The 281,360-nt window shown below is 40.3% G+C and overlaps 26 protein-coding genes and 1 long non-coding RNA gene across 36 annotated transcripts in view; 13 read left to right on the top strand and 14 right to left on the bottom strand.

Annotated features, from left to right (window-relative positions):
• Positions 1–4,290: 4,290 nt before the first annotated feature.
• On the top strand, positions 4,291–17,727 carry si:ch211-180a12.2 (uncharacterized). Its single transcript, XM_054599030.1, is given in 13 exon segments — positions 4,291–4,342; positions 6,312–6,638; positions 6,760–7,053; positions 7,240–7,545; positions 7,828–7,938; positions 8,531–8,692; positions 9,565–9,799; positions 9,980–10,305; positions 10,390–10,737; positions 11,849–12,127; positions 12,668–12,676; positions 13,735–13,838; positions 15,616–17,727. Coding segments are annotated over 13 exon segments (4,665 nt in total).
• Positions 17,724–23,349, top strand: si:ch211-136m16.8 (uncharacterized). The gene is made up of 5 exons (XM_054599029.1): positions 17,724–22,288; positions 22,404–22,599; positions 22,687–22,766; positions 22,850–22,935; positions 23,044–23,349. The coding sequence occupies exons 1-5, from the start codon at positions 18,125–18,127 to the stop codon at positions 23,102–23,104; spliced, it is 4,587 nt and encodes a 1,528-aa protein (XP_054455004.1). The 5' UTR covers positions 17,724–18,124; the 3' UTR covers positions 23,105–23,349.
• Positions 23,350–23,769: 420 nt separating this feature from the next.
• Positions 23,770–29,158, top strand: LOC129091467 (uncharacterized). Of its 3 annotated transcripts, none has more exons than XM_054599100.1 (9): positions 23,770–23,835; positions 24,206–26,223; positions 26,440–26,485; positions 26,748–26,897; positions 27,142–27,234; positions 27,404–27,529; positions 27,677–27,796; positions 28,295–28,366; positions 28,894–29,158. In XM_054599100.1, the coding sequence occupies exons 2-9, from the start codon at positions 24,238–24,240 to the stop codon at positions 28,932–28,934; spliced, it is 2,634 nt and encodes an 877-aa protein (XP_054455075.1). In that variant the 5' UTR covers positions 23,770–23,835; positions 24,206–24,237; the 3' UTR covers positions 28,935–29,158. The 3 variants fall into 3 exon arrangements, with proteins under 3 accessions (XP_054455075.1, XP_054455074.1, XP_054455076.1); XM_054599099.1 differs by having other exon boundaries at positions 23,813–23,980; XM_054599101.1 differs by having other exon boundaries at positions 23,813–23,980; positions 27,142–27,198.
• Positions 29,159–29,417: 259 nt separating this feature from the next.
• Positions 29,418–38,763, top strand: eif3c (eukaryotic translation initiation factor 3, subunit C). The gene is made up of 23 exons (XM_054598713.1): positions 29,418–29,567; positions 30,315–30,432; positions 30,519–30,584; positions 30,680–30,869; positions 31,052–31,177; positions 31,472–31,523; positions 32,029–32,153; positions 32,260–32,387; positions 32,945–33,095; positions 33,238–33,341; positions 33,697–33,838; positions 34,100–34,225; positions 34,441–34,534; positions 35,007–35,194; positions 35,454–35,678; positions 35,761–35,952; positions 36,122–36,293; positions 36,388–36,547; positions 36,759–36,824; positions 37,068–37,155; positions 37,268–37,433; positions 37,663–37,704; positions 38,157–38,763. Exons 2-23 carry the CDS (start codon positions 30,335–30,337, stop codon positions 38,399–38,401), a joined length of 2,946 nt encoding a protein of 981 aa, XP_054454688.1. The 5' UTR covers positions 29,418–29,567; positions 30,315–30,334; the 3' UTR covers positions 38,402–38,763.
• A 1,127-nt stretch (positions 38,764–39,890) lies between these two features.
• On the bottom strand, positions 39,891–45,953 carry prodh2 (proline dehydrogenase 2). The gene is made up of 11 exons (XM_054598855.1): positions 45,848–45,953; positions 45,298–45,615; positions 44,235–44,425; positions 43,396–43,522; positions 42,924–42,995; positions 42,722–42,802; positions 42,457–42,600; positions 42,163–42,329; positions 41,539–41,649; positions 41,196–41,284; positions 39,891–40,992 (listed from the first exon to the last, which is right to left on the bottom strand). Exons 2-11 carry the CDS (start codon positions 45,523–45,525, stop codon positions 40,814–40,816), a joined length of 1,389 nt encoding a protein of 462 aa, XP_054454830.1. The 5' UTR covers positions 45,526–45,615; positions 45,848–45,953; the 3' UTR covers positions 39,891–40,813.
• A 2,065-nt stretch (positions 45,954–48,018) lies between these two features.
• Positions 48,019–51,633, bottom strand: tbx6 (T-box transcription factor 6). Its single transcript, XM_054599400.1, is given in 9 exon segments — positions 48,019–49,127; positions 49,130–49,287; positions 49,388–49,661; positions 49,754–49,812; positions 49,903–49,973; positions 50,233–50,376; positions 50,487–50,754; positions 50,882–51,095; positions 51,564–51,633. Coding segments are annotated over 9 exon segments (2,367 nt in total).
• Positions 51,634–54,495: 2,862 nt separating this feature from the next.
• nif3l1 (NIF3 NGG1 interacting factor 3-like 1 (S. cerevisiae)) lies at positions 54,496–58,132 on the bottom strand. 3 transcript variants are annotated; one of them, XM_054599149.1, is made up of 7 exons: positions 58,065–58,132; positions 57,016–57,638; positions 56,694–56,850; positions 55,806–55,929; positions 55,363–55,501; positions 55,083–55,166; positions 54,496–54,969 (listed from the first exon to the last, which is right to left on the bottom strand). In XM_054599149.1, exons 2-7 carry the CDS (start codon positions 57,626–57,628, stop codon positions 54,785–54,787), a joined length of 1,302 nt encoding a protein of 433 aa, XP_054455124.1. In that variant the 5' UTR covers positions 57,629–57,638; positions 58,065–58,132; the 3' UTR covers positions 54,496–54,784. The 3 variants fall into 3 exon arrangements, with proteins under 3 accessions (XP_054455124.1, XP_054455122.1, XP_054455123.1); XM_054599147.1 differs by having other exon boundaries at positions 58,025–58,084; XM_054599148.1 differs by lacking the exon at positions 58,065–58,132 and adding an exon at positions 57,984–58,055.
• Positions 58,133–61,630: 3,498 nt separating this feature from the next.
• On the bottom strand, positions 61,631–66,740 carry cabp5a (calcium binding protein 5a). Of its 2 annotated transcripts, none has more exons than XM_054598410.1 (8): positions 66,677–66,740; positions 64,023–64,223; positions 63,516–63,565; positions 63,134–63,164; positions 62,847–62,990; positions 62,296–62,405; positions 61,994–62,141; positions 61,631–61,876 (listed from the first exon to the last, which is right to left on the bottom strand). In XM_054598410.1, exons 3-8 carry the CDS (start codon positions 63,561–63,563, stop codon positions 61,848–61,850), a joined length of 510 nt encoding a protein of 169 aa, XP_054454385.1. In that variant the 5' UTR covers positions 63,564–63,565; positions 64,023–64,223; positions 66,677–66,740; the 3' UTR covers positions 61,631–61,847. The 2 variants fall into 2 exon arrangements, with proteins under 2 accessions (XP_054454385.1, XP_054454384.1); XM_054598409.1 differs by having other exon boundaries at positions 63,950–64,223.
• Positions 66,741–66,783: 43 nt separating this feature from the next.
• taok2b (TAO kinase 2b) lies at positions 66,784–89,579 on the top strand. Its single transcript, XM_054598408.1, is given in 24 exon segments — positions 66,784–67,359; positions 69,571–69,711; positions 70,590–70,661; positions 70,766–70,867; positions 71,821–71,866; positions 72,005–72,101; positions 72,980–73,093; positions 74,302–74,393; positions 74,597–74,690; positions 75,038–75,119; positions 75,782–75,949; positions 77,030–77,236; positions 77,861–77,950; positions 77,998–78,110; positions 78,377–78,554; positions 78,762–78,890; positions 79,171–79,374; positions 80,033–80,272; positions 85,663–85,875; positions 87,809–87,991; positions 88,612–88,796; positions 88,798–88,924; positions 88,927–89,377; positions 89,380–89,579. Coding segments are annotated over 23 exon segments (3,519 nt in total). The 5' UTR covers positions 66,784–67,359; positions 69,571–69,579.
• Positions 89,580–93,938: 4,359 nt separating this feature from the next.
• On the top strand, positions 93,939–99,101 carry mazb (MYC-associated zinc finger protein b (purine-binding transcription factor)). Of its 3 annotated transcripts, none has more exons than XM_054599461.1 (7): positions 93,939–94,192; positions 94,373–94,568; positions 95,353–95,783; positions 96,320–96,567; positions 96,924–96,987; positions 97,544–97,715; positions 98,761–99,101. In XM_054599461.1, the coding sequence occupies exons 1-7, from the start codon at positions 94,160–94,162 to the stop codon at positions 99,099–99,101; spliced, it is 1,485 nt and encodes a 494-aa protein (XP_054455436.1). In that variant the 5' UTR covers positions 93,939–94,159. The 3 variants fall into 3 exon arrangements, with proteins under 3 accessions (XP_054455436.1, XP_054455434.1, XP_054455435.1); XM_054599459.1 differs by having other exon boundaries at positions 94,073–94,192; positions 96,924–96,954; XM_054599460.1 differs by having other exon boundaries at positions 94,073–94,192; positions 94,373–94,523.
• Positions 99,102–100,640: 1,539 nt separating this feature from the next.
• On the bottom strand, positions 100,641–104,711 carry LOC129091769 (uncharacterized). Its single transcript, XR_008531233.1, has 3 exons — positions 104,586–104,711; positions 101,409–101,548; positions 100,641–100,725 (listed from the first exon to the last, which is right to left on the bottom strand). It is a non-coding gene; the product is annotated as an uncharacterized LOC129091769 (long non-coding RNA).
• tlcd3bb (TLC domain containing 3Bb) lies at positions 103,523–110,924 on the top strand. The gene is made up of 7 exons (XM_054599463.1): positions 103,523–104,017; positions 105,555–105,757; positions 106,068–106,151; positions 106,472–106,697; positions 107,532–107,627; positions 108,604–108,713; positions 108,870–110,924. Exons 2-7 carry the CDS (start codon positions 105,633–105,635, stop codon positions 109,135–109,137), a joined length of 909 nt encoding a protein of 302 aa, XP_054455438.1. The 5' UTR covers positions 103,523–104,017; positions 105,555–105,632; the 3' UTR covers positions 109,138–110,924.
• An 87-nt stretch (positions 110,925–111,011) lies between these two features.
• Positions 111,012–113,721, bottom strand: pagr1 (PAXIP1 associated glutamate-rich protein 1). The gene is given in 6 exon segments (XM_054599464.1): positions 111,012–111,897; positions 112,075–112,163; positions 112,252–112,339; positions 112,342–112,578; positions 112,898–113,104; positions 113,558–113,721. Coding segments are annotated over 5 exon segments (819 nt in total). The 5' UTR covers positions 113,067–113,104; positions 113,558–113,721; the 3' UTR covers positions 111,012–111,661.
• Positions 113,722–113,950: 229 nt separating this feature from the next.
• LOC129091765 (kinesin-like protein KIF22) lies at positions 113,951–120,980 on the top strand. The gene is given in 13 exon segments (XM_054599458.1): positions 113,951–114,304; positions 114,388–114,515; positions 114,885–115,036; positions 115,569–115,778; positions 116,598–116,994; positions 117,408–117,440; positions 117,443–117,527; positions 118,217–118,337; positions 118,568–118,730; positions 119,277–119,368; positions 119,653–119,853; positions 119,960–120,019; positions 120,785–120,980. Coding segments are annotated over 13 exon segments (1,860 nt in total). The 5' UTR covers positions 113,951–114,116; the 3' UTR covers positions 120,815–120,980.
• Positions 120,981–123,579: 2,599 nt separating this feature from the next.
• prrt2 (proline-rich transmembrane protein 2) lies at positions 123,580–125,006 on the top strand. Its single transcript, XM_054599486.1, has 3 exons — positions 123,580–123,738; positions 123,963–124,301; positions 124,395–125,006. The coding sequence occupies exons 1-3, from the start codon at positions 123,580–123,582 to the stop codon at positions 124,548–124,550; spliced, it is 654 nt and encodes a 217-aa protein (XP_054455461.1). The 3' UTR covers positions 124,551–125,006.
• Positions 125,007–134,396: 9,390 nt separating this feature from the next.
• Positions 134,397–150,199, bottom strand: LOC129091685 (double C2-like domain-containing protein alpha). The gene is made up of 10 exons (XM_054599382.1): positions 149,862–150,199; positions 148,813–148,892; positions 147,780–147,854; positions 147,411–147,520; positions 144,465–144,591; positions 142,918–142,977; positions 139,382–139,581; positions 136,769–136,850; positions 136,402–136,498; positions 134,397–135,281 (listed from the first exon to the last, which is right to left on the bottom strand). Exons 1-10 carry the CDS (start codon positions 150,193–150,195, stop codon positions 135,145–135,147), a joined length of 1,302 nt encoding a protein of 433 aa, XP_054455357.1. The 5' UTR covers positions 150,196–150,199; the 3' UTR covers positions 134,397–135,144.
• Positions 150,200–173,822: 23,623 nt separating this feature from the next.
• On the top strand, positions 173,823–182,657 carry adprh (ADP-ribosylarginine hydrolase). Its single transcript, XM_054599204.1, has 8 exons — positions 173,823–174,136; positions 174,696–174,810; positions 174,922–175,030; positions 175,390–175,488; positions 175,573–175,678; positions 177,815–178,081; positions 178,532–178,746; positions 181,988–182,657. Exons 1-8 carry the CDS (start codon positions 174,129–174,131, stop codon positions 182,134–182,136), a joined length of 1,068 nt encoding a protein of 355 aa, XP_054455179.1. The 5' UTR covers positions 173,823–174,128; the 3' UTR covers positions 182,137–182,657.
• Positions 182,658–182,706: 49 nt separating this feature from the next.
• LOC129090907 (ataxin-2-like protein) lies at positions 182,707–194,329 on the bottom strand. 2 transcript variants are annotated; one of them, XM_054598292.1, is made up of 23 exons: positions 193,547–194,329; positions 192,837–192,876; positions 192,530–192,586; positions 192,180–192,251; positions 191,844–192,003; positions 191,326–191,447; positions 190,580–190,671; positions 189,449–189,697; positions 188,780–189,231; positions 188,582–188,668; positions 188,369–188,482; positions 188,090–188,170; positions 187,838–187,899; positions 186,983–187,341; positions 186,808–186,877; positions 186,281–186,415; positions 185,489–185,552; positions 184,959–185,140; positions 184,666–184,804; positions 184,346–184,455; positions 183,800–183,979; positions 183,497–183,668; positions 182,707–183,310 (listed from the first exon to the last, which is right to left on the bottom strand). In XM_054598292.1, the coding sequence occupies exons 1-23, from the start codon at positions 193,669–193,671 to the stop codon at positions 183,249–183,251; spliced, it is 3,186 nt and encodes a 1,061-aa protein (XP_054454267.1). In that variant the 5' UTR covers positions 193,672–194,329; the 3' UTR covers positions 182,707–183,248. The 2 variants fall into 2 exon arrangements, with proteins under 2 accessions (XP_054454267.1, XP_054454268.1); XM_054598293.1 differs by having other exon boundaries at positions 182,707–183,401.
• Positions 194,330–194,348: 19 nt separating this feature from the next.
• mto1 (mitochondrial tRNA translation optimization 1) lies at positions 194,349–200,082 on the top strand. Of its 2 annotated transcripts, none has more exons than XM_054598295.1 (13): positions 194,349–194,483; positions 195,614–195,816; positions 195,923–196,122; positions 196,237–196,354; positions 197,087–197,385; positions 197,565–197,677; positions 197,772–197,962; positions 198,082–198,212; positions 198,658–198,862; positions 198,958–199,129; positions 199,266–199,375; positions 199,544–199,701; positions 199,835–200,082. In XM_054598295.1, exons 2-13 carry the CDS (start codon positions 195,627–195,629, stop codon positions 200,003–200,005), a joined length of 2,058 nt encoding a protein of 685 aa, XP_054454270.1. In that variant the 5' UTR covers positions 194,349–194,483; positions 195,614–195,626; the 3' UTR covers positions 200,006–200,082. The 2 variants fall into 2 exon arrangements, with proteins under 2 accessions (XP_054454270.1, XP_054454269.1); XM_054598294.1 differs by lacking the exon at positions 194,349–194,483 and adding an exon at positions 194,528–194,870.
• A 13-nt stretch (positions 200,083–200,095) lies between these two features.
• On the bottom strand, positions 200,096–205,127 carry LOC129090910 (tectonic-3-like). The gene is made up of 14 exons (XM_054598296.1): positions 204,574–205,127; positions 203,597–203,711; positions 203,415–203,512; positions 203,140–203,252; positions 202,903–203,011; positions 202,497–202,609; positions 202,367–202,405; positions 201,868–201,942; positions 201,648–201,767; positions 201,458–201,556; positions 201,247–201,353; positions 200,906–201,053; positions 200,618–200,752; positions 200,096–200,496 (listed from the first exon to the last, which is right to left on the bottom strand). Exons 1-14 carry the CDS (start codon positions 204,914–204,916, stop codon positions 200,251–200,253), a joined length of 1,860 nt encoding a protein of 619 aa, XP_054454271.1. The 5' UTR covers positions 204,917–205,127; the 3' UTR covers positions 200,096–200,250.
• A 4,966-nt stretch (positions 205,128–210,093) lies between these two features.
• Positions 210,094–216,275, top strand: sult1st6 (sulfotransferase family 1, cytosolic sulfotransferase 6). Its single transcript, XM_054598299.1, has 7 exons — positions 210,094–210,802; positions 212,094–212,222; positions 213,163–213,260; positions 213,470–213,596; positions 214,939–215,033; positions 215,112–215,292; positions 215,915–216,275. The coding sequence occupies exons 1-7, from the start codon at positions 210,616–210,618 to the stop codon at positions 216,025–216,027; spliced, it is 930 nt and encodes a 309-aa protein (XP_054454274.1). The 5' UTR covers positions 210,094–210,615; the 3' UTR covers positions 216,028–216,275.
• Positions 216,276–216,279: 4 nt separating this feature from the next.
• Positions 216,280–228,163, bottom strand: atp2a1l (ATPase sarcoplasmic/endoplasmic reticulum Ca2+ transporting 1, like). Its single transcript, XM_054598300.1, is given in 24 exon segments — positions 216,280–216,935; positions 218,486–218,603; positions 218,734–218,851; positions 218,934–219,067; positions 219,143–219,228; positions 219,319–219,414; positions 219,417–219,520; positions 219,640–219,860; positions 220,032–220,255; positions 220,392–220,503; positions 220,604–220,822; positions 220,905–221,021; positions 221,215–221,346; positions 221,443–221,545; positions 221,644–221,732; positions 221,843–222,009; positions 222,117–222,414; positions 222,549–222,634; positions 222,729–222,809; positions 224,216–224,354; positions 225,179–225,283; positions 226,532–226,614; positions 226,981–226,998; positions 228,046–228,163. Coding segments are annotated over 24 exon segments (2,982 nt in total). The 3' UTR covers positions 216,280–216,921.
• Positions 228,164–235,754: 7,591 nt separating this feature from the next.
• On the bottom strand, positions 235,755–242,057 carry LOC129090950 (serine/threonine-protein phosphatase alpha-2 isoform-like). Its single transcript, XM_054598346.1, has 7 exons — positions 241,682–242,057; positions 240,428–240,559; positions 239,594–239,824; positions 239,095–239,199; positions 237,373–237,596; positions 236,749–236,883; positions 235,755–236,633 (listed from the first exon to the last, which is right to left on the bottom strand). The coding sequence occupies exons 1-7, from the start codon at positions 241,734–241,736 to the stop codon at positions 236,538–236,540; spliced, it is 978 nt and encodes a 325-aa protein (XP_054454321.1). The 5' UTR covers positions 241,737–242,057; the 3' UTR covers positions 235,755–236,537.
• A 127-nt stretch (positions 242,058–242,184) lies between these two features.
• pelo (pelota mRNA surveillance and ribosome rescue factor) lies at positions 242,185–249,624 on the top strand. The gene is made up of 13 exons (XM_054598345.1): positions 242,185–242,626; positions 243,145–243,237; positions 244,189–244,339; positions 244,918–245,008; positions 246,311–246,474; positions 247,174–247,234; positions 247,502–247,663; positions 247,752–247,798; positions 247,891–247,964; positions 248,066–248,137; positions 248,399–248,473; positions 248,565–248,596; positions 249,194–249,624. The coding sequence occupies exons 1-13, from the start codon at positions 242,586–242,588 to the stop codon at positions 249,286–249,288; spliced, it is 1,158 nt and encodes a 385-aa protein (XP_054454320.1). The 5' UTR covers positions 242,185–242,585; the 3' UTR covers positions 249,289–249,624.
• Positions 249,625–250,136: 512 nt separating this feature from the next.
• On the bottom strand, positions 250,137–252,420 carry paqr4b (progestin and adipoQ receptor family member IVb). The gene is made up of 3 exons (XM_054599419.1): positions 252,255–252,420; positions 251,013–251,231; positions 250,137–250,570 (listed from the first exon to the last, which is right to left on the bottom strand). The coding sequence occupies exons 1-3, from the start codon at positions 252,418–252,420 to the stop codon at positions 250,137–250,139; spliced, it is 819 nt and encodes a 272-aa protein (XP_054455394.1).
• Positions 252,421–253,424: 1,004 nt separating this feature from the next.
• On the bottom strand, positions 253,425–270,823 carry cmn (calymmin). The gene is made up of 50 exons (XM_054599487.1): positions 270,785–270,823; positions 270,482–270,532; positions 270,274–270,324; positions 269,726–269,776; positions 269,532–269,582; positions 269,288–269,341; positions 269,014–269,064; positions 268,812–268,862; positions 268,280–268,313; positions 268,137–268,187; positions 267,809–267,847; positions 267,600–267,650; positions 266,518–266,568; positions 266,349–266,408; positions 266,209–266,265; positions 266,085–266,132; positions 265,903–265,983; positions 265,767–265,817; positions 265,432–265,482; positions 265,208–265,258; positions 264,615–264,656; positions 264,466–264,504; positions 264,316–264,363; positions 263,547–263,600; positions 263,296–263,376; positions 263,001–263,057; positions 262,410–262,853; positions 261,305–261,586; positions 260,050–260,106; positions 258,766–258,816; positions 258,604–258,663; positions 258,377–258,424; positions 258,218–258,256; positions 258,081–258,131; positions 257,698–257,748; positions 257,567–257,623; positions 257,392–257,448; positions 256,967–257,035; positions 256,751–256,819; positions 256,266–256,322; positions 255,780–255,851; positions 255,610–255,681; positions 255,382–255,453; positions 255,211–255,282; positions 254,911–254,973; positions 254,745–254,810; positions 254,621–254,659; positions 253,962–254,201; positions 253,515–253,571; positions 253,425–253,429 (listed from the first exon to the last, which is right to left on the bottom strand). The coding sequence occupies exons 1-50, from the start codon at positions 270,821–270,823 to the stop codon at positions 253,425–253,427; spliced, it is 3,495 nt and encodes a 1,164-aa protein (XP_054455462.1).
• Positions 270,824–279,081: 8,258 nt separating this feature from the next.
• Positions 279,082–281,360, bottom strand: part of patl2 (PAT1 homolog 2) — an 8,357-nt gene continuing 6,078 nt past the window's right edge. Inside the window, exons 16-19 of the mRNA XM_054598988.1 lie at positions 280,382–280,522; positions 280,191–280,288; positions 279,961–280,101; positions 279,082–279,853 (exon numbers count right to left, since the gene is read on the bottom strand). Coding sequence (XP_054454963.1) covers positions 279,820–279,853; positions 279,961–280,101; positions 280,191–280,288; positions 280,382–280,522 — 414 coding nt within the window. The 3' untranslated portion in view covers positions 279,082–279,819. The remainder of the gene's footprint in view (positions 279,854–279,960; positions 280,102–280,190; positions 280,289–280,381; positions 280,523–281,360) is intronic.

Raw genomic sequence — 281,360 nt, forward strand, 5'->3', positions numbered from 1 at the left:
CAAAACATGCTTTAATTTAAGGGAAGTTTTATTCAAAAACCTCAATAGATAAAAAATTACATTAAATATAGCTCTAGTGGATCTGTCCGATCCACTTTGCTTGTTTCCAATTTACAGAGCCACGGCTGTGTATGAGCACCAGATATTTTTTCTTCATTATTCACATACAGGATGAACAGCTAGCGGACCGTGAGGAGATATTCCCTGAAATAGTTGAAAGTGTATTGGTTAGCAGACACTGCATTCAAATACGCCTTTAGCCTATGTATTATCATTGAAAAAAATAAAATGACTGTTAACCAATGCTTAAAACATCAGCGGCCTCTAAATTGGACCCACTCATGTCTTGCTTATCAGCTATAGACCACTTCTATTTTGGAACGCAGAAACATTAAAATTGATTGTTTCATTCTGTGCCGCTATTTTGAGGTGCATCACGTACTGTGCAACACAATGTAGATGCGTTTAATTATTCTCACAACCTGCACCCATAAGAACGAGGCACATGCATGTGAGTTGCCCTGTTGCAACAGTGAAAAGACTAACCATGAGCTGTTTTTTATTTAGCTTCTGTCCAGTTGATTGATCTGTGTTTTACAATGAGTCTTAGTTCAGTGCAGAAATCAGAAACGGTTTATTGCCAAGTATGATGCACATGCAAGCATTTTGGCTTTGTGATTGGTTCATGACAATAAACATTGTGCAAAAGTATAGACATTTTAAAAAATAACAAGCAAAAAATGAATAATTTACAATATGAAAAAGACTATGTTGAAATAAGTGAATAAGGGAAAGTTTAGCATGTTTTGTGAGTGTTACTTTGCGACGTGTCATCACTATTCAACACCATCTATACAACCACTTATAAATAATTTGCCAAAGCACAGTGTAAACATAATCTGTTACAGGTAAAGGTCCAGCATTAAAATGTTTCTCAATTACAAGTACACAATTTGTAATGTACATTTTTATTCCTGTTCTATCTTTATTTTGTTGTATAGTATGTGTATTTATTGTCTGTGTCTGTGTAGTTGAGCTGCTGCAACACTCGAATTTCCCCCATGGGGATCAATAAAGGAATATAATAATAATAATAATTTGCACAAAAGTCCAAGTACCAAAAGTAAAAGTTTACTCATTATGCAGAATGCCCACTTTCAAATAATGAATTAACGGTAGGCCAGTATTGCCGGGATTAGAATTATTGATTTAATAATGTGTTTATTACTTTAATGTTGTAGCTGGTAGAGGTGGAGCTAATTAAACTACTGAATCTGAAACTGTAAAGTAGCCAAACAAGTTACTAATATTGTCAAAAAATCTAGTGAAGTGAAAAAAGGAAATATTTCCCTCTGAGATGTAGTGAAGTAGAAGTATGGTTACAGTAATGTTTCATAAAATGGAAATACTCAAGTAAAGTAGTTGTACAGTACTAAGTAGCCTAAATTTACTTAGTCACCATTCCACCACTGCTAGATCAAGAGCACAAAATTGTTAACAAAGTTCTTCACGGATCTTAATTGTGCTTTGAAAGTGCACCAGATTGATGCATATAACTTTGAAAAAAACCCTTAAAGTCTCACAAAATCATGTGGGTGATCCATCCTGCAGTATTTCCGTGATGCAGTTATCATCAATCCTAAATATAATCTTTTGTAAAACAATTTAAAAGGCGGACTTCACACAGCAAAACAAAAAAAAAAATGTAATGGGGGAAAGGATTTGCTCAGCCGCTGAGCCAGCAGTTGAGGTAGTCACAGAGCTGAGCTTTCATCTGTGTAAAAGAGACAGTTTGCACAGGGGGACTACACACTAAAATCACACACTGGTTGTCTGGTTCAGTGGAAGAAAAGTAGAGCCGGCATAACAGCAGATCTTCTTTATGGAAGTATTCCTTAATCTCGGTGTGAAAGGGGCTTATATCTCAAACCCATTTGCAACAGCTGGAGCACTTGAAAATCATCAATTGACAACACACCTCTAAACAGTTTACAAATATTTCACGATTGATTATTATCACAATTGTAAAATCATTAATCGATAGCTCAGTATGATACACCAGCTGTACAATTACCCCCCGTATTTATGAAGATTACATTCAGGTCACATTAAGAAGTGTTTTTAACTGTCACAATACAATCCTGCACAACATCTACATCCTTAAAATGATCATAAAGTCAAAACCTCTCTAAAAAAATAAACTAAACCAATTTATAAAAGATGGAATTGAATAGGTTTGAAATACATAACAACCCAGTTAAAGCTCACCTTGCCCCGTGAGGACTGCACATATCAGGAGTACCCCCAAAGTCTAGGCTGCCATACTGTGCTGTCACAAACTTTTTTGTCTTCAGAAGGTGCAGAGGAGTCTTTCTGATGTAGCTTTTGTCTTTGACACTTATATGCACTGTTGCACACAGTGACCCCTCCTTAATCCCAACCTGTTGTTCCTCACACCTCAGCCGTACATTAATTGATAGCTTACTTAATGTTTGACTCAAAAGAATACAAAATTGGAATGAAAGTTTATAGGTGGCTTCATTTTCTGTCCTACATAACTAATAACCAGCAAAGCCAGTAGTTAAAGTAGAGCCTAGCTGTAACTCTTTACTTCCGCATAGCCTAAAATTATAATAGTTCACTTGACTGCATTATTTTGTATTGTTATTAATAATCTTAATAATCAAAGTAACTAGATACTGGCTGCAACTTCTTTAACCACTACATTTAGCATGTGGCAGGAGGTCCTGAAGGTCGATGGACTCTTTTGGTTTCCTCCACTTTTGAACCACATGTAGAAAAGAGCTGGTAATTTGATGACAATTTTACAGTTCTGCGTAAACTTCCAACAGCATCCGGCGTCCTCTGCCTCACACTCTGCATATTAGAGGCATATTTTCACAAACAATTTCTTTTAGAATAAGCTTTGTTTTTCAAGTAGTGTCAGTGGCATAAAAAATGCTTCACTTTAAACTTAGAAAGTCATTTTTCATTTCGAGAGACTTATAAAAACCACATTTTCAACTACTTAACACTGTGTGTAACTCTGCGGCCAAGTTCACCGTCACTATGTGTACATTGTTAAGTGTCCAGAACATGCTTATCTAATCTCACAGTATACAAATCATATACAGTACATGTTTCTGACTATCAAGCACAAAATCCAGCAGTGTTTGTATTCAGATAAATTATTACATGGTTTATATTACCTCAAGAGAAAGACAAAAGAAAAACATGAATATATGCATGATTGCACATGTTGATTGAAGAAGACGGTCATGAAAAAATCTGCACAACTATAGCTGAGTTATTTAATTCCTTCCATCAGCTGGTGTGTCCTCGATCAAACCCTCGTGTCCTTCCTCTTCTCTGACCCTCCTGAAGTGCACTCAATCTTTAGACCTGATGAAAGAAACGAGTGTCAGAAAATGAAAGAAGAGAAAACATGACGAATCACAAAGAGCACAAAGAACCAAACACAAACAGAGAAAGGGAACACATTAATCACCTCTTTCAAACACCTGAGAGTCTCACCTTTGTTTCTACACAAAGCAAAGTAAAGCAGAGAGGGAACAAGAGAAAGGAACACAGATTCTCCAAATAAGAAATTGAAATGCCCACTGACTGATGTGTGTCTATTAAGACAAATTAAAGTGCAATGTCAAGCAATTTAAAAAGCAAATCAAGTTTCTGAACATTCAGAGGAGGATGAAACAAAAAACACCCTTTCCCTCAAACGTCAAGCACTTTGTTGTGGATAAAAAGTTACCTGAATCAAAGCCAGCGATCATAGCAGGAGCTGACTACAGAAATAGATGGCCTGCACAGAGGTGGAAAAAAGAGCCATTATCCTATTTTTATCCTCTTTTTTTCTCCAAATTCAACAGCACACTAACTTTTCCACAGATAGAGTAGAGTTTTAGTCTTGCCTGAGTGTTTGCCCACATAAGCTCAGCGGGATCACCCTCTCCGTTTGTTTGTGGCAACACTGCACCAATGTAAAGTAGCCCCAAAATCTTGGCCAGAGGCCCGTCTGAATTTTAAGTGACCTATTTGCCCACTTGTGTGTCCCTGCACATCTCCCTCCTTCTACTCGCTCTGTCAGACCTCTAGGGCTCGCTTATTTAAGAGGACACGCACATATCAAGGGCCTCCTTTCACTGAGGCCCTGGGACAATATTTCTTATTTCCCATCTGGCAGGACAATCCCGCCCCCTGACACCTCACAGCTCTATATAAAACAGAAAAAGGGCCAGATGATAAGAACTTGGTTTCAAGACAAGCCCGGCCATGGGGTGTAAAGTCCTCGTCTATGTCGTCCTCCTGACTCTCATAAAGCATGGTGAGTAGTGTGTCATTACTCTCACAGGCCGGTTACAAAGGCTGCATTGTTGTTTCTTCACCTAACGAGCTGACCAGGTGAAATATTAGTAGGTGAAATATTAGTCGAAATATTGATACTGAGCTGTTTTGGATGGACTCTGACTTTGAAGGCTTGTAACAGGAGCTTTTAACATTTCCTAATGCCCAGCATCGGTTTGTGTAGATCTTATAGTGGTTTACTGGGTGGGAGTTAAAATAAGAGTAAAAGTACAGATTCAGACGTGTCAGTGTCTACATGTACTTGACTTTTATTTTGTGTGATTCATAGTAAACCAGTCCAAGTATCTGAGCATTATGTAAACAGAGTAATAGGTCTGAGCAACATGACAATGCATTAAATGAATAGGACTGTTTTACAAGATAACTAATTAAGTGCTGTGATCAGTGCTATCACAGTGATAGAGGATTGTATCCATATCGTCCAGCCCCACAGTCTAATAATTCACATGCACTGAAAAACTACAAAAGCTAAGTAATTATTTAGAAGTAAAATCACTGGTTGGCACCCTTTCTTTTTTTTTTTTAACTTTAGTATTTATTTTGTTTTCAGAGTATCACAACTGTACATTCTTGTCAATATACAAAATGTTGACAGGGTGTAGGTTGGCACACTTTTTACCTATGTTATCATGTCTAGGTGATCTGGGATCTGATCATTACCACAGTTACAAGAAGTGACAAGTATTTTCTCATTATCAGACATTCAGTATTTCTTTCTGGAACTAGTATAGACTCAAGAGCTCTGATTTGACCTAAATGTTTTGAATTACCTAAATGAATAAAGCTATTGATCGATTCGGACCACAGGGTGAACAAGTGTTGCTTCGTTTGCGGATTAGCATGATGTTTGCTGGTAGATGGTTTAGACTATTTGTACGTTTGTAGCCAAAATGAAACACCACCGCAGAACATTGGTCACGTCTTCATTACATTCTCATTATTGTCTTTCCTGTCAACCTGCTGTAGTCGGCTCATCTATCACACTTAACAAGAGGTGTAACACTTCACACTGAAAAAAGCCTCCATTGCTTTACTCTATACCTGCCCACAAGTATTTATTGTTCTAGTTACTAATTAAGCTCATTAGTTGGCCAGACGGGACTCAAAGGCTTTTTATTTACTCTGATTCAAGGAGGTATACTGAGTTTACTGATTTGCGGTTAGGGATGAAAAGAAAGAATGTGAAGCGGAAAATTTCATGAAACTCAAACCAATGACAGAAAGTTCCTTAGTCACTGCTCATTCAGGTTTGTGACATGTTAAAAAACAAACTTCATAAGAAGGCTTCTCTTTGCCCAGGCTGAGTCAAGTATTGGTTGTTCCTGTATAGTTCTAACAGCAGATATTAAGTGATTAAATTAAAGAAAAATATCAGCCTTAAAGGGAGCTATAGCCTTGTGGCTAATTACATTAGAAAGTGGTACTGTGTGTTTACGTCTATTGTTATAAAACCACTAAAATGTTTGTTATCAGTTTAACATACAGTGGTGAAAGCAAAAGCATAGAAGTGTCAGAGTCAGCTAAAGGACTCAGTGATGGTATCAACACATATTTAGGTTTGCCAAAAGTAGCTACTGGTCACAGCAGACAAAATAAGACTGTGGAAGCAAAACTGAGTCTAGGTGGTTTTAATTTCTTTCTCAAATTTTCATTTTTAAGGGGATTATTGCGCTATTTCTACTTTCGAAAGGCAGCTTCACAGTAGTTACACAATGTAAAATATCATTGTTACATTTTAGCTTGACTCAAGTCATAAAATGTCTTAAGAAACTGATATATTATATTTATTATAGGCACATTTCCCCAAAAGGTCTCATCACTAGTCTCACAGACCCTCCATGTGTTGCAGTAAGAAGCATCAATATCTGCTGTTCAGCTAAAGGCTCTTTATTTCCTCCCCCTACTAAACTTTCTTTCTCTGCTTACAGTGTCTCCAAGTGAAATACAGGCAAGCCCAAATACAAATGCAACCCTCCCCTGCAATGTGACGCTCCCTCTTTCTGTAAAGGGGGACAAAATAGACAAGTCTCTCCTCAAAGTCAACTGGATAAATAACGGCTCCGACATCGCCTCATTCGGAGGAGCAGCGACGCAAATAAAGGAAGGCCTCAGTTGGGACACCAGTGATTTCGTCAACGGGGTCTTTTCACTGACCGTCCTCAGAGCCCGTCTGGACCTGCAGGGGGTTTATGAATGCACAGTCAGCTATAACTCCACACTGCTGCCCTCAAGCAACGTGACATTTAGTATCCTCGGTATGTCTTTGTCCTGTTGTTGAGGTTTAAGTTCACATTTGAATATAAAAGCAGGTTCGAAGCTCTTTGGTTTTTTTATCCTGTCTTTTTCCCCCAATTTTTTCTGCTCCCTTTTTTTTAGCTTCCCCCACTCTGTCAATCCCTCAGCAGTGGGTGGTGTTGGAAACAGAGAGCCATTTTAAATGCCATGCAGACGGTTTCTACCCTCCTCCTGTCTCTTTCTCCTGGACCAGAGATGGGCAGGTGATTCAACCTTCCTATTCCGTTGAAGGTGAACAGAGACCAGATGGGTACTACATGGCTGTCGGTAACCTGACCTTGTACCCTTCCCGCGAGGACCAGAATGTGACCTTTGGCTGCAAAGTGTCACACAAAGGCAACAATCAAGACCTGGATTTCAAACTCAATATCACATGTGAGTGACACAAACATCGCAAGACTTTGAACACAATCTCAAAATTACATTTTTATGTAGAACCAGAAAAGCTACTTCCGTCAGCCTTTTTCAGTACAAACTGTGGGAACAACCGTTTAACTTTTAAATTGGATTAAGCCGGATGAAGCCAAATATCTTCATGATATTTTCTTTGTCTTTCCTCAGACACTCCTTCTGTCAGACTTTCTGCCGTTCCTTCGTGCTCCAGGAACGTTCCTCTCACTCTTTACTGTGATGTGGAGAGTTTCTACCCAGAGGAAGTATCTGTGTCCTGGCTTCAAAACAGCACAGTCCTCCCAGAGCCCCCCGCCACTGAGCGGAACCCAGATGGCACCTACAGAACCAGACACTATTATACTTTGAGCACTGAGCAGAGGGAGCAAGGTGGGAAGGTGGGGTGTGCAGTAAACCAACCCGGGGTGGTGCACCCAGTCAGTGGCTCAGCGTACCTAGAGAATCTGGACCCCCAAGGTATATGTTTGACAAGACAAGATTTCCTAAGAGCTGACACAGGGTACAATTCCCACCTCTTTTAGACATGCAACTATTTGTTTTTCAATATTTGTTTTCACTTTAAGTGATGGTTTGATAGATAATCACCTGATGACTGATGCTGACACCGCAAGCACATACAAAAATTGTGACTGCATGACAACACATTCTTGCAGCATAACTATTCAAAACATGTTTGTCCTGTGCTTGATGCTTACATGCTATACTCATTAACATTTTTCATACTCTGTTTCCTCGTAGATGAGACTCCGGTGATGACTAAATCCGCCAAAGCATCCGTGGCTATGATGTGTATTTCTATTGTTCTGGTCTTCCTGCTGTGCTTTGGCTTTTCTTGGAGGAGAAGGGATGGTGAGTCCTTGGGCAGCGGTACATGCCACTGTGACCCCTTAAATGAAGAAAAGTCTTTTTGTGTCCCTCAACACAAGTTATGCCATTGTATCGACAGAGATTTTGGTTGTACTTGTTCTTGAGGCCCAGAGAGGAAAAATATTGAATTCCAATTTTCACATAACAAAGGAAAGTAGTAAATACTTGAAAAAGAAAAAGAAAACAAAATGTGGGTTAACAGAATCATCTTGTGACCACGAGATGGTCCTGACCCTCACAAACCATGAGATCCAAAGATAATTAGAACATAAGTGAATAAAGTTACTTCAAAAAGGACACATTGTCTCAAGAACCAAATCTTGAAACCGCCACGCCTGTCTTTCATTGACATCACCATGAACTGCCAATTATCTTAAGTGTACTTAATTCAAACCACAGATACAATGGGTTCCAGGAGCACTTGATCGGCTGGTTTTTGAGGAATGCATTCTTTAGATTAAAATTCTGAATGGAAAGTTGACAGCAAGCCCAGTAATTATTGCACAACACCTTCACCCCCTTCCCCTTTCTTCTCACTGACTCCTTTATCTGCATTATTTCTCCCCTCACTCAGAGAAACAGAAGTCCTTGAATGTGTCAGGGATCATCCTCCCTCCACGCGTGATTGTAGGTCAAAAGGGCAGAGTGACGGTGAGCATTGAGGGCAGGATGGTGGACAGAGTCCAGACTGCTTGGTTCCTCAATGACACCCCTATCTCTGACACTTCACTCACAGGTAGGAGAGCTTGACACATCCAAATAACCGGCAGTTGCTGGGAAGTACTTCTTTGAGTCTGTCTGACAAAGTTTTGCAGCACAGCATGAGTTTGTGATAACTGACCCAGGTCTTCTGTTACAGTAATGTATCATGAATTCTAGTGGAGATCACAAAGTGTGTATATGATCACTGTCAGACTGTGGGAAAAGATCAGTTTTCCAACCTTAAAGATATAGTTCAACATTTTGGGAAATTATTTTAGCTGTCTTTCAAAGAGTAAGATGAGAAGCTCCATACTAGATGGATACTAGACAGATTTACATGTTGTCATTTATTTGTTTAATCAAATGAAGCATGAAATCAACACGTTCAGGTTTAATGTGAAAGTTATGGGCACAGTGACTTTCTGGAGATGTGTCGTCAAGGTTTTAAAACAACCAGAGGATATGCTGGTTTGACAGGGTTTGTGTGCAGATAAAACAAACATCCTGTATATAACCTTTGGAGAGAGCCAGACTGGCTGTTTGCCCATGTTTCCAGTCTTTATGCTAAACTAAGATAGATGGCTGCTGTCCAATTGTTGGTTTAAAGCCACTTAAGGGGAAATAAAAGGGGAAATCAGGATGGTAAACAGTTAATAAATAAAATAAATTGAAAATAGGATGTTTAGATTGATGTCTAAATAATACATTACAGTGAATTATGCCAATATAATGCAAATTTATTTTATTTGTGTTGCAACTACCCCTAAAACATATCATGTTTTCTCTTTTACACTTAATTCTGCTAACAATTTACAAACATAGGCACCTCCAGAGCTAACTTTAACTGCCTCTATAACCCCCTAACCACCATCCATCTGCCCTACGGTCTAACTCTCACCTCCCCAGTGTCAGAGAAAGGCCCTCTGCTGTCCTCCAGAGGCGAGATGGGTTACTACAAGCTGCACACTCAGGGCCCGCTGCACTCCTCTGGAAGTGGCGTTCAACAGCTGATCTCCTCGCTCACCTTCATTCCCCAGATTTCATTCCACAAGGCTGCAGTGTTTAAGTGCCAGGTGTCCTACATGGGCAAAGATAAGATTGTGGTGGAGAGGGTGTCAGAGAAGTTTACAATCCTGTGTAAGTAAAGATTTGACCTGATCCTGTGTGCCTCTGCCTTTCTATGATTTCAACAATTTATGAAATAGACATTTTTGTAAACTTTTGTAAAAAAAATATATATTTTAGCTGCTCCAGAAGTATCAGAAATCCAGCTGGCAGAGACTCCAAGTAACCCTGGTAAGGCAAACACTTTATTGTTCAGCTGTATATTTCAGTTTATTATGTAAAACACTGATTGTGAGAGGCTACATCCGTGCAACTTCTGTCCTCCAGATGTCATCAGCATGACTGTCCGGGCGTCACATTTTCATCCAGACGTCATTACATTCCGCTGGTTCTGCCAGGGAAGTGAGCTGAGCCCTGTGGCCTCCCAGGCCTCGTCCTCCCCTCGACCCGATTCTGAAGGCTTCTTTTCAGCCTTCAGCCAGTGTAAACTGCCCCGCAGTGAACTGGAAAAGGGAGGCACTAAGGTGTGGGTCAGTGTCCATCACATCGCCCTGAAGCAGCCGGTCACCCGCGAGACCAGAGGTAAGAAAAATAGGCAGAAAAGGAATGCAATTTAGTGATTCATTAAAAAAATTAAAGCTTAAATTTCCACTTTATCCCAAATAGGATTCATCAAAAGGCCGTCTGTGTCCGAAATCGTTGGCTCCGGTTCTTCCCCAGGGCAGACTGTGACCCTTGGATGTGAAATCACAGACTTCTACCCTCCGAACATAACAGTCATCTGGCTGAGGCTCAGAGAGGGGGAGCAAGATGACAGAGAGGAGGAGGTGATAGAGGGAGGAGAGATGTGGGGCCCCATACAGACTCAGCCCAGACTCTACAGGGCCACAGCCACTCTGAAGAGGACGGCAACAAATCAGGAGAAGAAGAAGAGAGGAGGAGGGATTATTTGCAGAGTGGAGCACTGTTCCCTACAGGAGCCTATTGAGAAACACTGGAGAAATGTTGACATAGGTATGAATCATTATAGACACAACGGCTTTTGAATGTTATCTTTAATAAATGGAGGATATTCCTACAATATCTAAAGTTATGGAAAAACACTGGCTTGTATTCCTTTTCATTCACTTAACCCTTTCTGTTTGTTTTTCGTTTAGTTGCTCCCTCCATTCCTCCATCCCTCTCAGTCTGTTGGAGCAGTGAAGGGGTTGGTGTTTTCTCCCTCCTGTTGAAGGGAGGTCACCCTAAGGTCAAACTACTCTGGGCGGCGGGAGGACCCACTCTCACAACCTTGGTTTCCAACGAGACAGAGGAGATAGGAGACGACGGACAAAGGGAGCTGAAAAGCGTGTGTGCCCTGGAGAGGTCCACAAGTCTGCCAAGTCCGACAAACAAACAGCTGGAGAGACGGAAGAATGGACATCCAATAAGTACTTGACATTACTGGATATACATATATAAATGTCTTTTTTTTTTTTTAAAGAATGGAAGCTCAGAAGAGCTGATCTTTCCATTCTACTTGCCTAAACCTCACAACGTATTTTCTGAAAGACTGTAATACAACAATCTTATACATCAAAATGAGTTCACCTTACACGAGGAGTAAACTACTAACAGTTGTGTAATGTCTTCTGTTACTCTGGAGGACCGGTTATTTTTGGCTTGAGTTCAGAGTCTACAAGTATTTAATCAGGAAGCCTGTTCGACAAAGTCTGGGTGTTGTGTTTAAATGACACAGGTATTTACTTGGTAGGGAGCGTCTTATGAAACGTGCTGTTTCTGTTGCATTATGGGTACTGTAGGATGGTGAATGATATAGCATTTATTATTTCTCCTCCAGAAGTCTCCTTGAACTTATCGGGTTGGCAAAAGAATATCACTTTTATTATAAGTTGAAACTTAATACTGTTCCTCTACACTGATTCTTCTGAAGAACCTTTTTACAAATTAGTTGGTGTTTCAGTCCTGCATACCTCACACTGTAGTCACAGGGGAGTGATATAAAGACAGCTTAATTCAAATGACATCGTGCAAACTGGCCAGAGCAGTATTCCTATATTCTCTGACATAAAACGCAAACAAAGTTTCAGTTTGTATTTCATTTGTTACTGTTGTTACTTTCCAGAAACAAAAGCTGCCGTCACAGACCCTGACACTGAAGGCATCGAATACATTGATGAACAAGAGGACGGAGAGAACAACAACAACGTCGACAGAGACGAAGAAACAAAGTCAGAAGAGGACGAGGACAGCGACAAAGAAAGAGAGGAATACCCAGGAGCACTGCACATCAACAGAGTCAACTTGAGGAAGGGTCCCAGAGAAAACGAGAAGGCACGTTTCAGAGTCTGCGTGGAGATCACACACCCTGCACTCAAGCTTCCTGTTTATCGAACCTGGACAGGTATGACACAGCAAGCAACAAACATACATGTACATGGCAACAATACAAAGATCACTGATGAGGCAACTGTCAATATTGCTAAACAGATAAAGAGTAAATCTGCAGCTCAACTGGAAGTTTGTTAATGTTTTATCTTGTTTTTCAACTTCTCTCTTTCAGAGCCCAATGAGGAAATGTAATCTTCCACATGAAAAGCTGGATGTGTGCAAGAGTCAGTTTATTTCTTATATGCGGTGTCATATATCTAATATACGTCTCTATAGTAGATAGAAGGAGTAGTCAAGGTTTTTAGGATATCTTTGTCTTTGATGTGGTTTTGCTTCCAACTTTTTACTTTATTTATTACCTCATATTCTTAATCTGTCATCCATTACTTTTTGTGCCAAATTCATGATATTTACAAATGTTAATAGTTTTGTACAAATAATTTTACAATCATAATCCAGTTTTGTGGATTTCTTTTCTAAATCTGCTTTAAAAGATAAAATCTAAAAACATCATGTCTTTTTATGAGTGTGAGTGTCCTTTTTTTTCTGTCAGTGAAAATTAGTCAACAGGCAAAGTTCCCGTAGTTCTCTTCTTCTCAGTATTCAGATATCTGTTGTTGTTCAACCACTGAAATGAGTTCTCATTTTAAAATACACTTCTGGTTTTTGTCTGTAGCACTCTGACCACAAATGTCACCTCACTGCACAGAGCAGAGGAGGTGCTGCGTGGTTGTCGACAGCATGAAGCAAACATGTGAAACACATCTTAATATTCATTCAAACAGAATCTCTTAATTGTAGAGTCTGTGTTTCTTTTGCGCAGAAGAATCTTCTACCTTCTCATTCTAATTTCATACATTATCAGACATTGCACAGCTCAGCCACAATATGCTTTATACAACTTTTTCCATATATGCAGTAATATCACCTGCAAACAGACTTTTGACGGATGTGGACATCTGTGGAGTTTAAATAACATGAAGTGTGACAGCAGCAAGTAAAAAGTCATCAAACTTTGACATTGTAGCCTAACATCATGGTCATACCAGACCAGGTACGGTTGTAGCAGCAAAACCCATCAGTGTATTGAACCGTAAAGTGGTGTTTTAGAGCTTATTCTACTTTTCAATTGTCCACCTCAAGCACATCCTTCCGGTTTGAAGTGCTGTGTGGGTGGAATATCTCTAATTTGAGAAGCAAAACGCAAAATGCAAAAAATGCAAGCCAGTCTGTACTGTTCAATTCAATTTAGGCTTAAGGGACTTAATTGGCAAAGATTGACATGTGTTTGTTTCTGTTGGCCATAATAACAGTCATGGTGACATGTTCTCATGTTCTCAGTGTCACACACCGTCTCACAAACCATCACACACACTTTTGTGGCCTGCAGCTCTGCGCACATCCGCAAACTGTGCAGCACTCACGTAGGCTCGGTGCACTGGCGACTCAGCTGCGTTAATCACACTCTTCCTCATAATGATACACCGGACATATGTTTCTGTATGAGGAACTAAACGTGACTGTCATCGCTGGTCGGGTTCTGCATGGAGCTCGCTGTGGAGTTTTAGGAGGAGAAAAAAAAGAGCAAAGTGTTTGATTTGACAGAGTGGTCACATCCAGAAGAAATGCAGTCAGATGGTCAGAAAGGCAGCGAGGAACAAGTTGTGAAAATGGAGCCCGACAGTCCCAACACCAGGGTGGAGAGGACCTTCTGGACAGTTTGGGTGAGCCGCTGCATCATCAATAATAAAAACGTGTTGTTGGATAAAGGCTTTTTTTTTTTTTAAATGTTAAACGCAAATATAATGTGGATGGAAAGTCTCCCTCTTCCTGTGTGCTTGAAGGCTGCCCCTCTCTCTCTCTCTCTCTCTCTCTCTCTCTCTCTCTCTCTCTCTCTCTCACACACACACACACACACACACACACACACACACACACACGAAGGCGCTCTCTCTCTCTCTCTCTCTATTCCCCTCCCTCCCTGTTTACCTTTCTATCATAGCAATATCTCTCAAATTTAAGTTTGCTATCTTTGCAAGACCACAGTGAGGAAAGAATAACTTTTGTATTTGGTTTTAAATGTATAGTACAGAGACCAAAACATATGTGGATACCCAAACATTTCACCATGAATGTGCTTTTCCACAAGATTATTACATTTAGCTGCATGAATTTGTTGGTAACAATGTTGTGGGTTTTTTTAAACAGTTTTTTACAGGTTTATTATTTCATTATCATTTTCAAAAAACTTTCCTGGACTGAAATAACTACAGTTTGGATCTAATTCCAGGTTAAATAAAGACAAAGTTGCAAGTTTAGTTTAATTATTTGTGCTGAGTTGTCATTCACCAATTATTGCAAACTTACCTGTAGAGATATTGCATTTTTTTTCACTTTCGGCTGATCAACAGGAGTTATTTGCATGTATGTGTAATTTATTATTTGGTGGTCTAGCAAATCAACACTGTCTGTGCTTTGCCCATAATTAGTGCCAAGTCCCACAGTTCTCTCTTGGAATTTTCCTAGGCAATTTTTTATGAATTTATGGATCCTTGAAATGAAACGTTATTGATTTTGTTTCCCCATTCAGCCGCAAGAGCATTAGTGAGGTACTGATGGTACACAATAGACGTGTTCAACAGCAGGAAAAAGACAGGTGTAACTGAAAACATGAATGATGTCTGTATTGCATTATGGGGTTTGAGTTTCATGGCCCTGCTATTATTGCAGGCTGGTTCACTGAGAAGGCTTCCTGGGATACTTAAAGCTGCTTCAATCAATGTTTTTATAATAACAGTGGATCAAATATTTATATTTACTGGGAAAGCTGGTGATGTAGTGAAAAAACCCCACAGTTAATTATTACCCAACTCTAAAGTTCCTCTCAGCTCGAAGGAACATTTTTGTCTTTCAGCTCATTGTTTTGGTTTTACAGCTGCATCTTTGAAACCAGGCCCAGCATAAAGCCACAGGCCAAGTTAGCAACTAGCTGCTGAACATTTTGCTGCGTTTAGTAATGAAAGAGCCAGATATGAAAGATTTGAAGGAGAGCTAAAGAGAGCTAAAAGGAAAGTAAATATTGAACTTGCATTCATTGGGTCGCTTGAAACATGACACCAATAAACAACAATGTTTCAGAGGTGTTGGATGGGGTTGTGGGCAGGCCAGTCAAGATCTTTTACATGAAACTCAGAAAACCATTTGTGGACCTCGCTTTGTGTATGAGGGCATTGTTGTGTTGAAACAGTAGAGTCTTCCCCAAACTGTTATAACACTAAGATTTCTCTTAACTGGAACAAAGGGCCTATTATAAACTATAAAACACAGCCTCAAACCGCAAGTATAGGAAGGAATGTGAACAGTGGTGTCCATATACTTTTGGTTATGTAGTTTAAGTAACAACAAATGCATGTGGTATACATGATGTGGAAAAAATGTTGATTAGTCAATAACATGAATGAATTAAAAGGTCTGACTTCTGTCTCTCCATCTTGTTCTCAGTACTATATAACCGGAGCTGTGAACAGATTATTCAGACCAGAGCCCACCAACATCTCCACCAACGACACAAACTCCATCCAGGAATCTGCAGTCGACAGTGAGCCCGCTGACCTTGGTCCCACCGCAGAGAGTGATGCCAGCGGAAGGGGGATGGATGAGGAACAGCCTCTTTCGACAGCCTCTCTGCTGAGCTCATCTAGGCCACTTATTGCATGGGAGCTTTGCACCACAGAAATCGACTTAGGAGCTGATGAAGAAAGCATGCAATACCAAACCCAGCCGAGCAGAGGCGGCGAGAGAAAAGCATCTGAGAAAGGTGAAGGCACGAGAGAGGAACAGTGTCCCCAAGTGGTAAAAAATGATGCAGGGCTGCTGGTCACAAAAGAATACAAACAAGAAGAAAACAGAGATCAAATATTGAGCACTAGCTGGAGAGATGAGATGCCAACTGTTGCGTATGAAGAACATACAAACACCAGGTCACTAAAACTCACAGGTGATGCAATGAGTGAAGACAGGGAGGAAAGTGGGAAAACAGCTGGTGCTGAGGAGGAGACTGAGAGGGCAGTGACAGTGAGAAATATCCAAGTGAAGGAAGCAGAAAGTAAAATGCAGCATGAAGATGAAAAAGATTTACAGGTTGAAGACATTGAGGTCACAGATTTGAGTGTAGACGAGGAGGATAACGTGCACATAGAAGAGGCGAAGATGCCGATGAACGAGGCAGATTCAATGTCGCTGCATGAGGAAGTAGAAAACCGTGGTGGTGTGCCAGAGCTGGCCTCTGAAAATGAGAACAAGTCCGATGAGGGAGCAAAACAATTTGAAAATCAGCTGTCAGTCTGTGAAGAGTTGTCAGATGACAACAGAGATTTGGAAGGAGACCCAGGCGTTACTTCACTGCATGTCGAATCACAAATGGACGACGACAAAAGTCGCATTGTGTCTGAGGATGAGGCATTTGTAGTTGATCAAGAGCATGTGACGGTTCATAGAAGTGACGAGGAGGACGAGGAGGATGAGGAGGAAGAAGAAGAAAAGGAAGAGGGTGCTGTCATTGAGGAAGAAAATGTGAATGAGGATGCAAACAACCAGACAATAGATGAGGTGCCAGAGCAGAAGGACGCCCTCGAAACAGTTGCAGAAGAAAGTCAAGAAGACATTTTAACTGAGGGCGTTACATGCAGTGAAGAAGTCCTGCAGAATGCTGCCAAAACAGAGCCGCACACAGCTGAAATCCAAGATGCAGGACAAGTGGGCGTTGCTGAGGACGCTGATGTGCAAACAAAAGCCCAGCCGAGCAGAGGCGGCGAGAGAAAAGTGTCTGAGAAAGGTGAAGGCACGAGAGAGGAACAGTGCCCCCAAGTGGGAAACGATGATGCAGGTCTCCTGGTCACAAAAGAAGACAAACAAGAAGAAAACGGAGATCAAATATTGAGCACTAGCTGGAGAGATGAGATGCCAAATGTTGCGTATGAAGAAGATGCAAACACCAAGTCACTAAAACTCACAGGTGATGCAACGAGTGAAGACAGGGAGGAAAGTGGCAGAAGAGCTGGTGCTGAGGAGGAGACTGAGAGGGCAGTGACACCGGAGGATCCTCAAACCATGAGAAATATCCAAGTGAAGGAAGCAGAAAGTAAAATGCAGCATGAAGATGAAAAAGATTTACAGGTTGAAGACATTGAGGTCACAGATTTGAGTGTAGAGGAGGAGGATAACGTGCACATAGAAGAGGCAAAGATGCAGATGAACGAGGCAGATTCAATGTCGCTGCATGAGGAAGTAGAAAACCGTGGTGGTGTGCCAGAGCTGGCCTCTGAAAATGAGAACAAGTCCGATGAGGGAGCAAAACAATTTGAAAATCAGCTGTCAGTCTGTGAAGAGTTGTCAGATGACAACAGAGATTTGGAAGGAGACCCAGGCGTTACTTCACTGCATGTCGAATCACAAATGGACGACGACAAAAGTCGCATTGTGTCTGAGGATGAGGCATTTGTAGTTGATCAAGAGCATGTGACGGTTCATAGAAGTGAGGAGGAGGAGGAGGAGGACGAGGACGAGGAGGAGGAGGAAGGAAAGAAAAGAAAAGGAAGAGGGTGCTGTCATTGAGGAAGAAAATGTGAATGAGGATGCAAACAACCAGATAATAGAGGAGGTGCCAGAGCAGAAGGACGCCCTCGAAACAGTTGCAGAAGAAAGTCAAGAAGACATTTTAACTGAGGGCGTTACATGCAGCGAAGAAGTCCTGCAGAATGCTGCCAAAACAGAGCCGCACACAGCTGAAATCCAAGATGCAGGACAAGTGGGTGTTGCTGAGGACGCTGATGTGCAAACAAAAGCCCAGCCGAGCAGAGGCGGCGAGAGAAAAGTGTCTGAGAAAGGTGAAGGCACGAGAGAGGAACAGTGCCCCCAAGTGGGAAACGATGATGCAGGTCTCCTGGTCACAAAAGAAGACAAACAAGAAGAAAACGGAGATCAAATATTGAGCACTAGCTGGAGAGATGAGATGCCAAATGTTGCGTATGAAGAACATACAAACACCAGGTCACTAAAACTCACAGGTGATGCAATGAGTGAAGACAGGGAGGAAAGTGGGAAAACAGCTGGTGCTGAGGAGGAGACTGAGAAAGCAGTGACACCGGAGGATCCTCAAACCATGAGAAATATCCAAGTGAAGGAAGCAGAAAGTAAAATGCAGCATGAAGATGAAAAAGATTTACAGCTTGAAGACATTGAGGTCACAGATTTGAGTGTAGACGAGGAGGATAACGTGCACATAGAAGAGGCAAAGATGCAGACGAACGAAGCAGATTCAATGTCGCTGCATGAGGAAGTAGAAAACCGTGGTGGTGTGCCAGAGCTGGCCTCTGGAAATGAGAACAAGTCCGATGAGGGAGCAAAACAATTTGAAAATCAGCTGTCAGTCTGTGAAGAGTTGTCAGACGACAACAGAGATTTGGAAGGAGACCCAGGCGTTACTTCACTGCATGTCGAATCACAAATGGACGACGACAAAAGTCGCATTGTGTCTGAGGATGAGGCATTTGTAGTTGATCAAGAGCATGTGACGGCTCATAGAAGTGAGAGAGATAATGTTGAGGAGGAGGAGGAGGAGGAAGAGGAGGAAGAGGAAGAGGGTGCTGTCATTGAGGAAGAAAATGTGAATGAGGATGCAAACAACCAGACAATAGATGAGGTGCCAGAGCAGAAGGACGCCCTCGAAACAGTTGCAGAAGAAAGTCAAGAAGACATTTTAACTGAGGGCGTTACATGCAGTGAAGAAGTCCTGCAGAATGCTGCCAAAACAGAGCCGCACACAGCTGAAATCCAAGATGCAGGACAAGTGGGTGTTGCTGAGGACGCTGATGTGCAAACAAAAGCCCAGCCGAGCAGAGGCGGCGAGAGAAAAGTGTCTGAGAAAGGTGAAGGCACGAGAGAGGAACAGTGCCCCCAAGTGGGAAACGATGATGCAGGTCTCCTGGTCACAAAAGAAGACAAACAAGAAGAAAACGGAGATCAAATATTGAGCACTAGCTGGAGAGATGAGATGCCAAATGTTGCGTATGAAGAAGATGCAAACACCAAGTCACTAAAACTCACAGGTGATGCAACGAGTGAAGACAGGGAGGAAAGTGGCAGAAGAGCTGGTGCTGAGGAGGAGACTGAGAGGGCAGTGACACCGGAGGATCCTCAAACCATGAGAAACATCCAAGTGAAGGAAGCAGAAAGTAAAATGCAGCATGAAGATGAAAAAGATTTACAGGTTGAAGACATTGAGGTCACAGATTTGAGTGTAGACGAGGAGGATAACGTGCACATAGAAGAGGCAAAGATGCAGACGAACGAGGCAGATTCAATGTCGCTGCATGAGGAAGTAGAAAACCGTGGTGGTGTGCCAGAGCTGGCCTCTGGAAATGAGAACAAGTCCGATGAGGGAGCAAAACAATTTGAAAATCAGCTGTCAGTCTGTGAAGAGTTGTCAGACGACAACAGAGATTTGGAAGGAGACCCAGGCGTTACTTCACTGCATGTCGAATCACAAATGGACGACGACAAAAGTCGCATTGTGTCTGAGGATGAGGCATTTGTAGTTGATCAAGAGCATGTGACGGTTCATAGAAGTGAGGAGGAGGAGGAAGAGGAAGAGGAAGAAGAAGAAGAAGAAGAAAAGGAAGAGGGTGCTGTCATTGAGAAAGAAAATGTGAATGAGGATGCAAACAACCAGACAATAGATGAAGCCCCAGAGCAGGAGGACGCCCTCGAAACAGTTACAGAAACAGTTGCAGAAGAAAGTCAAGAAGAAGACATTTTAACTGAGGGCGTTGCATGCAGCGAAGAAGTCCTGCAGAAGGCTACCAAAACAGAGCCGCACATGGCTGAATTCCAAGATGCAGGACAAGTGGGTGTTGCTGAGGACGCTGATGTGCAAACCAAAACAAGAGAGGGAGATGATGACGAGACAGAATGCCATAGCATGGTAATCAATGAAAGATCTGATGTGACAACCGCACACATTTCAGTAGATGAGGGACTTTTTGATAAAGATCCAGCAGAAGAGAGGAGCTTTACTGAAGGAGGCAACGAAGAAAGTGTCATGGAAATAGCAGGTACAATGACCTCAGTTGCGGAAAAACCTGAAGGCGAGACTGGACAGGAAATGAGGGCAGAGTTTAAAAATATTCCCGTGGGCATATGTGAAGGCCAGGTTGTTGTCCCGCAGGAGCTGAGCTTTCCAACATGTGAGGAAACACAAGAGGGAGTTCCTGAGTACAACAATGTGCCCGGGCCAGATGAAAATACAACACAAAGATTCCTGGAGGAAGGAGATTGCGAGGAAATCCAGGGCAGCCAATTACCAGAAGAGGTGGAGAGCGAAGAGCCGGAGAGCCTTGAAAACAGTGGGTGTAGAAGCAGCGCTGACTACTTACTGGTGACGGAGCATATGGAAGAGGAGCAAGAGAACACAGATGTTAACCACAGCTTTGATGCTGGATCGCATCAACAAACAGAGAAACCACTTGATGAAGCAGTAATTCAAGAATCAGGACACTTATTTGAGGAAGAGGAAGGAGAATTACTGGATGACTCAATGAAGACGGGCGTCGAACAATCAGAAAAGGAAATTGAGTCAGACATCGGCTCAACAGGCGAGAACGGGGCCAAAGAGCCGCAAGATGGGTTCGAAGATATTTTGGTTGAATATGAAATAGACGAAGGGTTATGTGATTCAAAAGAAACTGATGCTGCTAGAGGTGGCATTGAGACAACAGCAGCTTTAACAGTAGAGCAAACTTTCTTCAAGGCTGAAGAACAGAAGATGACGGAGATGAACTTCCTACAGGAATCCGTAGATGTCCTGAGCTCAGCGCAAAACAGCAACATGACTCCTAGTTTACTTGAAGACATAACTGAATCTGGATTCCTGAAACAGTGCGGTGAGGCTGAGCATAAACTACCTGAAGATGTTGAAATGCAAGATGCTGGGATAGATATGGAAGAAACAGGTTATGAAGTCGAGGAGGTGGCAGCAGAAGATGAAATGCAGAGCAAAACCGAGATGGAAATTTTACATCTGCAGGTAGCTGGACAGGCAGAATCTGAATTGTCTCCACCAGTTGGTTCACTGGAGACGAAAAATCATCAGTCAGACGAAGCACTTGAGATAAGCGGTGAGATGTTAACAGACTCAGAAGCAGCTGATGAATCAAAGCCAGCAGAGTCTGAGCCAAAAGAATTGACTTTGACATCAAGAGAAGAGGCAAAGCGTGAGACGGAACCAGAGGGGAGTTGTGCTGAAGAAACGGTTTGCTCATCCGGTGGATTTCAGGATGTTATCGATGAAGAAACCCTCGACTTGTGGCTCCAGACTGCTCTATCAGAGGACAATGACGGCGTTAAACAACAAGTAGGTCCGCAGTCCAATGAGGAGCAAAGCGAAATATCATCAGTGCAGACAGAGAAGGATAAAGAGCAGCTTGTGGAGTCAAATTCAAGAGAATCTGAATTAGTGAGTGACACAGAAATGTCTTCATCAACAGTAGAGTCTGGATTTTTGGACCAGTCTCTCAGTGAAGGGGGAACTCAAAACAGTGAAACTCAGCTTCTGAAATCAAATAGCTCTGGGTCATTACAAGGAATACATGACATGTTGGCTAATGTGTCAGAATCAGCAGACATCTCTGAATGGTCTACCCAACAACCTAACTCTGAATCACAGGATATATTGATGGAGGAAGCAGCTGAGACAGGGAAATTGTATCTGAAAGAGGAGACTGAAACTGGATCACAGAAAGAGGTCGATGCTGAGGTATCCGACTGGAAAGACGCTGAAGAAGCAGAAGCTGAGTCGCTGACAGAAATTAGTTTTCTATCCAAACTCGAGGAAACAGAAGCTGAAGATGAGCCTGTTGAGATGTCTGACTCTCCAGATGAAATCAAACACACAGAATCTGCACGATCTAGATTGGACTCAGAGGAGTCGTTAGAGGATGAAATAGTGTTGACAGAATCTGGTTCACAAGGCGACACCTGCACCGAATCTGAGAGGAAGTTGCCCTCAGTTGACAAACCACAGCCCGGGTGGTCAGAAGATGTTTCTGAATCATTACTTGGGCTAAACATGGCTGACGTGGCAGGACAGCCAACGACGACGTCTGAATATCAGATGGAGGTATTATTTCTAAAATAACATATTTAACCATATACAAACATATTAAATCATGAATGAAACCAGGCAGTATTCTTAACATTTAGAGGTGTGAATTGCGTTGTGTTTGTAATTGTAGGTGGACACCTCTGCGCTTGACTTTTCTGCACAAAAGTCCAGGATTTTAGTTAAAAACCCTCTTGTAAGGCCACCCAAAGATCCCCGCTCACTTCTGCAGATGCCCTCATTGGATCCCACACCCTCTCCACAACTGTCTGCCAAAAAACCTGCAGGTGTGCCTTTGGGAGGCTTGGGCTTTGGAGTAAAAATGCCAGGTAGGTCACTTACGATGAATGGAAAGCAAGTGCCTTGAGTCTTTTATGTCCAGTTATTTTTAATCTTTCACACTTTTTTTGTTCCAGGGTTTGGTGGGGGATTTCCTGTTTTAAAAAAGACACCACGTGTGGTGAGAGATGAAAATAGTCCAGACACCCACCCACAGGTATATTATTGATTATCTTTGAATACCACTTTCCTATTGTGATGAGATGTATATACATTATTGAAATGAAACAATATCAACAGGAGACAAAGCCAGAGGAGACAAGTGACACTCAAACCCAAGATGAGGCACAACCCAAACCTAAATGGATGCCACCAAGACATCCAGGGTAAAAAGAAAAAAGTCTAAGAGTATTGACAATATAATATTCAGCACAAATATACAGCATCTTGTGCTCAGACATTTTCTGATTCTTAGTTTTCTCCTGTGTCTCCAGATTTGGAAATCCACTGATGTCCGAGCTGAAGAGCAAACTAAAGAAAACCACAAAAGAGTGAAAAGAAGATGGATTGCGATGCTTTGTATGAATTTGAATATAATATGAAAATTGATTTATTTTTTGTGTATTTATGAAATTGAACACAGTGATGAAATGTCTATTAAGTCAATTACTTTTCCTATATTTTGTAATAAAGCTTAACTGAAAAATGAATGATGATTTTGTATACACAATGCAAGAAGTGGGGACTGTGCTGTGTTTTAGCACACACAATAATCATAGTCTCAAATATCTTTGGGGTGCAAACGGATGTAATAAAGTATTGTAGTCCATAGGGGAGACACTAGTTGTGTTGTTGATTGAGTGCTGGTGGAAGAGCTGAAACCACAGACGATGTGGATGTGTTCAGAACCTCAAACCATTTCCATTGTGAGGCTCACAAAGCCTCCTGGACATGACTTTCAAAGTATTTTATTTACAACAGAGCAGAATTCACTGTGATAAAAATGTACTTGAAGTGAGGCTTACATTATTACATTTATTTGGTAATTCACTACCAGCTATTTTTTTTTGTTTAAACCTTGCAGGGTAAATAAAGTACATTAATATTTATAATTTAAAAATGTAGTTTTACAAAGACGGTAGATGGCAGTACTGCCCCATCGAATGGCCATCCCTTTCTCTTAAACCCACGAAGAAGAATCCCTCAGCTGTGATTGGTTAGAATTATCCAATGAGCGTAAGGAAAGCGGTTGACGTAGTTTGAACCAGAGCGGCGCTACAGTGGTTGTGAGTGACTTTATGAACTTTTCGATGTTGTTTTGACACTCAGTTGTTTAGTAGATAAATGTTTAATTCAAAAGACTCGAATCTAAAGAAATGTAAAGTCTTTTAACATACATAAACCCTCATCAAGAAGTGCCCGTTGAGTTAGGTAGGTGAAGGTTGTTTCCGCCCTACCAACTAACGTTACCGAGCTAATGTGAGCTTAGCGTCTCTGACGTCACTGTCACTTCTCAAGATAAAACGTTTCTTCTACCTGCAAAGTTGTGTTTGTTATATTTGATATCAGAGCTGTGACATTTTTCGCAATGTACATGATCTGGTAATGTAAAAGCAACAATGTTTTTTTGTGTTAATTGAAGCGTTTAATCCACAGGCACAGAGGCTCTGAGCGGACACCTGGAAAACATGTCGTCACTAAATGGACCGGACGCTCCTGTGCGCTGGCTGGATGAGGAATTCTTGCCAGAAATTACCCTCCTTGATGTAACATGTGATACAGCTCTTCCTGGCAGCATTCCTGCAACACCTGTAACAGCGGGGTCTATAAAGAGCAGGTTTACCTTTCTCCAGCCATCCCAGTTGAGTCCCTCCACCGATTTAAACACCGCTGCTCAAATACCCAGCCCTCAGAAAAAGACCCTGGATCTTCCCAAAGCGGAGAGTGAGGCTTTCGATACTGAACCCTCTAGACAGAATGGTACCAAAACCTTTTCAGAAACAAGCTCAAGTGGTGATGCTCAAGAAAACAATTCTGAAGTTGACTCTTCTGAACTCTCTAAACAAAATAGGACGGCAAGTACATTCCCTGATGAGATGATGATTGATCCCCCTGAGAGTATGTATGCTCCTGTGCGCTGGCTGGATGTCCGATTCTTCCCAGAAATTACTCTCCTGGAGGTCACGCGTGAATCAGAGCTGTCACACGTAGGAGAGTTATCTTCAATGGAGGACACACATGAGAGTATTTTGGAAAACAGTAGGCCTTCACTGGAGCCCACTGGATCAAACATGGAAAAGATTCAAACGTCAGCCGAAGAAACATTTGATACTCAACCGACTAATGTTACTCAGGACATGACCTCCTCGAGTGTTGTGTCTGTTCAGAGTGCTGCATCACAGTTCTCTACTTCTGATACGCAGTGCAACACTAGTTCAAAGACTGTCACCTCGGAGCTTCATGGTGAACCTCTGGTGACTGCGAATACCGTGGAAGCTAACGATGAAGAGCCGCCTACCAGCCAGGATGCTGAGTTGACTAGCAAGGAGACACAACCAAGCCCCAAAACATCTATGAACAGCACGTTAAATTCTCTCCAGCCCTCCCAGTTGAGTTCCTCCACCGATTTAAACACCACCGCTCAAATCCCCTGCCCTCAGAATACGACACTGGATATTCCCACCTCTATTGTAAACAGCCCCAAAGCAGAGAGTGAGGCTACAGATCGGCCTACTTCAGTCTCTAAGAACACCACTGAAACGTCCCTCGTTATTAATGAAAATCTCTCAGCTGTGAAGGCCGGTACATCTTATATGCCGAATATAACTTTCGATAGACATTCTCTTCACAAATCCAGTGCCAATACTTTTTTAGGGGACGCTGGTGCTGGAACCTTTTGCCTCCAAAACAACACCTTTGATACTAAAGCTGTTAAGCAGAATGGCACAATAACGCTGTCAGAAACAAGCTCAAGTGACGTTCGCCAGAAAACCTTCGACAAGTCCACTCCTCTTGAGGTTTGTGATTCAACAAGTAGCCCTAAAGAAAAAAATTCTGAAGCCCCACCTCCAGAAAATAATGGGACATTATCTAGTACAGAACCTAATACCAAGATGGTTGACACCCCTGAGAGCACGTTTGAGGTTAATCCAGCTGTTGACGTGGCATCTGGAGCTGTCCTACATGAGACTAAGGATCAATCACAATCAAGTCTTCCTTTGACAGATGGTCTCTCTGACACTCAAAACATGGATACGGAGAACAACAAAGGAAACACATTCAATTTGGATGACACCCTAGATTTAAGGGCAGACATTTTGATCACTTCAACACCAATGACAACCTGTAAAATTGTAAACATAAACACTCAAAGAGAGGAGGGCAAAACCCCAATGGTGCAAAAAAAGCTGTATGGGGATGGTCCCAGTAAGCCAGATGGTCAGTTGCCATCAGATGTTCCATCAAACATCGCCTGTGACCGAAAAACATTCTTTACACATCCAGCTGTTAAATCCCTTCTGCCACACTCAAGAGCCGCATCCCAGCTGTTGAGACACAAGCCGGCCTCCACCCTTCCAGGAGGGTTGGATGTGTTGACATCAGGCCTGCCCATGACGAGACAAAGAACCCAAGCTGAAGCTCTGAGGAATACAGCTGCTCCTGATGCAACCCAGGTAATAGGATTTGAATTACTCTTTGTAAACCACTAAGTGTACAAAATGCTCACAGCACATTGTGTTTTATGAAATGGATCGAATGAACTCAATTGACAATGTTGGTTACATGTAAATCCACTTTTTTTTCATGAGCAACACCAGACAACCGCACACAAACATTGATTGCATATACTGACGTCTGTTGATGAAATACTCTGTTCTTGTGTTTTTAAGACCACAGGAATATCAACCTCTTACAAGCTGCGTGCTTCAACAACAGGTAGGCAGTGTGCATCTATTTTTGAACTGGCTTGGTAGTCTCCGGTTTTATTCTTTAAACATCTTTAGGGTAAAAAATTAGAAGAACGGAATGAGAATTGCGCTAATGTTACAATTTTTAGTTTTGTTTCATTTAGTTTTTTATTTAGTTTTTTACCCATTCTTAACTTCAGTCTAACTTTTTGCTGCATACAGTATAATGCCCTCTAAATGGGAGATGATATTCATCATCCACACGGTCTTCCCCTCTGTGCTGACATTAGGTTCGAAGCAACCCAATTCAGGCTTGCAGAGACCTCAGTTGAGTGGCATACCGTCAGGCATCCAGAGAGCTGCAACAGGTCTCAGGCCGCCATCAGCAAGAAGCAACGCAGCAGCATCATCAAGCACCAACAGACTCCGCAGACCTACAGGTACTCCTACAGTGGTCAGACCTTATGTTTTAAATGTTAATTCTGATATTCAGTTACAAATAAGAAACATACATGTATGTAAATTTAAGTTCAAGTTGGGTACATACGTATGGTGTTTTTATACAGTTGTATTTCTGAGCTCCAATAATAAACAGAGTAAAAGTGAACAAACAAAAAGGAACAGCTAGCAAGACAATGAATAACCATGAATTTAAATGTAATTGTTTGTTTTTTCCCCCACAAGCAACTACTAACCCTGTGACGAAGACTTCACAAGCAAAGAAGCAACCCCTATCTAGAGGTGAAGCTTTACCAATAGCAAAGAGGAAGAGAATGGGTAAAAACTATTTTATTTAAGCATTCTAAAGACCTGTATGGTTAGTATTTACATAGCTAACTGTGAACCCCTTTAACTAAAACTGTGCAACTGTTTTTATGATGGTGTTCAAAACCTTGACTTTTCTGAGCTTCCTAAATTCAAACTCGCAATTTTATCTCATCCTCAGATATTCCCGTACCATCCAACTGTACTGACGCCTCAATATCTTCCTGTGATGCTGCAAACGGAGCCAAAACCTTGAAACAGTCCACAACCAGTAGGAGAGCTTTGCCAGCTAAAACCAAAAAGGACGGTAGGTTGTCATTGTACCATACTGTTCTGTAATGTAGAACACTTAAGCAGTGTTGTGATGCAATTTGTTTTGCTGGAGGGTTTTTATGGTCTTGACTGTAGGATTTTTTTGTGAGTTACTTACCTGTTCTTTATCACATGCTTTCAGATGCTGCAGCCAGTACTTCTGCTGAAATCTCAACATCTTGCGATGCTCTAAGCAGACCCAGAGCCCTGAAACAGCCTGCGACCAGCCATAGAGCACCGCTAGCCAAAGCAAAAAGCCATGGTAAGCTGGGAGAATGGACAGCCACGGCCACCGGAGGTCGTATGGGACTAATTAAATCAAACATTTATATATTAAAACTACAACTATGTACAATATATATTGCAACTATGGGAATTATAATATATTATGATTCTTCCTTAAAAAAATGGCATTGAGTACCCAGCAGTCATGAAATATTACGATACTTGACCTTATGAGAAATGATTAAATGCTTTGTAACAATGTTTTGATTATTTTTTATATGCATATATAAGCATATCATAACGCATTATTAGGTTATAATGCATTATAGACATGGGCGTGATATAAAGTGGTAACTTCAAACTGGTGTCTGTGGATAGTAGCCACTGCGTTGGCTGTGGGGAGAAAAGTAATGTAGGGAAGTTATACATCAGGTAGCCACCTTGACTCACCCAAGTCTGATATACAGAAAATAAAAAAGCAGAAGATAAAAGATTCCTTGTCGTTAGTAATGTAATGATTCAAATTGTATTGCAGATTGCGCCAACTGTGTCATGCTTGAACAGCAACTCAAAATGCAATCAGAAGAAATGCAAAGACTCAAAGAAGGTAAGTCTAGTTACTGTGGGTTTATCTTAATAAAGTTGAATAATAACGACTTTGAAAACAACATGCTCAAATGTTCAAGAATTAAAGAAATATCAGTGCCTCAGGGGACTTTTTCCCGTAGCAATTATCAAATAGTTGCCTCAGTAATTGTGTCATATGGGTGAGGTTGGACTCTGTCCCAGGTTGGCTTGGAAAGAGTTGAACTTGGTGGCATCAGCTCTGTACCCTATCAGATCATGTTGAAGAGCAATGTTTTGTTATTACTTCTGAACTGGGGATTTTTAGGCAAATTAAATGTTTAACTCACTGGTTGGGATGCAACAGTTTTGCTATTAAGGAGATATCATACCTGTAACATTGTTAAATACTGTTCAACCCAAAAGTCAGTTTCTAATCTTAAAATTCCACCTTCTCGTTTAGGTGTTTCTTTGGTCTGTTCTCATAAATGTGTCAATATCCCACTTTAAATTTATTTGGTCCCATGTTTAAAATTGTTATTAATGCAATTATCCATTTTTTTCCCCCAGAGCTGCTGAAGAAAAGTAAACAAGAAGAAGAAGAATACTGAAATGAATTTCCTTTTATTACCTTTTTCCACTGCATCTGTAAATATGACATATATAATATATAATAATAATATTAACAGACAACGCTGAAATGAGGATACTGTGTGTATCTATCGTTTCACTGTCAATGTTCAAACACTCTAATATAGCAATTCACATCTTGAAAAATTTATTTTTTTGTGACAAAATAAAACCTAAGGCTCTACTTCTTACTCTTACTTATGTATGCATGTATCATCTGTGATATTTGAAATAAATACTCTGTGAATTATCTGAAGAGTTAATTGTGTTTTGTGGTTTATTATTGTCTTATTTGTCACAAATATTTGAGTTTATCATGGGCCCACACATGAGATGGATGGTCTCACGTCTGGTGAACGTAACCATCCCTACGCTCGGTGGCGACGTAACGTCCTGACGTAACGTCGTCCTGACGTAACGTAAACCGTAGACCATCCCCCCGCTAGGTGGCGACGTAACGTAAAGCGTAACGTAAAGCCTACTTCCTTTCCCGACGCAAGTCCTCAGCAAGGCTGTCGCACGCTTTTTTTTGTGGCCGTTTCTCCGCAAAACTGGATTTTAAAACGATTCAAAGGAGACAGACACACCCCAGAATAACTTTCACAAGGACGTAGGTGAGTCTGGATCAATATTTGACTAAATTACGGGTGATTCTTCTTCGCTTTAGGTCATTCACCGTAACCGGCTCCACACGCGAGGAGGCCCGCTCCTCTCTCGGTTGGTGCTAGCGTTAGCTTAGCAACAAGCCCGCGCCACGTTCATTTTCGCCTTGTTTTATCAGATGTAAACGTCGCTAATTTAACAGGTTACGATACGTGTTTGGGTTTTGAAAAAAACTAAAAAAACTCACGATGTAAAAGTTGTAGCTGCAACTAAAGTGTTGAGTTGTCTTCTTGTAGTCCATCTGTCAACGAGAGATAGCTTAGCCAAGTACAGATCACAGAGGTCCAGTGTTAAATTTACTTCAAAAGTAAATTGATGTCAAAGGCTTCAGTGGGCGATCTGTTGTCCAACATTGAGGCAACACAAGCAACCATCAACAAACTGAATTGTGACGTCACTCTTACAGACTTATTCCTAAACCCCTTCATTTGTTTTCCCAATGTGGGGTGTTGCACAGCAGATGTTATTGGAGGTGAAAAATGTACCTGCTCAACTGGAAATATCTTTATAAAACACCATTTTTTTTTATCTCGAACAGCGAATTGCTTCACTTATTAGGAGATTTAGTTTTCATGCAGATCTGACAAAAGGAAGCTAAAATGTAATTAAACAGGACATATCATGTAAGACAGATGTTTAACAGACCAGGTGCAATGTTTTCATCATCATTCCTCACATATGTAATTGTGTCTTCACAGATTGACCCCTTCCTTCAGCAATGTCTCGTTTCTTTGCCACCGGGTCTGACAGCGAGTCAGAGGAGTCCTCATCCGCTGATGAGATCACCCCTAAAGCACCCGGAGCAACTTTCAAGCAGTAAGTACAACTTACATTAAATCCTATCAGCAGGACTCAAATTTAGCTTTTTGTAGTATTCTCACACACACGTATTGTTTTCACAGGTCGTTGCTTCTTAGTGATGATGAGGAGGACACTAAGAGAGTGGTGCGCAGCGCAAAAGACAAGAGGTTGGTCTGGTATCTTTTTAAGCAGCATTTCTTAAAAGCTGTACAGATGCTTTTATCAGGTATTGTTCTGACTGTATTTTTCTTGTATCTCTTAGGTTTGAGGAGTTGACCAACCTCATCAAGACCATCCGAAATGCAATGAAGATTCGTGACATGGCCAAATGTCTGGAGGAGTTTGATCAGCTATATCGAGCCTTCCTCAAAAGCAAGACTATAGTGGACAAAGAGGGTGTTCCCTCTTTCTATATCCGTCTTCTGGCCGACTTGGAGGACTACCTGAACCAGGTCAGTGGCTCAAAACTAAACCACAACTCAAAAAACACCCAGATGTAATTTAACAATATTTTTTTTGTTTGCCTGCAGCAAACAAAGTCTGTTAACCTTGGTTATTGCAGTTGGACATAATTAATATCCAAGCTCCCACTTTTCCAGTGGAATAGAAATAATCAACCTTCTTTTCTTTCCAGCTTTGGGAGGACAAAGAGGGCAAGAAGAAGATGAACAAAAACAACGCGAAAGCCCTCAGTACACTTCGTCAGAAGATCCGCAAGTACAACAGAGATTACGAAACAGAAATCGCTGCATACAAGGAGGTAAATAAGGAAACTTTATGTCAGTGGTACTGTGGTTCAAAACATACAGAAACTTTTGCTGTAGATTTTAACTACACTTCTAGATTTAAGTTGTAGGTGGGGGGCTTTTTAAAGGTGTAACACGCATCTGTGTGTGATAAAGTGAAAGAGGAGCACTTGCCTATCATGCATTGTCACCACATAGATGCTGGCCAAGCTACTCTGTGGCCACCTATCAGACTGTGGCTGTACTGTGTAGCATCTATGTGTGTAGAAGGTAGAAGTAAAATCTCTTTATCTTTTTCTCTCTATTAGAATCCACAGGAGTCTGCTGATGAAGAGGAGGAGAAGGAGGCAGGAGATTCTGGTAAGCTTGTTGTTTGTGCAGGTGTTTATTTTTAAATCACAAAATGCTGTTAACGTACAGAAAAGGTTTGATGCCCTTCCGGGTCCTGTAGCACCGCTTCCATAAATCATTGCATAAACTACAAATATTTAAGTAAATCGTCCTACCTGTTTTCACTGTTGTGTTTAAAAATGATTACAGTTTTATGAATCACGATTGTATTTGATCACAAACAGAAGAATTCATTCATTTGTAAATAGTTTTACAAACCATTATATTTACAAATGTGGAAAAGGTGTTTGTGAAAAAGTCACTGAGAGAAATCTTTATTTAACCCCCCAAAAAAACGTATCTTGAATTTGTTATATATCAGCCTTTTTTTCATTCTGTGCTTAATGCTGTTGCAAACATTAAACAAGTATGCCTGTATCACAGGTGAGCATTTGAATGTTAAGAACTCATTATGATTATATTTAATACATGTGAGCGTCAATTCTAAAATTCTTCCTGATTTTTGTTTTTCAAGGCTCATCTTCTGATAGTGAGGGAGAGGAAGGAGAAGATGGAGTTTCAGCCAAGGCCTTCCTAAAGAAAAAGCCTGAGGTGGCCCCAGAGGCCAGCAAGTTCCTCAAGTCTGCTAAAGGATCCGGGGTGAGAGGCCAGCAAGCCAAATAGAATGTGCTACATAGTAGGAACACTGAGCAACCTGCTGCAAAATACCTGATTCTAATGTGCTGGGGTTTTTCTCCCTTGACAGGATGAGTCTTCTTCTAGTGATGATGACGATGATGAGGACTGGGGGTCAGACACTGTAGACAGTGGCAGTGAGAGCTCCGATGATGGGGAGGGAAAGAGCGCTTCCCTGGCTGTGGTCTTCCTCAAGAAGTGAGTCTTCCTCTTTGCAATCGTTTGTTTTTTGTTTGCAACAGAAAGTATTTGTCTTTTTTTTTGATGAACAAAAAGGGACACAGCAGTACAAAGCAAAACTTCGTGGATACTTGATACTTTTTCTTTGTGACGTTATTTGTGTTTTCTGGCAGAAAAAACGTCACGTCTTTGCTTTTTTTGCATCGAAATTCATCAACAATTTAAAAGTATATTATGCAGGAATAAACGATAATGTTACCTTTAAATCATCACCCTTGACCCACACTACTAAGTGTTTGGTGGCCTCTGTATCTGCAGAGACCCTGCCCTCTGCCTGTATATTCTTTTAGATTTTGCTATGTTCTGAATGTTTCTGGGTGTCGGCTAGTGTAACCCCAGCCAATGATAGAGCGCAGGGTGTACTTTGAGTGTTGTGTGTTTACAAACAGCAGCCAACAAATGTACCCTATTATACATTTAAAGAAAATGAATAATTGATAGGTCAAGCAGTTGCCATCCTTCTGACAGTGTCATGTACATATACTAACCACCATACGCTCTGTGTCTGTCCTCAGGACCCAGGAGGGTGGAGAGAAGTCCGGTGAAAAGAAGCTCGGGAAGAAAAAGAAACCCAAGAAAAAAGAGCGTCTTGAGGAGGAGGCTGAGGAGGAGGGAGGCGAGGGGGTCGAGGGAGGCTGGGAGAAAGTCAAAGGTGGCGCCCCAATGGTAAAGGTGAAGAAGAAATGGAAATGTTTCTTCTTTATTTTTTTCTTCTTTATATTATCAAAATCCCAGAAAATATCATTTTAGTCTCGGAATCAACAACTTTAGTCAATATTTATGTTGTGTGCTATATTCAATCTGACAGGAAAAGCCCAAGATGTTTGCCAAAGGCACAGAGATCAACGTACCAGTGGTGGTGAAGAAGCTGAATGAGATCCTGCAAGCAAGAGGCAAAAAGGGCACAGACAGGTAACATAGCATCACTTACTAAAGCTCCACTTCAATAGAAAATATAACTACTCGTATCATTCATAATAATGAAACTCTTTAAAGCAGTAATGCATGTACCATGTGAAATTATCTCCAGCAAACAAGTTGCATAGAGAGATTTTTTATGTCAGAGCCACTGCCAAGTAGGAGCCTTTTTCATACTCTTGCACATATTTTTCCTTGCAAGTGTTATAAATCACAAGGAATAAAAAGGCTTTGTACAAGTGACACTTGTACAAATCAGTGCAGAAAATGTTCAAAGATAATGTAACTAATATAATGATGGCTATTTCTCTGATCTCATATCCCTCTCCTTTTTTCCTCCCTCTAATAGGGCGGCCCAGATTGAGCTGCTCCATGCTCTGGCAAACATCGCTGCTGAGAATAACTTGGGCCAAGGCATCCTGGTCAAGATTAAGTTCAACATCATCGCCTCCCTTTATGACTACAACCCCAACTTGGCAGCCTTTATGAAGGTAGGAGACGTTTCTTTCTAACTGTTAAATTAAATATATTATATATTTCTGTTAAATCCGGAGTTTATACCTGGGAAAAGTTCAACTATTTTGTGTTGTTCAAATTCCTTGAAGACCCAATATCCATGTGTGTGATTTTTGATTAAAAAAAATAACGTTGACTTTTTTTTTACGGTATTTGATGTGTAAATAATGTTGAATGCTTAAATGCAGAAAAATGTCAGGACTCTGACCCTCTCTTGTTTCTCTGTTTGTCCTCAGCCTGATATGTGGAAGAAGTGTCTGGAATGTATAGACGAGCTGCTGGACATCCTGTTTGAACACAACGACATCTTCATCGGGGAGAACATTGCAGAGGACAGTGAGAGTCTGGCCATCTCAGACCAGGTACCCTGTTTTCTGTTTTTTACTTTTAATTTCTGTCATGGGGATTGTCTGCATTATTTAAATTCATGGAGCTTTGTCATTTGAGTTAAACTTACACTGAAATAGTTATGCTTTTGCACAAACTGCACACTTTTGGTTGTCATGTTAGCCCAGAGAGAGGATGGCATTGCAATACAAATGAATATTTATTTATTGCTTTATTTGTGTGTTTACAGCCATTCAGGGTGCGTGGGTGCATCTTAACGCTGGTAGAGAGGATGGATGAAGAGTTCACCAAGATCATGCAGAACACCGATCCCCACTCCCAAGGTGAGCTATACCAGAAAAAAGACACAAGTATTATTCATCATTTTGAGTATCATTCAACCTCATTTTAGATGTGAAAGTAAATCATATAATATTGTAAACTGATGTTGTAAGGATCCCTGGAGTGTGTTGCTGCATCACTTGATGTTTTAAGATAAGATAAGATAATCCTTTATTAGTCCCGCAGCGGGGAAATTTGCAGGCTTACAACAGCATAGAGTAAAGTGCACACAAGAGACATAGTAGAAGAAGACAAGCTAAAAATAAAAAATAAAATAAAACAAGTATTATAAATAAGCAATAAAAAATAAAAACAATAACTGAAATATTATATTTACAGACAGAGAAAAAAACAACAACTATTTTAACTATTATTGCACAGTGTAATGTGTAATGTATTGCACAGGTTTTTATTGTCATGTTATTATTCAAACCGCTTTTTGCTCATTGCTCTCTTCTCCACTTTTTCCTCCAGAGTATGTTGACAATCTGAAAGACGAGGGACACGTTTGCGGCATCATCGACAGGCTGCTCGACTACATGGAGACCAAGGGCAGCACAGAGGAGATCTGCCGCATCTACCTACGCAGAATCATGCACACCTACTACAAGTTTGACTATAAGGCTCACCGGCGCAGCCTGGGCCTTCAGGGGGAGACCAAGGTGAGAAAGCACTAGAGTGGTACAGCCTGAGTGAGAGACGAGGACACTTATACTATATTACTATATTAGCAAGAAAAAGATCTAATCTGACCGTAACGACCTAAATTAAGAAAATATTTCTATAGGGTTTAAATTTGAAGCGTATCTACATGTGTGTGTTTATATGTATACAGTGTTTCGCCATGAGATGAGCAGCTGTCTCTGTAAATTGACTTATGAATGTGATTGGCTGAAATGTGTCTCTCCGTCTGCCGTTCAGTCCGAGCAGGACCAGGCGGAGAGCGAGGGGGAGGACAGCGCCGTGATCATGGACCGCCTCTGCAAGTTCATCTACGCCAAAGATCGCACCGACCGCATCCGTACCTGCGCCATCCTCTGCCACATCTACCACCACGCTCTGCATTCGCGCTGGTACCAGGCCCGCGACCTGATGCTCATGAGCCATCTGCAGGACAACATCCAGCACGCCGACCCGCCCGTACAGGTAGGCAGAAGACATTCATTTAGGGTTCATAGGTGTTTTCTTATGTTGATTTGCGTCTAAGTCACTTTTTTCTCTCGTCTAGATCCTGTACAACAGAACCATGGTACAGCTTGGTATCTGCGCGTTTAGGCAGGGCATGATTAAAGATGCCCACAACGCCCTGCTGGACATCCAGTCCTCTGGCCGAGCCAAGGAGCTCCTGGGTCAGGGTTTGCTCATGAGGAACATGCAGGAGAGGAACGCAGAGCAGGAGAAGATTGAAAAGAGACGACAAGTAAGTCCTACATGAGCAGTAAACTTATGACAAAGATCATGTTAGTTCTGAGAATGTATGTTTAGGTAATAGAACTCAGCCACAGGCTCAAGGGGGGGGGTGATTTGGTCTGCCACTTTTTTTCCAAACTGAAGACATTATCTAACCATTGCTTTGACCTCCCTTACAGGTGCCGTTCCACATGCACATCAACCTGGAGCTGCTGGAGTGTGTGTACCTGGTGTCAGCCATGTTGCTGGAGATCCCCTACATGGCCGCCCATGAGTTTGATGCCCGCCGCAGGATGATCAGCAAGCAGTTCCATCACCAGCTCAGGGTGGGAGAGAGACAGCCGTTACTGGGTACGCAGCATATTCCCTAACGTCTCAATACACCACAACGTTTAATCCATAGAGAAAACCAGAGAGGATAACTGTCGCTCTCTTTGTCCTCCAGGACCCCCAGAGAGCATGAGGGAGCATGTGGTGGCAGCCAGCAAGGCCATGAAGATGGGAGACTGGCGTACCTGCCACTCGTTCATCATCAATGAGAAGATGAACAGTAAAGTGTGGGACCTGTTCCCCGAGACGCAGCGAGTACGCGAGATGCTTGTCAGGTTAGCAAACACCATTCTTTGCAGCTAATTTATTGTTAAATGTTCATCATTCAATCTTATCAAGTTGCTGTTGTGACTTAAATTGAATTTAAAATGATCTGTTTTCATTTAAGGTAATTAAAACTTAGTTTGCTTTATATCAATTCAATGATTGTGCTTCCCTACGTAATTTCCTTTCAATGAATTTCCTGATTGTGTTTCCTCTTTATAGGAAGATCCAAGAAGAGTCACTGAGGACTTATCTGTTCACCTACAGCAGTGTGTACGACTCCATCAGGTGAGCACATGATGCCAATGCAGTCACTACTAAAGTATTGGGTTTGTGCAGACCGGTGTGCTTTCAGCTGAAGCTTCAGTTTGTATCAACTTAGACCAGAAGTCGCTCTAATCAGCTGTTGCAATGCCAACTAGTGTTAGTGCACAGTCATTAAAGATCAACCAAAGCTCCATTTGATCTCAATATGAGAATTATGGGAATATGGGAAAATATAGCGTTACAATTTGTGTGTCTGTCCTCCAGCATGGGGACCCTGTCTGAGATGTTTGAGTTGGAGATACCCACAGTTCACAGCATCATTAGCAAGATGATCATCAACGAGGAGCTGATGGTAAGTTTCTGCTCTGCTAGAGTGAATCCTAATAATCGTAGATGCAACAGAATGTCGCTGAGCTTTCCTATTGTTTTAGTTTTTTAATGTTCTAAATGTTTTCTGCCTACAGGCGTCCCTCGACCAGCCCACTCAGACCGTGGTGATGCACCGCACAGAGCCCACCTCCCTGCAGAACATGGCCCTGCAGCTGGCTGAGAAACTTGGCAGCTTGGTGGAGAACAATGAGCGCGTCTTCGACCTCAAGAACGGTGTCTATGGAGGATACTTCAACAGAGGTGAGTTTGGATAACACGCCTCACTGTATGAAATATATACCATATATGTCTGCATGTTGCTTACGTCAATGAACATAAGTTACATTAAAGTACATCATCAATGCTATGAATGCTGTCTCCTGGTCAAGTTCATGGAACTCTTATGCTCTCTTTGCTCTCATTTTTATGGGTTGAAAAGTGCTTATTGGGAAATAATGTTAACCTTTTTTTTCTTTTCTTTGCATTACAGATCAGAAAGGTGGCTACCAGCAGAACAAATCTTACAACAGAGGTATGTTCATTTTCTCAACCTTTTTGTGACTTTACGCACACATTTGTATTATGCCACTGTCAGCTGTAATTAACAAAATGTATATTCTGCTCACTCACCACTCCATGCCATTATAAATCTGAATGTATGTATTCAGAGTCGTATTTCCTCACCAATTTAAATTATGTTTAAATTTTGTTTTTATGTGAATTCTTGAGCACATTTAGATTTATAATAATATAAATAATAATATAAATAACTAGCTTTGTAAATTACAGAAAAATAGAATGTATTTTTTAATTTTTTAATTTATTCCTTCCTACTTTTTGTCAGAACCAACGCGTCTCTCTTATGTTGTGCTGAGGCCCAATAGTGCTTGATAATAGCTGTTAAGTCACACTGAGGTTGTACTTTGGATGCAAATTGACATGTTGACACTTAATATTTATGTTTTCCTCTTTGCGTGCTTACAGATCAGAAAGGTGGCTACCAGCAGAATAAGGGAGGCTACAATCGAGGCGGCTACAGAAATCAAAACTATCAAGGCCACCAAGGCCATCAAGGCTATCAAGGCTACCAAGGCCATCAAAACCACCAAGGCCACCAAGGCCATCAAGGCCACCAAGGCCACCAAGGCCATCAAGGCCACCAAGGATACCAAGGCCATCAAGGCCACCAAGGATACCAAGGCCACCAGGGCCACCAAAGCAACTACTGAGCTTGAAACGTGTGGCTTATAGTCTCTCCACCTGAACTAGTCTTCATTCCATAACAGTAACATCAATCTGGGTTTCTGTGCTCAACACTTGGCTCTGGGCTGTTCTCCATTTGACTCAGAACCGCTTTCAGTTGATGCTGAAACAGCTGTAAGTTATTTCAGTACAGGCCCTTCCCACTGCAACTGCTTAGTATGGTATTTCAGTACAGCCAACTTCTTTGGACAAAAATTGTTTTAAAGTTATGATTGCTAATAGAAAAATGTATAATAAAGCCATTGCAGTGTGGCTGGCTTGTGGCTGTAAGTTCAGTGACAGATGTTTCAAGTATTGACTTATCTAATAAACAATTGCAACAATGAAACTACGTGTTTTGCATCCTCCTTTTGACAGAAGAAAAAAACAATATCAAGGCAGGAAACAAAAATAGATGACGTTAACCTAATTTACTCCACACTAAACTCCATGTTAGTGATAATGGTTATAGTTGTTAGTTGACTTGTGAATTTGCAAATGTCAAGTTGAAGAAAACAGAAATGGGTCTTCCATGACTTTAATATGTCTCTATGCATTAGAAACTCAGGAGATGTTCCCTGTTATTGCAATCAGATTCTTGATGAGCAGTATTTCTCAGAAATGTATTGAAGCTGCAAACTAAAAGACCATTTCAAAATGAGTGCGTTTGTATCACAAAAAAAGATGTGACATCTGTCCAATCGCTGAACAGAATTCTGTTATAAGAGTTGGCAATGAGGACATGAAAAAACAACCACATGGTACTTGGCTACCTTCAGACTAACCTCGGGCCTTGCTGCGATAAACTCAGGGTTGTGCGGCGGGTATGTTTGACACCAAGCGACGGCCCGATGGTGTCGTCTTGTGTTCCATCATGGCTGGGTTGTACAGCTGAAGTACAGGCCTGTATTGCCGGTTAAGTGATTGGCCACCGCCACTTCTTGTTTTATTACTCCAAAGGTTTATTGTTTTCAACTTTTTGCCGCTTTTATTTTGTTTTTTTCTCGTTTTATTGTATTCAGGACCTAGAGTTCCTTGGATTTTTTTCCCTCTCAATTTGTACTTGTCTAGTAGAGTTTGTTATAGTGATTTTCGCCAAACAACTAAAAGGTAAAGGGTAACGTCAGTCAGAGTCGGCCATAACCAGCAAACATCAGACTTCGTCACCGTCACCGCCACTATTCTCTTGCTTCTGTGCAGCAACAGCCATCACCAGAGGCATTATGTTTTTAAGTTGTATGTATGTCCGTATATGGTCCATTCTAGTGAATGCGATGTCTCAGAAAACTGCAATCGATTAGATTTTGGAGATCAGAGGTGAAGGTCACTGTGACCTTAATAGTAGAATAGCATTGAAAATACTAGTTCAATAGTTGATATGCCAATTATGACCATTTCAGACAAATTTCTTAAAGGATTTAATGATAAAGTGATGGTATTTTTGACAGATATTGATGTAGACTTTAACTTGGTACTTTTAATTGCTAATTATTTGTTGCTTCAAAACTGTCTAAAAACAGCTTTTGTTGTTTGATTACATGTTTGTATACAAATACAGTTTTGTATGATGTAGCCTCTTAGTTAGCGAACAAAGGATTGAAGGCTTTAACAGTTTCCCTTTATTTTGTGGTTTTACCAAAAGTTAAAAGAACTGTTTCACCGGCGGGCAAAATGAAAAGAACTATTTAATACATTTACGTAATTTACTATAAAACATAAAGATATTGACAGTTTGTAATGACAGCAACAGTTATACATGTATTTGAACAAATTTCCGTTACACATAACAAAACAGTGTTGCACTAATTGTTCTCGGTTGTCATATAATCATTGGATTAATTTCATTCACTTTAATTCTTCATCAGCATACAGAAGATTAGGCTTTCATATGAGCGCTTTGGTTATTGCAAACATAACAACTCAGGAAATATTTAAGTGTGCATGGATTTTTAACATTCAATTGGCCAACTGTTCCCATGTTGATTTCTTATTCTACAACATTTCCTGATTCCGAACCTTAACACAAGTGTGTCCAGTGGCTCAGCACCAAGGCCTCTTCATTGATCCCCTTTACACTTGGCATTAATATGAGTTCTGCGTTCGGTGTCTCCTCTCCTCATCCCGCTGTGTGTGTGCGAGTGTAGATCTTCTTCAGAGTCACATTTTTGGGCCCTCTGGCCCTCAATGGCGATGTCTTGAGGCTGATAATACATAATGCAGCGCTGGTGGGTTCTACCGAGCCCTTTCAGAGAGAGCGATCAGATCTCAATTAATGTCAATGTGAACACTGGAGCAATAATATTGGGTGTGAATGTAATCAGATTATCTCGATATACAATCTGGACAAGAGACACATATTAATTTGAGGTGTAAAGGGGTTTTCCCTCTGAGCAGGTGGCCTATTGGCTGCCTCCCCTCAGGCTCAGTCTTCTGTAGAGCTCTTTCCTCAGCAGGTCCCTCTCTTTGCGAATCCCCTGCAACACGGTGCGATTCTCCTGAGCCCGACGCACCAGGTAGGGGAGCGTGTCTTCCACTGAGCCATATGGCACTGACTTGTATACTGCATAGCCCTCCTTTGCTGCAGGGAAGAGGAGAGAGAGTTTTTTAGCATTTAATTCTTACCTAGCGGAGTTTGCATGAAGACAGATTGGGTGGTCAGAGCCGCTGGCCTACAACTGAAGGTCTGCAGGTTCAGTCCCTTTGTCAGGCTGTAATTGAAAAACGCACAGGACCTCTTGCAGAAAGTGTAAATGTAAGAATGGCAGTTGAGGCACAGCTCACCCAGTGTGAGGGAGACGTGATCACACATGCCCAGCAGCTGGCCGAAACACACTGAGCCTCCATCACTGTCAACCCCCAACTCTTCCATTCTGAAGATGACATACACAAAATATTTACATCATGTCCTGCAACGGAGTCGCAAGATGAACTGAAGGGGTGATGAGATGATTAAAAGAATACTCCACCAATATAGCACTGCACTGATATAATAACATGGACAGTAGGCTTCAAACTACTTAATGATGTGAAATTGGTGGTGTTCCTCTTTAACAGAATAAGGAAACAGAAAAAATAATTCATGCCATAAAAAGTTATGCACATTGTTTTTATCACGTGGTCTCACCGTTTGGCTGCTCGTCTCACTGACTCCTCGTTGTGAGTGGCGACTATGATCCTGTACCGCTCAGGTTTCTGTGAAATGGCTTCCAGCATCACATCCAGTGAGCCGTTGTAACTGCACAAACACAAGTTAATAGAAGAAACGTGTTGGAATCAAGTTCAGTATCAGAAATGATCATAGTTAATTCACTAAACTCCTGCAGAGATGAAGTATTTTTGTAGGCCAGCCCCGGAAGTTCATCACACTGGTTCCCTCGACAAAAAGCAAAAATAATTTTCCCATTGAATTTATGGTTATTGCAGAAAATAAACTGTACTGATGTATTTTATGTCATAGAGCAGAACCTCAACATCTCTTAAACTTGTGTTTAAGACCTTATTTCAGGCAAAAACCCATTTGAAAAAAACCAGGGAACTAGAACTGCAAAAAAGCTTACTCATTCCCAGGTTGTATGACTCATTCCTGCAGCATTCTGGCTTTAACAAATGCAACAGACACAGCTAATGCTCTTGAGTTGATGTTCATTGGTATAAATGATTAAACCCAGACGAGTGCTAGACTCAGTTTTATGTAGTTTTGGCACTATGTGGGATGCCTGGTGAGTAATGACCACTTCCTCTTTTCCACCTGTCATTGGTGTCCTCCCAGCACTTATGAACGGGATCCATGCGACCCTCCTTATCTGCTAGCTTCCTCTCTTTGTCCATATAGGCTCCTCGTACCAACTTGACCCCCAGACAGAAACTCTCATTGTTTGACAGCCGCAGAGCTTCTAATAGGAGCGACCTGGACTCCTGAAAGACACAGACGGAGAGGGGAACATCTGATAATGTAAGAACAAACTTAATCTTATTAACTACCGTATTCAGTCCAATTTGAATTAATTTCCTGATATTTGTAAAAAAACAAAAACATATTTGCCTTGAGGTAACACTGATATGTGTTCCAAATCCAGGTACCATCTTTGTTGAACTTCTTCATCATCGCCATGGTGACAAGAGAGAGTGCAGGATTCATGTAGGTGTACTCCGCATCAACCAGGACTCTGACTTTGTTCACGCTTGCCTAAAAAAGCACAATGGATCTCTAAAATAAAGATGTTTAAGATGCAAAGTAGTAATTCAGAATTAGAAAAACAATGTCAGTTTGTTGCAGTTCTCCCCATGTACATTTCCTTTACATATACCTCTGCTATTTTGTTGAGTCTCTGCAGGCCACAGAGGAAATGGGCAACTTCACGTTCATCTAAACCAGGGAATTTGATTGGCTGAAAGAGGCAGTTTCAGACAAAGGTCAGAGGTCATTTAACATTTAATTTAACAGAATCAACCTTATCATGTCTGAAAATCTTTGTATATTTAAACTTGGGCAAAAGGAAGACAGCTGACCTCTCCATCCATAGCTCTGACTAGAAGATTCAGGTCATATGGTCGTTGGTTGATGAGGGTTGTGAGTTTCACCTTTACACAAGCAGTTCAGACTCGTCAGTGAGAATGAAGACATAAGGTCTACACAAAATTCCAAGAACAAACTGGACACATCAAACACTAAAATGTGTGTTCTTATCTTTTTTCCCACATATTTGAACTGTATTCAGCTACGGTTTGGCCTTGAAAACCTGGGAATATCCCAAATGGTTTTCCTTGTGTTCAAAATAGTCAGAAAAGTCACTGGTGGATCAAAGAAAATCTAAATAAAAATGCCCCCCACCTTTATTGAAAGATTTAATATTTGAAAATGGTCATTTCTTGCATAACATCTAATTTACAGTAAATATGATAGTAGCAGTTCAATTGAAAAAGGCTTTGAGAAGTGATTTCCTAACAATGTTATGAATGTTGAATTAAATCGTTGCCTTACACACAGCTCCGGGCTGAGCAGAGCTGTCATCTTCAGCTGCATCATCGGGTCTTTGCTCCAGGCGTTGCTGTGTGATATCCGCACACACTCCAACATGGCCTCCATGTTGTCGTCATATCTCTTCTCGCTGTTGGTGACAAAAAGCAAATCACTTTTTCACACACAAGAGCATTTCCCTTTCAAAACAGCAGTGTAAAGGAAATATTGGTGTCCAGTTTAGCTGAGGTGCAATATGTCAAACAGAGAGACATTCTTAATCACCCCTGAATTTGCAATAATAATCAATTTATATAATTAACTCTATTATCAGCAATTAACAGGTAACCACAGAGCTATGACCAGACTTTGTCACAACAAAAGCATTGTGAAAAAGATCACATTCACAGCAGGCTACCAACAAGTTCCCTACCACATTGTTGTATTTTGTTTGTCTATGCGATCATTTCCCTCTTAATCATGGAAAATAACTTAGTTACAACTTTCTCCCCTCCTTTGTCCAGCCTTGGGTCGGTGTTGTGACAATATGATTATTTGACACCATGTTCTCTTTATTTCAAAACCATTAAGTGTGGTACACGAACAATAAATCACAGGAGGACATGTGTAACTACATCAATGTGAGCTTAGTCAGTGTTATGCCCTAAATAGGAGCATACTTAAGATTAACCAGTGCATCAACTGTTTTTTCTATCCTCTAATTGTCTTTGCGCAAAATCAGCTTCATCAGCTTCACAATGTGAAATGATGTTTAGTTGTTTTATTTCGTTTGTTTTTCATATGTTGTGGTTTTCTGTTTTGTCAAGCCTGAGCACACTTGAGTTATTAACAATTTGTCGTACCCGGTGCTCTCCCCAAGATCCTCCTCAATTGGTACCGCCAGCATGGGCCTCAGTCCCAGCAAGCTCATCTTCTCCATGGACTGAGAGATCTCACTCTCATTCTCACCGGCAACAAACTGTGCATACACGGTGGGCCGCAAGAGCAAAGAGAACCCCCTCCTCCCCAGGAGGGTGCGCGCCACCGACATCAGCTGTAAGAAGAGGAGAAGAAGAAGAAAAGTGATGGAGAGGAGGACAGGATTCATGGCGAGACACAGACGCAGTCGTAGAATGTATCCACAGTAAGTAGATATACATTTTTAAAGTAGTTGTAACCTTTTATTTCATGCCACTTTCTATTTCTTATTTATGTCACTGCTTCCAGCTTCACAAATGTGTGGATGTACTGCTATTCTATTTTATCTTTAATAATTAAACATTTGTTGCAGTTGGTTGGACAAAACATCAGCATTATGAAGGTGTCGCTCTGGAATATGAGACCTTCTGATGGCATTTCTCTTTATTTTCAGAATTTAGAATATATTCAGAAATCTATGATTTAGAAAAAATAATCTGCAGATCAATACTCTATATACTGACATACTTTTACTTAAGTAACTTTTGCAGTGCAGGACATTTACTTTTAAGTGAGGAATCGGAATACTTCTTCCACCACCGCAGCTCTTATTTTGTACATATTTTCCAAGCATTCATTATGTGCATTACACAACAGTACGACTGTAAAACAAGGAATCATAACAAGACAACACAGTCAATGCCTTGACAACATTCCTGCTTAGGGGAATATAGAGACGAAGATATGTCTTCGCATTCCTCCCCAGCACAGTATCATGGAAGATTATAAAATAGTCACAAAATGAAATCTATTGGTTTGTGAAAAGAGACATAAATTGGCGATTTTTTGGGGGGTCACTCATCACAAGACAAATATATTGCATTTTTGTGACTATTTCACAAACTGTTATGATGTGTTGTTCTCACATATTCTTTTTATCCATTCACTCATCTGTGTTATTCATCTCATTTTCCTCCAAATAATAAAATAAAACTCACAAACTCTTACCTTCCCACAGTTGTTGACAAGCACAGGGAAGGAACAGAGGCGGAAGATGCCCAGAGCACGGAGCAGCTCACCCCAACTCTTTACCCTGAAGGCGCTGGGATCCTCAAAGGCCAGAGTCGCAGAGAGAAGGTCCGGCTGCCTGACCGCCACTGTCCTGGAGGTCCCAGTACCCAGCAGCCTCACCGACAACAGGTGAGGGAGTGAGGGACGCAATCGAGACATCATCATCTCCAGGAAGAGTTTTTATGTGTGTGTTTGTATGTCACTGACTCAGCTTGCAGGTGGAGTCTCAAGGATTTGAAATGAAGTTTGAATCTCCTTTAGGTAAAGTTTTGAGGTGTATATTGTCAGCTCAAATATACTTTATCAGCCTTACTGCATAGTTAACATTTAATGATCTTTTTGTGTGTGTTTAAACAAAGCAAAAACAAAACAGCCTAAATGAGACAGTACAATTTGAATTGTTAAGCTTCTCCAAAGCTACCACTCACGTTTGAAACTCACAAAAAAAAAAGCAAAATAAATAAGTCAGTATATTGAAACACCTTACCCTACTTTCCCCAACTGACTCTCTGAAGACCTGAATGGTGCACAGCTATGCATGTGCGATTTGAGGGTTTTTCGTGTGGACCAGTAAAATTTATCTTCTTTTGACTTACTCGCTGGTTAATGTGTGACTAAATTCAAGTAAACATCAAGTTGACCCTTAGAATCAACCAACAAACGTTTTCCCTCGGTTTCCACAAAATGGACTTTAAAAGCTCACTTTGTTATGGATAAAAACAATACATGTTGCCTTTTTAACAGTGACCCAGAGCTACAGTTGTAAAGCATCTGGGTTTTTTTCAATAAGGATTTGTAAATGCCTAACAATAAATTAAAGATTTTTCAACAGACCCAGGGAAAAAAGTGGATATATAACATACACTCGAGAGAGAGTTCATTTCTGAGGGGGGTGGGCGGGTGAGTTAAACATATTTTCCCAAAAAAGACCAAGCAAAGCGGTCAGGAGAGGAAATGATTAACTGCTGCACATGGCAGGAGGCTTACCCACTATTGAGGTCCTTGTGGTCCAGACATTGTATTTTTTGACTAAATATTACTTGACTTTGATGCGGCAGAGATATTATACAACACAAATATTACCGACTTGTTAATCTGATTGACTTCATTGCTTGTGTTTGTGTGGATGAGGGTGACGTAGGGAAGTGGATATTCTCGTTTATACAAAATGGTTTTACTCACCACGTGGTTGTTTTTTAATATGTCAACGACTTGAGAAAACGGGAGAGTCAGTTGAATCCATGCAATCATTGGAAACTGTTGATCCGGCCTGCTGTGATTCTAGGTTAAAGATTACTTCTTTCTGAAGCAGTTTTGATAAAGAAACACACACTCTTTGTGCAGGTTAAAGGGGTAACTAGTATGTCAAGGTATTTTTCTTTCATCAAACAGAAGAGAGAGAGTTCAGAGCTTGTGTCGGCTGATTTTGACAGTTTGACTAAATGTTACCCTGCAGTTTCAAAGAAAAGTTTGATATTTTGGGAAAAACTGTTATTCACTTTCTTGCTGAGAACATCAATATCACTTTCATGTCCATTCAATTTGAAGCTAGGACTGGCAGCAGTTTCTTAGGTTAACATAAATACCAGAAACAGGGGCACAGCTAGCCTGGCTCCAGCATCTTTAAAACTCACAGATTGATGAGCCATATCTCCTTTGTGAATTCGGTAATAAAACTGAGGTGTAAAAACATCATGTTGTGGTTTTTGCCGCTGGTTTCCTGACAAGTCACTGCCTCTGGTGGTTTATTCTGCCAACCAATTTCAGCTATAATTCCACTGCAACTACTTTTTATTTTTATTTATAGCAGCTGCCTGTAACAAATATGTGACTCCCATGTGTCAAAAGTTTGCTAGCCTAGATCCAGTACTTACGGTAAAGCACAAGAACCTCATTTATCGATATCTTAACGAACCATTGTTTTGTTTTTTCATGTAGTCAATTCTCTGTATGGGGAAGCTGCATCACAGAATCTGACGCATCATACATTTCACTACTCCAAAGTTAGCAAACCAATAGCTAGCAAAATGTGTTGCCTTCCTATCGCTAGTAGTAAGGTAAAGTAGGCTATGGGTTGCCGGTCCCAGAATGTAAGGGGCCCCATAAAACAACTTTTACACACTATTGTAAAAAAAAAAAGCAAACAAGATTTATCTTGCTAGCTTTTCCAGTGTTTATGCTAAGCTAAGCTAATTGTCCCCTTGAGCTAGCTTAATTTGTCACCTACAAACATGAGAGTGGTATCAATCTTCTAAACTAACTTCATGGCAAATTAGCATTTTTCCCAGAACAGATAACTTTTGCTACGATTTGTTTTACGGCTAATCCAAAGATCTAGATGGTATCAAAAACGACAAACCTAATTCCTATACAGTCACTTTTAGTTCAGTGTTTCAGTGAAAAAAATTGAATTACAAAAGACGGAAGTATGGATTCAATTTGTTTTATTTTTCACAATGGAATGGATATTTGAAAAAGGAAATCTTCAACAGCTATTTACAAATTTGGATCAATCTCATTCATCTATTTATCAGCTGAACCCTTGGGAAAACACACACACACAACACAGTACATTGGGTTCCTTCAATTGATGCTAGAAATTGCTAAAAGCGCTATTAGGCCAAAACATTTTTACAACTTTACATATATTTTTATATTTTAAAACACAGCTCTTGAGCTCATATCCAGGTAGGGCCCCTGGGGGTGGGCGTGTCCATGCTGGTGTTGTCTGTACAGATGCCTGAATGGGATGGAGAGGGATGGGTGAGGGTCCTGACAAAGCCGGAGAGGGTAGGATGGGAAGGCAGGGTAGAGGGCTTGGGGAGGGGTGGAGGAGGGATGACTGGAGGGAAGTGATGGATCCAGCTGAGGGAAAAGAGACGGGTGGTGCAGTACCATCTCTGGGCGATAGGGGGCAGCAGGATTGAACTGTGGGATGGCACCTATCTCAACTGGAGGATACGAGGAGTTGGAGGGATTGGGCAGGTTTTGAGGATACCCTGTTTGGGGCATTGATGGAGCTGAGGAGACAGACTGCTGGAAAGAAGAGGAGACAGCCAAGCAGGAAGAGGGTTGGAAGGAAGGGTGAGGGTGGTGGTGAGGAAGGGAGGAGGACGGATGGGTGAAGGAGGAGGGAGGGAAGGAAGCAGCCAGGGATGAAGCCTGGGCTTGGTGGCCGAGATTTGGGAGGTGATAGGTATGGTGGGCAGAGTTGGGAGACACATTGGTAAATGACAGATTCTGCATGTGTGGGGGGACGGAGGGGAAGGAAAAAGATGTGGGGGCGCCATGAGCGGGTAGAGAGCACGACAGGCCGGGAGCCTGATGGTGGCTGTAGTTGTGGAGATACTGAGCGGCAACTGGAGCAGGATCGGGATTTGCGGGAAGAATATTTGGATAGATAAATGCTGCTGAGCTTTGATCAGTGGATGAATTATTTCCGCTGGTAATAGGTTCACCCTGCAGTGGAAGACCGGGTTCAGTGAGCAGAGAGTGAACGGATATCTGGTCCTGCAGTCCGGACTGACATGCTGGAGGTGGGGCAGCAAAAGAGGTGTCTGTAGGTGTATGGGGGCTGATTGACTGTGGGATGGTGTGATAGGTGTTGGCAGACGGGGAGGAGGAGGTGGAGGTGGACAGGAATGACTGAGGAGAGGAGGAGTTGGAGGGAGGTGGAGTGGGGAAGGTGAAGGAGGTCTGCTGAAGTAGGGGAGTGGTGGAGGTGGAGGTGGAGGAGGAGGAGAGTGTGGGGGAGGAGGAGAGAATGGGGGGTAGTCGATAGGCTGATGATTGGACGTATCTGAAGAGTCAGGGGCAGGGAGGGAGGGGAAGGAGGAGGAGGACTGAGGAAGAGGAGCTGGGGGGAAAGAGGAGGAGTCGGTAGCGGAGAAGGTGGATGCATAAGCTGGTTCACCAAGAGTGTCTGATCTGTGGTGGAGAAAAAGAAAACAGATTAATATCTTTGCGTTAAAAAGATTTGTTGCTTAATGAATTTAGGAACGTGCACACTCTCTTTCTGCACACCTACCTTTCAATCATACGATTTGCCACGTCACTTCCTGGTGTGTCCTGCATCCCATTGGTCATGGAGATGCCGATATCAGATATCTGCGATGCCATGAACGCCTGGCCGAGATCTAGAGGATGCTCCGGGACCAGAGTGTCCTGATAGGAGGCTCCCTCTGGTCCGAACCCACAGGAGGGGTTGGGAAGTTGGTGCAGCGAGGCCAGAGCGAGGGCCTGCAGGTCTGAACTGGTGGTTATGGACTGCAGCTCCGTAGAGTCGCATGGATCACAGTTCACTGAGAGAGAAAGATGGGAGCTGTGTTTTAGGACAAGGCAATTCAAGGCAATACAGGAAGTAAGAGTTATATCAAAATGGCGTCCCACTCACCAATATCCAAGGTGTCTGTCATGTCAGATGTTTTGCGCTTCTGTCTTGCATCTCTTTGTCTGCGGAAAAAGAGGCAGTTTAGATTTAGATCCTCCACACTAAGTATGCAACGGTTACGTGTTTCTATGTGGTTATATGTCGTGAATTACTTTTTGCTGTTCATGCCGTCATCTCGGAATCCTTTAGCGAAGGGGTTGGAGCTGATCTTCAGCTCTGTGATCTAAAAACAACAAAAAAACAATTTAGCAGTTGGTTTGCTTTCCCTCTGCTTCTGTTCTTTGTTCTCATTTGATGTTTTTTATTTTGCATTGAGTCTCTGACATACTATCTATTATTGCTCAGATAAATATGGTCAGGGCACCGTGACTCTGCTACTCAAGATATTTGTACATAGAATTTCTTCTTAATCTTGAACTGCACTCTTTTTATTGCAGAATAATTATCCCCTTTCTTCATATATAAATGTAGTATTATGGTACCTTGTTATTCTGGTAGGCGGTGACTGTGAGAAACTGGGTTTCAGGGAAAACGAAGGAGTGTTGCCCTCCGCCCCATCTCAGCACGTCTCTGGCTTCAATCACATGAATTCTGGGCTGGTAGCGATGCAGCGAGTGCAGGATTATCTGGAATTAAAAGAAAAGATGTTGACCCAAAATCCACCATGAAGATCAAATCCACCAGTGGAGGGTTGGGCACTGTATTTGTGTCGGATCAGCCAGTGTGGAGTACTCACATGTCCCTGTGAGTCCAGTGTGTTGTTGGTGAGCTTGGCGTAGTGAAACGAGATGGTGCGGCCCTGCCAGTGAGCACCCGTGGCAGGCGAGTCTGGGTGGATGAAAACCCGGTCCGGTAGCCTCGCCTCTGCCCCGCCAACAGCCTGCCAGCCACCACCTTGGAAGCGATAGCGGGAGTTGTCCACCGGGACGATGTCCAGGAGGAGGATGTAACGGAGAGACGGGTTCAGGCCTGAGAGCTTTAACCTCAGCCCGGGGAACATCCGTCTAAGAGTAGACAGTGGACAAAGAGCAGAAAAGATGTAAGAAACAGAAGTTGTGGACATGAACTGAATGGTAGTAGTGAACATAAAGAGAGACTGGGGTCAAAGGTCGTTGCACTATGTTTTCTCACCTGCCCTTCTTAGTGATGATCATCTCTGTGCCCACAGAGCTGAACTGTTTCCATAAAGACGCATTCTCCAGCTCCATCTTCACATCATTTTTGGGAGTTTTGGTGGTTTGGTCGTTGGGGACTGGTGGAGGGGCCAGAAGCCTCGGGGTCAGGACTTTTCCCGCCACGTCACAGGTGGGAGGGAACAACGGCATGTGAGCTGATGCCTGCCGGTCTATGGGACAAATAAAAACCTTTACATGAGTGGTTGAAATAAGGCGAACACGTGTAAATTATTGTTGTGTACATATCAGTTGTGTAAAGAAAAGAAAAGAAGGAGAAGAAAGATATTCTAACTATCTAATTTATCTTATGACGAGTTGATGAAAAAGTCATTTTAAAGCCCCGCCCAGAGGAGGTGAAAAACAAAGCTGATTAAGCTTGATTCCTCTGTGATGAAGAACTTCTTTGGGCTGACAAAGTATTTCAGAAGTAGCCCATTCAAATCTTGGAAAAAGATGCTGGACTTTAAAGGAAACCGTTAAAGAGCATTAAATCATTTCTTCATGTCTTTTTCATGCATGTAAACACACACACACACACACACACACACACACACACACACACACACACACACACACACACACACACACACACACACACACACACACACACACACACACACACAAACACTCTGTCTCACCTCTGTAAAAGCAGTCTCCCATCCTTTGAGGTCCCAGAGCCAAACTGGGGTACATCTCCACGCTCAGCATCTTCCTAGTTTGTGTTTGTTCTTATACTCGTCCTCTTCAGCTGCTGCACAGTAACATTTCACCCTTCAACTCTCATGTTGAGTCCTTGTCAGTTTCCGTATACAGATTTGTGATATCAGTGCTCGGTTGTACTGGAGACCTCTTCTTAAAATGTTTGGTTCTCTGTCACCTCTGTGTCCGTTCCTTTCCCTCTGCTGTCCTTTGGTACTGATGCCCACAGCGGTGACTTGCTCTCTTAAATAGGTGTGTGGAGCTTCACACATGAGGCCAAATGGCCCCCTTTTTTTTAACACGGCTATTCATTTGCCTCCCCTTCTCTCCACACTACACCCTCATCTTCCCTCCTGTCCGTGCTCGACAAACACAAACAACACGGGTCATATAGAGAGGTGATTCGCAACATCTAGGGTTTACTTTGGTGTCTGGTTGGAAAATGAGTGTGATTTGTGTAGAAGGTAGGAAAAGTACGTCTACTCAAGTAAGGTTTTTAGTTATGTGTTGAGTATTCTTGTGTACTAATTCTAATTCTTTCTCACTAGAGGCAAATATTTTGATTATTACTAGATACTTTGCAGATAAGGATTTTACATGCAACCAACAAAAAACCAACTTTGAAGACATGATGTCTTGCCAAACATTAAATATATATATAGTACATTTACATTTGATACTTTAAGTATATTTGGATTCTAATACTTTTTTTTTTACATTGTGATGTTAAAACCACTGACCACTGCATTTTAGAGACAGCTGGCTCTAATGAATCCATTATACAAATGTATCTTCAATTTTATTGAAGATAAGTTATTTGTAGAGAATTTAGACAGCTTCAGTGTGTCCGATGTAAAACAGACAACTGCAATTTGTTACCCGACTTTCCAGATTTTCTGTAATAATTCTTGGTAATGCTCCTCAAATTTCAAATGCCTCTTACACATACATATAAATCTAGTAGTTTACTGGCAGGACCCCTGTGGCTGTTTGATGACTTGACGACATGTTTCTTCCTCTCAGCAGGGAGTCGGGCCTCGAATGAAGGTGGAAGAGGAAGACAGTTTGGCCGATGGCTACAATTTGGCCACAATACAAACGTGAGCGTCTAGAAGCTTCAATTCAGGTATGAGCTTGGTATTAAAGTCAACTTTGGAATAGCATTTTCTGGAATATTTAACACTAAAACTGTTTAATGAATCGATTCAATGCCCATTATGCCATCACTGGAGGGAAGTTTGGTGATCAGATAGGATTACTAGTTTAAACACACAATGAGGACCACACAGACAAACCTCTGTTTGAAGGACCACACAGTCAATTAGTTAGAATGAGTTGTGGTCGATAATCAGATCCTTCACTATAGTAAATGTAGTAATACCACAATTTGAGAATACTCTTTGGAAGTAGTAGCAATCAAAATGCTACTTAAGGAGAAGTATAAACCAAATGTACCTCAAGTTAAAGTACTCATTATGAGGCAGAGTCTCTCCTGTAGTTGTTATATCAATATTCACAATATCAGTGAATAATTATTACTGATGCAGCCTTTTGATGACGTAGCCGGTTGAGAGGGAGCTAATTCTCATGACTTTATAAAGTTTTTGGTTTCAAAAAGTGAAGTGGCTTCAGAGAATACACTATTTCATGACTGCAAACCAGTTGCAGTATGATTCAAGATGTCTTCAGCTAAATAATAGTTGTGTAATCTGCAAAAGAAACTTGAAGTAACGTTAATCATAAATCTTCAAAAAATACTTTAATATGCAAAACGGTAATCTGGTGCTTTTTGGAGGACAAGCCAACGGACCATAAATGCTCTTTAGCAGAGGTTTGCTGTTACATCATAAGTAGAGCTTTTGCAACTAAAACGATCAAACAGAATAAACTGTGTGGTTGCATGGGAGAGTTTTAATGTGAGCAGGATCAATAGTTCAGAAAAGAAAATAATTAAACTCTTCTTTTAATGCTTTCAGATCTACCTGCTCGTAGACATTTCTGTCAGAGTAAAGAGTGACAGCTGGAGTCACTTCACAGGAGTGAAGTATAAATGTTGTTCTAGTTGCTGTTGTCTTTCTCCATCTGTGTATGTATGTATGTATACGTGTGTTGGAGGAGATAAAAGCTAGTGAGGTCTGAGGGGAAGTGGAGGTGTGAGCGCCACACTGAGAGAGAGGTCATTACCTTGATGGGGGCAGCGAGGTGTGTGTGATGGCTCTTAATGTTTTTATGAACTGACAGGTGTGTCAGCCACCAGACTCTGTATCGGCCCATGATGAGGACTGTTACTTGTTTGTTTGCTTTTCTTTTTAACACCATTACTGGAGTGGGGGCAGGTGGTGTGTGCTGTTCAAAGTGCATAAGGTATTACCATAGGCCTGCTCTCTGACATGTATGTGCTAAGTTGTTTGATATGCTACTTTGTTTGCTCAATGAGGCCTTAAGGTCAGGTTACTGAAAAAAAGAGGATACCATAGGAGGCATTTGTTTTAAAATGTTCGTTGTTGGCTCAGACGTTCCTGCTGTTCGAACACTTCCTGCATAACAGGGGGTTGTCCAAATTTCTCCGGCATGTTTACGATGGAACGACAAGGCTTTTAATCTGACGGGGATTACTGTTTCTGTGAGCCAGATGCCAAAAAACTCTTCCTTTTAAGGAATATTTGTGGATGCTGAAATTCACTCTCCACACCACCAAAGGGCACACTTGATGTCATACATTACTTGGATTAAAAACACACCGTGTGTTGTCCCTAAATAAATCCTCTGCTTGCCAAAGGGCCATGCATTCAGGTTAAATGCTTTATCTTTTTGTGGGCTGAGGATATTTTGCCTCACCCAACACACCTACAGACCATTTCTATAATCAACCAGAACCTGTTTTTATTTAGGAAATGAATAACAGGAAAAGGAAGCACTTTTCATTATTACATGAGGCTCAGATATATTTAAATAATATTTTATGGATACTAGATAGTTACATAAAGAGCCTGCATGGAAAATATTTATTATTTTCCTCGTTGCAATCATATCATGCACATCCATTTCAATCGCTCCATTTGAAAAAGCGGAAGGTGCTTTTGTAGTTTTGATTTCATCCAATCAAAACAGTGAAGATATATCCACCAGACTAACTGGTGCAGCTGTAGCTCCAAGGCGGTCAGACCACCTCCAGCGGGTCTCTGTCAGCCTTCGACACCACCACGGTTACACTGTCAGGAAGACGCACAGCCAGCTTCTCCCTGAACACAGCCAGAAACCCACGCTCACTGTTGCTATGGTCACTGAGGAGGACGTTAGTTCCCTTCGCCACGGCGTCTAGCACTTCATGGTGGGACATCTCACCTGAATAAAGGATATGATTATAACAATGTCAAGCAAATAATTTGACAGTTAAAAAAAAAAATAGAATCAGTTATTTATCATTGATTTGAATGAAGATTACTTAAAATGTCTACCTGTGATGTAGAGGTCTGCCTTGACTCCGTTCAGTACAGAGGCCCCAGATCCAGCACACACAGCCACAGTACACACAGAGGACTCTGAAAAATACCAGAATAACGACTTACTGACGAGCACATTTAGATCTCTTGGTTTGTTCCACAAGCTTCACCTTTGATCGCTAAATTTAAAACATTAGATCATTCAGGTCTAATGGCTAAGGGTTCATATCCTTCATATTGTGTACATGTTTATTTAACTTATAACACGGGTTCAGTTTGTACAAGAGTTCCTTACCTAGCGTCTGCCCAAGTCCCAGAGCCAAACGCAGGTGACTCAAACCCAAGTGGGACTTCATTTTCTGGATGGCTGTTGTCAGGGTTACTGGCTGGTCCAAAACACTTAGTCGTCCTTGGCCATGGCCGGGTAGAGGGGGCTGCAGGGAGGGCAAGGTGGGCAGTTAGTCAAAAAAAAAAGAAGTAACTACCACACATAAAACAGGATATCAGTTTATCATACTATGACTTTCCATCAACGGCTTTGTGATTTGTAAAGAGTAGCTTTTTAAAAGGATCAATATAGAGCTCTGTTTCCTTATTAAATAAATCCCTGTTTCTTTGTGTTTCTGAAACAACAAATTTCATTTTCAGTAAACAGAAACTGTGTAATTAATGTTCAAATTACTGAATCTGTTGATGTTCTTCAATTCATTATGTAACAGTAAAGTGTTTGTGCTGTACCTTTTCAAACTTCAGGATGCTGAGGGAGAGGCTGGGGGCATTGTGTCGTAGCAGAGTCTGGACACTCGGTGTCAGCGCTGAGTCACTGCAGGTTACGCTGACATGGACCTCGCTGTTGTCCGGTCTGTTGTGAGGGGAAATAAACCATAATTAACTGGTGCAAAGGTCCTTAGTGGTGATCAGTGGGTTTTTGCATGTTTAAACCTATTATCTATATATTCTGTATACCTTTCATTATTACTGACCATGTTTAAATTAACATAGATGACTAGTTTCTGTTCTTTTCAGTATTTTGAGAAAGTTCGCACTTGCTTATAATAGGCAATCATTCAGAGTGCATGATTTTTAGCATTTTACGAGGAGTCAACGTTATGGAACCAGCTTGTGGTAATGAAGCTGGGAAAAGGTTTCTGTGTGTCAGGCTTTTGCCAGAAGCTTTGATATCCAAGGTGTGAAAGTCAACTCCAGAATTGCCTTCACAAGCTAATTAGCTTGAAGATCAGAACCAGAATAATAAACAAAGACTGGATGTTGTGAATACTGTAGCAGTGGCTGTTTCTTCATTACAACTGACACTCAAATATTGCACAAACACAGGTTTCACAACTTTGAAAAAAACAGATTTCAAGGTTGCTGTGTTGTGTCGTAAAAGTTTCAGTTGATTTCGTTCTGCACTGAAATGAAGGAATTACAGTAAAGGGTGCTTGTATAACAGAAAATAAATGTAAAGCGTTTTGGAAATTGTCTGCAGTTAGGATAAGTATATGGAACTTGTAGTTAAAAGGTTAATAAACTTGTTTAACCAGCAAACTGGTCCTTCATTTAAAGTCTAGTCAATAAGTGCTTATTCGTGGACACATCTTAGTTCTACTCAAACACGAACAGGACCTGCTGACTGAGTGTTGTAGTGTCGTTTCACTGTCACAAGCCTTCAGTTCCTCCATAACACCGTTTAGTTCCTCCGTGCTTTTGACTGTGAACTCCAGTTTGTGATTTTGGGAGGCACCACCGAGGGCCTGACTCAGCACAGACACCTGCCCGCTACCTGAGAATCAGAGATAGAAACCAGAGACAAGATGGAGGACACTTGGTGAGAATAGTTGACCAGTGGGTCAGTGTTATGTTTCACAACATTTTAGCCTATACCTTTATAAAATATGCAAGTCCTGTAGGTGTGTGTGAGACATTTTCCATCAGAACGTCATCTTACCGAGTCCCCCGACCAGCCAGTCGTTCACGCCTCCTTTAACACTATCCCACGAAGTGTGAGGGGAGAAGATCGCCATCCTGGCCTCCACAGCCCGGATGATCAATCGCTGCTTCCAGTCTTTCTGAACCAGACGCTTGATTGGGCGGAACAACGGCGGGTGATACGAAATGATGAGATCACAGCTCATGGCCTCTGCTTCGTCCATGACGGTGTCTGTGAGGTCGTTGGTGAGCAGGATGGTTTTAACAGGCCGAGGTTTGCTAGGCTCGACCAGTAGGCCGACATTATCCCACGACTCAGCCAGAGACAGAGGGGCGAGCTGCTCCAACACCTGCTGAACTTCTTTAAGCTCCATCAGGCCTGAACGGTGAGCAGAAAGAGAGAGGCAGCGGGTGGGAGAGGAGTGAAGGGATGAGTGTAGGGGGACCGGCGTTTGTTTGCTTGTAAAGAAGCCGTGACTGTGAGATGATGAGAAGAGAGATGGAGGGATGGATGAAACTGTTGAGGCAGAGGAGCAGAGAGCAGCCTGGGAGGTCAAACTCCTCCTGGTATAAAGTCTTCTATAGGTGAGGGAGAAAAAAGTCCAAGAAAGGCTTCTACATCCGGTCAACATCAGTGGAGACCTGTGTGGACAGATAGATCACTGAGTCATAACTTAATAAATAAGAGCTAGTGAAGTTAGTTAGCTTACAACCTGAACTTTATATGTTAGCCCAATATCTAATCTAATGAGATAGACAATGAAAATATGTGGGCCTGAAGCCTAATATTGTTTTATGAATAAAGGGCTGTAACGCATTTTTAACTTGCAGTACACGTGTTCTACAACCACAAGTGGTGACTGGCACTGACTGCTGGGAAGCATGCAGCTAACAGCAGAGCTAGCTACTCAGCTAACATTAGCTGCTAATACAGACTAAAAACACACCATCCACTTATCAATGTGTGTATCAGTAAACGTGTCATACTTTCGCTTTTCCTTTCACTATAAAGTTAGAAGACTACTTGCGTTCTGTTGTCGTACACATTTCCTCTGTGAGTACACTTACTGGAGGACGCGTTTGTCCCTTTCCGGCTTCCGTTTCTTAAATCATTTGTTTTGATTGGACAGTAGAAAAGTGGCGAAGTACAGTACCAGTCAAACGTTTGGACACACCTTCTCATTCAATGGTTTTTCTTTATTTTTATTTTTATTTTTTTCTACATTGTAGATTAATATTGAAGACATCCAAACTATGAAGGAACACATATGGAATTATGTGGTAAACAAACAAATGCTCAACAAACCAGAATATGTTTTATATTTTATATTCTTCAAAGTAGTTGAATGAGAAGGTGTGTCCAAACTTTTGACTGGTACTGTATGTGCTTGTAATGCATTGGCATCAACGGAAAGACTACTTAAATAGCTTTGTTTCAGTCAAATATCATGTTGGATAAATTATGTTAAATTTAAAATGTTTATTTTTGGAAACATTTATTCTATTATTTGTTTCCATTCTTATATGAAAATATTCAGTGGGACTTGGATTTTTTTGGCAGGTTAGAAAACTCCATTGAACTGCATTTAAGAAACACTAAAACTGAAATATTAGCCTACACACTAGTGTGAGAATAATAAGTACTGGTTATTATTAAAACAGATGGACTAATCACATCTACTCGGTGGTAGAGGACTTTTATTTTTATCTGCAAATGGCATTACTTGACATTTTCACACACAAATAAGTGGGGTAAAAAAGCTGTTTCCAACTTGTTTTGATGAAGCTGAGAGCAGGGTAGAATATGCCATGTAATAACATAGAGGAAGGCTATAAACCTTGGAGGATTAATTTTTTTATCTGTTATGAAACTGAATTCAGATTCTAGTCAGTAGCCTTCAAATGTAGGAAGCTGCACTTTTATTTTGTTTTGCATGAACACATCAATATAGTTGACTTCTCTAGAAAAGGAATGGAATCAAAAATATTAAAACATATATACTTTTTTAAAAGCATGTATAACATTGTATTACTACAACTTTCAGTGAACGTTGACATTTTTTGCAGAAAGAAATGTAATCAGATGGAGCTAAATGAACAATGTAATCGGGTCATTAAAGCACAACACACAACATATGTGGCCGTCAAAGTCAGTTCTATCTTTGACCCTTTTAATAAATAAGTATTGATTTAACATTTCAATAATATTATCGTGATAAAAAAACACAAGTCCCTTAAAATCACATGTTTGTGAATTTGGATTCAGTGATTTGTGAAAAACCTGTTCAACTAGAACATTATAAAGGTGTTGGTATGATGTAAATCTGTTCATATGTAATGTTATTAAAAAAAATCACAGATTAATGTAAGCAGGAAAGGACTAGATGACTTTGATAAACTTAACTCTTGCTGGGCTGGTGGTCATGCAGCAGATACCCTGAGTGTAAATATTACTACTTCTCAGAAAGATTACCAAGACTATTGAAATAAACAAATCTACACACGCAAACAAAGACAAGGCAGAGGGTTATCAATGTCAGGAGATGATTGCAAATGGTTAAACCGCAGTTCTCATTAAGTGCATGACAACAAGCTGCTGGGCAGAGTGGCTACCTCCAAACTGAGTCGGAGAGCGACTGCGGGAGAGATTATTCTGGATTAATGCAATAAAGGTCGATGCTGGATGTTAGAGGGATCAGGGGAGGATCAGGGCAAAGGCCAGGCAGCGAGCATTACATCATCTGATTCTTCCTTTGACCATATCAACCTCCCTTCACACTACATGCCTGAGTTTAAGTCGAACCTCCCTTTAAAACACCCACATGTACATGACATTATAAAGCATGAAACAATATAAATTACTTCACAAAATAACATTGAATTTATTTTTTACTTTTTTAAAAATGTAAACATATTGCCCCAGCCATGCCCCGTAGTATCCAATCTGTGGAGCGCCATTGGACAGATGTGTGTTCAAGAACAGCTTCACTTTTGTTAATTGGTACTATAAGCCCTTGTGCCCCATCTGTCCGTCCATTTGAAGTCTGCCCCGTATGTCATGCATAACATCTGTCTGGCTGATGTGTCCCAGACTGGGAGGGAGCACTGTGTCCCCGTCCACAACCCTAAATTCTCTAAACACAGGTGTTTAATTTGAGCTGTGCTGGCTTTGGGTCAGTATTGACACAGTACTGGAGAACGAGCACAGATTATGTTCACAGGGGTTTGTATCAGGGTGGGAAGTGAAAGCTATGGAAAGTGTAGGGCAAATTTTAGACAAATTTGGTGTTTTTGTAAAATGGGCCCTAGCTTCTATTCCAGATACTAACTGTGTATCAGTGGAGGAAAAACAACAACTATGCTAACTATGTGGGCGGCTGTGGCGTAGTGGAGAGCAAGGTAGTTCTCCAATCAGAGGGTCGGTGGTTCGATACCCGGCCTCGGCAGTCGATGTGTCCTTGGGCAAGACACTTAGCCCCAAGTTGCTCCCGAAGGCTTGCCATCGGTGTGGACTGGATGTTGCATGAATGTTAGTGATGGTGGCACCTTGCATGGTAGCCCTGTCATCTGTGTGTGAATGATATGTAATATACTACTGCTTTGGATAAAAGCGTCTGCTAAATGACTGTAATGTAATGTAACTAGCAGTAACTTGCTCTGCTTCTGTCTTAATACATACAATGTTTTCGCTTTCGGATTTTCCTTTAAACAAAAATAAACAGCAAATCATTTTAAACTCTTCCTCAGATTTTGTCTCAATGTCGGAATTTCCCCAAACGTTAAAAACTTACTGGGCATTGCCAAATTGAAATAACGACTCAGACAAATCTTTTTGCCCTTTTTTTGGCATGAAAAACAAATCTGTTATGTATCATGATGTCAGAAATATGAGATCTCTTTATCCCGATGTCCTTCCAAAGCCAAATCAGGGAAGTTACTCAATCCTCAACTACCAGCAGACAGTACAGCAGCAGCAGCGCTGATGTTTTTGGCTTCCAAATCCCTTCTTTGGTACATGAAATCCATAGATTATTTTGCTGATTTATTATACAACCAGCGTGTTTTGCATGCAAGTAGAGTTACAGTCATGCTGAATAAGTGTTCCACATTTGAATAGAGAAAGACATTTGCTTTGTGTGTCAGCAGTAAAGCTGTTCTGATAAAATAAAAATTCTGGCAGACTAATTGCTGAATTCACTGGTCCTTACACAGGAAACATGTCACAATAATTCAAACCAAAACACTTGTGCATAGTTTACATACTTTGATTTTTTATTTAGACATCTGGAAAATACCTCTTACCAGGATTCAACTTGTTGGAAACAATCCATAAATGAATTATGTAGACCAACACATTACAATGAGTCCAGGCTGAATACTGTACATGTACATTTGCTTTACACATAGTAATGGCTTGATTCACTTTATATGATAACAATGTTTCAGTAATAAGAATATAAGGAATAATTCAATTAAGAATAACTATTTTCCATTATAAATACATTCATTTCAAAATTCAATCCAATTCAACAAAACAATCCAAAACTCTGTATTTAAAATACATATCATCAAACAAATCAATATAGTTTACACACTAATTTCAGTGATCTTAAAAAATATCAATCAATCTTTGCATAGATGTAAAATTCTCTCTGAGAACAACTTCACATTGCTTGACTTTTCTTCACAGCACTTTATTCAAATTTCTAAATGATTACATGTTTGTTCTTAATATATAGCCTACAAGTTCATCTGTAAGCCTTATAAAGCCTTATAAAAAGACAGCATCAATATTAACGCATGTCCATGGAGGTGCAAAGATACTTTCTTCATTGACAGCCTCCTCGACTGTCATTCGTGGGACATCATTCTGACGAACTCTGCAGCAGAGAGCAAGAGATGATAAGTTTAGTGAGAAGAAAATGAATTCATAAATTGTGGATACAGTTATTATTTTATTGGTGTTTATGTCAATGCAGCTGAGAGCCAGTTCACACCTTCAAAGTCTACTGTGCCGTCTCCGTTGTCGTCTGCTTCTTTTACTATCACATCTATCTCCCTGCGGCTCATGTGCTCTCCCATCAGCTTGGTCATGGCAGACCGAAGCTCCTCTGTGGTGATCTCTCCGTCTCCATCAGTGTCGAACTGACCAGAGAAACCACAGAAGCAGAAGAAAGTAAGGTCAGTGGTTATCTTTATGGCATCACAGTGGGTGATTTATGGGCATCTTTGGTCAAATCTGGCATTGAAGCTGCTGCATTTTATTTTGAAAGTTTAAGGGGAAATGTTTCACTCTCACCTCTTTGAAGGATTCTTTGAGCTCCTTCATGCCAATCATCCCAGCTGTTTCTGCCAGAAGCTTTGGGGCCATCAGCTCTACAAAGTCATCAAAGTCCACTCTGCCACCAACTGCAGGGAAAAATCACAAGACGAGATTCAGGACCTCTGTGGGCTCTTTTGTGTTTCTTCAATTCTGTATTAATTTTCAATCAAATGAGCTACTAGCTGTACAATTTCTTATCAATTTCTGCTGTCAAAAAAGTAGGACTGTCCTCAATTAAAGAAATCCTTAGTCGATTAACACAATTTTGTCAACTAAGCGTTTAGCTGATTTAATCCAAAGATCTGTAAAACCACTAAGAGTCACACAAAAGCACCACTTTAAATCTTTTGTTTACCAGAGTAACAAGTTTTTTGGAAATAAGTAATTAAAAAAATTACTAATCAACAAAAAAAGACTAAAGTCTAAGACCAAAAAAAAGGCTGATTAGTCATGTAATTGACTAAGTGGGTGAAGCCCTACACAATTCAATCTTTTTTTTGGGTATATTTTTCACTGCAGGGACTCACGGTTCATGTTGATATTTTGGCTCAGCTCGATCAGCTCCATCTCCGTGGGCATGTAGCCCATTGTCCTCATCAGATTCCCCAGGTCCTTACAGCTGATCAGCCCATCCTTGTCTTTGTCAAACTCATTAAATGCATCACGCAGTTCTGCAGAGGCGTAGAGAAAATAGTAAGTTAAGGGTGTGTGGCCATTGTCAAGTAAATTAATACAATGTACAACAGTTTAATTTGCATTTACTGATGAAATCATTAGATTATGCAGCAATGTAGATTATGAGAATTTAATTTACCTTCAATCTCATCATCAGCCAGTCCTCTTGACTGCACAAAGAGAAAAACAATCGGTTAGATCAAGTGAACCAACAGACAATCAACAAAATGGATGTTTTATTTATTTTTATAGCTTGAAAAAGAATTATCCTACAGAATTAAACGTCACAGTAACAGAGATTAAACTGTGGATTAAAGTGTAGATTATGCTCGTATTGGCAGGCGAATCATCACTGGGATGCAACAGTACAGAGCAGCACAGATTCTCGCTGTTTGAATCTGTAGCTCTAAAAAAGAAATCCATACCATCTGGGTTATAAAAATCAATCGAACTTTCATCCAACATCAGCACATTCCCATCAAAACTAAAAATAGGAAAAAGGTTGTTGCTGCTGTACTTACAATATTCTTCCCTCCTCGCAAGAAAATGCACGCTGCCCCCAAACTCATTTCTGCAAGAGGAAAAAACAGAGTGGGAAATTGAATTATGAAAAGTTGTTGTTGTTGTTGTTACAATTTCTGACACATGATGCAGATCAGCTGGTGTTTGCCAGAGCCAGAAAGTCAAGATTAATACAGATTGAGTGGTTTTTGTTCCCGCTGAGGGATAGAACACTATGTGTTATGTCTGAACTCTGACTGTGTATGTGTCTTCATTTTCTGATATTATGAAAAAACTTTTCAAAATGAAGAAAAAAGTATTCTTATAGATTTATAACATGAGACAAGTCTAACAATTACAATCTGTTCAAATTAGATAAAACAACCATTTTGACATGAGCTAAATGAGAAAATTTAAATTAAAAAATTGTCACCATGTAGATATTTGTGCTAACCTTCCTCTGATAATTTATTTTCATCAGCCAAGTGCATCATAGACGACCTCTGAAGCAGAGACTCGCAGCTGACCTGCAGTGCAAACAGGTCTCAGTCCTCCTTTTGTTTCTTCTTCTTCTTCTTCTCAGTATCGGTCCAGTTCCTCCTCAGCAAGGAGAACTCTGCCTCTCAGTGTGTCCAACCGGTTTGCCCGGGGTGAAGGGATGCTGGGAGGTTGTATGAAGGAGGCGTGGCTGCATCCAGGGTTGCTGTGCAGTCGGGGAGGGGCCAGCACTGAGATGGGAGGACATCAGGTTCATGTATGAGCCAAAGGGATGCAGCCCTGCTTCCAGCTGAGTGTTGGCATGTTATTGTAAATGATACTTCCATCTGAGCCCACGGCTGACAGCAGAAATAGGACACTGTCGGTTCAAAGGTTCGGGGTAGAGTTTCTGTTTCTTTTGTTTACTTTGAATTAATTACAGGTATCCTATACACTGTGGTTCTATACAGCTGATTCAACACTTAAAAAGTATTTTAAGTACAGTATAAAACAACTTGGAAGTTATGGATATTTAAGTTACAATGATATAACAACAAGAAAAAGCAGCACATCTTTAATTTTTAACAGCAGGAGCCAGCGAATATTTTACTTTTTTACTTGATAAATGAGGATTGAACAATTATTGATTGTTAAAAAAAGTTGACAATTCTGTTGATCGATAAATCTGTTTATCGCTTTAACACAAGAGAGCACAATGTTTTGGAGATTAATTCATTGATTGTGAGTTGTTTTCAAGAACTTGACAGTAAAACTGATTTTAGAAGTATTTAAGAGCCACAAGCCAGTTACAGCTAATATCCCACAGTGTGATAATCTGCATGAGTATTGGTTACATTTGTGCGGAGGAAAAAAAAGGATTATTTCTTCTATGAAATGCCCTGATTACAATGTCAGGGATTAATCCCTCGGGGTCGGTCTTCACTTCCTTCCACTGGCTGAGCTGAAACACTTCCGTACCGGGTCTTGTCAGAGCGTGTGTCCTCTCTGACCTTAACCCCGCAGTCTGTTTCCCTGTTATGTAAATTCATCAAAAATCTGTTTGCATAAGAAGCATAATCCGCAGCGATTTTAGTATCTTTTCCGCCTCCCTCGTAGCAGTGGGCCGGCTGAGGGGTTATGCAAAGCCACGGCAGTGAAAAGATGTCTGTGTAGTGGAGGACAGGAGGAATAAAGGTGATGAAAGTATGAATGAAACTGAGGAGAGGAGAGGGGAGGCCCGTGTGGCCAAAGGTTAAGGCTGTAAAAGGTTTTATTTTTGGTAATACAATACATTTTAAAGGATTTGTAGCCAGAGGGTGAATAAAAAATATGAACATGTATTACAGCACAGCTACTAGAAGTCAGAAAAAAAGTTGGACCCCTTAACAGTCGGCCATATTGAATAACAACTCATTGTAAATAACTGTGGATAAGAAACTGTACAGTATATCAGCAGCTGTATGCAAGCGAGGATGATCATATCGAAAGATACAGAGAGAAATGCTTGGTTTCAATGCGTGTGTTTTAGTGTGATGTGTCAGCTAAAAGTGCACAATACAGAGATTATAATGAGCGGATCATGAGAGCAAAGGCTCAGCCAAACAAGCCATATGTGTGATTTTGATGACAAGTGTGTGAGATAATTAACTTAACTGATGTCAAACTTAAAAATGTATTCACTTAAAATGGAATGAAAAAACTCTCAATTACTAGTTATATAAGAAGGATTGCACCATAGATTTACTTTACAGCTAAACTCAAATTATATACTGGCATCTATGACAAGTCATTAATAAACACAAGCCATCTGTCTGTAGTTTTTGATGCAATATGCAATACTTAACAGAATGATGACATTTTTTAAAAAGGGATTACTTTCTCATTAATTGGGCCAAATCGTTTTGTTTTTTTCTGAAATAGCTTTTGATTTGGGTTAGAATGCAAAAAAAAATTGTGAAGACGCATTTCTTCTTATTTTCATGATTTTTTATGAAGATGTATAAATTAGACCAGGTTTGTCAGAAAGATGCCTTAATTAATTGTCAGTGGTGGAATATACTTAAATTTAATCAATTACTGTGCTTGAATGACATTTTGAGGTAATGTCCTTAACTTAACAATTACCATTTTAAGATAGTTTGTACTTGTGCTCCACATTTCAGAGGGAAATATCAATATTTTTACTACTCCACATTCCAGTTAGCCTAGTTGTTACTTATCGAGTGAAGGTTTTACATAAGGCTATCACACCAGTGTCATATTTCTTGTGTTGCAAATGGTCTACAACTGCATTTCATTGTGCATCCCTGTGTTGCATAAGGGCCAGAAACACTTACAATCCTTGAATCCTTGAAACCTTATGCTTTACTATAAATTAAACTACATAACAAAATAATTAAAAAAAAAAGTAAATAATTAAAATGACCTCCATCCTGCCCAGCGACAACATTAAATACTGATTACACATTAATATATCTGTAATAATAAATAAATAATACAATACTAGAACACTCACAGGAATCATTTTACTGTATAATGAGCGTTTTTGATTCCTTTTGATGATACTTAGAGTGCTAATACTAATTTTACTCAAGTAAATATTCAAAATATCTTCCACAACTGTTTTGAAGGCTTCTGACAGCCCACAAGTGAATGATGAACAGCTTTCTGATAAAAAAAATGATAAAAACAAACCCAGACTTACTAATAAAATGGTCCTAGCATTGTTCTGGAGATATCCCACGTTGACATGAATGGTGCTGGTGTTGTGGTGACCCCTCTTGGCCACACGGGGGCAGCGTTGCTTCCTTTTGAAGCGTAGAAGAAGAGCACTTCCGTTTTCCTTTCGGCTCCCGCCCCGCTCCGCTCCGCCATCATGAAGTCCTGAACAAAAAACGGATGAGACTCGAGCAAAATGGGGATAACACGAACTGGAGATGAAATCCGCGGACAGCACTAACGTAATGACAGCACGAAGCGGAGCACGGAGCGGACCCGTGGAGATTAATGAACCAGTGTCCCGTTGAACGCGTCCCGGGCAGCTGCTGTCGGTGCGGTATTGAGCTAGCGGTGCGGCTACCAGCGGCTGGAGCTAGCTAGCCTCTGGTTTTCTGCTGGCTAGTTTAGCTGGCAGGCGTCAGTCAGCTAGCTGTCACTGTAATTGACTGACACTCTGCTCATGTCGAGCCGTGCAGACCTGCTAGCTGTCCAATCGACTGGGAGCATCAGGATGGAGAGGACTTTGAGTCAAAGCATCGACAGACACAATGTGGTTTGTTCGTGTTGAATAGACACCAGTGCCGAGGAAAAGGGGAGTGAGACCAATATTTCCCAGCCGGGCCGGTTAGCTAGCTCTAGGGCTAGCTACAGTGGATCCCATAAGCCACGGTAAGACCTGTTATAAATCATTCAGCATGCACTGCTACAGCAGGCTGGGCCTCTTCACTCCTCTCTCTGCAGGGGGACAAGACCCAGCTCCATTAACAGCCTCATGTCCACATCCTGTAAACGTTGACATTGACATGTAGGCTTGTTGTTGGCCTGCAGCCTGAACACCCAGCCATCCTTGAGTTGTTGTTGTCTACTGTTGAATACATGTCATTTTTTTTTTTTTTTTTTTTTGTTGTTGTGGTGAGCTAGAGCAAAGATATTGACCAGCCAAGTGCAAAAGCCATCTAGCTTGCTCAGCTTAGATGCACACTCTACATGAATGACACTGATGGCAAGCTCCCATCGAGATAATTACTCCTCTGTCTCACCAACCAAGGATAATAAAACATTTTGTTTTCCAGAATATGCCCGGGGCGCTCACGGGGTGTAAAATGACATGTAGGTTGGAGAGATGATCTTGCCAGAAATCACACAATTCAAGCATTTGTTGCCACTTCCTGTCTGTGTGTCTGGGATGAGTGTGTCATGGATGGGTATTTTAAAGATAGATTGAGAGCTTGCTTCAGGCTTGGTTGCAAGATTGAAAGAACTTCTCATTTTCAAAGGGAACCATGTGCTTCCTCTTTGACAGCAGCAAAATGGCCTTGAAAGAAACATTTCATCTGGTATGTGGATACTGAAACGAAGGCCCAGTTGTTCAGTTAGTGACCATTTACATTATATGAAGCATTTGTTACATTTCCGCATTAACCCTTTGACAACTTCCTAATGTCCCGTGATATCCTCTGTGCCAGGATGTTAAGGCGACAGACCGTGCTTCACAAAAACATCACACAGCTTCTGCCTGAACTGTAGCCACACTTACAAGCATACAGCCAGTAAAAGGTTAAGTCCAAACAGGCTGTGATTGTAAGTAAAAATATGTGGTTTTATGTAGACCTTCTGAAGTAGCGCACGGAAGATACCAACAAATTTCTCCTAAATTTTAGAAGTTGACATAGGGGTACATAGTGTCATATCCCCTGAACCTCTAATGCAAAACCGATCAAATAGGTTATCATTCTTAGCCTTTAATAGTCAAATCTGAGCTTACAATAGCCACATATTTAGTACAGAAACTGGGCTCCTCAGCGCCTTATCCCATTTTGAACACCACTCGTTTGGCTACATGCCTATAATTGGTAAGGAAACCTTTGATGACCGTTTCAGAGAGATATCAAAGACCGTAGTGGTACTTAAACAAAAGTAAAACTTGATAGACAAATCATGGACCTGCCTAACTGGTTGGCAGTTTGCTTTTATCTTGTGAAATTCAGCCTGCTATTGTGTACTGTTTTTCAGAGACATGTCTCTTTGTACTATAACTAGAGCAATACGTCGACCAGGTTAATGCTTCAAGATGTTCTGCTCGGTATGTTTATGGATCACAGTTCTTAAAAAGTCAAAATGTGTCAAAATTGTCGTTTATGTTTTGAAACAATATATATTGTGAGATGGAGGATTGTTTTGTTGAACAATGAACATTTGAAGCATTTTGTTTGGATCTTTGACTCTAATGTAATCAGGAAGATTAAATAATTGCATGAGGAAATAAACGCTGTATCTGCCATCCATTTTAAGACGTTTTGATTGCTAAAAAACATGCGATGCTAAAAGAGGAATATTGGATTTACAGAAGCTAAAAGCTGCATATACTGTATCTGGTGACATTATGGTAATTAACTCTTTTTGAATGTTGTGATGTAAGTGTTAAAAAAAACGAACTGCAATGTTACGTTTTGCCAGTATTGTTCAGCCTTCTATTTCTGCTAGAGAGACAGATGGATGATGATGATGGATGAATGAATGGGTGGGTGGATGGATGATCATTTGAAGCTGACGGGCACTTTGATATTTTCCATATGAGCCAAAAAAGATTTGCATTTTTGTGCACAGTTAAAATGCAGATGTTGAGCTGGACACACATTTTACACACAGCCAAAGGGACTCGAAACTAAATGATACTCTTGTGTGCTGGATATAAAAAAAAAAAAAACAATGCAATACATCAAAACACACATGTACAACACAAGAATATAGACATTAATGCAATTTACAAAGGTCTAATGTTGAGAGAAGTCGGTGACCATAATTCCAAAGCGACACAAATGTTGGTAATCCTTTCAAATAACAGACGCTCACCCAGTGTGTCTCTTCCACGCTCACCAGGCGCTGGCCATGCCTTCGAGTGTGCGGGCCGGGAGCCTGAAGGACCCGGAGGTGGCTGAGCTCTTCTTCAGGGAGGACCCTGAGAAGCTCTTCACGGACCTGAGGGAGATCGGCCATGGGAGCTTCGGAGCAGTCTACTTTGTAAGTTACTTTCCTCTGTGTTTTGGGTCTGTAATAGTAGTGGAATATTTTCACTATGGTATCCTCATTATAGGTGTATGTCTTTCATCTCAGTCAGGTGGCATCATGATATGGATACACTAAACAATTAAAAGTTAAGATTTATTGACTGAAAAAAGATTGTAAACCGGTCTTTTCAATATAGTTTGTTTAGTTAGAATCTACACCACTGAATATAAATATGGGCGTCTAATTATTAAGCAACTGAAAGATCTGTTCTTGAATTATAGGGTAAGGACAAAAAAATATTTAGCTTTTTAGTCACATACACACAAACACTCTACTGGCAAGCTTTTTAGCGACGCCTGCTTTGATATATTGTTTGTCGCAGGAGTCATAGCTATATCGTTGCTACAAGAGATCGAACCCTTCAAAAACTCATCCACTGAGCTTAAAAAAAACAAAACAGCATAGAAAACATGAAAAATATGATCTCATTGAGATGTAATCACTGTAATCTAACCAGGGGCAAAGTGGTTGATGGTATGAAAAGGTAAGCAGAACAAAGGAGAATAGCTGACAGACAATGGTCAGAGTGGTGTTGTGGGTCAGAGATGGTGTCTGTTAGACGGGAGGGATAGAAGTGATGAAGGTACCGCCAGCTATAACACAAGGGGGACAAAAGTATCAGCTGAAGATGAAAGGTGGCAGGAGAGAAGAAGAAGAAGGTAAAAGCATGACGTGAGTCAAAGACAAAGGACAACTCGCAATGAGTGATAACTGTGTTGGAGCTGCTGTGAGAAAATAGCAGATTTATCAGAAGCAGGGGCGACTCAACTGTTTAAAAAGAACTGAACAAAGTCATTTATTGTTGTTGTCCCTCACCTTTTTCACATCAGGCCCATGACATCCGCACAAATGAGGTGGTGGCCATCAAGAAGATGTCCTATGGTGGCAAACAGTCCAATGAGGTAAGACCTGGCAAACACTCTCATCCATCATCTATCGCAGATGTGAGATCAGTTTACCGGTCAGGGTTTGCTCATTAATGTTTGTGGCTCTGTTGGTGTTCCAGAAATGGCAGGATATCATCAAGGAAGTGAAGTTCCTCCAGAAACTGCGCCACCCAAACACCGTTGAGTACCACGGCTGCTACCTGAGAGAGCACACAGCATGGGTGAGTGTGTGTGTTTACGTGTTTTAAATAACAAGTGTAAATTGATTGCGCAATACAAATGTACGGCACTTTTGTGCACCGTTTAAAACTATGATGAGTGGTACATTTGTGTAAATGTGTCCTCACCTCATTAACTCCCTTTCTCAGTCGGGAAGTCAACGACAAAGCCCAACATTGTTTTTAACTAAAAGAAACAACATTAAATGTCGACCCCTCGTCCTAATATCGATACTAGTGGCCCCTTTGTATCTAATTATTTAATCTATGAAGTGGTACCTAAGTTGTAGTTGCTACAGTCTCCGCCCTGAATCTTCCTGAACATCGTTCAGAACTCCGATCTATTGTACAGAAAGCAGATCTAGACCCCTGGTTTCTCCGGCTGAAAAACAGGTTTAGTTTTAGAGTTCCTTAAAAGGTTTTTGGTCCCCTGGGAGAGTTGTGGTGGTGCAAACGTCCTTGCAATTATCTGCTGAATTGTCAATAGTTTTGTAATGATGTGCACTGTACTGTACTTTTACTGTACATAGTGACAGATATGATGCAAATGTGGCACATTAAGACACGTTAATCAACTTCTACTTTGTGGAGGAGCTGGTTTTTACATCCGATTCAGACTCTAGAGCCCCTGTCCCACTGAAAACACCTCCAACTAACATCTTGCTTTTGTCTTTGATGGGAAATGTTACAATCGGCTCTCCTTTTTGTAGGAAAAGGGTATAAGAGATGTTTCAATCTCCATTTTGGGGTGGACTTGAGAACACTTTTCTGGGCTGTACCGTAGTCTTACAACAGCTCTGACACTTAAATATCTGTACTGAACTGTCAGGTAAAACTGCCTCTGGTCCAAAAAAACTCTTCCATTCGAGTCAAGTGTGAAAATGTCCTTAACATGAAGTGTCCTCCTCCCTCAAATAGCAGCGTGAAGTTTAACACTCCCTCTGTGTCTCTCCTAGCTGGTGATGGAGTACTGCCTGGGCTCAGCTTCTGACCTCTTAGAAGGTAAGTAGGAAATAATAGATTGACGTAATGAGCTATTAAGACATCAACACTAGTTAATCAAGATTATCACTGATGAGTTAATTATGTTTCAGTCACATAAACAATACCTGACACCCCTTAATGCTTCTCTTCTCCCAGTCCACAAGAAACCCCTCCAGGAGGTGGAAATAGCTGCCATAACCCATGGTGCATTGCAGGGATTGGTGTATCTTCACTCTCACAACATGATTCACAGGTAACCCCCATTCCATTTCTCACTATCTGTATCTGTTCTGCTCTCCTCCCACACATTTCTTCTTACAAGAGACAAACTAATACAGGAGAGAAAGCACAAACTGTGCTGCCTAACGGCTAATTTATTCTCCAGTTTTGGGCCAATAACGCAGTGCGATGCTCACGCCAGATAATCACGTAAACACGGTCGGCACGTGGGGCGCAAAGGCTAAGCAAGAGGTCGTGGCGCTGGGTCGTGCACCTCTTCGTTTTTGTAACTTGGTACACGTGCAGTAACGTGACTGTCACAAATAGTTTACTTATAAAAAACACTATTTACATATCTAGCGATTAAACAAAAGAGTCCAATTCACTTTTACATGCTTTAGAAACAGGAGGTCTTAAAAATCTTCATTTGACTAAATATTTTGCAGCCAAATCAAATTGTTAACAGGATATTCAGCCTTTAATACCTTATAATGCATTTAATACTTCACTTCTTTCTTTACTTTTCTCATGATATGAGATATGAGTTTACAGATGATTAAAATCCCTTCTAGGCATTGTGGAGGTTAGTCTATGGCTTTTGCTGGTTACACATACAGTTTATGGGCATAACTATCGGTTACACTCGTTGGTTCTTCAGAGTACATTTTTTGTACTCACTGGCGTTTCGCAGAATAATGCGGCGCATAGAATATAAATACCTCCGTACATACTCTGAGCTTGCGCGCCGTCTGCAGAGGCTCACGCTACGACGCCAAGCTATGAACAAAGCTTAAGATGAGCTTATGCAGTGGTTTTGTACATTTTCTCGCTCATATGTCTTTATTTGTTTTGTCTTCCTCACGGTTTTCCTAACCAGTCATTGTCTCTTATCTGATCATTTCTCTCTCTCAGGGATGTGAAGGCAGGAAACATCTTGCTAACAGAGCCGGGTCAGGTCAAACTGGGAGACTTTGGCTCTGCCTCCATCGTTGCCCCGGCCAACTCCTTCGTAGGAACACCTTACTGGTAAGACTCACAACAGTGCTCAATTTGACTATCAATGTAACAGCAAAAAAACTATTATTGATGTAGAGATAAAGTGGTTAAATGTGTGTGTTGTTATCAGAGCTTGTCCTTGCTTTGTTTACATAGTCTAGCCGTCCGCGCTTGCTTTCCAGTGCGTGTGCCCCTCTGTATGTTCACGGTCGCCGCTCTGCACTGCTCTCATGAGGCTGTTACAGCATATAACACGGTACCGTTACAGTCTGTGAATCATTTCAGTTGTTAACTTGCCCCAAACTGATGCCAAATACATTTGATTTTCGTAATTGCTAATAGGCCTACTACAATGATGAAATCACCCATGTCATAACCATTTTAGTTTTTAGGTCAAGTACTTTAATAAAAATACTCTTTCTCCAGTTAGGAGAGACTTTCTTTAGTGAGAGCCTTTTGCGTTTAACGTTATTTTAAGGTAGGGATGCGTCGATCGTAGTACTGACAAATGAACTCAGAAATGTTATTTTATTGACATTTAAGATTTATTTCCAGTGAGATATTAACGACTTTATATAGTGACTTTGCTGTTGTAAACATAACTGTCTCTGCTCTACGAACAAAATTGACTTTTATCTAAACCATAAATAAGTTATAATCTTGTTCTGAATTTTTTTTGTTTTTAAAATTCTATATATGTTTTTAAAAAAACAATTATTTAGTCATGTAGAAGAACAGTGTATTTATAAGAGTAGCTCCTAGCTGCACTAAAATCCTAAAGATAACTGTCCATTCCTGAAGGCCACGGTAGTTCTCCAACATACTTGGAAAGGGAAAGGTGGGCAAAAGGGTATTTAGTTGCAACCTGCCACTAAAGCTTACACACTTTATTAGAGAAATTGAAAAAATAATCGTTACATTAATCATTAAAAAAAAAGAAATGTTTGGTGCAGCCCTAATGGAACCAGCAAGTGTTTAGTAGTTTACTGTCCGTCAACTAATCCTCTCAGCACTACCTGCATATTTCTCACAAGGTCATCCGACTCAACTGTTTATGGGCTGCAGGTTACTGTTGTTATTATACATGAAGCAGCGTGACCCTCGTAAAGCTCGTGTCTTTTCATGTGGTGTAGACGTGGGGATGGCGGTCAACCCCTCAGGCGGTGTTCTCTGTCGGTCCAGGATCAAAGAAAAAGAGATGAAAATGGCTGAATTGCTTTGTTGTATCCTCCATGCAGGATGGCCCCTGAGGTGATTCTGGCCATGGACGAGGGTCAGTACGATGGGAAGGTGGATGTGTGGTCACTTGGCATCACCTGTATAGAGCTGGGTAAGAGACAAAATGGTTCACCAGTGTGTTTGTTTGTGTGTGTGTGTGTGTGTGTGTGTGTGTGTGTGTGTGTGTGTGTGTGTCCACAAAGCTGAAAGCATCCAACCCTTTTCTTTGCTTATTCCTCTCTTCTTTTGTTTTTCTCTTCTTGCTCTTTATCTGCCACTCTCGGTCACGCTATGTCGTGCTTTGTCACTCTGTAGCGGAAAGGAAGCCTCCTCTGTTCAACATGAATGCTATGAGTGCCTTATACCACATCGCCCAGAATGAGAGCCCTGTGCTGCAGTCTAATCACTGGTGAGAGTTGGTGAAGCTTCCTAAATGTCCTCTAAGACTTTTTTGTTGTTGATTTTTTATTATGCAAAGTAGAGCATTTTATTATGTTGCTTGAGATGATTTTATAAATGTTTCTTTACAAAATAGCTTCTAATGTTATTAAGGCCTTTATGGTTTTACACATATTTCCAGGAAGTCTACTGGGGTTAAACAAAAAAGTGACAAAGTGCAAATGCAGGAATAAAAAAAATAGAAATTAAATGAACTTGATGACAGTGGGACCACGTGAATTTAACATTTACAAGCTGCTTTGATTTACCATCACAACAGGAATGGTGCGTTTATAATGACAATGATTTCATTTTCAGGTCGGATTATTTTCGAAATTTTGTGGACTCCTGTTTGCAGAAGATCTCCCAGGACAGACCTACCTCTGATGTGCTGCTGAAGGTACAAAGTGCTGTTTGATGTTGTACATGAAGGCAGGCGGAGACGTGTGATCATCTCTTTGTAAAAGATCGTCTTTATGACCAAGCAAAAGGAAATCTGAATAAGAAAAGCTTTTAGCCAGGGGAACAAATGTTTTTAAATTGAAGGAATGAATATGATTTGTATGCTCCAATAAAGGATTGTGATGGACAATAAGTGAAGGGCACAACAGGTCATGTATTGTTGGTTTTCATTAATAACGAGAATCAATTCAACAATAATTATTACATTTAATTATATTTTGTACACCAGGTGTTCAAATTGAATACGTTTCTCATCACTTTGGAAAACAAATGATTTGTCTTTGCCTAACTTTCCCTTAGCTTCAAAGTAATCAGTGAGGAAAACAGTGAATGGAGGTGTAATGTGTGAGGAACAACCATCTTCAGCATGTAGGCAGAGTAGTTTAGTTAATGTGCAACTTATTCTGGTTGATAATAAAAACAAAACAAAATCAACATCTTAACTGTAATCGCCCCTCCCCAAAACTACCCCAACTCCCATGTAGTTATCTTGTTGGTTAATCTTGTTATAGAGGGAACTTGATCTCAGACACTAATGATCCTGTTTTTTTTTGGGTTTTCTTTTTTTAATCTATTCTCTTAACCCCTCTATCCTCCCAGCACCATTTCCTATGCAGAGAGCGTCCCGTGACAGCTGTAATGGACCTGATCGCCCGCACCAAGGATGCTGTCCGCGAGCTGGACAACCTTCAGTACCGGAAGATGAAGAAAATCCTCTTCCACGAGGCCCTCAACGGCCCCGCACCAGAGGGAGGCGATGAGGAAGAGGTACGACTGAGACAGAGGAGCAGGAACAGAGCTGTGGGGAGAGATGATGTTAAAAATACTGTCAGCATACTAGCTAGTGGCTACTATTAGCTTTCAGCTTTTAATTTACTTACTACGGAGGTCCTTATCAAACTTTTGTCCCTGAACATTGGGTGTCTGCCGATACTGAGTCTTATCTCATACTTGGATTTACCTAAATGTTGACTAAATGTGTATCTGACACATTGAAACAGCAGCTGTAGACGAAGCCAAAGTCTTGCAATGTAGAACCCGGCTGTCATAAATGAGAGCAGTGACGTAACGCTAGCAGACGAGGCCGTTACCAATCCTTTAAAATATGCCTAGCTCAGCATTGATATCCATTTAAACATTACACTGGATTGCTTTGAATGACCTGATTTTTATGAAGTGAAACATTTGCATTGCCTTAAAGCTGCCATGTGTCATGTTGCATGCTAACCAAAAGCATGAAACGAGAACTGTGGGGGAAAAAAACACTTCAAAATACTAGATTTCTCATTATCTAAGTTGGAAATGTCATACCAAACCTTCATAGTGAGATGCCTGTCGTAATTGAAACGTTGGTAGGAGTCTAGTCAAACACAACGAACACGTGCAGCTGCCTTGAAGATGAACCTTCAAACCCTTTTATTTTTGAAGAGGAAGAAGCATTTATCAGCGTCTGTATGGGAAAACAGCTGGTTCTAGCATCCATCCTGCCTTTGTATTGTTCTTCTCAGTATATATCGTGAATGTCGGGGCCCCTTCCTCTCCATACAAAGGCTTTTGTTTCCATTAACATTTAATTCCAGTTGGTTGTTCCCCAAAAAGGAAATTAAGGAATTCTGAGAATGTGGGGCTTTTCTAGAGAGTAGGCCTGTGTCTCACTGTTAGCTTGTTTCATATTTTACTGTTTGTCTGCTAAGAAAGGTTATCATAGAATAAATTCATATCTGTATGCTAGAATATGGTCAATGCACCACTACCCCCCTGTGGAGTAAAGAAAACATGCTAAATGTGTTGTCTTTCCCCTAAACCTCTTCACAGTTTTGACAAAACTTCCTCTTTCTGTTCCACCAGGATGTGGAGCAGTACATGCTGCGCACCGGCACAGTCAACAGCATGGAGAGCTCCCACTCTCTGCCCTCCATGTCAATCAGTGCCAGCTCCCAAAGCAGCTCGGTCAACAGCCTGGCAGACGGCTCTGACGACAGCGGGGAGATGGCCATGATGCAGGAGGGAGAGCACACCGTCACCTCCAACAGCTCCGTCCTGCACAAACCCCTGGTCAGTCCAAATGTTTCCGTGTCTGTGGGCACATTCAGCACCATTTCCATTAGTTATACACAGTGCCTCGAGTACATCTATAGTGAAATAGAGAAAAAACTGGTTATTTTTCTAAGACTCGTATCATAAAAATATCATGATTAGAAAAAAGAAAAAAATTAAGATGAAAGAAATCAGTAAGTAAAGTATGTGAAGATATTGGAATCATAGCTTTCCTGTTATGTTTTTGTCGCTTTTACTTACTACTGTGTCTTAATATCTTTATTTTTACACATGTAAACTCATGTATCTTTACTTTTTACTTACTAAAATACTTTATTTGGACAAACTATCATGGTCAGACCAATTTCACACACGCACACACACTTGCACCACCTTCAGGAAATGGAAAATAATGGCCGCTCCAGTTTAGACATGCAGAAGCACTGTAGAGATGACCGTGTTGTCATCTACAGAGTAGATGCCGAAAACCTTGCAGCACAATAACAAGTTTCTTCACTGATTCAGAAGCTAAACGTCCCCTGTTTTAAATATTTTGTACTGGGATGACAAAAGACTGATTCATAAACCTTCACGAACTTGTCTTTCTATAAATCATTTCCCACTCTTCTGTCCACTATGTAGAGCCATGACAACATCTACGATGATCCGTATCAGCCCGAGGTTGACCCACAGCGAGAAGCTTTATCTGCCGCTGTTGGTGGTGGTGGTGGCGTCGGCGGAGGTGGTGGTGGTGGAGGAGGAGGGAGGAGGAGGAGGAGGGGGGGCGTCGTCGGGGCAGAGACCATTTTGCCACCATCAGGACAGCCTCGCTGGTCACCCGTCAGATCCAGGAACATGAACAAGGCTCCGCCCTCAGAGAGCAGATGTCGGGGTAACGTGACACATCCATGCCATATGTTTTTATAAAAGAAGTTTTTACGTTTCAAGTTTATTTTTTATTCCTATTAATCATACGGACAGTTAAAAAGTGCTCTACAGGCCTCATCTTATAAAACTGGAAATAAAATGAACCCCCCTAACTTTAACATAGAACAAAGAAAAGCTTCAGTTAAACCTAGTTAGAAATAAGAAAAAATAAGTAAATCGGTGAGCTTACCTTCCTTCTAGCTATACTCATTCCCCCGTTTGGCCTCACAGATACAAGCGAATGCGGCGGCAGCACCAGAAGCAGCTGATGGGCTTGGAGAACAAGCTGAAGGCAGAGATGGATGAGCACCAGCTGAGGCTGGACAAAGAGCTGGAGAATCAGAGGAACAGCTTCTCAATGGAGGGAGAAAAGCTCTCTAAGAAGCACTTGGCCATCCTGGACAAGGAGGTGAGCTGGTGGAGGGTGAGTGTGTGATAATGAGAGAACGGTCAAGAAGCATACGGTTGACATAACAACCAGAGAAACTAAAGGGGGAACATCTGTAATCTGTGACAAATACCTGATTTACAGTGAATGTTCCAAGTTTTTTTTAAATCTTGTGTTTCTCAAAACCCTGACGTTAATGAGATTATGTGTTGTTGTTTTTCTTCTTAGACAAAGGCGGTCCTGACTGAGGAGAAGAAGTTCCAGCAGCACATACTGGGCCAGCAGAAGAAGGAGTTAACGGGTCTGCTGGAGTCCCAGAAACGCCAATATCGACAACGCAAAGAGCAGCTCAAAGAGGTGCATTTACGTTTTGTCCCCAGTCGGCTCACAACCACAAACGTATTAGTGTGACAGTTACGGAGAGAAACACAGTTCCTGTTTTGCATAAATTGGCCGCTGTTTATGAGCTTCATCACACTTCTGATTCAACTATCCAATTTAATTCAATAAGAGTGTGACTTTCATTTTCTTGAACCTTGCATCATACTTACAATATGCAAACACCACGGACCTTTCAGCCTATTCAGCTAATACTACTCTTCTTTCTGTTCATTGCCTTTAATTATTGCCACTCCAGGAACTGAATGAGAACCAGTCAACACCAAAGCGAGAGAAACAAGAGTGGTTGGTGCATCAGAAGGAGTGTCTGCAGCAGCTGCAGGCGGAGGAAGAGGCGGGCCTGCTGCGGCGGCAGAGGCAGTATTATGAGCTGCAATGTCGCCAGTACAAGAGGAAGATGCTTCTGGCACGCCACAACCTGGAGCAGGACCTGCTCCGAGAGGTACCATTTTTTAAATTTGATTGCCGTGTCAACGTTGGATCAATAATTCAATACTCCTAAAATATATTTAAACAGCCTGCCTTCCAGTAGAATTCAAACAGATTGGTCTTTGCAGTACATATTTACTGTCCCCTGGTTTAAGTCTTTGTTTTCTTTGAGCAACGTGCAGGTGGACATACTCAGTCTGAGAGAGAAGACAGTAAATTATATTATCAGGTAGCAAAATCATCTTCAGGCAGTAAATAAAGACTTTTACGACACAGTAAAGCCTGCATTAAAGTTAAAAAGACAGATTAAAAATACACTTTTTTTTTTGGAATGGTCAACATTATGGTTAACAGATATTTAAATATAAGATGGTCCAATACAACACTACTGCCTTAAAGTTCCAACCTCAAAGATCTCCATTTCGTTCCCTTTGGTGACACCTATGGCGATAACATGACACCTCTTTAAGTTTGCTGGTGATTCTGCCTGAGACATTTTGTTGTATAAACTGAAAGAGTTGTATTTAAAATATCTTCAAACTTGGATACATAAGAAATATACTTAAACTATTCTCAGATTCTCCTTCCACAAATCTGTAGCAGAATGTTTCCTCACCTCACAACATTACAGTATCCTTCCTGCCACTTTACCGTCTCCTTCTCTTCTCTAGGACCTGAACAAGAAGCAGACTCTGAAGGACTTGGAGTGCGCGATGCTCCTCCGTCACCACGAGTCCACCCAGGAGCTGGAGTTCCGCCAGCTGGGCTTGGTGCAGCGTACGCGGGCCGACCTCATCCGCACGCAGCACCAGACGGAGCTCACCAACCAGATGGAGTACAACAAGAGGCGCGAGCAGGAGCTGCGTCAGAAACACGCCGTGGAGGTCCGCCAGCAGCCCAAGAGCCTCAAAGTGAGTGAGAGCACCCAGAGCCTGTGGTCTCCTGAGGAGGGAGAGGGACAGACGTCAGAGGGGCCGGGCGGCAGCTGGGACAGTGAGGCGGGGGTGGTAGGAGGAGGGGGGGGGAGGACGAGAGGGACGGCGAGTTAAAACAGGGGAGGGGGTGGTGGCTAAGGAGATGAATGATGTTGAGGATGAGCTTGATGGAGTAGTGTTTGGAGAGGAGGAGGAGGAGGAGGCTGTGAGTGTCCCTGTGGTTGAAAGGACCGATGACAATGACACAAAGGGAAATGATGAGGATGAGAAGGAGGAGTGGAAAGTCAGTGAAGAGGGGACGGAGGTGAGGGAAGTTGAAGGAGTGCAGTGGGAGTACGAGGACGATCTCGGTAAACCTGCACATGTAGACACTGACGAGGAAGAGGAAGGAAGGGGCGTGGCCGATGGCTGTCCGTCAGAGTTCATCGCATCCCTGTCCCCAGAAAAGAGGCGAATCCGTGAGCGAGTGATCGATGAGCTGTCTGAGTTTTACTTCCCCGATGCTGAAGAGGAGCTGGAGCCTGTAACCGCCCCCCCTTCTCCCCCGCCAAGACTTCTTTCCCTTCCCTCTTCTCTCACGCCATCTGCCTTCTCCTCTCCCTCTCCGCCGCTGCCCAGCCCTCCAACCTCACTTTGCTGCTCCTCTCCATCTTCCTCCTCTCCCTCCGTCGCTCACCTCCTCTGCCCTCGGTGGCTTCTGTCCTCCTCTCGGCTGAGCTGGCCTTCTTGGCGCTCTTCTTCTCGTACCTCTTCCTTCGCTCTTGCTGTTCGCTCTCCCTCTCCACCTACTTGTCGCTGAGCCTCTGGGCCAGTGGCCTCTTCAGTTTGGGACTCTCCCTCAGTTTGGGGATTTATTACATCCCCATTATTTTGATTTCAGCCTCTTTCCTCAGCTCTCCCTCGCTCTTCCTCTCTCTGTACTTGGTGGTGGTGCTGATTGTCAGGCCTGCCCGCGACTTCTTCCAGTTCGCGCCCCGCAAAGTCAACCGCCTCTGCATGCGAGTTCTTTTCCGGTTGCCTCGACCCCTGTTTGCTATGTGCCAGTCAGTCCTGGGCGGGATGGCTGAGCGTAACCTCTATGAGATGTTTCCCAAAGCAGGGCGCAACTGGGGTGGCCGCCAGTCCAAAATCCCGGTCCCTCTTAAAAGCTTACCTTTAGAGTATCAGGCTCGCTGCAGTAACACCTCTCCCTTGGCCAAGGGCCTTCTCTGGGTGAAGCGTTTCAGTAGACGCCCCCTCGGGGTCCTGGCAGACCTGGCTAACTCCATAGTGCTAAAACTAGCCGGGCAGCTTCTTAAAAAGCTGCCGCTCAATGTCCGGATCCAACTCCAAACTCTGGGCCTCTTGAAGAAGGAGAACCCAAGCAGGCTGCCTCAACTGCTTCCCAGGGAGGTCAGAGAGCTAAGACAGAGGGAGAGGAGGGGGAGAGAGAGGGAGAGACAGAGGAGGGAAGAGAGGTTGTTCCGTGAGGAGGCGAAGTGGGAGTGTGGGTTGAGACGAACTTCATCTGGAAGGTTTGTCAGGGGGAAAATTAGGCCGTGGAGATAGAAACCGTGTGAGAGAAATTGAAGGAAAGAGTGGGGAAACGTGAGTGGGTGTGTCTGGGTGAGAGAGAGCGTCATCGAGATCATGCTCTTTGTTCTAATGTTCAACCATCGTTTGTGTGTCTTTTGGAGTTGGGCCCACATGTCTCCCAAACTGGTTTTTGGTCACATTTCTTAAAGAAGAGATACGTTTTAGCCTGCACACATTCTGTAGGTCTGCGTGCACCGGCTGAGAGTGATTGTGGCTGCTGAAGCTTATCCAAACATGCGTACACGTGTGCACACAAGCCGTACTGTTGAGTAGGTGGGCCCTGCAAACGTAAACATGCAGCTGACCCCACGGTTACTGTACCAAACCCAGTGAAGTTTTCATTATTGTGCTTTTTGTAAAAGTTTTTATTTTATTTTATTATTTTGCTCTTAATTTGTAAGACAAATATTTTTTTTTAATGGTTATTTTTAAGACCAGTTTTGTGCAATCTTTTGTTTTTCTTTTTCCAAAGGTTGCGCTGTTATATCAGTGCTTAGAACAAACATTACAGTGTTGCATGGCTTCGTGGCTGTAATTTCACTCCCAAAATACTGTGAAAAAGAAAATCCCCCCCAAAAACCTGATGACTTCACTAACATCACCCTGAACACTAGCCCTCAGTCGGTATAAAAGTGCAATAAACGGCTGGACAGAAAATCAGAGACCACTGTGGACATTTAATATTATTTTAATGTTTAAGTTCTTCTGTTTAGAAGTCCAAGTGGAAAATAGATGGAAGGTCTGACGTTATGGGACTTAAAATAATAAAGTTTAGGGCCATTTAGCTGAAACAATGAGCGTATCCAGCTCATTGTTTCATGTTACCACATCATCATTATCTACATTATCTTTCAGAATCTAGTTAGATATACTATTATTGTTGCGCTTTATGCAATAATCTTGTTATGATTTACCATGTAAACATTTTTATATTTCTTCCCCTTTTAATAATCCTATAAACGTAGAGCAGTTGAGTGCCTAGTTACAACTGTTTGCACAAACGTCTGTTGTGAAGTGACATGTCCTAAATTCATAGTAGGAAAGCAGGATATACTTTGGAGTAGTAAAATTATAATATAATAAAAAACTATTTAATATTTCAGTGTAACTTAATTTATATGAAGCCATATAGACAATCTTTTGAGACACGCAATCAGTTTATAAGTCCAAAGATTAATGCAACTACTGAATGTGAAAAATGAGAAAGATGGAGCAGTTGACCATCATATGAAAAGAAGATATCCAGTAAAAGCAGACACTGGTTTAATTTTGCACTGCTCCAAAGGCCATTTAAAAAAAAAAATCAAATAGATAATTTCAGTTGAGTGATTATTTTCAATAATGATGAATCTGTTATTTTTTTCTATCAAACGTTGTTAAGCCTATGAAACGTCAAAAAAGAATGAAAAAAATGCTCATCACAACTTCCCAGAGCCTCAGGTGATGTCTTCCAATATCTTTTTTGTTTGACCAAAACCAAAGATATTTAGTTTACATTGATATATGACAGGGAAAAGCAAAAAAACCTTTTAATTGAGAAACTGAAACCAGAGAATATTTTAATAATAATATTAATCTGTCAATAGATTAATCGTTTCAGCTCTAATACAGTCGGACCAACTAGAATCTTGACAGTTAATAGTGCTTTTTTTAATTATTATTTTTTATCTCATGCTCTTGGAAATTTGTAGACTTAAACACCAAAAAGCTCTGATTTGTACATTTAATTGAAGTCAAAATGAACCAAGTTTAGGAGAAAAAGTTCTATTGATACATAAAGAGCAGAGTGTTAGATGTTGAAAACGTTCATACTTTCAAGGGAAATCTGGTTGTTGAAGATGAGTAAAATGTATTATTGCCTATAAATGCTAATTATGTAGGAAAAATGTGCCCTGCACTATATTTCACAGAAGGACAACATTTGAGCCATTTACGTGGAGGAATATTGCTGAGTAGGAAGTCTCAATGTTAACTGTATTTGACCCACGGGGGAGAGAAAAGTTGGGCACTTCTCTTTGGTGACCTTCATTTGGGAAGTCTAGCTTTAAGAAAGACATTTCACATCAAACATTGTTTTATTTGAATGTAATTTATTTGCCATTGATTTACATTTGTGTTCCAGTTATTTCCTGTTCCTTTTGTGTATGTTTACATGTGTGTATCCTGTTTTGTTGTGACACCATTTCCACAGAGTTATATCACTTTAAGTTCTTTTTATACATTTTATTTATGCAGTATTTATAAGACTAGTACTGCATTCTGTTTGGCAGCCATTTTGTTGTCCTTTTGCATGAGTGTTGGCGTACTGTACGGCTGTGTGCTCGCACGCATAGAAAATATTTTGTAATACTTTTAGATTTTTTTTCTTTACACAAAAAAATAAATTGTTTTGTGTGAAAATCATTGTCTTGTTTGTTTTTATGATTTTGGTTTCCATTATTACCACGTTGTCTTCATTTGTTTTCTTTTTCCCCTAATTTATCAGCCAATCTTTTTGTATTGAAATATCCCTTTATCATTTTGTCCATCATCATCCCCTCTGTATCATCATGCATTTTATTTTAGTTTTCGTCTGTGGTGCCTTCCCTTTGTCAACAGCCACCAACCATAACACTGGTTCTGTGACTGCGACAGTACTGTTTATAATCTAAGTTAAGGTAAAAAAAGATGTATGTATGTTATATTAATGTTATAATATTATTTAATTAACTTGTGGGTATATAATCATTCAAAGGGCTCACAAATAGGGTGTGTATTGGAAGCATGTCTTATATGCCAAATCACAGCTTTATTATCTATTAAATGAATGAATGAATTATTAATTTATGAATCATTTAAAATCATCCCTTTATTTGTTTTAAGAATTCAGTCAAAACATTCAAACCTGAGTCACCATGCGGAGGAGTCTGAGTATGTTAAAATAAATTCTAATCAATCATTTGTGATGATCATAACCCATACATTTGAACGTGTGTTTTAAGATTAAAGTAACTTTTATCTCATTACGATTAATCCCAATTCTGTTAACGGAACAATTTCCAATCCAAATCTACTCACGTCTGTTAACATTTCAGTTATTCTAAAGTTATTAATGTTATTTGTTTACATCTGAAATGTTTGGTTTAGACAGAACCTGACTCCTGACAAATGCACATATTTTACAACTTTAGGTCAAACTCTTTAATTAAATACCCTTTAAGAGTTTAAACAAATTCTCAACACTTCCATACATACAAACATAATCACGAATTGATTACTTACCACTGAGCAGTTGGCAACAAATACACAAATAAGAATTTAATGTCAGTAGACACCTCGAATTCAGAGTATCAAATGTTACAAAGTGTTCACAGTATCACAGTGTTCATTTGTTAACTCTTATAAAGTGTACACTGTCATTTTGAATTAAAATCAAGTATACTACTCCACAACTGAAAATAATTATATTAAATATAATAATTAAGCAGCAAGATATAAAAACAAAACAAGAAGCATGAATAAGAATTACTTTTGTGATGCATTTAATTTGTCCATCCTACATAAAACAGTGACATTACTGAATGTCATGTTTGCAGTGATCTTTTCACTGTTAAAGGTCCACCATTTGACAGGTATTGGGTTGTGAATACTAATGGTTTCAGCATTTCGCTCACAAAATTCATAGCAAGTCTTACAAAATTGAAAATAAAATAAAATCCCTGATTCTTTTGTGTCTTCCCTCTCCATGTTCATTTTGTAAAACCACAGGAGCACTTTAGCACAGCTGCTTCCTTCTCTCTTGTCTCCTCCAGTCCAAAGAGCTGCAGATTAAGCGCCAGTTCCAGGACACCTGTAAGATCCAAACCCGGCAGTACAAGGCCCTGCGCAACCACCTGCTGGAGAACACGCCCAAGTCGGACCACAAGGCCGTGCTGAAGCGCCTGAAGGATGAGCAGACTCGTAAGCTGGCCATCCTGGCAGAGCAGTATGACCACTCCATCAATGACATGCTGTCTACACAGGCTGTGAGTAAGGCAAGGAGTCGTCGTCCATTTCACACTCGCACCACACCGTCAGTGCTGTGCCTGGCCCGGGGAGGCCGTCCTGCCCGCCAACAAACCTTCGCCTGGTACCTCTGTGTTAATCTCCAACTTAACCCACTTTTCCAAGTTTAATATTAAATCATCTGCAGCATCCTGTTTCTCCTACGGTTAAAACGGTATGTGCAAGTCCTCTTCCAAAACATCCCTTTCCCCCTAATTTCTGGGAGAAACAAACTCATTTTCTTTCGTGAAGTAAAGCTTAGCAGTGGTGACAGCTTTGATTACATTTTACGTCTTAGTTCAATTCAATTTATTTTGTTTGGCCTAAAATCACAAATTTGCCTCAGATGGCTTTACAATCTGTACAGATTTCCACTCTGTCACCGGACCCTCACATCGGCACAGGAAAAACTCCCCTAAAAGAAACCCTTGAACTGGGAGAAAAAAAGGAAGGAACCTTTGGGAGAGCGACAGAGGAGGGATCCTTCTCCCAGGATGGACAGAAATGCAATAGATGTCATGTGTAGTTCAGCAAATAAATGTTAGAACACTGTAAAAAAAAGAAAATGTAGTTGAATTCAGGACTCTGATATTCAGTTACATAACAGTACTACGTACGGTCCATTTTATCTTCAAAAGACTACTCTATCAATTTGGCACTGAGCTCCTATAACAGTCGGACTCAAGTTGAAAAGAAAATCTATACAGCAAAAGTCTTTTCTTTAAATTCCACACATTCAAGAGACAACAATTTTCAATTTATCTGACTTCACTCAGCTCTCTGGCTGTGGAGCCACAAAAGGCTTTAAACAGACTTTAATTTGTCATGTTACACAACCTACAATATGAGCGTCACCCTTAAGACTGCTTTGACATGAAGATAAACCTCATTATTTTCCTCATAAGGAACTGTATGGAAGTACAGTCGTTGCCTTTTACTTTATTCTGCATCATAACAGAACTAATGTACAGTTAATTGTGTCATTTTGATTTTGATTATGTGCAGTTATGGCTTTGTAAAATAGTTTGAGCCATTTACATATTAAGTTTGAAATCAGGTCTGAGCCGAGATTTGGGGGACATGTTACTGAAGCAAAAAAGTATGAATAGGATGGGACGTTCCCTTCAATAATAAAACGCCTTGTGCCTCTTTAATTACCTCTCATGGCACCGGGCCATGTAAGCCCGGTAAGCCAAATCCCTGCTGCCCTTGTCTGTCCGCACATCTACTCCGGCTGTGGTTCAAGTCTCTCTGGGAAGGTTTCCCACTCACTGATTAAACTCTAACCTGAGGTCAGAAAACCTCAGGTTTGTTTTTTTTTTAAATTAGGAAAGTCTTTCGAATCAAGATGTAATCTGTTTCCTGGAGCCAAGCCACACACACACACACACACACACACACACACACACACACACACACACACACACACACACACACACACACACACACACACAGGCCAAAGTAGTTCAACTGTTGTGCAACATTTTGAAATGTTATACTGATTGATTTGGATAACTGATGTCTGAATAGTGAACATAAAGCTTAATATCCTGTGCACAAGGGCACCTGCAGAATTTCTGCCTGATACAAATTAGATTGTCAGTAGAACATGCACTGAATTTTTTTATTAATATATTGCTTGGCTGGGATTTTAATTTCACTTCCTCCTATTGAACTCAGCATAAACAGGCCCAGACTGATCAAACTTTATTTACCTCCACAAAACATTGATTTAAGAACACTCCTGATCCTCTCCTCTCTCTTGTCCATCTCCCTCTCTCTTCCTTACATTCTTCAAACTGTCTTAACTTTTCCTCAAAACAGTCGCACAATTTGTCTCCCATACAACTCGTGCTAAATCCATTTTTTTAAATGGCATTCCCTCTTTTTTTTTTTTTTTCTTCTGTCTTTTAGCTGAGATTGGATGAGACCCAGGAAGCGGAGTACAAAGTGCTGCGTATGCAGCTGCAGCAGGAGCTGGAGCTGCTTAACGCCTACCAGAGCAAGATCAAGATCCACACCGACACGCAGCACGACAGGGAGGTCAAGGACCTGGAACAGAGGGTGTCCATCCGCCGCGCCCTGCTGGAGCAGAGGGTTAGAGCATTCGGCATTCACTACTATGAAAGAAAAGCTCCTTAAAATGTAGTAAAAGCCTCTGAGTGTCTAAGTTTTAGGAATCCAGTTGGGCTTGCAGAGGAGATTGAATACTGAAGGGTAACTGCTGATGTTAGCTTTAAAAAAAAAATCAAATATGACTTGTTGTCATATTGATACTTCTACGATAACCTTAAAAAGTTCTGTTCTGTAGCTTTCTTTTCAGTCATATCACCTGATCTTCCCCATCATATGCACTTCAATCCATGTTATTTAAAAATTGAGATTCAAAGTTCATTCTTGACCTTGGAAACAAAAACAATCCCACTAAAAAAAGTTGACTCTGTAGATGCTTCTTCAGGGAGACAACAATCCAATCTACATTTCCATGACAACAGAGCATCTCCATCTGCTATGAAATATTGTGTGATTTGATCAAGAGCAACAGCCTGCAAACTTATGGTGGGATTGTTTTAGTCAAGAATGAACTTTTTCAAACTGTAATGATGTGCATTAATTAAAACCAGTTCCCAGACGCAAATTCTTTCAACCTTGGACCAGGGAAATGTTTGAACACCTATTAATAATGCTTTAAGTTACACATTGTGTTTTCTCCCCAGATCGAGGAAGAGATGCTGTCCCTGCAGAACGAGCGCTCAGAACGCATCCGGACCCTCCTGGAGCGGCAGGCCAGCGAGATCGAGTCCTTCGACTCGGAGAGCCTGCGTCTGGGCTTCAGCAACATGGCGCTGACGGGCATCCCCAGCGAGGCCTACCCCATGCAGGGCTACTCCAACGTCCCCCCCCAGCTCCCGCTCCGCCGGCCACTGGAGCCACGGCATGCAGCCGCCGCCGCCGCCGCCGCCGCAGCAGCAGCAGCAGCACTCCCGCCGCAGCCACAACAGCAGCAGCAGCGGCATCAGCAGCGGCGGCAGCGGCGCGGGGACCGCCGCAGCGAGTCCTCCTCCTCCTCCTCCTCCTCCCACGCCTTGGGGTTGGCCCTGGGGCTGGGCCGAGACCGAGACGGGCGGGGAGAGGTGCACCACTCGTCTCGCTCCTCCGCCTCCTCCTCCTCGTCCTCCTCCTCCTCCTCCTCCCACCACCAGCGGCACCACCTGCCCCAGCACTACCACCACCAGAGCACGCCGCAGCTCTACCGCGAGCGGGAGCGCGACCGGGAGCGGGAGCGGGAGAAGGAGCGGGAGCGGGAGTGGGTGGGAGCGCGAGGCGGCTCCGGCGGCGACCTGGCCCACCCGCACCCCCTGCCCTTCTCCCATCACCTGCCCTCGCGCTCCTCCTCCCAGTCCCTGGCCATGCTACCTCCGCCTCCTCCAGCCCCTCCCTCCATCTCCGGGCCCTCCTCCTCTTCCTCCTCCTCCTCCTCCTCGCAGGGGGCATCTACTCCGGAGCCGGGCTGGGTGTGCGCGGGGCCCCCAGCTTGATGGCCCTGAGGAACAGCCCCCAGCCCCTGAGGAGGACGGCGTCCGGCGGAGGGCCCGGAGGAGCCGGGGGCAGCGACGGCGTCCTGAGCAGAAGCACCTCGGTCACCTCCCACATCTCTAACGGCTCCCACCTCTCCTACTCCTAGAAGGCAGGGTGGCAGCACCAAGGGGGGGGGTATTTAGGAAGGTAGCTATCCCAGGTTGCATCCCAACACTCTCAGCTTGTCACCTTGCCTTGTGTCCTACTTTGGACTGATCTCTCCTCTCAGAATAGCTGAAAGGATGTCATCCTTTCCTCTTAACGCACATTATAAGGCAAAGAGATCACCATCAGAGGCAAAGAGAGGACAAGCTGACCATGTCGAGCTGCAGCCTGCTCCTTTAGACTCAGGGTGGGTAGAGAGGTTTTTCTCCCATTCTCACAGGTATAAAAGAGGGAGGGAGGAATGTAACCACCTGTAATACCACTGGATTAAGGTGACATTAGATTAACTAAAAAAAAAAAATTAAAAAAAGAGAGGTTTGTGTTTAATGTTTTTATCTTTGTTACTACCTGTATAAAGGTGAGACAGGAAGTGTGAGAGGAGGGATTATTTAGCCCCTTTTTCCCCCCTCCCAGAGCTGCAGAGAGAGGGAACGGCAGCCATGTCTTCTTCTATGATGTTCTATGCTGGAATGGAGAAAGAGAGAGGACAGGGGGAGGAAAGAAGGTGTGTTTTTTTTGCATTGTGTATGTACTTGTACGTAGTCTGTAGTGTCCAGATACATTTAGCAAGCACTCGTAACAGCAGCTCCAGAAAGGGGGGAAAAAAGGGGGAGAATCACAAAAGATGGGTGACTTTAGTCTCCGGCCTGCTGGGGGATTTGAAAACACTTTTATTGATTTACAACTGTTGATGTTTTGTTGATTTTTTTGTATTAAGTGTATAAAAAAACAACACAAAAACAAGTTGCTTGGAACGTCACCAATGCCTTTAAGGGGTTCTTAAAGGGATTTCGTGCCATCAAAATTTTTATTTGATGACTGCGAGATGATTTAAAAACCGAATGTTTGTAAAGGCAATAGACTCTGTTCTAAAAATGCAGCTGGGATGAGGAGAAACATTTGTGTGGACATGTAAAAATACAAAAAAAAAACAAGCTTTCTGGCATCTATGATATATTGAGTATCTAAACAACATAGGTGTCTATGGGAGTCACTCCAATGCATGAGATAGATGTACAAAAAAAAACAAAAAACATTTGTAAACATGACCAAACCACATTTGAAACGTACCGTACCTGTCCAAGTTTCACTGGCATTGAAGATCACTCGTCCCACATTTTTGATCTTTGCTGTACATATTTATGGGAATAGTAAAAAAACAAAAACAAGTCATTGGTTTTATAGAGATAACAAAGATAACGATAGTAATTTTGATATATTCAAATGAGTATTGAATTCAAGATTTAGATCGACAACTCCAACTGCATTTTCTATAGGTGTCAATATTACCATAACTAATCCTGATGTAATTGTTGTTGTAAACATGTTCACATTTTTCTCGCGAAGAAAAGAAAAGGGCCCACTTTTGACTGTATAAAAAAATAGATGATAATCTGTTGTCAGGTATGGTGTGTATTCAAGGTATTGATGATTATTAATAAGGGATTATTAATAATTGTTAATGATTCATGTATGTGTGTCAAGCGGTAAAGTCTAGTAATATTGCCACTTTTTTAAGACAAAACAATTGCATTTTAAAAGACAACATCCCACTATTCACGTGAACTCTGACCTCCTCTGGACTCTCATAGGAAAAAAATAGAAGAAGTTTTTAACAATCGGGCACTGGAATGTAAATGTAAATGCTGGTTTTTCCTTTTTATTTATTTGTTTTTAGTGTGGGAATAAGTTTCCACACAGAAGCTCTCAAAGGAAGCATGGACAAATGGAGACGAGGAAAGACGTGCACAATCCTAGTTGATAATCTCACTGCTGAAGGGTGCAGCATGCAACTGGTGTGTGAAGAAGATGAAGATGATAAAGAAGAAGAAGAGAGAGGACGGGCGTCGACTGAGCTGCTGTGAACGTGCACCCTTTTGTGCCGGCACAGCAGCAGTGACCGCAGCAGCCCGTCCTCACAGATAAAGACACCAATCAGTGTTTTAAGGTGCTTCTGAAGGTTCACTTTACTTGAAGGAGATTAGAAATAAGTGGAAATGTTTTCGTTGGTGTTTTTTTTATTATTTTATTTAAATTGAAAAAAAAAGTGAAAAAAAGATAATCACCCTGCTGTTTGTATGACTCAGAAACACCAGCTCAAGACAATTCCCTGTATAACCTACTACTTTATGCTCGGTTGGAATCTCAGTGCATGCATAAACTCCTTATATAAACTAAGACTGGCGGGTTTCGGGACGGCCTTTGTGTTGGGGGAAATCTGTGTGGTAGTGATTTTTAGACGGGTTGTTGTCAGTGTCAGAGGTCGTGGCGAGAGCAGGGAGTCTCGGTTCCTGCATCATGCCTGGATGAAAGATGAAGACAAAGAAGCAACACAGTGTCATCTGTGTTTTGCAGAGTTTTCGGGGGGTGGGGGGTTGAAATCCTTATTAAATATTCCAAATCAAGCCATTACAAGGCTGAGGAGAAGGAAGAAGGGTCTTAACACATGTATTGGAAAAGAAAAAGGGTGCTTTAAAAAGTAATTTAAAAAAAAACAACAAGATAATAAATTGATATTAACACATTGCCTGGTCTTGATTTTATGCACTTTACTCACATGGCATTACAATTAAGTTGTTTATTAAAGGTCTGCAAAGAGTCAATTAATCTATAAATCGATTGTCAGAAAATATTCAAAAACTAATTTGATAATCAATTAAATCATTTTTTTAAATAAAATGCCAAAGAATTTCTGCTCCAGTTTCGGAAATGTGAATATTTGCTGGGTATTTTTCCATCATCTATTTTATAACACTTGAATATCTTTTGGAGTTTGATGTTTGAATATGTCAACTTGAGCTTTGGGAAATTATGAAGGACTTTGTTGTTGTTTTTTTACTAATTTCTAAAATGTTATGGACTAAATGATTTCTAGAGAGAATAATCTACAGATTTATAAATAGCAATTATTGATTTAGTTCATTAAAATGTCAGAAACGTATGTCCCAAAGCCCATGTCGACATATTAAAAGTGTTTTTTTGACTAACATTAAAAAAAAACAAATATATAACATAATACAATACGATATATTTAAATCATTTAAAAAAAATGTTCACATTCAAGAAGCTAGAACCAGTAAATTGGGATGATTTTAACTTAAAATTTACTTTTGATTAATTGATTATCATTTTGTGTCTTTTGACAATGGATTCATCGAGTAATTGTTTATTATTATCATTATTATTATAATAATATACATATATATATGTTAAGAATATAATTTATTATAAACAATATGTTTATATGTATATCTTTCTGAATAGGAAGTTGATATGTATGTATCCACATCTATTCTCATCTATTGCTCATCTATTGTGTGTGCATCCTGAGCTGCTATTCGTCCTGTGTTCTATATCTGACTCTGACATCATTATTATAGGCCGACCGCGAGGATCTGCGCGGCCTCTCCTTTAAGATGCGTCCGTCATCTCGCCGCTAATGGAAAATCATTCTGCCTGTTTCACTGCGGTGCGCGACGAGATCTGTTCCTGCTGATGCGAGGAAGGAGAGAAAGAAAAAAAAGAAAAGCTGCTGTGGTGCATTTTGTGTCGGCCGACAAAACCCAGGAAGGAAGGGGAGAGGACGGGCCCTGCCGAGGGAGACGGAAATGAGAGGGGGGTGTCCAAAGAGGAAACCCTATCCCTTTAAGAGCAAGTGGGACATAGCGGTGCGAGAAAAGGAGAGGAGGGGGAGAAGAAAGAGGAATTAAAAAAGAAAAGGAAGAAAGAGACAGGGAGGGAGGAGGGAGAGCGGGCGATAAAAAAAGAAAGATGACATCCTCGCGGCTGAGCGGCCGAGGTGGAGCGATAGGCTGCGGCCCGGCGAGAGCGCCGCTCGCCGGGGTCAGGGCTTGAATCCAACAACGAGGCTTCGACAAACACCCGATTGGCCTATTGGGAGAAATCGGAAAAAATAGATTCATGAATTAAAAACAAAAGCATGACCTGCTGTGCTGCCAGATACGTGTGTTATAACCCATATGTGTTTCTCTTGCGTAAAAAAAAAAATGCATTTATTTTTTTTTGACCTAGAATGGTTAATGTTTATTGCGAAAGTGTGAACCTGTAATATGCGGTTTTTTTAATGTTTTTTTTTTTTTTTTTTTAAAGCAGTTTTGTGGTGTGATGTTGCGTTTTAGTGAGATTCAGTGAACTAAAGTTAGGAACCAAAGTGAGGAGAGAAACAGGCCGTTATCGGAGCTGGCCTGCTCCGCTGCTGCCCGAGCACTGCAGCCTGCGTTAGTCAACAGCTGCGGGCATTTTAATTGACAGCATTAGAGGCTACCTCAGCAAGAAAAGAAAAAAAAACACATATTTCTGCAGACGACTTTTTTTTCCAAACAAATCCGGAAGCCCCGTCGTTTCTGCTGCGGGACAGGCGGCTGTTTTGCGCCTCGATCACCGGTGGGCCCATCAAAAAAAAAAAAAAAAAAAAAAAAAAAAAAAAGCCATGCAAAGGCTGCCTTCCCCGATCTCAATCAGGAGCTGACTTTTTATAATCTCCCATCGCTGTGGCGCAAAATGGATGCTTCTTGGAGCAATTTTCTCTTCCAGGTAGGCTTGTTGCTGAGAAGGCGTCTCTGGCCTCTTTTCATTATTAACTGCGCGCATTTTCTCTCAATGTGTGTCCCGGCAGTCCTGCGGCCCTCACGTCTCGTATTTCAACGTTGCGCCTCAAGATAATGCTGTGACTTGTGTTTACATTTGGTGATGGCCTTCTACTTGCTTCTCCAGAATACTCCCACCCCAAACCAAGTGGACGGGAGCCTCCAATCAGAGCTCATGCCAGTGCACACGAGCTCTCCCCAAACCCCACCCACAGAGCACATAGCACAGCCTCCTTCGACTGTGGACACTGCTGCTCTCAATGAGGAGCCCCTGCCTGGTGAGGGACACTACACTGCATCCTACACCTGTGGAGCTCATGAGAGTAAATACATTACATTTAACTCTAACTTGCATAACTGCCAGTATTTAAGTGATTTAAAAAAAAAAAAGAAGAAAAAAAGCAGTGACATTGAGTTTGGTCATTTGCAGGTGAAAGGATGTAATATTTGGAGTATTCCAGGTGCCCAATAGTCAAATTAAATTAAATTAAATTGCATTCTAAAAGATCAATGGGGATCTAAAATAATCAGACATTAACATGAAAATCCAGGGTATCTGGGCATTTTGTAAAACAGTATCTCAATGTTTCTCAAACTTTTTTCCTTAATAAATGTGGTATGATTAAGGTTATTAAACCCTAATACGGTGTGATTATCACTCTTACCCTGCCACACATTTAGAACGTTTGAAATGATTAAAAAAACCAATTGTTACTTGATTAAGCCTTGATGCTTAGAAGAGCTACAATTTCTGATTAGAGCAGAAACACTTAGTCAAATAATGGCTTGATGGAATATTAACTGGCAACTATTGGATAATTATTTAATCATTTAAGTAATTCTTTTTAAAGCAAAACTGCTAAAAGTTTCACTGCTTTCAACATCTCAAATGGGAATATTTCCAGTTTTCGTTGCCTTCTATGATGGTAAACAGTCCAGACTATACATTTGGATTATTGTAGTGACTTACATCTTTAAATTGCCTATTTGATGTTTGATTGTTACCTAACATGCCTGAAAGCTTATTATACCTATTTTAAAAACCGAAAAATCACCTTCTTTGAAATGAACAACCCTTTCTTTCTCTCTGTGTTTCCTGCGGTCCAGTGAAGCCAGTGTCTCGGCCGGCCCGCATGCCCCACATCTGTGCCATCTGCAACAAACAGTTCAAGAACAACTACAACCTGCGGCGGCACCAGTCGGTCCACACTGGGGTACGCATGAAGGACAGGGCCAGAGAGCAGGCGGAGGGGGCAAAGGAGGGAGCAGCCGGCCAGGTGGCGTTGGCGGTGGCGGCCCCGTCAGTGATGGCGGTGGGGGCTGGAGGGAGGGTGGAGAGGCCCACTGTTCCCCTCTCCCTGCTACACCTCTCCGCACCTCCCCCTCTCGCCCCTCCTGTCGTGCTGGCGGTGGCCCAGCAGCCTCCCCTGGGTAGTCAGGATGGTGAAGGGGTTGCCATGGCTAACGTGATGGCTAGTGTAAACCCCCATGCTCCGCCTCCTGCTGCTGTCGTCATGGCCACAGGGGCGACAGTACAGGTGGGTCAGGGCCTTGTGGAGATGGCTGTCATCAACCCCAAACCTTCAAGCACGTTGTTTCTTAAGCTGCCTGGGATGGTTAACCCACATGTTTTGTTTTGCTGTTTGGGACCTGTAAGCAGTTACTGTGTGTCACCTGCTTTGAAAACTCTCCTGTGTGTTCAATTCTACAAAACGTCCATGTACAGTAATCAGTTCAGGGACCAGTAAATTACATCGCAGTGTTTGGCACTGGTCCCCAGTTTGAGAAAACAACGTGCTAGAAGCCCCCCATGCTCCCCTGCATGTTCTCTGTAACACAAACAGCGTGAAAAAAGATAAAGACTCCATCCAGTGGGAGATAGTTAATCTAACATGTGCAACATTGGTAGAAATCAGGCAAGAATATATTTGTGCATTTGCATGGTTTCAACAAAAGACATAACAACAAATTACAATAGTCGACACTGAATGTTTTTGTTCTGTGTTTCTAACTGTACTTTTACTTTCCATCCAAACTCTGTAGTGTGCTCATCTGCTTGTTTGTTTTGCCTCAGCGACCTGCAAATCCCAACCCAAACCCGGTGAGGAAGAACCACGCCTGCGAGACGTGTGGGAAGGCCTTCCGCGACGTTTACCACCTCAACCGCCACCGCCTGTCCCACTCGGACGAGAAGCCGTTCTCGTGTCCCATCTGCCAGCAGCGCTTCAAGAGGAAGGACCGCATGAGCCATCACGTGCGCTCCCACCAGGGAGGTGTGGAAAAGCCCTACGTCTGCCCCCACTGTGGCAAGGCTTTCTCCAGGTGAGAAAAACGTATATATACATGCTGTCAGGATTGAGCTAGTTGAAGAGAAATATATATTTTAGCTTAGCTTAGCATAAAGACTGGAAACAGCTGGGCCTGGCTCTGTTTGGAGATAACCACAAATCTGCTGGCCTTAGCCTTATATTTAGCATACAGACATGAGAGTGGTAACGATCTTCTCAGCTAACTCTCCACAAGAAAGCAGATGAGCATATTTATTATAAGAATGTTGAACTAACTAGAGGAAGTGGTTCTCCCTGACATTATACACAAATGTTCACACCTTTACTTTTAGTGGGAAAATGTGAAGCATCAGCTGTCCTAATATCTTGACTCTCTCTCTCTCCCCCAAGGCCTGACCATCTGAACAGCCACGTCAGACAGGTACACTCCTCGGAGCGACCCTTCAAATGCCCGGTGCGTCATGTTTAACCTGTGTGACATCCGCACCTGCCAGTTGTACACAGCATCATTTTTTTTTTTTTTTTTTTTTTTTTTAGTTCTTTCATGTTTACAATGAACATGTTTACATGCACAGAGTTCCAGATGACTCAAGGTCATTACTACACTTGTCATCTGTCTCCAGCTGCCTCATGCTGATATCTGTTGACAGGAGTAAATGAAAATTGAGAATATTACAATAGAAACTGATCTGGATATAGGTCAGGCCTTTTTGAAAAAGCAGTAGGTGTAATTGAACTGTAATTATCATGTTTACATGCAGCAGCTCAAAACCTTAAATCTTCGTTAGCATGATGTACATATTGGTTATTTAATTGGTTCTTGAAAAACTGGCCGATGTGATTGTATAACTTAAATGACCACAAGGTGACAATATGTGGAACAAAAAAATATATAAATATAAGTATTTGAATTTATTTTGTGCTCACATTTTCAAACTACCTGCACATTCTTGTGGATAGGTTTTTGCTTTCTTCTCCATAATCACTAAGCGATTCCATCTTTTTTTCAGACCTGTGAGTCTAGCTTTGCCACGAAGGATCGTTTGCGTGCGCATATGATTCGCCACGAAGAAAAGGTCCCCTGCCACATATGTGGCAAGCTCCTATCTGCTGCTTACATCACAGATCACATGAGGGTGCACAACCAGTCACAGCACCATTCCTGCCATCTCTGTAACCGCAGTAAGTTAACAATAGAGGCTCTGTCATAAATATTTCGTTATTAATTGTTGACAACAACCAGTGTTGTAGTCAAGTTGGTTGCAGTTTAGGCAGAAAGTTTTACATTCAATCACAGTCATGTGAATAAATAAATTAGACAATGCACGGGCAAATTAGTCTTGATATGAAAAACAAGAGTCCTTGTTGTCTTAGCCTGGGACAAGACGGAATAAAATTACAGCAATACACTCTGATAAGGTAAAGTATTTGTAATTGTCTTCTGTAAATCCTCTGGCTGCCAATAAAAAAACTAAATAAAGAAAAAAGATAAACCCCCTGCATGCTGACTGACTGGTGAAAATGGTGGAGCATTGGCAGCTAAAGAGACCGATCTTTTCTCAGGAGTTGGTAAAGACCAAAACGAGGGGAATGTTGTTGCTACATGTTTGCTGGATGTGTAAATAGGTAACAGTTTTGATAATAAGTTCACTATATCAACTCTTTAAGGTGGCCAAATGAATCTGTGCAGGCTTAAGTGCACATAAATTAAGAATATTTTTATAGTAATGCAGGCAAACATACCATGTTAAACCTGTATTATAACCTATTGTCGAAGCGTCTTGTGAAAGAGTGAGAGAGAAATTCCTCTGATCGTGCACAATGTAATCGTGTTAACTTCCATTATGTTTGATCATGCGGAATCTGATCATGTAACCTTTGACTGAATCAATCATGACCCTGATTACCTAAACTAAGGAATTGTTACCCCCATTGGTGTCAACAGATGATGATCAGAAGGCTAATGAACCCTTTGTCTTTTGAACAAACACTTTCAAGAGACTTATTAAAAGAGGCAACAAGATGGAGATGACCAAGCCAAGTTATTTATAGAGAGAACAACTTCCCATCAGGGTGCACATTTTACCCTCACCCCCACCCTTGTCCTGTGTGCCATGCTCTGTGCATTAAAAGTGCGACGATACTGTAAGAAATGTACGTCTCAGGTCAGTTTTAGTCACTTGGGGTCATTTTCACTCTCTCCTCTCGTCTCTTTCTTCTCCATCAGGCTTCACCACACTGACATACCTCCGTGTCCATGCCCAGAAGCACCATGGGCAGGAGTGGAAGGACAGTCCGGGGGGCTTCGGCACAACCTCTGGTGGCATACTCGTCTGCCACCTGTGCGGCGTCCACTGCAAGACACCCACCCAGCTCCAGGGGCACATGGGCACCCATAGCAACAACCAGGGTGCCCCGAGCCCCATCACCTCTAACGTGGGCGCCAGCAGCTCCGTCTCCCTTAGCAACATGGTGGCAGCTCCCACCGTGTATGTCACTGGTAACACGGTGGTGGACCTGCTTGTCACAGACTGCTCCAGCATTGCAGCGCCACAATCCCACAGCTAGCAGCAGACAGCTCAGCAATAACAACCTCAGTCCCTTAACAGAGGGCGAGGTTAGAGAAGGTTAAAGTTACGCGTAGATGCTGATCCGGTTTCAGTTTGGTAATGTCCCCACTTATAGGTATGGTTAGGATTTTAAAAAGTGTGGGGGGGGGATTAACTCCAGTCAGCGTTCAAGGGCAGTATCACCTCAGAGCCGCAGAGCTGGAGCATCAGTGAAAAAGGAAGCTATATTAATAGATCAGTGAAGTCATGGAAAGAGCGGCCTTTGTGGCTGCGGCAGGTTCATTGACACTTACGACGAACATGGATGTGTTGTCCAAAATCTTCCTGAATGCTCTCGTGCATTTAAGACTCTTATGAAACTGTGGTATTGTGGGCATCTACTGTATTACTCTCCTATCTCTGCCCTCTCTCTCTCTCTCTCTGTCCCTCTGTCCCTCCCCTCGTCCCTGGCATTGGCTGCTCTCTGCAAGTGCACCAAGTACTGTATATCTCACACCAGCTCTGATCTTACCTCCATTTTGCAGCTCACTTTCTAAGAATCCAAATGGCTTGCGTTAAGAAGTAGTGGGGAGAGAATAGCTCTCAGAAAAACCACGAAGAAACCAGTAGAAAAAGGAGAATTTGTGTGTTTGGGTGTGTGTGTGCGCAAGTCAGGGCTCCGCTAGCATGTTAGCTTGTTTGTCCACAAAACTAAAAAATAGTTTGATTTTGCAAAGCTGTTACGCCAGGTTATTAAGTCTCTAGAGGGCTGTTGATTGATCAGGATGGAAGGCCTTACGTGTTGTGGTCAGTATGGAAATGTGGGATGTACTTGTTCGTTTGTTTCCTCAAGGTACAGAGATAAGAAAAGAGTTGTGTTCAGGAGTGTCAAGCACCTTAAGTCGTTATTGTTTGATTCAGCAATGATCAAAATGGGTTTGAGATTTCTTGGATTTCTTTCTCTGAGTCTTCCTCTCTTGGTCTGGCCATAAAAAAAATTATTAAAAAAAAGAAACATAACTGCTAATCAACACTTCAGCTTCTGACATGGCAATTCTTGCACTCGAAAAACTACCTTTTGCATGAAATTAAACTCAGTCATGCTTATTGTTAGGGAGCTGTCATGACAAAAGAAACCTTTCGCAGTTCCACCTGTAAGTTGGCTGTAAACAATAATATTTATAAAAAGTGTTGATTTCATTTTGAATATTTTAACATTGTTGGCCATTAATTTGATTGTAACTGTCATTGCCATAGTCCTTTTTGTTTTCTCTATGTACCAGTCCAATGAGTGAAACTTATGCATTAGATTTAGTCATTTAATTCTGTATAGCACATAAAGCTCTGAACGCAAGTCATTATCGATTTACATAAATCATGTGAAGAATGGTCATTTGTCCGTTGAATATCTTTGGTTGCTTTGAGTTATATTGTGAGTGACGTGGTGTTGAGAAAGGGCTTATAAAGTCAGACGTACAACGGGAGTTTGACAACACCACTTGGTATGCTGTAAAAAAAAAAAATCCTGGTTTTGTACTGGAGTGCTTTTTCCCGTTTTGTGTTAATGTTAGCTTAAAATTTGTAGAGTTGTTTCTTTTTCTTCCTTTTCTTCTTTTTTTTTCTCCTTTGGAAATGTGTTCTTCCTGTTGAGAAAAGTAGTGATTTATTACAACATTAATTTTAGGTTCTCTCCATCACACTAAGAAAAAAATATTACCTCTACTCTAGGATTCTGTACAGCTCTTGTGATACATCTTAATGCCTTATCGTACTCAACTGCATTTTAATTCTTTTATGATGAAATATTTCAAATCTTAGTCATGGATTCATTAAGAATATTAATGGGATGTATTTATATTTATATTTTTATATTTCTCAACAGTATGCATGTCTAAAAGGTTGTAGAGCAAAAAAAATTGATGATGCTTAATACAGTCATAAATATGTTATTTTGTAGATGAAGTAGAGATCATGTTATTATTTTGTTATTTGGACAATTTAAAGTAAAAAGAGTAAATGGGCTTTGTTTTGTGTGCTGATCTGTTCATCTACTAGACTGCAATGTTGGTCGTAACCATCACTGGTAACACTTACTAATAAGGGTACAAAACAAATGCTTTGGTAACACATAATTAACACATGGCTCACTATGATTTATTGTGTGAAATAACACAGGATGTTTCACTAATCGATGGTGCACATCAGTAAGCAATGATCATGTCACTGCGGGTGTATTTGGTTATCTGATGCATCAATGAAAGTTAACTCGGTTAATTTATATGCCACAAAACTAGTATCCAGTTACCCAGAAAAGGGAATTTCAGACCTTTGCATTTGGTCAGCATCTCTGAAAGCAGAACCGCTTTCCTCATAGAAATATGAAGCTGTTTTCATCAAACTGGTAGTCGGAGGCAAACGTGCAAGTTGCTGCATGACTCAGTGACAATAGATGAAAACAAAACCATCCTGAAACATAGAAACAATGTTAGCCGAAGCATTTCCATGACAACGTGGCTTCACATTGAAATAATTATTTCTGAATACAACAGAAGTTATCAGAAAGTTTCCAAGTTATCTCAAATGGACTCAATAGTGCCTGACAGTTATAATGCTATTCAGTAAATTTAGTGATGACGGAGTGCAGGATCTGATTTTTGTAACTTATTCCAACGTCTCTTATTGCACCTGTCTAGATAAAAGTGTGCAAGGATCACTTTTCCTGTTTCCTGAAAGATGTCTTCACCTATAGATCACTTTAATCGAGCATTTAAGAGGAACTAATCCTATTCGTTGCCAAAATACAGTGCAAAGGGATGATCACTGTATAGTAAAGCTGAACACAACATGTGTTATGGATGTTCTCCACACACTGCTGAAAGTAGTTTAAATGAATCAAGTACTCTGAAACAAGTTAATTCTAACATGCATACTAATATTATTACATGCATTTAACAATCATGTTATAAAGCTGCAATTTTTCCACAAATACTTACCTTCTTGGCATATTAGAGACAAATCTTTTCAGTTGTACAAGAACTTTTCATAGTTTTTTCATTTATGTCAAATTTACCAAGTGTTTCATTCAAATTACATTGAAGACCGGGCTGCTCATATTCTCACCTCAGAGCTAATGTATGTCTGTCTGGCACTAAAACTGTAACATTGTACTCAATTTGTCTTGCTGACTTCTGACTTCATTAGAATTAATACATTTTATAGGATCTTACTGAAGTGATCATCACCATTTCTGGCCAGTCTTAAACAAACCAGTAGAAGAAGTCGAATGCACAATTTCTGCTTTACAAACCTTTGCTTTCATTCTTTCAGTTACCTTTTTTTCTTTTTCTTTTTACAACCACACTATCATATAATATCCTCAAACAGTTATATCTTCCAAATTTGTGCACTGAATTGATGATTTTTGTTTTTATGTATTTATTTGCTTGTATTTCTTTTACCTACCTGTGTGTGTTGCATATAGCACTGATTAAAGTATAAGGTATTAATATAACAGACCAAAAGGAGATATTCTACTATTCTAAACCTTGTACTTTCTTACAGATTGTTCCAGTTGTATAGAAACACTGCAAGCTGCTGTTACGGTTGAACATGAGATGTCTGAACAATGTTGCATTGATTGGTATGCAATCTGCCAGCCTACAAATATATCAAGGTTTGCAATGCTACAACATGTCAGAAGAATGAGTCTACACCCACACACCAAGCAGTGCTGATAATGTGCAGATAAGGATTGATAAGTGCTGGTCCATTCAAAGGTCAAGTAACCAACCTGTGCCTTTAACCCTTTCATGCATGAATTATGACAACCTCAGTCAGGATTTTTTACCAACTGTTTTTATTGCTCTTTAGGCATGAAAAACAAGATTTGAACTTTAGTTTTTTTTTTAATCCATCTTTTTCAAAGAGATTTTTGCGTTTTTGTTTTCAACTGAAGAAATATGTATTTAACAAACAAATGAATAAAATGATATATAAAGATGTGAAAACTATAAAATAATATATGTATATACAAAGAAAATGTTTACTCTATATTTACTCTATGCTGCTGTAAGCCTGCAAATTTCCCCGCTGCGGGACTAATAAAGGATTATCTTAAAATGTGCAGACTATCTTTTATGATGATTGGCAAAGCACCCAGGGCACAAAGCCACAAGATGCATATACAAGAAAACAACATTTGAATAGCTGTCAACTGTAGTGACCTCTATGCATGAAAGGGTTAATTATTTAATGGTACTTCTATGAATACAAATATTGTCCTTTTGTTTGTATGTAAATGTCTCCATTTTCTTAGTGGACGGATTGGATATTGCAAACTATGAATGAAGCTTGAGCAGATGCCCTCCTTATGGGGAATCCAGTCAATGAGTCCCTGTATAGAAAGCGATAAATCCCAGTGTACCAAAATGCAGAGCAGTGACTGGTGCAAATTTCTCGTCATGACATGAGCGTCTGCCTGGACCTGTAGGAAGGAGCTGGCGCTGCAGTCCGCCGAGCTGAGTCTGCGAGGCTGAGACAGCTGCACCTCTGGTCTGCTGCCGAGAGACGGATGAGATGTGACACAGCGCCGGGACATGCTAACGCTACCTTCACATCTGGATCAGATTGTGTCATTTTTCGTCACTTTGCCGTGTTTTACTCAGCTGTTTTTTTTTGCTTAAGCTTGCTTTTGCTTGAAGCAGGCCAGTCACCAATGCTCTCACTGAGCTACCATCACATAGATGTCGATCTGACTTGCTGCAAGCTAGCGTTAGCTCGCTGATGCTAGCTAGCTAGCTACCCTTCAGGCGTCGAAGTGGCCACATAAACATGCGGATCATCGAGGCGGAGACCCCCGGGACATCTCTACCGTCGGACGCTTTCTGGAGGACACGAGTTTTCGACTAGCCGCTGACTGGACTCTGCAGTCTTTGTGTAAATGTTGCTTCATATTTTCCATTTATTCTGAACATGTGTAGCTAGCTTAACTCCAGTCTGTTAGCGCTCACGGTGTCGGTTAGCTTAGCTGCTAACTGCTACAAACAAATAACAAGCAAGCTAAGCAGTCTAACGTCGCCATAAATGAGTGACACAACATGAAGCACGGTGCGTTCAATTACAGGTCATTCTTTATTGGGTGTCCTCATCTTGCTAACTAATGGTTGCTAACTAAGCCAGCGGCGACCAGCTGCCTTAGCCACATTTCGGGAGATGCTAACGGTGGCTAACACTCCTAGCGTCATTGTTAGAGGTTCTGGAGTGCGAGCCGTTGGTCATGCTTACCCGAGGGAGGCGTTTAACGTCTCTGTTCAAAACCTCGAACGTTCCACGCGTGAATGACGGTTGAACCCGTTTTTCACACTGATAACCGTTGGTTAGTGTCCGTTACGTTAAACCTAGTTTGAATAGCCGGTGTGTTTTAATGGGAAGCGTTGTGAATAATGTCAACGTCGGCATTGGTTCAGTAACCATGTACAATGTAGACAAAGTTGCGTAAGCTTACGTGAACATGGTCGTTTAACAGTCCTCAGATAGCAGAGCAGTGTGTCAGCCTCATCCCCCCTCTGTGGTTAGCTACCGCCGCCTGTCAACAGCTTCTCATTCCTGCCGCTGTTGACCGGAACTATGAGCACAGCAGCCCATTCTTATGTCGATATTTTCCACGTTCAGGACTTTTAAGAAAGCGCAATGCGTATTTAGCTAATGGACTTCCAACTTTTTTTTTTTTTTTTATTGAGTCAGCTAGTCTAGTGTAAGCATACTGCATGGACCTGGCACATGGTTGCCCTAGGAATGCATGACGTGAATAAGACGCACAATGTCACCCGATTATGTATCAGGTGGATAGAGCAGCATGCTGTCTGTCCTTCTGCATTTAAATAGTCTCCCTGCTTTGGATCCCAGGCACTGTCCCCTTTTACACATTTTAAAATACATTACATTACATTACAGTCATTTAGCAGACGCTTTTATCCAAAGCGACTTACAATCAGTAGTATATTACATATCATTCACCCATTCACACACTGATGACAGGCTACCATGCAAGGTGCCACCATCAGACTCTAACTAACATTCATGCAACATCCAGTCCGCACCGATGGCAAGCCTTCGGGAGCAACTTTGGGGTTAAGTGTCTTGCCCAAGGACACATCGACTGCTGAAGCCGGGTATCGAACCACACCGATTCTGATTGGAGAACTACCTTGCTCTCCACTACGCCACAGCCGCCTCCACATTGTGCCTGTGCTATATTTGATACCACATCTGTTTACCCCAATTAATCTTTATTGTAAATATAGCCTTAAATAGGCCTAAAATGAAGCTAGAATCATACATTGCCACATATGTTGGACTTTGAATCTGCACTTTGTTTGTTATCTGAGTGCAGCCGATGTATAGACATAGGAGTTGCCACTAGGGAGATCAATATGAATTGTTTCTTCACTTTTTGATATTTTGTGTGTTTCAGAGAGGGGAAAGAGTGACGAATCTCAAGGACCAGATTGCCTGCTGAACTTTTTGCCTCTCAGACAGATCGCCAGGGACCATGCTGACCATTCTAGCTGCTGGGTCTGTGTTCTTTCCAGGCCTTTTCCTGCTGTCCAAGCAATGCCTCAAGTCAATCCCAGCTCTGAGGTGGAGCGAAGGAGATGCAGTCATTGTATCCGCCAGGTGAGACATTATAAAACTTGTTTATGTTTTAATGACAACATTTTCCCCCAACACATTTCAGTGTTTTAGTCGTGCTTCTACTACAGGGCCATCCAAGTTTTTTGTATGACTCAAGTATTGCAGGTTGTTGCAGCTGCACTTGTATCATTTAAGATCGTTCAGCTGCATATTGTTTATATATTTATTGTCATAAAAGCATAAGGGCTCTACTTTCTTATCATGTGTTAACTAGACAGTCTTAACCCTTTCACTGCATTGGCTAATGAGAAATACATTATGTGTTATTATCTTGCCATTTTTCTGCTCCCAGGTTGGTGTCATCAATCCAGGCAGTCATGGCTTCTTCAGCTGGCTACATCATTGCTTCTTCCTGCGAGGACATCCTGGAGGACCAGTAAGTCAAGAAATGCTCGCCACAATATATTCCAACCCATTCGACTAGTTAGTTCTGGCTTTTTAATGGGTGAAATAAATCAACTTTGGGATTTGTAATTTCCAAGGCTTTAAGATGCGCCATTCAAAGGCACTTTGTTTCATGCATCAGCTACAAATGTCAACCAAAAATTTGCCTTGAGGTTGATCAAAGTATAAGCTGTTTTAGCTTTTTCTTATTAAAATTACACTGTTTGAGGGAATTCTTTGCTCATACTGTTTAATTGATAATTATTTTTTCCTTTCTGTTGTAAAACCGTGTTTCTCTTCCTCTCCACACAGGCACTGGCTGACTAGCACTTACATCATGTTTGCTGTTCCCTACTTTGTGTATGACATCTACGCAATGTTCATGTGCTACTGGTACAAGCTCCGGGTCAAAGGGCACGAGGAGGCCTCGGCAGCACCCCAACACATGAGCACTGCACTGACCAGCTACTTGCGTCGCGAGTTCCTCATGGTGCTGCACCATGTTGTCATGGTCACCGTCTGCTTCCCCGTCTCTGTGGTAACTGTCACACATTGCTCTTTCTTTTGGGCTGAGATTTGAGTGAGGCAAAGGACAAGTGTAGCACTGAATTATCTTTATGCAGCTGTTTTCATTTAATCATTTTTTAATGGACAATGTGGTTACTAACAGTGTACCACTGTTTTTCTATTTTCATTCAAAGTGAGACAAACTAAATAGATACGATAAGTGTGCAGTATGAATGTATGTTGAGTGGTGCATTAACATTATGTTGAAATATCTCCTCAAAAGCTGGGAAATGAATTTGAAGCCCGAGTTTTAACAATGTAAATGTTTTTTTTAACTATAAACAAAGTACATTATAGTCGTAACTTCCTTTTCCTTTTTTTTTGTTGATTCATTTTCCAATATTTTTCTTAATCAATTAGTCGTTTTGTGATAACAAATCCGAAAACCAAAGATAATTGGTTTACTAAACTATTAAGACAAAGACAAGTAAAACAATAATCCATTTGAGAAGATAAAACAAGTGAATTTTTGTCATTTATTTGCTTAAAAACGCACTGAAATGACTCATCGATTATCAAAATTGCGCCTATTTTCAGTTTTTCGACACGTTTTTGCAGCTCTAAATTGTATAAGTTCACTGTTCACCATGAGTTAAGAATGCTTTCAGAGACTTAACAAGCCACCTACAAGGTTGTCTGACTGGGGAAAGTAGAAATGACATCTCCAAATTGTTTTACTTGTTCCCTCTAGCTAGATATTTATTTACTGAAGGATATTATCTTCAAATCCACCAAGAAGTCCTCAAAGGAAAAAAAGCTGTAATTGCATTCTGAAAAAGTAATCAACCTCTTTTCCGCTCTCTAGTTTTGGCGACAAGGAAAGGGAGATTATTTCCAGGGAGTAATGTTCATGGCTGAGCTCAGCACTCCATCTGTCTGCTTAGGAAAAATACTCATCCAGGTAAGTGTCTTAGTTCAGCCTCAAAGATTATTTGGGTGCATTGTTGCATGTGCATGTGTCACACTAAGGTTTCCCTGCACTCTTTACTTCTTTTTCCCCCCCCACCATTTTCATTCAACGGAGAACATATTTCCGGGCACTCTCAGCATGCAGCTTGTTCATGTCCATCGGATCCAGTTGACTGTGTCTTACATGAACAGCACTGTCAGAAACATCCGCTGTTAATTGGTAACACAGTTTGCTTGAATACACGTTGTAGGAGCTGCACCCCCCCCCTGTATTTGTTTGAGGTTTGTGTGTATAATGTTTCAGTGTCCAGATAAAGGTTTTCCCTCCACTGCTTTCTTCTTGTCCCCTATCTGGGATCCCACAGCTGTTAGCCTCTGAATATAGCCCTTAGTATTTTGACGGGATATTTAGCAGATACAATATCGGCTTGTCCTTCTACCCTCTTATCACTCAACACCCTGCCCCTCCCGTCCCTAGCAACAGTGCATGTGGCCGTTTGATAAACAACAACTGGCTTAAAGCTGTGGCCTTGTTGAGCTGCCCTCTTGTACCTAAAGAATAAAAACAATATGATATGAGACTTGTGAATGGGGAAAGAGGAAAACCAATTTTAGAGGAAACGAGACAGCAAGCTTGTCCTCAGTGTAATCTCACTGAAGCAGGTTGAATGTTCAAGATAAGTTAAATCATAAGCTGTAAACAAAAAAAAAAAAAAAAGCACTGCTTCACTGACACACACTGTCATACTGCCTCCTGTAAAAATCAGTATCCAACTAGCTGCATGGCATACAGTGCAGATAGATTTAACAAATATAACAATGTTAGTATTAACAGTAAAATAATAGCAAATACGAATAACACCGTCAGCTTTCACCAAACTGTACTGCTTGCTTTTCTTTCTCCCTCTCCCTCTCCCTCTCTCTCTCTCTCTCTCTTGACCTCTCCCTCTGTTTTTCTCTGCTCTCAGTACAAACAGCAACATACTCTCCTGCACAAAGTGAATGGGGCTCTTATGCTGATCACTTTTTTCATCTGTCGAGTCCTCCTCTTCCCTTACCTCTACTACGCCTATGGAAGGTATGTCTGTCTTTCCATCTCTGTTTTTCTCATGTTCTGCTGTCTTGCTCAGCTTTGGGTCGGTAACTTGCACAGCCACATGATCTCTATCTTATAGATTATGGATACAAGACTCGGAACGCATGTTAACATGCCTATTTATGTCTTTGGATCCAGGTACGCGTCCATTCCCTTCCACATGGTTCCCCTGTCAGTGCCCTGGCACTGTAATCTCGGTGCCGCTCTGCTCATGGCTCCCCAGCTCTATTGGTTCTCCCTAATTTGCAGGGGCGCCCTGCGACTATTCACGGGCTCCTCCCGCTCTCGGAGACCATGTGCGACCACCGGCGTAGCCAAGGAGAGGCAGACGGATGGCAACGCGCTGCCCCAGCCCGCCAACGGCTACAGCACGAGCGCCTCGGAGCCTGAGCTCGCCACTCACTGAGAAGAGTGGAGGGGAGGGTGGGGAGGGAAGAAAGGCGAATGTACCAATGAGTATGTAAAGAAAAGAAAGCTGTGAGGGAGAAGTGGGACTTGAAACAAGTAGCAATATGAAGAGAGCTACAGACGAAGGCCTCAAACATTACTGAAGTGTTTGTGGCCAGCAGTTAAGCTATTAACAGCGAAATGATTTGGTTGCTGGCCTTCAAGCACTTCAACTTCTGAGTTTGTACAAAACAAGTGGAGTGTTAACGCACTCAGTATTTAACGATGTCATCTGGCACTGTGAAAGATAGGAACATGCACTGACCTGAGAGAAATCTGCCTGGATGTATAGCAAGCATAGGTGGCTATTTCCCTCACGTAGATCAAATTCAGTCCTCTCTGCCTCTTGGTATAGGAAGAGTAGGAAAATAGGAATGTATTATATTGTATGTTAGTACATTTGCTGTAGATGGAAGGCCTGATTCAGTTTAGTAATGAAGAAGACCTTAAAAAAAGAAAAAAAACCCGGCTAAGCAGTATTTTGACTTGTTAGTGTTTAATATCTGTATCCTCTATGTAGTCACTGTCACTCTAACAAAATGTAACCAACCTGAAGGCTGACTCAGCTTTAGAAGGGAGATAATCTCATAAGACTGTATTCTGCTGCCTTATCCCTTTTCCCCATTCTTTGCAGTTTCTTTAGGTTTTTATTTATTTTGATCCTCGGAAGAGGCTTCTTCAGAGAGAAAAATGTGACGGGTGTACATAGCCGATGTAAAATTGTCCTTATTTCCACCTCAGTATTAGGTCAATGTTGGTTTTTTTTTTTTTTTTAGGTTTTGTCTCAATTCTGCATCTGATGTTTCTACAGACGTTTTTGAACGATGACGTTTCAGCATTAACACAAAACATTTCACTGTTTTGCAGCTTAGTGTATGCAAAGTTTTCCCCAATCGTTGTGGCAGTGGTTCTTGTTTCAGTCTAGATATGACTTCATTCCATTTACTGGTATCACAAAGTGTTTTTAGCATACAAGGAAGTGATGCACAGTAGCTTTCACTTTAAAATGAGTGTGGTTTTTTTTTTTTTAGATTGGTGCTGATGTAAATCTGAAAAATTCCATTTGATTGGCAGGGATATTTCAGTAAGGGATCCATAACATTTGAGTATTTATAGCTTTGTCAGGGGACTTTGCAATTTTTGCCAATTGAAGGGAAACAAAAATGAAGAATAATCTCGTAGGGAACCATCCCCTTGTAATAGATGTGCAGCACATTTGTCCATGGCAACTTATTCTGATGTTCCTCATTTATATTTTAGCCATTAAGTTTTCGAATTATTTTAAGCCTTTTACATTTTATGAAATACTTTGATCATTTAGCCGTTTATTTGAGCCACTGGTTCTATGAACCTCCTATGAACAAACTGGCTAGTTTTATCATTTTACGTTTGTTTGAAGCAGCTTCAATGTCCTAGAAATAGCTCAATTAAAACAAAGCTCAGAAACCATCAAGACAGGGCAGCGTGTGCCAAAACATCTGGACATCTGTGGGCATGTTGAACACAGAACATCCATTCCCGTTGGACTCATAAGGTACTGCTTCATGACAATACTAAAATTCAACTGATGTACTGTATATTCCACAAAATGCTCGTTATTTATTTGTATGTATTTATTTATTTATTTATTTGGTTTGTGGTTTTGAATGCATATTTATGCATACATATTATACTATATGCTTCTGAGCCTTATGTGAAGGCTGTATTGTTACTCCAACTTAGCTAAAATATACTTCTCTGTCCTGATCCTGCCTCAAGTCTTTTTTTTTTTTATACTTAAGTGTTGTTAATGTTGAAATTTATGAAATGCTATTTTTAAGATAATAAACATAGTTTTAAGATCACTGCCCATCAGAGGGGAAAGTAAACCACTAGAGGGAGCCAGAATCCATGCATTGATGTAATATTACTTCTAAACTAGCAGTTACATTTTAAGCATTGGGAAGTCAACTAGATGACACTCATAACAATGTAAACATCTTCATTCGGCTGTTTGAGAGGAATTCCACACATTGTAGATAATGGTAATAAATGATGTCTTACATTTCTAGTGTTATAAAGGTCCCTTAACATTCCTGTAGCAGGCCTTTGTGGGAAACGTATGTAAATGAGCAGGGCTGCTTTATTGCAATATTGTTTTTTGATATATGGTTTCTGCACAAATGTGATCATATACTTTTATCTGCTGGGTATTTACAATACATCGTGTTATTTTTTCCATATAGTTTCACAATCTTTAGCGTATCACAATATATACACCAATATCGCGAACATGTGCGGTATAAAGTATTTTTATTATCACCCATCGTTACTGAACGCTGATAAACAGTTAACATTCTCCAGGGTTAAAATGTTTGCCAATATACAAAACACACATAGAAAACATACAAAACTTGTTAGATAAAAAAAATTCAAGTTTTGAGAAAGCCTGGAAAAGCACTTGGCCCTATTTGCCTGTGAGCAAGTCCTCATCTCCTAATACTTCAGTATCTCCTCTGCCTCGGGGAGAAGATGGTGTTGGGGTTGCTGTCTCGTTCCCTCTGCTTCTCCCGCTCCTTCTGGCTGTTCGGAGACAGAGCCTCCTCCGGCTTCTTTTCGGTCTTGAAGAGATCTCGACCCGTACGCATGATGTGCTCCTCAATTTTGCGGTGGCGTTTCATGTCAGACAGCACCTTGTCCAGCCGAGCTTCCCTTTTCACAGAGGAGCGGGCTGAAGATCCTGGAAGGGAATGGGGAAAAAAATGTCAACCGGATTTCCCCTAACCACCAAACAGTCACTTTTACTGTGCTTTCAGAATATAATGAAACCGTGAAGCGCTAAGAGAAGAAGAAACACCATTCATCATTCAGTTTATACAGCTCAATGTTTAACAAAATTAATCTCAGTGGTTATTACCTGGTGTTCTGCGTCTGTTCACAAAGGCATTTTTCGGAGTGGCTTGTGTTTGCTCTTCATCAAAGTCAAACTCTGTTGGAGTTGGAGGCCTGTAAAGAAACATTAAAAAGGCTTCTTATTACCAGTACACAAACCAAAATCCTAACGGATGAAATGAGGAGTAACAGGCATACTAACCTGCGGTCTCTCTCCTCCCTCTCTCTATCCTTTGCTGCCTCATCCTCGTCATCTCTTTCAGGTGAGGGGGTACGATCAGGTGTAGGGGCCTCCTCGGAAGGGGCACAAAGTTCAATTCCAGCATCTCTCCTTTAGAGAGGAGCTCATATAGTCTTTTGATCTCAGCCGGAGGGGGCATCCAGTTTTTGGGGTCCTCCATTTCCTCGTCGCTGTACGCAAGCTCCCATTCACTGTCCACTCCTGCAGCCTGCTTTCCCTCTCCACCATCCAGCCCTGTGACTGCCTGAGGATCATCCTTGTGTACTTCTCTTTCCACCGCGTCTCCATCTGAGGAGGCAGCAAAAATGTGCAAAGTCAGTTTAACAAAAGCAGAATTATGGCAGATATGTAGATTACTTTTTATAGGTACATACAACTATATACAGTATGAACATTGGGTAAAACTCTTAAACAACATGACAAAATCATTCTAAGATCATGCTGAAAGAAAACAAAGGTCACAACAAGAGTTGTTGAACATATTTTGACCACACATCTGGTGTGGGCACTTTTCAGACTCTGAGTTAAGACTATTTCGTTAATGATAAATGTCTTACCTACTCTGTGTGCTTTCAACATGTGTGATTTTTGTCATTTTAATAGTTACCCGTTTCTTCCTTGGTTCTCGTGTCCTCTTCTGGGGCAGCTGTCATCTCCGTGTCCTGTTGCTGTGTGTTGCCCTCTTCCTCTTTGCCTGCTGCAGGTTTCTCTCCGTCGGTCACACCCAGAGCCTCTATGCCCTCTCTCAGCGAGGAGTCTGTGGCCTCAGCCTGCATCCTTCCTCCTGCTGCTGGTGAACTTAATAGTCCCCGATCTGCTAAAACACAAGCATGAATTATGAAAAGATACAGCGGGTAAAATAAGTATTTAACACCATTTTTCTCAGTAAATATATTTCTAAAGGTGCTATTGACATGAAATTTTCACCAGATGTCGGCAACAACCCAAGTAATCATACATACAAAGAAAACAAAACAAATAAGTTCAGAAATTAAGTTATGTTTAATAAAATGGAATGACACAGGGAAAAAGTACATGTTAGTATAAATAAAGTAATAGGTAAGTGAGGGCAACATGCTTTGAAGAGTTGTATCATGCCCATGACGTTTAACTGGCAACGTTAGCCTGACGACAGCGGTTAACTTGGCTGAATGTAAAGTAGTAAACAAAGCAATAATGTATTCATTTTACTTAACCATGGGGTTAACGTCAGGCCTGACCGTCAGCTATTCCTGAATAGCAACTTACAATAAGATAAGATACGTGCCTTTGTGTCGGTTTGTCGTAGATCACTGGTGTTGCTGAATGATCAAATTATCTTTCCCAATGAATAAAAAACGCCAAAGCTCTCCATGAGAGTTTTTTAGAGATAATACACGATAATACATAGACGTAAACATAGCGCCATTTTGGGTTGTGTGACGATCTGCTCGGTTCGGCCAGACCGCGCATGCGCACTGATTAAGCATCATATGGATGGTCAACGGACGTCCCAAAATTTGAATAAACATGCTTTGCTTCACTATTCTTGTTAATTGCTCTAATAAAAATGTGTTTTGTTATGTGGTTGTGTTCCATATCGTTGATTGCGATATTTAACACACGAGTGCATGGTATAAATAAGGACGCCTGACGTCATATAGGCGCCTCTGCGAGAGAGAGCTCTGATTGGTCAATGGTCGTTTCCGGTTTCAGCGCTCCTCATTTGAAAAGTGTTCGGTTAACGTCCGTGTGGTTGGCGTGATGATGAAGGGGCTCGTTCGCCATTGTTAAAAGACTGCTTCTGCCATCTAACGAGAGACATTTTGTTTGTTAGGAGTTCAGAGATGGCTCAGCGCATGGCGGTGTCCGATGGAGCAAACAAAAAGACGTCCAGGGTTCGGGTGGCGGTTCGTCTGCGGCCCTATATTGACCATGAAGACGATAAAGAAGAGGGGCCCTGTGTGAAAGGCCTGGACTCGCAGAACTTGGAAATAATCAACTGGAGAAACGCAACAGAAACAGTCAAATACCAGTCAGTGTCCTCAACACCTTATCCCCTGACTGCTCACGTGTCTCATGTGTTCTCACTCATTCCTGTGATTATTGTCCCAACAGCTTTGATGCTTTCCATGGCGAGCAAACAACACAGCAAGAAGTGTTCCTGTCCTCAGTGAAGCCCATTCTACCACACATCCTGAATGGACAAAATGCCAGTGTCTTTGCCTATGGACCAACAGGGGCTGGTATGTTGCTGCAATGTTGCATTTGTACAAGTTGTACTGTTGTTTACGTGGTTGAATGTTGTAGATGGTAATCAAGGCACGTACAGGCTCCAATTTTCACCAAACATTTCTCTAAATGGTTTAAATGTATGTGGAACTAATAGTGGAGTTTTTAGATGGACATACTCCAATTTAATAATTAATTTATGAGTCCAAAATACTTTGAATTAAGATGTTTTATTAAGCTCTCTTCTCTATTATCTGAGCTATGATGATAATGTAGACACAATTTGCTCTTAAAGTCAACAAGTTCACTCCTTTTGCATCTGCATTGCTCCGTTTCCAAATAGCATTTATTGCTCACTAACTCACCACGTTACCTTTTTATAGGTAAGACCCACACCATGATGGGCAGTTCAGATCAGCCAGGCGTGATCCCCCGAGCCGTTCGCGAGGTCTGCAAGCTGGTCAAAGCTAAGGATGACAATGACGGATGGAACTACAGCATTGGCATGTCTTATTTGGAAATTTACAATGAAAAGGTATAAATGGTGGCATTTAAGTGTAGTTTCATGCTTAATTGTTCAAGTGAAATAATGTGATGTTGATAAAGAGTGAAACAAGGAGTTGACAGGAGTTCCAAATCCAAGTTGAACACACATTGTACTATGTGAACAGAGTGCCTTTAGAGCAATCACTGAACATCTGTTTGCATTTGGCATCTTATTTACTAATAAAGTTACTGATAAATAGAAGGCTGCCATACTTCTGTCATAACATGTCAGCGTTAATGTGTAAGCTAGTTATTATATTTCAAATGAAAATAAATATCCAACCTTTTTTTAAAAAATTGATTTGGAAATCTTATTACTCTCTTCTAAGAAATGGCCACTTCTCAGTTGAACTCCATTTCTATGCCCCTAAACTTCTCTTAACCTTTTTAAAAACTTTACTACCTTTTCTATCCACTATTGTTTCTTGCCAAGTAATTTCTTTGCTATTTTAAAGCATCTGGTTATTTGGTCAAGTGCTTTTTTGATGTTTGACAGTGCGTTTTCTATCTGTCCTTCTCAGGTGCTAGATCTTCTATCGCCAAGCTCCCAGGATTTACCAATCAGAGAGGACAAGGACAAGAACATCCTTATCCCTGGCCTGACTCACACAACTATCTCCTGCTTTTCCGATTTTGACAAACTATTTGTCCCTGCCAGCCTCAACCGTACTACAGCCTCTACCAAACTAAATCAGCGCTCCAGCCGCAGCCATGCTATCCTCCTCATCAAGGTTCGATATGTAATCGGATTAACTCGAAGAAAAGACTATTTGTTAATTTACAATTATCTATTACAATCACTCTGTTTTCTTCATTGAACTGGTCTGTCCACGGGTATACAGTGGATAGTCGAACAGCGTCTTAAACGGTCATGGCCTCTGAGAAGTAGGTCCCAATTTGGTAGCTGCTGCTGAAATCAATTCTCTCTTGCAACTCTCCCGCTAGCAACGTCTGGGCTTTCTGGGACTATTCTGGGAGAGAAACAAACTGGTGTTTGCTGTTCTTACCATAACCTTCTTTTTCTTACTTCCTGGGCTTTATTGCTAAATATACAATGTGTCACATTTATCAAGAAAGCCTCTTTTGCTGCCTAGTTATACCTAATAATATAAAGGAAAAGTTCCACTCACAATCAAAAATAGATATTTTTCTTCTTACCTGTAGTGCTATTTGTCAATCTTTTTTTTGTTTTGGAGTTATGAGCCAAAGAGATGTCTGAATTCCTTCCATTATAAATGAACTAGAACTCAGCCTGTGGTGCTCAAAGCACCAAAAAAATACCTTTTGAAAAACTCAACAACATTGTATCTTTTCAGAAATCGGTTACACAAGCTAAGATTGTTTCTACGGAACTACACCTACCAACCATATCAATGAGCAGAAGGAAGCATGCACCTACTCATGGACGAGCGGCTTTTTAGATCTGTATTTTGGATTTGATTCTGGAACTTTCCCTTTTTTTTTTTTTATTTCTCCCCTTGTCCTCCACTTCTGTCATGTCTGCCCTGTGTCATTACCCTTTTTCAAATTCTTAATTTTCAATGATCTAGGTTGTTCGGACTCAGCGTGCCCTGCCCCAAAGACAACAGACAGGAAAGCTGTACTTGATAGACCTTGCTGGGTCGGAGGACAACCGTCGCACCGGCAACCAGGGCATCCGCCTGAAGGAGAGCGGTGCCATCAACCTGTCTCTCTTCACTCTCAACAAAGTCGTGGACTCCCTAAACTCAGGCACTGCCGTCCGTGTGCCGTACAGAGACAGTAAACTGACGCGGCTGCTACAGGACTCTCTGGGTGGCTCATCACACTCCGTCATGATCACCAATATTGCACCCGAGTACAAATACTATTTTGATACGTTCAGTGCACTCAACTTTGCCTCCAAATCCAAGCTCGTTGTGAACAAGCCCTTCACCTGTGAAACTGTGGCCGTGCCTGTGCAGTCAGGTGAGTAAAACTGAAGGGAAATGCAATCACTTATCTTATTAACATAGACAGACCTGTGATGGGCTGAGAAGTGGAAGCTTTGACAGAATGAGTTCCAAGGCCAATAGGTGGGCATCCGTGTCACATCCCAGAGGATGGTGACCAAGAATAAACAAGCTGTTTATGAGCCTGATGGATGTCATTTAAAAGTTTTTAAAACCTGAAGTTTGCATTTTTTCCCCATAGCATTGCCTTAAAAACATTCCTGATGCTGTTCTCCCATGTGCTTTAGTTCTGGCACCGCAATGCAGCCTTGACTGATGCTGTGCCATCTTCATCTGAATTGCTTTACACTCTAGTGAAACCCCACAAATAGTGTTGCCTGAGTGCGCTGAATACTAAACTGTTAATTTCCCGTCTGCCTTCATCTCCAGTGAAACGGGCCAGAGAAGACCATGAGGCACGGGGTCTGGCACTGAGCCAACCAAGAAGAGGCTGAAAGACGAGAGGAAAACCGAACAGGATGGTTCCTCGCCTTCTTCACATTTTCACAGGTTAAAGATCACACGCCCATTACTGCTTGGCTAATCAGACTTGGGAGATGTGATGTTTGACAGTGGAGAAAATGCACTCGCACACCTGCCCAGAGCCATCACATTTAATTCAGTCCACACTACAGCAATTTAAACAAGCCATAGTCTTAATTCAGTGGGCCACAATTTTATAGCTTGTACTGAAAGCAACTCTCTCTGCAGTGCTCCCATTGGCTACCACTACTGTCTACTGGGTTCTCTTTTGAAGAAATACAAACACTGCTTCCTTGCCATCTGTTATCCCGTGTATGAATCTGTCTGCGCAGACAGGATCTCGTCAACTTGTATTTGTCAACCTTTTGACTTCTGAGTGCATTTGGGGCGGCTGTGGCACATGAGGTAGAGCGCTTGTACCGTAACCACAAGGTTGGTGGTTCAAACCCCTCTACCGGCAACATGCCGAGGTGTCCTTGAGCAAGACACCTAACCCCAAGTTGCTCCCCGGGCGCTTCATTGCAGCCCACTGCTCCTCCGGGATGGGTTAAATGCAGAGAAATAATTTCCCCATTGTGGGACTAATAAAGGCTTAATTATTATTATTATTATTATTATTATTATTATTTCAAAGTCTTTGTCCATACTGACACCCCTCAATGACTACCAACTCTTTCTCTTTCTTGATTTTTATTTTGTGTTTTTATCTATTCCAGTTTGTCAGAACCATCAGTGATGGACAGACTAATAGCTCTGGAGAAGCTGATGATGAACTGCCAAGACAAAGATAAACATAGCATGCTGAAAGATGTAGCCCAGTCTCGCAAGGAGATCCAGGTAAAAGCACATGGTTGCATCAAAACTTGAGTTTGTCCACCTGGTTGTCATCTAACCCTGCAGGGTGTTGGTTTTAGTCATTTATAACTGCATCTGGTCTAATTTTTGTCTCTTCTGTCTGTAAGTGATTTACCAGATGCTGATACTGTCAGATCTTTATACTGATCGATACAACTCTCCCTCATGGATATTTAATAGCCAACCTTGCTTTATCTGTTTTTTTTATACAGGAGCTCAAAGAGAAGCAGAGGGAGTTTGAGAGCAAGGCCATGCTATTCAAGTCCAGTGGCAAACACGAGCCTGCCTTCAAGAACAGCACAGCTCCTCTGCAAAGAAAACCGGCAACCGCCACAAAGGCCAATAAGCAGCAGGCCGTGGTCCAGCCCCTGCAAGGTCAGTCAGAGATGTTGGATGAGTTCATAGATGTAACTTACTTCTTATGGGAAACGCATGCAGAGAATCTCTATATTAAGACTATAAACACATCACATACTGCTGTCTTTAAGTTGCCCTAGAATAAGAGCTATATGAAAAAATTACCTTGGAAAAATGTTTTTCCTTTTATTTAATTGTCAAGTTTTCCCTGAAGAGTAGTCACCCACTAATTCTATAATGTTGAATCACTCAAGTTATTGATGAGCTGAAATGTGAAACAAGAGCTCAGTCTACACTAACGAGGCCAGAAAATGTATCCAATGGCGATGAGGAAGAATTATTTTTACCCCTGTCAGCAGTTTGGGAGTGAGACGGATACTGTGGTACCTGTCTCATGTATTTGGCTTTGAAACAGCATTAGAATATGAAATTTTAACTGTTTCAGTGCAAAAGTGACATTTTTTCCCCCTCAGTGCTAATATTGTCATTGTAAATGGCTTGTGTTCTAACGTGTAGCATTAAATTAATAAAACATTGATTTGTGTTTTGTATCCTCCCTGTCAGTGTCCCAGCTCCAGCCTCTTCACCAGCTTGCCGTCGTCAAAAAACAGTCCGTCTGTGTCAAGAAGAAAGTGAAGATTTCAGACCAGGTTGAGGTCAGCATTCAAGCCTTGATGTGATGCACTTAACTTGACACATCTGCAGACTTGCAAGCGTCAGATACAAGCTGACGTAGTGCATTAGGCTGAATGTGTTTTTGGTCTCGGCAGATGCTGCAACATCTCAAATTTACTTGGTCAAAATTAACCTTCTCTCTAGGACAATATGATGTTTACATTTTGACAGTTAAAAATAGATTTCCATGTACATTTTCTATAATTGTGTAAAATGCCCTGTAGTCTAGTCTCACTTTATACTGCACGTGTCTCTTCTCTCTCAGCCTCCAGATGGTAAAGAGAACATTATGGAGACTGGTTGGGAATCCCAACTCGACACATCTGTGCTGGAGCACTCCAGACAGAAAATTCTGCACATCCTCAATACGGGTTCCCTCAAAGAGCTGAAAGGTCTGCAGCAGATCGGCGATAAAAAGGCAAAGCTCATCCTGGGTTGGAGGGAGATCCAAGGTCAATTCATGAAGGTTAGTAGAGAAAATGTCGAGCCAAGATCTGGTTTTAATCACAACGATACTTTATCTTGTTTTTCTGACTTTTTATTTACATTAAACATGCTTTGCTAATTTTCAGTTGGAGGATGTGATAAAAGTCGAGGGTATGACGGCAAAGAGATTTTCCACCTTCATGAAAGTAAGCCATGTCTTCATCTAAATATTTGTGAGGGGGTCTTCCATAGTCAGTTGTTCTACCTATTAAAATATAATATTTCTCTCATTCCACCACATTGGTCCGAACTGAAATTTCTTAACAACTATTTGATGGATTGCCACGAAAATTTGGATGGATCCTACTGATTTTGGCGATCTTGACGTTTTTGCTTGAGATTTGTGATTTTGAAGGGGTCATTATTTTTTGTCTGTGGATCTATTAGCAGAAATGGAATATAATATTCAAAACTATGTTTTCATTTGTGAGCGCTATCTATTTATTTAACCTGGGGCCAACGCTTGTGAAACTGCAGTAATGTGAGCCGAATAGTGCAAAACCGTGAAGTATTGTTGTTATGATGAGAGTGACCTCTGAGTGAGGCGAGCAGCGTCACGGTGGTCCTGCTCTTGGCGGCTCACATTGCCGCAGTCTTGGAAAGCGAGGAGTGAGCAATTTTTGGTTTGTGACTTAATACCTTCAAAACAAATGATGGCATTCCATCAGTCTCAGCTGTACGGACTGTTTTATGCTAAATGGCAAAAGTTGGCATGCTTGATGGTAAACATTCTAACTACTAAACACCAGCATGTTGTCACTGTGAGCAAGTTGGCAAATAGCTTAAAGCTCAAAAGGTGCTAGCATATCTGTCATACCAATACATTCAAAGTATTTTCACATTGTGCAGCTTTTAGTGGTGATCCATTTTTTTTCTCTGTACTAATTTTCACTCTTTTTTTTCTTCACCAGGCAAACATCCTGAGCGCCATGGGAAAGTGATTTTTTGTAATTTATTTTTTTATTATTTTTAATCATAGCTTTTTGTTAAATGTATATCATTTCTATCTGAAGCTTTTGGCATTGGTGTTTTTGTTTTGTGCTATTTTTGTAGTTACTACTGTGTTCCATCAGGTGGCGCACTGCTGCTTTTTAATAAATATCTCACGTGTCATTGAATGTTAGAGTGTTTTATTTCATCAGCATAAAGAAATCTGGTGGTCACTTTCACATGACCCAAATGTACCCTTAAACGCCTCTTAAACCAATCGCCGTGTTTAGGGGTTAGGTATCCCCTCTTTAATTGGGCTAATTGAACTCTTGTCCTCTGCGTGGCGGAGGGACACGTTTTTATTTATTTTTTTATCCACCGGCTGATGTGATGCAGCATCAGTGGATGAATATTAAGTGTGAAAAGCAATTTTCTTGGGTGAGGAGAGGAGGATGCTATAATCCAGCCTCCGCCTCCTCTTCCTCCCATAGCACGTACTCTGCTAGATTTCACTTTTCATTACACACACACACACACACACACACACACACACACACACACACACACACACACACACACACACACACACACACCCTCCTCTCTGACTCCAGCCCGCCTTCCAGGAGACTCTCCATCCCATCACACTGCACCGGAACGAGGCGCCACACCACACCGCTTCTCCAGCTTTCCCATTTATATAGATAATAATATTAAATATTAAATAAAAGAGGAAAATTTGTCGGATTATACTCTGGTAGCGCGCACTCACACGCCCGTAGAGGAAATGTTTGGTCGTGTCCGATGATATTTTTTTTTTATTCTTTTTATTTTTTTTATTTCTTTGCACCTGATAACGATGTCAAACCCAGGCACGCTCCGGCTGCGTTGAGACAGGCGCTGGGATAAACAGGTCAGTTTGATTTACATCCTCACACAGCCTCCCTCTGTCCCCTTGGGTATTGGTCTAAAATGCTACATTCCTATTCAGTAATGGTTTTGTTATAAATGCAAGCTGCATGTTTTCTTCCTGCTTATTATCGCGATTCAGCAGCTCACAATCACTGAATTCAAATGACGAGCAGCAGGATAATTAATGCCCCCTCCTCCTCCTCCTCTTAACCCCATCTATCCGAGTATTTATCCTTTGTCCACAATTTTTTTTGTTGATATGCTCTGTCTTTATAGCTTTTTGTATTGTGCCTGTTGGCGCTTGTGTACACGCGATGAAATAGTGGTATTTACACACCTGCACGGAGATGGCTGCTACTATCGTTTCAAAGGAACGTGCCTCCATCTGCCATGCCTTTGTGCTCCACCTGTCATTGTGACCTGCTCGCATTGTTACCTGAGATAGCTGGTGTGCTGTTTTAAAGAGGCCTGGCTTACTGTATTATCTGTTTACCTTGAATCTGTTTATTTACAAATGAACATGACATGAGGAGTACCCTCAATTAAGGATAATTGTGATGTGAGGTGGTGATATTGAGCCTGGACTCAAACTCTAAATCCCCTGAAGCAGAATGTATTCAGGGACTGTATGAAAGTTATTAGAGTGAGAAGGATGGGCTTAGTGTTATGGTTTACTATTTTGTAGTATGACACCAGCGTTATTGATATTTTCTTTTGACATCCCCTTGAATTGGAAAAGGAAATGCAACACATCTCTAAATAAAAACTCATTTTGCAATCAATAACAAATAATTTCTGATGTTGTAGGCCAATTTTCATTTAAATCTCAAAAGAGTAGCCTTCTTCACCACACTCTTATTACAGGGATCAACACTGATGCAGAATAATCAGATATCATCCTTTTCTTATTTCACGCTCTTCTTCCTTTTCAACACAGTCTGGCGCCTAAATCACCCACTCTTAGCTTTTTGACCACCGGTAGTTCGGTCGGAGACACTGAAAGCTGCTAATGCAGATTTTTCGCAGCTTCCTCTAAAGCCACAAAAAGCTTTATACACATATGCGGTAGTATTCCAGTAAGAACTGTAAACAGACTTTGATGAGTTTCCCTTTAATAGAATGCTATCTTTCACATTAGTAATTGCCAAAATGAGGGAAAACACTACAAAATGATGTGCCTTGTTTACGGAATGTTCAGGCCATTCTTCAATCATGAACCAAGGGCTGTGACGGTCAATGAAAGATTTAAGATTTTTTTATTAGACATATCCAACTTAACTGTAGATTTGCATTATGTTAGGAAGCAGATATAAGTGAAGGTAGGAGCTACAGTAGGCTAGAGAAAAACAACAAGCTCTGTAGAAATATATAATTAGATCAGCAATTACAAAGATTCAGGTCTAATTTGATTCTAAAAACCATAATGATCTTATTGACTTCTAGTTGATTTTGATGAAGGAAATTTACCCTGATGCAGAGACACGAGTGTTGTCTCATATTGCAAAACACACAGTAATATTCTGTGTCGCATACAACATTCATCATTTTGGTATTTGATCTTTTATTTGTTTAGAATGAAATACAATTTAAATTTGTGCTGAGAGAAAGTTAAACTCTGCTATTCCCAAAAAGTTAGAGCCCTTTCTTAAGAATAAAAAAAAAAGATACATTTTTATTTTCTCCCTTTTGGAACCCTCTTTCCCACCACAATCATTTAAGTACAGTCCCTAAACCGATGAGAGGGAGCATCTACTGTTAATAAAGATGATTAAAACCATTTCCTGTCCCCTAGGTGAACTACAGGCAGCACCCACTGTACTGGACCACAAACAAGAGGCTTAGTTTTTTTTTTTTTTTTGCTGTCAGCATGGCTGTGAACATGATGCCAGATCCCACCATTTGGCCAGGGGAGGACCAACCATCGCTGCTGGACCAGGAGGACTCTCTGTTGAGCCAAGCCGTCGTCTCTGTGCCATGCACACCAGTCAGAGGTGAAGCACTCATCCACAGCGGCAGCAGCAGCCCGGTCAGCACGCGGCCCCCCCGCAGCAAATCCAAAGGCGAGCTAGTCATAGTCATCAACGAGAAGCTGAAGAACAGTAAGTGACTGAGTTTGACTTCCTGTTAAGGCGGTGGGTGGAGGAAGGGAGGGGTCACACAGCTGCTTAGTCAGCTCACCCAGGGAAATGTCAAGTTCAAGTGAGTGAAAGAGCTCCACATAGAGCGCACACACATATTCACCTCCTCCAGGGTTTTAAACATTCGCCTGTTCCTTTTCGTCCCCCATGTGTAGGTAATGGGATCCACCCAACGTCCGCAGAGAGCAGCTCTCCGGTCATCTGCTCTCCTCCCAGAAGACAGCACTCCATCTCTTACCCCCATCACAACAAGACCAGGAAGGGGAGCAGGGCGAGCTCCATCGGCTACACCGCCTTCTCGCCCAGGCCGTCGCTCTCTCGCCACTCAAGCATCGCGACCAACCCGCCCCTGGACCGGACCAAGGTCAAAGACTACCTCCTCCTCTCGGTGCTGGCCTGCTTCTGCCCCGTCTGGCCCATCAACATTGTGGGATTTGTCTACTCCATCATGGTGAGAAAAGGATCTTTTGTCTGTGTTTCCTTTTCTATTAATATGCACCTGTATCAAACCCAAGCTAACAGATGGTTCAACCTTCTCCTTCAGTCCAAGAACAGTCTCGAGCAGGGAAACCTGGACGGCGCCGTGCGTCTGGGGCGTGTGGCCAAGATGCTCTCTATGGTGTCACTTGTAGGAGGGACGGTCATTATCATCGCCTGCATTGTCAACCTGGCTAGTGAGTGTCCCAAATCTGACCTTTGAACCTTAACCTCACCTTTTATACCCCCTGTGTGCAGTGATTCGTCCCCCTTGAAATTTGTAGCATTAGCCCTGCTACCACTGATCCTCTTGCCCCAAAAACCTTTTCCTGTCACCCTTTATCCCATCACAGTATAATATTTAGCTCTGTTAGCACAATCTGACTGTAACCACTGATATTATTACCCATGTTTTTCACAATATTGCACTAGTTACAGTGTCCCCCCGAGTATTTAGACACTGTCACACTTTATGAACTGTGTCAACTCTTCACAGAGATCAGAGCTTATTCATCAAATCTACATTTTCTGACATGTTTTGTCTCTTTGCACGGGTGGCCTCCAGCTGTAACCAATTGCATGCCTCAGATTGCTGTGTGTTTATCTGTAGAGTGACATGTGTAGTTTGCTTTCTGTTGTATGCCTTTCCCTGTTTGCTTGTACACAATGTGAAGTCTTGCCGTCCCTGTACCATTTGTATTCACATATATATATAATGTCTGTCAGTGTGTGTTGTTGACATGCTCACAAGACAAAATCTATTGTACCAAATAAAGGGATTCTGATTACAGATCAGTGATTATGATTTATTAGAGGCTTGTAAAGAAAGGGACTAGTGTTTGTCTTCTGCAGTACTGTGTTTAAATATGTAAATGAAGGGTCAGTCAGTTAAATAATTATTTCCCCTTTCACTTCAGTTCAAGCAGATACTTATCTGTACTTGTTTTTGAATGCAGCCTGTTGGGTCTCATTAAGCCAAGAGATGTCCTAATTAACTAAATGGCTGGAAGAGCAATTGTACACACAACTTTAAGTGGTCTGGGACTCAACAACCCGTGGTTTTTTCTCATTACATAATTTGTCCCCTGTGGTCTGTGAAAGTTTATACATCCATATCAAGTTGCAGAATATATAGCTCTTCAACTAATACGCTTCCTTTTCTTTTTTTAGTAAATGTGAAAACCTGAGTTTCATCCCAGGATGAAACTGGATAAGGCAACTGACCGTCTGGCCCCGCACCTGCACCACCGTCTTTACCGCCTAGTCATTACCTGGATGTGTGACAAATATGCACCCGATATACAGTGCTTACTTGTATTTCTGTAATCTATATAAAACCCTTTTTGTTAATGGAAGAAAATAAAATATGCAAATGCTGCTGCTCTGAGTCCGGAGGGGGGAGGGAGTCGTCTGTTAGATGGAGAGGGCAGTAGACAGTCTAATCAGCCCCTTCGTATTCCGGTCAACACATTCAGAATGATTCTCAAGAAACACTTCCCATCATCACCCGCAGATCTGACTCAGACAAGGTGGACTAGAGATTGGGGGGACCAGTGTAGGTGGTCATATAACGGGATACGGTAAAGGATTGCCTCCCATCCACAGCGTCACATGCAACAAAATGTCTGCCCTCTTCCATCCTTCACTGCAACCAACGACAGGAGACATCAGAGCTTTGGCTTGCCGTTAAATCCCCTCAGAAACATGGAGATGCTCTGGCATTTGTGGTTGAATTGAAATCACAGAGCAGAAATTTACCAAATTCCCTCGCAGAGAAGAAACCCTTTGAATCGCAGTATGTCCTCTTGTTTCTGACTCTTCTCCGACTTTCTCCTGCCCATACATCTTGTGATTGAGAGAGAGTACGGGTGGCAAAAGAGGATGAAAAGGAGGCTTATCAAGGACTAGCTACGGATGCTAAACTGGAAGGGATTATGGAAAGTCTCAAACAGAGGGCACAGTCATCACTGCAAGGAAAAATGTGTGCCAAAAAAAAATGTAGAGCAAAAGTTCCTTGCTTTGTAAAGACCCAACTGATCACAGAAATGATGCAGAGAAGAAGAGTGTTTTTTGTTCTTCTGCAACTTTACTGTACATCCGCTGACACCACTGACCACTGTGAGCCGGGGAGAGGTACAAAAAAACCACACTGTAGCAAGACATTCATTTTACAGTGAAGCTAATTATGCTACATCTATAATCTTTTGATAATGTTTGTAAAAGACCGTTTTGAAACCGAACTTCATAATGTGACGCTCTAGAAGTGCTGTGCCGCAGTTGACAGATGATGGTAGCATTGTAAATGCATATGGGAATCACTATTTGGTTAACAAATGAAATAGCTTCTGACAGTCAAAGTTGGTGGCTGTAGCCTCAGTCTGCATCCACAGGAAGCCTGTACTTTCAAACCAGACATATTGTGGTTTTTTCTCCCTTTAAAAATCCCTAAAACAGCAATTAACACCTTAAATATGGGCCCATTTTGTTTTTGCACACAGTGGGATGCTGTTTTTTGAATTTGTATAACACTAGTTCAAACATTAGTTAAAGGTGTAAGATATGAATAACACTAAACTGAGAACTACTTTTAAAATCTGATTTATTATTATCATTGCTATTATAATTATATATTTACTGTGTATCCTTAAATAACCTCTAATCTTAATCTACCTGTGAGTCTCACTGTGATCTGAAACAACTGGGGTTCGTGAAGAATGAATAAAACCCTCCTTATTTATTATATCTTGGATTTTGAATCATGTACAGAAACAGAAATATTGTGCTCACACCTGCAGACAATTTTCTGTAATGATTAAACATGACAGTTTTCCTCTGTTAGCACTTAATATGTAAATTTAATTGTAATCAACGAATGATGTATTCTGCAGATATAAATCTCAATATTGTGATAATTCTCTTGTTGATATGAGTTAGCATTAAGTAGTTTTGGTCTAACAGGCACAGACACTGACAGTCTTTGTGTTTCCACCAGGCTTCTATAATCTCTGTGGTTATTGGCATGTCGTGGATTTTTATTAATGTTTGACGATTGACGATGACAATTACAAAGATAAACTGGCACTTGGAATATTATACTTCTGCAGCACATTCATAATAAAGACACAATGCATGCAACGTGTTTCATTGTGTTTTGCAGAGATGAAGAGCAGCGGTGGAGATTAAAGAGATTTTGCTTTTGTGGGGGGAGAATGAGTAACAAAAGTGAGCAATATCCAGGGAGTTTAGCCACTGAGAGGAGATTGCAGTTTAGCAGATGAGCTGGGGAAGTATTAATGTAGTTGTCCGCATGGTATATTGTGTAAGCTGAAGGGATTGAAAGTGCATGCTGTCATCAGGCAGCAGGGAGAGCAAAATGCTGAAGGGTGAAGCCCTGAGCCAAGGAAACACTGAGAACTCAGATGACTTCAACAAAAAGCAAAAATAAGGACATACCTCATTATTTTCTTTGAGGTTTTTTTTAAACCCTTAAAGCTAGTATAATTGGCTGCTTACACTGACTACCTACTTTATGAGCATTCATAACAAGAGCAGTGAACGGGCAATATCTTTGGGAATATCATAAAGAACAAGTCGGCCTACTGTTTTCTATTAGTTATAGATTTTTAGAACCAAACTGAAAGCAGTTAACATTTAACAGAGCTGCATGTTCTGCAACACAATGGTAAATAAAATACCTTTTTTTTTTTTTTTTTTTAAAACAAGCATTGCAACGAGTATTAATGACAGGAAAAACTACAGTTTTCATAATAGATTAATCGTTTTAAAAAGTTATTTTTGATGAATCAAGATTAAGAGATTACAGCCATGATATCCACTGCACTGTATTTAGACACAGCAGTGCTTGGAGTTAAATGCTAACATCATGTTAGTTAAGAGTTAGCCTGCTAACATGTGCTAATTAGCACTAAACAGAAAGCTCCTAGAGGGCGCTATTAAAAAAGTTGGCACTGAAATTTTCATAATTGGGGTCAGAGGTCACCTCCAGGGTCATTTCAGGAGGTAAGAGAACTTTAATTGTTTGTACACTAATATCTAGCTATTCTGTGTTTCTCTTTTGGGCTTTTACACAATGGGTTTATAATAAAACGATCACTACCATTAAAAAGTATGATGGCAGAGCTATAATTAGGTTAGATTGTTTTTTTCTGAGCTAGGCTACAACATGTGGTTGTCAGCTTAGTTGCCAACATGAAATCCCAGTTGGGGATGCTCTGTCACATTCTCCACGGGGTTTGTTGTCACACGTGATTGAAAGTGAGTGACTGACATAAGGGTGAGTTGAGTGTAATTGTTCTTTAATGCAAAATGATCTATGTCATGATTTATGTTCTCTCGATGCAGGACATGTTAGGATGGTGCATTTCAGATTGCTTTTTTGTTTTCCCAATTAAATTAAGTAAATTCCATAGTAAATTTACCACAAGATGTTTGGGAGAAGTTGTGATGGACCACATGATTAATTGATGAATCTTACTAATCCAAGTAAAGTTGGACTATGTTTAAATATGTTGTATGGAAATGATTATACAAGTCATGGGCTTGATAAAGAGACGTATAGCTCCCAGTGAAGAGAGTGCTCTGTTGTAATAACGAACATAAAACATACTGAACATGTAAAATATACATGACTATATTCAGTATATAATTGACTTCATGTCACATTTTTCCTTAAAGCAACATTTTCTCTGAAGAGATAAAAAATCTACTACATTTGCAGAAACATGACAGCGCTCACAAAGTCCGACAACAGCACATTTCCCCCACACCAATGTTAACATTTTGGCAGCCAAAGGTATTTTTCTTTGTACTCAGCTAATTTAACAGTAGGTATACAGTGCTGTGCGGCTCAGGAGAGCATCAGAAATACCAGACACAGTCACATCCAGATGCAGTAAGTGGGTCAGGGATTATCCAGCTGGGTCACATAAACACGGAGGCCGTGAGTCAGCTTGGCAGCGTTTGGATGCATCATGATCATCCTGTCAGTCTGATAATGAGATGCACTGACCTGTGGCGATGCTGTTCCATTAGTGCCTGCTTGATTTTGCAAACTGAACTGGGGCTGAAAAAAATCATAACGAATGTGAATTATTGCTGTGATGGATTGTTGTGGATTATTCAGAGATAGTGACGGGAAACATACTTGTGAAAGTCTGTTTAAAGGCTCACTTTGAAAGGGATCCAGTGACAGCTGTCTGTTACTGTCAACACAGTTAATTATCAGCCTCATTTTCTTTTTCTGTCAGAATGACTTTTTAGTTTGTTGTGAAAAAACTGTCATAAATGTGTGGCTGTTGTTATCAATGAGTTTACAGGGCTTACTTATAATCCTGGAATGGAATGAAGCCATAATCAATATTATTTGTTATATATCTGTGCCTTTACTGCTAAGACAAGTGAAAATGTCTTGGAAAAAAAGTCAGCTGTGGACTGAAAAGGTCTTTACCAGAGCAGCCATTGTGTCTTGTCACAGTAGGAAATCCCAGGTGTTACTAACATTAACAAGGCTAAGTTCCATTCATAAAACATATTTTGAATGCCTTGTTTGAACACCTGGTATGAATGCAGTGTTTCCAAATGAAATTGTCTCCTAAATTACTTAAAAAAGAAGGAATGAACAACAAAAATGCAGTTTTTCCAACTTCAGAACAAGGTAATTGTCCAATCTGCACAGATAATGCAACAAGAAATTCCACATTAATAAGCATGTGAAGAAGGGGGTTGTCCAGATAGGATCTAGGTAATTCATGTAAATCTACTCATGAACTGTCTTATCAGTGAGTATATCTACAAGAAACTTAATTTAAATGCAATGTGAGCTTCAGGCTCATATTTGGCCCATTTTTACTGTACATCTCTGCTGCCTGCACTTCCTCTGGTGGCTTCAACTTTTCATCACATTCCTGGCTAGGTGGCAGTAATGTGCTCATTATTGTCTCTTTAGTGTAATTAAAACCACTTATCATCACAGAGTGGATTCAGAGGATTCAATCTGTGGTGAAATATCACTATAATATTTATATCAAGGCTCTCAGTCTCCATGTGCTGTCTTCATTCCACTTTTATCTTCAGCATCAGCCTTTTAGTACACTGGATTCTTTATTGTGCCCACAGTTTTATTGTTATGAAATGACCATGCAAGGATGTCTTCAGCTGGAGCGAATATTTGTAATTACTCAATAACATTGGCTGAAATATATCTAATACATCTTTTAGTCTCACAAAATATAGAATACTGTGAATGTTTATTCAAATCAAATCCATTTCAGAGCATCAGACAGACAGATGTTTGGTGAGGAAGTACACTATTATGTGACATAATGTGTTGCTAGAAGCTCTCGCTGTTATCCATTATGTGTTTTTCCAATCAGCAGTAATGCTGGTGCTCGTCCCCTCAGAGAGGACACGGCTTTGTTTTAAATAAATGTCTGTGGCTTCACAGAAATCTGCTAAACCACTGGATTTTAGATTATCCTCTCTGAGTAAAAATAACTGTTATTTAACCGTTATATTAGTCCGTCTGCATCACTAAAAAGTTAGTTTTTCTTTTTATTGCAACTGCAAATTCTGTTGATCTCCGAAATTAAATTAATCACCCTTATAACTAGGTGGCCATATCTCCTAATGTTTTAGATGCACTTCAAAAAGGTTGAAAATCAAATGTTTACTGTACTCAAGTTTTTAACAGTAATCTCAGTTTAGATCATTGGGCAAAATTTGCAGCCCAGTCCTTCCTGCAGCTTTCTTAAATATATTAGATTAGATCTATTTTATCTGCAGAGACTTGTTCTTTGTTTTATTACAAATGGACCTGGACTATTGCAATGTTCTTTATCTGTGTTGACTTAAACTCTTTCAAAAGTGCTTCATAAAACCATAGACCTCTCACAAGTTTCAGCAAAAGACTATGTGTGGAGCTCCAGTTTTAGCATTTATACATTTGTTACCTGTAGATTTTAAGATTTAAATGATCACTTTTAAGCCTTTCATAGGTTTGGCTCCTGAATATCTCCGTAGGCTTGTTCATGGTAAAATATTTACAACCTTGACTCTAACGACGTGTTTGATCAGAGGGACAGTTTTATTTTTATTTTCATTTAATTTTCAGATTTTATATTTTTGGAAAGCACTTCTATAAAAGGTTATTAGTTAGATTCGTATTTGTATAAGTGCTGTCATCTACATTAAGACGGTGTGACAGGATCTGCAGAGGACGGACATCTCTGGTGTTTGTGAGTCAGGGCGAGGAACAAACCGTGACTAAGATGAACAGGAGTAGCCATCTCTGATTTCACAAAGAGATTCTTTCCCGCTCACGATACACAAGAAAATGCACAATAATCAGAAACTGCACCACTTATGTGTTTTCCTTCTTCTATTTAAAGTCTAGATCGAGTCTCTTTTTCAATTTCCATGAGTCTGCTTCTCACTCAGTCACTCACAGCATGACACTCTTTCAATATACTTTTGTACTGTGTTTACCAAAAACATCCCAATGTCCTGACCTCTGACCTCCCTGTCAAATGGAACAAGTAAAAAGTTCAATAAATGATGCAGAGATCAACAGAATGTTACAGGATGGTGATAAAAAGGTGTAAACCTAAGAAGTGTTTCTTCAAATAATTAAATATATCAGTAGATAGATAGATAGATAGATAGATAGATAGCAATAGAGTTCCTTTGATATGAAATAAAGGAAAATTCCATGTTTGTCAACAAGACCTCTGCTGTCCAGGCAGGACTGATTGCCGATGGGTTCCGAGATTGGCATTTGACTAGTAGTATAGTATAGTTATTTGTATTTTCTTGTATATTTTGTTGTATATTTTGGACATAATCCAGTTTTTGAAAATGCAATATTTAAAACTGGAGGAATTCAAACTCAATGATTCAGGTTTTCAAAGTAAAATATTTGATGCTGTTAATTCATGGCATTTACATTTCTATCTATTTCAAAGGATCCCCATTAGCTGATGTCCTTAAGCAGCTCCGTTCTGAGCAATTTGTAGTTTACTCAGAACACTTCTTGATGCAGACCATTCAGGTGATGAAAAGCCGAGGTGGCTTAAACTGAAATATTTTACTACTCTAGCTAAGGAAGACATGTTATTGCCATGGAGATGCCATTGCCTATTTTCCTAAAGATCATGTCTATGTGCTTAACCAATGATGGTCAGCTATTTAAAATGAATCCCAGTAATTTAACCTTATCCACCTGTTTTATATAGGTTCACCTTTCAAGTACAGATGCAGTGTATGCACAGATGATCAGAATAATTCATTTTTAGATGTTGAGGACCAATTTATCTAGTTTTATCCCATCAAAGAACGAGTTTAACTCTGAGGAGTTTTTTTTTGCTGCACAATACAGTTTGGAATCATCAGCATACATTTGTATACTGCTTCATGCAAAACAGATGAGTAAAGATGTAATACAGAAGTGGACTGGGGCAGTTTCCCTGAGGCATGCCACAGTCAACCCCTTTACAGTTAGACTGTAGAATGCCATTGTGATACACCCTTTGTGTTCTGATGAAAGATAACTCTTAATACATGAGATGGCGCTTGATCTAAATCTATAGGCTTTTAGTTTACCAATTAAGAGATCATGATCTCTATCATCAAATCTAGTAACACTGCATCTGTCATCCTGGAGTTATCCATCTCCTTTAACCAGTAGTCTGTCATGTGTGTTTGGGACAAGTGGGGTAGTTGTGTCTTTAAGCATGTTGAGATCTAGTATTTAAACCGTTACAGTCAGAGTAATCTCGTATTTGTTAATGGACTATTCTCTCCATCAGTTTGCTGAGTACTTTGAGGATATTGATAGGCCTTCTGTTCTGCCCAGTAAATGTCAACCCACCATCTATAAGAAAATAAATAATTTTGCCCTCTTATTAAATACTAGGGTATATACCTTCCGTTAGACATTTATTCAATATATGACATATGGGAGCAGACATGTAGTCAACTGCCAGAAAAAAATACCGTACTGTCCAGTGTGTCAGTGTGTCCACATTGTTACATTGAAGTGTACAACTTTTACTAAGCATTATAATGTTTAAGAGTATAGGAATCAATGCTGCCCCTGTTATGCCTTAGTGCATTGACCCTGTTTACCAAAAAGACATTTACATATTTATCTGAGTAAATGGTTGAAAATATTATAATTGTTATGGCTTTTATTGTCATCCATATGAGTTTAAACCTGAACAGTTTATATTAATCTAACCCATCATAAACATCACAGCGTTATTAATTTGGTATTTCTTATATCTAGTGTTAAACCATCGCTGATGCTTTTGTTGATTTTCTTTATTTCTGTGGTGTGTGTCTCTGCCCGATCACTTCTGCACACATTACTGTCAGAGAAGAGGCTGCAGCTGCAGATCTCATACTGTAGGTGGCAGTATTGGCTTTTTTGGATTGCCACTGAGCAGCACGTAAAACATTCAGAGATTCAAAGAAGCCACTGTGAAGCAAATATATTAGAAATTGAAGGAGTCACACAATAAATCAATATGAATGTTTATGAAAAAAACAAAACAACCATTCTCACTTTAAGTTCCAAAAGACAAACACCCAAAGCAAGTGAAACACAACATATATTTACATATGAACACCACTGGTTATTTGAGCATGCCTCTTTAACCACATGAGACCGAGATAAAACCTGCAGCATAATCAATGCGATCAACAGTAAAGCAGCAGCTGTGGAGAGTTATCAGACAACACTGTGCTCTACACACCATTCACATTTGTAATTTAGATATCAAACAAAGGCTGATGATTTTATTCACGGTGTGTCAGAGTACGACCATGCACAGCTCTCCATAAACCAATCTGCTCTGAAACTTTCCTGTTAATTACATCGCTCTTCTCCTCCCACATACAAATCAGAGATTGTGAAGCAAAATTAGGTCAACATCAGCGTGTCACCAACAAGAAACGGACACTGTGATATTAGAGTTGACGCATTAAACAACTGAACAACATTTAAAAAAAGCTGTTACCCTTGAATTAAATAAAACGTCTTCTTAGTTAATCAGAGCAACACACCTCAGGAGAATTGAGAACAACACAATGATGAACATCCTGCAGCAGAGCCTGGCACATATTTGTTCCATCAACACCAAACATGCAAATAACTGACACGAGCCATCGACATAGAAGAACCAGTTGTCTCTCCTGTTTTCTGCAGGCAATCCCATGGCAATACAAAATGTACGATAGAATTAAGACCAGGTCTTCGGAAGCATTAGGCAAAACATTATTGCAAGGGAGAGGTATGTGTGCTGTGAGATGGATGGTCCTAATGGTGGCGTTTTGATGTCAGCAGTTATTAATAATAATAATAATAAATGACAGGCCGTAAAAACAGCAAATAGACCTGGCATGTGAGTTGAACTGCAGAATTCAGATTTGTCCCTCATTTAATTTTCTTGCACGATTTAAATTTGTCTTGTAGATTGAGATCTGACCAGATTGGATGAGCACCGAGGGGCATTTAGATTGACATTGAATGCACAAAAGGGGCCGATTCCTATGAATATGATTATGAAAATTCTCATGCTTTGCGTTGTGGACGGTTTCCCTAGATTTGCATCAGGTCTATTTAGATCTGAATATTGATCTCTGAGTTTGACCCCCTGTGGAATGAATTATGATCTCACTTATGACACAAAGTAAGGAGGATATGAATCCCTCATAGTCATGCAGAAAATCTTCAGAGCATGCGATGAGATGTCTCTTGCCAGGCAGTCTCTCCGGTGTGAGTGCAGTGGAAGAGGATCAGTTCATTCCTGCAGTGTGGATCCAGGCAGCTCGTTGGTCAGCGTGTGCCAGCGCTCCACCTTCGTGCCCTTGTTCTTCAGACAGTCTATCCAGTGCTGCAGAGTTTCTCCTTGTGAGTGACACCCTAAGGATACACCGCCTAACCAGCCAGAGACAGAAAATAAAGTCAATTTGACGCGAGAGGAAAGTGCATGTTTGATAAACAAACAGTGAGAATTTAACTTGAAGGGGTGGATTTATGGTGTAGTAACAGTTGTAGTGAGGAACTGAAAATGTGTCAAACAGCCTTTAAAGAAGAAACCGTTTCAAAACGAACAAATATAATAATGTATTCAGAATTACATGTTATCACTTTTGATGCCAAATAGGTTGTGTGTTGCAGCAAGAGTAGGCGTAATTAACTGTAGCTTCAACCTACACCTTTTTGGTCTATTGAAAATCTTTTTTATTAGCAGAAATCTTTTTTTGAATTACTTACAGACAGAAATACTTTTTTTCTTAATAGAATTTGAGACCGATTATATGAGATATGATCAAATATGTAGTATGCCTACTATGGCTTTTTACCAAATGTAATGTTTATTAAAACTTGGTTTTCTTTGACTGTAACTGAGTCTAATGATATTAAAGGGACAATCAGATAAAGCCTATCAGTGAGGAAACGAGTGCCAAAATATATATACTTAAAAATAGACTTGAGTGATGGATAATAAGTAGCTTCTTTAAAATGTGATGGTAAAATTAACGAAGTTACCGTTTTTAAAATAATATAATTATTGCATGGGATCTTTGTTACTTAAGAAAAGCTGGCAGAGTTCAAACTGGATTTGAGGAAAACAAAAGCTTAAACTATTGAGAGACCGACATTGGTTTGTCTTTTGATAGGGTTTGTTTAAAATAAAAAATGGAAAAAAATACCAAATAAAAGATCCCAGAAAGTTATTATATCTTATTAGTTATGTATAAGTTCAAATTTATTCAGAAAGAGACACTGGTGTAAATGTAATCACTTACCCCCCCTTATAAAGAGCAAGTATAGTATTAAGCTCATTTCAGCCTAAATGTCACCGACACCCGTTTGGCAACTAAACCCTGCAAATTACACAGAGTGCTGCACTCAGCTGCAGAAAATGGAGAACAGCTTAGAATATCTCTGGTAACATCTGCCGTGGGTACATTATTAGACTGCTAATGGAGAAGCCAATCAGTAATCCAAATATATACAACAGCAGGAAATGATTAGCTGCCTATGACGTCACCTATGAAGTCATTGGACTTTCCCAGGTCGTAGTCCCACACTGTGACCTCCAGTGTCTTGGTGGCCAACTCTGAGAATGTGATTTCATAGAAGAACTCCTGGGTGAAAGAAAGAAAGGGGAGGTGTGAGGGCAAAGGTCAGAAGATCACACCGAACACACATGTTTCTCTTCCTCCAAAAACTCTAAAAATACTTACTAATGAGGCAGCAGCTAAGCGTGTGCAAACGGTAATTGACTGTTTTACAAAAAGGTTGCAGACACTATCAGTGTAGCGTCTCCGAGGACTGTAAACGAGCTGTCTCTTTACATTCAACAAATGTACTCCTCCCTCCCACAGTTATGCACATACACATACATGGATGTCTACCTCATTAAACTCCGGGTTGAGAGTCTTTTTTATCACTGCTGTTTTGTGCTTGGATTTCTTCTGGACGTCTGGCTTGAGGTACCTGAGACAGAGGAATGTGTTAGCCACATATACGAGTCTGGTCATTACCTTTCACAGATCAAAGTACTGCTGAAAGAAGGAGAAATAATGACTGCACAAGGGAAAACTATGTAAAAGAGTATGTTCATGCAGTAGAAAACTGGACCTGGCTTAGTCATGTGTGAACAACACAACAATGCAGGTTAAAAAAGAAGGTTGTATTTGCCTTCATTAATGACTCGACAGGCACGCTAAGGGACACAAATCAAACAAACCTCAACAGGTGCATGCTGGGTCTGTCTGTCTAACAGGCTAAATGCTAACATGTTGGATCCTCCAGCTGTGAATATTTTTGCCTGATTTAAGAAAGAATTGACAACTTGTTGAAGTGGGTGGATTCAATGGTTTCTAAGTAATTTCTCCTTTCACTGAGGCACAAGAGTGAGATGACCTACTGCTGTTTTTCACAAAGCTGGTTATACTGGTAGGGTAGAGGCTGAGTGGACTGGTTATATTAAGCTTTGACAATGAAAGGGCAGAAAAATTGAACCTGGATCAGATTTTTTGGGACATTGCTCAAAAATGACGTTCAATGGCGCGAGTACAACAACACACTTGTTCAGATGAGATCGTCAGTGTTGCAGCATGTTGCATGTGTGTGCACTGTGAAAACTTTTCATCTCTCTTTAACCTTTGACATGTGTGATCGTGGCCGTGGTGGGGTTTATGCTGTTAACGCCACGTGTTGTCTGCTTGGTGATTGATTAGTTGATTCTATAAGAGGTGTAGAGCTATTTTATTTGTGTGGGTTTTTTATTTGCACTGCCGTGGTGTCCATGGAGCCTTTATTTATTTGCTGATATTTTATGAAATATCTGAGTTTTTATTCTGGTTTATTCTACTAAGTTTATACCGTGGAAGGCCGTTGTAAAGATAATTGATCTGTTGTTTGAACAGGCTGCAAAGTGCATATTGTTGACAGACATGTCTACATGGTCAATGGGAAGCTACGGCCAGCTGCCTGTTAGCTTAGCTTAGCACAATGACTGGAAATGGAAGGCTTGAAACAACAGGCTGGCTCTGTCAAAAGTTGTAAATCACAATTTAATGAAACACAAGATTTTTAGTGATATTTAGTGTTGGAAGGTGGATTTTGTTACCTTTGGGCAGAGCCATGCTAGCTGTTACCCTCTGAATCCTTTGTGCTAAGCTAACCAGCTGTAGCTTCATATTTGCTTTATAGACATACTAGTGGTATCCATCGTCTTATCTAACTCTTAGCTGGAAAGTAAATACCAGTAAGCATATTTCCCAAAATGTCGACCTATTTAATATATTATTTTTCAAACTAACCATATGTGAGCATGAAGACTGATCACCAGCACAGCACAGATTGAATAAGCTCAGCATCCCTTCGTGAGGTGTCATAAAATCCTCAGGATATTTTTAAGCCAGCTGGAAGGAGCGTGGCGAAATCTCTATTCACATTTGCTTTCCACCCACCACCCACAGCTCGGATAGCGTATGTTCCCACACGCTCTCAGACACAACAAAGCATCTGGGGAAAAAAAGCTCCCGCCAAAGGGCAAAGATGCGAGCACGCATCCAATATGAAACAAGGTGCATGACGTATTAATGTGGATGTGTGAGGGATGTATGCGTAGGCTTGGTGGATGTAAAAACGGAGGGAGAATTTAAGGCGTGACGGGGAAGGAGAAGGGAGATTGGTGTGTGTGAGGAGAGCATGCCAAGCTTCGTGTTTGTGTGTGTTTTTGTGTATGTGTGTGTGTGTGTGTGTGTGTGTGTGTGTGTGTGGGGAGTTTGTTTAATGTTTTACTCTTTCCAGAAACAAGTGCAAAGCTAGTACCAACACTCAGGAGAACAACCAGTTGAGCAGGGGTGGGGGGGTTTAAAGCTCATTTGTCAAAATTTCTGTCAGGGCCCATCATTCAACCCAAGGACCTTCCGGCCCTCTGACACAGCCACATACACAGCCACACACACACAGTATTGCTTTTCTTTCATCAATGAGTAATGAAACTCGAAAGAACCTCTATGACACCAACAATAACAGTCTCCTCCGTGATGCAGTACGCCCATAACACTAGATCGTGTCGCTGCCTTTCGATCCGTTTGGAAGGCTGTCAATACACGCACACTGTTACCATTATCTTGGTGAGTGAGTGACATATTTCACAATGGCTTCAACTTGTGCGAAAGCTGCTCTCATTCATCACTATTACCGTTTGCGGGGTTAACTCAAGCCATCTATCACTCACGAGTGGTGACAAAAGGTGATTCATGGGGTCAATATGAGCCAACGGCCAGTTAAGACTAAACACCGGTAATAAGGTGGAGAGGGAGGTTGGCACTGCATAGGTCATGTGGAAATTGTTCCACATGACCTATGCATATAAATGAGGATTGTGAAATGTCAATCCATCAGTCTTAAGTTCTGTATCTATTATTTAGTCACTCGGGTAGCAACATTACTCCACTTTATGTAATGAAATACACCCCGGTATTCAGTTAGGGGTTTGATTTCACCCTTACGTTTTGACATAGGGGTCTGAGTATCCGTTGACGTCCATGGCTGCCAGGTGGGCGCAGCGTTTGACGCCCACACACAGCCCGCCACGAGCCCTCTCCTTGGCCTCGCCCTTCACGTCGCCATCACTGGCCGGGGGGAAGTACTGCAGGCAGAGCAGCAAACGGCCTCTCTCCTCTAGACTTCTCTGCTGCTCGGTCTCCCACTGAGGAGAGAAAGATGGGAAACAAGAGATTGTAATAGCATATAATATATTAAAGATGCGTGAGCTGCATTTATAGCAGCTACATTAGTGACTTGAGTTTTAGAGCCAATTGGAGGCCTCTTGTATGTAAAATTATGAGTATGAGAACTGCTGATGAAACTGGCAACAATAATCAAGCTGTTTATTAAAGCTGATGTAATCGATATGTTTACATCAGCAGTGGATTACATGACTTTGTAATGTAAAAGGGCACGATAAACCCTCAGAGAATTATCTTCTGACCCGCGGTTCCCCTCAGCTAGCGGAGCTTTTAGTGACTCCCAGCTAATTGTTTTTGTTTTAAACCCACAACTGTACAGCTTTTTAGTTCACTCTAATTGCTCTCATTAGGGTAATTTTGCAGATGGCAGTTTTTTTTCAGTGAAAACTCTTTCTGCTCAGCAACAAACAGCAGACAGACAAAGTAGCGACTAGCTGAACATTACGGAGCATTTAACAATTAGAGAGTCTGATATTTCCCTCAGGAGTTGGTCAAAAGCAAAACATTGCTAAAAAGAGAGTGGATATTGGACTTTTGGACTCAAACACGACTTCAAATGTTTGCATGTGTTGCTCTGTGTCTTTTACATGTGTAAATAAGCCACAGCTGTGTGTGAACGTGTTCGAACTATCAACTTGATGAGGTGTTCATGTCAGTTTTGTGTGTACTTAGGCCCAAAAAAAAAAATCAATTGGTGCCGTTTTAAAGCTGCAGTGAAAACAAACTGTGGCAGTTCAGTGCACATCTTCCTACATCAGCACAGCAGGAATCAAAATAAGCTTATGTAACTTTTGCAGAACAACATCTTCTATTGCTACAGGTGACAGGATGAATGCTAAAACAGTAGTAGAGTTCAGCTGGGGTCTAAAACGTGATTCCAGCCGACTCAACCAGACTCAACTTTTACTGCCAAATTTGAGTCGCAAAACAGATAGACTCAAGGTTGTATTTTAGCTTTATTCAGTCAGTTACTTACCAAAAAAGGCTGTTTCGGCAAAACCCCTAAGTTCATTGAACTGAGCAAGGTGAGTTTATTGTTTATGAATTCGACCTTTTTATTTGTGAGAAGACAAATTTGCCCTCGTTCTGATGTAGGTCATCTCTCTTCCTCCTTCTTTTCAAACCTTAGGAGCTCAGTGACTTTCATCTAACATTTCAGTTCATCTCTCACAGCTCAGAGACAAACTTAACCGTCAAGTAATAAACAGCAGTGCAGTCGGATGGCACAGACCAGCCTTAAAGATGTATTTATGCAGTTTGTCGCTCCTGGCTCGAGTATTTTTCACTGACAACATCAAACTGCTACCAAAGCATTTGACAACAAGCGGAACAAGAGAGTAGATTCAAAGTGACAGATAGAAGAAAGCGAGGAAGCAGCAACAGAGGGTGAGGAAGGGGAAGACGATGTTCTCACAGGACCGTGACTCACCCTCATGGCCAACAGCTCCAATACATGTATGTTATTTATAGGAGTGACGTGCAGTTTTTCCTCACTGTAGGTACATCTTTTTCAAATTATCTTTTCTGTTTCACCACAGAAGATGAAAAAATGCCTATAATGTGATTTTAATGTAAAATGTGTCCGATCCCTAAATATCTCTAATCTCCTTTATCACCCTCCATCTCTCATTAAGTCTTATCTTCAGGCGAGAGGTGGACAGCCAGGGCGATCAACATGCCAGACGCCTTACACTGCTCCATTGTCCTACCTCCCTTTCTCTAATTGTCTCAACAGCTTGTCCATTTCCTTTTCCGATACAACTCTCTTTCCTATTTTTCCCCCCTTTCCTTCTTTCTGTTTTTATTTGGGAATCATGCATCCTGCCAACAGCCAGTCCACCATCTGCCGTGAATGAGTAGGAGACTTAAAAACGTGCAATTAGTGAGGATAATTTGCACCAGGTATCTGGTGAAATAACAGCTCAGACCTTCACAGATCGATAGAGAGAAACTCATTAGGGAGGTGAAAATAAACAGGAGGGACAGACGGATGGGGAAGAGATAAATTTGTTGGTGGGCGAGGGAACTGGAAAGACGATCACGGCATTAAAAAACCTTGAATGTAGAGAGAAACACAGAAGGAGCAGTTTTACAACAGGTATCTAAGTGTAGTTAAAGGACTACACCAGCCCTCTGGATTAGTCCCTTCGTTTATTAAATACAATTATTAAAATCATCTGCCAAAACAACGGAGACACTAAGAACTTGGAACTGTTCGTAACTTGATTGATTGTTAGTTAAAGGACCAGACCAGTGTGACTGCAAGTTTCCATACTTTTCTAAAAATCATGTATTCACATTTTTGCAACTTGTGAATTTTGCTTTAGACATATTTGTTCTGGTATGACCGGTAGGAAGTAGTGATTAGCTGATGTTTTGTTTGTTTCTCAAAGGAAATTGTCTGTTCTAGTTCTACTTTTAAGAATTGTCCTGTATTTGTCACTTTATGCCAGCAGACGTTATTGTCTCACTTTAATGTAAAACTCTACAGTGTTTTACATAGTTGCATGTGTTCTCCTTTTTCATAACAGGCGGCCATTTGTTTCCATTAATTTCCATGTCATACAAAATGTAATTATCCAGTTCAATCACAGATTGATTTAAAATGTACTGCACTTAATTACCTCACAACAATAAATGAATGCTGGCTTAATGGATTAAATGATCATGTCTTACGGCTGGAAATCTCTATTCACGGCAGAAAAATATGACTATGGTTTTAGAATGGTTAGATGTGATGTTAAGCGTACAATTTGTGGTAAATGCTTTAACTTTAATGGCCCTTATATTAAAACGCAGTTATTGGTAAAAATTAAACTGAATTCCATTTACTGTTTTTCAAATGTTGGAAAATACAGAAAAATATGCTTGTTTTCTGGAGTGTCATCAACAAAACAAAGGAAAGCAGCAAAACCAAAAGTTAGAATCCATTAACTTTGCTAATTAATTGATGATTTTACTACTTGTTTCAGCACTTTCTAAATATAAACAGTTAAACTTGTTGCTTTGATCATTCTTAAATGAAGACTGATGAAGAAAGATACTTTGTTTCCAGAAGAATATCCATTTCATAGAATGAAAACTGATCCTGACCATGAAATATTAACATATGAATTCTCATACTTTTAGGATAATGCTTTTAGTCACATGAGTAATTTAGTCTCATATTGGGTTTTGTGTAGTCCTTTAAGACAGGTTGACTGGTGGACTGTAAAGACAGACAGACAGATGGACTGTAAGGACAGACAGACAGAGTGAGGGTCATGTTAAGTACAATAAAAGAGTCATGTGGTCACCTCTCTCAGGTAGCAGGAGATCCCTCTAAGAGCTGTGCTCATCGCAGTCGGTGAAGGCAGCTGGAGGCAAAAAAGAGATAAATGATAAGCGGGGTATGACTGACAGAAAAGCTGTACAAGCAGGCTAAAGGGGAATAGGATGACCAGAAAGGGATAGATGTATCGAGTGGAAGGCGATGCCACTTTGAAAATAACAGGCCTGACACAGTGCCTGCAGGATGACAGAGGGGCTTTAACGTTTGATCGCAGAGTGGCCACCGGCCTCAGAGGGACAATCTAATACCAGCAGCCCTTTCCAACTCATGGAGAACAAAAAGCCAGCCTTCTCACACAACTGCCCCCCGCTCTCCAACACTTTTATTTTTTTTAATCCACTTGTTTCTCATCTCTCTCACTTGCTCTCTCTGTCCATTGAGGCTCCACCCCCCCTTCTTCTCCTCTCCCTTTATTCTCCCAATCTGTACGTACCCTTTTCCCACGCATGACCCATCCGACATTTAGCCTGCACAAAAAGCTGTTTGTGAGCTATAAGAATAGATATGATACTCTGTCCTCTGTTAACCTAATATTTGTTAATCTCACTGGTATTGGCTTAATCCATAATATACTATGGCCAAAAGTATATGGATACTGTCCATTTGGTAGTTTTAGACTGTTTTGCTACACATCATCCAATGATATTTAGTCAACAGTTTGTGACAGGCGCCCCCATGCACAAAGCCACAGGCCACATGTTGTTTTACCCATTTGGTTTGGAAGATCTCGACTGGCCTGCACCCTGACCTCAACAACATCCAACAACAATTGGATGATCTGAATGACCTTATCGCTCGACATTAGAGGCTGATTTCACTATTGCTGTAGTTGCTGAATGTGAACAAATCCCTGCAGCCAGGTTTTAATGAAATAACCTGACCCTCTCCTCCAAAGTGGAGACTGATATGGCAGCAAATTAATGGCCATGGTTTTAACAACCACATCTGGATATTATGCTGCAGTATCCGCATACTTTATTCAAGTGTCCACATACTTTTCACATCATTTCCTAGGTAACTGTAAACTGTTGAACTATTCATTTTCGTTGTTGTGTTTGTTTTAATTTACTATTATTTATTTTACCTATAAGAGGCCTCGGTATATTCCTTTCTTACAACACTAATAAACACATTTGAGCTTTAAAATTTTAAGATTGTTTATGTAGCAGGAAAATCACTCTATTTATTTGCTGTTTGCTATCAATCAACAATTCAACGTATGGGAACCATTTGTTTGGCTCTTTTGCTAAAGATGCTACAGAGAATATTTTTTCCAATATGAGACCCAGGTGTGTGCACCTCCTCGGTCAACTAAATATCATCATTTTACCTTCTGCTGTCCTTCTGCACCCTATTTCCACCCCCTGTCTTTTTTTCTACCTGCCTTCATAAATTGAATATTACAGTACTCTCAAGTCATTTATCTCCCTCATACACTCTCATTTCCCTCTCTCCTTCCTTTAAGTCTTTCTTTCCTATCATCCCTTTTAGTCTTTCTGCTCTTCTTCTCACAGGGGGTGGATGCTCCAGACAGATGTTGAAGTGTTTAGTCTGGTCAGGCTTCACGCGACGCAGGGCCACCCGCGACTCCCCGATGAACTCATTATGTGTCAGCTTGTCTTCGTCGCACACCGACACCCTGTGGGTGAGAGACACAGGAAAGAGGGGGAGTTAAAGAAGAGAAATAGCGAGAGACAAAGATAGGGAGAGGGTGAAACATGAATAAGAGATGCCGATTACTGAGACAGGCAGTAAGACGGATGTGTGCATGTGAGGAAAAGTGGTGGAGTAAGTTATTCCCAATGCTGTGGCAACATTATGAGCGAAGGTAATTATTGACATAGATCTGAGCTGATTAAATATAAACCTATGTATAAATCCAGGATCTGTATAAGCACATACAATACAAGTAATTAGCATTTTCCCTCCCGCAGGAATTTAAATGGTGTGAAGGTGCATTAAGTCAATCCATATTTATAATTCGGGCAAACATTTACACCTTCCATAATGTCACCTGAAATGCATAATTGGGTGGGAGCAGCAGAGAGAGTGAAGGAGATGGAGGGAGGCTGTGTGCGTATGTAAAATCCAAAGCTGAGCGAGGGGTGGAGTGATGTGGGTAAGAGGGAGAGATAAAAATGGAGAATTTATTTAGTGTGTGTGTGTGTGTGTGTGTGTGTGTGTGTGTGTGTGTGTGTGTGTGTGTGTGTGTGTGTGTGTGTGTGTGTGTGTGTGTGTGTGTGTGTGTGTGTGTGTGTGTGTGTGTGTGTGTGTGTGTGTGTGTGTGTGTGTGTGTGTATTTTTGAGGACTCATTTATTTCTGCAAATGTGCATGTCTATACTTTAGGCTGAAGTGGAAAATCAGTATGCTACAGGCTAACTGACATCCAGAGCTCTTCTGTGCTTTATGTAAATGTGAATGAAATGTGAATGTGAATGAGAGGAAGAGAACTAAGAATGCAATCTGTCAGAGGAGGGCTGAGATGAATTTGCAGCCTCCTCGCCTTTTGGTTTTATTTAACTTCTAACTCAATACATCGCAGTCACCTGCTGTCTTCAGGTTCCGGTAATAAAACACCGTAATGCATAAATGAAGAAGGAGCAAGGGGCCAGTTGCCTTGGGACACCAGATATTTTCTGACTAGTCTAGTAATTTATGAGCCCTTCAGAATCAGATAGCGGCTAAAATAGGGAAGAATGAAATTTGGGGAAAGAAAAAGTGAAGTCTTGTGTTGGAGGCTAAAAAGAATAAAGAGAGATGAAGACGGTCAGCGCTGAGAGGTGAAAACTAGAAGCAGGTAAATACATTTAGCTTTTACTTTGACACCTCACATTTACGACATCAAAAATATTTCATTATGTTGTTATGGGGCAGGTTGATAAATCTAATCAACGCATGTCACAACTTTAATGTCCATGACAGACATGTAACTTAAGACTGATACAATTTGACATTGTATAATTGAAATTTAAAGTGTCACAGGCAATAGATATTAGTACAGTCATCATTAATAAATTATGACTCCTTTAAAATTGGCTCTTAGGCAGCTCATTACTGTATGGAAAAAAAACTGATAAAAAGTTAGACGTGATAAAAGTAAAAATATTTGGTTGGGTCACACTTTAGTCTTACTAACTCAAGATAATGAGATAATAAATTAAACTTCTCATGCGTTTGACTTCTCATTGTTTTGAGTTAATAATAAAAAAAATCACTGCCCTTCAATTAGGGCAGGGTATTGGTATGCTATGAAATAACCCAGTTACAAGTACTCCTTAAAATTCTCCTCCGCCGTCCTACATCTGCGACAAAACGGACCCACCACAGAGTCTATTCACAACTATTTGAAAATTGTACTTTCTGAAACTACTGTACTTCTTCTGATCTGACTGACTCTGCAGTTTGTAGCTGCTGGTTCAAAGTTGGTCGCAGAAACAATAATAGAGCTGCTGTTTAGCAAAAGGTACTGGACAAGAGTTCTGCCTTTTTCAAACGGTGGCATTGAGTTCTAGATGTATGAAGCTGAAATTGGAAAACCTCCATTTTCTGTGATGGATTTCTTCCTGTATTAGAAGTGTTGAAGTGTGCAGGAAACTTACTGGAAGTAGCCTAACTTTTGGCTACTACTCTAGCTAAGAAGAGCACACTAAAAAACAACAAAATTTACTAAAAGAAAAGATATTTACAGTTGGAGTTTATTAAATCTTAGGGCGTTAACTGTTAAGGGTTGGATTTACCCTTTTAAAATTTGCCCTAACAGCAGTTTAATTTTTATCTATTACATGATCAAAAATTATCTGGATGTCAAAAAGTGATGAAACTTGTCAAACATCTGTGCATTGCAGACATCGATAGGTTAAACTTCCTGTCTGCTGATCTTTGAACGCCTCTGCTGAATCAACACGGTGTCGTAGGCCTGTTGTAGGGCCAGTTTCTCTAATTTCCCCTGAGAGATCAACCGTCGGTCCTATTTAAATCCCACTCCCACATGCACCGTGGCAAAGTTTTAGTAACAGACAGACACAATTCGCAGCTTTCATCACCTCTGGAGGGGGTCAATGAAATTAAAACACCCCGTGGTGCTTAGTCTGACCTCAATCTGTCACTGCAACTTGGAAAGGGAGAAAGGCAGGGAGACAGATGGAAAGAGAGACAAAGACAGAGGGTTGGTTTGTAAGGAGTGAGGGGAGATCTTTTCTGATCTGAGTGGACAGGAGAGATGTGCGGATTGGGAAGGAATGAAGAAGGTGAGGTGACAGAGTGGGATGAAAGGATCAGTGGAGATAGAAGGGGAGGAAGGATAAAGGGCTAAAAAACAGAGAGTAAAAGACTCTGTGATTGAGATAGATGATAAGGAATCCTTTGTAAGCAAGAGTCAGTTCTCTGATGGGCAAGACAGCGCAGAGAGGCAGGATGTGAAGGAGACAGAAATAGCCAGACATAAAGCAAACATTTACCGGAGTGTTTTGCGGTACATGTCTTCCTCTGTGATTCCACAGTAGGTGAGCGTCTCGTTCCACACAGGGTTCAGCGTGTTGCGAACCGTCTTGGTTTTCAGTTTATTGGCCTGTTCATCACAGCAGAGAGGAGAGGAAAACGATAATCTCAGAACTGCAAACAGCAAAAAAAAACTCCAACAGGAAGTTCTTATAGGACACAATGTAATTTTGTTTTACAGCAGATTTACCGGGCTGCACTTGCACTTTCACAATGCAGCTCAATATTACAGCCAGACTAAGTCTGCACTCAAACAGGTTACTGAGGGTCTTTTTCAATGTGTTGAAAAAACGCAGGGACAAAATAACGTCCTGATAATAAAAGCAGACCTTGCAGGCTCCCGGCAGCAGATGAAGCTTGACATAAGGATCAGCCAAACCGTTGAAATCCATCGGTTTCAGACCCTAGAAAATAAAAAGAGAGAAGATATAAGGGAGAGGTATAAAATAATAGGTGAAGAACTTTGTGCAAACTGCCAACACCAGTAATACATTGTTAAACGATTACCAGACTGAGAGGTGAGGAGTTCATGTAAAAACTGAATCTAAAGCACAGTGGTAACGAGGAGGTTTTAATTTGACAGATAGTTTCACATAGTGTAGCGGCTGTAGCCCACTGCCCATTCTGCAAACCATCTAAAGATTAATGATGAAAACTGAAATCCTCTGCTACACACTAATTAGAAGAAGGACTGTCATAACCCATACATGATTTACGTGGCTAAAATAATTCACAAAAACATTATCGCCATTTCTATAGAAATTTTGAAAAAAGTAAATAATGCTACAAGTCATATTAATCTTTACCTTTGTTTATCGTGTGTTGTGTTTTTTATTTGGCAAATGAATTACACTCAAAATACAAGTGTAGGGAGGTGGAGAGAGAATCTGTAACCATATAAAAAGATTTAAGAGGCGCTGAATTATTTACCTGGTATTATCATATGTGTATCATTAACATTATATCAATATTTCATTTTTAATATCACTGTATCGTCAAGTGGCAGCGGCATATCGGGACACTATAAGAAGATTTAATACATTGACCTGCAGTCTGGGTAAGTTTAGATCTTTCATTTCTCAGTTGCATACTGTTGGCTTTGAGTCTGTTGTTATCTTTTAAGTAGCAAATAGTTGGTTGAACTAAAAATGATCAATTGAACAATCTACTGGCTGAAAAATTGATACAAAAAACTTTTTTGGGGTGGACGACAGCTGCAGAGAAAGGACTAAACAGCTTTTTTGTGTCACTGGTTGAGTCGACAAATATGGCTGATACAAATGTAAATAAAATATATACTTTCTACCACTACAAGACAAACTACCTGTGTTGGTTCTCATGGAGTTTTCGGATGTTATTTACCTTTGCTTTCATGACTGTGCAGTGTAAGGAGCTGGTGGCTCTCTCGTACAGGAGGTCAAACTCTAACGTCCCCAAGGAGGCTGGAAGGCAGTTGATAAAAATGTTTCAGTTATTTTGGTAATTGCTTTTCAGATGAATTCATTACCTTGTACAGAGAATGATGGCATGAAGAAATGTAGACACTCAGAAAGACACGTAAAAACACATTAAAACTGGAAAATAACTTCAGGCCCTGATGAGACAAAGCGCCTTTGAGGCACCCTAAGGCAGCTTTTTGTAAATGTTTTCAATCAGAGTAAAGCGTTTTCTGAGCTGCTTTTACATAGCTGAGCACTTCGTGTTTTCTGGCTCTTTGCATCCTACGTTCTGGCAGGAACACCCTGAATGCTTGGAGTTGAAGAAAAGTCAGAAGGGAAAACGATCTGTCATTTGCGTCTAGCCGGAGCTATATGACTTTACCAACCAGAAAACAGCCTGGAGGTAAACTAGTGCGGTAAAATTTAGCTTTTCGGTAAGTTGTTTTTATCAATTTAAACCGTACCACTAACTTTGTCATTCTGTGCTTACCTAACAACAATAACAAAAAAGCTAAATGCAAAAAAGTCTGATCAGGCAACAAAATTGCAGTGCTTTCCACCTGCAAAGCGCACTCTGTCTGATCAGGCCCTTATTCACTCTCTTGCTGAGAGTGAAACGAGAAGATCGACTAACTCTCAATGAAAGAATGTAATTTCGAACATGTCAAACTATTCTTTGAAGACTATTTTTACGTGGTTCTCCTTTTACAACAAATGAAACGGAAACAATTACAATCAGCTGGAAAGAGTTATTTGAAACAACTCAATAAGTAAAGTCTGCTAGCTGCAATTGACAAAGTTAACTGTTATATCTACTTTTGTTGTCATTTATGAAACCAAAGACCCCAGTGTTTCAAAAACTAGGAACGTTGATCTAATGTGAGACTATAAACCCTGTAAACAGCATATGTGTTGTGTGAGAATTGAAAGCTTGGCAGGCGTAGACCAGGTTGTGACCTTTAGGTAACTCACTGTTATCATCGCTGTCACAGCTGTCGATCTCGATGGAGGTGTCCATGCTGCTCATGGCTGACAGTGAGCCCCCTCCGCCCGCCGCCCCTGGTAACAGCGGTGACAATAGGCTGCTGCTCCCTCCTCCTCTTCCTCCTTTGGCGGTGCCAGGGCTGAGTGCGGTAGGAGCTGCCAGCTGATTGGGCGAAAGTGGCTCGGAGAAGGAGGAAGTGGGCGAAAGGCGAGGGAAGTAGGCAGAGATTTGGCGGATGGGGCGGATTGGACCCGGGCACACGTCGATGGCCATGTGCTCCTGGATGGAGATGCCTAAACGTTTTCCTTTTCGCACAGTCATAGGGCTTCAGGAAAAGGAGACAGATACTTTGAGGAAGAGTTGAATCACACTTTTCAACAATACAATAACTGTAATTTTCGAATGCATCTAGCCAAAGCAAGGGCCTAGACATTGATACACAAATATGAGCCGTTGTTCTCAATTTGACCTCTGCTTTTCCAAGCAAAACAAAAGGAGCTTAGTAAGATGGTTGGTGATAAAAAGCATCCGTTGTCTGGCCATCACAGACAGATATCATCACATCTAATAGGAGTTTTCGTTCGTTCTCATGATAGGAAGCATTTATCTCAAATGGTTCTTGCACTGAAACCCCCTTCGACATAATTAGAACTCTTAAACAGAAAGACATTACTCATAAAATGACAAAATACTGCAGAGGATGTGCACACATTTGCATTTCAATTGAATACATCGGAATAATCTCAAGCCTATCAGCTAGGATAATGGATAACGGACAATAAGGGTCTCCCCTGAATCCTAATCATCCCCAATGAAATGACAGTGGCTGTGTGTGCGTTAGCCGCTGATGCACACATGTTATCTTAAGTGCTTAACAGTCCTCCTCAGACAGGCAGGTAATTACAGGATGAAGTCTTTACAGGCTGGAAGGCTCTTCAGTATACTCGGAAGGAGGGAAGAGTCTTGGTGATTATATAAAGTTGTGGCAGCAAGGAGTGGAGTTGACCACGAGGCTGATGTGTCTGCTCTCTCCCCGAAATAAAAAGAGGGGGTGGATTGCAAATATCTCACAGCTTTAGTTTTATAAAGACAGCAGACCTTGAGGGGGCGTTATGTCCTCAATACCGAACAACCCCCCCCACCCTTCTGCTCTCTCTGCATTAATCGATTTAAACTGCGAAGTGAGTATTTACACTGTGTGTATTTGCACTTCCTCAGAGTTGTCTGTAGCGGCACCTACGCACTACGTGACTTTCAAAGTCATCACATTGCTGTACTGATCGCATTACACCACAGCCTGTCTTCTAACAGGGTATCTTGACTTGTTGTGGTTTGCACATTACACAAGTGATCTACGACAGCCGGGGTCCCACATTACAAGACCTTTCACTGTGAGAAATCCTTGACAAGTCTGCCTGGTCTCCAAGTTATGTTTAGTCAACAAAATATGAGGAGTAAGAACATGGATGTGACAGACGTTCTTTCTTTTTTTTTCTTTTTCTTCAAAAATTTAAGTCAGCATCAATCTAGTGATCATAATTGTTTGTGCGCTGATTGAAAGCGAAAAACCAAGGAAGGAAAATAATAAGCAGTCTGTTCTGCAAAGAGAGGAATTCAAGTAATCATTTTTCAATTAACTCAGGTAGCGTCCTGTTTGTGTTTTGGCTCGACATGGACATGTTTGTGCTCTGTTTTTGTTTCAAATACTTAAAAAGCTTGTGTGCATGCAAATTTATTTAGACATGAACTATGTTCTCATAGCCATGCTTGCTGATGTTCTGTTGGAGGCGTGTTACGCTCTCGTTGGCTTAAGGTCATTGCTGCTCTCATTGCCAATCACATTTTGCTTCATACTACATGATTTGGACTTGCACACCAATCCAGATATTTAATGTGCTAGATATCTCTTTAGCATCGCGCATCTTCCAGATTGTGGCTTTTAAAATTCACACAAAGCTCACAGGAGCAAGCAGAGATTTACCTCTGATCCGGGGCATTTGTTGGCAATCTCCAAAATCACTTTGAGAGTGCAAAATCAGGGCGAGAACCGGTTGGTGTAACTCGCTATGATTAGATTTTCTGGGAAGTTTTGAAACATCAAAACGAGGAGAATCTCAGGACTCAGATAGGGACTTATAAAGAAATAATTAGGAAGTAAGGGGTCATATTGACTTAATTCTGGTGACTTAAATGAATCCCCACAAACAGAAGTGCGTAGAAAAACAGGAATAAGTATTTTTTGACTCTTCTTATGCAGTCATTAGAGCAGTAGATGTTTGTCAAACCTGCATCAATATTAATAGTTCAACGTACTTATTCCCTCTCTTGCAGTGAGTTAGATAACAAGATTGTTACAAGTCTCGTGTCTGTACAGAGAGATAGGTAATGAATCCCCATTTTAATTAGTGTGATTTAGAAATGTTGGTAGGTGGATTTTATTACATTTGGAAAGCCCCAAGCTAGCAGTTTCCCTGTATTTCCAGTTTTCATGCTCAGCTAAGCAAACCCTCTGCTGGCTGTAGCTTCACATGTCTCGTACAGACATGAGAGTGGTGTTAAGCTTCTAGAAATGTCAAACTACTTCATTTTTAATGCAGGTTTTACTTCATCTGCTTCTCATCTGCATAAGGGTGGACAAAACCATAAATATTCCTCATTGTCCACTTACTTCTGTTTGTGGGGTCAAAACAAGTAAACAGATTAAATTTAGACCCTTCAGTCGTGAAGATAAAGTCAATATGACCAATAGTGCCCTGGCGGAAAAGTGGCTCTGAGGTTGTTGCCTCTGACTGTTGACCTTCAGCAGAATTGCAGGCAGAGAGGGTCGTTTGTCAACTATGTTCCGGTCTCTCTGCTGTGAGAAACAGAGTGAGTAATCAACACCAAAGCTCATCCAGCTTTCCGTTGGCTGGAGATGAAACAAACTTCTGGAACACGCTGCAGTGTGCCAGCATGCAATCTTCCGATTTTGACAGACCACTGGTTCTGGAGTGCCACATGATGGACTTCTTTCCTTTTGAAAACCAACAGCAGCCATTTTGGTGCCACCAAGGACCAAAATGGGAAAATTGATGACTTCTGAAGGATGAACAACCGGTCAGAGTTCATACCTGCTCAATTAAGCGGCGCAGAGATAACGTCGGACTCCTGTTCTTCAGGACAAAAGACTGTGATTCTCGTTACAACCATTCTCGTTTATCAGATAAACCAGATGTAATAAAACATTTCAGTGTGGCACAGCAATAAAACAACAGGGAAATAATCCTAAATAAGCAGAAGATTGCACAGCATTAAGAAGAGGGAGAAGGTGAGAACAAGTTAATGAAACTGCCTATGATGATAAGGATTATTTCCAGAATTGATTAGAAGATTAAATCATTTGGATCAGTAGATAATAATGATTGTTCTTATGAATAATATACTGTATAATCCCTCAAAACACACACACACACACACACACACACACACACACATTCACAAACACACACACACACACACACACACACACACACATACATTCACAAAGGCATGCCATCAAACATCCCTGAATACACTTGTGTCAGATCATTAATTCATCTCTTTACACACACACACACACACACACACACACACACACACACACACACACACACACACACACACACACACACACACACACACACACACACACACACACACACACACACTCACAATCTCTCTCTCTCTATGCAGCTGTTTTGCAGGCTTGTGAGCGAGTGTCTGTTGATATAATGTGCGCAGTCAGTCGCCTCCCAGTGCTGGCAGATGTGGCTGTAAGCTGCAGCTGCCAGAGCACCACCACCAGCAGCAGCATCAGCACCACCACCAGCAGCAGCATTATCACCAGCAGCATCACCCGCACTGCTGGGAGGCCTGGTGGCTTGCAACTCGCGGGGAAGCAGGAGCTCACAGGGTTCTCATGATTGATCACTCCCATGCTGCCAGCTGGAATCCCTCTCTCATCTTCTCCTTTCATCATCATCATCTTGTTGCTGAGAAATTCTCACACTCAAAATAATAAGGTACACATTTCACCTCACACTTCACAGGCTTTAATGTGATGAAGCTCGTTTACATACACACGACTCTTAGCCTCCGAGCAGCCACACTGATTTCCCTGTTTTACATAATTCTGATAAGCTACGATATAATAATGCCCCAACTTGTCAGCTACATACAGGAACCCTGTGGCTGCTAGTTATGCAACCACATACGGTACAGTATCTCATGCATGGCTCCCTAGTACATATATCCGTAATGTTACATAGGTTTCCAGCTTTGAGAGGGAGGAATGAAGCTGTAAGCCGGCAGTCAGGAATATCTTTGTGCAACATGCGACCTCCTCCCCCTCCTCTTTTAGCTCCTTCACTTTAAATTAGAGTCATATCACAGGCATGGACGCTCCCTCCCTCAACCCCCATCCTCTACTGTCTCATCTCCACCTTCATAATCCACCTCTTCTCTTCTTCTACCCTCTTTGTGTCTGTCATTATCTCCCCGCCAGACTTTCTCAGGCATCATTATTCCACCTGTAGGTATGTGAGGATCTCTCTCTCCCCCTCTTCTGGTTTTTCTTCTTCATCTTCTTCTCTTGTGTCCTACATACAATGGACCCCTGCGGCGGGCATCGTTCACCTTTAAATAACAAGCTGCTGGCTGACAGGCAGATGGGATGGTACAGTGCCGCACGCTGTAGCTACTCATTAGAGCTTGACAGTCAAAACATCAGTTTTAGCTAACCACAGTGACAGTGAGCACTTGTCAATTAGAGCCAAGTTATTTTAAGGCAGTCAGGGATGAGTAAACTTCAACGTTTGTGTGACTAACAGTGTGTGTTGGAAGGTGTGAAAGAAGGAAGTGAAGGAGCAGGTAAAAACACCAAAAAAAGACACCACATGTTGCACCTGTCTGCTGTGAGATGACGATGCGGCATAAATGTGGCCGTCTTATCTAAGCAGCATTTGCTTTAATTCTCTCATGCAGAATCAACAAGAAAAAACATAAATGAACCAAACAGACAAGTAAAGAAAGGATATAATAAAAAGCGATAGTGGGTGAGGGAGAAGGAAAGGATTTCTTTTTTTTTTTTATAGATGATTAACAAAAAGATGCAAAACAAACCTCACAAAATTAACATCTGCAACCTTGGCAGCAGATTCAACCTGTCTTCATTTCAGGATAAAACAATAAAAATGTTGACTTACCTCACTGATAGCGCAAGTGTGAAACTCCTCATAAAAAAAGAGGGGATTCCAGCGCGGAGAGGAGAGCAGGACTAACTAACAGGTGGTGAAGAGAGGAGCAGAAACTAGAGAGGGAAAGAGGAGGGGGGAGACAAAGAGAGAGAGTGAGCTCTACGTGTATCATTAGAAATTAAATGCATGAATAGTTCAAGTTGATATAAAACGAGGAACAGAGGGGGTGTGGACAGCAGCATGGAGGAGGAAGAGGAGGGGGATGGAGGGAGTCAAGAGGAAGAGAGAGAGAAGGAGAGAGAGAGAGAGAGGCAGTGGGGAGCTATTACTTGACATTCTGTTGTGCATGTGACTGTTTCGCCTAACTCCCTCCTGCATCCCCCCCACTATCATCCTACACACACACACACCACACCCACACACACACACACACACACACACACACACACACACACACACACACACACACTCATACACACACTTGTTTTTGCCACATAGGAGGACATCACATTGACTTGCATTCATTCCTTGAAGACTTAAACTAACCTAAAGGATAAGGCTGTGATGCTACATTTTTCTTAATCTTTCCTGAATAAAATCCATATTTACAACAACAGCAGTACCTAATTAGGTTATTTGAATGGTGGAACAATGAGGCTAGCAGTGGTAACCATCTTATATTAAATGCGTGAACACTCCTAAGGAGATTTTCATGTTCTAATCATTCTGCCAGTTCTGTGTGAATGCAGAATTAAACCTGTATATTGTCATAAAACAGACAAAAAAAACCCCGTAAATTTCCCCAATATTAAAGTTCAGTTGTGAGATAGATGTATTACTTGGTAAATAGCAGCCAGTTGTGACAACCAAGCTGACAGCTTTGGTGCCATTGTGTATTGAGACCTGAGCCTGCGCTCGACGCCTGCAAAAAAGGCTGAGTGGAGGAAAAACGTCAAGAAATAGTTCCATCCTGGTTCAGGGAATTAAGTCCTTATTGGATCAACCTGTACGCGTTGCACATTTATGTCCAATGACAAAGTCCAGGAAGTAGAATCCCCGCTGTAGGTAGCGATGCAAACAGTACAGTTAGGGGAGGTGGTTGTAGTATGTCAGATATCCATGCAGAAGATCAGAGTTAGCGTTTCCCACCTGCAGATAGTGTTTACCTTTTTATTAACCACAATTTTACTCCACCTTTGAAAGTGTTTTAGTTGTCCAACGTTCACCAACGTACACCATAGCTTAATTGCCATAACAGTGATTTCCCCCCCCCCTAACCTTATCAATACAGCAATTGCCATGCAAAGATTTTGTTGAAAACATGAAAATATTGGTATTGATTAACATCCAGCAGCTATCCAATATTGACGTTCTTGTCTGGCAGTTTGGCAGTCAGCAGCTGTTCAGCCATTTTTACATTTGTCTTGTATAGACTTAGAAAAACAATTTTGGACAGAGTTAGACTTCCAGTCTTTATGCTAAGCAAATCATCTGCTGAAACCGCACATAATGTGAATGATAGTGAAGTACACACACAGACAGCATCTCTCATTAAATGCAGGCTTTGTATTCTTTTTAAGCGGGAAAAGAGACATCTAATTAAATCTCTCCATCTTTCTGTCCAGGTTAATTCCAAACTAATACACTGAATCTAAATCTGTAAGCCTTTCTCTCTCAAACACACACATATACTTTTCAGTCTCAGTTCCTACGTATAATTAAGCTAATGGTTCTTGAGTCAGTGACAGACAAGGGGAAACATGCTATTTCCCCCTTGCGTCTATTGAAGGGATACAATTGGTGCTCTCTCTGTGCCTCTGTCTCTTTTTATCTGACTTGTCCTCTCTTTCAGTTTCAAGTCCACACTCTCTGAAACTCTCTCCGTCTATCTAAAAGAGGAGCCAAGAAGCTGTCACGCAGCACAGGCTGTTGAATAGACTAACGGCTGCTTTTTTGTGTTCTCTTCAAAAATTGCTTGATGTCTTTGTTCAGTGGTGTTCTTCCCGTCTCTCTCTTATCTCATGCCCCCTCTCCAGTTCCCTTCCCTCTCTCTCTTTTTCTGTCTCTCTTACACACACACACACACACACACACACACACACACACACACACACACACACACACACACACACACACACACACACACACACACACACACACACTCCCTCATGTATGTTCTGGTCCCATTAAATTGATGCCATGCATGAATGCATTAACATGGCAATATAATGCACACGCCTCCAGAGAGGCATGACTTCCAATCCTCCATGCTAACAACTAATGCCACACATGTTTTCACAATCACACGCACACACACGCACACACACAACACTGCAATGTAGAGCCACCCCTCTGCCTACTCTGTCACTCTGCAAATATACATTATATAAAACCCTTATATCACCTTTTTGGGCTTTATTTCATTCCCCTCCCTCCTTCACTCCTCGTCATATCTCTACTCTCCTGCCTCCTGTTTATGAGGACTGAAAATCTCCTCACTTCAAATGCATAGTCGTTACGTGCTCTCTCCACACCAATTATGTCGCTGATGGGTGTTAGTGCTTCAGTGAAAAACAGCTGACCACAACAGAGTCCACAATGGCTCTGACAAGAACAAATGACATCAGTGAACCAGTCGGCCCTCGTTACACACAGATGACAAACACGGACAGGAATGGTATCTCTTACCAATAACAAAATAAGAGTCACAACTAGACAATGTATGCATTCTGTTTAAACAAATGCAATGTTATAATTTTTTTCATTCATGAGTATAGCCAACTGCATACAGATTTGTTACTTGTGTTTCTTTTACTATTTGTTCCATATATGTTGGTTGACGACCAGACATAAAGTAAGTAGATTTCATTTTTATTGTCTTTATTCTTAAATAAATCGGACATTATCAATATTTATCGATATTTCTTGACATTAATCAATATTTTTGTAATTGTGCCAGCGTTACTCAACAGGCTAATTTTCAACTGCATGCCTTTGACCAAGAGCTCTTGAACCAATGAACAGGTTCAGAAATGCAAACATACAGTAAAGTCCTGCATGCAATCATGTTCAAGATGGTGCACAAAGCGCACATTGAAAACATTGATGTAATAATTATAATAACAATACTTTTTGGTGTAGCGATGCAAAGCTGTGTGAAACATCAGAACATACATGAGCAGCACTGTTTTTATCCTTATTTTGCACAAATTTGCTGGCACACAAAGCCAAAACACAACTTCATTATTTAGTCAAAACATTGTTGAAACAAGAATCAAACCTTTTGGTGAAGATCAATGTGCAGTGGCTGCTAGCTAGTGAGATAGCTTTAGCTGAAGCTAGTCACTTCACTTGTCTGTTTCCAGGGAATGATACATCTATTTTGTAGCTGCAACATTTTAGTAATCTTACCACATAAATAAGGGAGAAGCTTAAACTAATCTCAATGGAGAAAAGGTAATACATATGGTAGATTAAAGCTAACAAATTTAGCATAGCAGAATGCTAAATTTCTCTTAACCCTCAGACTCTCAGAGAAATCATGTGATATCAAGTGGTTCATATTAAGTGTATTTAGTTAAAGATTAATTTATCAAACAAGGTCATCAATTAATATGGAGTAGAAAGCTGAAGAAAAAACATACAACACAAACATTTTTATATTTGTAGAAAGCTGCATTTTTCATGTGCCTTTTAGATTCACCAAAATATAGTGCAGAATGATAGTTTTTTATAGTTTTGTCACATTTATTAATAGCCCGCAAAAACGGCATAAAATTAACACCAAGGCCTATCAGCTTTTTTTTCCCTCAACTGTTTCCACTGCACTCAGCATCCAGAGCAGCATTTAGCAGAAAGACGTAATCAAAGAAGAATGTTCAAGAGATACAATTATACACACAATACGTACAATAAATAAGCCAGACAAAGCAGACCGCCCAGCAACAGGCACAGGACATGGGACAGTTGGCAAAATAAAAATGATTAATAGCAAATATATTTTGTGCATTAGGAGTTTCAGTCGGCAGCATAGGTTTATGTCTATGTCTGCTACAAACACATAATACAAATGTAATTAAGAATACACTTACACAAAAGCTGTCATACCCATGTAAGACAAAATACAAAAACATGTTCAATACAGACCAACATATTGACAACATACAGTATGTGTTTCCTATAGACTTTTATAGGGAGCAAATTGGCAGCTCTGCTAATAATTCAGTAATGGAAAACATTGGCGAGCAGAATAAAAGAAACAATCTGAGAACTCCAAGGTCCTCTTTTCTCTGACTCTCAGCCAAGTGACTACAAGGTCATCCTTTACCCATTGGAAAGAAAGACTCAAGCTTCTCACAACACTCGACACTGCTCCTTCAGGATCGTCACTCACTGGGTTGAGCTACCCTGATGTATTGCATGAGTCACTGGTCCGTAAACCTGTGAAATGGAAATGCTAGCACTGTGCCTTTATATTAGAAATTAAAAGAGCCTGATAGCAACATTGTTTAAAGAAATACAAGAGCTGTTGTGATGCCAGGGGAGTGACAGACAGGAGACAAAGAATACAATTGTGGAAGAGTGTCTGTAAAAAGGAGGCAATATACAGTATTCATATTTATTTTATATCTTTGCAGAGCCCAAACCGCAAAAGGGATTCATAAGCCTAACAAGTGTGGATTGCGGACATTTGCAGACAAAAAATAAATAATAATAATAATGCAGGAGAATGTCAGCAGTATCCTGTCTTGATTCAGGTGATTAAAACCTTTTAAGCAAGCACTATACACAATTTCTACCACTTTCCTGACCACCTAAGAAACTGACTGCAGGGTTTGTTCTTTTCTTCTAATGACTGGATAATCCATACATATCCAGAGGAAGCACATGCTCGAGGCAAAAAAATATACACGCTTTTATTATATTACTTCATAAGTCCAGTCAAGAGAGTGTGAAACAATAAATGGAAACAGCACAAAGTTTTAGCCTCAAGCGTGTTCTTTTTTGAACTAAGCAAGCTGTATAATATTACTGTATATAGGATCTACCTTTACTCACTGCAAATGTTCCTGGCTGCTGTCCCAGTTACCTTTTATATTTTTCAGACTCATCCCCTTTGGAGCTTTACATCTAGAGACAAGAGAGTCTCTGACTACAGCAGATATTATTAGTCCACTCATGCAGGTGTAAATTAGTCGGATGAAAGGAAACATAAAACATATCTTAAAGCTGTTTCATTTAAGCTGAGTTCTTCCTCGAGGACAACATTTTGCGGATGATGAACAGACAGACACTGAAAAGATGTTTGACGTGGACTCATTCAGCGAGCGGCCTTGGTTGCCATATAGAGACGAGCCGCTGGAACAGTCATAGAGGGAAGAGGACAAGTTTACATGAGTGCATGACCGACTGTGACGTGTGCAGATGGGTGTGCAACAGCTTATGTACCCTGCAGCAGCATGTTTGAGTGTCTGCGTACATAAAAACATTTGCTCATGATAAAGTGGTGTGTGTGTGTGAGAGAGAGATAGAGAGAGAGAAGTAAGTTCAACAGCTTCATCTGCATGTTGATATAATCATGTACCTGAAACTGTACGCGGAAAGAGCTGAGTCATCCACGTACAGTAACCTTATGTGCAAGAAAATTACTTACTCAATATCATGGACATGCTGTGACACTTAACATGAATTTTGTGGAAAATGCAGGAATACCTTCACCGGTTGTTTCAGTGCTCTAATTTTCTTATTGAATTAACGGAGAAATCTACTGAGTAGAAGCTATGGAAGATTACTGCCCAGACTTAGCGCACAGTAATAGGTTCTTACCTTTCACAAAAGACTCCAAACGTTGCTTAGTTGGTCTCTTAGAAATATTTTGTTATCTATCAGCATAACACACTACTTGGAAACCAGATTTTGGAAATGTCACCAGTGATTATTATTGATTTAGCTGCTTTTGTCATGTATAAGAAGAAGTTTATCTTGAAAGGAGATTAATCCTGGCCCGCCTAATGACGCAAATTCATTAGTTGTTACTTGTTTTTAGAGTGATTACATTTTGAATCCTGAGAAAAATACACATTTGGCCAAAATGTTGATATTGTATAGATGTATTGATTATGTTTTTTGTCTCTTTCAAGGGGACACTGAGGAATTGCAAGAGTTTCTCACCCCATTAAATAGTTTCAACAGCAATCAGATTTTACACGGAGTAATAAGGTTAACTTTCTAGACGTTAATAAATAGAAATGTTCTGTACTGGAAATGTCACCAGAAAATGCAGATATTGGATCAGTTTTTTTCTACTGATATCAGTGGTTCCCAACCAAAGGGGCAACAAGAGAAGCCTTAGGAGGTCCTTACACTGTTTGTGTAAAGAAATGTAAACTATAATCATTTAATTTCCAACTTTTTATAAAAGAAGAAACACCTATTTTTTAAAACGGTGTTAAAGCTTCAGGCCTCTTGGTGGGCGTTTCCCTCTGTTGACTGGCATTGTAAGGAGAGGCGCTGTCAACTTCTCTCCTGCTTTACCGACAGGAGAACACCATACTGTCGCCCTGCAGCATATGAACGTTGATAGGTGTTTTTTTCACATAGTGTAAGCTATAAAGTGTTTAAATTGCCTTTCTCATTGCTTTAGTCAACATTTCGAAGGACCCATTCGGAGAGTGGAGGTTAGTTAGCTTAGCTTGCTAACGTGAGTACGATGTTAATTTTTTGCAACAAAAAGAAAATCTCTTTACCAATTAATTTTCTTGTAAATTATTTAAAAAATACAAAATTTAAACAATGTGAGGAGGAAATAACACTTTGGTTGAGCTGCTCACAACTCAAAGTGCTTATATTAAGCCTGTGAGAAGGGGTCACATGGAGGAGTTTTTTTTTTTAATGGACACAGGCCAGTGATTTATATAAAAGTTTATGCTTGCAAAAGTTGAATTCAGGTAACCTTTAACCATTGTTTAATTGTTTGTTGGGACTTTTTAACTTTACTGGAGTGATGGGGTGCGAAAGCAGTTCATTAATAAGAATGTAACATGGGAATAATATAATGCATCCATCCATCCATCCATCTTCCATAACCGCTTATCCAGTTAAGGGTCGCGGGGTGCAATCACCTCATAAATTGGTACAACACATCTAAAAATACTAAATATAATATTTTTTATTTATGCTGATTTCATTTTTTATTATTATTTTTTAATCACAGATGGCCTCAGGCTGCAGTTGTGAAGGTGTCAGTAACATGCTCTGTTTAAATCGAATTAAGTCCCAGCTGGTGGGTATTATAAAATACTAAAGCAATCATATTTCCAGCATTCTTATATAGTACTTGCAGTTCAGTCATAATATTCATATACATCTTTCAACCTGCATAATTTAAATCTCACACAGCTTTGCATACATTTACTCACAAAACGCAAGCTGACAATGTTTTGTCAGCGATGTCTAAATCTAGGCTAACTTGTAAAGTGCTGCAATGTTCCCTTAAAATGGGAGCATGGCATCGACTTGCTTTCTTTTTTTTCTCTCAAAATTGCATACATACAGCCCCAGGTGTTGTGCAGCCAGCCACATTCAAAACTGGATTCTATTAAAGTACATTGATATGCAAAAAGACTTGAAAGTGCTTTTGAAAATGAAGATTCTCTTTTAGTCTGATGTTGGTTTGCGGTCTTCATAAAGTCTTTGTACATTACTAGTGCTTTGCTAGATAAGAAGAATTACTATTTTATTGAATATTTTATACAAAAGGTGTCCTTCTGCCAGAAAGCCTCTTAAACTTAGGCTGGCTGTATTTGAAGCTTTACCATTTCACAGGAAACTGAAAAGTGAATGTTTATTCAAACTTCAAACTGTTTTATGAAATTTTCAGCAGGGTTAAAAAATAGGTCCCAGCTGACAACTTTAAGCTATCTACCAACTATGGTGATTGAATATGATTTGGCCACTTGTTTTTATGTGAAGATTCAAAACTATGAATTCCCGATTTTGTATGTAAAGTGAAGTAACAAATGACTCAGAGAATGTGAACAGATTGTTGTTTGAAGCGCTAATCAGAAAATGAATTTCATACGGAAATATCAGACACATGCAAATTTTAAATGGTGACAGACAGTTGCAGAATGACATGGATGAAACAAGGCCCTAATTGTGTAAAACCTAATTAATAAACAATAACAAAATGTTATATTTACAGTGCCGTGTTTTCCTAATCATTTGGCTGCTTTATTACATGACTTAACCGCAGGGCTGTAATCACCAAGCCTGTTGAAGTGTTAGAAAGTGCAGTGTTTATTAATTATGATTTTGAGCAGAAGAAAGAAACCAGAAGGAGAGGTGACAGAAAGAAAATAAAACAGCTTAGAAGAAGAAGGAAAAACTGAGAGGGAAGAGGGTTCGAAGGGGTAGGAAGAAGAGATGAGCTGTCGGATTAATGTTTCCAAAGCCGAGAGCCGTCGTGATCATTTCAGAGAATTCAATAGTTTTTTTATCACCTGAAATCTCTGAAAGAATGGGTGTATGAATAAAAGAGGCCTTCACCAGAAAACAGTCAAATAATCAAATCATCTAGCGATTGCGTCACAGAAGAGACTGAAGTTATTCCTGCTCTGTTGAGATATTGATTTTAAATATCAGGGACACCTCCTTCACTCTCATAACGCTTCAGAAAACCCTCCGGGATTCAAGATTTATTGGAAAAAAATATCAGAGAGCTTGTCTTTGTTGAGGAGAGACACGTCTTTAGTGGACTGTAAAGCATTTTGCTTCATGATGACAGTGTATACAGTCGTATACAAAATGTATTCTTTGCAAACAACATTCAAAACCCTCCATTCGCCCATTACTTTACAAATTACCCAATCGCATTCCTCGCCATTTACACCCAATCCTAATGTATAATTAACCAAATGTTAAACAACAAGTTTTGAATTTAAGGGTGGGAAAAAAATTAATGAGAAGAGAATAACATAAAAAAAATTAAAAAAAACATTCTCTAGTCCAGCAGTTCCAGTCTGAGGAGTATTGGCTCTTCAAAAACAACTGAATTAAGTCTGTCAGATGATTACACAGTCAGAGCATTAACTTCAAGAATGGCCTTTAATTATCCAGTAGTGCACTTGTGCTTTCATAGCAAAGCTCACAGGACAAATGTCTCAGCCAGACTGACATAAAGAGCTTTGCTCTAATGAAATTAAGATTTTTGTCAGGATTAGAGGAGAGTCGAAGGATCTGAAAACAAATGTTCTTTGCTGGTTAGGTGACTGATAGGAGATTGTGGGATTAGTTTAACATTTTGGGAAATATGCTTATTTGCTTTCTGCCAGAGAGCAAATAGCATTGATACCACTCTCACATCCGTCTGTTAAACATAAAGCTACAGCAGTTTGTTTGTTAGCTTTGTTAGCTCCAAACTCCACCCAGCAGCAACTCTGAAGCTCATTAATTAACATGCTATTTTCTTGTTTGTTTAATCCGTACAGAACAATTCAGTGTAAAAATGATTGTTTTACAAAAGTGACCAATAACTTCCTCGGAGCCAGGAAATAGTCCAGCATTTAACACCCCACAGAGAGACAAAACTAAACCAGAACTTCTGGGGTTTTCTGTTTTCAGAAGATGTTTAATTAATTTTTCTTTTTTTAAAGCAGCATTTAATGAATAGCATTTCCCATACACCCAAGACCATTATGACTGAAATGTCACAGCTCGACAGAAGTCTGTGGGTTAGTGATTTCAGACATGTTTTTTAATAACACAGAGCTAAAAAGTGAGCTAAAAAAAAGCTAAAAAGTTGAAATTGGATTTTGTTAGGGTTGGCTAGATGCCTCCACCTATTTCCAGTCTTTATGCAAAGCTAAGCTAACTCTGGTCTCCGGGAAGTAACTTCATATTTAACCGACAGATATGAGAGTGCTATCATTCTTCTCCTGTAACTCTTCTGAAAAGAAACTGAATGTGTATTTACCAAAATGTTGACTGTCGGTGAAATCAATCTGCAACCCCAGCAGCAGTGAAATTGAATATCTCACATAACACTCACGTCAGCCATTACAGATTCGTGTTCATATGCACACACACACATTACTCACTCAAGTTCCCTCTGCCTCCACACACGCACGTATACACACGTTGGCACCCCCATAAACAGTGTTAAATCTCCACCATGTACAGCCCCAATTGTAATCTGCCAGCCAGTTGCTAGGCAACGCTGGAACTTGTAATAGCACTCGGGTATCAAGGCGGATGGGGTGGGGTGAGGGTGTGGATGGGGGAGCCGGGTGAGGAGGTTGAGTTATTTTTTTATTTTTTTTAAGAGGTAGCCTTTTGGGGAAGAATGTCGACGGTCGACCACCCAACCATCTATTAAACTATCATGTGACTCAACACTAATGCAATTTACAACAAGAGCAGTTCTACAAGAGGGGTTACAATGTTAGATTAGGGGCAGAACAGCAGGGACTAATGACCAAATATCTCTTTAATTAATTTTTCAGTAAGGTCTGATAGAAGTAAGGATGGGAGAAGGGATGGGTGTAAAGATTCAATATTTTTAACCAAACTAAGGCTGTTACTAACAAGAAACGTATTTTCATGTTTTATATATTTTTCTTCCCTGAAACATAGCAACCAGACAGCATCAATATCAAAACCGCAGTGCACATAGGACTAACAACTAAATACAATGAAACAGTAATGGCAGCACAGTTCCTGTGCCTGTTATTAATGAATCCTAGTTGTATTTTTCTTATATCAATTACTATGCATTTATAGATTTATTTATTATTTTCTTCATTAATTAATTGATCGTTTGTTCTATGAAAGCTAGAAAATCAAACTAATGCCCAATATAATTTCGCAGATTCGATGGCAATGTTTTAAAATTTCATGTTTCATCAAACCTTACAAAATATTCTTACTTTAGATTTGTTAAGAAGGATATGTGACAGAGAAAACATTGAATCCTTACATTGGAAGTTGGATTTTTGCGTCAAAAAAGGCTTAAAAGATAAGTTGTTTATTAATATAGTTAGCAAAATTAAAGAATCGATTTATCAATTTAACAGAATATTAAAAACTGAAACTCATGAAAACTGAAACTCATGAATCCTACACTGAGTAGTCTTTGGGAGACAGGCTGGATGTCAATAAAAAGAAGAAGAAACAATATTTCTAAATAAACACCTCCACATTGATTCATTTATGTTTTTGAAAATTGGTCAATGTATAAGGAAACGGAGCGTGTTATCCAATTGGAAGAATTCACCCCTCCTCCTTTCAGGCAGACGTGGCTGCCAACACGTCATCCAACACCCATGTGATGTGCTCCATCCCTCATCTCTAAGAGGCAACCTGGGAGCAAAATAGTCAGGCTAAGTCAGGCTTACTGTACCTTCTGCCTGTCACCAAGCAGAACTAAACTAACCACCACAGTGCAGAAGCAGCGGTGCTCACTGGAGCTCAACTGTGCCAAAGGGGGCAATTTAAAAAACAATATAATCACATGAGGGGAAATGTCTCTGGCTTGATAATTAGCAGTGGCGAGTGGGGACTATCTTTGATGCTGTTTGGATTGGCTGCAGTGCAACAGCGTAATCGACTTGTTCATTATCCTGTTTCCAGTTGTCTCCTAAGTACTTTCAGGAGGACGGAAAAACATACATTCATAATTCATGCAGATTTTAGGGTAAGGTACTTAAAATTCATCCATAACCATCCATAAAAGCACTGCTGTTTTCAAGTGCAGCAAAAATGACTCCAATGCATGTTATAAAAGACACAGCAATTTAAAAAATTGTTTGTTATTTTGTGAAAATCCAGTCGCATAGCTAAGCTGACTGGCTGTTGCTGTATTTTTACTGAATAGATACGACGATGGTATCAATCTTCTCATCTAACTCTCGGGGGAAAAAGGACAAATAAGCTCTTTTCCCTTAAATGCTGAACTATTACTTTCTGTCTGAGTGTCGTGACCAGCTACTCAATTTGGCTGTTTGGAACCTGGTCTGAGATTTTCAGTCAACAGCCATTACTGATGCGGGCATATGTTGTCTCATCCTCTCTGGAGCACTCACACTCAAACACACATGCTCACAGCAGCAAGGTCCCTCAGCTACAACAACGGTGATATAGTGACAAAGTCTGAAACTGTAGGCAGCGCCACAGTTCGCCCAGGCATATCTGCACATGGACCATTTGTTCTGATTGCACCAGTGTGCCTCTCTCCGGGTCTGCTCGCCATCGGCCTTTATGGCCCCTGACAACTCGTGACAAATAGCCTCCAGGCTGACTCTCTCCTGATACCTCAGCTCCCCCCAACAATCTGCACTTCCTCTTTGATGATAATCGTCTGGTAGCGAGGACTGACCGTGAGCATCAGCCATAAGGGAATCACCGTCTGGCATTGGGATCCACCAGCTGCCAGCGTCAATCACCCAAGTCTGTTTCAAAGCCACTGTTTGTGTGTTGTAGTGAAACCATGCCACCCTGTGGAGGGAAGCGCTTCAGAGCTCATCAGAGTGATGAGCATATCACAGGTCTACAGCAAAAGCTGGATCTAGGATCAGAATCTTGATTTTAATGCAATTTAATGCTTTATTAATCCTTTTATCGATCAGAGCTCTGAGCCAGGTACAAATAAGCCGTGTCTCACTCAAGGACATGTTAGCAGGACGGATGCTTGCTGACACCTCAGCTACGAGCTGCATCTTCTGACTCACATTACCATCCTGCTGCATGGACTGCATACAAAGTTTACGTTTCTGTGTTTAGCATGCAAAGATCACTGTCCGTCTTTCTGTGCAGTGGGTACAACCTGGACTATGCTGAAGGTGCTGAGATCTAGTTTTCGGCTGTGTTAGAGCCAGCGGACGATTAGCTTAGCTTTGGCTTTAGTACAGATTCAACAAATGAGATATAACATGTTGATCAGTGAGCGTTAGAGCTGCTGGAAGGAGGAACTGTTTACCTTTGTACAGAGCTCGGCCAGCTGATACCCCGGTTGATAAGCTAAGTAATTAGTTGTAGCTTCATCTTTAGCGTACAGACATGAGAGAGGTATCTATCTTATCATTTAACTCTTGGCAAGAAAGAGAATAAGCGTATTTGCAAAAACATCCAACTTTAGACATATGTTATACATTACTGGTTAGATGGCCATCAGATAAAATGCTTGTAACATACATAGTTTCGAAAAAAGTACAGTCGTGTATTCTGAAAGCAATAATAATGAACCAGCAAGTTAGATTAAGTTCAAATTTTATTTTTTTTAATTCTTGATTATTGTTATTTTTATTACATTCAATTTACAGAAGATTTTAAAACATTACTAACTAATTTAATTTAATTAATTCTTGATTATTATTTTTATTACATACATTACATTTACAGAGGATTATAAAACATTACTAACTAATTTAATTAATTCTTGACTTTTTAAAAAAAAAACTTTTACATACATTAAATTTACAAAAGATTATAAAACATTACTAACAAAATTTAATTTAATTGACAACCACCCTGACCACAAACTCTCAATGATGGCGAGGAAAACTCCCTGGATTGATAAGAAATGTTAAAAAAAGAAAGGAAGAAACCTCGGGAGGGACCGCTAAATGTAGGATCCCCCTCCAGGATGGTCGGCAAGCAGGTGGCAATAAAGGACAAATTAAATTTGTAATCTGTCCTTTATTGGCAAACGAGTGCCAATAAAGGACAGATGACAAATTTAATTTTGCTGTTACCTTTTTTTCTAATTATGTCTTTGCCATAGCCTGATTCACTGTATATATATATATATATATATATATATCAATTTAATTTAGTTAAATTGATATATATATATATATCAATTTAACTAAATTAAATTGTAGTTTGGTTAATTGTAGTTTGGTTAATTGTAGTTTGGTTAATATATATATATATATATATATATATATATATATATATATATATATATATATATATGTTTGGTTAGGAGAGGCGGAATTGGAAAAGAGTCAGTTTAAATTAAGTCAAAAACCTAATATTAATATCTAACTGTCTGCCTCTTTCTTCCTCGTTGGTGTCTCCTCTCAATGTTTGAATCGTTTGCTGCCCGGTGTTTCCTCTTCTTCATCGTCCTCCCTCGACTTCTTTCTAGATCCACCTGGTCTTGGGTCCCTCTCCTCGTCCACCTGCGTCTCTTGCTTCTTGTCCGTCTCCTCTGCAGCAGCTGCATCTTCAGTCATCGTAATATTTCCACTACTCTGAGCAGGATCGTGGCCAGTTGTGATGGTAACTGTGTCTGAGTTGTTGTCTGTAAACTCAAAACACTGTCTTGACTTCTTGCTGCTTCGCTCATCTTCTGCACTGTCAGTCTTTCTTGTCCTTTTCCTGGATGGACCAGGCAGAGGATCTTCTTCAGGAACTTCAGCATGTTTGATTGGACTGTTTCCAGTTTTCTTGTTGGAATCGTCGTAGTCGGTGCTGTCACTGTCGCTGTCATTGTCACTGTTGCTGTCATTGTCACTGTCGCTGTCATTGTCACTGTCGCTTTCAGCAAACTCATCCCACCATCTTTTGCTGTTTCTCACTTCAAAGTCCTCTTCATCGTTCTCTCTTGACCTCTTCCTTGACACTCCAGGCAGGGGGCCTTCTTCATCACCCTGTTTGACTCTAACGGTGTCGTCTACATTATCGATGTTGATGCGATTATTGTTGTCCAGGTTGTCATGGTTGCTTATGTTGTCAAGGTTGAGAATATTATCATTGTTGTCATTGTAAACATTATCATTGCTGTCAGGGTTTTCACGGTTGTCCTGGATTTCGTTGTTGTCAATGTTACCATGGTTTTCATCGTCTTGGTTTTCATCATCCTGGTCCTCATCATTGTCACTGACGTAATTGGCATTTTCTTCTGGACGGGCGAGCAACTGGTCCCCTACCACAGCGTAGCCGGGCTGCCGGGGTCCGTGAGCCAAGTGAAAATGAACCCAGCGCAAGAATCCAACGCGCCCATCTCCTCTTGCATTCAAATGAAGGCCGAGTCGATGGCCTGCAAGGTAAAAAATCATATTATCATTACCATTAATTGCACAAAACTGAAAATAAGTCCCCCTTAAAGGTGGAGTCTGTGATACTGGAGAAAGATTCAACAACCAAACAGATATCCCCTTACAGATTTACCGTCCCTGTCCCTGCCACTGCCCTTCTCTTTATGCATCCATGGCCTTTCCCCTGCTGCAATAGTGTTGTGTGGCTCAAAGGGTGGTCCCGAATAGTTTATAGCTTCATTTATAATGTTGGCAACCAAATTATAATCATTATTAATAACTTTGGCTGAGTGTTCATACATTATTTATTTTTCTAACCACCATTGTCTTATTTCAGAGCACTTCCACACTGCTTTGTGTGGCCGCTCCAAAGCTTCTAGTTGAATATCACTGAACTTTTCAGAAAGGCGCTGCGCTTAATTAATTTGCCCCAGTGTCTCGGCCTGATCCACTACTTTGGTTTCAATTTAGAGAGCCAAGACTGTGTATGAACAGTGCAAACAGTACGGACAGTTAGCAAGCAGAGCATGAGGAGATAATAACTTAAAATTTGCAAAAAATGTGTTTTGATTAGAACTGCAGACTCCACCTTTTTATAGCTTTTAGAAAGATTATACATTACAGATAGGTATATAAAGTACTTACGATTTATATTTCTGCCGTTGTGAGTTCCGTCTCCTCTTTCGTACATTTTGACTAAATAAATCAGACAGAGAAAACAAAAATCACATTACAATATCAAACTATTGTCCGTCCTACCTCACATATTTACATTTCAATTCTGAAACTTGAAACCATCAAATTTGACATTTAGCACATGTGACAGCTTATCTAGTAAATGGTATCTGTCCCTAAAATCTGTAATACAAACACAAGCTTGTGCCAACGTTTTGTTGAACAAATATGATTTCAAAAGATACAAGTCCCTACCAGCTAATTAATGCAACATTTGTTGATTTTAACACAATGACTGACTAATTAAGTAGACAACAACAGTCATGTTAAGACTTAAATTATGAACTAGGTGATTGAGGAATGATCCTATAAACAGGGTTGTAGACATACCTTACTTCCAAACAGCTGGTCTGTAATTTTAGCTGCAAATAATAGCTACAAGTTGTCCCCTGTGTGTTTTGCGTTGATCTGTGTTGATCTGTGAAGATGCGTGCTGATCCGCGCTGATATGTGTTGATAAGTGCTAATCTGTGTTGATCCGTATTGTTATGCTCTGATCTGTGCTGAGATGAAAGCCAAAGAAAATCAAAGGAATTTGTGACATCACTCATCACTCCCTCATTACACATTCGAATTCTAGAACTATGAGTTCAGGAATGTCATGGTTCCATTTTGTTTCTCTTATAATAACACTGAGAGTGTACATTACTGTACATATATATATATATATATATATATATATATATGATATAATATATATATATATATATATATATATATATATATATATATATATATATATTCCATATTTGTTTCTATATATATATATATATATATATATATATATATATATGTATATGTATATATATATTATATATATATATATATATATATATATATATATATATATATATATATATATATATATATATATATATGTATATATATATATATATATATATATATATATATATATATATATATATAGTGTTATTTTTCTCAACAAATCATATGAATCGACACAAACCAGTGATAAATTGCTCTTCAACAGTATTCCCTATGTAGCTTAATTCTCTGTGCCTCAATGCCACTTTAGCTACAATGCCAATGTTGCTGGCAGTAACTATGACAATGTTTGAGAGACTTCATTTTTGTAACAAACTTGATAGATGCATAAGCATGCTGATATTTTGCCAAGAGAATATCTTTTTTGATATATAGGCCAATGTCTTATTGCACAGTTCTAAAAATTAAGAAACACAAGTAATTAGTTTTTTGTATAACTATCTGTTCAAGCAATGGTCACAGTGATTGGCTGTGTCCAGAGAGGTCAAATAGACCTTAGACAGTAGCAAATAGAGATCACCAGCCTTAAACAATACTCACAGGAACTCACTGTGCCCAGCCGAGAAATATTACTGCAACTAAAACCAATATTGTCGTTATAACACTTTGGTTTTTGTATGCATTAAACAAACAAGGTGCAGGGTGTTAATTAGTGGGCTTTGGAGAGGTTTGTTTACCCTTTAGACTGTGCCAGGCTAGCGATTTATCCCTTGATTTAAGTCGTTAATCTAAACTAAGCTAACCACCTCCTGGCTTTAGCTACATATTCACCGTACAGACATTGTATCAATCTTCTCATCTTCCCCTTGACAAGATAGAGAATATAAGCCTATTACCCATTATGTTGAACTACTCCTTTAACAGGTTTTCGGGTTGATTTCTTTTCCCAAGTGTTTAGATTAAAAAGTGAATTAACTTCAATTGGATGTAGAGGTGACAGTGCCAGCAGGGAGAGCAGAGGAGGGACTCAGGCTGTGATTATCTCTCTTTGGGAGTTTAAGATCAGGTCAGAGAGACAACAGAGATATACTTAATCACTTTTACAGCAAAAGAAGAGCATGAGAGACATACAGACAGAGAGGAATGGAATAAATTAACATTTTTAATAAAGTTTGTCAAAAAGGATGCCAGATATTTGGTTTAAAGGTATATTATGCAGTCACATTGTCAGTTGTTAGCCCTGTTAGCCTTTCCTCTTTGGCTAAACAAGTGATGGCAGGTATATTCTTAAGCCCAAATAAACACATCCACACCTCCTCACAAACCTGTGGGAAGGTACCAGATTTTAAAGGAATGTAGCCAAAGGCACTCTTATCCTGCTGTCGCCCTCTGCTCTTTATGTGTCTGTATGTCTCTCTGCTCGGTATGTGACACAGCCCAATATAGCATCACATAGAGACTGAAAGGGGAAAATGAAGCTTTAAAAAACACAGTGATTTTACAACCCGCTGCCTTGTATAGGACGCTAAAGAGTCCCACATAGGTCAACTTGGGCCTCTGTACGGTGTGACATCGAAATGATATTGAATGCAGACCCTGCTTCATGGTTTTGGTTACACAACCATATGAGGTCCAAATGCGCTCTGCTGAGCCCAGAAATGTCCCAGTCATAGCATAATTAAAATAAAAGGGAAAATACAGGCAGATGGCAGGGTCTCTGCAGACACAGACACCAACACACGCTTGTAATGAGTCATAAGTGATGATTCAAAGGAGTATCAGTCTAAACAAAGGAAACATAGGAAATTGATGCACTTTTAAGAGTTAATATCTGCAAAACGTTCCCATCACTCAGCCATACTTACTGTATAGTGATAATTAGCAAAAAGTTTGCATACTGAGCTAGCATGGTGAACATGGGAAACGTTATACCTGCTTGGCATTATCTATTGTTTTTGTCAATACAGGCATGACTCTATGGTAAATCGTTTAACGTAAAGAAAGTTAATCAAGGGGTTAATATGTATTTCACTTTTCAGCAACACAAATGTTGGTGGTCTAAAGTTATTAATTATCAGGGCAATCGTTTTATTTATGCACTAATAGCACACACATTAAATGAAATTGAGATGTGTGTGGTGCAGCTGTGTAGAAGGTGACTGTCTAGGAATGAGTCAATGTGTTACAGAGACGAGTTGCCATTAGTTTGGTTTCGTCTCCAACATGCCAGCTGGAAAGCAGCCTTCTGCAATTGCGTCGCAGCTGTGTCTTTTTTTAGCCTCCACGTTTTTCAGGGAGTCTGGCCTACCGCGGCTCGGGTTTTAAAAGCTGCGTGCAATAACTTTATTGAATGAAGGCTGGTGTTTGCTACAGGCCTTTCCGAGCTTCTCTGGTGTGGAGGGACTGAGCTAATATCTGCTACAAACAAGTAGAAAGTGATATTGATTAGTGGGGGTTTCCAGCGCTTCAGTTTGCAGCCCCGGTGTTAAGTTGTCTTTGTGGCCGCCTGGTGACGCTTGATTTCGGGGAAAGACGCGCTGCAATGGACCGGTGAGACTTCCACTGACCGCAGCATGATATCTCCTACAGCAAGTGCAGCGTTTCCCCGACAGTATCAAAGCCAAAGAGTAACGTGATGTCTAAGATGACTCGTTGTCATGTCGATGTTTTGAATGTATGGTTAGATATAACAGGTTGTATGTGGGCGTGTGTGTATATCATTTATTTGTATTAGTATCATTATTTTGAAGCCACAGTGTTCTTTCCTTTTTTTTTCTCCATTATGACCAATAGAGAAATATAACACTGATGGTGTTAATGTTGTTTTTTAGAAATTAAATATAAATATTTAAATGTGCAAAGCTGCTTCAGGTGAATTACCCAGACAGAAGGATTTATCTTGGTAAAACTCATAAAACATCTTCTCCTCAGTACTGTTTCCATTTTAAGGACAGTAAAAATAGGACCGTTAAAAAGAGCATCTACAACTTTCTGGTTTTATAGTTTCCCTTGGGTTGCCTGGTTTTCTTATGGCTCAGTGAGTTGTCATAGCTTAGGGATATATATATATATATCAAAAAAGTGTTAATAGTCTATTTTGTCCCATCAGATCAGCTACAGTGGAGCACTATAAAGCAGCCATGTTGCTGAGTGGTGTTGGTGATGCTCTGGGATACAGGAACCAGCTCTGGGAGTACAATGAGTCGGGACCAGCTATTCATCAGGTTGGTGCCGGACCAATATGGAAGGAGGGGCTGAGTTTGTGATAAAGCTAACCCACTGCTGAAGGTGTATTTACCCTAAAATGTCTGCCCTTGCCCTTTCTCTCCTTTCAGGAGCTAAAAGAGCTTGGTGGTCTGAAGAACATCAAGGCCGAGCTCCCCGACTGGCCGGTAAGCGACGACACGGTTCTGCATCTGGCAACGGCTGAAGGACTGGCCACTGGTGAGGTTAAAATTACATTGGAACCATTTGCTCCATCCAGTTTCTGTCCCTCATTTGCTCATTTTGTCTCAAACAAGCAATTTAATGGATTGATCTAATAATCAGGGATGTTCTGATGAGCCCTCGCTAGGACACACAGACACACCACACCCTCCTCCTCATAACTAAAGGTCAAATCTAATTTCCTGTCTTGCACCTGTCTGCACAAGTGGAATGAAAATGGTAGAAATTCAACTTGACCTTTTGCTGTGATAAGGCAAACAGCCAGCCTTGTTAACAGGTCCCTTACATATTTAAAAAGTTAATAAGGACAACATTTGCAGAGTGAACAACTTAACTCTGCGTTGTCTCCCTCGTAGGGAAGGCGGGGGAGGAACTCATGCATGAGGTGGCTTCTCGATATGTGGACGGTATGAAAGACATGGATGGGAGGAAACCAGGGCCTTCAAGCATTTTGGGTGACACAAAGTTTATCTTAAAATCCTATCACATTTATTTGTAGTGATGGCAGAGATTTGACTTACTCTAATTTGCTCTCAAAGGAGTCTCACAGCTGAAGCCTGGAGAAGAGGGAGGCTACAGAGTGCCCTATAATCCAGAGGGGACGGGCTGTGGAGCGGCCATGAGGTCCATGTGCATTGGTCTCAGGTAAGACGCTCGTCCCATCGCGTACCCATCACTCAAGTCCCTACTACCCGTTTTAAATGTGTTCATGTATACGAAAAGCTTACTTGGAAACCACATATCTAAAAAAGAAACTGGGCAAATTGCAAAATAAATGTGACAAGAATTTAAATAAAAATATTATTGCAATATCTTGAAATAAAATAATAATAATGCTCTTAGTAAAATTCATATTATACTAGTTTATTCCTTTTGTCTTGTTTGGAAAATGAGTTGCACTCTAAATAAAATGTGAGTGTACGAAGGTGGAGAGAGAGAGAGAGAGAGAGTCTGATAACATAATTGTGGGTATAAAATTGATTAAGTGGCACTTTTCTTATCTGTGTGAGCCTATTTGCAGGATAATGATTTTATGTTTTGAAAAAGTATATTTATATTCAAAATTGTAATCACTGAAGTTTATTTTGATAGATGTTTTTAATCAAAACTGGAGTAGACAATCCATCACTCAAAAATCCTGAGAATAAAAATACAATAACAGTCTTATCCTTACGCATTCTAGTTTCAATGTTCTGTTGAGTCCTCCATGGTTATTATTTTTTAATTGTCAATTATATTGCCGTACTGCCTTCTCGAGCAGGTAGAGGGCAACTTAATGACTCAGCGAGGGAAAAGTAGAGACGAGGAAATATGGTACAAAATGATTCAGATTTTAGTGGCACTTGAATATCAATTCATATCTTTTAAATGGCAGGTGTTGCAGAAAATCTAGCCACCTGTTGTGTTTGGACATGTTTTCATTTGTCTCCTGAAAACTGTAGGGTTTTGTTTTTGTTTGTGACGTACTTGTTGTTTGCAGTAATATGCAAGGGCATTTTACTTATGAAGAACATTTATTCAAAAGTAAACTCAATGTGTGTTAAATTAAAATGCATGTGTTAAACACCATTCCAACCAATAAGCAAAGGACCCAGATTCATCTCTCAGACACAGACATTCGGACACGGACAGTAACTACAGTTCTCTGTTTGGGTTGAGGGGTTTAGAGAGCATTACAGTAGCCCTCATTGGTATTGGGTAACATGAACACGTTTCTTAAAAAGAATAAGCTTGGCATATAAATCCTCCCAATTATTGATTTGTTTTAAAAGTGTCAAACCGTTGCCCTTCTTATGTTACTGACATGACATTAAAAAGTTAAGGTCAGAGTCCAAAATAAGTCCTGACTTACTGTCTCTGAAATACAGAGAGTACATGTGAATACATTTTCTCACTCTGGTTTTTGTGATCTACAAAAATGATCTTAGTCTTCTCTCAGGAAATAAAAAGGGAGCTTATGATTTATTTTCAATTTATTCATCTTATGATTATTTTATCATTTAATAAAGTGTAGGGGAAAATGTCCATCCCAGTTTCCCAGATCCTAAAAACAAGCTAATCTTTAGGTTGGAGAATCTGAGAGTGTTTGATATTGTTGTTCCAAAAGTGATATAAACAAATAATCAGTCAACAAAATAGTTACCATTATTATTCTGCAAATCAATGAAGCAATGATTTATGGTTTAAGATCTAAACTCATCACATTCGGGTTTTAGAGAGGAATTAATCAGGAATTGGTGGGATTTATCAGCTTTTAAATTGTTAAATTTAAATTTGTAGAAAATAAAAAAAAAAAGGTTCTGGAAAAGGTAAGGATTATGAAGCAAAATAAAACTAAAATGTCAGTGAATTCTTATTATTAAAATGCATAGTGCAACTCGGTTTGGTCAACCAAGGACACAAAGAAAACATCACATTGAACATTTTACATACACATTGAAAGTTGAGGCACGCAGCTGCTGCTCTTATCAAAAGTAATTTATAATAAATGCAACAGTGGAATAGGTGTACAGTGAGCACGAAGCAGACATTTACAAAAACAGAGTTCCAGGGTGAAAACATTAGCCAAACAAAAAAAACATGAAGTTGAGTCAATTATTGCGTGAAAAGAAGTAATTACTGTAAACGTAGTTTGCATCCAAACAGAATACTAACACAGAAAACGTATTTCTCTCCTGTTTGATGGACCTCATTAGGGTTATGGTGAAACCCTCAACTAAATATATTTTAATAATAACATAATAAATGCTGCTAAGGAGTTCAATACTTTGTCCCCATCAGGTATCCAAAGCCTGACCAGCTGTTGTCGTTGGTGGCGGTTGCCGTGGAGACAGGCAGGATGACCCATCCTCACCCCACTGGATTCCTGGGAGCCGTAGCATCTGCCCTTTTTACGGCATATGCCGTCCAGCACAGGCCAATCACGACGTGGGGTCTAGGTCTATTGAACGAGGCCTGTCCAATAGCAAAGAACTTTGTTCAGGGTCGAGGCTTTGCCGTGGAGGAGACGGAGAGAGACTGGGACTACTTCTGTGACAAGTGGCAGTGGTATGAGCTGCTGAAATCAGGCTTTGTTACGCTGTCATGCTGAATTCAGATTCAGGTTTCCTACATCAGCAACCTTCTATTAACCCATTACAGTCTTAGGGTTAATAGATGACGACATGAGATTTGGACTAAAATGCCACTGGTTTGGTTTAGTTCAACAGCATTGAGCTCATTTTTATAATAAAATATTGCTCCTGTAGACAATATAAAATCCATACATTGACGTGTTATTTACTTTTGTGTTTTAAAGAATAAATGTGTGGATATATATCTATCCAAACGTATATAAGTTATAATAACCATTGATAAAAAGCTTAACAGCCGTTTCAACCTCATACATACAATAAAAAAGACATGTTCAGGATGTCTATAAACCTTGAAATTAGTTATTACTTCACTTTGACTTCTGCAGAAGCACATTACATTACATACTCTTACATCTGTCCACAGGTATCTGGATTTTAGGGGCATCTCTTGTGGGGTGGGGCCTGTGATTTGGCCCTCCCCCTATGGTCCCGTTGAGAGAGACGAAGCCTACAAGAGCTTCAGCCTGTCGGGCTGGGCGGGACGCAGCGGCCACGACGCTCCAATGATTGCGCTTGATGCATTGCTGGGGGCGGGTTCAGACTGGGAGGAGCTGATGAGCAGAGCAGGCTTCCATGGAGGTCAGAGATTTGAACAGAAAAATGTCTTTTTTGGCAGTTTAGCTGTTTAGCTTGATCAGAAAGACATAATTTCACATCCTTTTGAATTATTTTAACAGGTGTTTCTCATCTACAGCCAGGGCACTTTCTCTCAGACAGGCCATATCTAATTAGTTCTAATCTTGCATTGTCTATGTAGTAGCGGCACAAGTGAAGTGTAAAGGAAACGTCTTTCATACTGTAGTGATCAAGCTGATTTTAATGCAAAGTCTGATATGAACGAATCTGCCAATGAACAGGCTATTTGCAGGAATGCTGAAGTTAAATTTAATACCTTTTTTAAAGTACCTTTTTAAGACACTTTCCGTACATTTTAAGACCTCATGACTAGCTTGAGTTCTAACCTGTTACATCAGCCACAAACTTTAACTAACATTTACTATTCATTGATTGTAAGATTGCCCAACTAAACAGACAGACTTGATAAATCGTTGGACCACTGTATTGCAATATAATTCAGGTAGATGGAGTGGAAACAAAACACAAGATAATTAATTAAGTGACCAATCCAATGCAATGTTGATTAAAAAGAGTAATGTTAGTAATATACAAGAGCTAGAAACACAATATCGTTCCCTATTACACACACCCACTTAAACTCTTTATTATACTTCTATATATTGATTATTTGTGTTGTCTTTTATATGTATATCTTTGCACAATTAGGAATTGGAGGTCAAGAATTTAACGACATTTATAGCCAGTATTTAACTTTGATAAAAGTTAATATATGAAACTTTTGGTGAGCTTCAGGGGGGTCATGAAGGAGCTCCCTTTTAACAAATACCCATCATGACATGTGCACATAAACGTTAAAGACCAGGGACCTGATGTATAAACAATGCCCACACACAAAAAAGCATGCACATGCCAGTTCCCACACATAGACAGGTATGTATAAAGGAAGAATGTGTGGGGAAAATGTGAACACCTTACACAAACTTCAGACCAGGTGTAGTCATAGTATGTTGAAAAAAAGTAATTATATAGTATGTTGTGAAAAGAAGTCATAGTATAGTATGTGAAAAAAAAGTCAGCCCAAAGTCATAGTATAGTATGTTGAAAAAAGTCATAGTATAGTATGTCGAAAAAAGTCATAGTATGTTGAAAATAAGTCATTGTTTAGTATGTCGAAAAAAGTGAAAAGTCATAGTATGTCAAAAAAGTCACAGTATAGTACATCGAAAAAAGTCATGGTATAGTCTGTCGAAAAAAAATCATAGTATGTCGACAAAAGGCGACATAAAGTCATAGTATGGTACGTCGAAAAAAGGCGACAAAAGTCCTAGTATAGTATGTCGAATAAAGTCATAGTATGTTGAATAAAGTCGAGTCCATAGCATAACGTCCTAAAAAGTCATAGTATAGTATGTCGAAAAAATTCATAGTATAGTATGTCGGAAAAAAAGGCATAGTATAGGATTTCTAAAAAGTCATTGCATAGTATATCCAAAAAGTCATAGTAAAGTATTTTGAAAAAAAGTCATAGTATAGTATGTCAAAGAAGTCATAGTATGTCATAAGAATTTTCATAGTGTATATATAGTATGATACTTCACTGTCATTTATATTTGGTGCATAACAATAAACAAAGGAGAGAAAGAAACTTCCTGTGGCATGAGGTTTTGCTCCTGAGGGACTGCAGCCTCCTGCCAGAGGGGATTGGTTCTTAGTCTTTCTGTCCAGGGTGGGAGGGGTTGGCCACAACTTTTCTTGCCTGACTCAGGGTCCTGGAGGCGGTCAGGCATAGAATGGTGAAAACCTTCATAGTATTGTTTGTTAAAAAAGTCACAAAACAAGTCATAGTATAGCATGTCAATAAAGTCACAGTATTGTATGTTGAATAGTTGAATAAGTCATAGTATATTATGTCGTTAAAGTCATAAAAAAGTTATAGTTCAGTGTGTCAAAAACAAAAGTCACACTATAATATGTCAAAGAAATTCATAGTATGTTGAAAAAGTCATAGTATCGTATGCGGCAAGAAATCATAGTATAGTATGTCGACATTTATTTGAAAAAAAAGTCAAAGTATAGTCTGTCGTAAAAAGTGGAAAAAAGTTATGCTATAGTATGATGAAAAAAGTTGCCAAAAAGTCATAATACACTAGAAGAAAGTCATAGTACAGTATGTCGAAAATAGCGACAAAATAGTTTTATAGTATTTCCCAAAACGTCATAGTATAATACGTCGAAAAAAGTTGTAATATAGCATGTCAAAAAGTCCTACAGAGTTTATCCAGAAACAGCAGGCGGGTAACGGTCCAGTCTACATCTGTTTTGTGGACAATGTTTACGACCTTGTCCCCAGGGGACTCTTGTGGTGGTTCATGCGTGAATATGGAGTACCGAGGTCATTGCTGTATATGTCACCAATTCTGTTGGTGAGTCCCATGGACAGGATCTCAAGGTGCCTCTGGGGGTAGGAGAGTGTTTTGTCTCTATGCAGATGATGTGGTTCTGTTGGCTTCATCAACTCTGACCTTTTAGCACGCACTTGGGTCGAGTTTAAAGCGGTTATAATAAGAGTCAGTTCCTCTAAATCTGTTGCCATGGCTGGGAAACTGTGGATTGTGCCCTCCCAGGTGGGGTGAGTCTGCCCCAAGCGAGGGAGTTCAAGCATCTCTGAGTCTTGTTTATAAGTGAGGGTGAAATGGAGCAGGAGATGGACAGGAAGTTTGGTGTGGCTTCAGCAGTGATGCAGGCAATGTACCGTTGAGGGGCCTGAGCCAGGAGGGAAAGCTCTCAATTTAATGTTGCATTTTACATCCATACCTGCCCAAAATCTCCTAATTCAAAAGGCGATATTTGTGTGAAATTGTCATAATTAGCATACAATATCTTGAGTTATGGTCCAAAATGTGCTTCCTGAGTTCACAGTGACCTGTCACAAAATTCTAACCAGTTCATACTTGAGACCAAGTGGATGTCCTTCAGGTATTCCTGAGATATCACATTCACACAAATAGACCAGACAGCTGCACATATACAATTTCATAGTATAGTATGTCAAACGGTCAGTGTATTAAGAATCTAAAGGTCATGAAAATGTATTAGTTTGGTATGTCATGCCATAAAAGTTACATAACATAGCATGCCACTGATGTAACCTTAACTACCAATTTAAAACAATTAGATTTCCTGTGTGATAAACATCCTTAGTTGTAATCTAAATTCTATTTCTCTTTTTCTTCCTGCCCAGGAGACAGTGACAGCACAGCAGTGATTGCTTGCTGCTGCTGGGGTCTCCTCCATGGCACTCAAGGGGTTCCTGAAGGCAACTATTCCAACCTTGAGTACCGGGACCGACTGGAGCGCAGCGCCGAGCAACTGTACGCCCTGTCGCACTGAGAAGGCCGCCTCTGCCTGCTGCACAGACAGTGTCACAGCACGTTACGCTGAGGGGAAACTAGGCCACACTGACGATTGACAGAGCTAGTTGGCATGGTCTGTAGTACATCGATCTAGAGACCTGTCACTTGGCCACAAAATGTGGCGTCATACTTGCCTGAAGGGGAAGCAGAGTGCCCCACTAACCCATAGAAGAGTCACTTCTGCAACAAGGACTGTGTGCCTCACAGGGCTGGCGTATAAAGAGGGTTCCCCCTAGTGACCATTTTAAATTAACATTCAAAATTGCACCATTAAGTGGAACAAATTCAAGCTAATGAGCATGTGAAGAGAATCTAAAAATCCCCCTAGGAGGTAATTACTTAAATTTGGTCAGCTTGACATAATAGCAAATGTTTAACAAGCTTCAAATTGAATGTGCTCTTGTAATTGTCGAATGAAAAATAAACTTCTTTGTATCAGTATGGTTATTAGCTGCTACCTGCAGTGCAAAGCAAAACTAACTGCAATACTCCAGAACACGCACAATTAAAAGATACAATAAATTAAACAAAGCTTTGAAGTTGAGTTGAAAACTTTATTTTTTGGCCATTGTTGTTTTAATATTTTTTTTGTCTTCATTTTTTTTTAATTAATTATATTTTCCTAGAGGAGAGAAGAAGCAAAGGGGAGGTTTTAACTACTGGATTGAGTTTTTTTTAAAAAGGAAAATGATTTGCTTAAAATCCCCTCTCTTCAAATCTGTCCTTTCATGCTGCATTCATGAGAATCCCATGAACAGTCTGTTTCCCATTTGTGTCACATGGTACTTACAAAACCCCACAAGGCTAAAAACACACTGCTGGAAGATGGTGTCTGCTGCTGTTTTTCATCCATAAAATTTCCTCTCCGACTAATCTGCCCAGCAAGGTGCCTCATGTCTCTGAAATGGGAAGAAGTTGGAGAGAAGAGCAGGATGGCAGCAGGGGTCGGACATGCCATTATCATTAGCATTAAAAAGGTCCTCCTCAGCGACACCAAGGTTTTTTTACTGATGAATGTTGCAGCAGAAGAATAAGGTGCTGAGACTTTTTGTCCTCTTTCTCCTCTGTACGATCCTTTCAGTTTGTTTTTCACGAGTCGCGTTCAGTCTGGGCCAACATCCAGCAGGCAGCGGGGATGTTGGGGCTCATTCCTAAGAACAGTTTGGGAGGTGGGGAGGAGGGTAGATGGGGTTTAGTTTCCAGGCTGATGGAAGGGAGCAGGGTGCGTTTGTACCTGCATTGCTGTGGGGGGAAACAGAAAACAGCAAACACTATAAATGCTACACTTCAAGCCAGAGAGAGGATCAAGGGATGGCTTTTGCTTTCACGTCTCGTACCTTGTGGATGTCCTATGTAAAAGTGTTGGTGTGCTCCTTGCTGTGGTCCATGTTGGGGGTGCTGGGGCACTGAGCCGGGGCCCTGCTGAGGAGGCGGCTGCAACATCACTAACTGGGGCTGACCGTGGTTCCCCGAGTGGTGGGGACCCGACATGGCTCCCTGTACATGGGCCTGGGGGACAAACCAAGTTTAGATCAAGATACAACTTTCTAAATGCAAAAGCGGCTTTATTTCACACACTCTCATTTGCAGTGATGCATTTAAAAAGTAACAGTAACCATAGAGCAGAAAAAGTACCATACCTGTGCTAACTGTCCAAGCGGATATGTTTGTGGGATACCCTGGTGGCTGTGGATGCTATAGCCCTGAATAGGGTAGGAGCCTTGTGGAGACGTGTGGCCCGGCGGCATGTTGGGTGGGGTGGGGGCTGACAGGGGACCTGAGTGGTACAAGGACTGGGGCTGTGGGCCTGACTGGGCATTCTGAAAGGAGAGATCACAAAGTCAAAAGACATAATTTAATAATCTCAACAATAACCTCGTCCCAGAGGCTGGATTCTCTGAAGGATGTGACTGAGGGAAAAAAAAGAAAGAAAAGGATCTCCCCAAATGAGAGACGGTAGTGGTGAGCTTTTGCACTCTTCCTGACCTTGTAATGTCAGCATTTAACACATTTCAGATATCTAGTAACATTTTGACCGAAGCTTTTTGTAATTGCCCAGGTGTGTCCACCCGTTATAATGTAATTAATCTAGAAATCCAGACTTGGGAGGATCCCGCCTTTTGAATTGGGACACAACAAAAGTGTTTTGGTATATTTGGGGAATTCCAAGCAGTCCTGTACATCACCTGTCCAGGGCTAGGTGCGGCGTGCTGGGGAGGGGGCTGGTTGCCTGTAGGGGTACTGGAAGGCTGGGGCTGATGAACTGCACCCGAGTGGTGGGAGAAAGACTGTGGAGCTACACAGAAAAAGAAAAGATTAGTGTCAAGGTTATGCTTTATTTTGTTGTTTTACTATCAATATATTGCAAGACTCTTAATAAAAGCATGAAAATGACTCATTGTGATAAACTTCCTATCAACAACTGATAAAGTATGGGAGCAGTACAACCTTAAACTATTAATATTGGAGCGCCATCTACATTTGAGTGTTTACCCCTTTTACTCACCGTAGATGCCCTGCTGTGGTCCCTGAGGTCCGTCTCCCTGTGCAGAGAACTGGGGGCCTCCTGGTCCCAAGGCTTGTGGGTGGGGACCCCCTCCCTGACCGATCATCCTAGCTCCGCCTTGCAGCATGGAGTACATCGGCTGAAGAGGGGGAGAAAAGAGCTTAAAGTGACTGTTTTAAACATCTGTTGAATAACAGGCTATCAGGAACCATTTGTTTATTTAAATGCTACTGCAAACAGACTATTTCATTTGGTCTGAATTAAAAAAAGGGGTTAGAGGGCAGACTTCCTACCTGTCCAGGGTAGGGGGACATGGCCTGGATGACCTGCTGCTGGCTGTACTGCTGTGGGTTGTACTGAAGGTAGGACTGAGGGTAGGGGGACGCTACCAGCGGGGCCCCAGCTGCTGACGCTGCAGCTTGCATCATAGGTGGTGCTGAGGAACCATGGTCAGAACGCTGTGCCACTACTGAGCCTGGAGGACGCAAAGCATTATCAAGAAGACAGAAACATGGAGGGAAAAACATTTACAGATTAACCAGGGGGAAAAAGGTGACAAGGACCCAAAACCCCTCATGAATATATATATATATATACACATACACATACACATATATATATATATATTGCATATGCTTTACAGATTTAACACACTTGGAGCAAGAGGCTGTTTTTATTTTACTCAGCAAATGTTACTGAACTGTTGAAAATCACAGGTTATGGCTTTAACAAGAGCTGACAGGTCATTAATCCTAGAAGCAATTTGCTAAAATCTAAACTAACCAGAGACATGCAGCATTGGAGAGAAAAACACTGCTTTTACCTTTGGTCCTGGGGTATTTCCCCTGGCTGACTGTAGACATAGTGTACTGGTACATCGGTGGGGGCTGAAAGACAGAAATGCTTCAGTTCAGTTCAATTTTACTTGTATAGCCCAATATCACAACTTTATCTCAGAAGGCTTTACAATATATACAAAATCCTCTGTCCTTAGAACCTCACATTGGATAAGAAAATATTCCCCAAAAAAGCCATTTAACTAGTAAAAAAAACCAAAAAAGTAAAACCTAATTTGTAAGGGCACGGAAGGTGGCCTGGTGTAAAATGGAAAGCCTCTGCTGTCACGCGTCCTCACTTGCAGCTTTGACATGCTCTCCTAAACTATTTGCCAAGCACAGTTGTTTTGTCAACTCTGTAGACACGGACACAGTTCCGCAAACACTTCAAGCCGTTTATCTTCAGTCTATTTTGTCTGTTATGCAATAACCATCTATTTCTATCATCTAAACTTGACACTGCCTACATGCTTTGGAATAACAAAAGGCATCAGATCATTCAGAGCCCTGTTTTTTGATACAAGCTGCCTCAAGGCAACTTTTTCTGCTATCTCCAGGTTTGCAGGATTACCGCACAACATTCCCTCACTTGCCAACTGAGGACTTGTCAAATATTTTAGAGATAACAGAAAACCTGACAGGATTGACATCAAAGCTTTACAAAATACATCCTCAGATTTGAGGAGGGTGGGTGGTTGTTATTTAAATGTTTATTATTTGTTTCCATGTGTTAAAGCGACACAATTATTGAATACCTAAAAGTTGATTTGCTCACGTACCTGCACAGAGTGGATCTGTGAAACATAGGAGAGGTAGGGGGTGTTGTAAAGTGGTCCCTGTCCGCCTGGGTGCTGAAGGACCACTGGGCTTGGAGGAGTTGGCCGAGGTGGGGTGGGCGCAGGGTTGGGCTTCGTCTGTACAACAACAGAACCAGAGGTCAATAAAATCTGCATGTCGATTCCAATTTTTTTTAAAGTCTTACCTGAGTAACATTTCTAATCACCAGTTCAGAAAGAAATACCTATATAATACATAAATCTAATTGTATAAGGCTAGTGTTAGGAAGTTAAACAGGCCATATGTCCCTCTCTAATATCTATGTTGTATTTGTATGAAACCATTTCCTAAATGTCAGATAAAGGCAAAGTGCCACTAAGTCTTCGAGTCTAAAATATTAGCTGCAATAAGTATTCGTAATAAACTATAATCTATATAGTTTTGATACATCCTATTATTACTAAAATAATCTTAATATATTACTCTAGCTTTAACATTTCAAGGGTTGAGCAGGAATACATTTGCTTACCATAGGCATTAGAGGTTTAATAGGGTTGAATTCTTTAGCGTTGGGGTTTAAGGTTGATTTCTTCACTTGGCTAAAAGACATGAGAAAAAAAAAAAGTGTTTAATAATGACATTCTCAATCACATAAGTAAGCAAATCAAATAGTTAACAATGAGAAATCTCTCTTTTAAACTCACTCTGCCACGCCCTCTGTCCGCTCCGTTGACTCAGACCTGGCCTCCTCACTACCTGGGGTCCTGGCTGGCTGCGGGGTGGCTGGTGAATGCCGGTCTGAAACGGGTGCTGTGCTAGCTCCTGTTGAGGTACCAGGTGTAGTTGTGGTGTCCTTGGTAGCGTCCACAGCAGGGGCTGGTGACGGCTGAGGTTGGTGCTGGGAAGTACCGGGAGCTGGAGCCTGAGCTTTGGACTCTGAAGCAGGGTGGGCGTCTGATGGCGAGGGTTGGGCTGCACTGGGTTGGGCGACCTCACCGACGGCAGGAGGATTTGCGGTTGCTGGGGAGCTGGGCGAGCTAGAGCTGCCTCCACTCGGCTGGAGCTGAATAAAGAGAGAGGTAAAGAGGGATTGAGGCAATGACAGAAATCAAATAATGACTTAGCAATCAGTTGAATGTGATCTAATGTATGTATTTATATGTAATTAATCATTAACTCAAGTCTAAACATACAATTTCTTTAGCTTTTTATCTGGAGAATAAAATAATTTTACGCAACTTTAAGCTGCCAATAGCCACCCAGTAAATGTCTTTGAGAAGCTCAGGTTCTGTCCAATAAAACAGATTCTAGCAGAATCATGGTCAAAATGTCACAACATGAGAAAATCGGTCTGTTTTTCACCTCTGTATGTGTTGCATAAAAATTAAATATACTTTCAATTTCATGGGGAAACACATAAACGGTTACAACCACGTGAATAAAACATAAGCGATGTTTTAAGGAAATTGTCCACATCAGTTATTTCTCAGGTCACAGCCTCTCGATTGGTCACAGATTTTCTAATTTCACGCTTCATGGAGAGGCAACTGAACTCTTACCCTGAATTCCTTGCCAAATTTACGCAGCTCCTCAATCTGTGACCTTTGCTGAACAGAGGGAGCTGGCAGAGGAGAGAGGACACAAACTATTAAAAATGAGAACATTTGGAAACAGCAAACTCGGGGCACGTTTTCAAAAACATACAAGGAATGCAATAATGCACAATAATGGATTGTATATCTTCTGATTTATGCATCAAGTTAAATAATAGGCTAATTTCTCAAGACTCATCATTAGTCTTATAAACACACCTTTACTATTTTTGCTGTCCTCTGTGCTGCTGGGGTTCTCGGCGGCTCGTTCCTTTGCAGCTGCACCAAGAATCTCATTCACTGTAAAACAAGAGAAATGGTAAACTAGCTAGTAATAGCAAAAATGCATCATTAGATTCCACCTTCAATACCTTTCGCGCACTGAAAAGAGGAGACGGTCTCATTAGGGCAGATCAAGCTCACGTCATCATAGAAAAATGGAATCGACTTTGATTTCTAACTAGGCTATAAAACAGGATGCAAGAAGTCAGACAGTACCATCAACAGGGAAGAGAGGGGCGGGGCCAGACGTCTTTTGAGGAGGCATGGAGACAGACGATGTGTCCAAATAAGGCGTGTCCTGGGAAGAACCTGATCTAGGAGAACGAGTAGCTGCAAGGACATGACCGGGAAGAATAAAAGGTTGAGTTTTAGGCAAAATCAATCAATAATATAGAAGAGGATTTTGTAACAGCAGTTAACTGAACGTACTTGTGGACTGAGCATGTGAGTTAGAAGTACGGACTGTTCTGCTCGACTGTGGAGGTCTTTGGGCTTTAGGAGATGTTCTGGTAGAGACTGAAAGGTGGAAAAAAAAAAATCTCGTTATAGTTGTTTCACAATTCATACTGCATTAGAAACATGCAAAGCTGATGTTAACAACACTTTCAAACAAGCGTTAACACTTACCTCCATTAACAGGTCTAACAGCGTCAGACAGCGAGTGTGGGAGTGAGTGGGAATGAGGGACTGTATGTCCGTGAGGGGCGGGGGGGCTGGCTGGAGATTGAGCAGCGGAAGCAGAGGCTGGCATGGTTGCTGGTCCTCCTGTAGAGGCAGGTGTGTACGCGCTCGCAGGGCCTGAGTTGGGGCCTGGACTCGGGCTTCCCTGGGGGTGGTGGGGAGCGTAGGCACCACCTCGGCCTGAGAGAGGGCTGTTTCTCTCCGAGGGGGAGACGCCAGACTGGGGACCAGCAGCAGAGGGCAGTGGGGGTCTGGGGGAGGAGGAGGATGGAGGGTTTGAGCGATAACCTCCACTTAGACGGTTGTGGGGCGGAGGTCCTCCAGGACCCCTCTCAGCTCGCTCCCGCTCCCGGTTCATCTCTCTCTGTCGTTGAGGTAATGGAATGTACTTGCCCTCCCTGTAAGAGACAGATAATACGTCACAGGTCATGGCAACGCAGAGGATACAAGAAATACTACACTGTCAGAACTGACTGGTGCATAGAAACAAGATGAAAACCAGAACGAGTTTAAAGTTCATGCAACATTTTAATGGTGTGGATTGTAATCTATAATGTACATTATGACAGTAGCACTACTTCCCTAAATGCCTAACACACGACCTGCCCCTCTCACCTGGTGTTGGCTCCGGGGCTGTCTCGGCCCCTTTCGCGCTCTCTGTCACGGGGGCTTTCACGGCCCCTCTCACGATCATTGCCATCCCGCACCACAGCACTGTATTTGTCCTCTTCACTTTTGCCCTCATCATTTTCCAGGCCCACGCGATGGCGATACTGGGGGCTGGACTCAATCTCACTGGCAAGGCGAGCAGCACGTGCCTCCCTTTGACGAAACGTGTCAGAGGTGCCTTTCTCCAGGGGCACACTAGACAGCAGGAGGAAAAGAAACGATCATATTGTCATAAGTATTCAGACTTCAAGGTAATAATTAAAGTCTTATTGACCCTATCGCTATTTTTTCCCCATTTTGTGAGCTGGTTGAACCTCGTAAAAGGCTGCCCAGCTGGACACATGCAGCCACTTTCCACCTGTCCATCTCAGCAATTAATTTAGCTGTGAGGTTGTCAGCTAAAGGTGGACCAGGTATTCTCCGTTAAGAGACGAGCCGCTGGGTTTTGCTCAGCTTTTCAATAAAATATAAATTTTAAGTGTTTAACTTATAGCATGAATCAGTCAAATTATTATCGTCCTTCAACAGTTAAACGCTTAATTACTAACATTCCTCAATTTGATGCAGATAGTATACCCAAGTTTATGAAAAGACTTCAGTGAAAGTTGGGTAAGGTTGCAGGTTTTCACTCACTCAAAGTATTACCTCATGCGATTAAGTAAATGTTATAGTCCTCTCTGATTTTAGTTGTACTGACTAGTGAAATTAGCAACAGTGGTGGTACAATATTTGGTTAGGGTGGAAACCGGCTGGTCCACAATGACATAATTGGAGGATATGGTCATTTAAGGACCAAATCACAGTTGACAGATTCTCTCTTTTTTGTAATTATACAAGATATGCTACCAAGAGAAACTGAACAATTAAAAAAACAAATGAATATGTATGATATGAAAGATACACATGCAAAGTGTCACTGCTCACATAACATTCTGACGTCGTATGATTGCCTGTTTTATAAAACTTCTTTGCAACAAAATTTCCGGATTTTTTTTCCCTGCAGTTTTTGGCTTATCTTAGAAACAACAATAATACATGACTTATTCCTGAAGGCAATGAATCCCTATGGAAACTTACGTATACATGGAAAGGCTTGAATCATATGTTGACGTGACTCCATATTTCACTTCATTGTAACGGAACATCTCATTGGCGTCCCAGCCATTGGACTGAAAAAACAAAAAGGAGATTAATGGGGTAGTTAAAATAATCAGTACTTTCAAATAATTCTAATTTGGTAGAGCAGTTAAAGAAAAAGTTTGCTTTCTCGTGGCATATCAGATAATCGGTCAACTTGTTCCTTTGATTGATGTATGAATAATCAAATAAATAAGAGCCTGTTTGTTTAAAGTATGTATAACTGAGGGTGCATATTATTGTACCATTAGATGATTAGTTGGTAGGGATGTCCCGATCTGATCCTCAAAATTGGTAATGATTTTGATCAAGGCATTTTTTAACTAGTGGTATCTGCTATATTGAGCTTTTGAGCACAACTGTTTGACATCAACTATCACACAAGTGTTTTTACTTACAATGGTTTCATGCACAGAACTCAACGAGTGCAACCGCCATCAACACTACAACTCCCCGCTGAGTTTGTCAGAGCAGATGCTTTACCCCACATGGAGTTAAACACTACACAAAATAAAAGACGGCAAACCGCAGTACACAACTGTTTATTCATGCCATTTACCTAATCTATGTGCACTTGTTTCATTTCAGCTCAGGAGAGTCTTTTGCATTTTGTGGTCATGTATGGTGATGTATACATGTCTATTAGTTGGTGTTTCTGTGCGCGTTAAAGAGACAGAGTGACTCACTGCATCATTTTCCAGATCGTAACTCTCTCCATTGCTGTCTCCTCCCTCCCATCTCTGCAAAACCTTCTCCTTGTGTTCTCCATTGACACGAGTGGAGCTGATGGCTGTATCCGTGAAGGTGTCTAAAATCCAAGACAAAAAAAGAAGAAACATTGTCTAAGTGTTGTATTTCGCCGGATTTGTTTAAAGCCAGCATCATTTGGACTTCAAAATGTTAATTACGTACCATTATGCTATTATTGTTTACTGTCAACCACATTACAGAATACCAATCATTTTTTATATCCCCTTTTACCCCACCAGATCAAGAGGCATCTCAAAACACTCTCGTCTAACAAAACCATCTACTTTAAATCAAGGATGAACACAATCATATGCTAATTGCCTCACAAAGCCCTTTTCTCTTTTTCAGGAGGAACTATAAGTGTTCGCTTCAGATGTATTGCAGGTCTGTGAAGCACTTGTATTTGATACTTTCTTTCCCCCGGTACCCTGGCCACCAGCATGTGTGTTTGTACCTTTGGTGGCAAAGTTGAGGTCAACATCTTTGCAGATCATAGTCACAAGGTCTGTGGGGCTGAAGATCACAGTGTCAGTGATGTCTTCCCTCCGTGGCAGAAGTGATGTTGAGCCTGCCTCTTCAGCGCGTTTGTGTACAGCGTCCACAGCCAACTCACACTACGGACCAAACATTAAGATGATATTGGAGGACCATGTGAGCTTGCATAGGATATCTTAGAACAACTTAAGAAAATACCATATTTTTCATTGAAAAGTTTACCTTTATGGTTACAGAATTAGTTGCAGTGATTCATTCAATTGGCAGAGGGAAGTTCATGACGTTAGCTTCTTACCCGAGAACTGAGAGTCTTGAATATGCCTTCAAATACACTGCCATTCTTCACTCTTATGTCACAGGTGGAGCCCTGAGAAGTCGACCAGAAAAGTTGGTCACAAACAAATTGTTATTTAGATAAGAAATACTTCCAAAACTGGAACAGCGTCTGGATTAATTATACACATCTTGTACACTGCATATTTTCAGGGGTAGCTTTGAAACAGGATGCCTAGCCTGCCTCTCACAAAAAAAAAGTAATATATGCTGGAGTCATGTGGAAAAGGCTATTTAACCATGCAGGAAGTTTATTTACTAGAAGTATCACTCAGTCTGAGAACAACATTGATAACAAGCCAAATGACTTACGACAACAGCTGTGAGGAAGTGAAGCATTCTGGCATTGTTGTACACACCCTCAAACACCTGCAGATGGGAAAAGGAAAGTAAGTTTTACAAACATGTAAAAAACATCCTTATATTTAATATTATGATCACTTCAGGAACCCACAAATGCTGATGTCCCATCTAAATATTCAAATTCTAACATGTACAGGATTACACCTCAAACATATCAAGATGGTGATGGAAATGGACTTAAAGATAAGAAATGTCTTCGATCTTGCACTATATGTAGTGTGTTTGTTTGCTGCCCAACTTTTCTCAGGATACTCACAGGAGATGACTGGAATGATGGCTTTGCAGAAGTCCGATTCCTGGGGAAACGAGCACAGTTAAAATATGTTTGTTTGCTTAGAAACAAAAAGGAGTATAACATGTTTTCAAAGTCTGTCAAGGCAGTGTCACACTGCACATATATATATATATTTTTACTACAGTCAACAATGGGATTAGATCAATCTTGATACTAATTGCACCCTCCATTATGAATACACAAATGGAAAGGTATCACTGCTAATCACAGACGGTTACAAAACAAAGACTAAGACGAAGCTGGCAAGAGTTCAGTAAACACCTGACCTAATGCTGAACAGAAAAATGTAATCGATGGTTATTATTATATTTGTATAACAGGCTTTCTTTGCTACAATGTCACATTTTATATATTTTCCAATCATCAACGCCTCCTCGCTGGCACTGACATGTCAGATACACTTACAACAGCATGTATGCGGATTTGCTGCTCACAGCTTTCAACAAACTGGACCAACCTCACTCTTTTTTTTAATCCTATATTCACTGCGGGCATTCTGATTGGTCCGCACACCTGTCAATCTAACACGAACTGATCTCATTGGCCAGGAGAGAAGCTCCACATCCGAGACACGCCCACTGGACACACAGCGCCTTAACCGGTAGGCCTTGCAAGTAACAGGACAATCCCCGGACTGTCCTGACAGAAACCCCCCCCCACGACCCGCTTACCTCCCGGCCGGTGTCCTGCTGCCGCTGTTGATGCCGCTGACTGGGGGAGACATACCGGCGGGGCCTGAGGTCCCGTTGGCCGCTTTCCTGCCGCCTGAGCCGGGTTGCTGCTGCTGTTTCAGCATTGTGAAGCAAAAGGCGTTGACACCACCAAATGTCCGGTTAAACTACCGTGTAAACCCCGATACCTCACGGCGTGGAGCTGCTTTGAAGCGAACTGTATGTTGAGCAGTATCACCTGTCCCGAAGAGCCGCAGAGCCGGTGTGTCCTCAGTGAGACCGGCTACTGTGCTAACGCTGCTAGCTGGCTACGAGTCGCTTGTGGCCTAAGATGTAAAGGCAAAACACCCCGCTTTTTTAAATTAAATGTAACATATAAGTTCACAATTCCCCCCCAGCTATCTACTCTGTACCCACAGTGGTTCAGTCAAAGCAAGCGACGGATGAAATGACACGAGTTTCCGTATAATCGTTAAGCAGTGGCCGGTTAGCTTAGCATTAGCTTAGCATTAGCTTTGATCCTCAGGCTCACTTCGGGCGCTTTCCCTCCCGGGGTTTACTCTCTTCTTTCGGTCGCGTCGCCTTGACTGCGGCCCCGCTGACCCTTCCGTTAAAAAAAAGAAGGCCTCGGCGTTACTGTCAGCTACCTACGGAAGTTAGATTTATCAGGTTTCTTACTGAAAACCTGCTGCGGTCGGTCAACACCACCTCTCGGTAGGTTCACTTGACTCAATCCGCGCGCGGCTGACTGTGGACCGGCTGGAGGGGGGGAGGGGGAGGGGGCGTCGACGTGCGCGTACACCTTTGACCTACTAGTGAGCGCGCGTACGTGGAATGATGCGTGCGTCGAATCGATACTTGATGAATCCTTGTGTGTCTCTGTTGTGAACAAGAATGAGTGGTTTCTACTGCACACGTGGCAGTCAGCAAACAAAACGTAAATATTGTTTTGCCTGCAGAGTATTACTTTGATATTTATGAATTACACTTTCTGCCTTTTTTTCTTATTTTGCTGTTGCTTTCTTTTTGTCTTTATCTGTTTTTTTTGGTTCATTCATGAATTCATCAAATACTTTAAAGGACAGCCAAAGCCGAGGCAAAACCGAGTTGAACCAGTAGAACAACTTTGTCATTGCGTCTTTACACCAGTTATTACGACTGTAAGCTACAAACAGCATGGCAGCCTCCATAAAGAGCGTTTGTGTTACATAGCAGGAATTTAGTGATTTTCTCAAGGATCTTCATCTGTCCTTGGCTCTTGGTTTCTTCTGACATCATCCTATCATTACACTTAAGGTTGCCTTCGTCCTTTGCCAAAGAAGTTGTAAGTCGGCCTTCATTTTATACTCGGAAGTGATTTGGTTGTTGCAATGAACCTTTACATACGTACAAATACAGAAGTGATAGGTGTATGTATGCCTGCATATAAAAGGATTTGTCACTCTTCTTCTGATCCTATGTAAAGAAACATGGACTTATTTTTTATATGTAATGGGTATTTAGCTGCTGTGATGTATATTGATTTGATAGTTCAACAATAAAGTGAAATGAGGAGTGTACAGTCTGGCCAGTGCTGTTGAGTAGAAAGTAACCTTTATTCGTTTATTTTAAGAAAATAATATGCTTTTTTATGTCAAATAGTCACCCTTATTGGCTTGAAAGGTGTTGGTATCGTACTTCCTAGAGAAGCATTGCTCAAATGCATACCAATTACAGAAGATTTAATAGTAACACGTTGTCATAAATAACTAAAAAATCAGATCAGTTTAAATATCAAAATAATTGTTAAATAAAACCTAATGCGACAAAGAAAGTAATACTTCATAACTAACCATTTGAGAATGTACTGGCACTGGTAAATCTTACAATGAAGACCTCCACACTTTTTAAAATCACTATTACACACAGTATCTATTGAATGCATGACTGACTTACTTTTGATGGAGTAATATTTAACTTAAGGATCAAGTAACTTCTATTAAACCAAAGACTAGAGTGGCTTTGCCCTCACTCTGTTCTGCTCCAGTTAAAAAATCACAATGTCCACAATTCTGACCATCTAACCAGGTATGCGTCCCACATGTTGACAAAGAAGCCTCCCGCGCTGCAGAGTTTCCTGTCACTGGCTTCCAGATGTGCCAGTCACCTTTCCCGACAGCAGTATGATGTCATCGTTGTGGGTGGGGGTCACGCCGGGACTGAGGCGGCGGCTGCAGCAGCCAGAGTGGGAGCTGAGACACTCCTGGTCTCACAGAAAATACAAACCATTGGTGAGAGAAACTTTGCTCTTTTACAAAAATGTTTCTCTTTGTGCAATCTAGAATTTTAATTTGATTGAGATTTTTTTTTCCACTAATTGAACTACCTCTCCCCCAGGTGCCCTGTCCTGTAACCCGTCTCTGGGAGGAGTAGGGAAGGGCCAGCTGGTGAAGGAGGTGGATGCTCTGGATGGGCTTTGTGGTCGAGCAGGAGACTGGGCTGGCATCCATTTCTCCATCTTAAATCGCAGGAAAGGCCCCGCTGTGTGGGGCCCGAGGGCCCAGCTGGACCGGCAGCGCTACCGTGAATTTATTCAGGTATCTCATATACTGATGTGGTTTAATTTTCTGAGTTAAGCATATCAGATTTTTGGTCTCGGAATTAATTAAAATTGTTGTTAACTATGTTGCTGCCTGCTGTTTCTCATTCAGTCTGAGCTGCTGTCCACTCCCAGGCTGACGGTGTTTGAGGGCTCAGTGGAGGAGCTGCTGGTATCAGAACCAAACCCAGAGGAGCCTGGACACCACAGGGTCACTGGGATACGTTTGGGTAAGGAACACATGTGTACCTTAGCTTTTGTATCCTACATTGGGATTAGGGTTTAAATGAAACGAAGAAGTATATCAGTTTTTATAAATAACGGCTAGTTTATCTTTACTTGTCTCTTTGTCAGTTTAATAGGAAACAAGCTGTATAGTTTATCCTACTCTATAAGTAGCTGGAAAAACTTAATTTGGTTTCAGGGAAAACTAAACAGCAGGCGGAATATAGTATATACTGAATTTACTATAACTGTGGTCAAGTTATTTGAAATGTATTAACAATGATTAATATACAATGGCAACCAATTACTAATTTAAATTGCCATATTATCATTTTTTTTTATATATTTGGTGTTTCATAAAGACATTTTATCTTGGCTTTCCATACTTTTTTAACCTTTTTTTTAATCATCAAAGTATGATACATTTTTCATCGTTTATTTTATACTTTGTTTTTACTTTTCTTTTCTCTCCAGCTTTTTCCATTTAAATATTGGTAAATCTAATCCTAAATATGTTTTTCTTTCTCTATTAAATCATTGTATATGTCCTAACTAAATAGTAATTATCAGACAGATTTTTTGGAGAAACTGGAGTTTGTATGACATCTGATCCCTTACAAATGTAGCAAACAGTAAAATGCACTTCGAATCAGTTTCACATCTTTTTATATTTAACTTGCAGAAAAATATTCTGTTTATCAGTTTATGATTTTGCACCTCTTTTGACAACTTCTCAGCAAACGCAAGCCACCCAATCTCAGCCAGCTCAGTGGTTCTTACTACTGGTACTTTCTTGTCCGGCTCCCTCTTCCTGGGCCAAAGTATGTCCCCTGGTGGGCGGATTGGAGACGCTCCATCGAGTGCTGGGCTGTCCCAGACACTGAGGGAGAGGCTGGGGCTCAGGATAGGCAGACTGAGGACTGGCACCCCTCCCAGGATTGTGAAGGATTCAGTAGATCTTTCCCTGGCTAAGGTTCATCCCCCTGACAGCCATCCAACTCCATTCAGCTTCCTCAACACACACACGCACTGCAAGGTAGAGTTTAAATGTTACATTTTTTTAAGCACCATTAGTAAAGGAGAAGCTTCATAGTTTCAATAGTGTAGAAGTGCAGTCTATAAAATGTTTTTGTTTAGTCAACAAAATGACTTCTTAATAATATTCCTTTCATTTTTCAATTTCTACTTTTATTTTGGAACCAATGACTTCTTAAGCCTGAAGACCAGCTGCCCTGCTACCTGACCTATACTACTCCTGGTGTAGAGAGAGTGGTGAAGGAGAGTCTTCACCTCAACTGTCACATACAGGAAGACACCAAGGGTCCCAGGTACACACACACACACACACACATACACACACAACATTGTACACAGTGTGTTCTAAACTCAAACGTAGTAACTCTAGTCTTTGTATCTCTACAGATACTGCCCCTCCATTGAGTCGCGAGTGCTTCGCTTCCCAGGCCGACAGCACCAGGTGTGGCTGGAGCCTGAGGGGGTGACCTCTGACCTTTTGTACCCTCAGGGTCTGTCTATGACCATGCCCCCCGACGTGCAGCTCCGGCTCATCAGAGAAATCCCTCCCATGCACAGAGCTGAGATCCACACGCCTGGTACACTGCTGAGTGATCTGCATAGTAACAATTGATTTACAGTTCATAGAAAAGTGGGTTACAATGACACAGCATGTCTGTATGTACTGTGTTGCCTGAATGTTTCTTATGTTTTTCAGGTTATGGTGTTCAGTATGACTTTGTGTGTCCCACTCAGCTGAGCCCGGCCCTGCAGGTGAAAAGCACCCAGGGTCTGTTTCTGGCCGGTCAGATTAACGGAACCACAGGGTACGAGGAGGCTGCTGCACAGGTAGCTGTGTTCACCATATTCAGCAATTCAAGGTTCATACAAATACTGTTGGTCATACAACATGCAGTGAGTCTTCTGCTTCTGCCTCACTTTACACACTCCGGACCCAAGACAACAGGGATCTGATGATTTCAATAGTCAGTTATTCAATTCCAAACCTGCTCCGTAACTGGACAAGAGTATTGTTAATACTAATTTTTAACTGGTATCGTTTTCTATGCAATTACACAACAGCTCGTTTAGCCTCATAATCACATTGTAGGTGAATAGCAAGTGATCTTAATGTTATTTTCCAGGTGAAACAGAATGAGGAGCTTGTTGTCTTACTGATATTACTGGTATTTGTCGTGTATCACTTAGAGGTAGATTTCTTCTTCCTCATTGCAGACATTGGGGATCATGTTTATGTACTAATTATGATTTTAATTTGTTTCTGTCTGTGCAGGGCCTGTGGGCGGGGGTGAACGCTGCCCGCTGGTCGCTCTCCATGCCTGCGGTGGCATTGTCTCGGACAGAGAGCTATATTGGAGTTCTCATTGATGATCTGGTGAGTCGAGGTGTTACGGAGCCCTACCGCATGTTCACCAGCCGGGCTGAGTTTCGAACCTCCCTGAGGCCGGACAACGCTGACCTCCGTCTAACTCTGAAAGGTAGGCATGGTGTCTTGGACTTCATGAGGGGTCCCACGATTTGGTCTATTTCTGCTTTTAATTTTTTCTCCTCTCACAAACGTTTCCTCTGCCAGGCTTTGAGGAGGTGGGATGTGTGTCCACCCTGCGCTACCAGGAGGCCGTGAGAGTTAGGAACAGTTTGCAGGATGCAATGGCAGCCCTTCAGGCTCTCACTCTGTCCACCCACAGCTGGAGAAAAAAGCTGCCCGACATGCGTATGAGTGAGGTCAAGAGCACCTTACTGAAGTGAGTGACACATATGTGGAATCAGCACTGAAATGGACCAAATTTGCCCAGCTGAGCCAGCGGACAGCTCCTCTCAAGATTCAGTCAGAAGCGGGGACCTTTGATACTGACTGTTACTTTGTGGCTTCCTTTTCAGTGGTATGGAAGTGCTGCAGTACAACGATGTCACCTTTGAAATGTTGGCATCTGCCTTCCCAGAGTGCCTTTTACCTCACATGGAATTCTCACAAAGACTCAAGATAGAAGGTAAAAAAACAGATTTTTGCCTTTTGAGGCAGTGCAGAAGGATAACTGAGTCATTAAGACATGGTTCCCCTTACCTGTTTCTTCAAAATGTTGCTTTGATATTGTGTTCTTTTAAGCTACCATAACATAGTTCATTCCTTCTCGATAAAACATTTCTCCCGTATTTAGCTGTGTACAGGCCTCACTGTAACCTACAGAAGAAAGAGATTGAGAGAATTCAGAAGGAGGAGAACATGTCTCTCCCACAGGACATAGACTATTTGTCTCTGCCGGTGTCTCTGTCTCAGGAAGTCAGAGAGATTTTGGACAGAGTTCGACCCAGCACTGTGAGTATAAAGTACTTATTGCTTACCAATAACATTTTCATCTTTTACAAACTTGGCTTAATTACATTTTGTGCTGTTGCATTAAAAAAAAAAAAAAGATTTATTTGAAACTAATACCACGCTTTTCCTCTAGCTGGGTGCTGCTACACGTTTGCAAGGTATAACTCCAGCTGCAATCGTCCATCTCTTCAACTACGTACGCCTCGCAGGACAAAAAGAGAGGAGAACACACAGGAACCAACAAGACCAAAAAGAGCAGAGAAAAGCGGAGCTGTACGCAAGAAATGCATCTCTACCTCAGTGATATGATGACTCACACAACGTCTTGTAAAAATATATGTGAATCCTGAAAATGTACAAAAGAATAAATTAAGATATTTGTTTTATTTGGGAAAGATTCCTCTTTGTATTGTAAAAAAGCGTTACAAAATAAAATAGTAATACAACATAGTAAACATATCAACATCTTTTATGTACAACAATTTCCTCAAGATAAGAAGCCGTCAAAACTAGGAAAGCTCCCTAACTGGTCTAATGTTAGCTAAGCAACTACCTAGTGAAGAATTCTAATCCTGTTAGTAACATTACTGTGAACAGCATTAACGTCCATGTGACCTTCTCAGTGTCACTGCCGTTAATGACCATGTTCCCATCCAGCTCAGCAGTGCCTCTAGTGAAGAAACCAAATGGAAACTTCCAGTTAGGCTGAGGCGAGCCCCTGGGGGGTTCTGGGTAGACTGTAGTGTCGACAAACGTCACCTCAGTGGTTAGAGAAATAGGGGACGCCATAGGACACTGAAAAAAGACAGGAGGAGAGGATTTGGACGTTTTCATAGAGGTGAAACAATGTGTGCTGCACAGAAAAGAGGAAATTCTGATGCTGGCCTCACAGTGAGAAAGTATAAAATGTGCCTACCTTGAAATTTTGACACTGGAATATGTATTTGGCCCCCAGGATATAGTTCTGAGGAAGGTCTAAGGGACCCTGGCGAGCCCAGAGTACTCGGATAGAGAGAGAGTTGGGGAGGACGCAGCCTGATTCACATGTTTCCTGTGAGAGGGAAATAAATAAGTCACTGTAAATTGGATAACACAACGTTATAAATTCAAACAACAGTCACACAAGTTTAAGATCATTCTAAAAGCATAACACTTGAAGTTCTTGAACGCTCTTAAAAAATAGAAATTCCTGATTCAGCTGTACCTGCAGGCTGACGGGACATTCCTGTGTGATGACTCTCGTCCAATCCGGCTGGGAGCCAAAGTTCATGGCAATCACATCAGGAGTAGCAAGGCCCTGCAGGATCCCGTACATCTGGGAACGCAGCTCTGAGCAGTCATTAGATGGAGAACTAAAAAGCACACAGAGTGAAATGACATATGGAAGGTTAAATAAAACTCACAATGCATCATTATAATTTTATATATATTATATATTATTATTATTATTATTATTATTATAATCAGCAGCTCCACCACTACTCTTCATGTAAGAAACAGCAGTTAAAACAATATGATGAAGACAAAGCAAGATGGCGTACTCACCTGAATGTGCAGCCAGTGAAGGCGTTGTGTGCGAAGAGGACGGGTGCTCGTCTGCCGGGGTCAGAAGAGGAACACTCCCCACTCTGTGACACCTCCAGTGTGTTCAGCTAACTCACGGTCAAGGAACCATGGTGTGTGATGGACCTAAAGCTAGCTGGATAAATAAAACAATACATTTAAGAGAAGTTCCTGATGGTGTTTATAAGGATACAGGCTTTAATTCTCCACCAAAGCGACCAATGACAGGGGATCCCACTTGAAATCCGACAGCAGGGATTGGACCTCCTGAAGTTGAGCTGGGTGTTGCCAGCTGGGAGAGAGAAATGGTATTTTAATTATTAAATGATTAAATCTATACAGTGGTTCATTTACTGATGAAATATGTGGCTTAAACAGGATACCTGAAACTGTACAGAGTGTGTCTGCAACAGCAGCTGATTTGGATCCACATCAGCTAAGACTACGTTCACCGTTGCATTTGTGAGTTCCCCTCTGCCTGTGTATCCTATTACAAACTCCACCTACGGTAGAATCAGGAAAAGGAGAACTGGGTTTGACAAATCTGTGATTTAGGAAATAATTGTAAGGGCGAAAAAAATCCCAAGTTTTTCATCTACTCACATTTTTAACCACATTGACACATGAGTTGTTTTGTTCACTTGGTGCAGGCCAGTCAGACAGATGAGTAACTGTGATCTGAAACAAGAGTTAGTACAGCACCTTACTTTGCAAGAAAAAACAAGTCTTTATATGGCATTAATTATTTGTAAAAAAATATCTGTGGTGCACGACTGAGGACTCAAAAAATATTGCACACTGTTCAGCACAGGCTTATCATTTTCTTTAACATATCCACCCTAAAGAGGCCTTACTTGTTAGTTGACAGCACCTAAAAAGAAATATTTATGCTACAGATTCTGTATTTTTTTAGATACAGTATAAGGGATGTTGTTTCATTCTAAGACGTGCTTAACGACATGAAGGAGAAAACCCCAGATGCTATTGTACGCAGCTGATGTCCTGGGCTGATGATAAACTTGTGCAGAGGAATGTGAAGTGCAAAATGAAAGTGTTCCTGCTCATACCACGTATGGCTTTAAGCTGTACATCAGTAACTTACCAGAAAGTCTGACACTTGTGCCGTCTTAACGATTGGAATCTGTAATTTAAAAAAAAAAATTGACGTTAGCCTATCTGCTGTGAGATTCTCCAGAGAATTTGTTTACATAAAAGCATGCAGACCCGATTACCTTGATCAGGCTCAGGTCAGAGAAGTAGGAGCGGGCGTTGAGATTCGGATCTGTGGTGCACGACTGAGGAGTCAACATGCGAGTACAAGACAGAGACGAAGACCTCAAGAACTCTTCAGGCAGAGGAAGACAGAAGGTGTTTAGAAAAACACAGTTACAATGGTGGATATGGTTGTGATATACCGGCACAATATACTACACATACAGTCTAGCAATGTAACAACTTTTAATGCATATTGTGTGTTTTTTATAAAAAAAAAATCAGTTTGAGCTTGGATCATTGACTGTTGAAGATTCTTAAGGGAGATAAGGGGGTCTAATGGCAAATTACTTTATATGTAATTTTGCTGTTACTGGTGGTCTGCAGTTCTGGATTTAACATTCTTTTTATTTGGTGTCAACTTACTTGCAGGGTTGCTGTTGATACAGAATGCAGAAGCAGCCCCTGGAGATGGCTGACGAAGGAGACCCCACACGTTGGAGCTTGAGAAATATGTCTGGATGACATCATCAACCTACAAAAACGGGTCTTTTAAGCATTTCATTTACTCAAGATACACTCTATGATTCAGTTTTACTGTCTAAAAGTTTCACTTTTAATACTTTAGAAACAATATTGCAGGAAAACATCATATCCGTTTACCCTGTAGAAGTCTCTGCTGTGGCTGCTGCTTGTAGGTGCTGGTGGTGAGAAGTGGTACGAGTCCCCTAAAGCTGGATACTGCGGTGGAGCTTGGAGGGACTGGGGTGCATTATCTGTTGGGGGATGCAGTTTTTTAACTGCATTAGTTGGGAGTTCTTTTATGTTGCCCACTGTTAGCTCTTACAAAATTAGATATAACATAAGCAGTGATTTCCCTGGTGACAGCACTGATGATTTCAGATTAATATATTACTATACTATATTACTCTACTTACCCTCAGTCCTGACACAAAACAAGGAGTCAGTCACAGTGACAAGAGACGAATCCACATTAGCCGTGAACATCAGCCATTTCTCAATGCAAACCCCTGAGCTGTAAAACAACGTTTAAAAAACTCTTGTAAATACTAAACTGCTTTATGTGCTTTATACTTTAGAGCATGTGCAGAAGACTCACATGGCTTTCTGTGGACATCCGGTGAAGACAGTACTCAAGTTCGCAATGCCACAATCAACTGTGTCGCAACAGCAGCCAATGTCACAGAAAGCTGGCGTTAAATCACAGAGACAACCTGGAAAATGATAGAAAAGACTTAGTCAGTCAAGACAACTTAAGTTTTGTGTAAAATAACAGAATGTTAGGAGGTTCACTGGTTTAACAAGAGAACGCTAGAAAACAGTGGATACACTGTCAGTCAAATGATTTTGAATCTTAAGCGATGACACCAAATTTACTGCACTTACACTATAGTTGTAAAAAGGACTTCAACAATGTTTGTGACCATAGACCGTATTGGAAAGTGTTTAACAGGGTTGGAGCCCACTTAAAATATATGTCTTTGTTTCTTGATGGCACATTACAAACAGTAATTGTTTGTTATTTATGCAAATATTGTATAACCCTACAAAAGCAAATAAAAACGTTTTAGAGAAGAAAGAAAAACGTAAAGGACTTAGATCTAACTGGAATTAGCCAGAATGTTAAAACTGTACACTTCAATCAATACTGGTATTTACTAAAGAAGCTTTAATTAAGAGTCTCTCATGAGGATCTGAGATATCGTTAAATAATAGTTTCTCCACATCAGCAGCTAATACAAGAGGCAACTGTCCGTGCACAACAGAGAAAGGTCAAACAATTTTAAAGCTGACAAATACAAGATTGTTTTATAGACAAATTGTTAAAAAAACAAAAACAATGTGGCTTCCATTACTAAGGGGACCCTGAAAAACAGATGAAATGGTTGGGCAGGCATAGATCTGCAAGAATAAATTGGGTCTAGCTTGCATAAACAGTGGGAGACAGTTTGATGGATCATGTACAACCTCTGTTTATATAAAGCATCACAACAAGGGTAAGAGGCTTACAAAAGGCTGCTTCAGAGTGGAAACATAACATGGAAAACCCCCAAGAGGCAGGTGTACTGTTATTACCCTCTGAGGTCACCAGAGGTTGGACGGTGGATGCAAGGGGCAGATCAGTGACTACAGTTGGAGATTCAGACACAGTCATCGTCGTGGTTGCCATGGAATCCAGAGTGGAATCTACAGTGGAATCCAGGGTGGTGTCCATGGTAACCGCCTCAGTGGTACCGACACTGGTGACGTCCCCGGCCGCTGTGCCGCCCGGAGCAGGGGTCGCTGAGCTGAAGGGCTGCCCGTTAACAGAGCTGGCAGTCACAGTCGAAGAGACCCCTGAATCTGTGGCTGCCTGAGCCAAACGTCCACACAACACCATACATATCTGAAATGAACGATACCACTGCCGGGAATTCATCTCCTCAAAGAGACATGTTGTGGTCAAGTGATAAGATAGCAAGCTGACGATATCTTTAAACTTAAATAAACAATTCAGAAAAAGCGTTTCCCTTGATGCATTTTGCTAATGCTAAGCTAAACATGCTAACTATAAATACACCAGAGAGCAAAGCTTCTTTTTGTTACCAAGGAAGTTGTCACGGTGACTTCCGTTAAGATGATATTACCGTAAAACCTGTCAAAGAGAAGAAAGATATTTTTCCAACTTCTTCCAAGACAGCAGAAGCAACACAGCAACACATGCACTGGTCAATTGAGATATTTGAGCTATTTTGCTCCCATAACATGTCACATCCAAAATACACATTGTCCTTATGTGAGTAATCAACTCTGGAAGTTTCATGGTGATTTGTAATGCCTCATCATTTTCCCCTATTCCCCTGTGGTATCTATAGTCTGTAGGGTTTTCCCTTGGGGATGTTCATATATCATTCATATACTAATTTTATTCCTAAAAAAATCCCCCCCCCCTTTTTTAAATCTCTGTTTGCAGTAATTTCTGATTTATCGAGTGATAAAAAGAGATATCCGAAATCCCCTCTGTAAAAACCTTTGGCTATATGTCAATAAAAGTAAAACAAGCATATATTTAATAAAAGAATGCTTAATTCCCATATTGAAACATAATTTCAGAAAAATTGGTTTCATGGTGGTATCTTTATGGCATTGCATTTACTAGCTTTTGACTTTGTACAATATTCCAAAATGCATGGACTGTAAATTTGACTTCTTCTGAGGTAATGGTTGAGTTGAGCTGTTTCCACTTCACTCCCATATATTTCCTCCAGGGACTTGTATCCATAATGTCAACTTTGAATGTATCTTTAAACAAGGTGTGACATGTCAGGACATACAAATACAGTTCCATAGAAATGGAGGAGAGCTACACAGAGTTGAGTTTCCTCAGCTCCAAAGGGCCCAACTTCAGTTAGTTTAGTTGAGTTTAGCATGGAAATTAGGCAATTTCTCCTTAAGAAATTAGCCAAAGCAGTTATTAACTGCAGAGGTCATAAAGTCGTTTGCTGTATATGCTTTTCTTTTGTCTCCTGCGGCTGGATTGTACAAAGGTATGGTTTGTGTGAAAGCTGATGCCTGCACAAATAATAGTACATTTTGAAAAATGGTGACGGAAAAGCAGTGCCCCTGTGTGGTCACTTTACAACCACAATGGTCTCGGCCATGTGAATAGAAGTGTGCTTCTGAGTTATCAAGTATCACAGTACAATGCCAACAACAAATGTCTCATCAGATTACCTGCTCTCTGTGTTGTTTGTGTAAATCTTGCTTTCATTTCTCCCACCTGATCATGTTTAAAGTTTAAACGTGGCACGCGATGACATAAAGACAGCCTGTGAGCTACTTCTACTTTGATTGTATAAGTCTGGCCCAGCCTGAGCCAAAACTCTGAGAGGGCTGCGTGCCAAAGTTCAGGAAAGGAGAGTGTAAGTAGATTAAATTACATTCCTGGCCTTCAGTCAAACAGATTATTACTATTTGTACAAAGTTTCTTAAAAACAATACGCATTTTTTGCGATCCATGACTATATGGATAGATAAGTTGAATTCTTGAACACACTGTTTATCCTCATGAGATACTTAGTATGCCTCAGTGGCCATGAGTTTAGTAGCACCCTGCAAAGCTGCAGACTGCAGTGAATGCCAATAAGAGGTGAACAAAATGTTCCTTGATATAATTTGTATTCTTTGGTTCTGTTCCAGCTTTTTTATGTGGTGAGCCTATTTCTATGAAAAAGTTATTTTCCCCTTTTAGATAACTGGGCTGTATACTTACCAAACATCAAAATGTGCAATTTGTGACAAAAATAAAAATCCTGTAGTGTAATTGTTAATCGCAAACTTAGAATTAAAGGCTATTTGTTAAATTTATAATTATTGAAAAATATTTTTCAACAGGTCTCTTAGGTTTTTTCAGGAGGGATTGTACAAAATATCATTGGACTTGAGGAATAAATGAGAAATGCACAACATAGAGAGGGAAAAGTGTTAAACATCCCATTCTCAAATCAAACAAAGAAATAGGCTGAAACTACCATGAATTATTGCTTTAGCTTGACCTTCCTCAGAAAGTTCCCTTATCTTTCAATAAGGGTGTGTGAAGGAGAGGTACCGCAGGTCCTTCCTTCCTGCTGCTGTCAGACTACACAACCAACTCTGCTCCCAGCAGACCACATGACACATGACACTAAAAGCCTGTGCAATACAAATGCACTGTGCAATAATAGTTATAATAGTTTTTCTGTCTGTAAATATAATATTTCAGTTATTGTTGATTTATTGCTTATTTATAATACTTATATACTTTTTTTAATTTAATTTTAATTCTAATTTTATCTTGTTTTTCTTTTACTATGTATCTTGTGTGCACTTTACCCTATGCTGCTGTAATCCTGCAAATTTCCCCGCTGCGGGACTAATAAAGGATTATCTTGTCTTATCTTATCTTTGTTTACTGCACTTATCCTATTCGTAGTAGTTTGTAGCACTTACTATATTCGTATTAGTCTGTTGCAATTATTGTTTTCGTAGTAACTTGCCTCTGCACTATACTTTTGCTCTGGTTTATGCTTTAAGATGCTTGTTTAAGAAAGGAGATGCACTTATGACTTCTGGTGACTAGTAGTTCTCTTGAATACCTATGTTGAATACACTTCCTGTAAGTCGCTTCGGATAAAAGTGTCTGCTAAATGACTGTAATGTAATGTAATGTAATCTTAAACTCCATGCTCACAGTTTAAAATGCAAAATATTTGAAGTCTTAAGCCTAACTCAAGACTTTATGCTAAACTTAATAGGACAGACTGAGTAGTAACCACTACGAGTAAACTGAGAGTAGACCTTTGAAAATTACACAAAGACTAAAAAAATAAAATAATTAAAAAACATTTAATTTATACTGCCTCTGCTGCTATTACCAGCACCAATCTAAAATCAATCCAAATCTCATCTCTTTTAAATAAATGTTTTGAACAAACAGGCAGGGATGGAAATGAAATCGATGATCTAACTGTCCTGGTATCACCTGATTATTTAAGCAAATTGGTTTGTTTATTGTTCAGCCTTGCCAAACCATTCATACAGTTTGTTGTTGGCTGAGTACATACAGTAGGGAACCCTCTCCAGCTGCCCTCTGGTGGTTGCATTTCAACTAGAAAAGGGATTTCAGTATCTCTATTGACCAGGTTATTAACAAAATATTAACTGGTTTGAATATAAAGGTAAACAGCCAGGGAAAAATGTTTAGCCCCAGAATTATAAAATGTCTCATTAGGTCTGAGCAGAAAATCAGCGCTGAACATTAAGACTTGCATTCTGAGATTTACAATGTGTATAGCTGTAAACAGACCTGACTGTCTGTGAAGTTCACTGTAAACAGGGTGAACAGTGTGTTATAGGTGGTGATATTGACGTGTTCCCTTCTGCTTCTGTGCAGATTTCACAATAGTGATTGTGAAAACAAACAAACAGACTCAGACCTCAAGTACATTCACCGTTACTTTCTGTCTTAACCTTTAATGCTTCTATACGGTTATTTGAACAATGTCTCTTATTTGACTGCTGTTTTGTTTTCAGAAAAACTTGCTTACTCTGGTGGAGCTGCATATCAGCCAAGAGAGAAAAAAAACTGAGCTCCCAGATGTGAACGTGTGGATCAAATTTTTTTTAAATGGTGAAAACTTAAATTTAGGTTTCATACAAAGTCTCTCTGACAGTTTTTCAAAAGCAACTATCTAAAGATGAACATGTGTCACTGAATAAAGAGCATATGTCTTAAAAATTAAATAACTGAGTATAAAAATGAACCCAAGTGCAAAGGGAATAAATGTACACAAAAACAAAAAACTCAACCTCTCAACTCAATTTAATTACTCACGTTTTTCCTGGATATATATTTGATTGTGTGCTGCTATCTCTTAGGTCGGTAATTCTTGCCTGAAAAGGAAAGGTCATCATGACACTGTTAAAGATTCACAGAGAGCATGGCCTTACAGCAGTGGGCCCCGTGACATTGTCTTTATATAATACGTGTTTGGTTTCTTTTTTGTTTTTGTATATGGAACCCCAAAGTGGTCAATATTAAATTAGTTAAAAAGACAGTATTTAAAAACAATCACATAAATAAAGATTAAGAATGATTAAAACACAACTCATAATGAAATGTTTTTTAATCATTAATTTGAATTAATATATTTATTTTTCAATTTTTATTTCAAAGTGACTTTTAAAAAAAGTCTATTTTCATTTCATGATGGCGTTTTCCAATATTATTTCTGTCTAGCCAGTTGGAAGCCAAGGAAACAGTTCAACCAACTAGAGGCTGTACATGCTGGTAAAACCGTAACGTGCTGTAAACCTGCCTTTTGTGTCGTAACTTCTAACACAGTGCATCTGTGTATGTTTTGAAAATTCAGAATGTATGCAGGCAAAAGCATGAGAACACGAGGAAAACATTTCCGTTTCCTTTTGTTATCTCTTTTATTGTACTTGCAAAACTCTCTTACAAACATCCTGTCCGAAGTATGTGTTTATTTTAATAATTTGTTGTTAACTTTCTTCATCTTTATAGAAAAGGGCAGAATTACGGTTTAGAATTTTAACTTTCATTTAACTTAAATTCAAGCTTCAGTTGCATTAAACTTGTTTTTTTTCTAATGGGGTTCTGCACTTACAGGATTCAGAGGTCTTGATGCTTTAAGCAGCTGTCGTGCTGAGCTTATTTTCAGTGGATATATTGTTTCTACCTTCAGCCGGATATTCGATGTGGAACCCCTGGAATGTGTACTATAAACAAACGGCTTTAGCTAAACTCTTTCATGTCAACTTCCATGTAAAATAGTTCTACTTAGCAACCTTATCATGAAATGAGAAGGACAGACCTTTGTCAATCTTTTACTGCCATAGGATTTTTTTTTTTTTTTTTTTACTATAGAAGTTTGGGTCCAAAGGTGTTTTTCAGCTGGGGACTGTCAACATTTTTATTTATTTGTGAATGCTGACACAAATTCAAGCCTCATCAGATTAAATGTTCCAACAATGTTTTGTCCCCTTTGCCTGTGATTATAGTTTGCCTCTCTGTGGTGTGTAGGGCCCTTGTAAGACCCTCCCCCTCACTTCCTCAAATTACAGATCATGCAGTTTAGGTTTTGTGAACAAAAGTGGAATTCATACGTAACTTGGAATGTTACGTAAGGGCACTTATAGGCCTGCCTGTGCAAATTCCAGTGATCGCAGACAGACAAGAACCTGGTACAAGCACTCAGACAGCCAGGTTACAAAGATAGAAAGAGGGTGAAAAGAAACACGTTTTAGAGTGACTGAAGCACTTAGGCTTCAGCTGGGGGTTCAGGAGGGATTGTTTTTCAGACGGTGGAGAGGATTGAGGCTGGAAATCAGAAGACATCAAGAGGACCAAACCAGTAAATTCAATACTAATCGAGCAGGAAGAGATTCGCAGACAGTTGGATTTTATTGGTGTATAAAAGCAATTCAACAGTGAATGTTGGACAACAGACCAAAGTCAGCTGTGAGAGAAGCTGCTGAAGACGGGATCCCTAAGGAGGAACAACCGTACCCATTTTTCTAACCTTGGCTTCTGGTTCTTCTTCTTCTTGACTAACTCAACTTTTGACAGTGTCAGTCATGTCGGAGGAAGAAGAGTTGTCCTACAGCGAAGCCATTAAGAAGGCGAGCACTTCCATCTCTCGCTTCCCTCTCATCCCAGTCAGAGGAATTCCTCTCATGTCCTTCATCGCCAACAACTGGGACTCCATCTGGGCTTTCCGTCCTGACCCCTCAGACCTCCTCATCGCCACATACCCCAAAGCAGGTACTTTAGTGCAGGTCTAAGTGGTTTATTAGTTTTGGACAGGACAGTTTGTTGTGTCATGTGTTGTATTGTTATTGACATAGTTGGCACCAGTGGGGAAATGTAACAAGTTTGAGTGTTACTCGAGTATTTACATTTACTGCTACTTTATACTTCTATTCAATTCAATTCAATTCAGTTTATTTTGTATAGCCCAGAATCACAAATTACAAATTTGCCTCAGAGGGCTTTACAATCTGTGCACATGCGACATCCTCTGTCCTTCCCTCACATCGGCACAGGAAAAACTCCCCTAAAAAAACCCTTTAACAGGGAGAAAAAAGGAAGAAACCTCTGGGAGAGCGACAGAGGAGGGATCCTTCTCCCAGGATGGACAGAATGCAATAGATGTCATGTGTACAGAATGAACAGCATAACAGAGATACAACACATTCAATGTATATGACATAAATTATTCATATAATAAGACTACTTATAATAACAGCAGCAATTATTACAGTAGAATTATAATTATGTAAATAGGGAACTTCTACTACTACTTCTACTCATCAATATATCAGAGGAAACTATTTAACTCCACTACATCAATTTGACAGCTTTAGTAACTTTTCAGATCTAAAGTTTGCATGCTAAACATATGATATCCTTATCTTATAAAATATGATGCATTGTTATGGGTAAAAATGTGTAAATGAGCTCCAACTTGACAAACTACAACAGTAAAATGGTGTTTAAACATTATTCAATAATAATAATAGTAAAACATTCACATGAGTCATTTCTCTGGATTATTTTGTACTTTTCAAAGTAATAATACTTTTATTTAAAATTAGTTTAATACACAATGCAGTACTTTCAAAGTGTGGTATTGCTACTTTTACTTAATTAAAGGATCTCAGTACCTAACAGAACACAAACATTATGAAGCTTTTTCAAACAATGAAAAAGTACATAAACAAAATGACTTCAAGCAAACCAGTAGCCACTCTACAGTGAGGGCTAACATTCAAATTTGTACAGATTTCTTCGAGGACAGCAATAAAGAGGGACCAAATTTCCTTACATTTTTTTTTTTTGTCCTTCTTTCAAGGTGGTTATTTTTCTAAAATACATACATACTGGGGCCAGAAAAGACACCATGCTTTTTTATATGTTTCTTTCTTACTTGAGTCAATGTGACTGTTTTTTTGGTGTTCTTTGTTTGGATTTCACCTCGAACCGTCGTGGTTCAATACATGGAAAGTATCCTATTCATTAAACTCTGTGTTGAACTGTGTTTTGGGGACATAAGGGACCACATGGACCCAGGAGATAGTTGACCTACTTCTTCACAACGGAGATGCTGAGGCCTGCAAACGAGCCCCGACACCCGTCCGCAGTCCTTTCCTAGAGATCTTCTCTCCACCACCCATTCCTTCAGGTGTGCATTGAGGTTGCTATGTTTGTACGTGTGTGATTGTATCGCCCAGTTTTTATTAAGACTTTCTTCAAGTTTGTTTCCACTTTTGCTAAAACTTAATTATTTCCAAATACATTCTCCAACTAGGTCTGACTCAGAACTCAGATCCAACTCCCGGAGGAATGTTTTCATAACCGCTTGTTTCTACCACCTTTATCAGGGTCAATAAGCTATTCACTCATTAACATATCCCTTAGAGCCAAAAAGATCCAAATTGCTCAACAGATTCAAACACGTGAATACAGAAGTTTCCCCTGGTCCCAAAAAAACAAGTCCATGTAGTTTTTCCACTGAAGTAGTGTTCAGGTGAAAATAACGTTTTTTTACCACACTGGTAATGTTACTCTAGGTGAAACCTGATCTAGAGTTACTGCCTCTAGCTGTCTGGAATTATGCATTTGTCATTTTTGTCAATGGAAGCTTCCTCTATTGTTTTGGTCACTGGAGAGCAAAATTATCAAAAGAGGACAATAGTGACCTACTTACACATTCTTCAGACAAATTTAACATTAATTTCATTGGCTGGGTCCATTTACAGGGACATTTTGGTAAAAATCTTTATTTGCTTTCTTATTGAAAGTTTGATGAGATCTAACATGTTAAACAAGAAGCAAGTCAACATTTTCCCAAATGTCAATGTATTCCCTTAATCGAACATTACTGAAAATGTGAACAATCACAACAATCACTTTGTTAGAACACATTGTATTAAAATCGCATTGTCTTACTTCCCAGATATTTGTTCTAAAGTTAAATAGTAACTAAAATTGTGCTATCATTAAATCAGTTGGTATATTTATCTCTGTGGGACTCACATCACATGGAATCTGAGACAGAGTGGATCAAAGGTTTGTTTAACCTTTCATACGTACATATGCTTTATCCTGAACTATTGTCTCAGGTCTTGATCATCTGAAAACCATGGATCCTCCAAGGATTATCAAGACACATCTTCCTTTTCAGTTGGTGCCTACAGGATTTTGGGAAAACAAGTGCAAGGTAAGACTCAAACTGTCAGAGTCGACTGAGAGCAAAATCCTGCAGGGAATTGTTTGTATGTTGAAAGGGTGAATGTTTCATGGTGCAGTGCACATAAGTGCGGTGTGAGCTTAACAAAACAATGTCATACATAAAACTGCCTCATTAGGTTACTCATTGTCTGTATTGTTGTTGTAAATCCCTTTTTATATGCCTCATTGTGTGTAAAGGTTATTTACGTGGCACGCAATGCCAAAGACAACCTGGTGAGCTACTTCTACTTTGATTGTATGAATCTGACCCAACCTGAGCCGGGACCCTGGGAGGGCTACATCCCCAAGTTCATGAAAGGAGAGTGTAAGTAGATTAAATCACATTCCTGAGTGTCGTCTTACATTTATTCAAACTGGTTATTTCTGTTCGCACAAAGCCTGTAGCTGAACCAAGAAATAACCACAACACGGTTACATTTACCCACTCCAGCCAGAAGTGCTTATGTGTTTTAAATACTTATATTAAATGTGGCTGGGGACTTCTGCAATCCATGACACCTTAGAATAAATTTCCATACTTCGTTGTTTTTCCCCGTGAGAAACGCATTATGCCTCAATGGCCATAACAGGATTAGCAGCCCCCTGCAAGGCTGCAGAATGAAGGTAATGCCAATCAGAAGAAAATGTTCCCTCAGATCTGCCAAAGGAATTTAAACTGGTGTATTTTTATACTTAATTTGCTCTAATATGTTTTGGTGTCCAATTGCCAGCAATACACTAGCTGCTACTAAACAGATGCATTTTCAATTATTTTGAGGATCCTTTTCTACTTTTTGGTAAAGTTGACAACCCCTCTGATGTAAAATGTCAGGTTTTTAAATATGTTAAACTATTAATATCTACCAAATCCCCTTTTATTGAGGCAATTTTAATTGTACTAATAGTGAATAATTTGTTTAAGCTTTACTGATCAGTTGCAAGACAACAATAAGAACATTAGTTTGGTCTCTTGATTGTGAAAAATCGGGTGTTTAATCTGCATGACACGTGTTTTGCTTTTTTAGCTCTTTAATCTATCAGGAAGATTGCTCCAATAGACTGTTAGACTACTTAGCTTCTGGAAAAAGGCTACTGGAACTAATTCTATATATTAGCAACTTACTCACATTTGCAACTGCAGACCTTGTGGGAATTTTGTAAAAAAAATAAATATATATATGAATATTTTATTTAGGTGTCATTATTCAATGTTTGTATGTTAACAATGGACAGTATGACTACTTGTAAATGTAAGGTGCCGTTCATAGTCATGAACCTGAAGAGAATAATTAAAAAATCAGATAACAGCAAAAGTCATTAACAGGTCTGCCATTGTAAATGTTGTTTATAAGGGTTATTGCAGAGATAAATCAAGTGAGCGGTTGTAAATATTAATAGGTTGTTAATAAATGGACTTTGGTCCAGAGTCCCTGCAGCCCTGTCCCGAAAGGTAAGTGGGCTAACTGTTCATCAGTGATTAAAGAGCTTACTAAAGGGTTATTTCACCAACTTGCAACCCAAAAGTCAATGAACTATAATTGATCTATAAAGATAAGAAAATGTATTAACATTATTAAAACATTTGAGGCAATTTAAGTTGACATAAACATTCTACTGAACTGGACATAATGTTACAGAAAGATTCTCAAGGAATCCTGTCTCTGCAGTGTCATGGGGCTCCTGGTACGACCATGTGAAAGGTTACTGGATGGAGAGAGAGAAGAAGAACATCCTTTACCTCTTCTACGAGGACATGAAAGAGGTACAGAGAACAAATGGACTCAGTATTATCAAATCATGTTGTACAGCACACTCTTACCATCCTAATTTACTCCCCTAGAATCCTCGGCGTGAGGTAGAGCGCATCATGAAGTACCTGGACTTGTCCGTCTCTGATGAGGTCATCAGCAGGATTGTGGAGCTCACGTCCTTTAAGAACATGAAGGAGAACCCGATGACAAACTACTCCTGCGTCCCAGCACCGGTTTTTGATCAGTCCATCTCTCCGTTCATGAGAAAAGGTGCGTCCGTTTGCTCCTCGTCTTGTCCAAACGCAAGATATTGATTAATAATATTAACAAAATGAGCAGAGAATGTACCAATTCTAAACAAATCATCAGTAGAAGCTTCACATAGACAGGATGCATTACTCTTATTGTATTGTGTCATATCTTGTCTTTGTACTTCACAGTGTACAGTATAGTGGCGCCGCCTAGAGGATCATGGATTTTTTGCCTTTGCTACTGTTTTTTTAAAATGATAGAATATGAGAACTTTATGCTCAATATAGCTTAAATAAGAAGTTGATTAATTGATTAGTTTATGTGCTGAAAATCTGGAAAATGTGAATATATTAGCGTCTTTCTTTGCAGTGTAGTAATTTGAGTTTCTTTAAGTTCCGACTATTTAAAGGCATCAGCTAGGGACATTTTCCAGTTTTCTGATATTTCAACAATTAATCTAATAATCGAAATAATACTAGGCTGATTAATCTATTGGGATAATAATCCTAGCAGCCCTGCTGTTTAACAATTGCTTCTTTTTGGGAAAATAAATTAAGATCTTGCTTCTCAGTTATTCTCTAATTACCACATATATAGTGATTGATTTATATATCTCTTGCTGCATTTTTTCTCTTTACAGGTGAAGTAGGTGATTGGAGAAACCATTTCACACCCGAGCAATCAAAGATGTTTGATGAAGATTACAAGAAGCAAATGAAGGATGTTAACATACCATTTAGGGACCTTATCTAACAGATTCAGGTTTTTTCCAAACTGATGCAGCTCTGCAAACCAAAGACGGATGAACTAGTCAGAAGGCAGAAATACTGTCAAGGAATTTGATACAAGCTAAATACCAAAACAAAAAATGAAATGTTAAAATGTTTGAGCCTGTTTATGTTAAACACTGTAATCACTGCACCTCCTGATGTGTAGCTACAATGGAAAACCATCTAATGTATGCTTAAAGGATCAATAAAAATGTGCTCCACGATACAAGTACATGAGATTGTAATCATCACTTTATTGCAGCTTATCACGTAAACAATATATAAGACCACAAGTGTTGTGACTAAGTGGACATGCCCATTTTACGTCATGAGACCTCCAACAGAGTCTGCTGACTGCATGGAGCCTATAGAGTGCTGGCACCTGAAGGCATGTCGTTTTTCTGCCCATATGAAGTCATTTTGCAACCCTACACCACACTGTACAAAGCCCAGCCAAAGAAGGGAGGCTGCACGAGACACGAGCAACAAAGACTAGAATAAAACAAATGAGCTGGAAAGTCAATCATATGAAAATGGACAGAGGACACAAAAACACAACAGCTGAGAATATCCAAGTTTAACAAAAAAATCATTTTTAATACATACTTTATTTGTGAGAATAAAATCTTAAATATTTGAATAGTTTATCGGCAGGGACACTTCCCTTCATTTGAGTCAAATCTCCTTCCTTATATAGAGGCTATGTTTATGTAGATTTTTTTGAAAAGTTTTTTTTTTTTTAAATAAGTTTCCTTGTGTTTTCTCTTCTCTCTTCTATTGGTTGGCTCACTATGGATCCCCTCTTTGGTTTTGATCTTCCTCTCTCTCTTCTCCTCCTCTTTCTCTCCAACCCTTAAGATCCTCTTCTTCTACATCTCTATTTAGCTGTACCTGGTAAAGAGAAAATGGATGAATCAGACAGAGAAATGGTTTTTGGAAACATGATTTGATTTCAACAATGTCAACAATTGCCAAATCGACCAACACAAACTATATTTGCAGACAAACAAGTCAAAGTCCTAGAAAGTTGCCCAAAATTGAACTAATCTTACTAATAAAGCATGATTAATCTATTACATAATCTATCACTTCAGAATAATTTATCTTTGACATCAAATTTAATGAAAGCAGCAAGCTTACTAAGATGGTGGTGCTTAAGGCATTATGCATAAAGAGCATGACAATCTTGTTTAAAATATTTTATAAAAAGCTTGGTAACATTTTATTACATCCCCCCTGCCACATTTATAATTTATAAGCAGTATGTGAACATATAATAAACTGTTTATGACACATTATATTCTAGTTATAGGGACATTTTATGTGTTTATTATTATAGAGTATATTCAACAAGTATTACTTCTCCTATTAAGAAATATGTTATATAATTACAACGGTGTAATATTATAATGTCAGTCTTTATCTGATAATGCACCAGCATCCTGGGAAAAGAAAAATCTGTAATTTAACTACATCAATAACACTTTCAAATACCTTACCTCTGTTTCCAGCTACATTATAGTGTGTTATAAACTATTCATTCTATGTTTATACTCTGCTTATAAATCCTTGTAAAATAGAGTGTTGCCGAAAGCTTTTTGTGGGACACCGACCATATCAAGCCTTTTTACAGAAGTGGTACCAGCACAGGCATTGGCTACAATCTTACATACAGACAGAAACAAACTAAACCGTAAGGCCGACACTGAGAGCAGCAACTCAGAGGTGATTAACTCACCTTCTAACTAAACACAGAACATCAGATACAGATACAGAAAGCAGTACTCAGGGATCTCCCCATTCATTAGTCATCGTGTCATCTTGTCAATTTGTGACAGTTGTTAGATTCATGTTTTCAATTACATCATTAAGTAATTTACAGAAGCCAGAGTTTCACAGGAGTGTGATAATATATAAAGTAGACATCGCTGAGGACTGGTTTGCATAAGAGCAGGAACATACACGACAAAACAAAAAATACACCAACATGCACATAAACTACAGATACACAGAGATGACCAGTAGCAGTGCAAGTTGTGGAATACCTTGATTTAGTTACAGGCTAAAGGTGGTGGGTTGACTGAATTTAGTCTGGAAATCAACAAGGGGTTAAGTGAGTTAATGATGAGGGAGTGAAGGAATTAGGAAGATCAAAACACACATTATCAAATTTATGATGAATTTGTAGTCAGATGAAGAGTTGAAATGATAAAATTAGATGACAGCACAGGATGAAGAAGAATTGCACTTACACAATTAAACTGTTAAAGTATCAATGAATGATTGACATAATAATTTAATTATTTAAAAAATGTGAAAGTATTATTCAATTAAAATCATATTAAAACTTTTAAAAAAGATTAGAACTGTTATTATAAGAAATACGGTCTTTATTTTTTTAATATGTTCGAGTGGATGTACAAAAATGTGAGGCTACTTACATTCAACGTAGTTGCGGGCCACGAACTTCAGCACCTCATCAATGAGGATGACGGGGAAGGAAAGCTTCAGGACTACCAGCCACTGATCGACGTTCAAATGGGACAACTTGAAGACCATCTGGGGGGCAAGAGAGGGGAATCAGAACTGCTGGGAAACTACAGAGGAGTGCAACTACGACAAATACTACATATTATAATACCTCAATATAATTAAATCAATCTGTAGTGAGCACTTGTGGCTAACTTACGGGCAGAGGGTCAACATAGATGATCATGAAGTGAAGGGACATGGAGAGGGTCATGGCAGAAAGCAGCCAGAAGTTGCTCCATGGGGGCATGCGAATCAGAGACTGATTCTCAGACAAGCTTGAAAAAGAAAAAAAGATGTTATCTGAAGTAACCACTGGAGACATTATCAAATGCATTATCATCACATGTGAAGTATTACCTGTTGAGAGCATTGCACATCTCAATGGTGACCAGCACAGACAGAGCCATGGTCATGGGAGTAGAAGCCTCAAAGATATCACATTCCAATCCAACGAAGTCCTCGTTCGCATCATGGCACTGCATGAAGTGGGACTGTACAGAGGAAAGGTGAGGTTATTAAGTGCATGCACGTGAGTGTGTGTTAAAGTGAATATGAAAGAGACTTACAAGCTGGTAGTAGGAGACACCGGGACCACTTGGATCATAGATGAACCAATAGGCAGCACCTCCAACAGTGGCAGCACCAACGTATCCTGTTAGGGAAACAAGACAGAGTTGGTGTAGGCAAGAGTTTGAACTGTTTTTAAACAATATACAAACATAATGTCCAAAGTCCTACTTACCACCAATAGCCATGTATCTGAAGAACAGCCAGCCAGAGATCAGGGGCTCCTTGGGGGAACGTGGGGGCTTGCCCATGATGTCCAGGTCGGGGGGTTGAAGCCCAGAGCAGTGGCGGGAAGACCGTCAGTAACCAGGTTGACCCACAGCAGCTGGACGGGGATCAGAGCCTCGGGCAGACCCAAAGCAGCAGTCAGGAAGATACTGAAAGAGTGCGAAAGGAAACATTAGAACAGGCTGGAGTTTGCCAAAGGCAGAAAGAAAGATGTCTGAAATGTGGCGTTTAGCTGTGGATCAGAGTGCATGTTACGTAAGCCACTCACCAGACGACCTCACCAACGTTGGAGGAGATGAGGTAGCGGATGAACTGCTTCATGTTGTTGTAGATAGCTCTGCCCTCCTCAACAGCAGCCACAATGGAAGAGAAGTTGTCGTCAGCGAGGACCATCTCAGAGGCAGACTTGGCAACGGCAGTGCCAGAGCCCATGGCGATGCCGATCTCGGCCTTCTTCAGGGCAGGGGCATCGTTCACACCATCACCAGTCTGGAATAGGGAGGAGTGGAAGCATATGTTAAACTACCCTCAAACTACACACGTGCAGACAAATTACCGTCGACATACAGTAAAAACTGGGCACAAAACCAGAACAGCTGAAAAACATATGGACTGCAGCTGTGTGAAGTAAGGTTGTATTTCATGCTGCTGAGCTCTCACCATAGCAGTGATGTCATCATTACTCTGCAGGAACTCCACAATCTTGGATTTGTGGGATGGCTCCACACGGGCAAAGCAGCAAGCTCTGCGCACAGCCTCGGCCTGTTCGTGGAGGGGCAGATCGTCAAACTCGCGTCCAGTGTAGGCCTTGCCCTCAACATTCTCATCCTCAGTGAAGATGCCAATGCGACGGCAGATAGCGATAGCGGTTCCCTTGTTGTCACCTGAAATATAGAGGAAGAGAAGTTTGATAGAGAGTCCGTAAAATAACAGTTTCTGAGGTGTAAAACACTGGGGAGTGGATATATCTAAATACATATATATATATATATGTATAAAAGTCGCACCAAAAATACTAACCAGTGATCATAATGACACGGATTCCAGCATCTCTGCACAGCACAATGGAGCCACAGACCTCCTTGCGAGGGGGATCCAGCATACCCACACAGCCAACAAAGGTCATGTCAGTCTGAGGAGAGAGGTTTTGAATTGAGTCATTCAAAATAACTTTATACAGGTAGTCACAGTTACATCCACACATCTCAATATCAAGGGGTTAAAGCTCTCACCTCGTAATCTACAAACTTGGTTGCGTCCTCAAGGACCATCTCCTCCATCTTCATTGGGCTGTCACGGGTGGCCAGGGCCAGGCAACGCAGGGTGTCACGGCCGGTACCCCACTCCTTGATGACAGTCAGGATCTTGTCCTTGATGGCGTTGGTCAGGGGCACGCGGGTGGTGCCAACACGCACATATGTGCACCTGTCAATCACACCCTCGGGGGCTCCCTGTGGAGGAAACAAAATTATCATTTTGTGTTATGTTGAATGCTGAACAAAGGATGTGAGACGGAAAAAATAATAAACTTGCCTTCACAAACATCTTGGCACTACCATCACCCTTAGTGGGAGTGCAGAACACGGACATGGACTTCCTGTCACGGGAGAACTCCAGAGTGACGTTCTTCTTCATGAGCTGCTTGACCACCTGTTAGATGATAGGTTTTTTTTATAAGTTAGGCTGTTATCTCGCAACAGGTTGGCCTTAATTAAAACTTAAATTCTTTGGAACAATTTGAACTGATCCACATAATTAATAGTTTTCAGTGGTTCCCAATTAGCTGTTTAAATACAAATGAGTATTATCTTCAAAATTTTGCAAATGGCAAGAGGAAATTTACTGAGCAGCAGGCGTTGGCTCTCTCAATCCTGGACAGGTTCTTCACGTTGCTGTTGAACACGTTCATCTTCTCAACCAGGCAGGACAGCGCAGTCTCAGTAGCCTCACCAACCTTCTCATAGATCTTCTTGGACTGGAGAAAAGGAAGGATAAGGAAATCATTGGTTAAACTGTGGAAGGTCATGAGGTTTCAGTGAAGCAAATACACAGCATGTCTTTATGTTTTTACCTCGTTGTAGTCCAGAGAGGAGTCGTTGCACAGGGCGCAGATGGTAGCCAGCTCAACAAGGCCGTCGTATCCGCTGCAGTTGACCTTGGAACCTCCCTGAGAGCTAAAAGACAGAGAGAGAATTAGAAATAAATGAGGAATGATTCATGGGCACTTCAATGTATGCCTGATACTGGATTTGAATAATAAAAAACAACTTACACCTCGCCCTCGGGGGTGTACTTGGAGCCAGAGATATCAAAGGCATCAAGGCTAACATGGTCACCATCGGCGCTCTTGACGATGAACATCTATGGCGGAAAACAAAGTGAGTTTTAACTGTTTCCAAAGTAGGCCGGTTTGCAGAAAAACTCTCCATGACACGATTTCCGTCCTGAGTGTGAAAAAATGTTTCACCCACCTTGGTCACACACATCTGGTTGGTGGTGAGGGTGCCAGTCTTGTCGGAGCAGATGACGGAGGTGCAGCCCAGGGTCTCCACAGAGGGCAGGCTTCTGACAATGGCGTTCTTCTTGGCCATACGGCGGGTACCAAGGGCCAGGCAGGTGGTGATGACAGCGGGCAGACCTGAGAGACATTTGTGGAAACTGTGAGTGTGATAAACAAGCGGTGGAGGAACACATACACTAACTCTGACTGTCACTTTCTGGTTACAATGCCGTGCTTCCCCTCACCCTCAGGGATGGCAGCCACAGCCAGAGCAACAGCAATCTTGAAGTAGTAGACAGCACCGCGGATCCATGAGCCTCCGTGGACGGGGTCATTAAAGTGGCCAATGTTGATGGCCCAGACAGCAACGCAGATCAGGGAGATGACCTTGGACAGCTGCTCGCCGAACTCGTCCAGCTTGGCCTGCAGAGGAGTCTTCTCCTGCTCAGTGGCAGCCATCTGGTCACGGATCTTACCGATCTCAGTGGCGACTCCGGTGGCCACAGCAACACCGATGGCCTTGCCAGCAGCGATGTTAGTGCCCTACAGAGCAGAAGAGACAAGCAAAGACAGGTTAAAAAAAACTGATAATGCTAGTGAAATGGAAAAAAAGGAGTAACAAGAAAAGGCTTGAAACACAGGGAAGATGAATTATTGATGTTGGTAAAGGCACTTACAGAGAAAAGCATGTTCTTCTTGTCCTGGTTGACAGCTCTCATGTCGGGAACAGCATCAGTGTGCTTGATCACACTGACGGACTCACCTAAGAGAGAAAACAGAACATTTATTAAAAACTGCCAATGCATTTAGGGCAGAAAAACACGTCTTGGTGGATTTAAGGTTTCTTGAAAACGTACCAGTAAGGATGGACTGGTCAACACGCAGGGTGGTGGACTTGATGGAAACAAGCCTGATGTCAGCAGGGACTTTGTCACCAACTGTTGGGAATCACAGAAAAGTCATCATTATTATTAATTCTTGTTAATTCCACTCAATTGTGATAGAATGCATCAATATTTGTCGTATTAACATCAAACATAAAATAAATGAAACTATGGGGAATGTATATATGTTTTATTATATTTGAACCTTCTTAACATTCAAGAGATTGTAAATGTTGTAAGTAGCAAAATGTATGCCACCCATAATGAAATCACTTAGTAGGCTTGTGTAGAATCTGGTGATCAGATTGTGTATTGAAGAGATTGAAGGGATGATCAACAATTGTTCCTACGGCGATATTTAGTTTTAACATTTTAAATCCTTTATTACAAACCAGTTTGCTGTCTCTTTTCAAAGGATCTGACAACACACATCTCCATATGCCTATTCACCAAAACTTTAAACTGCGCTCCATAAGAGTAGTAAAGATTATGGATATGAATTGGATTTTGAAATTAAAGATAAATTAATAATGTTAAACGGAACATGATGCGGTGGGTGATATTGTCACACCAAGCACAGACACACAGACTTTTAAAAGGGAGCTGTTGTTTGAATAGAGGAGACATTGCTTTCAAATAGACTATCAAATATGTATACTTTTTTAAATAAAATGTTCACCCACAAAATGTTCTTTTATAAAAGTTTTTTCATGTGACTTTAACTGTTTTTCTTGCAAAAGCTTAAAAGTTTGATTATTTGTGTGCTGCGATGTAACTCCTATCTGGTGTTTGGATCCACTATCAGCTATCTCGAGTAACTTCGATTGGGCGATATGAAAATAGAAATGATCGCCCAAACCTAAAAAGAACATTTAAACAATTATGCAACATTATGGTAGAAGTTATTCTAAATTTAAAGCCAAATGCTAAGAGTAACTTTCTATACTTAATCCACGGATTTCATAATAAGGCAGAATCTAAATTGACATATGCATGGCCCAATGAGAATGAACGACACATGGTGGGGGGGTTGGGACAGCCAGCTAGAGAGGCAACAGGTGTACACTGACAAATGAACGGCCGTGGGCAATGGCAGCGAGGGGAGAAGAGGTACGGCAGGTGCTAGTGAGGGTATTTATACTCATGATTTTGCTTTCCTTCAGTCAGCATGTTTTCACAGCAGTGCTACTCACGTTTCCTTAAAAAGACAGAAGGCTTTTCTATCAGCCTTTTCCAGACACATATATGCTGAATTTCTGTCTGTCTTCCTTTCCCTTAAGAGAAATGTAAGCAGCTCACTGGATCTTTGTTGTTTCTTTTCACAGCTACATTGTATTTTAGACAGTGAAGACTGTTTAACATATCAGACGCTGACTATCAGGGTCCTATTCCCCCCTCGACATGAACGTTTACAGATCAGGCTGACAAATTGGGTTCCGCCTATAAATATGAATGCTTACCAGACACCTCCACAATGTCTCCAGGGACAATTTGTCTGGCCTTGATCATCTGCACACTCTTTCTGTCAGAACGGTAAACCTTGCCCATCTCAGGCTCGTACTCCTTGAGAGCCTCGATGGCATCTTCAGCGTTACGCTCCTGTGGCACACACAGACAAAAAGACACAAAGAGTCAATAAAAAGTCAAAATAAGGGGTTGTCAGCTACATTACAATTGAAATACACATTCAGACATTTTGAGCCACACTTATCAATAAACTGATGTCAACACGCCTATTTATCCTTGCATGTAATCCATACTCATGCTGGCATGAGTCCTCAATGTCCTCGAGCAGGCTTTACACACAGCAATTACACACTGATACACAACCTACTGATGGCACACGAGTAGGTCATATCAGATCTGAGGTTTGCCATTCCATCTTAAATTAACATGTATTTTAGGTTGTCTTGTGTTTTTCTTCTCCAAATAAATACCAATTATTGTGTGGACAGTGGTACATGGATCTATGCTTTTATACATTATCTAACTGAGGGAGTCTGCAACAAGACAACACACGCTAGGGTCAGAGATAAAATCTTCTAATAGCTGGTTACAAAAATCACGTCTGTTTTAAGAGAAAAACAGAAACGAAGCAGCTGATTTTTAACACTTGTGTTAACAACTATGTTCTCGTAGCCACTGATGCTTGTAGAAGAGCATGACTTGCACAATGTGAATCATCCATCACCTATCTGGTGATCATATCATATTCATCTTCTTTATTCAAAGCTAGAGTGATTAATATTGTTTACTAAAGGTTTACTTTATGTTGTAATAGCTACTTTAGAGCAAGACCAACTATTCCAGTTGGGCAACCACGTCTGGGTAGAAAACATGGCAGTAATTGGAGCCTGTGTTCTTTCTGTCATAATTGCAATGGATACGTCTTATTGCTCAACACGCTGTGCCTCGTCACTGACCTGCCACACTCCAACAATGGCGTTAGCGATGAGGATAAGAAGGATGACAAAGGGTTCCACAAAGGCAGTGACGGTCTCTTCGCCTTCCTCGAACCAGGCCAGCACCTGAGGTCAGAGGTGTAAAGAGCAAATCAGTGTTGGTGTGAGCACAGCAGTGGAGGAAACAGTGACAGTGGGCCAAACGGCTCTTGAGAAACAGCATGCAAATATGTCCAAACCTCTGTATTTGATGTACTTACATGGACAATTAACATTGTTTGAACATTGGGATTGTGCATAAATGAAAAGATTCCTCACAGCTGTATAACCTTGTATGTAATGTTTGAGTCTGAATAATAAGAGGACACATATTCAGGGATTGTGGATGCTTTCCATGAGCATTTGTAGTTTTGTATGCATTGAGCATGTTTCACACAGCATGTAGTATACAACATGCAACAATGTGAAGAAAAAAAATCATAAAAGTTTGATGATTTTAAAAGCCTAATTTATAAAGGGCACTTATAATACATGGTGCTCATTTAGTCTGACTAATTTTAATCAGTTCCTTTCTTTCCCAGTGTTAACGGCTGGTATTTTGAATGTATATTTGTATGTCGTAATATGATTACGTAATTGTTTTTAATTTGATCTCAATGTCCCATAACTCCTTGCTCCTTCTGACTTCAACCCTCTTTCTGTGGAGGCCCTTCGTTCCTTCCTTCAGGCCTGACCTTTCCCGAAGGATTCAGTTTCTCTCCTCAGCTCGGGGCTTTCTTAAAATAAACCCATACCCCTCAGCCCCCCTATACTTTACTGACCCCCATCTCTCACTGGCTCCTCAATATTCGCCTTCTAAGGCCATCATGACAGCTGGCCGAAGGGGTGAAAGCTGGGCATAGGAATTAATACACCTCCTACAAGCCCTTGCAATCTGTCTCCCTCCTCTCAAGTTGTCATCCTCAAAAATACATGGAGGGGCAGAGGGGGAGAAGAAGTTATGTGGACAAAGTGATCAGACAGATAAACTGCAGCATGCTTGTTTTCTGGAAGAGATTGTGTGATGGGTTCTTGATGGTTGTCAAGAATGAAAGAGGGCCCAGAGATTATTGTGCCAAAAATGGAAAGTGTATTTATTCTATAGTTAATTCTTGTTAATAATAATAATTTAAAAATGCACCTGTTCTTGTGTAGATAAAAGGCAAGTGAAGTGTCAGATCCCATGTGGTGTCAGTGTCTTGTGGAATTTGTTCCTACTATATCTACTAGAAATCCTACTGCTGTTACTTGAGATTTAAATGGATGGGACAGGAATAACCAGAGTTTAGCATTACTGACTGGTTAAAAGAAATATAATAAAACTTGTTTACTTACAAAAGAGATGCAGGCAGCCAGCAGCAGGATCCTGACGAGCAAGTCCTCGAACTGCTCAGAGATCAGCTCCCAGATGCTCTTACCTGGATGAGACGGATAAAGAAAAAAAAATATATAAATCAATGGATAGTTAACACATATTATAAATGTATTAACTTCAATATGCAAAGTGTATTTCAGTGCAAAGGGAAGTTTTAAGAGTGTGTAAAACATGGATTTAGAAGAAGAAGCAAGGTACACTTTATCATTCAAAATAGATGGTTGTCAAAATGTTTTTTATACATTGACAATGTCATGAGCGTGTGGGGCATCACACATTGCCTCTTGCATGTATTATTTTTACAACCCTTTTGAGAGCATTCATGATGGTCTTCCCATCTGGATCAAATTGGGTGTGTGGATGTTCTTGTTCAGATTTACATATTTCGTAAACGTGGATAAACACTTACCCTCCTCAGCGGGCAGCTCTGGAGTTGGACGCAAAGATGAAGGAGGAGAAAGGTTGGGAAGACAGAAAGACAGGAAAAAGCATGGTTTGTTAATATCATTCATATTCAGAAAAGAAACTTGGCGTTCATCAAATAACATTTTTAACAAAACTTTGGGAGAAAAGTTATACTTATTGGTATAAGATCATAAATATCACCTTAACATCTTTGGTTACTCAATCTCTAACTTCCATCTTTTCATAAATCCCTGTGTGCTTTACACCTAATGTCTTCAAGCATTGTTAGGATGGCTGAAATTCCAAAGTGTTTTCTACTGTATTTGATATTGAATCAGGTTTTAATAATGACCTAGGCCTAATGAAAACCTCACTGCTTTGGCTGTTCACTTTATAAATCCCTTAAATTGTAAACAAAATAAAAAAAATATGTTAAATGACAGCTCCTTAAAATGTTACAAGTCAGCAGAAACATCACAGTGAAAATAAGAATGATTTTGAATGTAATGCTATATTACAGAGTCTCTGCTGTCTAAATTGCCATTACACTGGTTATTGATTAGCAATTCTATTACAGATCATTTAGACGTAAACCATCTACGGACCTCCCTTTTCTACCCGGCCTAAAATTATCCATCCCTCCTGCTAATGCCCGCCCCATATATCACCCAGGAAGCTTCTTGAGCCATCACCTGTCTCTCTCGCTCTCCAGCCATCTTCTTTGGCTATCTTTAAATAGCTCTTCAAAGCCCTCAAAGTCTCTGCTTCTCAATGTCTCTGCATTTCTACCAGCTGTTGCAACTCCCTTCTAAAAAAGCATCGCATGCACAATCTCAACCCAGCCCGACTCAACAAGTATCTCCTAACTCCACTCATGTGGACTCAGGAAGACTCTTCTACAAACTATCCCAGCAGATGTACTTTGTGAATGTTTTGAATGCAAACACTCAGATTCTTTAACTTTGAAGTGAGAAGTTTTTCAATGTGGCCTAGTTGCCAAACAGTGACTTTGTGAGTCAGTCTTCTCTCAGTAGGCCACCCACCCCATCCCTGATGCCCGAACTCTCACCATTGTAGCCATATTTGTCCAGGTTCTTCTTGAACTGGTCAGGAGTGAGACCGGTGACTTCATTCACCCCGAAGTGAGTCAGGCATTCTGCCGCGGACTTTGCGTGTCCGTTCTCCATCCTTTCAGGATAGACAAGGGGTAACCTGTCTAACCGTTCCTATCCGGGCTCTTTTACTTCTTAGTTATTCTCTGCAGGTTTTTCCCTTGTTCCACCGTCCTCACCAAGAAGTGTGGCACCCTCCAATTCAGGAGTACTGGACTGACAGAAAGAGCGAATTACTGCATTCATGTTCAGGGTTTTATACCATCAAAAGGCTCAGGATTGGTGGATACCCCGCCGGCACACGCCCCCAAATTCCAGCATGTGAGGGTATGGTGGGGTGGGGGGTGCGGGGGTGCGGGTGGGGCTCGAGGTGGAGCAATGGGGAGGTGAGATGGTGGACTTGGACAAGAACAAGGCTTGGATTGGGAAAGGAGGCGATGCAGGAGAGTGGTGGTGAAGGGGCTGGAGGACGGGGGAAGGGGGGGCGTCGCACCGTGGATGAAAATGAGATCTGTTTTTGGAACATGCATGGTCAGTGGAATAAGACGAAGGGAGAAGGTGAGAGAGTGAGACAGGAGCTCATCCAGAGTGAAGGGAGGGGTGGGGGTGGGGGGTATATTGAGTGATGGCTCAACTGGTTTCTGCTGAGGAAGGTGGCTGAGCCAGAGAGAGAGAGGAGTGAACTGGTGAGAGACTGAAGGGGTGAGATGGAATACGAATAATCTAGTACAAGAATAAGCTGACATTTTTACATGGAGAATGTGAGTTAGACATGTCGGCATATTGACACATGAAGTTCAAAGCTCAAACCAGAAACAAGAACTTTATGCAACAGAACTTCATCCCCTAATGTCATCAACACTGTACATTTAATTCAAGTTGTGCAGAGCCCCTCGTAATAACAGAGACTACGGCCCTGATAGTACACCTAGATAAAAAAGACACAGGAATGATAAAGCAAAATTGAGTGTGTAGTAGAGGAATGATCTCTGGGGGACAGGAATGCCAAGAGGGCAGCCAGCATGTCCCACTAGTGCAGGACAGGGGAAAGCTCTGGCTGCAGATACAGGAGGATCAAGTTTTATTTCTCTTATTTTATGAGGAGAGGAAGGCCGCGGGGAGATTTTGAGCGGCTTAGATAGATGCAGGACAGATGATCTGTCCACAAATTACTGTTCAGTGAGGCACAATGGCCTCTTGTGGTGGAGTCACAGCACTGAATTTGTTATCTGTAAACAACAAAACACATGATTTAACAGAGAAAATTAAATGTTACTTGATATGATAAATTGCCTTTTTTTTTTTTTAAAAAAAAAAAAAAATGCAAATGAGAAGTTATTGATCACTCATTATTTGCTCTGTTTTGTTTGCCTTTACGACTACAACACCTCAGTAACACTTCATGTACCGGAAATGACGTATAAAACATACTGTTGAGCACAAACACTGTTGATTTACTGTCTGTTTTAACAGCAGTAAACAGGCTGCTGGGGGGTGCAGACAGGAATTCAAGTTGCTGTTGCTAATCAATAAACTGACAGGTGTTCCTTTAGGAACAGCAGTGGTCACTGCTCACCACCTTTGACAGCTACAGGGCCCGTTTTTGCTGCAATCTACTTATTCTTGTGTTACGTTGTTGTGTAATGTCTCAGTGGCAGCCAGATCGATTTCTTTTCAGTTTGAGAAAGGCTTTACTCTCAATGCACGTATCAGCAGTTATTGCATAACAGTTTATTTTTGGTCAAACCGCTCCAGAAAAATGTTAACAGCTGTCAATGTCAGCCATCCACATCATCAATGGTGTTGTACTGTATATTGGTGATTGATTCTGCTGTGTCATATTTCATTTGAATGCCACTTCGAGGGCAGATCGCTTTAAAAATGAAAAGTATCACAAAGTGTGGGATTCACCCATAGACTGGATGGACAGCAAATTCAATCAAATCCGACAAATTGTGCTTGAGGGAAACAAAAAACTATTTGTGTATGGCACCTTAGTTTCATGATCTATACAATTAATTTATATCACAGCAGAGTTCACCACCAGACTCATACATTATTTTATAGCTGAAAATGTTTTATATTTTAATGCTTATTTTACTCTTCTATGATTCAGCTTTGTATTTTTTTTAATTATTTAAGTGATTTCGTAATTCATAACAATTTACAGTTTAAGTGAGGATTTTCCTTGTGTCCGAAACAATTAACATGACCTCGATGACTCACATCCTGGTGTGAACGACCATAATGTGAGTCTTAAGACTAGTCACTAGCCAACGAAAATATCTCTCTAATTCTACAATAATTTAAAGGTTTTTTTCTATCATGCCTACAGATATAGAAAACTTTGGCAGCTTGGAAACAGACTCACTGACTTGCTCAAGGACACTCCAGCAGGTTGGATGCTTCCAGTAATGGAGGATTTTACTCAGGTTGAAGGGCGACCTCTCTAATCACAATGACCCTCGGGAACCGTGGACTGAGAGCGAGTCTGCCAATAATTTGTGTGGGAATAATGTGAATATATAGAAAAGTTTAGAAACATATCAATGTATAAACAGTACCTTTATTCATTTGTAAATATAATAAATTGGAATGCACATAACATGGATCTAAACCTATTTGAAGTACTTGTGGAGTAACTTATTGCTGATATACTACATAACCATGAGGACATATTTATAGTAAATACATTATTAGCCCAGTGGGAAAACAAACATGAGCTTCTGCAGCTCCTCCACCAAGAATTTCTAAAATAGGAGGTTGTTTTTTGGCCTGCTGGTGAGGGGCAATCCCTTCCCCAAAATATACAGAAATGTATACATGATGTGGAAGAGCAGAAAGCTTTTCTTTAATGCATATTTGCATAAGTGCTGGCAGAAATAAACTCAGTAAAGCGATTAACTTCCCTTCTCTTTTGAAAAGCTGTGTACAAAGCTGTATGAATGCAAATATATTTATATTTTTGTTACGATTCAAGTATTGGATATTATCAGTTCACATGTTTATAATAATTTCCTTTTACTTATGACAACGATTAGTGTTATGAAGATATGTGTGTAAACTCATGTAAACCTAAAATCCACTCTTTAGTAAGTTAAATATCTACACGCCATCCAAATGTCTAGGTAAGATGAATTTAAAGTACATTCAACTTCAACGGGTGAATCCTGTCAATTTGTCATTAGCTTAATGATGTATGAACTTTTTTTTGTTCCTGTACACATTGCTAAAACATTTTAACCTCATTCTATTTTGCCAGTGTTCCCATCTCTGTTTCACCCAGCCGTTCTCCAGGCCTCAGCTGTTGTACAGCCGTTCTGACCTCTGAGATTTGGGGGCTGTGATAGGGGTCGGCCTGTCAGTGTCTCCCTCAGGGCAGAGCAGTGACATTTAACTCAATATCCCAGAAGGATAAGGTTTCTCCCCCGTCCCCTCCATCTTCCGCCTCAGTCTATTGCTCAAGTGTCAGTAGCCTGTGGGTGCAGGGACTACTACAGCGTGAACCCCTGCAAGCCGGGACACCCGTCACTTCCAACTCCCACCGTGGCGCTAACATGCCACGCCCTCGTGCCAGGCTGAGGGATCACCATGTGCCACCTTAACCCATGGAGCCCTCCCTCCTCCACTTGTGAACTCTATACATGTTCCCAGTTCAGTACAAGTGTTAAGTACTCTGGAGGTGCAGCTGCACCCGATGCTAACTTATGCAACTAAGTCTGTCTCTGCTGACTTGCACAGCACAACCAAAGTGAGAAGGGACATTTGTCACTTCAAGACGTGGGGCCATGAAAGACCGACATGCTTCCTAAAGAAGGTTATTGTGTTTAACAGCACATTCTGTTGGTTGAACATTGTATGCTGTCCAACTGATGGACCCCTCATTTACAATAGCTAGTAGTTACAAACAATTTAATTCCTCTAATCTTATGAAAAACAACCTGAACTAATTTGTCAGCCAGCCAGGAAGTGTAATTGTTAATTTTCTTTTAACTTCTAAGTGACATATGGATTTATGTTAGTCTATTATCCATTCAAATGCAGCTTTGTTAAAAAATCTTCGCTTTTATGCACATTCAAAATAAATTAGGGTACCGAAAGGTGAACTGACCAACACCATCAAATCAAATGACGTGTGGTATTGACAGTGAGGACATAATTAGTACTGGGCAATAAGGCAATGGATAAAGGAGCTACAGTGTCGGTGTTAGCCGGGTACTTGTTACAGCATTAGCTAATAGTAATAATAGAAGTGGCAGCTGAGTCTCTGAATCCAAAATTCCTCACGGGATATAAATAGAGCAGGTGACACTGGGCTGCTGGGCATGGCAACGCGACAGCTTTGCAGCTTTTTTTTATTTCAGAATGCCGGACCTTTAGCTCAGGCTCGTAAGTCTAACTTTCAACTATTGGGGGAAAATAAGACGAGATGTTTGGAGGGCACATTTGACTCCACAGTGTCATCAGTATCCGAGTGGTGCGTTGGGAAGAGGAGTTCCTGGTTGTTCACACCATTCCACACACTTAGGGCTGTACTACATAAGCCTCGGGGGAGCCGATAGGAAAGTGAGCCCGTTGATCAAAAGTAGCTTTCATTTTATTGATGGGTCGTTATTTATTCGGCCGACTCTGCATTTTTAGATTGATGTAAATGTACTGGCAGAGACATTTTATTGGGAGAACTCAAGATCTGCAGAATCTAGCACAGCATCCTGCTAGCTTTACTGGCTGAGAGAATATTCTGATTTGACTTACAGCTGTCTCAAGTCAGTCAATGTACGTTTCAGAGTGCTGTACATTGGTCACAAGAATCTACACACCGTTCAGAGTTTAGTCTACAATAGCTTGAATTAAATTAGCCGGTAGAAACAAGTTACAATCACTCAGTTTCATGTAGTTTTTGAGTAGCTTGTACTTGTTAAAGTAGTTTTATTGCAGCATAGTTTTTGGTCATTTTGAGAGAAAAATGTGTACTTTAGTTTAACTTGTATACCCTCTCTGCAGTAAAGTTATTTATGTTAACGTTGCCATGGAAATTTTGTCATAGCTTTCATTCATTTAACAGTCTCATTTGGAGATTTCAATATAAAATTTCATCACAAAATGACCACAGACACAAATGTATGTTCAATTCTTTATCCTTTTTGTTTAACCTGAAGTAACTCACATTGTTATTTTTAGGTAAATACTTCAGAATTCTCAATCAACTATTTAGATGACTACTTTTACTTCTACTTGAGTGTTTGTTTTCAGACAGTAAGATACTTTAATTTAACTGCTCTTTCCTCACCTCGGATGAAATCATCAAGCCCTCGACTCACATGCACTTCAGACCACACTGTCAGCCTTACGATAAATTTACTGGCACAGTTTCATCTATCAAGGAGATTATATTTCATAAGTATTTTTATGTTAATAACAACTATGTTCCCAACACAGCAGGCTGCACATATTTGACAAGTTTTATTTAAATGTCTGCAGACGAAACAAAATCCTTCTGGAGTTTTATAATAGCAGTTGTAAATTAGACAATTTAGTATTTCAGGCCAGCATAGCTGTATGAACTAGTATGTACAGTATTTGGTATCGTCTGAAAGATGAACTCTTGGAAATATACTACATCTTCAATGTCTTGTCTATTTTGAGTACTCTTATCTAACCAAGACACTATTTAGAGGCTGTTTGCTATGACTGCTTGCACGCTGCAGCCGCAAAAATGGATTGCAACACATAAGGTATGACACAAAGTTTTATTTTCACGCTTTTTTAACAGTATTGGATACAGTGAACCTACACACAGCAGAAACAAGGACACATTTGTGTCCTTAAGACTCACTGACCAACAATTTTTTTGCAAACATAATCCGTAGCAGTGCCGCAGTCTGAGACCACACAGCCAGTGACATATTGTAACGGCCAATGGTGACATAAGTCTTAAAGTCTAACGTCCCACTATAAATGAGGATTGCACTCCTGAAGGAGAATATGAAAGGCTGAGGCACCCAAGGGTCAACAGATTTGCAGTAAGAATGTGTTTTCTATCAGAAGTTCAGTGACAGCTCACAGACATCTTTTAGTCTTTGCCACATTATTTTCAGTACAGAGGTTCATTAAAGGTAACAATTGTTTCTGCAATCAAGTGTTGTCAAATAAATGGGAAATGGGTTTTCATTTTATAAAAAAGTTTTTTTCTGGAAAACATACAGCAGGTCTTCACTTAGCTGGACTTTTTCTTTAGATTTTGAAACAATTATTCATATCAAACTACAGGAAAGGGATTTACAGAAAAACAAATTCCATTCCAAAACGTTTCTGCTCTTTTAAATCATAACCCCCCGCCCCCACCCCAGCTGTACCCTTCACCTCTCACCTCATTGGTCAAATGATAGACGGAGCGTCTTGAAGAAGAGTGTTGATGACAGGAAGACGAATGAATGCAAAAAGAGCCAGAGAAATACCTAAGAAAGAAATGGGATCCTTTTTTGATAAATATAGAACGAGGAACATAAAAGTGAGACACTGAGTTTTCTACACAGCACCTGTGACTGAATATTACTCCTCTAAAAATGATTCAATAAATTGATACAAGTTATTGGAGGTATGATTCTGTACAAAAAACTCCAGCCACCATATTTGTTTTTGTTGGCATACATCCAGCACTTTTCAAAGGTCAAGCTTCCCCTGGTAAAATGTTAAGCAATGAGCATTTTATTAACTGAAGCTCTGCAGTTTTTTTGTCTCATAGTTATGGAGTAAAAAGAGCTCAACAGCCCCTCCCTGTGGATAACAGCTGAACATACAGACAATTCAGGCTAAATGACCCCTTCAGCATGATGGAGCAGACCCACATGAAGTAAATTTACTTTTTGAATAAAATCTTTTTAGTTAGGGACATGGTATTAAAAAAGATTTTTTGAGCTGTGTCAAGCTAAGACCTATTAAATGGATAACCAAATGGTATAATATCAAATTAATATGAAGTAATAATCACATGATTTTTCATGTGATTATTACTTCATATTAATTTGATATTATACCATTTGGTATATAAACAAAATATACAGTTTAACCATATGAGCTGATCCATTTATTTATTAATTGAGTAACAAAAACTATTTTGATGATGACGTAATTGTTTAAGATGCCAAACACTTTTGTTGGTTCCAGTTACTCAAAAGTGAGGATTTCATTATTTTTTTCTTGTTTTAAGCAATTAACTAGAAGTTTGGACAAAACAAGTCATTTTATGCTATAACCGTGGTCCTTATGAGATTGCATTTTTCACTATATTCTGACATGTTACAGACAAAAGGATTAACCAAGAAAACAATGGACATATTAATCAATAATTAAAATAGTCTGAAACGTTTTTAAAACCCATCTTAAAATTAGAAAGAACTGAGTAGTTTACTGCGCCCCGCAATGAACTGTCATTGTGAAAAAACGTTGGGTGAATGCAAATTCAAGCAAAAGCTTTAAAAACGTCACACCCGCACCCCCGAAACAAGCAGCAAAACCAGGAGCCAAGCTATTGGCCCGTTCTGAACAGGAAGGGCATGCCCTCTGAATGGTGAGGCCGCGGATGGCCACTGCACTAGTAGATTACAAATCCACTTGTTTACGTCACATAGTAGATACAGCATTATATTAAAATGACTAGTAGACATTGTAGCTCAGATTCTCGCTTTATTGGTCAACTTGATGAAAGACTACAAAACGAATTCACAAAAAATCTCTTTCAAGTAATCAAATCTGTACAAACCTAAACTGTATGGGGTTTTTACAGCTCTGGCTCATATGAATCTGAAGAGTCATATGCGTGTGTGTATGTGTGTGTGTGTGTGTAAGCATGTCCTTGCTCTTCTGAGACAAGGTGACGTACTCCTTCCTGTTCAAGGATACCGAGACGCCGAGCTCAGATGGGCAAGACAGCGCATGCACGCACGCACACACACATGCACACACCTGTGATGGAGATTTTACAGTACAGAGGACAGGGAAAACAAAATACTTCCCCCCTCCACGAGTACACACACGCCACCTGCTGGCAGGGGTACGCTGCTAAATTCATCGTGTCAGCAATCTCCCACTGTCTCCCAAACCCTGCTTTTTCAGTCAAAATTACTGTACAGACAGACACTGTGGTTTTATCCTTTCCACGGGAGGAGTGGTAAGAGAGGGAAAAGTATAAATCTCTAATACTCTCACACAAAATGTACACGTGCACACATGATTTTAATGCTCACCGGCAGACGAGACGCATTTGTCATCTGCGCACGCACGCACTCACTCAGACAATTCGTAACATTAAATGTTTTAAGAAGTACAGATAAAAAAGGAAAAAAGCCCTGGGTATAGGTTTGATTTCTGGCTGTTTGGTGAAAGAAAGGAGAAGAGAGGTAGAGAGGGCAGGAGGGATGGGTCGAAGGTCGAGGGCAGACTACTGGTGTCATTTCTTAGCTTTCCTTGGGGGGGTGACTGGGCGGCCAGAGCCCATTCCCCCTCCACCACCATAGAACAGCTTCTTGTCGGCAGGTTTGAGAATCTGTAAATAAAAAGACAGTGGAGCTGAGCAAAAATGAACATCAAAAATGTTGAAATTCTAATATGTAGGATGTCTGTGTTTATCTGAATCAGAATTTTCTTCCTTTCTTCCTCACCTGGAATGAGCACATGAGGGTCTCATCGACACTCATCATGGCTCCAGCGTTGTCAAACTCTCCACAGTAGTTTGGGGCTGAGAACAGCGTCACCAGCTGCCTTTTTGCAAAGAACTCGTATCCGTCCTCGACCACCTGAGAACAGATGATCGACATGTTAACAAGATGTTTTTTTTTAAAGGAGAGTCATTTCAAACATTTGGAATGAATGAATGAATGAACTGTGAATCAGCTACAAAAACAGAACGCTGTCATTAATTTAGAGAATGTTAACAAGGGCTTATACATTATAAGTACATTGCTATCACTTAAATTGCATACGTGGTTATCAGTTGGCTGAAATCCAACTGTGCTGAAATGGCCGTGGGGCTATCCAAGTACTTGAGCAGTTCCACCTTACTTTTCTTCAAACATTCACTAACAGGTGGACACGCTTGTTTGATAAAAGTGCTAGCCTTGCGTTAACTACCAAAAGGAGTTGGGTGTGAAAAGCAGGTGGAAAGATTCACAACAAAAAAATACTGTAGGGGGACAGATTACATTTCAATTTATTCACTTGTGCTAATCGTCTCTATTGGCTTTCATTCCTACATCTTGACCTCGGGATCAAGGTTGTGCACTGACCTGATGGGCCCGACAAATGAGGTCCATGTCGTGTTTGTGGAGGAATTTTGTGACCACATCTGCTCCAAAGGTGAAGGAGACACCGCGGTCGTTCTCGCCCCAGCCTAGCACATCCTTATCCGGGTCGGCCCACAGCAGGTCGCAGAGGAGGCCCTGGTCGGGCACGTCAGTGGGGCGCATGACCCTTCGCACCTGCTCCATAGACTGGAGGTCTGGGGACAGGCCTGGAGAATTTCAATGGGGAACAATTACATGTTAGAAAGCAGAAACACAAATATCAATACAAATATTATCTTGATATAATATATCACAATCAAACAAATCACATAAAATACATTTTCTGTAATAATCAGACCTGCAATGAACCTGATTTATATCTTTTTTATAGCAGAAACCACATTATTTACTTTTACTGTGGCCTTTGTTCACTTTGTCAATTATCTCAAACACAGAAGTGAATCAGGCCCTTAGATATATTTTTAGAGTTGATCAACAGAATTCATTGGCATCCATTTAAAGATTGTTTGAGCAACTTTTAAGGAATAACAGCAAACATAACCTATTTACACCTTGTAAAATGTTAAGATTTGCTGTGGCTTTCTTGTCTCATATGATTGTGAACCGAATATCTTTTGGTTTTGGATTTATGGCCAGACAAAAACAGAAATCGGAATCTGTCACCATTCTTTATGGGAAATTGATGGACATTTTTTTTTAGCATTTTTGTGGACTAAACATTAAAAAATATATAATTTACAGATTAATCAACAATAAAAAATAACCTTAAATTGTATCCCTATAAATTATGATATGCTAGAATGTTTTTAAATACTCAAACTTTGAGTTGTGTGTGTATACTTCTCATTTATATCATAAAAAACTAATCAGGGATTGAGGCTTTCACTGCAGTGTGCTCAACCGTTGAAAATCACTTGCAAACATACAATATCCTTTCTGTGTGTTTTGTGTTATGTAATTGAATATGTTTGAAGGGGGAGATGGTGTTTACTGTGTCTGTTTACATAATTTGCCTAGTGTGTCTCACAATCATGAGATAGCTGTGACTGGCTGTTGGTGTCACGTTGTCTGAACCCTTGGGCTGATTTTATTATGCTATTTTTTGCACACACGCACGCGCACGCACGCACACACAGCAAATAAATAAGATCTGTTATTAACATTTACGTAACTTTCATACTTTTTCAATCAAATGTGCCTGTGAGCTCTGTTCAGAGCGATTGGCTCCTTACATTTTTCTTCTGTCTGAGCTGAGAATTTTGTGAATGATTGATAATGGCATTTGTTTGAAATGTTCAGTTGCTTGAGACTATTACCAGTTCACATACAGTATATACATGTTTAGGACATATGAACTGGTTTCTGTATTGGACAGAAGGCTTTGCCGATGGTATACTGGTTACTTTAGTCTAGCAATGCCACAGTCATAAACACAATCTTTTAAAGTTGCACCTGTATATCAAGAACTATTTTCTACCTGCTTGAAGCACTGTAAGTGTGACTAAAAATAAGAATGAAAAATGCTCCACAGCCATGACCGCTAAACAGGACAAGGGTATATAAATATACCCAAACAACATATTAAGATCCCACACAGTCTTGCAGCCCTTTGACCATTATGTTGACAGTAACCACAGTGCAGAGGCGAGTTTGTGTGTGTGTGCGCTCTGGATAGAAGCCAAATGAACTGTTTGAAGAGGATACCTCCATGGCAACAGAAGATCTTCTCATCAACAATGGCTGCGACAGGCAAACAGTTGAAGCAGTCAGTGAAGGTCTTCCACAGCTTTATGTTGTATCGCCTCTTACCTGAGGGAGGAAAACAAAAGCACTTGATCACAATCTAATCTTGAGACCAATAAAATCTTAACAGAACCTATTGCATAACTATAGGAACACAATACTTTCCGTAACCCGGACTCTGAATAGCAGAGAAAGGCATGTGATTATTCACTGCTTATGCTGTCTTATAATACTCCTCAGCCCAAAGCCTGGTGTACCAAGAAGTCATTAGCGTAAGTCTGTTTGACTTTTTTGTCAACTCTTAACATTATTAGCTTATTGTTTTTTTTCCAGGTTTTTACATTTAAAAAAATCTTAATGTACACCACTAGGAATCATATTTAGCACACTGCTAGTTTCCGTAGTTAGAAGTGTTAACATTAATGTATGTTTGTATCTGTATGCATTCAGAATTACTTACACTCATCGTAGAAGCCATATATTCTGTTGATGGAGGCACACTCATGGTTTCCTCTCAGCAGGAAGAAGTTTTCTGGGTATTTGATCTTGTATGCCAACAACAGGCAGATGGTCTCCAGGGACTGCTTGCCTCTGTCTACATAATCCCCCAGAAACAGGTAGTTGCTCTCTGGTGGAAAGCCCCCATATTCAAACAGCCTCAGCAGATCATAGTACTGCCCATGAACATCACCTGGGGAGAAAAGCAGTATTAGCATGGGAACAGCAATGGTTGGTCAAAGGTGTAATTATCATGCTGTGTGTATATGTGCACAATAAAAGGTTAGGTAATTGGATAGAGGTACAACAACACTTGGCACCCTGCAAATTAACAACAGCACTTTATTAAATGATTGGCCATGCATTACTTTAAAATAACACTCTGCATTCCCCATGTTGCTTGACTTGTTTTTTTGTGATGAGACAACTAACTAAATGTGCAAGTGTGCATTTAGTGTGAGGATGCTGGTGATTCTGACCACACTGCAAACTTGGCCAGTTCTGGAAGTTTGAAGACTGTTTCTTTAAGCTAACATTTTTCATTAAGTGGCATCAGCCGTATGACACAGGGGGGCAAATCCAGGGAGACTTGAGGTGCAAAACAGCCCTGCACTGACAAGACTGTTTTACCAGCTCGTCCCTATAGTTCTGTAATGATGTGCAAGGTCACAACCGTGCTCTATATAACATGAATGTAAGCTTTCTCATGATAGTCCAGCACTATGAGCTACAATCTAGGAGAGTTTGTAAGTGCGTTGTGACCCTACTTGAGATTTCTCCCAACTTTAAGCCTCACCACAAATCTTGAGGGGCGCCTCAAGTTCGAGCAGAATTGGCTGGCTGAGGAAGATCTCCCGGGATTTGAGGCAGAGACCACGGATTTCATTTTCTGTCAGCTGAACATTTTTGCCAGGTCTGGAGCCTTTCACTGCGAAGAAAAATGCAAACAAGAATGAGAAATTGCACACTGGAACCAAAAGACCATAAACACAGTAGTAGAGTTTATTATTCACACTCATTTGTTATTAAAATTGTGTGCAAAAATAGGAGTTGAAATGACAACAGTATTCTGATAAAACAGTCAAACAAAATTTAGGAATTATTCCTAAAAAAGCCAAAAATGCCATTGAAAGTTGGCAAATGTTATTGTGTGTGTGTGTGTGTGCACGGACATCTGTATTCAATCATGGACTCTTTATCCATCATCCAAGCAATCATTCTTAAATAAAATATGTTTGATGTAGAGATTGAAATGTGGAAGAAAGAAAGGGTGATGATCTTTACAATGAATATTTGAATGCCGAGTACTGATCTAAAAACAAAAACTCAATAGAAATGTCTAATGCGCTTTTTTTTAAAGCAGTACAAATGTATGAACAATCTACTAGGCCCAATAAATTCAGCCAAACCCTAGATCTGACCCATAAATAGTGAACAACTCATTACTTCCTGATACCACAAAGATTACAATTACATGGATATGGGCGCTTTTCTAAAACAGATATTTGATCCCGCTCTAGAAACTTGTTTGCATATAAATAAATATCAAGCAAACACTACTTTATAGGGTCACTACTAACTCAAACATGCCACCTGATGATATGCAGTCATACATTTTAATTTGTTCCAAAGTGCACTTTTCTTTCTGTTCTGCTTTAATGCATTTGGATCGAAAGAAAAGGACATTTCATCCAAGAATCCATGAAATCTTGCACTATGCTTCACGTTTCTCCAAATGCATGATTTTTAAGTGGAAACCAATTGAACGAAACAGACTCCCACACTGTCCACTGTGTGCATACTTTCTGGGGTTTTTGTAAAGCAGAGGCACAACACGGTTTATGTGACTCGGTATTACATGCAGGTGAAACAACAAAAGGTACATTCACGTGAAGGCTGACACCGACCCAACACTACTGGCGCTCAGCAGCTTGTGTTTGGTGAGCAGAAAGCGAGCCATAAACTCTTGCTAACATAGCATAGGTGGCTATCGTTGTCTAGCCTCGGTTAGCTAAAATGGCTACCTCGGTGAATACACATCCAGCCTTACCTTCCAGCAGACGTTGTATAATGGAGTCGATGTTCAGCTTATCGGCTTCGGCCATGCTATTCCTCTATTCTGGTTGGTTTCTAATCAGTATTTAGTCACTACCGAGTCACTTAGCTCAACTAGTTCAGCGTTAATCGGCTATCTTTAGCCCGCTAGCTAGCTAACCTTGGGGCAGATTTAGCTCAAAATGTGAGGCTTTGGTGCTGAATAGTTAAAGATGTGACGGCTGTCATGTACTTCAGAAATCCGCCTGAGTCAACTATTTTCCATCAGATATCCGAATTATTTGTAAGCGTTCGCGATTTCCCGTCACAACTATCTTTCTGCCGTAGCTACTAGCACCATGCCATCGACAAAAAAGCTAGATGAGCGCTAGCTCAAAGCGAGGTTGAACGGAAAAAAAGGTCCGACTGTTGCCGCGCTCCTATTGGTCAGTCTGGCCAGTGGGCGGGGCTTCGGGTGCCATTATCCTCCCTGATTGGCTGCTTTCAACGTCGGTCAGCATTGACTTATCTCAAACCACAATGTAAAAAGAACAATCGTTCTCGGGTATATGTCACGGTTTTATTGGCCGTAAATGGATTATTTTGGTCAACCATGTAAGATAAACCGCGCTAGACCACGTTTACTCAAGTTGGGGTGTTTGTATTGTTCTGTATTTGTTGCTCGGTAAAGCAACACCCACGGAAGTGACCAAAAAGGGGAGAATCGACGACGTAGTTTGGCATGACGCAATGTCCCCGCGCCTGGCAGCACGCACCCAGTGATTCATTGTGATTATGAGAGATGGCTTACCTAATGTTTCAATGGACTGTGAGACAACCATGACTTTAACTGGGATACACGTTGAACTGTCTGTTTAACGCTCATAATACTCTTGTGTAGCTCACACAACCATCCGACCATGAAGTTGCTCCATAAAGACATTGAAAAAGATAATGCCGGGTGAGTGACTGGCTAATGCTAGCATGCTAACCAGCATGCTACTTTGCAGCTGATTGTGACTTAATGTGTCTCTCTATTCGTGGTAAGTGTCAATGTGTGATTCACATTCACCTGTGCTAGTATGTGGAGATATTGAGATGGTTGGGCTAGTTGGTACAAAATAGTCCTGTAGTTATAATGTAATACACACACACACACACACACTAACACACTAACACACACACACAGGACACGTAATATAACCATATGAACATGGATTATATGACAAAGACTATGTGGACAAAGCTTTTGCTTTAATGGCTGGTTGTATACAAAACAAAGTAAGTAAACCAAATTAGCCTTATGTTGTCATAATTGATTTACACTTCATAATTACTGTAGCTGCATAATTGCACAGTCTGTGTATCTGCCCTCAGTGAAGACTTTACATGTTTAGGTAGGAGCATATCCACCCTTACATTTGAACATGAATATCACCAACTCAGAACCCGGCTTATTGATTGCATGCATTTCTTCAGCCAGGTGACTCTGATGCCGGAGGAGGCGGAGGATATGTGGCACACCTACAACCTGCTGCAGGTGGGGGACAGCCTGAGAGCCTCCACTATCAGGTAACCAATACAACTTCTATGGCATAAAGTGAAGGTTGAAGCTCTGTAGTGCAATGTACACCTAAATATCTGACAGTTTTCAAGTCACATGGAGAAGGATGTTGGCTTTGTTAACTTGTCGCACTGCAGACTTGGCAATGCAACATCTTTCTGCTTCGTGTTTCATGTCAGTGCTTCAGTATTCCATTAGCTGATAAGGATAAAGATTATCCTACTAGTTACTGTATACATTTGTATCGTATCAAGTCAATGCTACTCAAGGTTTAGCTTTCCTCCACCTTATTATGGCCACTGTTTAGATTTGATCACCCAACACAATCAATGCAGCCTACTTTGTAATAGCTTGACAGACCCCAATGGAGAGTTGCAACAACAAGATTTATTTACACATGACTTCTGCTTTTGCAAGAATTCAGCTTTTTCCAGCTCTGTCTTGTACCTTCTCAGCTATAGAAGTACTGCAAGTCTACCGCAGACATATGTTGATCATGATAGGAATCAGATTATTGTTTTATACCTTTTGCAATTTGTGCAATTTCTGTCACGATGACGTTAAGGAAAGTTGCCGCCAATGTAATATTTTTTGAACCAATAAACAATATAGTTATATACATTTTCTTTCAATGTCCATTACAACGTAGCCAATAGCCATAGACACCATATTGTATTGTACACTCAGGCACTCTTGTATTAGCTGTAGCTCAACTTTATGCCTTAGCAAGACACAAATGGGGATGTAATGTTTCCAATATCCCAGTGAAGCTCTTACTGTAGGTCAGTGTTCAGTTTAGCTTTATTTAAGCTTTGTTTATTTAAGTCAATCTGTGTTGGCAAATGATTGTGCTTGGTTATCTGCTTTCTAATTTTCTCTCACTCTCTGTCTATGTATCACTCATTGTTTTCATCTCAAATACACACACAGGACTAAAGTCACTTTCCACTGTTCTGCAGGAAGGTGCAGACAGAGTCACCTACTGGAAGTGTGGGCAGCTCCAGAGTTCGCACCACTCTGACCTTAAGTGTGGAGACTATCGACTTTGACTCTCAGGCCTGCCAGCTGAGAGTAAAGGGCACTAACCTAGAGGAGAACCAGTATGTCAAGGTCTGAGATTTCTAAGCAACCTGGCACCATCATGTATCATGTACACATGTTTTAAAGGGGGCCAGACGGACTAGAGTAATGAAATTAGGGAGGAAAGGATTGAAATTTAGATGCGGATAAAAACACATGTGTATATTTTGCTGATGAGTGGTCATTTGTGCTCTCTATTTGAAAAGCAACCAAGAAAGTTTTCAGTTTAATTTTCTATGAAATAAAATAAAAACTAATTAATATAATTTTGGGGGTTTTAAGTTTTGCAGGTGAGACACATTGCGTGTTTTTAACTGTAAAATTGTTTTCATGTGGGCTGGTTCTTGTGAACAGTCAATATATACTATGTATTAACTAACATCAGCAGAATTATATGTCAAAGAATAACAGCAGTGTCATTTATTCTTTTTCACGCACAGAGGTCTGAAGATAGATAACATACTAATTGTATTTGCCATAATCAGAAGACTGTACCTTCTGCAGAAGTTTCTTGAGTTTTCAGCCATACTATTTGTCATTTGTCTTAATGTTAACTCCTGTTTCCTACAAGCAGTTGATTTGATTGTGTTCTCTTCTTCATTTCTCAGATGGGGGCTTACCACACTATCGAGCTCGAGCTCAACAGGAAGTTCACACTGGCTAAAAAGAGCTGGGACAGCGTTGTGCTGGATAGAATCGGTGAGCAGGTGCCAACGTTTGCATTTGACTGAGATTCTAATTTGTTTTGTTTGGTCCAATTAATCAGCAGAAAATCTTGCTTTCATTCTTGTGTTTGGTTAATTTAATCCCACACTTCCCACTTGCACGTCAACCAGGACTTGCAAACAGTAAACACATGGACTCACAAGTATCTTGTTTACCCGAATGAATCTCATGGTCTTTAGCAACTGCACACTCAGCTGATAGAATCTCAGCAACCAATTCCTTATACACATAAAACTGCATGTTAGAGTTATTTCTTTAATGTAATTCAGATTTTGTTCCCACTCCTAACTGACTGCCAAGAGTTCTCCGAAAGAGGATTAAGACATTTCACCCATTCTTGGTGCAGTTATTTGTTGAGCTCCCGAGTGTGAATACAACCTTTCTCAACTGACCAAATGAACCGAACGACTGAAAGAAAAGATTTCCAAAGAAAGTTTTCCATATTTGGAAAAGTTTGCTTGTTTTTAGTACTGTGGGGTATTTTTCCCCATGGACTTCTCTGGGCACTAGTTCTTGGTTTTAATACTGTACTTAACCACTGTGATCCTGGACAATTGAAGAATTCTGCCAAATAGATTTACATGTTTTCATTCTGACTAAACATTTGACCTTTGCCTCTTTCGGTCCAGAGGCAACAAGTTATTGTTATCTGAGCCGATATGTTTAAAACAACACAGAGAGTCCAAATGTAAAAAAACTGTTTACAAATGTTTAAGAGTTCAGATCATGTTAAAGGTGCACGGTGATGAAAATCAGATGTTTTGACAAGTTAAAATGTTTGCCTGTTGGCTATTTATGTTAATCCCTTTGCTTGAAGAATTCCAGATTAGATGTTCTTGCTTTTGTTTTACCCCTTTTAACGTCAGCCGATGGCTTACAATGATACTATGACTTGCTCTAGATACCGATAATTATGGGTTAAATCAAAGCTAAAAAGGACTGCATTGCCTGACTGACATATTAGCTGATTTTCTTTTACAGTAAATGCAGAGTCCTCTTGTTAATTTATTTACTTTGCCAACAAAGTAAGAGTGTTGTCATGGGAACAGAATATGGAGAAACGGGAGGAATAACTGACAGATGGGGTTGATGTATTTGGAGGAGGTCCATTGAGTCATTGCTTCACCACAATAACTTACATTTACTTAGAATATGTCTTTTTCTATTCTTAGAAATAAATCAACTACAATTGCCAATAATACATTAAAACATTCCTTGATTACGTCACAAAGGACCCACAACCTCACATCTATGGTGCCCTTGTCTACCCTTTAGAGCAAGCATGTGATGCGACCCAGAAGGCAGATGTGGCGGCTGTGGTAATGCAGGAGGGTCTGGCCAACCTGGTGCTCGTGACCCCCGCCATGACTCTGCTCCGTGCAAAGGTGGAAGTCACCATTCCTCGGAAGAGAAGGGGAAGCTGCACTCAGCACGAGAAGGTATGTAATTTACAGTACACATTTACAGTAACTGAAATAGGGTAAATCAATAACAGTAAAATTAGTCAATAAAACAATCATATTTTGAAATTGAGTCATTCAAAATATTCAGTAAACATACAAAACTATAGCTTACTGGTATTTCTAATTCCACTGGTAATTCCATTTCCAAGAATCAGTTGAGCAGCTCTAAAAACTGCAGCAACAACAGAAATTCCTTGGTTCTCTTAGCTTGTATGCAAACTAGCTAGGCTTCCAACAGCGTAAATTGCATCCTAAAATATGATTGCAGAGGATGTTATGGACGAGGATACACTTTACAGTGTTTTTGCTGACCCGGATATTCAGCAGTATTTATTTGAGCCAGAGTGTACAAAGAGAGGCCAGGATATGGCCGGCGTGAACCCTCCTTGCGTTAAAAGGTCAATGCATTTCTCGTTCGGTATAGAAGGCACTGTGGAATTTATTACTTCAACTATCCACACTGATTGGACATCCACAATGTCCATAAGTGGTGAATTTCCCCTTTAAGGCAAGAGTCAGGCAAGAGAGAATGTGTGTTTGATGCATAATAACGTGTTTGTTTAGTCATCATGAGGTTAAGATGACCTCAGTTTTAATACACAGTGCCTCAGTATTTTGGAGCTGGTGTATTAGTCATGTGGGCTGATGTCAACCTGTTTGTGTCTCTGTTTGCAGGCGCTGGAGAGGTTCTATGAGGCTGTGATGCAGGCAATTCTTCGCCACATCAATTTTGATGGTAGTGCTGCTGTGTAAACCCTGACATTCACACACGTACACATACATACACATACACAAATATGTTCCTGTTCTGTGTCACACACTTCTCCTTTTTTGATTTGTTTTTCCCACCACACTTCTTGCTTTTGCTATGAGCCTCTCATCTACTACACCATGTGTCACTTTTATGCCATTGTTGTGTGTTATTAATGTCGCCACACAATCTTCTCTTCAATTTAACATTATGCCGGTTTTGATTTTGATTTCTCCTCATGGCTTCTACTAGTTGTAAAGTGCATCCTGATCGCTAGTCCTGGGTTTGTAAGGGACCAGTTCATCACCTACCTCTTTAAAGAGGCGGTGCGTCAGGACAACAAGATACTGCTGGAGAATCGACCCAAATTCATGCTGGTCCACTCGTCATCAGGTCACAAGTACTCACTCAAAGGTATGAGCTGGCTGGCAATAAAAGAGAATTAAAACCATCAAATCTCATCACAAGGTGGGAACTTAGTGAAATTCTTGTTGTTTTGCAGAAATCCTTTCTGACCCCACTGTGACTAGTAGGCTCTCTGATACCAAGGTGAATATGCATCCTGCTTATTTTGTCGTCTTGTAAACAAACGCTCACAAGTTGACAAAAGTGACTCACCGGTATTTATGTTGAACGTTCAGGCAGCTGGAGAGGTGAAAGCCCTGGAAGACTTTTACAAGATGCTCCAGCATGAGCCTGACCGAGCCTTCTATGGGTGAGTGATAATGGACCAGAACAGTCAACAGGAAGTGACCCACAGAGTCCTCGACATTCACACTGATCATCCACAACCTTTGTGCCTTTGCATCCTCACAGACTTGCTCATGTGGAGAAAGCTACCGAAGCCCTCGCCGTTGACACCTTGTTGATAAGCGATAAGTTGTTCAGGTACATGCTGAGACATTCTTTAGTTTATCTGTTTTAAATCACAGTGAACGTTCGTTTTTACAGACCGACTTGTAGGGTGAAATAACATGTGCTTTCAGAATCATTTAAAAGATACAAAATTCACAATAAATGGATTTAAATCTCAGCTAGTCACAGATTCCTTCTTCTATTCCTGCATTATTTGGGGCTTTAAACGTATCAGTGATGTGAACACTCAAATCTGATCTGTGTGTCTGATTGTGTCTCCATCCGTACGTGCAGACATCAGGAGGTCCCCACGAGGAGTCGCTACGTTCGGTTGGTGGACAATGTGAGAGACAATGGCGGCAATGTCAGGTACAAATGATCCTTTAAAAGACTGAGGACGTTAACAATAACTAAAAACTGACAGCGTCCAGCTAATGAATTTTCTCTTTTTTTCATGCAGAATATTCTCAAGCCTTCACGTGTCTGGTGAACGTAAGTTATACGAACACTCTGATTTTAATTTATTCTACATTAGAAGACATGGAATCTCTTTTGATAAACATATCTGAAGATTTATTTTACAATCATTTTGTCAAATAAATACTTGAGCTTATACAAGCACAATCTACTTATTGATTAAAGGTACTCTGCAGAGTCTCATGTCAACAAAATAAGTGGTGTTTACATTTAGTGTTCCTCACCAAAAAGCATTGTGGGTATCCTTGACGCTTAACCAATGTGTTGAATGTATTCCTCATCAAACACTTGCAAGGCAGTTTTTTAAAAATAATTTAGAACCTTCATTGTTTACGTCCATGTTTGCTTATTTGCTTTTGGTTGACTGACTTTGTTGGCTATATTTCTACACTTCTTAGCACATTGCTGCCACCACCATTTTTTTTCAGAGGAATGCATTCTTTTGCATGAAACAAACGAAACAGGGACCTGCTCTTAAAAGAGCTCTAAAGAGCTACTAGTGGTGAAAAACTATTTCCCTTTTTTAAGGGATAGATTGATTAAGGACCTGGCTTTCTCTTTATTGATGCTTTATACTGTCCCCTTTTGATTTATCATTGACTGTCTCCTCAGAACTGACACAGCTGTGTGGAGTGGCTGCAGTCTTGCGGTTTCCCATCGCCGACCTATCAGAGCCTGAGGACGACAGCAGCTCAGACGATGACTGACAACAGAAATGGAGAAAAGAAGAGGAAGGTTGTCCAGTGTTGCAGATAACACAAGAATGCATTGACTCAGAGTGTTGTAAAACAATAAAACTGCTCTGTATGCCACCTCTACAACATTCACACCTCTTATATCTAATCTACACACCTCCTGTTTTCTTAAAGAGTCCTCAGTTTAAGTAATTTAATGCCGTTTTTAGTGCTTTTGGTTTGAAGGTGTGTTTGAAAGCAGATCAAGAATGCCAATGAAAAGGAATCGGAAATTTGTTGCCAAGTCCATATGAAAGCAGTTAAAGTTTTGACTAATAGAAAATAAACTGATTTTTCTCTCCACGTGTATATACAATATCTCTCTTGCAATTAAAAACAGAATCATTCATCCACTTGCGTAATTTCACTTTGTCACATGAACCATTCTGACCATGCATAAAATAAATACATGTTGGAGCAAGATGTAAAAATATACAATTTATTAAATACAGTTATATCATTTTCAATTTAAAAACTATCTTGGTTATGGGTAATGCAACCCAAAACTACTGCATTTCAACAAACTAAAAATCAAGTATGCTCAGGATTTTCAATTTGATATATTGTTCTTTGAGTTCCACAGTTACAACACTGTCAGTTCCTCTTATTATGCTCTGACAAAATGTCAAATTGCAAACTTCCCATGTGAAGAATTTCCACAGCTAAGACTAAAGTGCTTTTTGAATCAACTTGCCTCTCTTAGTACTTTACTCCTCCTGCCCCATTGAATCCTATATCTCATTTCTATCAGCGTAGCCTTGAGTGTGTGTATATATATATATACACACACACACACATGTGTGTACTTTATACACTCTGCCTCACTCAGTAGGACACTGGTAGGTCTTAATCCAGGCTAAATCCTCCAGTGTGCCCCAATGCAGGTAGATAATTGAGCATATAACCATAACATGCATTATCTGGTGGCTGTTGCCCCAGTTGTCAAACAGGCCAGGGATGAAGCGCTCAGGGATCTGGATGATGTTGACCAGCCCACCCATAACAGCCAGAGAGTCCATGATGACAAAGAGGCGCAGGGAGTTTGGGCTGCCTGCCCCGCTGCCAAACACCCGGAACAGGAAGAGGCTGAAGCGGAACACGGCCTGCCAGAAGAAAGCTTGCAGGCGCAGGATGTTGGTGCGGGCCGTGGTGGCACAGTAAATGCCGTAGGCGGACAGGAGGATGTAGGCCAGCAAGGCAGTCTGTCGCATGGCTGGGTAGCAAAGAAGAGTGATGTGGATGATGGGAAGAGCACCTGGTGACAAGAGGGAACATAGATGAGTGAATAAATTGCAATGAAGTGAAAGTCTAACCTAATCATCTCATGGCTCTAGCTCCATATTGAACGGACTGATACGAGACCGTGGTGTTGATCTGTTCATCTAACTCAGCATTTGAGAGACAATAAAGATTTGAAATTTGCTTATGAAGACATAAGACTATTTTGACATGAGTGTGAACATTCTTTACCTTGGAAACTGTATTCTGACAAAATGTTAATCCAAAGTCCACCTAATATCTTTTTTTCTTTCTCTTTTCAAATGCATCTCACATTCTTTATCAGAGAACTTATACACTGATGAATACTGTCAGATGTCGTTTGTCTGACTTGAAAATAGCCTTTATTAGATGATGTTGCACTCATTGCAAAAAATTCAGATAGAAGACAGTAGAGCCTTATAGCATCAAGGACCTACCCAGGGTGTTGACTAGGCAGACCCCGAACATGTCTAGGGAGAGCAGGGTGTCATACACATGTTCTCCTCCCACATGGTTCATGAACACATGGTAGACCACCGAGCCCACGGTGGGGCAGAGGCAGGCCAGGTAGTGGACCACACAGATCCAGACGCTGTCCACCTCCATCCAGGGGATACTAAAAGGCAGCAGCACCAAGAAAAGGAAAAACGGGACTCCTAAGGTGACCAGAAGATTAGGAGTTGAGAGGAGAAAGAAATAAATAAAATGAATGAGCTAAAGAAATTCTACACAGATACGAGTCCTTTAGAAAGCCCTCTAATTATAAATCATTACCCTTAAGAATTGTAAGAGTGGTATTTCTTCCGTAGGTTTTAAAGTTTTGTGAGGTGGACATCATGTAGTAGGTTGATAGCATCTGTTTTTTGTATTGCAGATGTTGAATATCAAATCATGCAGAGCAATGAGGAATTTAATAGTCCGAGAGGTTCCTCTATTTTATTAACAAAGGGAAAGATATGAATGTTTGCAACATACATGTGGAAATGGAAGCAATACTCTAAAGCTCATGCCCTTCACTTCCCCTTAGTAAGAGTGTTAGTCTTAATTAACTTATAGGATAGCCAAGGAGAAAATGGAGCGAGAGGACGATGCATGCAGAAATTCAAGGTTGTGCTGGATTTTGGCTCACGCACAGGTCGTTTTTTTTTATTTTATTATTTCTACACGTCTTTACACAATTTAAGCCAGGTTTTGATTTGTCCATGAAGTCTTAAATCAGAAGCACACATTGTAGAAATATGTTAACATACTCTAATTTAGTAATTGCTTGCAATTTAAACAAGCGTGTCCATCTCCAGGATGCTTTGCCCGTAATGATACATCTGAAATGTGTCAGCCCAACAGGCTCCTAAAGACCTTGTTAACAGTGCGATATTTCCAGCACAAGGATTCCCAGGGCAGATTACAGCTAATGCCCCATATCCTCATTACACACCCTCATCAAGTACGCTTGTAACTGGCCATAAGTGAGAGTACTGGACATCTGTCACCTGTTTTGCTTGTGCATCACCCGTATGAGTTAAATCGTTAGAAACAATTGCTATTTTAGTGTAAAGATATATTTCAATTTGATGATTTAGATGTAGATTAAAAACACTAATGACATTTTTATATTTAGTCCAGATTGACACTTAAAGCAGTTTAAAGCAAAGGCATGCACAGTTATTTTCTGGACTTACCATGGGTGTAAATGTTGCCCAGCTCATTGTGCATGTAGAAGAGGCTCCTTAGGCATTCATGAGCCGTGGACACTGGCCGGTAACCAGTCAGGACGAACCTGTTGAACTGAAGGTGTTCAGGGGTCTTTGCAAAATCCAACAGCCGCGGCCCTTTGTAAAGCACCATCACAACTTCCTGCAGCCAATGCCCTCACATTTAGTTGACAGTGCAGGTTCCTCACCATTTACATCCTAAGCGAGCCCACACTCAGGACTCTGAGGCACAGTCATGTCCACAGGTAGCCGGAAATTCTGCTCCTTTAAAATCCATAATTGGACAGGTGTAATTCCAAGCAAGCGACCTGTTGAGCTGGCCAAGTGGCATGCTTTCAGTAGGGCCAATCAGCAAAGGGCTCTTATCCCTAAGCTGGGGTAATCCTCACAAAAAGCCATGTCCACTACCACAGCTGCTGCTTGTCATGGCTGATAACTGACCAACACCTCAACTTCAACATAGATATATTCTATATTTCCCTTATTATGTTCCTATTCCACATGCGCATATACAACTGTGTTGCATTCAGGATGATCTGGGGATTACAACACTTGAAGAGGTGGTTGTTTTCTTAATGACACTCACTCACTGGCACTGATAATTCCTAAGCATGTACATTAAAACATATTAATAGGTTTTTCCTGTGACGGAGCATTCTAAATATACACAAACAAGGGATTTTCCACTGTCGGTATTCACTGATGATTTTATTCAATCAAATTCTGTACAATCATAAACAGATAATTGCCACAAGTAGTAAAAAATACTCTCTCCCATGCAAAAAATAAATTAAACTGAATTATGTTTTACAGGATTATTTTTTATCAGGCAAAACTGACTGATGCAATCAAAACACTGACAATATGCAGCAGACAAACTCCATGTCTCAACAAGCCAATTCTTTGCATGTACAGTGAGCAGTAAGTGCAGGACAAAAAGGTAATGCTGGTTGCATTAAAATATGAGAAAACCCCAAAATTCTAAATGTTTAAATGCTGTTTTATCTCTACTAACAAACACAAAAATACCATAACTATTCCATAGACAGAATGAAATAAAAATAATATACAGATAGGAAACATTCAAATATAATATACAACGGCAGAAAAAGATTATGCTTGTCGTTGTCTGCAGGGTTAACCTGTATGGAGAAACAGTGAAGAGATGGTTGTTCAGCAGTCTGCAAACTGAAAATAATAATCTTTTTTGTTTAATTCTGTTCTTACCTTGATAGCCACTATTCCCAAAGAAGCCATTCAAGTCATGTTTACTGTTCTTTCCTCCTGAGGACAAAGAAAAGAAACAATTAAACTTTTATGTGAAAGTTTTCAAGTTACTTTATATCTTGGAATATTACTTATGTTTTACTTCAAAGCCTTTGCCCAGATTTTAATGTTTGGCACTTAAAGAAATAGTTTGACATTTTGATAAAAACACTTGAACTCTCACTTGCTGAGAGTTCAATCTGTAGAATTGCTACCACTTTCATATCTATCTGTTGAGTATGAAGCTTAAAAAGCAAGAAGACTGGAAATGGTAAAAAACCAGCTTGCCTGGCACGTAAAACCAAAACTTGTTAAGTACTGTACTTCATAGTACAGTATTTTGACCTCTCAAGGACTTGCCTTGTGGGTGAAAATGCAGTTTAAGATGCTGCTGAATGTGTATCTGACGTGGCAGCTGCTGCTCATGAAGCAGGTCATCAGGTTGCTCAGTCCCATGCACCACGCCCTGCGTTTCTGTAGCGGGTGCGGAGTGGAGGGCGAGGCCTTCACTGCCCGCGGGTTCAGGCAGGTCCTCAACACCTGCATCATGCACCACGTCAGGTGTGAAGGACTCCACAGGCAGATAGGATGGGACAGAGGGGTAAGCCAGGGTGGGGCCGGAAGTGGGAGTTGTAGGAAATGCAACAACTAGGGAGGGATTTAGAGTTATAAACAATTTCATTTTTGTCTTTATTGTCTATGCACCATGTTTGCAATTAAATTAACAGTAGGTAGGATTTAGGGGGATCCATTTGCAGAAATAGGATATATTATTAATAATGGTTTTCATTAGTATATAATCACCTGAAACTAATTTTTGTTATCTTAGAATGAGCCGTTAATATCTACATAGGGAGGAGGTCCTCTTCAACAGAGTCCACCCCTGTTGAACCGCCATGTTTCTTCTGTAGCCCAGAACGGACAAACCAAACACTGGCTCTAGAGGGAGTCTTTCATATTTTTACATTATCTGAAGGCCAAAGTAGTTCACCCACACGCTTGGAAAGTTAAAGCTAGATGCCACTTAATCCTACAAACTGCTCCTTTAATTAATTTCCCAGTCTTACCTTCTGGCTGCACTTGTCCATTTATATAGCCCACATTATCTGAAAGTGACAAACAGTGAAACATTACCGGAATGCATTTGAGCCACAAGAGACCAGGATGCAGAAATACACACTATTTGCTTACCGTATCTATCAATGGACTTCCCATCGCCTTCTACTGCAAATGCTGGTGTTGGTACATCTTCATTCACTAAAATATCAGGAGTAAATAAACATAAGATAAGAGACTGGGGTCTGAAGAATATTTGTGCTGATAATCTTAACAAAAGAAACCTCTTTTCCTGACTCACCGTAAGATTTTCCAGCTGAAACTGGCTCAAGTGGCAGGGGCTCATAAGGTAAACCAGCTGCATCTGTTTAAGGGGACACGATTTATGGTTACTACATTTCTAACCCAACTGGTATGAAATTAGTGGCTATAATGACAAAATACCATATTGTCCACCAGATCTGCTTTCATAAGCAGATTCAAGGGGCTGCGACTGGTATGGTCCCTGGTTATCTTTGGAGAGATTGACATGAAATCATTATTTAGTAAAATGTTATACATTATTGGTATGAAAATGGCTAATTAAAAGGATGTACTGTACCATATTTCCCAAAAGATTTAGCCTCACTCCCATAACCAAGAGTTTCTGGTGCATAGGGAACTTCACCACCACCTTAGGAGTTGGCAATCACACGGAGATGTCAAGTTAAACCAAATAAATAAACAAACAAGGGACAATTAGAAGGTAGCTGTCATGTTTGCTCAATCTCACCGTATTTGCCTGTTAATTTTTCGTGCTGTCCAAGTCCAAGAGTTTCAGGCTGATATGGTGAGCCAGCCAAACCTGGAAGAAAACATATGATTAAAACAATTAAAACAACAAATACAATATCTTGAGTATGCCTGTCTGAAAAAACAAGCCAACATGCGTGTTAGTTACCAGGCAATTTACCATACAAATAAGATAAGAGTATTTCTCGACATGTCAACAAGTCTTTACCATATTCGCCAGTAGACATGACTTCAGGGTTTAGTCCAGCTGGTTGAGCTTCATAAGACATTCTTCCATAACCTGTTAACAAGATGGAGACATAATAAATAAAATGTTAAGGGGTGAGATGTGTGCAGCAAGCAAAGCAACAACAAGAGATATCAAAGTTAATTATTCACCATATTTGCCGGCTGGATTTCCATTACTGCCGAGACCAAGAAGCTGCCCACCGTTGGGGAACTCACCATATCCTGAACAGAGAAGGGAAAACAGTAAAAAACATTTACAATGCAGTTTCTCAGTTAAGAGCAGATTGTAGATTTGATTCTCCAATGTGTGCATTTCTGGAATGGCTGCTACAGTGAAGATTAAACTACTAGCCAAAGCAAAAAAAACTAAAACGTTTTGTTTCATTACACTGACCATATTGTGCGGGTGCAGGATCCCCTCCCATGTTGGCACCAACACCATCTGCAAAGAATTTTGAATTAATATTGTGAATATCTCAAGATAGGCCTTTGTAGCTCAGTGAACAGAGCATTGCATCAACATGCCAGGATTAAATGGTTTTACCTCCCACTTTGAGAAAAACACACCAAAACGTTAACCTATTCATGGAATCACACAATTTTGAAATATTACATTCTACTTGACAAATGACTGACCATATTTTCCAAATGATTTGGCATCCCCAGCAGGCCCATAGGGGCTTCCTCCATAACCTGGACAGAATTAAGACAACAGTTTAGATATACATGGACTCATTAGATTCACCATGCATGCTTGCATTGATTTTTAATGGACTATAGTGACTTTGGCATATAAAACATACACAGATCACTAAGGAATGAATTAGCAGCTTCCATCAAGGCCTACATGCAACAAACGGAAAGCATGTAATTATAACATATAGACATACCATACTGCCCTTCTCCATTAGTCCCTGTACCGAGGGGTTGTCCACCAAATTGCAACCCACCAATGCCTAAATCAAAGTGAGCGGTGAGTGGGCAGAGAATAATGTTGGTTGGCACATGAATGATGAGAATTCTAAAAATCAAGGTGCTACGAACTCATAAAGCCGTAAATAAAACTCCCTTTCCAGGCTACGTTATAGTGTAGTCATGGAACACGACCAACAAACACTCACCGTACTTGGTGTTTGATTTTTCTGGACTCATTCCCATGGTCTGAACACCAAAAGGCGAGCCACCCATTCCTGTAACATTGGAGAAGGTTTTGGTTCTGGCATGTTGCATTTTTCAAAGAAAATCTTAAATGAATGTTATGCTGTACAGGCGTGTGCTTTCTATCACTGAGTTTTCTTGCCTTAATAAGAATTTGAAAGAAATAAAGTAATACATACCACCATACGTGCTGCCCAATTTTCCATTTGGACCAAGGCCAGCGGACTGTGGCTCAAACTGGCTCATTCCTGCATGAATACATGGGAAATGTTTGTATATTGGATCTATTTACTTTTACAACTCGAGATGAATACGATGCCAACGTGCACACAGTATTCAGACTTAAGTGCATGCAAACACACCGATAAATCTATAAACTGGACCTGAGATACTGAGTTGGTTTGACCAAAAAATTGTATGGGATAGAAATCTCAATTTCAAAAAGCAAAAAAAGTCTGTTGCATATCAGTGTTTTGGATTACAGCCACTTATGTTTGTTATTTTGCTGTTCTGTGTCCGTTTTTGCAGAAACAACACAATCGGTTTACCTGTGGATTATTCTGCTCACTGTTAAATAATATTTGTATATGATGGCGTATTTTACCATCTTGTCCACCAGGAACCAACGGAGCTCCATTGTAAGGCATCTCTCTGGCACCACCTGCAGAATCAGCAGTAAATTGGACAATAATGGATTATTTTTACGGTTTCACTTTCCATGCCTTGTTAATCTAATGAATTCACCATTATATTATATTTATCTTTAAGTGTATCCTCACTTGCCACACATATCATACCTGATTTTCCATAAGCAGTGGGTTCACCTTGGCCGAAACCTGGAAGATAGAAAAATGCTTACCTTTGCTTCACGCAAAATTAAATTAACTAAATTTCATATAATAGCACTTACTTGCGTAGTCAGGTTGTACACCAGCACTGTAGGCATTTCCATTTCCATTCCCTGGAAAAAAAAGATATCAAAAAACTACATTAGTGCTTTGATTTGCTGAGAGAAATAACCCGCAATGACACAGCAGCAACTACTGGAATAAATCATCTGCCAACTCATTGTGTTTCATATCCGTTCATGTAATCAGTGCTTTAACAAAGTAACCAAATCCTCAAAATCTACCCGATTTGAGGTTTATACTAAATGTTATACTAGAAAAATTCAAACACTGTTTTTTGGGGGTTCAAAATCAGCCTTAGTTCATAAAGCTATGTAGGCCTCACTTATCAGCATACAAGTTGAATTAAAAGACAACTATTAAAGCTTATCATTTCAAATTGTACCTCCATATGAATTTCCATATCCAGCTCCGAGGTACGCCCCTTGTCCGTAACCTGAGAGCACACAGAACAATTATAAAACTTCAATTATTATTCCTATGCCCTATGTATGAGATTAAATTGCTTTAAAAAATACTCACCAGGTTGCTTAGGTTTCTCTGCATGAGGATATCCAAGGCCTGTTCAACACATAAAAGCAAAATTACTTTAAATAACACATCTGAACCTCTTGGAAGTGAAAGAGGAAACCAGGAAAATATCAACATTCACTGTATGTTTATGTTGACAGTAAATGTTACCATGTCCATTGCTGCGTCGTGGGTCAGCATAGCCTCCTACGCCATGACCTTTGGATAAACAAAATTTAATTGAGAAATATAAGGTATTTACCTTTACTTTTATACCGTGGAAGAGAAAACAAGTACAGTGATGTACAGGCTGATAGATTGAGTATTTTGTATCTTACTTAGTGGATATAAAACCTTAATTGTTGCCCTCATAGCCATTTTATTAGCAGTCTCCTTACCTGGTTCGTTTGCTTTAGCTCCACCTCCATTCGGATACCCCCCTGCACTGGCAGCGTGTCCTAAGCAATCACACAATATCACTCAATTATCATCTGCAGAATGCTCCATTGTGAACAATTCATACACATGAATATTGACAATGGAGAATAAAGTTGATTTACCGTTGGGTTTAGCACCATAACTGTTTGGAACACCAGCTCCTGCTCCATAACCTTAAAACAAATTAAAGAATCATCAATAATTCATAAACAATAAGTATTATTTTATCAATGCAAAAAACTCACCTGTACCTTTTGTGTTTGTGCCAGTGGATGCTCCAGCACCTGCATTAGAACGTTGACATGATGTAAAAATGTGTACAATTTAATTATCTGCTTTGTCTCCGTGTTTAACATTCAAGTCAAGTTAGTGAACAAGCTCACGTGAGGTTATAAATAAGTGCTGTAACCAGTCGATTCATGTAAAATCTAACATCCCACTTCCACATTTAGTAAAAGTAAAAATACCCTTTTTAGCATGCAAATGCTATTAAACCATTGGAGAATATAATACTCCTAGTTTACCGGATCGTGGTATTTTCATCCATTGTCCATTTGGTACTCCTGATGGTCCACAGTCTAGAACACCAGCATAAACATGTTGTACCAGCACTATTCAAGATTTCAAAGTAAACAAATATTTGAACCAACAACCAAGCAATCAACCTCCAAAAAAGCAAACTTTGTATTGTTGTGATGTTAATGTAATTTGAGATTTGGACAAAGTTAAACTGCTAGCATAGCTGCACTATGTTATTAAGATATCTGTACTCTTTTGATGTTCTTACCTTCAAAGAACACAAATTACCTCTGATTTAGTGAACAGCAGCTCCCAATAATCACTTTTATAACTTAGTCTAAATGTTAATGGGCCTTATTCACAAACAGTGCATATGCACGCATCTGTGCAAAAACCATGCGTATAAACTACTAACGCACAAATAAGGCATTCATCAATATTTTATCACCTGAATTAATTTGTGCATAAACAAAAGTTGAACTACATTCAAACCACATTCAGTCGAAGAGGCTTTAAATGACAATATTCAAAACCGTTATTTTGCATATGCAAATGCATTAAATAATGCCCATTCAGCCCCATTAATTATTATCATAATTAAATATTCAACTATAAGTTGTGTGACAGTCGTATCTTACAATGGAGTATGTGAGAATCTCCATGTAATAGTTTGGGCTGTCATTATCATTGACTTGCCATTAACATGCTGATGTTTAGGTATAATGTTAACCATATTCATTTTGTTTTTTTTGCTCACGTTGCTAATTAGTACTAAAAGTAAAATGTATCGGATCATTTTAAATTATGGAGATCACTAAAGGTGTTACACTGAGGAGGACATGGACGTTTGGCAGGACTGTGTTCAAAGAAAAGAGAGAAATGTTTACCAGGTTTGGTTGCTTTAGCTCCCTGTCCCTTAGAGATGGAAGCTCCTCCTCCGTACTCTGAAAATCAGGAGGGACAAACTGTCAGATCAGAACTTAATTGGAAGTGATCCAAGCACAATTTCTCAAAAAAAAAAAGATTACACTTGCAACATCAGTGAACAACAATGTGATTAAAAAAATAAATCAGTGGGTTAAACGTGAAAGACACTCCATGCACCAGGAATGCACCAAATCAAGGATTTAGATAACATACATCACAGGGACAAAACAACAAAATAACACATTACACACATTTAGTCAGGTATTTGTTAATTCTCAACCGGCTCCACATGTTAAAGGAAAAGTTTGAAATTTTGGAAAACACGCTTATTCGCTTAGTTGCCGAGAGTAAGATGAGAAGATTGATACCACTCTGTAAAGTAAATATGAATCTAGAGCCAGGGGACAGTTAGCTTAGCTTAGCATAAAGACTGGAAACAGAGGGGTTAAATAGCCTGGTTCAGTCCGTAGGTAACAAAAGCCACCTACCAGCACTAATAAAGATCACTAAACTTTGTTTTTTATTCTTACCAGCCCTTTAAGTGTGAAAAGACCAAATAGTGAGTTTACAGTCTTTGTACTAAGCTAAAATGACTGTCTCCTAAATCAAGCTTCATATCTTATGTACAGTTTTAAGAGTGGTATAATCTTCTTATATGATTCTCAGCAAGAAAGCAAATAATCTTGTCCCCCAAAACATTTATTTAAAAGTGACAAGTGATGATTTAAATATGACAAAGTGGGGTGAGGGTACCAACAAGAAAACATTAGTGGTAAACACATTTGAACACAAGTTATCGCTAATTTTCTGAGACAACTCTGAAGAGAGCGTGCAACACAAACAAAAATAATTTTAATTACACAAAAAACAGTTGAGCTAAAAACATTTTGAACAATTAAGGGCTAGGATTCACTCTCAAGTTAATACCTGGCGTTTAACACTATGGACATGTCATTATACCAGCAAAATTTAAAGAAAAAAAAGACCTTAATAGGAATACAATGTTGTGTACTATATATTGATATAAAAAATGTGATTTATATTGCCAAAGTATAACAAGTTAGACTGAGTCCTAGCCATTAAAAACAACACAAATATTGCAAGATCATAATGTCCACAATTCTGCAAGAGACTCAGGACAAAGTTAAGACAAATTCAGTCGACTCATGCGATACAATATGCTAGTGAACACACCCAAATCAAGACTTAGTTTACCAGTTGCACCAGTTTCTCCACCAGTGACACCTTTGACAGATCCTGACTCAGGCTGACTTTTGATGTTTGCTTCTTCTGGTGCAAACTCAGGCACACCGACAGCCAGTGTTTCCTCAGGGACGATGCTCCCTGTGTTTTTAGCTGCCACTGTTTCAGGAACAGCTTTGGTTTTCAGGTGTTCGCTGCTTTCAGGGGCAGCATCCCCCTCAGTGGGGCCCTCTACAGAAAGAGCATCTGCCTCTGCACCTTTTTGCTCAGGCAAAGCACTTCCAGTCATATAACCTAGAGGTCACACGTTTCATCAACAGCTCATCTACACATTATCTTGCTAAATGTTAGGAAATCATTTCTGATAATGTCCCCATCTTCTACACATCTGTACAATAAAGAATGTTATGTGTAGACAGTCAAACTACAAATTCAAAAGCAACATATTATAAAACATAATTTCAAGCAGCATATATTAGGCCACATTGCTATAAACAACCAGAGCCAAGCAATGTTTTCAAATGAACAGTACACAATTCATTCCAAGTCTAATGAAATAGTAGAGTGACCTTCTATCAATTTATTTCAATGTTAAATCATTACAAAAGTTCAAAAAACATGCTGAACAATGCCAAATGAGAGTATACCGGTACTCAGTAAGTGTACGTGTAGGGTTACACAATACAACTGTACATAAAACAGTTGAGTGTCAGTTTTGTTTTAATAAATTGGAAAAAAAATTTACTATATTGACATGCTTTTTAGAAGTTAAATTACTGTGAAAACAAGGCCAAATTAATTAATTGTTTTATAGGCAGCAATGATTTTGACTGACCCATGTTTCCCAGAATTCCTCTTTTTTAAATACAATCAAAATTAGTAACATGAACTTAAAGATTTTTTTTAAATATAAAACATATAAACAATAAGAGGGTGGCTCTATTTTACAGAGCAGATTATTTTACTGTGCCTCTTTAGGGGGAAAATCTCCTTTAATGATGTGAAGCCAAATTTTTGTAAGTTATATGGTTTTCTTTGTAAATACTTCTAGCAACTTAATCAGAGATTTCTTTCTTGCCACAAAAGTTTTGTACAGATTCAGATTTGGGGTACTTGCCTTGAGGGAGGACGGATTCCACCTGTGGTGCTGGGTTAGTCTGGGGAACCACTGGTGCAGGTCCGGATGTGACCATCTTCGGACCCTTGCCCTGTGGGCCCATGGGTGCTGGTTCAGGTGCAGACTTTGGGCCTTTTCCTTGAGGAATCACTGGTGCTGATTCTGGTGTAGCCTGAGGGATTAGTGGTGTCTGTTTGTAGCTTTTTCCTTGTGTCACAGGTGAAGGCTGCTTCTGATATTTCTCTTGCGTCAACATAACAAGGAAACCACTCGTCGGCTCGGGGGAAACTGGTGCTGCACCTTGAGTTATTGCTTGTGGAGGTGCAACAACCTCCTCTGGTGTTGCACTCGGCTGCTCAGGAGAGTAAACTCCACCTTTAAGGCCCTTTTCATAGGATGCACCTGCACTCTTTGTACCCTTCCCATTTGGCATCATGCCATAGCCTGAGAACCAAACAGATATGTGGGCAAAATAAATAAATTTGAATGGAAAATATGGAAACATCATAGAGTAAAGCTTAAAAGATGAGGTAAACCATACAGCAAAAGAGAGATAAAGCTGCAAACACATGCATGTACAGGATCATTTACCAGTATTAGCTGCTTTAGCCATCTGTCCGTTAGGCACACCAGCTGGACCACCATATCCTGTCAAACAAAACATTTTTATTTCCAAATCCAATAAGCACTGCCGCCATTGTAAACACATGATTTGCATATCAATGACACAGAAAAAAATTGTCAAAAAGATGCTCAAAGTTTATATGCATCGTATGTTTAAATAACATCATTATTCCCTTCTCTAGTGATATGACACAGCTGAGGGTGCTTCAGTTTGGATTTCACAAATGTTGCATATGTTGTTCATATTATACAGAATTCTTACCAGTGCCGAGTGTTTCGGTACCCTCACTGGGCGACATTACTCCAACTCCTTTGCCAGTTTGTGGTTTTGAGCCGTATCCTCCTGCAAACAATGGTTTATATGTGTATGTATTAATAATATGTCAGTGTATGACACAGTTTCAAGGCAGCAATGAATTGACCATTGCAAACATCCCTCAAGATTAACTTTGACTTATTGTATTCTGAGTTTATTAATTAACAAAAGTAATTCAACATTAGATAGGAACTTACCGTTGGGTTTACTTCCATATCCACCGAGTGCAGCACCATTTCTAACTCCTTGACCTAAAAAAAAATATAAACAAGAGTTAAGCAAGGCTGGTAGTAATGGAAGATCTTAAATGCCTAAATCAAAACAAACCAAACAAAGAAATAAGGTGAAAACAATACATGTCCTTGCAAGCATTGCCTTTTTATTTATGCATTTGTGTGTCAATTAAATGAAAAACAGATTAAAAGGAACAATTATTTGGCCTTTGGCGTACGCGTGTTATGTTTCAGTGGTGTCCAGCAGAGAGCAGCATAGACCTGCTAATACTAAATGTTGCCAAGAGAAGCTCTAGAGGAGCTTTATCTTTTTTTAAATGGACATCTGCCAAATCAGCTTGGGGGCAGAACACATTATTTAGGATAAATAGCAAAGTAACTTTCCATTTAATGTATGCTTTTTTGAAATTGATTACGACAAAGTAAATGCATATTTAAAAAGGAAATACAGTAGAGTGTGGCAAATTTCACTTTCTTTGTTTGACTTGAAATGTCGGCATTTGTGGTCTCCCATATATAATAGTAGCAACCCACACATCAGTGTATATAAGGTGTGTATATTAACAAGTGGTCACCGTTGGGTTTGGCTCCATAGCCTTTGGTTAAGCCAGCTCCCGCTCCGCTGCAGCTCCGTAACCTCGGGTCAAACATAATATTATATAAAATACCATCCCACTGACACATTCTTCTAAATTAAGGACATGTACAACACCTCAACACTAAAATCACTTACCATTAGGTTTAGCTCCATATCCATTGTGAGCCGCTCCATTTCCATAACCTATGATCAAACAAATCTTTACAAAACATCTCCATAACACAAAATCCTCATCATATCTAACTTTGTCCATGTTCTATGACACATTTTGAATACCAGTGTTACCTGGTTGGGGTCTCATAGCACCTCTGGTGGCTCCATATCCTGTAACGCATTCATAAAAGCAAATCACTTTATATTCAGCTTGATGCCATCAAAATAAAACAGTGTTTTGAATCAAAAAATAAATTTGAAAAAATAAGTGACAGTCTTACCGTTGGGTCTGGCGCCATACCCATTTGGAATATTGCCATAACCTAGAAGAATGAAATCAGAGTTATGCTGCTTTGTCGGTGTCTCATTTGAATTTATGTTATTTATTGTTTCTGAAAATTAGGTTATTCTTTTCCTATTTGAGAGCTTCATAACCATTCTTTCAAAATTAAGTAAATTATGTAAAAAAACTTCTATTGACAATGACGAGACAATAATATAAATATATTTAAAAAACTCATAGCTCTGGAAAGATAATACTTCAGATAGATCCAAAAATAATTACATAAAGTAATTGACAGCCCATTTACCTGGTTTTGCTTGCCTGGTAGCTTCACCACTGGGGTATCCATAACCTTAATAGTTTCAGAAACAGCAAGAATTGCTAACCTTATTCGGATTGGAATAAATGGCTCTTTACATTTGACAACATACTGTTTTAGATAATTTTTTTAATTATTATTCTTATTGTTGTTATTGTTCTCCTTTTTATTTTCCTCATCAATAATAATAACAACAACAATAATAGAGCACAACTAAAAACAAACATAAAGCATACGTTTTAAATTGTATTTGGTATGATTTATAGGGTTACCATTGGGTTTTGCACCTTGTCCATTGGCCAAACCAGCTGCAGCACCATAGCCTGAAATTCAAACAATTGTCAAAGGGGTTCAGAGGTAAAAACATAATATATTTCAGTTTCTCTTGACAGTAGGAATATTCCTACCAGACTTTGGTCCCTCCTTCCCTCCATTCTGTGATACTATATACACACATTGATTTATTATTTTATCTTCATTTTTTTGCAGACATTACCATTGGTTTTAGCCCCATTTCCATTAGGTACACCAGCTACAGCACCATAGCCTGGTAAAGAGAGACATTTATTAATCCACACACGTAGGCGTAGAAGAACTTACTGCAACATTTTGCTGACACAACATTTAAAGACTAATGAGCAAACATTTCATTTAGGTTTTAAAATTGTTTATGGCGTACAAACTAGCTTTTTAAAGCAACTGATGTTGTCTAAACGCGGGAATGCGTCGAACCTTTTAAATTCAAATCCTTTTAGTGTTGCTCTGGATATTATCCATTGTCTAATTATAATCCAGTGCCACAAACATATCGCCTCATTTGCATTTACACACCATTGGGTTTTGCACCTTGTCCATTGGCCAAACCAGCTGCAGCACCATAGCCTGAAATTCAAACAATTGTCAAAAGGGGTTCAGAGGTAAAAACACAAGATATTTCATTTTCTCTTGACAGTAGGAATATTCCTACCAGACTTTGGTCCCTTCATTCCTCCATTCCCATACCGGGCACCCAGACCCAAACCAGCTCTGCCATAACCGCCATTGTAGCCTGTAAATACATCAAACACATATATATTAACAAATAGTATTTATGTCTTATTCACTGTCCCATAAGTAATGTCAAAAAGGACTGACTTATGTATGACTCACCTCCCATGGGTTGAGCTCCATAACCATTATAACCATTTCCACCATATGCTAGAAGAACAAATAAACACATTGTTACAGGTGTATCAGGTGGTGATCTAAGAGCTGTGAGCTGGCCTTCACTCACCTTGGTTTCTGGCAAGCTGAGGTACTCCCACACCTCTGGGGGCTCCCATCCCCACACCTGGACCTTAAATCACAGAAGTACACGTGTATCAAAGTCAACGTTACGATTACCAGAAAACAAGGAGGCAGAAGATGAGTTACCTGCGCCATAATGTGGTCGTCCATATCCTTTCATAGGTTTAGTTCCAGCTGCTCCGTGTCCTGTTTATTACAGAGAGATGCTTAAATTACATAAACAAAAAGATGAACATGTTTTGTGTTATGAAAACACAAAGTATCATTCTGACCATTTCAACGTGACCACGCTTACCATTTGGTCTTGCCCCATTTCCGTTGTATGGGCCAGCTGTGGCTCCTTGACCTAAAGAATGAAAATGATATTCTGTGATACTATATACACATTTATTTATTTTGAATCTTAAGTTTTTGCAGACATTACCATTGGTTTTAGCCCCATTTCCATTAGGTACACCGGCTGCAACACCATAGCCTGGTAAAGAGAGACATTTGATTAATCTACATACAGCTCAGTAGGTATAGAGGAACTCACCGCAACATGTCGCTGACACAACAGTCTAAATGCGGGAATGTGTCAAACCTTTTAAATGTAAATCCTTTTAGTGTTGCTTTGGATACTATCCACTGTCAAATTCACTGTCTAATTTTAACCCACTGTGTAATTTTGATCCAGTGCCACAAACACATCACCTCCTTTGCACCAACATTAAGTTGATTTAACACTGTTGATTTTTGACAATGATTTTACTCTTTTCTTTACCGACACCCACACCACTCTTGATGTTTTTATATATACACACACGTGTTTATTTGTGTGTATGCTTTCACCATACACAACCAGATTGTATCATTAACATCCTATCAATATACAATGACATTTTATAACAATGCTGTAGGAGCTACCATACCGTTGCCTTTTGTTCCATGTCCATTATGTGCAGCAGCAGGGCCGTTTCCTACAAATAGATACAACACAAAAAAGTTATCTCTCATCATTTGATGATGATCATTTGTATGATGATCATCATTTGATGATAAGTAAAAAAAAAAACTTCAAACACATGCCGTTATTAGATGCTCTATCAGTTTGCCATAACTGTTTTGACATAATAATAATTAGTAAGAAATATAAATGATTATTTTTCATGTTTATTTGCTGCTTGTTATTTTGAGACATTACTTTGGAGTCTGGTTAACTGTTATTAACATTTGTGATAATTGTATGCTGTCAAGTGGTAAATGTATGAATCAGAAAAAAATATATGTGCAGGCTTAAACTTGAAGTTTATACGATGGGAAATAATATTTCATTCGAAGCATAAATTAACATTAGCATTTGCTAATGAACAAATAGAACGTTCAATGGTCACTCACCATTGGGTTTAGCTCCATTCCCACCTAGAACACCAGCTCCAGCATTATGACCTAAACGACAATAATATAAACAAACACTAAGAGACTAATTGGAAATGTTGCACTAATGTAAAATGACCTTATAGATTTAGTACATTTACAGCATTAATGTACAGTTATGTACATCCAGCAGACTGTAGTCATAAAAATCAACAAATCTGTTGACTTACCATTCAAATAGCCTCTGTTTCCATTTGGTGCTCCATAACCTAGACATTAAAGAGAGCATGTGAGTTTTAGTCAGGCGGGTTAAAATGCATATCAGCGTCTACCACACAATTTCTCAAATGACCATTTTTAGCACCCATTATTCTCATCACCTCGACAGTTAGAGATGTCAAGTAGTTACAGTATGTTGGTTTTGAGTATGACATACTTTTAACTCTATTTCCAAGAACATGAAGAAATTGCAAATGGCTTATAAAGCATGTAAATCATTATAAGTTTCACGTGTTTTTCAGACTCAAAATTTTAATCTGATCGTCACATCTTAAATACCATTGCCTTTAGTTCCTTGACTGCCGTATCCGCCAGCTTGCGCACCGTAGCCTGCCACATAAAGAAAATTATAAATAAAAGTGTTGTTGCTCAGCGTGCACGTGTGTGTGTGTGCGTGTGCTATACCATTGCCTTTCGTTTGCTGTCCATTTGTTTGGCCGGCCTGAACTCCATATCCTAAAAAAAACAACCACAATGACAGTAAATAATCACAAAATGAAATCAGAATTATTACTAAACTAGATGAAAACTGGTGGAGAGATGCATGTTACTAATATGCTGCATTAATGTCATCAGAAAAAACAACAACTTTAAAATGTAGGCCTATGGGTTTAGCTTAGGTTTAGGGATGGATCAGAAACTGCCAATGTTTTTGAAAGCTGAATTCCACACTGGAATATGTACCCTGTGGTTTTACACCTTGTCCATTGGTTCCACCAGCTGCTGCTGCTCCATAGCCTTAAAAAACAAGATGGATAAATGTTACCAAAAGATCCTCCAACTGAAAGTTTTTACAGAATGATTTGCTAAAATAGAGTTGAACACATGTACATGGCTGAACTTACCTTTTTATCCTTTCATCCTCGCAAAGCATGTAAATCATTATAAGTTTCACATACAGCACATATGTTTTTCAGACTCAAAATGTTAATCTGATCATCAAATCTTAAATACCATTGCCTTTAGTTCCTTGACTGCCGTATCCGCCAGCTTGCGCACCGTAGCCTGCCACATAAAGAAAATTATAAATTAAAGTGTTGTTGCTCAGCACGTGTGTGTGTGTGTGTGTGTGTGTGTGTGTGTGTGTGTGTGTGTGTGTGTGTGTGTGTGTGTGTGTGTGTGTGTGTGTGTGTGTGTGTGTGTGTGTGTGTTATACCGTTGCCTTTCGTTTGCTGTCCATTTGTTTGGCCGGCCTGAACTCCATATCCTAAAAAAAAACAACCACAATGACAGTAAATACTCACAAAATGAAATCAGAATTATTACTAAACTAGATGAAAACTGGTGGAGAGATGCATGTTACAAATATGCTGCATTAATGTCATCAGAAAAAACAACAACTTTAAAATGTAGGCCTAAGGGTTTAGCTTATGTTTAGATCAGAAACTGCCAATGTTTTTGAAAGCTGAATTCCACACTGGAATATGTACCCTGTGGTTTTCCACCTTGTCCATTGGTTCCACCAGCTGCTGCTGCTCCATAGCCTTAAAAAACAAGATGGATAAATGTAACCAAAAGATCCTCCAACTTAAAGTTTTTACAGAATGATTTGCTAAAATAGAGTTGAACACATGTACATGGCTGAACTTCAAAGCATGTAAATCATAAGTTTCACATACAGCACATATGTTTTTCAGACTCAAAATGTTAATCTGATCATCAAATCTTAAATACCATTGCCTTTAGTTCCTTGACTGCCGTATCCACCAGCTTGCGCACCGTAGCCTGCCACATAAAGAAAATTATAAATGAAAGTGTTGTTGCTCAGCGTGTGTGTGTGTGTGTGTGTGTGTGTGTGTGTGTGTGTGTGTGTGTGTGTGTGTGTGTGTGTGTGTGTGTGTGTGTGTGTGTGTGTGTGTGTGTCATACCGTTGCCTTTCGTTTGCTGTCCATTTGTTTGGCCGGCCTGAACTCCATATCCTAAAAAAAAACAACCACAATGACAGTAAATAATCACAAAATGAAATCAGAATTATTACTAAACTAGATGAAAACTGGTGGAGAGATGCATGTTACAAATATGCTGCATTAATGTCATCAGAAAAAACAAGAACTTTAAAATGTAGGCCTAAGGGTTTAGCTTAGGTTTAGATCAGAAACTGCCAATGTTTTTGAAAGCTGAATTCCACACTGGAATATGTACCCTGTGGTTTTCCACCTTGTCCATTGGTTCCACCAGCTGCTGCTGCTCCCATAGCCTTAAAAAACAAGATGGATAAATGTTACCAAAAGATCCTCCAACTGAAAGGTTTGACAGAACGATTTGCTAAAATAGAGTTGAACACATGTACATGGCTGAACTTACCTTTCTTAACTTACCTTTTATCCCTCGCAAAGCATGTAAATCATAAGTTTCACATACAGCACATATGTTTTTCAGACTCAAAATGTTAATCTGATTATCAAATCTTAAATACCATTGCCTTTAGTTCCTTGACTGCCGTATCCGCCAGCTTGCGCACCGTAGCCTGCCACATAAAGAAAATTATAAATTAAAGTGTTGTTGCTCAGCACGTGTGTGTGTGTGTGTGTGTGTGTGTGTGTGTGTGTGTGTGTGTGTGTGTGTGTGTGTGTGTGTGTGTGTGTGTGTGTGTGTGTGTGTGTGTGTGTGTGTGTGTGCTATACCGTTGCCTTTCGTTTGCTGTCCATTTGTTTGGCCGCCCTGAACTCCATATCCTAAAAAAAAAAAAAAAAAAAAACACAATGACCGCAAATACTCACAAAATGAAATCAGAATTATTACTAAACTAGATGAAAACTGGTGGAGAGATGCATGTTACAAATATGCTGCATTAATGTCATCAGAAAAAACAACAACTTTAAAATGTAGGCCTAAGGGTTTAGCTTAGGTTTAGGGATGGATCAGAAACTGCCAATGTTTTTGAAAGCTGAATTCCACACTGGAATATGTACCCTGTGGTTTTACACCTTGTCCATTGGTTCCACCAGCTGCTGCTGCTGCTCCATAGCCTTAAAAAACAAGATGGATAAATGTTACCAAAAGATCCTCCAACTGAAAGGTTTTACAGTGATTTGCAAAAATAGAGTGAACACATGTACTTGGCTGAACTTACCTTTCATTCTTCCTCCATTGGTTCCACCAGCAGCTGCACCATAACCTTTCATAGATTAGAAATGTGGTGAGGTAAAGTTGCCGTAGGCAGATTTATGTTATGCGTACATTTGGTGATCACTAACCTTGGCCTTTTGTGGGGTATCCGCGGTATCCATTTTGTGCACCAATTGCCTGACCCACACCTTTGAAAAATGATAGTTAATGAAAAAATATACATGGAAACAGAAGACTTCATGGCTGGAGAAATTAGCTTTTAATTTACCTTTTGATGGCATCAGCATTCGTCCTAAACCACCACCATTCTGAGGTTTCTTTCCTAGAAATATCATGACAGCTGTGAACAAAGCTTCAGCTTGTGTGGAAATCCCATAAATGCAATAATTTTCATGTTTAATAGGGACAGATAGTGTACAGAGTGTGATGGTTTACCATTAGGCTGTGGCCCCTGTCCATTGGATACTCCAGATGTTGCGCCATAACCTTGAACACAGCAGACTTAATGTTAAACTACCGTCAGAACTTCAACATATCTACTGCGTTTATCGATCCTATCTCCACAGGGTAGGAATCTTTGGAGTCATGAGTGCCATAAAAAGAATAAATCTGTTAAACATAAAAACATAAATGTGGAAATATGAACAGGAATTTTATTTATTTCTGTATACATTATTTGTTAAATATATGCATGTATTTTTGTATATAAACAACATTTTTATTTTATTTACATAATGAAATTAATTTATTCTCATCCCTTTATTTTTACTTATTCTTTTCCATAGTGCTTTCACTATTCCTTGAAGGGCCAAGCTGTCAGTCAACTGGCTTTTTGTAAGTCTCCTGGTTTGTGCTGTGGTGCCTATAGTGCAGATTATTACATTATCACAGTCTGCTTATCCTTCTTAAAAAAATCACTAATATTGTATTTATGCAGATGTATTTTTCATATTGGTATTTGGTGTGTTCAGTCGAGAGGAAATTAAACAAAAAATGAAGCCCCCCTCCCGACTCCAATGATCTTCGTACATTCCATAAAGTAAAGCTCTACAGGAGTCAATGGAGTGACTGTGTACAAGCAGTAAAACCATTCTTTCCCTCCTCACAGAGGGATGTTAAATTTAGAATGCTGCTGCCACTAAAGCCAAGCTGCCTTTGATGGCACAAACGGAGACCGCTGGTCAAGAGAAAAGAATATATAATTGCTTCGCATCGTCACAAGAAAAGTTGGTAGAGGGCCAAGGACACCAAAGAGCTATACCGTGAGCGTTGCTAAGATCTCAGTTTAACAGGATCCGTTGAAATTTGACAAGTAAACCCGAGCGCCTGAAAGACATTGGTCTCGTCTTTTTTTTTTTTTCCATCTCTTCAGGACTCAGCAGGTGCTTCAATGCACAACACTGGAGCAGGCATTGTTGCAGCACTTTAACACAAATGGGAGTCTTTAAAGGACAAAAATAAATAAATAGAATAAACATAATTTCAGGGCGGAGTGCAATAATTTCTCTTTAATGATTTGATTATTTCTGTTAAAATCATTCAAATAGTATCTTAAAATTCTCGCCCTGTTATTTAACATCCATGCATAATTAAAATCTGACCAGATGGCTTCTTTTAATATAGACCTCAACGAGTGTAAATCTAATAGCCACCTTGTTTATTTTTAAACTGATCAAAAATATTGTAGAAGCAGTCATTAAAAGAGACATCTAGTACAGAAATATATAGATAATACACACTTGATTTGGATGTTGTAGTTTATACAGCAGAAACAGCCTTTAAGATCAGATGGAGCTTTATTTATCCAGAGGGAAATTGTTGGGATATATAATACGCAATACTACAAAACTGGAAAAGTAGGGGAGAAAAATCAACATCTCACAATGGTTGAATCTCTTAACACGATAGATATATTGAACAACAAAAAAGACCCAACTTAAACAGTTGTTGAATAAAATGTATTCAACAATTCTCACATCTATCTTGCTGCTGGTGAGCCAATGCCTCAACTCAAATATACATTTTAATGTAAGCATGCAACTGACGCAACATGTATATGGGTGTGTTTTAATGTATGAACAGAAATAATTAACTGTACAAAATCATGCAAAACTCGCCTGAGATTTAAATCAAAATACAAACCAATGACTCAGTTTATTTTTTCAATTCACTCCCTCTCCCTTTTTTGCCTTCTCCTTTTCCGTATTTTCATTTAATGTATCATCATCATCCTTGCTATATGTCAGCTTATAACTCCCTAGACACACATTTCACCTTTTCTCTACTACAGATGCCATTAACTCTACAAAACAGTAGTATTCCAGTAATGATGACTGGAGGGTTAAAATATTATACATTTTCCATATTAACTCTAATTTGTTGCATCAATTATTACGAAGCAAATAGATTTACACAAGGCAGACAGTTACCGTCTTCAGTTGATGATACTGATTCATGGCCTCAGTCATAAAGGCAGTTCACATAATTAACTTACCAAAGACATCCCACACAAATGAATGTAAATCAAATGTCAAACATCAAGATGAGTTATTGGTTATCACATCACTCCCAGGAGAGGCCTTCACCTCTACACTTCACTCACCCCCTGTGTGCGCTGCCTGACCCAGCCAAAGGATCACTGCGCTCTGCAGTAGTAGTTGTCCCAACATAGTGGACCTGGAGAGAAAAAAAAGAGCTCAAAAATGTCTTGAGACCCAGCAGAAGAATGAGGAGAATAGAGCAGATGATCTGGAGTGGGCAGCGTACCTTGATTGTGAGGGTCTGATATACCTTCTGGTCTGAGGGGCCCCTCCTTCTGCATACAGATGCTCCTCTTCTCCACATCCCCCCTCCAGAGAGACCCGCGGCGTACACACACACTAAATAATTGGGCACTTAAAGTGCATTCACACTTAAGGGAGACATAGAGAAGCAAAGAGAGGGAGCTCATCAGATGAGACATTGACTGATGAACTCTTGTCAGTGCATCAAACAAGATGTATTAGACCAGTCCCTGTCAGAGTTTGATTTGATTATACCAATTAATCTGTTGTGTATTTTTGAATCAAAAGGTTGGCCAACATTTTCTAATGTCAAGTAATGCTGCAAAGCATAAATAAATATGTTCCCCTGGAAATAGTGTGCTTTTACATTTCTTAATGATCTGTAGTCAAGTCAAATATAGAAAGACACCATAATGCATAAAAACAACCGTGAACAGGTACTGCCAGAGCCCAACACTTCAAGACATTAATCATTCTTAATGTACCACAGTGACAGAACCCTACAAAGTTAAACTTGTACATGCAATAATATGTATAGGCAGCGGTTTGTCCAATGTTTGCTTTTAAATGTTTTTGCAGGCAATTTTACATTTTGTGCAGACTTAAATAATAAAAAGACGATCAACTGTGTAGACAGCTCAACATTAGTTTATTTGTGAATGGACTTTATGACAGAAATGACATCACTTCAAGACGCAGGGGAGTCAGTTTAAAGATGACGGAAATTGTGGGTGAGCTTCTACTTCCACTCACGCCTCTTTCAGTCCACAAGGTCTCCATGGTCGCAGCCAACAAACACACAGTTGGTCAGAGCGGCCCCTTGTATATTTAAAGAAAAGCGAGTAAAAAGAGAAAGATATCTCACCTTTCACATAGATTCCTCACTCAAAGTCCAAATCCTCTTCTTATGGGGTCAAGGAGAGGTTAACGTCTCGCCTCCCAGCCCACCCAGACCTCTCACATACTTGGCTTCTCAACATCTCGGCTGCCACTGACAAACCATCCATCTAACTTTTCACCACCTGGTAAAAAAATGTGTCTTTCAACTCCTCTGATCCTTCAGCTTCTCATCTCCTTTGGAAATACGCAAGTTGTCATGGTTTTACTCATCCAGCATTCATGGATAGGATATCATGCAGATAGTCTCTTAGAGGCAGCCGAAGGGATAAGTAAAATAAAAGTCGGTGTGATAATTGCAGATATTTGATTTGACTTTGCTAAATTTGACATGCATGCAAAAATTACATTCAGAGTCTTGCCAAATAATCAAAGAGTGCACAATTGCATCTGCGATTCCTTTTGTACAGCCGCTCCTGATCCCCGAGAGGATGAATCCTGATGGACATTAGTATTCTCCTGACTTCCTCGAGTGCAAACACAAGGTTCACATTTGAGTGACAGGTCTCAATAGTTATTGGATGGATTGCTATCAAAATTGACATTCATGTCATAAGGTCAACATTTCAAATTGGAAAAATTCCAGCAAAACCAATTTGTGTTAAGTGCTAATGTTAGCATGCTAACAACCATAACTAAGAGGACTAACATGGTAAACAACATACTGTTTTTTTACATCAACATGTTAGCATTGTGAGCAAGTTAGCATGCTGATGTTAGCATTTAGCCCAAAGCACCACTGTACAGCCTCAGAGCTGCTAGCTCGGCTTTAGACTTCTTGCAGATGGCCTGGCCAGGAAGAGTTTTTTTAAATAGGTATGTAGTTCCTGTGTTTGACTGCTGTGCAGATTAGAAAATGCATGTCTGTAATGAGCTGTTGAGGGGTGGAGAGGTCATTATGCTTAAAAGCCACAGTTCATTTATATATTTATCTACTCATCTTTACAGAACACTCACAATAACATTGATATCCTATGTAGACCTCCCACACAGTAGCATACACAAACGGTCAGGATGGCTTTCAAACGACTGAACGAAAATAATTACAGTCCATTTTTTGTACTTCCTACCATCAGTATAAATCCAAGCCAAGGACCAAAAACTATTTTAAAAACACACAGATGTCATGAACTGACACATCGTCAGTCATGTTATAAGAAGCTTATGCTGAAGCTGCCTTCTATCTGCTCCTACAGTGGGCTTTGGTTTAAGGTGGTGGTCAGGATGTTAGTGTGTCGCTCCGTGTACCAGAAAACCCCCCCCAAAAAACCTGAGGCCTCAAGACCACAGTGAAACCACTGTTCGACAAGGATTCTCTGATTCCACACAGCCATGTCTGCAATGTGTATTCCTGCCCAGATGTGTGCAGCTGTTAGAGGCAGGCTTGCCAGCAACGCTCTGACTCAGTATTTGGCGGACAGCCGGTGGACTCTGCCAACTGTTGGATGCTGGCTGGCATTGAAAATACAACTTCACTAGACAGCATTGCAGTGAGCTGCTGCAAACAAACCCGGAATGACAGCTATTACTGTTGTGCTAGGCAATAGACAACTAAAAGTTAATGTTGACGTTTTATATACTGTATACATTTCTTGAATGTAAAATCTTCATATATCAAATTGTTAATGGCAGCAAGGTGACGATTCACATTATTTAGTATAGTATTGCCATGTCCTCAGTATTACTTTTATAGTTGCTTTTTTCCAGGGGTTAAATAAATTAGACTTGCCTTGTCCCCAGGATCGTCCATTCATTTGTCTTAATAGTAATCTGCACTGAAATATTTCAAACATACATATGGACACCGTTTAGCCACCCATACCAGCCCACTCTAAGGGAATAAGGAAATATTAAATGTCTGCCAACACTAAGATTTTATAAAGCCTTTATATAGTCCGGTCATGGACCAAGTAAAACACCTTAAAAGGAGAAAGACATCACAGTAGAGGCCTCGTATGGGGGCACCCTACATTACAAGTATTGGTGCTTATAGAGAACTAAAGTCATGCACATACAGTGGGTACGGAAAGTATTCAGACCCCTTTAAATTTTTCACCCTTTGTTTCATTGCAGCCATTTGCTAAAATCGAAAAAGTTCATTTTTTTTTCGCATTAATGTACACTCAGCAACCCATCTTGACAGAAAAAAAACAGAAATGTAGAAATTTTTGCAAATTTATTAAAAAAGAAAAACTGAAATATCACATGGTCATAAGTATTCAGACCCTTTGCTCAGTATTGAGTAGAAGCACCCTTTTGAGCTAGTACAGCCATGAGTCTTCTTGGGAATGATGCAACAAGTTTCTCACACCTGGATTTGGGGATCCTCTGCCATTCTTCCTTGCAGATCCTCTCCAGTTCTGTCAGGTTGGATGGTGAACGTTGGTGGACAGCCATTTTCAGGTCTCTCCAGAGATGCTCAATTGGGTTTAGGTCAGGGCTCTGGCTGGGCCAGTCAAGAATGGTCACAGACTTGTTCCGAAGCCACTCCTTTGTTATTTTAGCTGTGTGCTTCGGGTCATTGTCTTGTTGGAAGGTGAACCTTCGGCCCAGTCTGAGGTCCTGAGCACTCTGGAGGTTTTCTTCCAGGATATCTCTGTACTTGGCCGCATTCATCTTTCCTTCAATTGCAACCAGTCGTCCTGTCCCTGCAGCTGAAAAACACCCCCATAGCATGATGCTGCCACCACCATGTTTCACTGTTGGGATTGTATTGGGCAGGTGATGAGCAGTGCCTGGTTTTCTCCACACATACCGCTTAGAATTAACGCCAAAAGTTCAATCTTGGTCTCATCAGACCAGAGAATCTTATTTCTCATAGTTTGGGAGTCCTCCATGTGTTTTTTGGCAAACTCTATGCAGGCTTTCATATGTCTTGCACTGAGGAGAGGCTTCCGTCGGGCCACTCTGCCATAAAGCCCCGACTGGTGGAGGGCTGCAGTGATAGTTGACTTTGTGGAACTTTCTCCCATCTCCCTACTGCATCTCTGGAGCTCAGCCACAGTGATCTTTGGGTTCTTCTTTACCTCTCTCACCAAGGCTCTTCTCCCACGATTGCTCAGTTTGGCTGGACGGCCAGGTCTAGGAAGAGTTCTGGTCATCCCATACTTCTTCCATTTAAGGATTATGGAGGCCACTGTGCTCTTAGGAACCTTGAGTGCTGCAGAAATTCTTTTGTAACCTTGGCCAGATCTGTGCCTTGCCACAATTCTGTCTCTGAGCTCCTTGGGCAGTTCCTTCGACCTCATGATTCTCATTTGTTCTGACATGCACTGTGAGCTGTAAGGTCTTATATAGACAGGTGTGTGCCTTTCCTAATCAAGTCCAATCAGTTTAATTAAACACAGCTGGACTCCAATGAAGGAGTAGAACCATCTCAAGGAGGATCAGAAGAAATGGACAGCATGTGAGTTAAATATGAGTGTCACAGCAAAGGGTCTGAATACTTATGACCATGTGATATTTCAGTTTTTCTTTTTTAATAAATTTGCAAAAATTTCTACATTTCTGTTTTTTTCTGTCAAGATGGGTTGCTGAGTGTACATTAATGCGAAAAAAAATGAACTTTTTCGATTTTAGCAAATGGCTGCAATGAAACAGAGTGAAAAATTTAAAGGGGTCTGAATACTTTCCGTACCCACTGTATATAATCAGCTGTTATCACATTTAAACTACTAATTACAGTTGCCTCCTCTTAGAATTATTTACTTTATTAATATTGGAAAGATTGTCCATGTGTATTTGCGAATCTCTTTTCCCAGTGAATAATATGACGAGATCTGCTCTGTATAGAAATGTCTGTTTAGGACACTTCTTAGTCACGTCATGTCCTGCTGCCGGTTTCTCCCTTAAGGAATGTCACACACTGGTGTTTCAGCTTAGAATTTGCAGACTTATTAGTTTAGTTAAAACTCAACTCCCTTCAGCAAAGACAAACATTTAATCTGGATCACAGATTTAATCTGAGATTTGGTTTTAATGTGATGTGCCAGAGTGAATTACCAGGATAATGACTCAGCCATGGCCTGCATGGATACTGTCTATGTAGCGTGTAGCTTTGTATTAGTTTATGTTCCATTCACATTTGCCTAAATATTTGGGGTCCCACAGACACCATTGCTGTACGAGTAGAGAACTTATTTTTTCCTCTGACCTTGTTAAAACCTAGTATGGAAGCTTCTGAAACAGTTTATAAGAAATTATCTTAGAATTAGGCAAAGTCATTTAGGAAAGAAGGTGATAAAACAACTTTACATGTTTTTGGCACTTGTTGCCCTAAAACAAAAATAAGCCAAAAGAGACCCGCTGTTGAGTCATCACCCAAACCAGACTAGTACAACCTGATGTCCAGGACTTTTCACTGTGCACAGCACAAGGAGCAGCATCATGTCCTTGTGGCTAACGTGCAAAGATGCATTTTCTGCAGACTTCAAACTGTTGAGAAATTTTAAAGATTTTTTCTTTTATTTGTTTTGCAAGTGCTCTACAAGGGTGCAATATAAATTATTACCGTTCCCAAATTAATATAATAAATAAAAATTACATCATATTTAGTATTGCTACAAATGTATACACAATGCATGCCTTTTTTACAAAAACAAAACAAAATTGCATGGCTTATGCTGATGGACCATGCCAACTTCCCTAATAGTTATTTTTATAATAATGAACATATAGGTTCAGCTGTACAATCATAAATTACTATACAATCCTCAACCTGGTCACCAATATCCGATCCAACACATTTATCTCAGTAATACCTCAATTTTCTTGTCCTGAATGTAAGACAGAAGACACATAAGTAAATCAGCGCCATCTACTAGTTAATGTAATGTTACCAACTCAGTATATCGCGATCTCATGAAATGATGGCAGCAATTGTTTTGGAAGGTTAAAACAACCACAACAAAAAAACAAAAAAACATCAGGTCTGTGATTTCAGAATAACTTGCACTGACGTAACCTTCTGGAGACCAAAGGGAGGAACGTAAAAAGATAAAGGAAATAAAAAAGGGAAACAGTCTGAGTGTGCAAAAATGTGAGGGAAGGAGGGAAAGGGAAAAAAAGAGTCACAGCTTTTATGTAAATTACATTCTTCTGTTATTGAAGAACACTGAGGAGCTTGTGTCAGGGCTGTGCTTCTGCTCCTTTAACTAGTGTTAATCAAAACCTGGTCATTAGCTGAAAGTCAGTCTCTTTAGCTTACGTCCACCTTAAGACGGAAGAGCCACGAATCCAGTTGCAGACCTAAATAAAAGATATTTGTAATGATATTTGGGTATACGCCCACCAATTGTTTTTGTATACAGTGAAAGAAATCTTATGAGGCATCAATACATACAAAAAGTACTTACTCCATGTTGCTTTTCAGCTGATGCACAGTGCGCTTGTCCAGGTAACGGCAGAAGAGAGTGAGCAGGTTTGAGGGCAGGAGGAGCGGCTCCACCAGTGAACACTGGGACAGCTGTCCCGCCACCAGGAATATTGTGTCGGTCCTAAAAGACAACAGGATCACCATTGTCAAGATCATACAAGGATGTTAAAATGATCTCCGTTAATGTAATATTAGCCTCAATATCCCCACCAAGTCTCAAAGTCGCCGATGCTTGGCTCTAATGGGACACCTGAGGACAACAGCTTCTCTCCTTGGGACAGTAGAGCATACAGCAGGGACAGTCCAAACTGAGAGGAAAAGAGAAGAATGAGGAAACGCCACAAAAGTTTCATACAAAAATGGCATTACATAAAAGCCAACAGGCAACAGAAAGCACAGACCTTGTTCTGACATGCCAGCTTGAGCGACTCGTATGTCGATAGAGACTCAGGTGTCGTCAGATTTTTGAGGACAACAATTAGCTGACTGAACGACAGGCCTCCAATCACATTTCGAAGAGTCGGGTAGAGCACTGGAAGGGCCTTTTTAAAAAAAAAGAAAAAAAAAAGAAGTCAATCCTGATAATCTTACATTACCCAAAACCTGCATAAAACTGGGTAGACATTATATTTTTGGCATCATTGACATACTATATTTCAAGTGGTCTGAGATAAAACTCGACTCCGTTTTCAGGCTTTAGAAAATCTAGAAAAGTAGCTATTCCTGCATTGGCAACAACTGCCTACACGGCAAAGCAGCCCCCCAAAAAGGAAGACAGATTTATCAAACTGTGAGTCTGACAATATCAGTGAGGCTATCGGATGGAGAGAATGTTGCTAATGCTTTAGCCTTCCGTTTCCGCAGCTGTGAGCCAACTTCAGCAATAAACAGTTTTGCAGAGTAAAACAGGACAGAAATCCCAATCACCATGGGGATGATGTTTAAAAGTAACGACTATTATAGGTGACTGTATGAAGCTTGTGTATATGCATATGGTCGTCTGGTGGGAGGGGCTTAGGACTGAGATAAGCTGCAGCAGGAGGGCTGTATTTGTAGTTTTTAATGGTGTGTATTTTTTGCATTTTCCAGAAAACTGCATACCACTTGATTTACAATACCCTGAGAGGTTATTTCGGAATCCTTCCACATTAAGGAAGGTTAATGATTGACTGTTTAACCTTTAACTGTCAAGAATTTCGTCTGATTAATGTTATCAATTTAACAGTTTAAAGAAATATCAAATACAAAAAAATTAACAAAACTCAGGAGCATCTTGTCAGAGCTGATCCACCTTAAAAAGGTCAGCCTTAACCACATCCAGCAAAGCAAAATAAACTGCCTCCCTCAGCTTCAATTTATTTTTATTTGCTACACAACGAA

The sequence above is a fragment of the Anoplopoma fimbria genome, chromosome 5, assembly GCF_027596085.1.
Source record: "Anoplopoma fimbria isolate UVic2021 breed Golden Eagle Sablefish chromosome 5, Afim_UVic_2022, whole genome shotgun sequence".
Lineage (NCBI taxonomy): Eukaryota > Metazoa > Chordata > Actinopteri > Perciformes > Anoplopomatidae > Anoplopoma > Anoplopoma fimbria.

What these genes read in the sequence shown, in the direction of transcription:
- pelo (XM_054598345.1), top strand. Translation starts at nt 242,586, where the DNA reads ATGAAGTTGCTCCATAAAGACATTGAAAAAGATAATGCCGG. An exon ending in ATTGAAAAAGATAATGCCGG is followed by an intron (nt 242,627 to 243,144) that starts GTGAGTGACTGG and finishes GCATTTCTTCAG; the next exon opens with CCAGGTGACTCTGATGCCGG. An exon ending in CGTTGTGCTGGATAGAATCG is followed by an intron (nt 245,009 to 246,310) that starts GTGAGCAGGTGC and finishes TCTACCCTTTAG; the next exon opens with AGCAAGCATGTGATGCGACC.
- tlcd3bb (XM_054599463.1), top strand. Translation starts at nt 105,633, where the DNA reads ATGCTGACCATTCTAGCTGCTGGGTCTGTGTTCTTTCCAGGCCTTTTC. An exon ending in GCAGTCATTGTATCCGCCAG is followed by an intron (nt 105,758 to 106,067) that starts GTGAGACATTAT and finishes TTCTGCTCCCAG; the next exon opens with GTTGGTGTCATCAATCCAGG. An exon ending in CTCTACTACGCCTATGGAAG is followed by an intron (nt 108,714 to 108,869) that starts GTATGTCTGTCT and finishes CTTTGGATCCAG; the next exon opens with GTACGCGTCCATTCCCTTCC.
- LOC129090907 (XM_054598292.1), bottom strand. Translation starts at nt 193,671, where the DNA reads ATGCTGAAACAGCAGCAGCAACCCGGCTCAGGCGGCAGGAAAGCGGCC. An exon ending in CATCATTCCAGTCATCTCCT is followed by an intron (nt 192,587 to 192,836) that starts GTGAGTATCCTG and finishes TCCCATCTGCAG; the next exon opens with GTGTTTGAGGGTGTGTACAA. An exon ending in CCTCAACTTTGCCACCAAAG is followed by an intron (nt 191,448 to 191,843) that starts GTACAAACACAC and finishes CTTGGATTTTAG; the next exon opens with ACACCTTCACGGATACAGCC.
- eif3c (XM_054598713.1), top strand. Translation starts at nt 30,335, where the DNA reads ATGTCTCGTTTCTTTGCCACCGGGTCTGACAGCGAGTCAGAGGAGTCC. An exon ending in TGGAGGACTACCTGAACCAG is followed by an intron (nt 30,870 to 31,051) that starts GTCAGTGGCTCA and finishes TTTTCTTTCCAG; the next exon opens with CTTTGGGAGGACAAAGAGGG. An exon ending in AGTGTGTACGACTCCATCAG is followed by an intron (nt 36,825 to 37,067) that starts GTGAGCACATGA and finishes TCTGTCCTCCAG; the next exon opens with CATGGGGACCCTGTCTGAGA.
- mto1 (XM_054598295.1), top strand. Translation starts at nt 195,627, where the DNA reads ATGTTGACAAAGAAGCCTCCCGCGCTGCAGAGTTTCCTGTCACTGGCT. An exon ending in ACACACACACGCACTGCAAG is followed by an intron (nt 197,386 to 197,564) that starts GTAGAGTTTAAA and finishes TGACTTCTTAAG; the next exon opens with CCTGAAGACCAGCTGCCCTG. An exon ending in CCTCCGTCTAACTCTGAAAG is followed by an intron (nt 198,863 to 198,957) that starts GTAGGCATGGTG and finishes TTCCTCTGCCAG; the next exon opens with GCTTTGAGGAGGTGGGATGT.
- mazb (XM_054599461.1), top strand. Translation starts at nt 94,160, where the DNA reads ATGGATGCTTCTTGGAGCAATTTTCTCTTCCAG. An exon ending in GGAGCAATTTTCTCTTCCAG is followed by an intron (nt 94,193 to 94,372) that starts GTAGGCTTGTTG and finishes TTGCTTCTCCAG; the next exon opens with AATACTCCCACCCCAAACCA. An exon ending in AGCGACCCTTCAAATGCCCG is followed by an intron (nt 96,988 to 97,543) that starts GTGCGTCATGTT and finishes TCTTTTTTTCAG; the next exon opens with ACCTGTGAGTCTAGCTTTGC.
- adprh (XM_054599204.1), top strand. An exon ending in CGGGACCAGCTATTCATCAG is followed by an intron (nt 174,811 to 174,921) that starts GTTGGTGCCGGA and finishes CTCTCCTTTCAG; the next exon opens with GAGCTAAAAGAGCTTGGTGG. An exon ending in AGGGCCTTCAAGCATTTTGG is followed by an intron (nt 175,489 to 175,572) that starts GTGACACAAAGT and finishes TTGCTCTCAAAG; the next exon opens with GAGTCTCACAGCTGAAGCCT.
- si:ch211-136m16.8 (XM_054599029.1), top strand. Translation starts at nt 18,125, where the DNA reads ATGCCAAATGTTGCGTATGAAGAACATACAAACACCAGGTCACTAAAA. An exon ending in CTTTGGAGTAAAAATGCCAG is followed by an intron (nt 22,600 to 22,686) that starts GTAGGTCACTTA and finishes TTTTTGTTCCAG; the next exon opens with GGTTTGGTGGGGGATTTCCT. An exon ending in ATGCCACCAAGACATCCAGG is followed by an intron (nt 22,936 to 23,043) that starts GTAAAAAGAAAA and finishes CTGTGTCTCCAG; the next exon opens with ATTTGGAAATCCACTGATGT.
- cmn (XM_054599487.1), bottom strand. Translation starts at nt 270,823, where the DNA reads ATGGAGCAGCAGCAGCAGCTGGTGGAACCAATGGACAAG. An exon ending in AATGAAGGGACCAAAGTCTG is followed by an intron (nt 265,818 to 265,902) that starts GTAGGAATATTC and finishes TTTGAATTTCAG; the next exon opens with GCTATGGTGCTGCAGCTGGT. An exon ending in TGTACAACCTGACTACGCAA is followed by an intron (nt 257,624 to 257,697) that starts GTAAGTGCTATT and finishes TCTATCTTCCAG; the next exon opens with GTTTCGGCCAAGGTGAACCC.
- LOC129090950 (XM_054598346.1), bottom strand. Translation starts at nt 241,736, where the DNA reads ATGGCCGAAGCCGATAAGCTGAACATCGACTCCATTATACAACGTCTG. An exon ending in ATATGGCTTCTACGATGAGT is followed by an intron (nt 239,200 to 239,593) that starts GTAAGTAATTCT and finishes TTCCTCCCTCAG; the next exon opens with GTAAGAGGCGATACAACATA. An exon ending in CCCTCATGTGCTCATTCCAG is followed by an intron (nt 236,634 to 236,748) that starts GTGAGGAAGAAA and finishes TTTTATTTACAG; the next exon opens with ATTCTCAAACCTGCCGACAA.
- LOC129090910 (XM_054598296.1), bottom strand. Translation starts at nt 204,916, where the DNA reads ATGAATTCCCGGCAGTGGTATCGTTCATTTCAGATATGTATGGTGTTG. An exon ending in GGATGTCCACAGAAAGCCAT is followed by an intron (nt 203,513 to 203,596) that starts GTGAGTCTTCTG and finishes GTTGTTTTACAG; the next exon opens with CTCAGGGGTTTGCATTGAGA. An exon ending in CACACTCTGTACAGTTTCAG is followed by an intron (nt 201,557 to 201,647) that starts GTATCCTGTTTA and finishes TCTCTCTCCCAG; the next exon opens with CTGGCAACACCCAGCTCAAC.
- LOC129091467 (XM_054599100.1), top strand. Translation starts at nt 24,238, where the DNA reads ATGTCGTCACTAAATGGACCGGACGCTCCTGTGCGCTGGCTGGATGAG. An exon ending in CTGCTCCTGATGCAACCCAG is followed by an intron (nt 26,224 to 26,439) that starts GTAATAGGATTT and finishes TGTGTTTTTAAG; the next exon opens with ACCACAGGAATATCAACCTC. An exon ending in AATGCAAAGACTCAAAGAAG is followed by an intron (nt 28,367 to 28,893) that starts GTAAGTCTAGTT and finishes TTTTTCCCCCAG; the next exon opens with AGCTGCTGAAGAAAAGTAAA.
- prrt2 (XM_054599486.1), top strand. Translation starts at nt 123,580, where the DNA reads ATGGCTGTGAACATGATGCCAGATCCCACCATTTGGCCAGGGGAGGAC. An exon ending in ACAGCGGCAGCAGCAGCCCG is followed by an intron (nt 123,739 to 123,962) that starts GTCAGCACGCGG and finishes CACCTCCTCCAG; the next exon opens with GGTTTTAAACATTCGCCTGT. An exon ending in GATTTGTCTACTCCATCATG is followed by an intron (nt 124,302 to 124,394) that starts GTGAGAAAAGGA and finishes CTTCTCCTTCAG; the next exon opens with TCCAAGAACAGTCTCGAGCA.
- prodh2 (XM_054598855.1), bottom strand. Translation starts at nt 45,525, where the DNA reads ATGATGATGTCTCGATTGCGTCCCTCACTCCCTCACCTGTTGTCGGTG. An exon ending in TGCTCAGCCCGGAGCTGTGT is followed by an intron (nt 42,996 to 43,395) that starts GTAAGGCAACGA and finishes GCTTGTGTAAAG; the next exon opens with GTGAAACTCACAACCCTCAT. An exon ending in GTGAGACGAGCAGCCAAACG is followed by an intron (nt 41,285 to 41,538) that starts GTGAGACCACGT and finishes TGTCATCTTCAG; the next exon opens with AATGGAAGAGTTGGGGGTTG.
- paqr4b (XM_054599419.1), bottom strand. Translation starts at nt 252,420, where the DNA reads ATGGTGCTTTACAAAGGGCCGCGGCTGTTGGATTTTGCAAAGACCCCT. An exon ending in GGGCAACATTTACACCCATG is followed by an intron (nt 251,232 to 252,254) that starts GTAAGTCCAGAA and finishes TGGTCACCTTAG; the next exon opens with GAGTCCCGTTTTTCCTTTTC. An exon ending in CTGCCTAGTCAACACCCTGG is followed by an intron (nt 250,571 to 251,012) that starts GTAGGTCCTTGA and finishes TCTTGTCACCAG; the next exon opens with GTGCTCTTCCCATCATCCAC.
- sult1st6 (XM_054598299.1), top strand. Translation starts at nt 210,616, where the DNA reads ATGTCGGAGGAAGAAGAGTTGTCCTACAGCGAAGCCATTAAGAAGGCG. An exon ending in TTTGGGAAAACAAGTGCAAG is followed by an intron (nt 213,261 to 213,469) that starts GTAAGACTCAAA and finishes TTGTGTGTAAAG; the next exon opens with GTTATTTACGTGGCACGCAA. An exon ending in CTCTCCGTTCATGAGAAAAG is followed by an intron (nt 215,293 to 215,914) that starts GTGCGTCCGTTT and finishes TTCTCTTTACAG; the next exon opens with GTGAAGTAGGTGATTGGAGA.
- nif3l1 (XM_054599149.1), bottom strand. Translation starts at nt 57,628, where the DNA reads ATGTTGACCGGATGTAGAAGCCTTTCTTGGACTTTTTTCTCCCTCACC. An exon ending in GCATCCTGAAGTTTGAAAAG is followed by an intron (nt 55,502 to 55,805) that starts GTACAGCACAAA and finishes CCCTCCCTGCAG; the next exon opens with CCCCCTCTACCCGGCCATGG. An exon ending in GGCAGACCTCTACATCACAG is followed by an intron (nt 54,970 to 55,082) that starts GTAGACATTTTA and finishes TCCTTTATTCAG; the next exon opens with GTGAGATGTCCCACCATGAA.
- LOC129091685 (XM_054599382.1), bottom strand. Translation starts at nt 150,195, where the DNA reads ATGACTGTGCGAAAAGGAAAACGTTTAGGCATCTCCATCCAGGAGCAC. An exon ending in GCACAGTCATGAAAGCAAAG is followed by an intron (nt 147,855 to 148,812) that starts GTAAATAACATC and finishes TTTATTTTCTAG; the next exon opens with GGTCTGAAACCGATGGATTT. An exon ending in TCAACCCGGAGTTTAATGAG is followed by an intron (nt 136,499 to 136,768) that starts GTAGACATCCAT and finishes TCTTTCACCCAG; the next exon opens with GAGTTCTTCTATGAAATCAC.
- cabp5a (XM_054598409.1), bottom strand. Translation starts at nt 63,989, where the DNA reads ATGATGCACTTGGCTGATGAAAATAAATTATCAGAGGAAG. An exon ending in GGCTGATGATGAGATTGAAG is followed by an intron (nt 62,991 to 63,133) that starts GTAAATTAAATT and finishes ACGCCTCTGCAG; the next exon opens with AACTGCGTGATGCATTTAAT. An exon ending in TCAAAGAATCCTTCAAAGAG is followed by an intron (nt 62,142 to 62,295) that starts GTGAGAGTGAAA and finishes TTCTCTGGTCAG; the next exon opens with TTCGACACTGATGGAGACGG.